Raw genomic sequence first — 238,085 nt, forward strand, 5'->3', positions numbered from 1 at the left:
TTATCCTCTTGTATTGCAATGCTGATGATAACTATTTCCAAAAGGACCCCATGAAAATAAATGTAGCTTGTTTATCACCATTGATTGCTAAGGATAAAAGGTTAGAGAGATTGTATACAAAACTTTGTCAACCACATAACCGAGTCTTAAGAAAGACAAACAGAATTAGATTGTATGCATGTTTATTTCTCTCTAAGTGGTAACATGTATGAATGGGAGTTCCAGTTAGAAACTGGGTTCAGAATGGAGTTAGGTGGGGGGAATTTATAGACAAGACTACAAAGTTGGGGGTGGGGGGGGTAGAGGGACCCAATTAGCTTTGGATATTCATAGTGCCTGACCTCACTATGACATACAGCTGTCTCAGAATGTCTGACACTTTCACATAATTCCATTAAGGGAGTGCCCCTTGACTCAGGATATGATGGCCAAGTCACAAGTCCATTGGGAAAGGAAGGGTGCTCCCTGATTCAGACGATCTATGTTTTATCAGCTTTATCTCAGTTCCATAAAGCATGAAAGTCTCTCCTCCTCTGCTGACTTGGAACATCTGTGCAAGTTTGAGGTTACTGACACAGTAGGGAATTTAGGATCATTCAAAGCATAAGGGATTGTGGTATATCAGTCCAGAAGGACTCGAATAATTTCCCCCAGTCAACCCTGGGTTTTGGCCTTCTTTGGGTGATAAAAGGCTTAGTCAATTCTTACAACTTTTATATTAGATGATTCAGCACAAAGAGGAGAATGGGTAAAGATCATGAGAAATATTGAAAAGTGGAAATCATGAAGGACTGAAAAAAATCAAAGACTTTTACCCTACAGAGAAGCTTCAGGTTTGGGGTATCTTATCATATACCTTCTTTGAAATCTCATATTCTTTATATTTTTGTTAATTTTATTTTTTTAGTAATTTGTCCTTCCATTTACACTGTAGTAGTCACTGTGTATAATTTTCTTGGTTTTGCTTACTTACAGGAACTTCTTATCAATGACGTCTTTGGAGTATGAGCTCAAAGGATATGGGCTTCTTAGTCACTTTGCATAATTCCAAACTGCTTCCCAAAATAGTTGTACAATTTTATAGCTCTAACAACAATATACAAGTCTAGCTATATTTCTACACTATTGATTATTACGATTTTTTTTGTCAAATTACAGAATAAATGAGAATGAGAATAAATTTCAGGGTTGTTTGGATTTTTCATTTCTGTTGTTAAGAATTTTAAGTATTTTTCATGTGTCTGTGAATACTTTGCCATTCTTTTGAGAACTTTTTGTTCATATCCTATAACCATTTATCTATTAGGGAATAATTATTAGTCTTGAATATTTATTAATTTTCATATATGTTGGAAATCAAACCCCTATTAGAAAAATTTGATACAATTTCCCTCCATTTGACTACTTCCCTTTTTATCCTAGATTCATTAATGTTGTCTGTGCAAAAGTGTTTTAGTTTCAAGCTCCCTACTCTTCTATAAACACAGCACTGTATTATGGTCCTTTAGTTACTTCAATCTTTTTCAAAGATGGCCCTATTTCCATTGACTTTCTTCCTCTCACTCCTAATCCCCTTTTAAAATTTGAGATTTGCCCTTCCTTTCCTCCCTGTCAACTAATCAAATTCTTTTGTTTTTAAGTTTTATTTTTTCTACACCATTCCCAAAACTGGTATACTCACTCTCTTTTTATCTGTCTTCTCTTTCTATTTACTTTAGACTCTCATTTTCTGATCCATGACCCCTAAAATCATCCAATCTCTCTATTTTCTCTTTATTCTTCAAGCAATCAAAGCTTTTAAGGTGTCTAAACTAGGCTCTCCCTTCTAGATACTGTCTGTATCAAGGCAGAGGCCTTGAAAGGCTTTTTTCCATTTTGGCTCATTTTCCAGGTCAAGGCCAATTATTGCAGGTATCAAAGAAGAAACTACCCATGGGAGGGTGCCTCTCCTGCCATGTCCCTGATCATGCAACTAACCATTCAGCTACACCCTCTTTTGTTGACCTTTTTTCTGCATTTGCCTGGAAATCTTCTCCCTGTGTCTATTGCCCTGCCCCCCCAGGTGCCAGTTGCCCCCAGTACCTCCCAGCACCAAATATCTGAGGCCTTTACTGATTATCTCTCTTCACTTATAGGAGTATTCATTAGAACTCCCTCCCACTTCCAAAACAAGGCCTCCTTTTTCCTCTTCCTCTTTTTAATCTTTTTCCTCCTCCTCATCACCTTCTCATCTATAGGAACTTCTCTTTCTGGGACCAGAGAGTTACCTTTCCCCTTGTTGCTAGCTTTTAATTTTATCCTGAAATATCACCCATTTTTTCCTATTCCTCTTCTCCCCCCCCCCCCCGCTACCTTTCATCACATAATATAGTCCAAAAAAAAGCATTCTCCTAAAGGTAGTGTTCCCAGGCTCTGTCCACAATACCTTGGTCTGCCAATTCATTGTTACTTGTACCAGATCTCTACCTTCCCCCCATCTCCTTGTAAACATTTAGACAGAAGTCTCTTACTGGTCTCTCTATTGTCTGGGGTTTTTTGGTTTTGTTTTGTTCTTTGCAAGGCAATGGAATTAAGTGACTTGCCCAGGTCACTTAAGTAACTATTAAGTGTCTGAGGTTGGATTTGAACTCAGGTCCTCCATGCCACCCAGGTGTCCCCAAGTTGGATGGTCTTTCTATTTGTGTTTCTGTTCTTGTTTGCTAAATTTATTCACTCTTTCTCCAATTCTGTTGTTTAGGGTATTTAAGAGGCAAATAATCTTTTCATTTATGGTTAAAATGTTTCAAACTCTTCTTTATTATTTAACATCCATCCTTTGTATTGTATGGTTAAGATCCAGATTTGCAGAATAAGTCATCTTGGGCTATATCCTGAGCTCCATTGCTCTTCAGTACACATTCCCTCTTACCTTTTTCTAGTGTATGAGAGTAGTCCTATGTTTTCTATTGTTTTTCTTTGTATTGGAAGGTCTTTCTCGTGATGTGTAACAGAACTGGATTCTGAATTGAATTGTTCAATTTAGCCACTATTTGTCTTGATGTTTGCTGCTTTGGGGTTTTTTCTGGAGGTCATGTATGAATTCTTTCAATGGAAATTTCATTTTCTAAATTTAGAAGTTCTGAGCATTTCTCTTCAATTATTTTCTTTATATAGTGGCCTACTTTGTTATTTATCCTACTGTGTTCTTCTGGGAGATCTGTGACCTTTATTTTAGGTTGTCTCTGCACATCCTGTCAGGGTTCAATATATTTTGCTTATGTAGTGAGCATATTTTCTTTTAATGATATTTTTTTTTGCTTCTCTTTTCTAGGTATCACTTTGTTTTTATGTATTTGCATTCTAATCTATTGTTCTGTTTTGTTTCTTTGCTAAGGTTTGCCAATGCAGATACAAATTTTTCTATTCTTTTATATGTAATTATTGCTTTGTAGAACATAAATTCTGCTCTTATAATTCTCATTTTTTTCCTAAACTTCAAGGATAGTATGTTAGAGTTCTCAAATTTCAAGGGTCTTCTGTTTCATCAAGTATTGAATCATTTTCCTTTATTTTGAAATATTTCTTCAGAGATATTTTAACTCATTTATTAGATCTACAGGACATATTTCCTTCTATTGTTACTGTTTTCTTGATGATTTATCTGTTTATATTCAAAGTCTTTATGGGTTTTTTTTTCCTTCCTGAAATCTTTGGTACTTTCAGTCTTTTTCTCCCTTTATTTTCCTTATTAATCACTTCCTAACTCTCTCCCTTCTGACTGTGGTTTCCTTGGTACTTCATCTCAGAGAATCTCAGCTTCCTCCCACTGGACAATTCATAGCATCAGTCTACCCCAACTGACTTTTGACTTGTTTTAGACCTGGCTCCACCTAAATGTAGTGCTGCTTCCCACTGGCTTGGTAAAATGCTACACAAGACCCCTGTCCTGACCTGGTGACCCATCCTATTCCTTTTGTTCTCAGTTTTCTGACCCAGTAGTTCAGAGTCTATTTTCCCCAGCACTAACTCTGGTACTTCTAACTTGCCCCCAACAGGATTTTATTCCTGATGGACAATGGCAAAGTTGGTTATGAAGGTCTGAGTAAACTTCCAGAGCCAAGAGCTTGGATCTCTGTAATACTAGAAAAAGGAAGGGGAAGATCAAGGCATAGAAGTCGATTTTGATGTAAGCCTGCATCATGAGCTTTAAATACTTTCTTTAAGAAAAGAATAGAGGGGGGCAGAGCCAAGATGGTGGCATGAAGGCAGCATTTCCTGGGAATTCCTTCCCACCAAAACTCCAAAAGATGTCGAATTATGACTCTATCCAACATTTAGAGGAGCAGAACCCACAGAAAGACTGAGTGATACATTTCCCAAGTCCAAGATAATTTAGAAGTTCTGCAGGAAAGGTGTGTCTCACCAGGACTGGGACTTGGAAAAAGCCCCAGTCACAGCATAGCTGGGAACAGCTTGAAGGGGAAGGAGAGAATTCTGATACACCAGAATGAGTGTGAAGTGAGGGAGCACCGGCCACAGAAGCAAGAATCAGGAGAAACCAGCCTGTACCTCCAGAACACAACCCACAGACGGTAAGAGGGTCAGGGGGAGGCTGCAAAAATTTCTCTGCTCTCCCTGGGGCAGGACTCTGCTGTTTGCCCACAATCAGATCCAGGTTACAATTTGGGCTTTCATACTTAGAGAGTGGAGCAGGGCTCCTCCTTACAACTCCAGGGCAGAGGGGGGTGCTATGGTCATCTACATATCAAAGCACAGGCAAGAGAGCATAAGACCTTGGAGGAATAAAGAGACCAGTGGGGCATCGCACCCAAAAAACTCTAAAGTCTTGAAAGTGCTGTAAATTAGTCTTGGGCTGAGGAAATGAGTAAACAACAGAAAAAGAAGAATCTGACCATAGAAAACTACTTTAGTCCCATGGAAGATCAAAACACATACTCAGATGATGACAAAATCAAAGCTTCCATATCCAAAACCTTCAAGAGAAATAGAAAATGTGCTCAAACTATGGATGAACTAAAAAAAGACTTTGAAGAGAAATTAAGGGAGGTGGAGGAAAAACTGGGAGGAGAAATGAGAGCAATGCAGAAAAATCATGAAAACCAAATCAACAGCTTGGTGAAAGAAATAAAAAAAAATACCGAGGAAAATAAAATGTTAAAAACCAGTTTAGGCCTAATGGGAAAAAGCAAAACAAAAGGCAAATAAGAAGAATGCCTTAAAAAGCAGAATTGGCCAGCTGGAAAAGGAAATAAAAAAGCTCTCTGAAGAAAATAACTCCTTCAAATGCAGAATGGAACTAAAGGAAGCTGATGACTTTGTAACAAATCAGGAAGAAATAAAACTCTTCCAAAAAAAGCCAAAAATTAGGAGAAAATGTGAAATATCTCTTTGGAAAACAAACAACCTTGAAAACAGATCCAGAAGAAATTATTTAAAAATTATTGGGCTCCCCGAAAGTCACAAACAGGAAAAGAGCCTAGACTTCATTTTTTTTTAATAATACAGGGGTGGCTAGGTGGTGCAGTGGATAAAGCACCGGTCCTGGAGTCAAGAGTACCTGGGTTCAAATCTGGTCTCAGACATATAATAATTACCTAACTGTGTGGCCTTGGGCAAGCCACTTAACCCCATTGCCTTGCAAAAACCTAAAAAAAAAAAGAATACAGCAAAATTGCCTTGAGATCCTAGAAGCAGAGGGTAAAATAGAAATTGAGGGAATTTATCGATCACCTCCTGAAAGAGATCCCAAAAGAAAAACTTCCAGGAATATTATAGCCAAATTCCAAAACTCCCAAAACAAAGAGAAAATTCTAAAAGCTGCCAGAAACAGGATCTGGCAGTATCTACATTACAGGATCATAGGGATTGGAATATAATATTCCAGAAGGCAAAAGATCTTGGTTTACAACTGAGAATCAACTAACCAGAAAAACTGAACATCCTCTTTCAAGGGAAAAGATGGACTTTCAATGAAACAGGGGACTTTCAGACTTTCCTTTTGAGACAACCAGAGATGAACAGAAAGTTTGACCTCCAAGTACAGGACTCTGGTGAACCATAGAGGGGGTGGACAAGAAGGACTAACTATGAGGAACTTAATGTTACTGAACTGTTTGTATTCCTGCATGGGAAGAAGAAGATATTGATAACTCATACGGACGTTCTCGTGTATAAAAGCTGTTAGAATGAGCATATATACACAGGGCACAGGAAGGAACAGAATATAATGGTATAATTCAGTAAAAAGATGGAGTCAGTGAGTGATAAAGGAAAGTACTAGGAGGAAGGGAAAGGAGATAAAGAAGAAGCTAAGAAATTTCACATAAGAGTCAAGAAAAAGCTTTAACAATGGAGTGGGGGGGAAGGCAAGGGGGAATGAGTGAGTCTTCATTCTCATCAGAAATGGTTCAGAGAGGAAATAACATACACACTTAATAGGGTATAGAAATCTATCTTACCCTAGAGAAAAATGAGAAGAAAGGGATGGGATAAGGAAAAAAGAGAGAGAAGATTGAGGGAGAGGGTACTTAAATACAACACACTTTTGGACAGGGACAGGATGAAATGAGGGAGAGAATAGAATAAATGAGAGTGGGGAGGAATAGAATGGAAAGAAATATAGCTAGTAATAGTAACTGTGGGAAAAATATTGAAGCAACTTCTCCAGTAGACTTATGATAAAGAAGGCAACTCACCTCAGAGACAGAGCCATTGAAATCTGAACACAGACAGGAGTAACTTTTTTTTCCCCTCTCTCTCTCACTATTCTTGAGGTTTCTCATCTTCTTGGAGGGGAGGAGGGTAGTTTATGCTTACTCTTATAACAAAATTATTGTAATAATATAAAATAAATCTAGATCTTTAAAAAAGAAAAGAATAAATAGGTATTAAACAAAATGAGCCCCAAATAACATCATAAAAAGAAAAATATATTTTCATTTTTAATAAACAGAAAATAAATTATTAATGTTGAGTCATTTTCAAATAATTGTCTGTGCACAACCCTACCACCAACTTATCAGAGATCAAAACTAGGAATGATCTTAAAAAAAGAAGAATGAGAACAGCAAATCATATAAGCAATTCCATGATGAACTAGTTAAATTGGTAATTGCTGATGACAGTGACTAATGGACAACAGAAATGATACTGGCAACCACTATAATAATTTTATTCAAAAGGTTAACTGATGTAAATCAATTGGTTTAATAAGAACAAAAATGCCTTAAAAGTGCCTAAGTCAGCAAACACTTGATTTACTTGCCAAGTAGAGAGAAATGGCAGCCAAAGGCAATCCTGACTTAGACCATAAACTCATTTATATTATAAAATTCCAGGAGGAAAGATGATGGATGATTATGAGAAGTATTGCCTCATAAAGCAGAAAAAAAGCAAAGAAGAGTAAAATTAGTTTGAAAATTTGGCAAGAGATTCAACTAAGCAAAGTCATCTGGAAGGCATCTAAAAATAAAGTTAAAGGAGAATAACAAATAGAAAGAAAAATTGGAAAATATCAAAGATTTTAAAGTAAGTTTTTAATTGATGTCATATTTCTTATGCCATCATATTATCCTCAGTATCCTCCCTCCCCCTCCCAGTTAACCAGTCCATAAACAAATAGGATTTTTAAGAGAAAAAAACATCAGCAATACTGATTGATACATTGAAAAAGGTCAAAAACATATGCATTGGGTTTCACCTGTAAACTTTACTAAGGGTTGGGTTAAGGGGTGTCTGTTAATATATCGCCTTTCTAGTTATGCTTGATATTTATAAGGTTACATTCACTTTTTTGGTGTGTTAATGTTTTTTTCCATTTACAATGGTGTAGTAGACATTGTGTATATGGTCATAGCTATGCTTACATCACTCTGTCTCAGTTCATGTAGATCTTTATATGTTTCTTTGTATTTATCACCAATATCATTTCTTACAGTACAGTAATATTCTATTACATTCATGTGCCATTCAGTTTGTTTATGTATTCCCCAATTAATAGGCATCTATTTTGTTTAAAATTCTTCACTATCACAAAAATTATTATAAATATATGGAATTTATGGGAATTTTGTTCTTATTGATAACTTCCTTGAGGTATAAACCTAGTAATGAAGTGTCTGGTTCAAAAGAATTTATTTGCATAATTTCAGCTTACTTTCCAAAAAGTTATAATATGCTTAGCTCTATCAATGACACCTTAGTGTTCCTATTATTCTACACCCTCCAACATAGACCATTGCCATTTTTGTCATCTCTGGCAATTTGAAGGGTGTGAAACCCCAGGATTGTTTCAGTTGGCATTTTTCTTATTACTAGTGATTTGAAATATTCTTTCATGTGGTTTTCAATACTTGGCAATTCTTCTGAGAACTATTTGCCCATACACTTTGAATAGTTAGCTATTGGAAAATGATTGTTACATATATACACATACATTATGTATATATTTGTATATTTTATAAAGTTGGAAACCAAGCCCTTTTCAGGAAAATCATCAAGGGGATTCTTATTCAGACACAGACTAATTTGGATAATTTTTTAGAGTAGTTTGAGATTTTGTGATTCTATGACTACCGCCTCTGTGTCCAGAATGGCATTATCTATAACCTCCTTCTATGCCTAGGGGAAGACCAAGACTTCACTGGAACTGAAATATCACATTATTTCCTGTAGGATAAAATTTGGTATGATATGTTCTAGACCCATATTCTAACACTGATTGCAATTACTTTTCAAGCTCCAGGTCCATTTGCATGTCCCATTAGGGGACCCTTTTCTTTTCATACAGACACTATTGAGGATCAGAGCTGTGGTATTCCTATACAATGTCTGTGAATGTTTTTTTTCCATTGTTTACCAAGTGCTAAATCACTCTGAGTGGGAGATCCCAGGAGCTGATGTGCACACAACCTCACCAACAAGATACATAGGCTGGGGACCCCAACCTCAGTAAGCCAGCATGATCCTCAATCCTCCTGGGCTCTCCAAATTAAGACTCAATTTGTAAGTAAATCCATCCCACCTGATTGCCACCTACAAATTACCAGATGTCTTCATCCAAGCATGCCTATGCCCTTTCAGTGGGTATCCACTCCCAAGAGTACTGACTCATGTTCACACCCTTGCTCCCTCACTCATGCCTCCACTCTGTATCATTTCCATCATTCTAACCACAAGGCTAACATTTACCTCAAGCTCTGTTTTCTTTGCATTCTGTATATCACTCTGGAGACACTGAAGGCTAATTTCCTATTGCCTTCTTCACAATGATTCCCAATGGTAAGAGACTGTCTTGACAATTTTTATAGCCAGAAGGGAAATTAACAATTCCCAATGTCGACAAATCCATATAACCTGCCTCAAATAGTTGTCTGATTTTCAAATTTAACACAATGAAAATTTGGCATTAAGTTGTGGAAGATAAAAGATGCAATGGCCAAGGAAATAGTTTTTGAGTTTCTGAATGTATCAATTTAGTAAGCAACACATGCCAGTTGGTCAACACATCAAGACTGGTCATGTTCCTCAGCTTTGATAATGGTCCCCAAATACAAGGGAAAACAGACTTTTATAAATTAAAAACAACTATCAAAAAAGACCAAGTAATTAAAAGAAAACAATTAAACAGAATACAAAATTAGGTAATCTAATTTCTTTCTTTTTTTTTTTTTTTAGGTTTTTGCAAGGCAAATGGGGTTAAGTGGCTTGCCCAAGGCCACACAGCTAGGTAATTATTAAGTGTCTGAGACTGGATTTGAACCCAGGTACTCCTGACTCCAAGGCCGGTGCTTTATCCACTACGCCACCTAGCCGCCCCCATCTAATTTCTAATTGTAGGAAAAATTAGGGATTTTCCAAGTTAGAAAGGGGCAAGTGAACTTATACAATTTCTTGAAGAAAAGAAGTGTCTCATTTTCCCCAAATATTTGTGAACCATCAAAGTAACATGGAGCAATAACTGACTGATGAGTACAGGGCCAGTTTTAAATAAGACATAGGGTTGCTTGCGATGTACAATTGTGGAAAAAACTCCTTACTTCACTCTTTAAAGCTGACCAGGTTTCTGGCCAGCATAACCTTAATTAATGGGTCTCTAGACAGCAGGTAGAGGTGATTCAGTTTCCCAATCCTTCAGGTTTAGGTTCAAACGATGAAACAAAGACCTCTCAAAATTCCCAGAATCGAATTAAGTTTTCTCACAAGACAGAAATTGGACTAGACCCATATCTGAATAGAAAAGGAACCGAACCAGATCCAGAATTAAGTCACAAGATGAAGTCAGCATAGTTTACATAATTCCCACTACCACTTGCTGCTTCAATTCCCTCAATTCCTACCAGATCCCATTCAAAGAAAGTGATGATGATGATGATGATGATGATGATGATGATTTTTGTCCTTTGTCCTCAAAGAAGAACATGACAAAAACATGCACATGAATTGGATTTGAGTGAGGGGTGTTGTGCTAAGTCATCAGTCTCATTTTCTCCTCCAGAGCCATCTGGGTCCAGTGGTCAGATAGGAATCAGAATGACTGGAGATGACCCTGAATTCGAGGCAATCAGGGTTAAGTGACTTGCTCAAAGTCACACAGCTAGTAAATATCAAGTGTCTGAGGCTGGATTTGAACTCAGGTCTTCTTGATTCCAGGACTGATGCTCTATCCACTGTACCATCTATATTACAAATACAGCCCCTCTCCCATGGACTATATGTTCCAGCCAAAATCAAATACTTCTGCCACCCAAAAATTCCTTGTACTTCCTAGTTTCTATGCTTTCGCTAAAATTAAGTCTTTTTGCCAGAGGTATTGTTGTGCCTGGAAATCACCCTCAATGTGATAGTCTAGGCTTTAATCACACATAAAGAATTCAGTTTAATATCTGTATATTGAAGAAATTAGCCAGGAGCTGCAGATTGATTATATAAGTAGTTTAATAATAAAAGTGAAATACTTACACCAGGACAGTCTAGGGCAGCTGCTAGACTGCAATCAAGAATTCCTGAAAAGACCACCCCCAAATTCCCTTAATATTTATAGAAGACAAAGAAAGGAAAATGGCAAAGTGTGTTCACCATTTAGTGCCAGTCTTGAGTTCCAGGCACCTTAGTGTCATATCAAGGTTGCTTTGAATAAAATCCTGTGTTTTTGGTTTGGGTTTTTTTGGGGGTTTTTTTTAGTTTTTGTAAGGTAATGGGGTTAAGTGACTTGCCCAGGGTCATATAGCTAGGTAATTATTAAGTGTCTAAGAACAGATTTGAACTCAAGTCTTCCTTACTCCAGGGCTGGTGTTCTATCCACTGTACCACCTAGCTGCCCCTAAAAATCCTGTGTTTACAAAATCTTGCACTGGTTAAATTCTAGTCAATATACTTGCTATTGGCTTATATTAGTCTTGATTTACATTATTCATTGAAAGAAATTAATTATGATGATGATGACTTTCACTGATAGAAACTTTTGCTGGAAACCCACATCATGAATTTTGCTGCTAGAGACTTTTGCTAGGAAACCTATATCATAACTCTCACTGCTTAAAGGGGTGCATACTATTATGACAAACCGGGCTTTCAATTAGCCAACCAGGACCCTGCAGATATTCTTTTCCACACCTTTTTAGTTTTTGAATTGCTTGAATTCCTATCTGTCCTTTAAAGTGCAATTCAAAATCACTTTTCTCAGGTTGGCCAATCAGTAAAGACTACCTCAGACATCATGTACCATTATTTTTCAGACATGTCCAACTCTTCATGACACCTTTTGGAATTTTCTTGGCAAAGATAGTGGAGTATCCTTGCTATTTCTTTCTCCAGATCATTTTACATATGAGGAAACTGAGGCAAACAGGTTAGGTGACTTGCCCAGGGTCACACTACTAGTATCTAAGACTAGATAGGAACTTAGGAAGATGAGACTTCCTGGCTCCAGACTGGTCTCTTATTCACTGTGCCAACTAGCTGCCCTTGCAAAACCACTGTTTTATACCTCTTTAATATACTATGCATGATATTTATTGGTTATTTGTTCTTATATTTCCTCCTCCTTCTAAACCATAAACTCTATGATGTTGTTTAACTTAAACTTTGCATCTTCCCCACCACACCATACAGTTCTGTGAGATAATATAATGTAATCTTATGGTCTTAACCATAAGTACATTGTTCTTTGTAGATTCCAGTCTAATGTTTCCAGGTAGGAGATGGTGAAAGGAGAGGAAAAGGAAGAAATAAGAGAGGCAGCAAGAAAGAGGGAATGAGAAAAGGAGGGAGAGATTAATTCAAATGTTTTAGTGTAATAGTTTGTAATATTTTTACCCTTTGAAAGCAAGTTGTATAAGTTTGGAGTTAATCAATAAGCATTCATTAAGTTTATTGGCAATCAAGATACAAAGACAAAAAGGAAGAAGTCCCTGTTCTCAAGGAACTTGCATTCTACTGGGCACAGGCAAGAAATGGAGAACAGTCACAGTTGAAAGAGACCAAGAAACACTTCCTATACAAGGTGGCACTTTGGTTGAGTTTTTTTTTACTTTAAAAAAATTATTTATTTTTCCAACTACAAAGATAATTTTCAATAATCATTTTCTGATAAGGTTTTGAGTTTTACATTCTTCTCCCTCTCTCCCTTCCCTCCCTCCTCCCCTCTGACAGCAATCTAATATAGAGTATGCATATTTCCATATTAATATTATTGTGAAAAAGGTAAAAATAAGAAAGAGAAAAACCATAAAACATGAAACAAATTTTAAAAAATTGAAAATAATAAATTTTGGTCTGCATTCAGACTTCATAGTTGCTTCTCTGGATGTGGATAGTATTTTCCATCACAAGTCCTTTAGAATTGTCTTTGATTAGTTTACTGCTGAGATAAGCGAGTCCATCATGGATAATCATCACACAATGTTGCTGTTAATCTGCACAATGTTCTTCTGGTTCTTTTTCCCTCACTAAGCATCAGTTCATGCAAATCTTTCCAGGTTTTCCTCCCCTCATGATTTCTTATAGAACAGTAGTATTCCATCACATTCACATGCCACAATTTGTTCAGTCATTCCTCAATTGATTAGCATCCCCTCAATTTCCAATTCTTTGCCATTATAAAAAGAGCTATAAATATTTTTGTACTTATGGGTTTTTTAATTCTTTCCTGTAATTTCTTTGGGATACAGACTTAGTAGTGGTATTACTGAATCAAAGGGTATGCACAGTTTTATTGTCCTTTGGTTATAGCTCAAATTGCTCTCCAGAATGGTTGGATAAGTTCACAACTCTACCAATACTGCATTAGTGTCCCAGTTTTCCCACATCCTCTTCAGCATTGATCATTTTCCTTTTTTGTCATATTGGCCAATCTGATAGGTATGAGGTGGTACCTCAAAGTTATTTTAATTTGCATTTCTCTAATAAGTAGTAATTTAGAGCATTTTTTCATAGGTAGCTTTAATTTCTTCACTTCAGAAATGCCTGTTTAAATACTTTGAACATTTATCAATTGGGGAATGTCTTGTATTCCTATAAATTTGACTTGGTTCTCTTTAAATTTTAGAAAAGAATCCTTTATCAGAAACACTAGTTGTAAAAATTATTTCCCAACTTACTGCATTCCTTTTAATCTTGGTTGCAGTAGTTTTATTTAGTTTTATTTGTACAAAAACATTTCAATTTAATATAATCAAAATTATCCATTTTTTGCAAATCAAAGCTTCTCTGAGGTACCACCTCATACCTCACAGACTGGCCAATATGACCAGAAAGGATAATGGTCATTGTTGAAAGGGTTGTGGGAAATCTGGGTCACTATTACACTGTGGGTGGAACTGTGAACTCATCCCACCTTTCTGGAGAGAAATTTGGAACTACGCCCAAAGGGGCAACAAAAATGAGTATACCTTTTGATCCAGCAATACCACTACTGGGTCTATACCCTGAAGAGATGATGAAAAAGGGTAAAAACATCACTTGTACAAAAATATTCATAGCAGCCCTATTTGTGGTGGCAAAGAATTGGAAATCAAGTAAATGTCCTTCAATTGGGGAATGGCTTAGCAAACTGTGGGGTATATGTATGTCATGGAACACTATTGCTCTATTAGAAACCAGGAGGGACGGGATTTCAGGGAAGCCTGGAGGGATTTGCATGAACTGATGCTGAGTGAGATGAGCAGAACCAGAAAAACACTGTACACCCTAACAGCAACATGGGAGTGATGTTCAACCTTGATGGACTTGCTCGTTCCATCAGTGCAACAGCCAGGAACAGTTTTGGGCTGTCTGTGATGGAGAATACAATCAGTATCCAGATAATGAGCGGAGTTTGAACAAATTTCAAGGACTATTCCCTTTAATTTAGGGGTTAATCAGATATCTTATTGTCTGATCTTGTTATCTCTTATACTTTTTGTTGCTTTCTTAAGGATGTGATTTCTCTCTCATCACACTCAGTTTGCATCAATGTACAACATGGAAACAAAACAAAGACTGACAGATTGCTTTCCAGGGCAGGGGGGAGGAAAGTAAGATTGGGAGAAAAATTGTAAAACTAAAACTCAAATAAAATCATTAAAAATAAAATTTTTTAATAAATGAAAAATAAATTATCCATTTTTGCATTTTATAATGTTCTCTATCTCTTCTTTGGTCATAAATTCCTTCCCTTTCCATAGATCTGATAAACAATTCCTTGTTCTATTAACTGTATCGCTTTGGAAGTCTCTTAAATGAAGTAGAAATTCAATGAGGCTGAGCTAAAGACAGAGTAAATTCCAGGTATAAGGTATGCTAGTGCAAAGTCTGGAATGCTATGTGGGAGGAACAACGAGGACAGTGTCAATACAATAATTACCATATTTTCCCACATTCTTCTCCCAGGTTCTTCTCAGCTCTTTTTTAAAAAAATATTCTCTTGAAAGAAGATCTTTATCAATATAACCAAGAGAGTAATAAGCACAATTACAGTCATATAAATAAAAATGACACTGAAAAACATCCAAGCTCTAATTATAATAGTCAAATTTGGCCCTAGGGAACAGAACTATGCAACAACTAAATAAATGTTGCACAGATATACTGAAAGACAAGGTTATTATATGAGTTTTATCTATCTAATCAGTCAATGACCAGTCATCAAAAAGCATTTTTTTAAGTGTCAGACATTATGCTACAAATTGGGGATGCAAAGAAAGGCAAAAAACAGTTCCAGCACTCAAGGAGTATGCATTCCTGTGAGAAAGACAATGCGTAACTAGCTAGACACAGAAAGATAAATCTATTCAAGGCAGGTGGATGCTACTGTGAAAGACAAAAACCATTAACTATGGTGGTGGGGAATGAATTGGGAAAGCCCTATAGATGCAGACTTAAGAAAGTTGGAGAAAATAAGAGGAGGTGAAGGAGCAATTTTGTTTGCTTTATGTGTAATAGTGATGGGGCAGCTAGGTTGTGCAGTGGATAGAGCACTAGCCCTGGAGTCTGAAGTACCTGAGTTCAAATAGGATCTCAGACACTTAATAATTACCTGAGTGGCCTTGGGCAAGACATTTAACCCCATTGCCCTGCAACAACTTAAAAACAAAAAAGTGTAATAGTGACTATGACCTAGTATAAGTATTTATATTTTCAAATCCAAAGAAATAATACTCACTGTTCTTCAGCATACAATTGGGTAATGTGCTTTGGTCTGTATTTTTCTAATTATCTAAAAATTACAATTCACTCCTCCTCCGAAGATTCTCTGCCGGCAATTTGGAGGGTATCTAGTCTCTCTCTACCATCCATCTCGCACTGATTGTGTTCCCTATCAGTTTTAAAGATCCCCTGCTTCCAAGTTCCGTTTGGTCATTTAATAGTTGAGCTTTTTTACCAAGAAATATTTATGTCAAAGTTACTACAAAAACAAATATACAAATACTATGCCAACACCTGGAGGGCATAATCAATTCTTGGAGAAAGGAGGATTATTAGTTTCTTTAGAAGTTATTAGCTTTCAGGGGCATGACCTATGACTAGGTCAACCTTCACCTAGCGCCAGAAAAAGGCAAACAAAACAAAACCAATCCCAAACTCATTTCTTAGAGCCATAGGGCCTAAAAGGGGGAGAAAGGAAGGTAGTCTTTCCTCTTACCCAGCTCAGTTCATAGTGTCCATACAATTGGAGAATAGGACCATTACTCTTTTGATTCTACCAGAAAAAGAGAAAGATTGTCCCAATATGGTAGTTTTAAAGACCCAGTCAGATCCAGCTATGCAGGCAATGGAAAGAAGCTGTTCCCACCCACATGAGAGGGAAATGAGGAATGTTTTTTCCCAGAAGTTCTTCCCAGAAGAAGGTTCCTATCTTCTCTCACATGTATGCCTCCAAATTAGGTCATCTAAACATAAACAAAGGAAAGCTCTGTTACATAAAGGAGAATTGTGGGAGGAGATGTAAAATACAATGTACGGGTTAATGACTGAAAAAAGTGTCAATAAAACTTTTGAAAACAGATTTTTGTATTTGCCATTTCTTTTGCTGCAAGCAGGGAAATTGAACTGATTTCAACCTCTAGTTAATGAACTAATTGATTTATAATTATGAGGTCAAATGCTAAGAAATCTAATTCTCTGTGACACCTTTTCCTTGAAATTATTTCCCCTGTCAACAAATACATACCAAGTTAATTAGAAAAATACATACCAAAGCACATTACCCAAGAGTATGCTGAAGAACAGTGAACATTATTTTTGGGGGTTGAAAATATAAGGTCTTAGAAATATATATAGGTCATAGAAAAATAAACTTTCAGGCTAAATTCTGAATTTCAGAGCATCCCAGAGTGGGAAAACCCTGTTACAGAAGTAACAAAATCCTAGATATACAAAGAAAAGTTATTTAAAAAAAAAACCAAACCCAACAGTCTCTAAGTTCAAGGAGTATACAGGGGTATCAGAGTCCATGGCCACAAGATACTGCAAAACTTCCAGTGCATCCCAAACCAGATTAAAATGTAACTGAGGAAATGTTTCACAGATAACTAAACATACAATACAACATAAATAATGCTAATTTGTGGTCTTCTAAATCAAATCCATTTCTATTTGTGTTTGATGCCATTGAATCCAACCTATCCCTAATCAAGAATCTACATCACAAATAAGTGACATTGGAATGTAAATTCCTTGACTGTTAAAGATTGTTTGTGGATTTTCTATCTCCTTTAGCACAATGTCTGGCTTGCAGTAAATACTTAATAAATTCTGATTGACTGATTGATTGATTGAACAAAACCCAATAATAAGAAAATTCGCAAGTTTCTGAGGCAATTTATTCTATTTTGAGTCAGCTCTTCTTTCTTTCAGTAGCAAGGCCTTTGGGGGGATTTGATTTCTTTTTGTATAGAATTTGGATTAGCTCAAAGGAAGATTAAATAGTGTGGTTAGAAAAGAAAATTATGAAGTTTATCGCTAAAAAAAAGTGCTCTTTTTAATTCTCTTCAACTTAGCTGGCAAAATACTGAGGAAAGTATAAAGTAAAAAAAAAAAAGTTAAATAACTTGCCCAAGAACATGCAGCTAGTAAATATCTGAGGCTGGATTTAAATTCAGATTTTTTCTGATTTGAGACCTAGTGCTCTATTTGCTGTATCATCTAGCTGCCTATGGATGCTAGAAGGGGAAGGAAGGCATGGACAAATAACTATGATAAAAGATAGAATGTGCTAGATTCAAGAGTGGGACCCATACAAAGTACTAAAGGAGAATTAGAGGAGATAAGAATCTCTATCTACTGTCAGGAACCAGAAAGACTAGATAGGATAGGTGGTACCCACAATGGACCTTGAAAGAAGGAAAGGATTAAAAAAGGTGGAAATCCCAAGCATTAAGAACAATGTGAAAAAGAAGAATGAATTTGGGGATTGTTTAGTCATCCAATTTGACTAAAACAGGATTAGTATTCATTGACTCTGTAAAGATAGTTTAGAAACAAATTCTGACACACCTTGAATGGCAGGATAGGGAATTTATACTTCTTTCAGTAGACAATAGGGAATCTCTGAAGGTTTTTAAGGACTTGATTGCAGAGATATTTAGCAAAAATAGTTCATGGATCAGAGATACAAAGAGACACTTCTCCGGAGTGGGTTAAAAAGGTAGAGATATTTATCAATTTTCTGCAGGAAAAGAAACTAATTGAAACAAATTGCCATTTAGACACATGTGGTGTGACCTAAGTAGTGTGTAAAGTAAAAGACCTTTGAAACCAAGAGAAAAAAAAAACCTTAACTGTGCTTATTTAGTTTTGTGATACAGGATCCTTTGACTGGAAATCTGCTTGTCTTATATAATTAAGTACAATCACTCTAATAAGGAGTTGGGTTTTCCCCTCTTAATGGTGGTTAAATAGCTAAAATTTACATAAACTGTTCTTTGGAGGAAGAACTCAGTTTTGACTTAGACAATTACTAGGGTGATGAGAAATAGTAGTTCCTCCTTCTGTTTATTTTATTAAGAACCTTTCTTTCCTTTTTCCTTCTTTGCACATGTCTACAAAGGAAGGCTAGACTCTAAATGACTTGTTGCATAGCACTAATAATGTATTCTGTGGATAGACAGAAACCTCCCCAGGCTAAACATTTCCTGCCTCTGTAGTCTACTCCTCCTATTTCCTGTTTGGTCGCTTTTTCTTTCCTGCATGGTCACTAGTAGTGTCAAGAACAACCTTGGGCTAGAACATGCTTTAAAGCTGTCAAACATTGACCCAGGATCTGTCATTTATTTCTGTGTCTCTAGGTGGTTTGTTCTGTGGTCTTGAGCTAGAGCACAGTACTTTTTACACAGGAAATAAAGAATAAAAGTCTAAAGACTTTGATAAGAGGGAAAGATAATTGTTCACTTGGAGGCAATAGATTCTTTTCAGGAGAGTTCATTTAGTAAGTAACCCTGCTCTGAAGTTCAGATCTGGAAGAGTTAAGTGACTTTCCACTGTGGCAGGTAGGATTGGGTCCATTGCTTAGATGAATAATATAGCCTACCACCATTATTCACAAATCATCAAATGCCTGACTTGGGTCCTTTACTTTCAGAAAGACTATAGACTTAAAAAATATTGAATGCCCTTTCAAACAGAAGCAAAGCATACAAATATCATTAGAACAGTGGTTCTTTCCCGCCATCCATAGATGCTCAAGGAGCCCATATATAGATTTTAGGGAGTTTGGGAACTTGGACTGGAAAAAAATTACATCCTCTACCATCTTACACCTATTAGATCAGCTAATATAACAAAAAAAGGAAAGTGACAAATATTGAAGAGATAAGGGAAAATTAAGACACCAATGCATTGTTGATGAAGTGATATAAAGTGAAATGAGCAAAACCTGGAAAACAATGTACAGAGTGTCAGCAACATTTAGTATGATCAACTAGGAATGACTCAGTTCTTCTCAGCACTGGTTCTTGTCCTTCGTCATCAAAGAAGACCAAAATGACATCACTCTGTTAGAGATGAGTTACAGGGTGTCTGACTGTGGCTGATCAAACTGATACAAGCTGGGAATACTCTATAGGTCAGGTACAAATAGTCCATGTGAAGACCTGGGGTGGGGATTCTAAACTTATGTATGTCACCTTTCCTTTGAGCTGCTTTCATTCTACCTTGTTCATAGAGCACAGCACCCGCCCTAATGAAAGCATGCCACACTGGGTGGTCCTGTGCCAGTGTCTTCCAAAGATCTTAAGGGGTCCCTGGTATTGCTTGTCCTTTGTGAATTCTCCACAAAATAGACATTTCGGCAATTGCATATTTGGCATTTGAATAACAAGACCAGTCCATTGTAGCTGTGCTCTCTTCAATAATATTTGAATGCTTTGTGTTTTAGCTCTGGAAAAGACCTCAATGTCTGGTATCTTTTCCTGCCAGCTGATCTTTAGAATTTTCCAAAGTCAAGTTGAATGGAAGTGATTCAGTCTCCTGGCATGGTGCTGGTAGATTGTCCGGATTTCACAGGTATATATAACAATGAGGTCAGCGCAATGGCTCTGTAGTCCCTCAGTGTGGTAATCTTCTCTCTGACATGTTCCTTCAGGCCTACTAAATACTGAGCTAGCTCTGGCAACTTCATTATCAATGTGTGCCTCTCTGGAAAGTACACTGCCAAGGTAAGTAAACTCATCCACAGTATTCAAAACAACATTTGCTGTAATTGATGGTTCCAAATATGGATATGTGGCGCTGGTTAATGGAGCATCTGTATTTACTTGGTGTTAATTGGTAGACCAAAATGAGCACAAGCAGCAGAGAATCAATCTGTACTTTGCAGCAAGCATCTCAACTTCAAAGGTTGCATTGAGTGCACAAACATCTGAAAACAGAAAACCATGCACCAATACTCCCTCCACTTTGGTCTTAGCTTGTAGCCTTTTCAAGTTGAAGAATTTATCTTCAGTGTGATAGCTGACCTTGATGTCATGTTCACTCTCAGTGAAAGTGTTTGATAAAATGATAACATAAAATGATGGTGAAATACAGAAGTTCCTAAATGGGAAATGAGATCTCCACAGGGTTTACCAGAAGAATAGTTCATTCATATCTAAGAAGGCAGCATTTAATTCCATTAAAGTACAAGTGAAGCTTAGAGAGATTCAGGATTCTTGACTCAAGAAGAAGCCAGATGAAATTCAGTTTTATGCAGATAGTAACAATCCAAAGTGTTTTTATGACACCCTGAAAGTTATTTATGGGCCAAAGACATGGTGTACTTCAACTATTCAATACTGATGGAGTCATATTGATTAGTGAAAGGGACAAGATCATAGAGAGATAGGTTGATTCTATTCTAGCTGAGATTTACAAGGTGAGGGGTCCATTGCTCATACAAAAAACTAACTGAAATTTTCCATGTTATAAGGCTCGAGGACATTATCCCCCAAGAATTCAAGATTGCTTCCATTGTCCATCTCTATAAAGGTAAAGGGAATATTGTCCCGTGACAATCACAGGGGTTTTTCTCTTTTAGTCATTGTTGGTAAGTTTCTTACCAGAGTCCCTCTCAATAAGCTGATCCTTCACCTGGAAGATGGTCATCTACCTGAGAGCCAGTGTGACTTCAGAAAAGGTTGAGGAACAGTTGATATGGTATTTGCTGCCCTACCAAACCAGGAAAAATACCAAGAGCAGAACAGAAGTCTGTATACAATGTTTGTAGATTGACCAAAGCTTTTTATACCATCAATTGGGAGAGCTCATATAAAGAAAAAATTTTATCTTCTCAGCAATGTAATATCCAAGATAAGTACAAAAGATTCAGGAAGGAAGTGCTATCCATATCCAAATCCTGATAAAGAATTGATGGACTCTGAATGCAGACTGAAGCATCCTTTTTTCCAACTATTGTATTGCTACTTATGACCTTTCCCCTCCTTTTTATCTGTTTCTTTGTCCACAGCTGAGACTAATAAGGAAATGTTTTTTACATGATAACACATGTATAACCCATATCAGAAGAGACTTGGGAGGGAGAAAAATTGGGAAAGATTTCCCCCTTGGTTTTTGCTAAACAATGGGGTTAAGTGACTTGTCCAAGATCATACAGCTAGATGATTATGAAGCATCTGAGGGTAAATTTGAACTCAGGTCCTCCTGACTCCAGGGCCGGTGCTCTATCTACTGCACTACCTAGCTGCCCCAGGAACTCAAAGTCTTGTAAAAAATGAATGCTAAAAATTTTCTTGATATGTGAGGGAAAAATAAAATATTATTATGAATAATTACATTCTTATTTTCACTAACCTCTAATTGAAATTTAGCATTTCCTTCAATCATTTAAAAAATTCTGAGAAAGGGTTCAGAAGCTTCACTAGACTGTTAAAGGGTTCCATAGTACCAAACAACAACAACCCCAAATCCAAAAGTTAGTAACTCCTAGGCTAGAAAATAATGACACAAGGGAGTTTTGACTTCATTATGTCCATTACTCTCTATCTAACTGGCAGTGAAGTATACTTAAGTATACTTTTCATATGATTAAATCATGATATTTAGCAAATATGCCTCTCTATGGATATATTTACCAAAAATGACTATCCAGTGAGGAGCTGAACCTTCGATTTTTGGGTCCCTTGAAGTGTCTGATGACAATAATATTAGTGTCTTTCTTGTCATCACTCAAAATGAGACAGCTCCAATCTTCTTATCCAGATCAGTAAAAGAAGATGGACTGGGTTTTAAATTAATCTCTCTTGGCAGACATTGTCATACTGACAATTTTCTTGTATTTCTTTTGCTAAGTGTATGATTTCACTGATACAGGGGACTTACAGTGAGTAAACTCCTTTAATCAGTACATTTGGCATATATGCTGCAATTTATAGCCCGAAAAAATCTTTTGGGCCACTTATGAGATTAAATGATTTGTCCATGGTCATTCAAGCACCTAATTGAAGCAGAGATTATCTCCTCCCTACCTAGAAATATCAAGAGTGTCCCTCTCAACTAGATTAAAATTTAATTAGGTAAATTTTAACAAAAATAAAAAAGATATAACATACAATATTGTTCTTCAGTAATTTTTTAATTGTATCCAACTCTTCGTGACCCCATTTGGAATTTTCTTGGTAAAGAAATTTTCTTGGTAAAGACACTTGCCAGTTCCTCCTTCAATTCACTTACAGATAAGGAAAATGAGGCCTATAGGTTTAAATGACTTGCCTAGGGTCATACATTTGGTGTCTGAGACCAGATTTAAACTCAGTAAAATGAATCTTTCTGACTCCAGGCTCAGAATTCTATCCACTGTGTCACCTATCCACTCCCCAACATATAATATAAACATGTTAATTTGTAGTTTTCTAAATCAATATGCACAGATTTGTATTTGAGTTTTAATTACTGTTTCTGTTATACCATCAATATTTGCAATAAATGCATTTGTTAATTTTTAAAATTTCAGTATATTTCTTTTCCCCTTTAAATAGAATGATTTTTTCTTTTTTTTTAATTTTAAGGAGAAAGTACCCTTTTTTAAAGGGTAATAATAGATATGGCTTTGTGTTTCCAGATAAATGTTTTATCAAGTAATAAACATGTATTAAGTACTTACTATGAGGCAGCTCATATCCAGCCCCAAATACTTTCTACTGAGCAAGTCATTTAACCCTAATTGCCTCAGTTTCCTCAATTTTAAAATGAACTGAAGAAGGAAATAGCAAACTATTGTCAGAAAAAAAATAAAAAGGGGATCATGAAGTATTGGACACAAGTGAAAATAACTGAACAATAGAAACAGCAAGAGTAAGCCTTGTGCTGAGTGCTTTTATAAAATGTATTCTTTATACATTTTACTCTTTATTTGTTTGTTTATGTACTTAATGAGTTCTGTTTGTTATTTATTTTAAATTTTTGATCCATTATTTAATGAGAAGATTAATAATTCTAGGGCTTTAAATTAAGGGCTTCCTGTCAAAATTCAACAAATAAATCAATTCCAAAGGAAGATAAATAAGAACAATGTTCATTTGGTATATTGGCATAGAGCAGAGAAATATATTCCTTATCTGGGCCTTTGGATTCTTCTGGAATCTTTGAAACTTCCCCTCTCTCTACAATTCATGTTTCTCTCCTTTCTTCTGACCTCCAACCTAACCTCTTCCAACTTCCTTCCTCCCTCATTTGCATAAGATGATGGACTCTACTTCATAGAGTAGACCAAGGCCCTGACATGAATTAGCTCAACACCTTCCCTACATTTCTAAATTCCAGTTATTAATTCCACTATCCATTCTATCCTCTTCTCTATGCACAGCAGAAGGTATTTCCCTACTCTTCAATAAGTCTAATCCATATTGCTCCCATTCCCCCCAACCCCCTTCAAGAATGAAGGAAAAACTATTATTATTATTATTATTATTATTATTATTATTATTATATAATTTTATAGATGAGTAAACTGAGGCAAACAGGATTAAGCGATTTGTCCAGATCACACACTTGATAAGTATCAAAGGTCAAATTCAAATTCATGTCTTTCTGAGTCTATGTCCAGCTCTCTATCCACTGATAGTTATGCTATCTAGCTGCCTATGCTAATATTACTACTATGCTTACCTTCCTATTTAACAAACAAATTCAAAAGAGCTGTTTAATATCAGAAGTGTATATTGAGAAGTATCTTGGCAAGGTGGAACAAGCTTGGACTTGGGAAACAAATGACCTCATTTTTAATCTGAGAACTTCTACTTAACTACCTGACCATTCTTTTCTGTCTCTTTTGTTAGCTACTCCTCCAGACCACTCCCTCTAATAATAGATATCTCAAAGGAATCGTTTTTCTTCTCCCATTATATTTCTTCACTTAGTGATCTCATCAGTTCCCATAGACTTAATTGCCATCTCTATGCTAATGATTCTCAAATCTGCCCCTATCTCTCTCCTAACCTGTGATCTTGCTTCAACTGCCTTTCAAAAATCTTGAACTGGATGTCCAGGGACATCTTAAATTCAAAATACCTAAAATAGAATTCATTATCTTTCACCCTAAACCTTCATACCCTATTACTATAGAGGGCAACACCATCCTTCCAGTCCTCAAGCTCACAACCTAGGTGTTATTTTGGATTCAAACTCCCATATCCAAGCCAAGACCAAGACCTATTAATTTCACCTTTCCAACATCTCTCAAATACACCCTCTTCTCTCCTCTGACACTGTACCTATCTAGTGCAGTTCTTCATCACCTTACACCTGTATGTTTGCAATGGCCTGTTGGTGGGTCTGCCTACCTTGTCTCTCCTCATTTCAATCTGCTTTCCATTGAACCACTAAGGTGCATTTTCTTTCTTGTTTTTTTTTAATTCATTTGTAATTTACTTTTTATGTCTAAGTCATGTATCCATTTAGAATTTAATTTGGTTTAAGGTATAAAACATTGACTATACCTAATTTGTATCATGTAGCTTCCAGTTTTTCTAGCAGTTTTCATTGAATAGTGAATCCTTACCCTTAATAGCTGGGGTCAGATCTGTTGTTACAATATCTATTTGCTTCTGTCTGCTATATATCTAATTTGTACATAACCACTAAACAATCTGTCTATTGTTTAACTAGTAACATAATTTTAATGGTTAGAGTTTTGTTTATAATTGGATATCTAGTACTTTTGAACCCCCTTTTTCTCACTTTTTTTCATTATTTCCTTTGAGATATTTGATTCTTTGTTCTTCAACATCAGGGGTTCTAAACATTTTTGTGTCATGGAATTTTTTTAACCTTCTAGTAAAACCTATGGGTCCCTTTTCAGAATATTTTAAAAAGCATAAAAAAATTTAAAAGCTAATTTTATTTATTTATTTCAGTGAATTTTTTCTTTCATTTTGGAGAAAGAAGCATCACATGCTTTATAAATGACAATTGACTAAACTACGAATTTTGAAATATGTTAATATAAAATTTTAATTAGTTTTTTTAACATTCTGAACTTATTTTACATGGAGTTATTTTTTTTTCCTGTTGAATTTTGTTGGTAACATTCAGAAATGCTAATAACTTGTATCCTGAAACTTTGATGAGGTTACTGTTTCAATTAATTTAGATGATTCACTAAGAATCTCTAAGCCCACTATTACATCAGCTATAAAAAGTCATAATTGTGTTTATTTGCCTAAGCTAATTCTCTCAAGTAATTTTTCCTATCTTGTTGCTATATAGAATTATATTGATTAGTAGTGTTGATAATGAACATCTTTGCTTTATACTTGCTCTTACTGGAAAGGACTCATTTATCTTTATTATGTACATAATACTAACTTTTTATTTAAATGGATACAATTGATCAAGAACAGTTCCATTTTGATCTATATCTTCTAGTGTTTTTAACAGCTGTGAGTACTGTGTCTGGTCAAAAGCTTTTTTTATATGCTTCTATTGATATGATTTTATTGTTCTTGTTATCAATATAATCTCTTATGATGACATCTTTCTTAATATTAAACTAACCCTTCATTTCTGAGAAAACTCCAAAATGCTCATAGTAGATATAATTTTTATGATTTGTTGCTATAGCCTTTTACTAATATTTTATTTAAATTTTTTACATCAATGCTTGCTAGAAATATTGATTTATAATAGGTGCTCTTAAACTTTGTGTCATAGATTCCTTTGTCAGTCTAGTGGAATCTATGTTCCTTGTAGAACAATATTTTTAAATATGTAAAACAAAATACACACGATTACAAGGGAGACCAATTATGATGAAATATAGTTATCAATATTTTTAAGAACAAGTTCATTGCTACATTTAACATAGTTTTATGTATAAAGAGCCTGTATTAGATTGCTTTCTGTCAGGGGAGGGGGTAGAAAAGGAAGGAAGAAGAAAAATGAAACACTCAAAACCTTGTTAAAAATGATTGGTAAAAACTACCATTGCAAGTTGTTAGAAAAATAAATAAATAAATATATTTTTTTAAAAAAAGAACATTGACTCCAAATTAGTAATTTCTGCTCAATCCTCACTCCCACCCCCCACTTTAAGAATTAAGAATATAATCATATTAAATAAAGACTTTGTTGAATCCTTTCTTTTCTTATCTTTTCAGACAGTATATGTAATTCTGAAATTAATTGCTCTTTGAATATTTGACAGAATTCACTTGTAAGTACATGTAGTATAGAGTATGGGGTCTCTCCCTCTCCCTAGGTCCTTTGTGAGTTCATTATGACTTGTTCAATTTTTCCCCCAAGACTGGCATACTTAAATTTTCTATCTCATATTATGTTTTTTTGTAAGCAAACAGGATAGTTTCTAATAATTTTCTTTATTTCTTCTTCATTTTTGCTCCTAATTTTATTAATATTTTTCTTGATTTTCAGAATTTTAAAACTGGTATTTATTTGGGGTGTATTGTTGCTTTTCTAGTTCTTTTGAAGGATAGCACATCAATTTTTAGATGACAATATCTGTATTACTAATTCTGAGATAAGCTGAAATAACATCTCAATTAGTCACTCATGGCTCCCTTGTTTGTGAACATTGGATTTTACTCATGTAGTCATAAAAACCAAATTGACAATGATGTCAAAACACTTTCACTTTTTTAAAGCTCAACTTGATCAGCATTATATAAGAAATACTTTGTTTTAGGTTTATATGATCTAATCAGGAAGATTAAAAAAGAAAACCTTAACTTGAAACTTTTATATTATATGAATGAGTTTTCACATACTAAGATTTCAATTTTTGTGTGTATGACTATGTTCACTCTTTTCATGTTTCAGTTCTGCCATTTTTACTCTCACAATTTCTTCCCTTTCCCCTTATATTTCACTCTAAAACTGAGTGTAAATGTGTGGGTGGGTGTGCATATGGGAATATGAGTGGAATGAGAAATTATTTGAGCATCTAGCTTCTGGTTTTTCTCCACATTTACCAACCTCATTTACTTTTGAGATTCTCACCCTCAAAAGACAGTGATTCACCTAAGAATCAGTGGCAATTCATTGAAATCTAAATCTATTTTTCTCTCCAGTATTCTTTATTGTACCATATATTTCTCACATCTTGCTTATTTTGAAACCTAGGCATTCTTTTTTTTCATTGCAATCTGGGAAGCTTCTGTTTTCTGAGTTTCTCTCTGACCTTCCTTTCTGCCCTAGGTACATCTCCATCTCTGTATGCCCCCCCCCTTCAGTAATCTGTCAGGAACATTACATGCTAGAAATGACTTACTTCCTAACTGTTGGAATAGTCTTACCTGTGACATCATAAGTGGAAAACCAATGAAACTTGCTTGAGCAAAATCCTGCTCCTCCTTTGACAACTCAAGTCTCTCTTCTACTTCCCAGAGCTACCATATTGATTTAAATTCTAATAGACATCTTTATGGAAAAAAAATAAAAAATAAAAATAAAAAAGCATAAAAAATAAATAAATTCTAATAGACTCTGGAGTTTCAACTACCAAACATAGGTTCTAGGTATACTTAGGTATCAAATCTAGATTTGGGGGTGGGGAAACTCTTAGAAGACCATCACAGATTCCTTCTTCCTGCCATCAATTGAAGACCACTGTTTTGACTGCCTCATTTCTGGACCACTGCAAAAACTTTTTAATTAATCTGCCTATTTTTACTTCATCCCTACTCTGCTGCCAAACTTAACTTTAGGTTTTATACTTTCATTATGTCATGACATTCACCATACATTTACAATAGCTCCTCACTGCTTAACAGTGTATGTCACTTATCTAGACCATACCTTATCTATTGGAGTTTATTTCCCAATGTTACTTAAGATGTTCCCTCAACTCTTTCTGGGCTTAATGATAATTCCAGTTTCCAGGAACTAAAATCTATGGGGAAGGGGCAGCCAGTGACAAGGACCTGAGTTGAAATCTGACCTCAGATACTTAATACTTATTTAGCTGTGTGACCTCGGGCAAGTCACCTAATCCCACTGTTTTGCCAAAAAAATCAATTCTATAGGGAAGTCAGATGAAAAAGAAAAATAAATTCTTAATAAATAAATGAAATTCTGCAGACAGAAAGAGAAACAATTTCAATAAAGAAGAAAAGAGGAAATAGCCTAAAGAGAATGATGTGGATGTTCAGAGAATTCAAAAACCAAAAGAGACTTTTAGAAGACACAAACAGAAAAGGGAAGCAAGACTGGAATAAATACCAGAGAATAAAAACCAAAGTCTGGTCTAATCTTGTAAGAATCCTGTCAGGAGAACTAAAGCTGGAGTTAGTTAAGCACCAAAAATGGGGCTTTATAGAAAACTATATTAGAGAGAAGAGCCCTCAAAGGAAGGCTAGAATCACTGTCCCCAAGCGTCAATAATGAGCTAATAATAGCATAAAGAAGTAGAACTATATAATCTATATTTTCTTTATTTTTTCTGCCATGGAGAATATGCTTTGGATTGGAAAAGAGAAAATATTAATGTGAAATTCAAATCCAAGATAAACAAGGAAAAACCAAGAGAGTACTTATTTGCCCTTGATAAGTTCAAGTCATCTGGACTATATGAACTATATCCTTAGTTGATGAATGAACTGATTGATATTATTGCTGAACTATCATTAGTAATTTTTTAATTAATTTTTATTAAAGATATTATTTGAGTTTTACAATTCCCCCCCCCATCTTACTTCCCCCCCACCCATGGAAAGCAATCTGTCAGTCTTTATTTTGTTTCCATGTTGTGCCTTGATCCAAACTGGGTGTGATGAGAGAGAAATCATATCCTTAGAGAAGAGACAAGAAGTCTAAGAGGTAACAAGATCAGACAATAAGATATCTGTTTTTTTCTAAATTAAAGGGAATAGTCCTTGAACTTTGTTCAAACTCCACAGCTCCTTATCTGGATACAGATGGCTATCATTAGTAATTTTTAAATGATCATAGAAATTCCCCAAAAATAAAATTATCTAGAATAAGAAGAAAAATGGTCAAATCAGGGGAAAGTCTGTATCAAATTTATGAGGGTTTGGTATTCAAGAATGCATAGATAACTAACAGAAATATATGACCAAAAGTCACACTCATTTTCCAAAATAAAAGGTCAAAAGATAGAAACAAACAATTCTCAAAAGAAAAAATGCAAACTATTAACAGCCTTATGAAAAAATTCCCTAGATCACTAATAAAAATGTAAATCAACAACAATGTAGGTTGTATATCCAGCAAATTGACAAAAATTACAAAAGATAGGAATAAAGTTAGAGAGTTTTAGAATGACAGACACAAATGAATTGTTAGTAGAGCTATGAAATGAAATCACTACTTTGAAGAGCAATTTGCAAATATTTAAATAGAGACTAAAATGTCATACCCTTGTAACCTGAGACTCTATTACTGGGCTTACACCACTAGAAAGTTCCCATTTACACAAAAATATTTATAATAGTACTTTTTGTGAAACCAAAGAATTGGAAACAAAGTAGATGCCCATCACTTGAGAAATAAATAAACAAATTGTGATACATGCATGTGAAGGAATATTACTGTGCTGTAAGAAATGACAAGAATGATGAAAACAGAGGAAAAACTTACATGAACTAATATAAAGTGAAGCAAGCAAAGATAAGAAAACAACATACACAATGAAAACAATGAAAATCAAAAAGAAAACCACAAAACAATAAAAAAATGTTGCAAATATAATGTGTGGTCTAAGGCAAAGACATCTTTCCCCAGCTCCTTTTTAGAGGTGTGAAATATCAAATCATATGTGTGGAATATCAAATATACTTCCAGATTTCTCTTTTTTTGTGCAAATTCATTGTCTTGATGATTTTTTCTTTTTCACTTTTTTCTTTTTCTCTTTAAAAAAACATTCTTTTTCATAGGGATGATTTTCTGGAACAGAGGAAAGACAGGAATATATTTATATATATGGAAATTTAGGTGAAAACAAAAGATACCAACAAAATTTTAATTAAAAAAAGATTGTGGCAAATGGAGTTGGCATTTAGGACTGAAGAATGTCAAATACTGTTCAGAATTTCAATGAAAAGGGAGTAGAAAATTCCAAAATTTGTTAATAAAGAATTGTAAGTGAATATTTAGAAAAGGGAATAATGATCACAAAAAAAGTCAACATAGCTTCTTCAAGAACTAGTCCTGTTATGCAAGCCTCATTTCCTCTTCTGGCAGAATTAATAAACTAGTAAATCAGGAGAATGCTGTGGATATAGGTAGTAAGCATGCATGAAAAACTATTTGAGCAATATTCTCCCATAATACCATTGGGTGAAAGCCAAAAGAATTTGGGTATTATCTATAATATCAAAAAAGGATGAGAAAATTCTGGTACATGCACATGATGAAAAAGAAGGGGCTAAGGGTGGCTAGGTGGCGTAGTGGATAAAGCACCGGCCCTGGAGTCAGGAGTACCTGGGTTCAAATCCGGTCTCAGACACTTAATAATTACCTAGCTGTGTGGCCTTGGGCAAGCCACTTAACCCCGTTTGCCTTGCAAAAAATCTAAAAAAAAAAAAAAAAAAAAAAAAGGGACCTTCCAGTGACAAAGTCATTAAGGGGAAGAAGATGGCAACAGGAAAGTCAAAGATTCCTAGGCCTATCCTGATTCTGCAAAAGCCAGGACAATCGTAGAACTGAAGAGCAGTGGTGGTGGTTAGATGGTAGGATCAAGGCAGTAAACACCAGATCAAGGAACAAATATATCTTCTTTTTTTTAATTGAATTTTATTAGCATCTTTTGTTTTTACATCACCTCTGTTCTTTTATTTTATTTTATTTATCCCCTGGTTACATGAAAAATCGAGTTTCAACATTCATTTTTAAACCTGAGTTCCAAATGTTCTCCCTTCCTCTCACCCCACTCCCCTTCATTGAGAAAGCAAATTATTTGACATAGATTAAAAATGTTAAAGCATGAAAAACATTACCATAATAGTCATGTTATAAAAGTAAACATATCCCTCTCCCCATGAAACCTTATGAAAAATAAAGTAAAAAAAAATATGCTTCAATCTGTATTCAGACACCATCAGTCCTGTCTTTGGGATAGATGGTATGGCTCACAGCACTGCTGAGAAAAGGCAATTCATTCACAACTGATCATCCTACAGCATTGCTGTTACTTTGTATATAGTACATTTCCCATTGCATCTGCTTATATAAGTTTTTTTACTGAGAGCATCCTATTCAACATTTCTCTTAATGGAGTAGCATTTCATTTTAATCACATACCACACTTTGTTCAGTCATGCCCCAACTGATGGATATATTCATCTCAATCTCCATCTTCCTGCCAGCAGAAAAGAGCTACTGTACATATCCTTATACATATATCTCCTTCCTGTTTTTCATTTCTTCTGGAATATAGACCTAGCAGTGGCATTTACTCTATAGAATTGATGAATCGTTTCACAACTCCTCCAACAATGCATTAATGTCTCATTTTCCCTACATTCCTTCCAACATGTGTCATTTTCTTTTTCTTTCCTATTAGCCAATCCAGTAGTACCTCTGAGGTAGAATCTCAGAATTGTTCCAACCTGCAATTTCTCCTAACAATAGTGTTAGGACATTTTTTAATGATTTAAATAGATAACATTGATAACCTCATCTGAAAAATGTTCATTTTTTTTTGTCATTTATCAATTGAGGAATGGCTCTTTTTTTTTATCAATCTGACTCAGTTTATGTTTGAGAAATGAGTTCTTTATCAGAGACATCAGTTTCAATATTTTTCCCCACAGTTTCTATTACTAATTGTATTTCTCTCCATCCTATTGCCCTACCCCACCCCTATTTATTCTATTCTGTCTCTCATTTCACCCTGTCACTCCTCAAAAGTGTTTTGCATCTGACTACCTTCTCCCACAATCTTCCCTCCCTTCTATCACCCACTCCCAGTCACCTTTCCTCCATCCCTTTTCTCTCCTACAAGGTAAGATAGATTTCTATACCCAATTGAGTGTACATGTTATTCCCTCTCTGAGACAATTTAAATGAGAGTAAAGCTCACTTTCTCCCCTTTACCTACACCTCTCTTCCCCTCCACTGCAAAAGTTTTATCTTGCCTTTTATGTGAAATAACTTACTCCATTCTACCTTAATCTTTCCCTTTCTCTTTCTCCCAGTACATCTTCTCTCATGCATTAACTTCATCTTTTTAATATATTATCCCTTCAAATTTAACTTCACCTGTGTCTTGTCTATATATACTCCTTCTAACTGCCCTAATAAATGACAAAGTTCATCTTCCCATGAAGGAATATAAGCAGTTCATCATTAGGTCCCTTATGTTTGCCTTTCCTGTTTACCTTTCTATAGTTCATTTGAGTCTTATATTTGAAGATCAGATTTTCTGTTTAGCACTTGTCATTTCATCAGGAAAATTTAAACGTCCCCTATTTTGCTAAATATCCATCTTTTTCCTCTGAAAGCGTATGTTCACTTTTGCTGGGTAGTTGATCCTTGGTTGTAATCCAAGCTCTTTTGCCTTCTGCCCTATGATCCCTTAATGCAGAAGCTATTAAATCTTGTGTTATCCTAACTGTGACTCCACAATATTTGAATTGTTTCTTTGATGATGCTTGTCCTTCATTCTCAAAGAAGATCATGACATCAGGGAGGTGATGTGATAACAAGCACATGAATTGGATTTGAATGAGGAGGGTGCTGTGCTAAGTCACAAACCCTACTTTCTCCTCTAGAGTCGCCTGGATCCAGTGAGCAGATATGAATCAGGACAACTGGAGAGGGTCCTGGATTCAAAGCAATCAGGGTTAAGTGACTATGTGTCTGAGGATGGATTTGAACTCCCATCCCCCTGATTCCAAGGCCATTGCTTTATCCATTGTGCCACCTAGCTGCTCCTTTTCTTTTCTTTTTTTTGCTTTTGCTTTTGTTTTTGTTTTTTTTGTTGTTGTTTTTTTTGTTTTTGCAAGGCAAATGGGGTTAAGTGGCTTGCCTAAGGCCACACAGCTATTATTAAGAGTCTGAGACTAGATTTGAATTCAGGTCCTCTTGAGTCCAGGCCAGTGCTCTATCGACTGTGCCACCTAGCCTCCCTTTAGCTGTCCCATTTCTTTATGGATGCTTGCAATATTTCCTCTTTGACTAGGGAGCTCTGAAATTTGGATATAATATTTTTATATTATTCCTGGCATTTTTCATTTGGGGATCTCTTTTTTTTTTTTTGCAAGGCAAATGGGGTTAAGTGGCTTGCCTAAGGCCACACAGCTAGGTAATTATTGTCTGAGATGGGATTTGAACCCAGGTGCTCCTGACTCCAGGGCCGGTGCTTTATCCACTACGCCACCTAGTCACCCCTGGGGATCTCTTTTAGGAGGTGATCAGTGGATTTTTTCAATATCTATTTTATCCTCTGCTTCTAGAATATCAGGGCAGTTTTCCTTGGTAATTTCTTGGAAAATGATGTCTAGGCTCTTTTTTTTTTTTGATCATGACTTTCAGGTAGCCAATGATTTTTAAATTATCTATCCTGTCTCTTTTCCAGGTCAGTTGTTTTTCCAATGAGATATTTTCTTCTAGTTTTTTATTCTTTCTTCTGTGAGCTTTTGTATCTCCTTTTTCATTTGGCAAATTCTGCTTTTTGAGGAATTCTTCTCCTCATTGACTTTTTGGGCCCCTTTTTTCCATTTGACCAAGTCTGGTTTTTAAGATGTTGCTTTTTTGTATCTCCTTCACTCTGCTTCAGTTTTCATGATTTTCCTGCATCACTTTCATTTTTCTTCCCAATTTGTCCCTCTACCTCTCTTACTTGATTTTCAAAATCTTTTTTGAACTCTTTCATGGTCTAAGACTAATTCATATTTTTCTTGGAGGTTTTAGATATAGAAACTTTGTCTTTGTTATCTTCTTCTGAGTGAGTATTTTGATCTTCTATATGACCATAGTAACTATCTATGGTTGGATTTTTCCCCCTTCTGTTGTCTGCTCATTTCCCCAGTCTATGAGTTGATTTTAGCTCTTTGTTAAGATGGGGCTCTGCTTCCAGGGTGGAGACAAACTGTCCCAAGCTTTTAAGAGGTTTTGCAGCTATTTTCAGAGATACTTCTAGGGACCTACAAGTTTTCAATTCTTTCAAGGCCTTATGAGAGGTTATGACTACTGTTCTTGCCCATGCTCTGATCTGTGGGTGACCACAAGCATTCCTTTCTTCCCTGGAACTGTGAGGAGAGCCCCTACTCCACTGGGGCAGTAAACTTTGTTGTGCTTCTGCTCCTCTTCCTGGAACTGGAGCCCCAGAATGCAACCTGGATCTGAGTATGGGCAAATCAACAGAGTCCTACCTCAGTGATGACAAAAAGACCCCTGTAATCTCCTTCTGACTTCTTTAATATCTGTGGACTAAGAACTCCAAAAGTAGCTACTACTGCTAATTCAATAGCTCCCAAAGCCTGCTCCTGGTCTACTGGGATCAGGTCTGCACTGCTAAGGTCTAGTGGACTGTGCTCCAATCTCACCCCAGGGTAGCAGAGTTTTCCTGCTGATCTAAGTTGTCCTTGGCAATCCCTGGACTGAGAGGTCTAGAAATGGACACCACTGCCACTGCCACTCCCATTGCCTTACAGTCTGTTCCTGGATGGCTGGAGTTGGTTCACTTTGGCATGGACCAGTTGTATTGCAGGTTCTCTTTTTTCAGGTTCAACAGACCCTTCCTGTCGATCTTCCAAGTTCTCTTGTACTGGAAAATTGTTTCATCAGTCTTTTTGTGGGTTCTATCACTCTAGAATTTGTTTAGAGTCATTATTTAAAGGTATTTGGAGTGGTTTGGGGGAATGCTGGGGCAAGTCTCTACCTTTACTCCACTATCTTGACTCCACCATACAAGCATATCTTCTAAGGAAGTAGTGAGCAGCCAGATGGTGCAGTGGATAGAGCACTGACCTCGGAGGCAAGACCAGAATTTGAATCTGACCTCAGACACTTGACTCTTACTAGCTGTGTGACCTTGGGCAAGTCACTTAACCTTGATTGCCTTGTATCCAAAGTCATCTCCATTCATTTTGATTCATATCTGACTACTGGACCCAGATGGCTCTGGAGGAGAAGGTGAGGCTGGTGACTTAGCACAGCATCTCCCTCATTCAAGACCATTTCAGGTGCTTGTAATGGCATCACCTCCCTGATATCATGGTCTTCTTCAAAAATGAAGGACAAAAAAACCAACCAAACAAAAAGAATTAGTGAGCAGCAAGAAACAGACTCAGCTATTCATCAGAGGTCTCAAACTAACTCATGATATAACAACATTGTTTCCTATCAGTGCTGTGAATCTGGGAAGCTATAACAATTCCTTAATAACTGGATACTTCTGTTCTTTGCATGTCCTCTAGTAAACCTGTTATGCTCTTTATTAACTTGCTGATGGCAGAGGAACTTAAAATCTCAAGTGAAAAACTAGAAACAAGCAAAATTTAACTTCCAAGAAACTGTTTTATTAGAAATCTTCATATTTGAAGTCAGTCTTTGTGACTCCATCAGTTATAGAGAGCTTACCTAGCTTTTAACAATGTATTTAGCAAAGCTTCTCATGCTATATTTATTACCAATATGGAGAGATTTTGATTAAATGACAGCACAGTTAAGTGGTGTGAAAAATGTTTGGATGGTTTGACCCAAAGAGTGGTTATTAATGGTTCAATGTTAAGCAAGGAGGTCCTTAGTGGAGTACAACTCTGTACTGTTTAACATTTTTATCAGTGACTTGCATTAAAGGTATAGAAGAGCTTCTTATCAAATTTTCAGATGGCACAGAGTTACAGAGATGGATAACATGTTAGATGATAGAATCAAATCAACTATGAGAGTTCTTATTTCACCTTTTTTAAGAATTAGAGACAATAAAAATTTAAGGAAGTTAAATTTAAATTTAATGATTATCTCATAATGTTCTTGAATTATTTCCATTTATTTAGAGTTGTAGTTTTGGGGGTCTTTTTTTTAATCCAGCTAATTATATTGTTCTTGATGATGTTGAGATGAATGGATGATGTTGAGAAATATGTTACTTTACCACATAAAAATTATTTATCTACAAGTTTATATACTTCATATGTGTAACAAACAGACTAACATAACAAAGCAGCTACTATATCAGGTTAAACCCACTGAGAGTGAGGGTAACAGATCATATCAATTCAGTTTCAAATTTGACCTTAATCAGAAATAGCATATTAAAGAATCATTGTGCTGTATCCACTGTCACTTGGAGAAGAGGTTTCACTTTTGTTATTTTTATTTTGAACGTTGCTTTCGTTGAAAAAAAAAGCAAAGGTAGTTCTGTAGAAGTTGCACTCAAACATATTGAATAATCATTACCATTGTTTTGTGCCCTCTCCCTCTAACAGGGTTTCAGTCCTTCTCATGGGGATGCATTAGTCACCACTCCACTGACAGCTTCTGACAAGCTTTACATGCCCTTAGACAACTCTCTAAGACTACAAGTTGCAGTTCTGCATTCATAGAAGGGATTTTCTTAAGGGTAGTTTCCGATACCAAAGAAATAAGAGATCTGGTCTCATTTTCTAAAATCTCATACTCTTTATGCATCTCCTGCCCTGAAAATAAAAGATTGTAATTTTCTTAAAGGCAGGGAATTAGTGTCTTTTGCAAGTATACATATAGATACAGCAACAAACCAGTGTTTTATATAAATATATATAAATTTATTTAAAATATAAGTGTGTATATATTTACATAACATTATATAGATATTAGACACTATCGAGATGTCATATACTATAGTATCTAATATCTAGATAGTGTCTAATATCTATATAGTGTTATATAAATATATCATGATAAATATTTAGTAAATAGTAAATTATTGTTGAATTATGTTGAATTATATATAGAGGAGAGAAAGGATGAAAAACTAGTTCTATACTTCTAGACTAGAGGAATGGATGTTAATTCTCTCTACTTTCTTTTCTATTAGTGTTAATCAAAGGCTTCTTATTAATTAACTTCTTCATACCAAAGTAGTATTTGTCTACTGGTTTTTTCCCAGGTATTAATAGATATATGGGGTTTATATGTGTAAATCAATCAATTATAACCATTAATTAAGTGCTCACTACATGCAGATTAGTACTGGGGCTACAAAGATTAAAAAAAGATATAATTCCCACTCTCAGGTTGCTTATATTCTCCTTGGGGAGATACACTCATGTATACACATTTATACATATGGATGTATACAAAGGAAATGAGTTATTCTATGAGGTGTTAGTAAGGGAGAAGAGTACATTTGAAGCACTGAAAAGGCCACTGCAAAGAGAAATAAGAAAAATGAGAGAGCTTTGGGTGAGGAACAGTTTGACTTTACCATAAAATATGAAAAGGGATGTAAGGTACAATAAGTCTGTCCAGACAGGTAAGGTCAAGCTATGAGGGCTTTTCAAGACAAACAGAGGAAGTTATATTTATCTTTTATCTTACAGCCAATAGAACACAATGAATTTATCATGTGGGGAAGTCACAGGGTCAGATCTGATATTTTCTTTTTTTTCAGATCTGATACTTTAAAAAAATAAATTTAGTGGTTGTATGGAGTATGCCTTGAATGGTCAAGAGAGTTGAGACAGGAAGGAAGCTATTGTAATATCCCAGGTCAGATTTAGGGAGGACCAGGATCTCTCTTTGAAAGTGATTTAAATGGTTTTCTCTCCAGTAATGTGGAAAGTACTTTCAGTGTGTATTGACCAGAATGCAGTCAACTTCCATAATGCTTTTTCCTCTCTCTCTCTACACTCTCTTTGTGATCTCATCAATTCTTATGCATTTAATTATGATCTTGATGTAAATGATTGCAGGATTTTATATCCACACTGTCTTTCTCTTGAGTTTGTATCACCAAGTACTCCCCCATCTGGTTGCCCCAGAGACTGAAAGGTCTGAAACAGAACTGAAAGATTATTTTTTTAATTGTGTAGATGGATATATAAGGGAAGGGATGGGTAAAAGAGAAGGAGAACAAGCAATTATTAGGCACTTAACAAGTGCCAGGCACTATGTTTAGCACTTTACAAATATTTCATTTCATCCTTACAACAACCTTGGGAAAACCTGATGTCATTATCTCCATTTTGAACTCAAGTCTTTTGGACATTAGACCCTATTGTGCCACTTAAAGATAACTTGAAGATTATTTATGAAGCTGTGAGAATTGAAACAATAGTGGTGTCCCTAAAAGAAATGAAAACCTTTACTTAGAAGGATGGGTTTGAGGAGAAAAATAATGAGTTCTGTTGTGAACATTTTAAATTGGAGGTGTCCAATTTTGGTGATCCAAACTGTAACTCAGGAAAGAAAATTGGTCTGGATATAGGGTTCTGCACCACTAAACCCACAGGAGTTGATAAGGTCATAAAGAGACTGTAAAGACAGATGAAAAGAGATACATTATGTAGGTTGACTGTGTTTCTGTTAATACTCATCTTAAGTTCTTTCTTCAGTACTGGAGAGATAGCTTTTCCAATCACTTTCAAAGAGTGAACCAGTATTTTAGGAAGTTTGTGAACTGCTTTTGATCAATTAGGAAATGACTTGCCAGAACTGAATTGTTCTCTTTGTGTGTATATGTTTCGTTCATGACCTTCTTAATTTACTGTGTTTGGTTAAAATGAGAGAAGTGAATTGCAGAAGTCTACCAAGCAATAATGAGTAATTACAAAAGCTACTTGGATTTTACCTCTAGACCATACCAAGCAAAACCAAATTTTAAAATGCTAAGATCTGCAGAAATTTAACAAAATAACCCCTTTTAATGGCCTATTACATTAGTAGAACCTGAAACATTTGATAGTGGAATTAGTTGTTACCAGTAGTAGATCCCAGGAATAGTCAGTCGTTCCTTTCATGGAAGAAAGTTAAGATAAGAATATTTTGCCCTTTTTTCTGAGGACTTTAAAGTAATTATGAGATTCATAAAGAGATGCAGAAAGGGGAGGGAGAGAGGGAGAGAGAGAGAGAGAGGAAAAAAAATTAAAGAGTTCTTCCTTTAGAATGTAAAGGCACACAGAATTCTAAGGAGCTGCCTCTAGGACTTTATTAAGAAATTTAAACTGAAGGAAATGTAGTAAACCCAAGAGTGCTGCCTAAGGATAATTTGGGGGAAGTACCAAAAGTTTAGGTCAAGAGTCTATAATCTAGTGTTTATGGACCATGGGCAGTTTTCAGGGAATCCATAAACTTGGTTAAATTTTTTTTTATTCATGATTATTTAAATATAGTTGGTTTCCTTTGTGCTCATATGTATTTTGCTTTATGAATTTAAAAACTTTTTCTGAGAAGTGGTGCATAAAACCTGCCAAAGGGATCAATGATACAAAAAAGTTTAAGAACTCTTGGTTCAAATAGTGACCAAAAAAACTCTTATTAAAGAGAAGTCGCTAATAACTTTTGGCTACTTACATTTGTTTAAGTCATATGCCTTCTTGTACTTAATTTACTATAAACTTAAAGAGTTTAATTTAATAAATATTTATACAACCGTTTAATAAACAATTTATTTTACTTTTAAAAAGCACAATGAAGAAAGGAAATCTTTGAGATTCAATCAACTATTTTTTCAGAAGAAAACTAATCATGGAACTTCCATTGTTATTGTTCAGTTATTTCAAGTGAGTCTGATTCTTTGTGATTCCACTGAGGTCTTCTTTACAAAGATGTTGGAGTGGGTTGCTATTTCCTTCTCCAACTCATTTTACAAATAAGGAAACTGAGGCAAACAGGGTTAAGTAATTTGCCCAGGGTCACACAACCAGTAAGTTTCTGAGTTCCAATTTGAATTTGGGACTTCCTGACTCCATGACCAGGGCCCTATCCACTGTACCATCTAGCTGCCCCGCAGCGCTGTTGTTCAGTCCTTGTAGTCATATCCAATTCTTTTTTTTTTTAAGATTTTAAAGCTTTTATTCAAAGAAAATCAGGGGAGAGCACGAACGCAGTCCCCCACTACCACAAATTATGCAGTAGAGTTTCCCAAATTTGGGGGAATCGCAGGGGGTCAGCCCATCCGTGCAATGGATAAGCTTTGCCCTGGGGAAATCACCTTCATGATGATGGAATCACCCCTGCCAGCTAAGTATAAAATCCAATTCTTTGTGACTCTACTTGGGGTTTGTTTCGGTAAAGTTATTGGAATATTTTTTTAATTCCTTCTCCAAAGGCAAAGAAGGTTAAGTGATTTGCCCAGGATCACACAGCTGGTGAGTATTTGAGGTCAGATTCGAAGTCATAAAGTTGAGTCTTTCAGATTCCAAGTTCAATAACTCTATCCTCTGCATCTCCTGGATGCCATCACGAAACTTATACTGCCCTAAACAGGCATTATTCTCTTCTTGGTAGATACCTTAAACAACATGTTAAAAACTGAACCTCTCATTTCAGTCCTGTTTACCAAATCTCTTTAAGCATATTCTGGTTGATCTTTGATTTTTGACGATATTACTATCTCCTTAATTTTGGAGTCATCTATTTCCTTTTCTTTATTTTCCACATCTAATTTATTCCAAATTGAATTCTATCCCTGCAGTACTTGTTAGATATGTCCTCTACTTTGAATTTCTACTCCTTATCATTTCTCATCTGATCTATAATAATCTCTTACCTAGTCTCTCTACTTCTAGCATCTTCCTATTCCAATTAATTCTTCACAGTTTTTCCCAAGAAATTTTCTTAAGGGGAATACTGTAATCAAATCACCCTTGTGTCTAAAAACATTTGGCATTTTCTATTACCTACTGAACATGACATATACTACTTTGTCTGTCATTTAAAGTCCTCCTTTTATTGGTTCCAACATATCTTTTTAGTTTGAATTCAGAACTCTTCATTCTATTCAAAATGAAATATTTACCATCTTTTGTACTGATCCCATTCCAGATAAACAGCTAATACATCAACTATTCCATATCCAGAAATAAATGATGAAAGCTCTCTGAAGGAAGAAAATAATTCTTATGATCAAGAAGCCATGTCTCCCTCCCCAGTTAAGAGGGAGATAATGTTTTGAAGCAACTGCTTTAAATCTGAGCCCACTTTTTGCCAGAGATTGAGACATATAAAGGGGAGTATGTGCTTCTGAACTTGGATTTTGTTGCTATATCTTATTATACCTTATCAGTAAATATCCTTTGTAAAAGTCAATTAATATTAGTCAATTGATACTGGAGAGATGTCAACCAAATTAAATAATGGGGGAAGCATTGGATGGGTGCTCATGAGTGATAGTATTAGTCATTTCTAACCCATCAAGGCTACTTCTATCATTTGCCAATGTGAATGAGGATTGGGAGATAGAGCCCATAACCTATTTGCTACATTTACATATATACATATATGCATACACATACATATATATGTATATATATATATATATATATATATATATTTTAGGGATCCATTCTTCCTATTTGAGTGACAGCTGGGAGACAGAGCTACAAATAATACATGCATACATGTACATATACATATATATTCTATATCTCTCATTTATAAACTCACTAGTCTATTTCCTTACCTAAATTTCATAGCCACCTCAATAATTTGATAACTATCCTTCTAGAATTTTTCATTCTTTTAACTTTTCACCATTGATTTCAAATAATTTGCTTCTGATCTTATTCCCAGGTTGCTAACAGTGAGTGCAGAAAGTCTAAAAAATAGAAATTATTTCATTTAGTATAAATGTATATTACATAACTTTAGGTGTTCACTGTTGTTTAACAATCCTTTTGCTTTTGCTGATTGTATATCTCAGTGCCAAAACTATTCTTCTAAGCCTTTCTATGTCTCCTCAAGCTCCTAATCCATGTTTTACTTTTTCATTTTTACAGCAAATGACCTCATCTCCTATGTTGCTACAAAGATCAAAGTTATCTACTTTGAGCTTTCTCGACTTCCTGTCTTAGCTTAGCTACCTTCAAAATTTCTCAGATTTTAAACCATTCTTTCCTTCATTACTCTTTTGAAAAAGAGGTTTTTCCTTGTCCTTGCTAAAACCAATCATCTCCACAAAAAACAAAATTTAAAAACTCTCCCCTTTTTAATCTTTCTAGTCCATAAATTAACAACATATAACAAATATTATGTGCTTTCTTTGGGGAAATAGCACTGTTTGGGATATTGGAGTAGTGACAAAGTTTAGATGAGACTCTATCCCCATCTTTAAAGGATGGGTAGGAATTCAACAGGTAAAGAGGAAGAAGCAGGGCATTTCAGGATTAGAATAGTGTGAATAAAGTCCAAGGTGTGGTAGGAGATAGACAGAAAATAGTTCAGTTTGCATAAAGCATAAACAAGAGTAATATTAATTCAATCTTGATTAGTGTAGGGTGAAATCAAACTGTGGAGGGATTTGCATGACAGGCATGCATTTCAGAAACAGTCGTCTGCATACATTTAAATCACCAGTTTGTTAGACCTAAGGTCAAAGTTGACATGAAACTAGAAGAAAAAATTAAAATTAGAAAAAAAATAAGACTTATAATGAAGGAAACCTGACTTATTTAAATAAATTTTTGGTGCTAATAGAATGGAAAACTGATAAAAGAATGGTTATTGACACAGACTATTAACCATATTCTAAAGAAGATTAAACCACTAGCAAGGAGACCAAAAGAGTCCACAAACCACCTCAATCAGTAAATACTTGATCTCATTGACAGACATGGCAGCAAAGGACAATAATAGTTTAGAATAGAAATTCATTTGAAAGATTTTAAGAAGATTGGTAGAAAATTAAGAGTAATGGGATCTCATAAATCAGCAAGAAGTCAGGTAGGCAAAAGCAAGTTTGCAGAAAGCTGGACAAGACCTAGCAAAATCTTCCCCAAGACATTTAAGGATTAAACTGGAAGGAGGATAACACAAATGAAAAATGGGAAAATTTCTGTATCAAGGGGAGTGAGTACCTTTATTCCATTATCCCTGAAATGCCAAACAAATAAGTAGAAATGGAATTAATGAAGAAGAGATGGTGAAAACAGTTGAATTTTATTAAATATATATACACAATTTACACACTATTTGAATCCTGAAATGTCCTTCTTCTTCTTCTTCTTCTTCTTCTTCTTTATCTTTTGAATTCCTACCCACCCTTTAAAACCCTACTCAGAAGTAACCTCAAAAGTATTAGAAAATACACTTATCATAATATTGTTGTATTTTACAATTATCTCTGAATCTGTCAGTCTTTTATAAGTTTATAAGTACTGTATAGGTGAGGATAAACTTTGTCACTACCTCAGTATTCAAAACTGCTTTTTTCCAAAGAGGAGTGATGATGAAGACAACACAATTTTGAGAGAAATAATAAGCAAATTTATTAAACCCTTCCTATGGGCCAGGTAAATTATAAATATCATCTCATTTTATCTTCATAGTCGGTGTTATTACCCCACTTTACAATTGAAGAAACTGAGGTAGACAGAGTTGAAGTGACTCAGCTAGTAAGTACCTGAATCTGAACTTGAACTCAAATCTACCTGATTCCAAGCCTAGCACCCTATCCACTGTGCCACCAAAGCTATTTAATATTAGGGATCTGTGGTCAAATTATATAAAAGAAGAGAGGATTTCAAAGGCTTGGAACAATCTTATCCTCTATTTTTAACAAGAAAAGGTGACCAAGTACATGTATATGTATATGTTTATGTTTATGTATATGTATATGTCTACTCAAGTCTGAAAAACTACTTATCTTCATTTGTCTATTTTTATTTATTTATTATTTTGGTAAATGGTATTTTATTTTTTCCAATTATATGTAAAGATAGTTTTCAACATTCTTTTTTTTGTGAGACAATCAGTGATTTTTCCAGAATCATACAGTTTAAACATTCATTTTTTTTATAAGATTTTTAAGTTTCAAAATTTTCTTCCTCCCTTCCTTCCATCCTCTAATCCCCATGATGGCAAGCAATCTGATATAGGTCATAAATGTGCAATCATGTAAATATACTTCCACGTTAGTCATGATGTGAAAGAAAAAAACTAAAGAAAAAGTCATAAAAAAAATCCCCCAAAGTGAAAATAGTATGCTTTGATCTGCATTCAGACTCCATTGTTCTTACTCTGGATATGAATAGCATTATATATCATGAGTCTTTTGGAATTGTCTTGGATCATTGTGTTGCTGAGAAGAATTAAGTTCATCATAATTGATCATTGCATAATGTTGCTGTGTGTACAATGTTCTTCTATTTCTGCTCAATTCATTGAGCATCAGCTCATATAGATCTTTGCAGGTTCTGAAAAACTTTTAATTCACATTACTTTGAAGGCAACCTTGATAAAGATATGAGAAGGGAAGAGTTAAACTTTCAAAAATGATTTGCTATACTAGAGACTATCTTTATAGTCATATAAACAGTGCATTCCAGATTCCATTGTGTTGATTGTTTATTGATATAAACAATTATTTGATTTCAGAGAGCAAATTCCACGTTAAAATCTCTCCTCCAATAAGGTGTCTTCCATGCAAAAATCATATAAAATTCCTTATAAAACATAACAGAAATAATTTAATTTGTCAATTTTATTCTTATTTATATCAAGCAAATAATGAAACAAAGAGACACATGATACTCAGAGGTATTTGCCAGTGTTGGTGATTGTTCATTGAGGAGTCCCAAAGAAAGAGTGATAACGTACACATGGTGAGGTCTTCTACTTTACTGATAACATTCTGCTGATTGCAATGATCCCAGAATGATGCAGAGCCCCTTGAATGAGAACAAAATCACTCTAAAGAACTTAGTTACCATTAGCATTTTTTATCATAGTACCATGTGTGTACATTAATTTATTGTGTGTATATTATTCACAATTAGATTTATTCACTATATATGATAAATGTGTGTATACAGCAATAGTGTAGCATATAGAATATAGTATATTTGGAATAGTGTATGTTGTTATTCAGTCATTTTCCAGTTGTATCCTTGTGACTTTGTGACTCCATTTGGAGTTTTCTTGGCAGCGATAGTGGAGTAGTTTGCCACTTCCTTCTCCATATCATTTTACAGATGAAGAAACTAAACTTTTATGTAATATTCTTCATATATTTTTATCTATTTTGGTAATTTATACTATTGTTGCATTTACATGTATCTAATTGTACATGGGAATGATACTTTTTCACTATGTACATATATGTATTTGTCTTCCTCTCCCAGACTGATTTTTGTTTGTTTGATTTTTGTTTTGAACAAAGAAAAGAGGTCATTCTTTGCTTCATTTCTTTCTTACCTACTGTTAATCACTGCTTGGGCATTGCCTCAGTAAAGACCTTAGTTTAAAAAAAGGCCATCTGGGACCATCTTCAGTCACCTGATCCATATCCAGTCATTGGATCCCAATAGCTTTGGATCCAGTAATTCTGCACAACCCTCCCTCCCTCACTTAAATTCAATCACCTGCATGTCATGGCATTATCTCCCTGATGTCATGGTTCTCTTCGAAGATGGAGAAACCACCACAACAACCATAATATATTATGTACTGAGTATAATAGATAACATAATATACATATATATATATATATATAGCATGTAGAGTATAATGTGTACTATATGTACTACAATTACAAAAACACACACAAAACATATGTGATATATGTTGAAAATGTATTACTCATGTAAAATTCTATGTATATATAAATATAACAATACTACACATTACTAAAATTATAAAGAACATTACATAAAAGCATATACTACAACATTTTTATGAGTGATAAAAAACACATTTCCATAACATTTTCAATTTTGGTAATGAATAGTATAAAATACAGATCAAAGTATAATTATTCATATCACATAACTGTAAGTAAAGAATTGCATTTGACATTATGGGTCTCTTCTGATTTACATGATGCATTACATATAAACACAAACCTTGACTTGTTAGTTCTGACACTTTTACCCTTAGTCTCTTTCTCTTTTAAATTTAATTTTATTATTTTTCCTAATGAATAATAACAAAGGGAAAAGAAAAAGAAAAATAATCTTAACAAATATACCTAATCAAACAACCAGTAAAATTTGGTCATTTCCAAAGCTAGATGTTTCATTCTGCATTGGTGTTTCTGTTTTCCTGCAGCTCCATCCAATACTTTTCATTCTCTTTTGTCATTGTTGCCAACATATTGGGCGTGAGGTGGAACTTCAGATTTGCTTTAATTTGCATTTTTCTAATTATTAGCAATTTGGAATCTTTTCTCATGTTGTTGACAGTTTGGATATCTTCCTTTGAACACTGAACATTCATAGTCTTTGACCATTTATCTCCTTGAAATTAGCTCTTATTCTTAAATTTTTTAATCAGTTCCTTATAAATTTGGGCATGAAATTATTTTCAGGCAATGGTGCTACATGTATTTTTCTCCAAGTACCTGTTTCCTGTTTAATTTAATAGCATTGACTTTATTTGTACAAAAACTTTAAAAATTATAATTAAAATTAGTCATCTTTTCTGTGATCCTTTCTTTCTTTATCAAAAGATCTCCAAGGTAATTTATTCTTTGCTCCTTAATTTGCTCACAATGTCACCTTCTATAACAAAATCACATACTCATTTCTAGTCTATTTTGGTTCCAGGTGTGATATGCTATAATTTATATCAAAATACTTTTTCATAAAATTTTGTAGAATAGCCTCAGTAACTGGGTTTGGGAATTTATTAAAAACTATATATTCCAATGTTCATTTGCTTCTGCATGTGGTGTATCTCATCTGGATCTTTGATCAATCTCTCTGCTTTGATGTTTACTGCTTTGTACTATAAATAAGTATGGGAGATAACCTTTTCCTCTTCCCTTTCCCTCCTTTCTGTCTTCTTTTCATATCTTCCTTGTAATGCTTGATCTTTTATTTCTCCAAATGAATTTGATTTTTAATTTTTATACCTCCATAAAATAATTCTTTGATTGCTATGACACTGAATAAATAAATTAATTTAGGTAGCATTGTTATTTGTTACATTGGCATAATGTAATTAATTATCCCCATGAAAAATTAATGTTTTTCCAGTTATTTAAATATGTATTTTTGTAAAGTGTTTTTATTTTGTATAGTTATAGGATATATCTTAGCAGATAGAGACCAAAATATTTTTTGCATTGTGCAATTTTGAAAGGAATTCCTCTATATATTTCTTCTTGTGGGGTTTTATTGGTTATTTACAAAAAAAGTTGATGATTCAGATTATTTTATATCCTGCAACTTTGCTGTTTATTAATGATTTCAATCAATATTTCAGTTGATTTTTTTTCTACTTTAAAAACCCATCATATTTTCTTTGACTATGCCTATTTCCTGTCTTTCTTTATTGTCTTAATACTATGGCTATTATTTCAAGAACTATGTTAAATAGTAGTGGTGATAATGGACATCTTTGCTAGACCTCTGATCTTATTGGAAAAGCCTCTAAAACTTTACTCCTTTACATATAATGTTTGCTTTTGAAATTACATAAACACTATTATATTAGGGGAAAGTTAGCATTCCTATACTAATGTTTTTAACAGAAAAAAAAGTTAGATTTTTTTTTCAAGGCAATGGGATTAAGTGACTTGTCCAAAGACACACAGCTAGGTAATTATTAAGTGTCTGAGGTCACATTTGAACTCTAGTCCTCCTGACTCCAAGGGCTGGTGCTCTATCCACTGTGCCACCTTGCTGCCCCTGCTTTTCTAATTCTAATTAATTTTCTAATTCTAAAAAACCTTTTCAGCAACTACTACTATAGTGATGTATTTTTAAAATTATTTATGGTATTACTTTGTTGTCTATTGTGTTTACAATCTTTCTAAAATTGAACCAACCCTGAATTCATTATATAGTGGTTATTGTGCATACTATTGTAGCTCATTTGCTAATATTTTATTTAAAATTTTTGCATCAATGTTCTTAGGGAATATTGAATTAAGTGCTTCTTCCTCTGCCATTTGTAGAAAAAGTTTGTGTAATATTGTGTAAACTCATCTGATCTTGAATTTTTTTTAAATTCATTTATAGGGGCGGCTAGGTGGTGTAGTGGATAAAGCACTGGCCTTGGAGTCAGGAGTACCTGGGTTCAAATCCCGTCTCAGGTTTGGCCTTGGGCAAGCCACTTAACCCCATTTGCCTTGCCAAAAACCTAAAAAAAAAAAAAAAAGAATTCATTTATAGCTTTCCAATTTCATTTTCTGATCTAAGGTTATTTAAATCATTTACTTTTTCTTTTGTTAATCTGGATATTTTACATTTTGCAAAGAATCATCATTTCCTCTAAGTAATCACTTTTGTTAGCATATAATTGGGAAAAACAGTTTCTGGTAATTTCCTTTATTTCCTCTTCAATTGCTGTGAATTAGTCTTTTCCATTTTTGATAGAAACAAGTTGGTTTTCCTCTCTTTATTAATCAAATTAGTTATTTATGCCTCTTATTAGGTTTTCTAAAACCAGTCCCATTCAATTCAATGGAAGTTTTTTTGCTTTCAATTTCATCAATCATTTCTTTGATTTTTAGAATTGTTACTTTGTAGTTTGAGGGCTTTTTGTTGATTGTTGTTTCAGTTTTAGTTTTTAAATTGTAAGCCCACTTCATTGATTTGCTTTTTCACCTTTGATGTTAAAAAAGGTATTTATGCATATAAAATTTTCCCTTAAGGATTGCTTTAGCTATAATTCAAGAATTTTGATTATCATTTTCTTTCATGAAGTTTACTACTTCAAGTTTGTTCTTTAATTCACTACCCTTTGAATTAAATTATCTAGTTTCCAACTGATTTTTACTTCTTTCTTCATAGACTCTCTATTAACTATTATTTTATTGCAATGTGATCAGTAAATGATGTGTTTAGTATTGCTACTTTTCTGATTTTTTTTTTAATTTGATGTCTTTATGCCCTAGGACAACAACTACCATTTCTGATTTTTGTAGAAGTTCTATTTAGGTCTTAACTCCTTTCCTATTTATCTTTTAGTTAACTTTATGGCTGAAAGGGGCACAATTAGGTTCCCCATTATTAAATTATTACTGTCTATTCCTCACTACAATTAACTTTTCCTTTAAATATTTGGTTATGATTTTCGGTGCATGTATTGATATTAATTATCAAGGGCATTTTTTAGCATAGTTTCCCCTGCTTTATCATGCTTGTATTTACTGTTGCCTTATCTGAAATCATGACTGCTACCCCAGCTTTTTTGAGTTTAGTTGAGGCATAATAGATTTTGCTTACAAAGCTGACCAGTTAGTATTGACATAGGCCAAGTCAACTTTCAGATGTAGGAGACAGGACTTGGCATAGCAGATTATCATTTTTATATAAACATTAAGATTTATGACTATTATTTGGAGACTGAGAAACTAATTTTTTTAATTAGAAATATAGATTAAGATTTAGACACATGATACAACAAATGCCAAAAGTTTCCTATTACCTGCAGTTGATAATTAGGTTAAAATTTGAAGTTTTGTGTTTAAAGCCCTTCATAATTTGACCCCTCCTTCTTTCCAATATTTTTATACCTTAGTCTCTTCCATGTACTCTACAATCTAGTAGCACTCTTCACCTTCTTGTTTTTTTTCATGTGAGACACATCATCTCCCAATTCTGTGCAAATTTGCGAGCTGTCTGCCATAACTAGAATTATCTTCCTTCTCATTTCTTCCTCTCATCCAATTTTCTTTTATGATTTTTTTAAAAATATGGTACCAAACTTTCTTCTTGGTCAGATGATTTTCAAATTGTATCTTCTTGATCTATTTCAGGTCAATTATCTTTATATATTTCTTAAATTTTTCTTCTTTTTTGAATCTTTTGATTTCATTTCTTTTAATTTTATTCTAATAAAATTTTAATGTTTCTTATCTCATTGATTCATTGTTTTCTGGTTGGCCCTTTCTAATTTGTATTACAGTGTTACCAAATTCAAATAAAAAGAGAACTGCTAAACCATACATAGGGATCTCTTCCACCTTCATGTGTTCTTAGAATATTAACATAATGTCCTATAATATTTTTATTTATTCTTAAAATATTTCTCAGTTGCATTTTAATTTGGCTGGAGCTACCAGATTTTGACACTTCTGTTTTACAGTATTAATTTCTTGTATAAGGTTTCCTACCATCTATTCTAAGATGTCAATTATCTTTGATATTTAAATGTTCCTTCCTAGATCTTCCATTTTGTATCTCATTTAATTTCTTCCAATTCCTCTTGTAGTCTTTATGGGCAGGATACTTTTTTCTCTGAGGATCTACTTGAACTTGTTTTAGGATTATTCTCTTTTTTGAAGTTTACTCCTTTGATGTCTTTCAGTCCAAAGTTCGTCTTCATTGAACAGGGCTCTCTGTACCCTTTTTAAGCTTTAGTAATTCAAAACTGGACTGACATTTCTGGGATGCTTTCGGGACTTAATCTGATATTTTTTTTTAGTATACTTATGCTACCAACCTTAGTATCTGACTTGGATCATATTGAGTTTCAGTGGTTCTTAGCTGCTGTTTCAACAAAGCTATTCCAGTTGTATCTAGTGAATCAATAAGATTACATTAGGATTTTTTGTGTAAAATAACTTATTTTTTCTTGAATTTAAATCCCCATTTTAAAACCTGTCACCGATTACTAAGTTTCTTTAATATTTTCTGAACAACAAAGTTCTTTCTTTTTCAAAACTTTATTACCTTGGTTCACACCTAGGAAATAAACTCAGACTTCCTATTAGAGATATTGTCTATTTCTTTTTTTTTAAGATTTTATTTGAGTTTTGAGTTTTACAATTTTTCTTCCAATCTTACTTCCCTCCCCCCACCCTACTCCCCATGAAAAGCAATCTGTCAGTCTTTATTTTGTTTCCATGTTGTACATTGATCCAAACTGAGTGTGATGAGAGAGAAACCGCATCCTTAAGGAAGAAACAAAAAGTATAAGAGATAAAAAGATCAGACAGATATTGTCTATTTCTTGACACTCACTCCAAGGGCATCAGCTTCCTCCAAACATTTTGCCACTTTATTAACTAACATATTTATGTTCAGGTAGTTCATAATAATAACAGAAAGTAATTTGGGGATTTTTTTCTGATGGTAAAAAAAGTTTTTTGCATCATCTTGTGGTGACTTAGATGAGGATAAGGTCATTTTTACTCTATTTAGGGTACAGGATGAACTCTATCCCTGACCTTACCACTATTGGACTTTTGAGAATTTAGCTTCTCATACACCAAAGCTGCATTTTTGTTTCCAGTGCCCACATCACTCCTGCAGTCATCCAAACCACAGTTACAATAACAGAACATCTGCTGTTTCTTAATTTGTACTAGATGGATGACAATCTTCCATCAAAGAATCTGGATTGGTCTCCTGATTACTGGTTCCAAAAAGTGTAATGGTCTGGTTCAAAACTGTCAGATTAGTGACCACAAGCCACATGTGGCCCACAACATTCCTGAGTGCAGCCAGATTAAAATGCAGTGGAGAAATATTTAATGAAATGAATAAAGATACAAAAATAGATAATATTGCATTTAAAAATCAAACCAATATGTGGTTTGAAGGGATCCATATGTATGAATTGGTGGCCCCCATTTCTACTTGAGTTTGACATCTCTAGTTTGACATCTGGTATTAGTTTAGTATTTATTTTATTCAAATTGAATAAATATTTCTCACAACTCATCAAAATTTGTTATCTTTTTTCCATCTATTTCAATTGCTTCTCAGATTTTACTGTTCTACTTACTAGCCTTAATTGAAGTTGACTATTTGAGTTACAAATTCAAAATATTTCTCTCCCTTTTGTTGAAAAGGATTAAATGTAATTGGTATATGCTCAGTGGGGTGTCCTACCAAACAGCATATTTCCTTCCTAATCTCTTTTTTTATTAAAGATTTTATTTATTTTGAGTTTTACAATTTTTCCCCTAATCTTACTTCCCTCCCCCCTCCCCCACCCCCACAGAAGGCAGTTTGTCAGTCTTTACATTGTTTCCATGGTAAACATTGATCCAAATTGAGTGTGATAAGAGAAAAATGATATCCTTAAGGAAGAAACATAAAGTATAAGAGATAGCAAGATCAGACAATAAGATATCAGGGGTTTTTTTCCCCCTAAATTTAAGGTAATAGTCCTTGGTTTTTGTTCAAACTCCACAGTTCTTTCTCTGGATACAGATGGTATTCTCCATTTCAGAGAGCCCAAAATTGTCCCTGATCGTTGCACTGATGGAATGAGCGATTCCATCAAGGTTGATCATCACTCCCATGTTGCTGTTTGGGTGTATAGTGTTTTTCTGGTTCCGCTCATCTCACTCAGTATCAGTTCATGCAAATCCCTCCAGGCTTCCCTGGATTCCCATCCCTCCTGGTTTCTAATAGAACAATAGTGTTCCATAAATATACTACAGTTTGCTAAGCCATTCCTCAATTGAAGGACATTTACTTGATTTCCAATTCCTTGACACCACAAACAGGGCTGCTATGAATATTTTTGTACAAGTGATGTTTTTACCCTTTTTCATCATCTCTTCAGGGTATAGACCGAGGAGTGGTATGCTGGATCAAAGGGTATGCACATTTTTTTTACAAATAAGGTTCTTTATACATTAATAAAATATTCTTGTTTAAGAGTAAACAAAATACCCCCTCCCCAAAAAAATATAGACTCACTTGAGTGATAAAGTAAAGGGGAGAGAAAAAATTAAAATTAAAAAATAATAGTAATAATTGTAGGTATGGCCAGGTGGCGCAATGGATGGAGCACCAGCCCTGAACCCAGGAGCACCTGAGCCCATATCTGGCCCCATACACCCCAAAATCACCCAGCCATGTGACATGCAAGCCACCCCTTCCTTCCTAATCTCTACAAACATTCATGTTTCAAAATTTCGTAATCTTTTCACAATTCTAACTGCTGTGTCTTTAAGACTTTCTGGCTGTCTACGTCTCCTCTTCAGATACTTGTTATTATTTTATTTGCTTGTTTTTACAATAGGGTCAGGTGACTTGCTCAGTCACACAGCTAGTGAGTATCGAGATTGAATTTGAACTCAGTTCCTCCTGACTCCAGGGCCAGTACTCTATCTACTGTGCCATCTAGCTGCCCTCTCTGCCATTATTTTAAGATTTCAGGTGTAGATTACTGTCCTTTATTAATCAAACTTTGCACAAGTTATTGCTTTTCAGTTGCATTGAACTCTTCGTGTTCCTATTTTTGGGCTTTCAGGGCAATGAAACTGGAGTGTTTTGCCATTCCCTTCTCCAGCTCATCTTAACAGATGAGGAATTGAGACAATCAGGGTTCAAAGATTTTCCCAGGGTCACACAGATAGAGTCTGAAACTAGATTTGAATTTTGAAAGAGGGATCTTCCTGACTCCAGGCCCAACTATCCACTGCACCTCCTTACTATCCCAAAATTTGCACAAGAGAAGAAGCTTAAATGCTATCAGAGTGATGTGGAGTCCCTCCACCCCCCAAGAGTAAAACAGTGATGTGAGAGTAAGGAAGAACCAAGGAATATCATGCATACCCTATTAAGGTCCACATAATGTCAAAAGATCCAGTAGAAGACTCTTTCCCTTCAGGTGGATCTCCTGAGGAAATTTTATGAGAAGACATAGGCATCTTACTAGATGATTATCCCTCTATTGATTATCTCCAGTTTATCCCCTGTGTATGCATGTGCAGATATATATATATATATATATATATATATATATATATATATATATACACATATATATATGTGCACATATATATATATATATATGACATAATTATTTCCACTTGCTTCCCTTATTAAATTGTGAGGTCCTTGAGAATGGGGACTGTTGGGGGGGGGGAATTGTCCATTTTTGTATCCCTGGGACTTAGTACAGGGTCTGACACATATTAGGTACCTAATAAATGTTTGTTGAATGATTGATACTGGATGAGAGGGAAAAGAGGAATTGGATATAGATTACTAGAAGTCATACTTACATTGATGAGATCACAGACTGAGGCAAGCCTCAATACATTCATCTGTAAAATGAAGGGGTGGGACTAGATGTTTTCTAAGGACCCTCTCTTCTCTAAAATGTTGTGTTTAAGAACATTAATTTGCTTCACTTCTTTGACTTGGCATCTTATACATTATTAGCAAATTTGAAGAATATCCAAACAACACCACTAGACTGTTCTATGCTTTTTAAGTGCCTGGTGTTTTAAGAGTCTTTTTTTCTAGAAACGTGGGAAAACAAAGGGATCTTAGCTTCCACATTCCTTGGATTCACAACGAATGTTATTTTCCATTTATTTGCTTTAGGCAACTGATGTGGGCACTTGTGAAGTCTATATAGAAACAGAGCGCATCCTGGAAACCCTGCGAAGCGCCAATATTCACGCAGACAGACCTGCCTGTGCAGAGGATGTGCAGATCAGCTGCTTTGCAAACGGTGCTTTCAGTGACGGGCTCCCCTCCATTGCCTGAGGGCCTCTGTCCATTCACTTGCACCGTCCGGAGCCAAATTCCCCCCTAGCCCGGGGTCTAGGGTCCCACCAACTGGGGCGCTCCGAGACCCGCAGACTTCTGCTCCGCCGGGCCCGGCGCCCAGACCCCCGCTTTCCGCAGGTCGCCCCCACCTGAGGCTCCCCGATGGGGTCTCTCGGAGGAGGAATCGCCGGACAAGCCGGTCCATGCGGTGTCCTGGTCCTGCACCAGCTCGGGGCGTCCGGGGCAGTGATGGCCGCGCTGTTCAGGGTCCTGGAATGATTAGAATCCGCGAAGCCCAAGTCTCCAGGAAGGACCGCGGCAGGGACTCGGGCAGCGGCTTCACGCAGGACAGCCTGAGAGATCCCCGAAAAGGGGAGGGTCCTCTCGTCATGATTATTGAGATTTGTCTCGGAGACAAGTTTGGGTCCTTCCTCTACCCCTGTCAGGCTAGGGACTAGAAAAACTAAATCATTTATTTCGTCTTTTATAGCTTTTGGACATCAATAATCATGGAGATTTCTTTACTCAAAGGCAAAAAAAGTTTTGTGCCTGCACTTGATCCCCATTCCATAAAAATAATGTACAAAGAGATAACGTTCCATAAGAAAGATTTACATGAATATATTTTTTTAAAGCCTTTTTTTTTTTTTTTGCTGGACGAATTAAGAAAGACTTCCTGGGAAAAAATGGTATTTGAACTGTTAGGAATTAAATAGAGCAAAGGGAAAGGACAGCTAGATGATACAAAGGACAGAGCTCCAGGTCTGGTAGCGGAATAAACTCTTCCTAAATTCAAATCTGGCCTCAGACACTTAGTAGCTGGGTGACTCGGTTTGCCTCATTTTCCCTCATCTGTAAAATGAACTGGAAAAGGAAATGGCAAACCACTCCAGTATCTTTGTCAAAAAAAAAAAAACACCTCAAATGGGGTCATGGAGAGTCAGACATGGTTGCAGAGGGAAAACTATTCCAGGAAGGGAGAATTTGACTTAGGCAAACATCATTCTGAGACAGGAAAGTTCTGGGTACATTCAGGGAATGGTGAATAGTGAGATTTAGTTGCAGTGCATTTTGTATGCCAGGCGAAAGATTTTGAGTTTTACTCTATAAGGTAATGGGGAGTGTGTGTGTGGGGGAGTTAAAAGGTTAACAGGATGTGTAGGATGAATTGAAGGGGAGAAAGGACTGAAGATTAGGTGAGCAGCTATTGCAAGAATCCTGGCCAGAAGAATTTGGGTCTCAACTAGAGTGTACAGAGGGGTTAGAGGAATAGGGAGTAAGAGACAGAGACACTGATGATAGGATGTGGGGGTAGAGGAAGAAACCAAAGATAAGTGAAAAGTTTCACTCATTGGTTCAATAGCTTTTATTTAGTACAATGCACTGTGTTAAGATCTAGAAGAAACATAAGAAGAAATGAAATATATCCCCCTTTTCAAGGGGCTTCCAGTTTGAGAGGGATACGATATACAGAAAGTTAAATTTAATACAAATTAGGCTATGGAAACTCCTAGATAGGGAATAATTGTGAATGCTGACTGCAGTTTATCAGAGACATTTCTGCTCTCTGGCCTAGACTACTTATTAATAGACTGGGCCTTTTGGGAAATAGCAATCCTAACCTAATTAAGCACAACGCAATTGCAAAGCCTTTCTCTATAGAGTGCCCTTACCCTATTCTAGGAAACCGAGAAACAACAGAAAATCTTATGTCTGGTTCCCTCACCCTCTGTCCAACTTGAGGACCTGAGTTTGAAGTCTGGGGTCTAGTTAGCCTTGCAAAAGACACAGGTTTGAATCATAGATCCAGAGCTGGAAGGGACCTCAGACTAGTCCAGTCCTTTTATTTTAGAGATAAGGATACTGAGGCTCAGCATGAGAACAGCAGCAGCATCTAAGATCTTGGATTCCAAAAAGCCCCTTGCTCTTTCTCCTGTACCAGATTGCCTCCCCCACCTACTAGTTGTGTAAGTGAGCAAAATGCAACCTTTCAATTCAGTTTCTTATCTCTGAAAATGAAGATATCAATTTGTAATATCTTCGTCTTATTGGGTAGATATAGATCTCAATGAGAAAATGTATGTAAATCGTTTTGCAAACCTTCAAGGCTGTGATCAGTGGTGATGATGATGATGATGTTGATGATAATGTACAAAACAGTAATTTCATTGGTGGAGGGAGTATCCATTGAGTAACTTTCTCTGCCAAAATAAACCAGGTCCCTGCAATTCAATAGTCCTAGAGAGTTGCTGAGGCACTAAGAGACTGAGTGCTTTGGCCAGGTATTATTATTATTATCTCCTCTAATGACAGACAATAAGCTAGGAATATAAAGGGCTATGAAATTAATTGAGGAGGACACATTTTCTATCTGGAGAAATCAGAGAAGGTTTTGAAATTGAGTAACTAAAAGGAAGGCACCACTAACAAAAAATAGGGGAAATCTGGAGGAGGAAATTTGGGAGGGGATGGGCGGGACAAGCTAAATTTTATTTTATTTATATTGAGCAAGTTAGAGTCACTGTGAAAATATTCAGGTGGAAATGTACCAGATAGCTGGAAATTCACTGAAGAACTACTCATCTCTGCCTCCTTATTTCCCTAGATTCCTTCACTTGCAGCTAAAATTCCAGCCTTGTGCAAGGAACTTTTCCTGATTCCCCTTAAATTCTAGAGCTTTTCTTCTGATTATCTCTAATTTATTATCTATCTATTTATATATGAAGATATACACCAGTAAATGAATGTATGTGTATACACAGTTATTTGCATGTCTTTGTCCCCATTAGACTGTGAGCTCCTTGAGAACTGGGATTGTTCTGTTTTTACCTTTTTTTTTTGTTATTCCTAGAAATACAACATGCTCTGATTCCATCCTTGTGCAAGGAACTCTTCCGGATTCCCCTTAATTCTAGAATCTTTCCTCCTTTGATTATCTCTAATTTACTATCTATCTATATAGGAAGATATAGCTATACACAGTAAATGAATGTATGTGTATACACAGTTATTTGCATGTCCTTGTCCCCATTAGACTGTGAGCTCCTTGAGAAGTGGGATTGTTGTTTTTACTTTTTTTTGGTATTCCTAGAAATACAACATGCTGTGATTCCATCCTTGTGCAAGGAACTCTTCCTGATTCCCCTTAATTCTAGAATCTTTCCTCCTTTGATTATCTCTAATTTGTTATCTATCTACATAGGAAGATATAGCTATACACAGTAAAGGAATGTATGTGTATATACAGGTATTTGCATGTCTTTGTCCCCATTAGACTGTGAGCTCCTTGAGAACTGGGATTGTTCTGTTTTTACCTTTTTTTGGTATTCCTAGAAATCCAACATGCTGTGATTCCATCCTTGTGCAAGGAACTCTTCCTGATTCCCCTTAATTCTAGAATCTTTCCTCCTTTGATTATCTCTAATTTGTTATCTATCTACATAGGAAGATATGGCTATACACAGTAAAGGAATGTATGTGTATATACAGGTATTTGCACGTCTTTGTCCCCATTAGACTGTGCGCTCCTTGAGAACTGGGATTGTTCTGTTTTTACTTTTTTTGGTATTCCTAGAAATACAACATGCTCTGTGATGCGGTAGGAGCTTAATTAATGCGTACTGCCTCGATGCTCCGTTATTGTGGTCCAGCGCTCATCCGCAGAGAAGCAACTGCCCGACGCCGGAGATGGTGAGACCCCAGCGGCAGAAGGGCGCGGAAAGGCGAGGGCTCTCCGGGCGGACGCCCGGCGCCGGACAAGCGCGGTGCCCGAGCCTCCCCCTCCCCTCCGCGGCTGCCCGGTGCACCGCTCCGCCGGCCCCGGGGTGTCACCCGCGGGCCGCGCCCGTCGGCCCGGAGCTCCTCCTGTTCCCAGCCGCTGCACACCTGGGAACCCGACGCGCGGCCCACGCGCGGCCCCGCTCGGAGAATGAACGTCGTGCAGAAGGCTCCGCTCCACGCGGCGTGTCACACACGGCGCGTGCAGCCGCACATGCCGTCCACGCGCGTCGCAGTGGGTGACCGGGCGGGTCACAGAGGACGCGTCCCTCCCACGGCTGCGGCGATGCCACGGATTAGGCAGCACTGGATGTCCTATTTCCGAGGGTGAACAGACATAAAGAAAGCAGGGTTCCGGGGAGCCCGCTCCCCGCCCCGGGGCCTGTGATTTGCATCTGCGAAAGAGGAGCCGGGGGAAGCCCCTTCCGAAAGCCCCGGGAGGCGCCGGGGTCCCGCGGAGCCGGCCCGAGGCGGCCCGGGCAGGGGCGGGGCGGGGCGGGGCCTGACGCCAGCCAGGGCGCGCCGGGGGCGGCGCGTGCGCGTCGGCCTCTTCCTGCGCGCCTCTCCCTCCGCCCCCTCCTGTTCTTAAAAAAAACAGCGCGGAAGCAGGGGGAGGGGGATTTCTGCGTCCGCCTCGGGCCGCCAGCGCGCTCCGGGCGCGTGGCCCCTCCCCCTCCCCTCAGCCCCGCCGGACACGCCCCCTCCGCAGAGGCGGCCAATCAGCCGCGGCGAAGGCGGCGGGGCGGGGCGCCGCACGCCCACCTCCGCCGCCTCGGAGCGCCCGGCGTGGGGCGGGCGCCTTGCGTCACACTCCGGGAAATCCCCCTCCCCGGCCGCGGCCACCCGGGCCTTCCCTGCGGGCGGGGGGGGGGGAGGAGAGGCCGACCTCTGACCCGACGCCGACGCGGGGGGCGGGCCCGGGGGCGGGGCCCCGCGGGAAGGGGGTCGGCGCGGCCGCCTCCCCGGCGGACTCGGCTGGCGGCGAGGCCCACGGAGGAGACGCGCTGCCCAGCCTTGCCCTGGTCGCCAGCGCTGCCAGGGAGCCCGGCGCGCGGAGCCAGCCCAGCCGAGCCATGGCGGCCGGTGAGTGGCCCCTCGGGCTCCCGGGGACGGGAAGGGGGGCGGGCGCCAAAGTTCGGAGCGGCGACCCCGGGGAGGCGGGAGCGGGGCAGCGGACAAGCCCGGCCGCGGGGAGCGGGTGCGCGCCCCGGGCACGCCGGCTCCCCGCCCCTGCCCCGCCGCGCGCGGCTCCCCGTCGGCCCGGGGGTGCCGGGCCTCGGGCGGGCGGGGACCCGGGGCCTGCGCGCGCCGCGCCGGAGCGGGCCGAGGACCAGCCCCCCGGGCGCGCCGTCCTGAGAGCCGCCGGAGGGCCGCTTCCCACGGCTGGCGGGAAAGGACCGTGGCCGCTCGCCCCGGCTGTAACGGGGTCTGCTGTTCAAAGAATGAGGAAAATGAGGATTTAGAACGTAAAAATCACCTGCCCCGGCAAGTGTTCGCTTTTTAAACTTTTTTTCCTAAACTGGAAAGTTCTGTTCAATTCGGATCAGTGGACAGCCTGGAAACAATGTCACGACTGACCTGTCGATCGCCTTCCTCGGGGCGTGGGGGGAAGCAACAATCGGGGCAGAAATGGTAAAACTCTAAACAAATAAAATCCTTAAACCAGAAAGTAATCATTTAGGGAGAAGAAGCCCTCCCCTCCCTTCGTCCCCTTGCGTGGGACCCTCAGTCAGGATCAAGTTTTGAGAGAATGTAGAAATTTTATACAGGATGGCCCGGATTGGATGAATTTCGGTGGCTTTAGTGCAGGGAACACCCACTCGTGTCGGCGACCGCTTGGAGATTAGTAAATGAGTCACAACTTTTTGTCTTGAACTTTTTTCTGTCTCGCTTTTCTGACTTCTTCCCCTTCAGTTCTCTCTCCATTTCCCTTGTTCTCCTAACTGGTTATTAACATTAAAACTGAAGTATTGAAACAATTGTTACTTTTCTTGAAGTAATTTTTATAGACCTTGATCTTAATTTTAAAAGTACTTGAGAGAAACATCTTATATTTCATCTTCTCTGACCTATCCTATTAAAAACAAACAAAAAAGTATACATCAAGGGCTTAAAACTCCATTAAAAATATAGGATTTTTTTTACTTATATGGTCTTTGATTCCCCCCCCCTTCAACCGGCTGTCAGTGACTCTCAATTGAAAAAGGTCTCCCACCCTTGTTTTAGAGTATAGAAGAGGAAGTAGAAAGTAGTAAAAAACTTTTTTTTTTCTTTTTAACAGAACAATGTCATTGCAACCATTGTAGGTTGAAAAGGAAGTAAGGTTGTTTCAAATGACATATGCTTTCGGCTGCGATTGCGGTTTTAGTGTGAGAATATGTATATATAGTAAAATATTTAAACTTTCCCTTTACCCACATCATCGACCTTAAAATGCCATATAATTAGGTTAATAATATTAAAACAAATTTAGATGACTAGCATGAAAAAAACCTTAACTTTTAGTTGTTAAATTTCTGATTAGCTAAAAAAAACCCCTGTGAGAATATTGAAGACAGATTTCACAAATAAAACAGGGCAGTGTGCTTTAACCAGCTTTTTCAGGAAGTGTGAATTTATCAACCATGACATATTTTTTCAAAGAGCAACACAAAATTAACTACATTTGTATGTATTTAAAACCCGAGATTTTTTTTTTTTGAAAATGATAGCAAAGTAGAACTCAGTGAATTTGGAGACCGATAACAGCATTCCTAACTGTAGAAAAAAAATTACTATAACAAAATACTGATTATGATAAGATGATTTAAGAGAATTCAAAGCTAAGGGTTGTTTTCTTTTTTCCCCAAGTGCTAATTTTGTGAATAATTAGAATTTTTCCAGAAGTATTTTAAAAATTAATTGAATGTACCCTAATATTTTAAAAACAAATGAGTCAACAAAGAATATATCTTTTTAAGTGAATTTATGATTTGATTTCTCTCCATGAAGTTTGTGGCCTTTTTATTGATAACAATTGTTGTTCAGTTTTTAAGAGTTACATTTGATTCTTTATGACTTCATTTTGAAATTTTCTTGGAAGTGGTCAGAGACGTTTGCCATTTCCTTCTCCAGCTCATTTAATAGAGAAGGAAACTGAGGCAAATAGGGTTAAGAGACTTGCCCAGGTTCATGCAGCTAGGACATATCTAGTGCCAGATTTGAACTCAGAAATTTGGGTCTTCCTGTCTTTAGGAGGAATGATCTATTCTTTGTGTCACCCAGATGTCCTCAGTGATACTAAGGTAACATTTTTTATAGCACTCCTCAGTCTTCCTTCCTACAGAATCAACAACACAGTAATTAGAGATTTCATTAAAGTAATTCTAGCAGGTTCTAGAGAAACCTAATTAAGGACATCCATCTGGTGAATATAGCCCCAGACTCTGACTAGTTGTATGACTCTGGGTAATTCACTATTTGCCTCAGTTTCCTCATCTATAAGATGAGCTGGAGAAGAAAATGGCAAATCACTCCAGTTTCTCTGCCAAGAAAAACCTCAGTGGAGTCATGAAGAACAGACAGAACTGAACAACAAATGTGCCAGGCACTATTTTAAGAGCTTTACAATTATCTCATTTGATCCTCACAATCATCTTGGAAGTTAGGTGCTATTACTGTTGGTGAAAGCTTTTGTACCTTTATTTGAACATTTGATTATCCAGGTGTCTTTGGTAAATTATAAGTTTGTTAACAGAAAGCTTTGCTTAATTGATTAGGGTTTATTATCATTTGTGGTTAGAGTCCATTAATATTGCCATAACAGAAAACCTTACAGTATATTTTAAAAGAGTAACAGTGTAGTACTCCTTTCTCAGATATTAATTCTTCTTCTCTTACTAACATTGGCATGGAAGCAAGGCTTTGTAGTTGTGTGTGTGTGTGTGTGTGTGTGTGTGTAGTTGAGTATATTAGCATAAATTTCATAGACCATAATTTGTAAATTTAAAAAGATTTGGGGGGGAATGTAGAAAAATTGATATAGTTAGCAAATTACTCTGAAATTCAGGTTTTTCCAAATGGTTAGGATTTCAAAACCCTTAGATTCTCTTAGTCTAGCTTAAATAAGGATTTTAAAGCTTCCTTTCAAATCTGTTGATATTAAGGTTAATTAGAATAGGAAGTATGAAGAAAAATGTTCCCAAACCTGTCTAAGGTATGTATTGTTGAGCAATCAGTGTTCCTGTTTATTTATGAACTTCATTGAAATACAAAGAAAGTATTTTTTGTTAACTAACATGTCTAATAGAAATTTGTCTCTTCTGTAATTTCATATTATTTCATTGTAGAGAACCAAAAAAAAGCATACTTGAAGTACTATTTTCTGATAATTGAATAATTTTTTCCCCCATCTAGCTAAGGAATCTTACTTTTCCTTTATTTACATTTTTTAATTTGGAATTCTGTCTTTTCACATTTTAATAGAAGATGTATGAGGAAATAATTTCTGTAAACTATACAGGCTCAAATTTAAAGAGCATCACTTTTTGTAGCTGAGATATGTGGAAAGTAGGTATCAGTCAGGTACAAAAATACTTTAGAGTTGATGACTCCTAGGAGAGTGATGAAAAATTAGATAAATTAATCATTTGAAAGGGACAAAGAAACCATATTGGGATCAGAAATAGATCACTATGGAAAATGGAAATTAAGAGGGGGGGAAGGGAATTAAAGTGATATAGGTTGAGGAGCATAGGTCCTTACAGACCTTTTTAGTGCAGCTCTCTCATTTTACATTTGAAGAAATGGAGGCCCAGAATGTTAAATGACTTATTCAGGGTCACATAACTAAAATAGGTGACAGAGCTAGGATTTGGATTGTCTCCAGATATTGGTGGCTCATGGGGAAAAGGAATAGCTTGGGGTGGGTACAAAGTAATAAAAAAATAACAATCCACAGTAATTTAGTCAAATTGGGTTATTTGCCATCCCTTCAACTTAATCCAGAAATTTTCCCTAACTCCCATGTATTCATTCATATTGTTTCCTATGCTTGGAATGCCTTCTCTGCTCATTTCTACTTATTGAAATCCTACCAGGTTCAATTTAAAAACCAACTTTTTCATAAATTTTTTTCAATCTTTCTCCTTTTTCCCTAATGTGATCTTTCTCTCTATTCTTCATTTGATCTCTTAGCACTTTGTAGTCTTTTGTTATATTCTAATTTGTCCACTTATCATATTCTAATTTGTTTTATTAAGGTTCTTAAGGTATTTTTAAATTTGTTTTTGTCCTTCAGTAGTTAGCACAATACTATGCTAAGTGCTTGATATTTATAGAAGAAACTGAGAGAGGAAGATAGTTTTAATGTCCAGAAGAGGCAAAGGTAACAGAAAACTGGTCTTTATGAATTAAACTGGTTCATAGCTCTTAGGAGAGATGGAATCTGCCCTTCCCCTTTTTCTAAATTTCATTGAGAAAGTAGGTGATATAAGCTCCATCTGTACATATGGGTCATAGGTATTTTCTTTTGCCTGCTCTCAGTCAAGTGTACTACATCCTTTAGATTTCTGCTTTACTACTTCCTCTCCTTTATATTCCAAAGTCTATAGGAAATTGAATCTTATCTCTCCCAAGTTGCTTCATCTTCTAAGAAAAAGTTTTTAATGTTAGTTACAGCTGGATTAGATTCCATTTTATTTACCCTGTCTGTGTAAGTATTTTCCTGAAATAATTTTTATTCTACCTTTTAAAAAAATTTAATGATCCTAGAATATCAATTCTCTATTATGCCAGTTGTAATTTACATTTTATATATAAAGGAAAATACTTTTTTATGTTAGAAAGTTCTCTCCTATAGCCCTAGTATAATGCTTCATTGGAGCATGAAGGTGACCTTGAATTCTTTTAGGCTGCTATACTAGCAGAGTGCAAAAATTCTGTGGGTTTATCCAAATTGTTAGAGTTTAGAGTTTGTGTGATGTATTATGAATTGACTCAACTCGGCTAAATTCAGTCCCATCATCACTAGATTGACTACTTGTTGACCATAGTAACCCATGGAATAGACAAAATTGCCTTCTTAAACACTTGAGTTTTGATGTAGGTTTTCTTTCACTTTTGAAGTATGGAAATGGGGCATAGTTTCAAGACTTTCTGCTAATATTAGTTTAACTATTAGCACTTTCATTCTGCTATTTCTGTCCAGTGATTAGCAAATTGACCAACTACTGGAGGAACTGATAAAAGGAAGTGTTCTAGGTAGATCCTTTATGGAGGATTTATGGTAAAGCATGAATAATAGTGGCACAAAATGAGAAGGCATGAGAAAAAGTGGTGAGCTGTTTTGATGGAGTTGATGGAGCAAATACCTACAGTGATGAAGTCACCTCTAGTTCTGAGTAAGATAAAGAAGCATTGGACTAGGAGTCAGAATATATGGGTTCTAGGAGAGCTCACTCCTAGTTAGGGGACCTTGACCAAATGAGAAGCTCAAGTTTCTGAGCCATAGTTTCCAAATCTTTAAACTGGAAGGAAGTAAAACCTGTCTTGTGAGATAACTTGCAGGATGAAGGAGATTTATGTGAGAGTGCTCAAAAAGCTGCCTTTTGGTTTTCAGTCCTAGCTAACTGGAAGGTGAGCCCTGGGGGTAGTATATATTGGTATAACTTACTCTAATGTTAATCATTTATTCAACAAACATTTAGCAAGCTTCTCTTATATACAGGGAGCTTTGGAAGGTTGTTGAGTTGCAGAGATAGGCATTCCAGTCTTCGAGGAGCTTATAGTCCTCAACTCAGAAGTAGTTAAGTATATAGTGCAAATGAGAATATGATATATTTGGGGGAGAGGTACAAAATGATAAGAGACTAGAGGAGGGGGGAAATCAGGGAGGGTTTCATGGAAAAGGTGGTATTTGAACCTGAGCATGAGGGATGGGTAGAAGATGGGTAGAGATGAATGAGAAGGGAATTCTAGACCCAGAATAGATAGCATGAACATAGGAAAGCCCAGGATTCATTTAGTAATTCAATTTTGCACTAAACAAGTTGTACAGTTTTGTTAGAGTATAAAGAAATAAGATTGCCCATACAAGTTTGGGTCCAATTAGTGGGGTCGTTTGGTATATAATAGGGAACTTTTTAAGGTGGCCAGATTAATGCATTAGGAAGACCAGTCTGGGAATAGTGTGGGACAGGTTGTGATGGGGTGGAGACTATTTAGATGATTTAAGTTGTTGTTGTTCCATGTATATCCAAATCTGTGTGACTCCATGGGCCAAATTGTCCCTGGGATTTTCTCGTGTGGTTTGCCATTTCCTTCTCTAGTGTATTAGGGCAAATAGACACAGCTATTAAATATTATGGCTAGATATGAACTTGGGTCTTCCTCAATCTCAGGAGTCTTCTATTGCAGGTGTGCTGTCCAATTAAGTTCAATATGAGGACCACAAATACTGCTGGGATAGAATCAATATAGTTAGTAATGACTGATTTGTGTATTGGATCATTAGAATTCTGGATAGAGGAATCAAAAGTGGCTTCAAAGTTGTGAATGTAGATTTTTGGGAAATTTTTTTTCATTAGTTTGGTAAACATGTTTCTTCTAGCTTAGGGTTTTTTGTATATAACTAAAAATCAATATAAACAAAATTAATATTTTTATTGTTCTTATGCTTTAGAGTTTATGAGGAATGCACTGCCTATGATATCTAATAATTATTTGCCTAAATACCTCCATAGCTAGTTTTCTTTTTGCATAATGTTTGCTGTAATTTAAGTGGCATTTTGTTCTTTTGGCATTTAATTCTTTTAGGAGAATACAATAGTAAAAAGTCTGCGTAGAACCATTATTAAAAGTGAACTAATCTTTTCCATGACCAGATATTTGACTTTTTTTTTCTTAAAGGAAAGGTTGGATTAGAATCCTTATGTTCCTTCCATGATTCTCTTGTAATATTCTTGGTTAAGTATTTCATTATTCCTGTCATTCCCTGGCTTATAGTAGGTATTCTTTTTCTCTGTTATGCAGAGAAATATTATAGCACCCTTCTTTCAAAGAAAAGTGCTTTGCAAACAAAAAGTATTTTTGGGAAAACAGCTGGTGCATATCTATTTTGTTTCCTAAAGTCAATGATTTATAAGTAGAAAATCAAAAAAAAAATTTATATAGAGAAATATACATATCTCTATAAAATGAACTAGAAATAAAGAAATCAGAACAAGAGTAGGATATGAAAATATGTGGATAGACAGTTTCTTATACAAAACATTGAATTTTCTTTTATCTAAGTGAAGGAAATCTTATTAATCGTAGGTTTAATTCCTCTAATGAGCTCCACAGACTCAGACCGTCAGCATTAGAGGAAGAATGATAACCTTTGAATGTTAGAGGTATGATCCTGGACACTATTTAATCCAACTTCCTCATTTTTATGGATGCAACTAAAGCACAGAAAAGTTCAAAATAAACCTGAAGTTTTAGCCCCTATTAACTGCTGCCTGGAACAGGCACCAAAAAATGTTCCCTCAAATCACTTCAGTAATTCATTATGGAAAAGAATAGAGAAATAATTAAGGCAAATTCAGTAGAGAGAAATGAACTAGCATGTCTTGAGAGGTATAGTCTCCATTTTGGAACTGATGCCATATTTCATGTGGTCCAATTTCTTGTTCCTTCCCACACAAGACTAGATGGGAAGGTGGCACTGAGATTTTTCTGCTATGCTGGGGGAATGTGGCCCTGCTTGTAGAGGAAGGGCAGGAGAGAGGCTCTTCTTCCTGTAAAGAAGAGCCAGAGGGGAAATCCCAAGAAGGGAGAGCTTGGGTGGGGCTGGCAAGGTAGGGATTTCTTTATGGGAACAAATACAAATTCAGTACTCTTAGCTGCCTAGAACCGAATTCCCCTTATCTCCTTCTACTTTGCTCAAGAGTCTTAAGTGCAAAATTTTGCTCTTCTCAAATTTGATACCCTCTAAATTCCCCACTCTGACATAGGCTGGCTATGTGACCACAGACAAGTGACACCTTTCAGTACCCCCAAGCAGTTCATCAAGGCAATAAGTTATAGAACAGTTACAGAGATGGAGTTTCCACACTAGGAGTTCCCTACAATGATGAAATCATAGATCCAATCTATCCCCCCCCCCCAAAAAAAAACCCACTTTCTTCTTTATTCATTGATAAAATCAATCAAATACATATGGTCAGACTAAAGGTCAAACAAGTCCTACCCATTACCTAAAGATGTCTGGGTGGAAAAGGCCTATCTAAAGATATGATTAAAAGTAAATGGTTAGGTTTCCTTATCATATGAATGAGTTTATCAGATTTTTCCTCATGAAAAGGTTTCATCATGTGAGAAAGGGAATTCAAAGAGAAGTTTAGGATTAGGCAAGAGGAGCCAGTATACAGACAAGACACACACACACACACACACACACACACACACACACACACACACACACAGTCTGAAGCTATTCAAATTCAGCACGTGGAAATACTAATTTAAATGTACTTGCTGAGATTAAATTTCATTGTGTTTCATTCTGGACTTTTTTTTTTTGCTTTCTTACCTGTGATTTCATCAGAGTAAAGAATTCTCAGTATGAAAACTCCTTCCTGCTGTAATACATTGTTATAAGAATTACCCGGGGACACTGCCAAGTGAATTGTTTTGTATTAAAGCCAAGACTGGACCTCTTGTCTTCTAGACTCCAGTCACTATCCCACATAACTTCTCTTCATAATGCTACCTTTTAAGAAATTATTTATTCTTGTACTCAAGGGGTACAGATAAATAATGATTTAACCTGTTGAAGCTCTTCACCCTCACTACAACTGCCAGTAAAGCCCAGGAAATCCTGACCCATAGTCAGTAAAATAAAATGCATGCAAATTTATGGAAATTCATAGTAGGTAGTTAATGTTCTGTTCTGTAATAGTCATTGTTTTAGCCACAAATTATGTTCATTTCTTATATAATAAAATTACAATACTACTGTGTATTTGTAAATTAAGTGCTACTTTTCTTTCTCCTAGGTATTAATAGTGTCATTTAGTATTTCTTTCATTGGTGCTTGCATTCTACCAGATGCCAAAGTTTTAAAAGAGAATATCAGGGCATCTAGGTGGTGCAATGAATAGAAAGAATAGCAACCCTTGAATCAGGCAGACCTAAGTTCAGATGCAGTCAGTTACTTACTGGGGAATGAGGAAGCCTTTCCTGATCCTTCTCTCCCTCTTTAGACTCCTTTTCGGTGCACATGTCTGACCTCCCAGTAGAATGTAAACTCTTTGAGGGAAGGGCTGCATAATAGGGTTATTATATATTTAGAACTGGAAGGGTCCTCACTTCCTCCTTCATTTTACGCTTGAGGAAACAGAAGCCCTGAAAGGCCCAAGTTTTTCCAGATAGTACATACAACTGGAATCAAACCCAGATCCTCAGACTTCTAATCCAGTACTCTTTTTATGATTCTGGAAATATTATACCTTGCATATAGTAAGTTTTAATATTTATTGAATTGAAATAGTTTAATTTTAGACTTCCATTGACTGAGGCAGGAGTGGAGGAATATATTTGGGGAGTTAAGGGGGAGAATTGAAAGTGGCCATCTACTTGTAAAGCAGAATCAGTATTCTTGATCAGTTTGGGGATGGGGTAAGAAACTATTTGATATAAAGAACAAAATTTTATATTATGGATTTTAGTGGTATTTAAGTTAAAATCACTACACACACACACACACAGACACACACACACACAGACACATTTTTTTCCTTCATTATAACAAGCAAAAAATTGATCCCCCCCCCCCATAAAGTCTTGCTAATTACTTAAAACTTTCAGAGGAATTTTAATGTTTAGGTCAAGCTTATCCATCCTTCATTTCTTTAGGAGAATTTGAAATGCTAGGAAAAACTTGGTATCATTTTTCTCTCTGTGTGTATATTAATTAGTTCACAACAATCGGTAATTCTAATTAAATAAAATATTTCCAATTGTCATTTCCTTGTTTTGGACTTGACACTAAAAATTCTCAGGCACTGCTGTCTTACCACTCCTGCAAGAATCTTAGGGTAACCCTTGGTGCTTATTTAGAAAACTCAGAAATAGTGATCTCATAGTTGATGCCAGCATGAAGTTTTGATATCTCTAGGGAAAAATCAATATTACCAACTAATTTTTTTTTAAAAATAACTCAGTTACCCTTTGTGTGAAAGCTTGATTTTATTTAAAATACTCCTTTTCTCACTCCTCCCCTCCCACCTCACAATCTTATTTGAATTTCAACTCTAGCTTATTTGTAAAGAAAACAAATATAAATTTCATTCTATTGAAAAATAAAGATTGTTTAAAATCTAATGTTATGGCTATCCTCATCTTGCCTGTTTTTTGTTTGTTTTAATTTTAGGTGGACATGAACCATATGTGGAAATAATTGAACAGCCCAGGCAAAGGGGTATGCGTTTTCGATATAAATGTGAAGGACGGTCAGCAGGGAGCATTCCAGGAGAACACAGTACAGATAATAACCGAACATACCCATCTATACAGGTAAAATACCACCATTTTTTTGTTCACGTAATTAGATGAGCTTCATACTATGGCAGCACAATTTTATAAGAGGTACATTTTCTGCATGGCCATCAATAATTTTTTTTGTAATTTTTTTAGATGCTATATATCTAAGATATCAGATATCTTTCTTTTTGGTGGGAGTTTGGTTTTTGATAATGTATACCTGGATGTTCAAGAATGTTTTCTTAAGGTTTCCTATTATATAGACTATGACTTGGTCTTTGGTACCTGAATGGTTTTATCAAAAATGTAATATGGTAAAGTAGTTCATACTAAAGCATTTGTGCCTCATGATACTTTTTGTAGAGAACGTAGAGAGAAGACATCTTCTTGCCACTTGGACTTAGAATTATTCTGCAGCTTAAAAAAATTATTGCATATTTCACTCAGGAATCTAAACTCAGAAGAAGGAGAGGAATAGCATCCTTTCATTTTTTTTTTTAATCATGCCCACAATCTGTCCTTGATCTTATGCCTTTACTTGCTGATTGGAAATATTATCACTTTGTATGTGTTCCATTTATTTCATACCAATACAGAACAGAAAAAGAATCAAATTCTTGATTTAAAATGATTTTTTGAATGTTAATTTTATACAGTAAAATCTTAATATAGGGAGAAGTGATGGGAGCCAGATCTGTGTTTTCATTGGTACAGAGAACATTTATATTGTTGTAATCATTGAGTAAATTCTGGTTATGTTTTTTTCCATAGCAAGTTTATATAAATCTTCTCATGATTTCCAAAATTCTTTGGCAGCATAAGCTTTTTGCAGTTGTGCTCACGAACCATAATTTATTTAACTGTTTCCCAGAAATTTTCCTTCTTTTCTCCTTTCCTCCACTGAAAAGAAAAACAAAAGTAAAGCACTTGTTACAAAGATCAGGCTAATAAAGTCAAGGCAAATAAATAAGTTACTTCATTCTCCATGTCTAATAATGTATGTCTTGTTAAATATTTTGAATCAGTCAACTCTTGTCAGGTGAGTAGTATTTTATTGCTCCTCTGGAATCATAGTTGGTCATTAAAGTGATCAGAGTTCTTAAATGTTTTGATGTTGTTTGTCTTATTATGTTATTGAATAAATTGTTCTGATTCTGCTAACTTCACTCTGTATATCATTAAAGTCTTCCCAGATTCTTGAAATCATTCCTTTTTAGCATTTCTTATGGCATAATAGAATTCTCTTATGTCTACTTTTCTTACTTAGTTTTAAAGAGATAAGTTGTTACTATAAAATGCCAAATGAAGTTGAGCAAATTTTAGAGATTTTTTTTTTTTGGCAAGTAGATTTAACCTTGTTATATAATCTTGCAGTTATGTAGTACCTTTTGTCTTGAAATCTAAAGATGTCTAATCACTTTTAATAATGAAATAACTTGTTATTTCTATTCTATTCTATTAAGGCTTATTATTTAGGATAAAAAAAAAAACTTGTTAAAGCCACAGAATTCAGGGTCTTCCAGTTTTAGGCAGGTATTTCCTTTTGAAAGTAATGTTAGAGTTTGTTTATCAGAATTTCTATAACTTAATACTTAAAAAAGGAAATGGTTAATAAAAGTTAAATACTTTTAAATATGAAATGTTCTTGAACTATTCTGATCTTCATGTCAGGATACTATGTTTTCCTGTTTTTCTTCATTTCTTAGTTTATTCCTTCAAAGATTCCTTTTATTCCTTAGCTAATATATTATAGGGATGTTCAAGAGATTTCTGATCTTTTTCTACTGTATCTTTGGCGAACTCTACTTTTCCTCTTTGGTTATCATTTATTCACTAATGATGTTCAGATTGACATTTTTAGCCCTAATATGTGGTTCTTTATTTAATCTCAAATTTCTCATCATCTCTTTGATGTCCTATTACCCCTATGTTTAAAAATAAGAGTCTTTTAACATAAACATCCAAGTTCTTATAACTTTTCAACTTCTTATTACCATCAGGAATGTTACTATTCCCCCCCCCCCCCCCCAATCCTTTAAGAGAACTCTTTCAAGGTAGCTAAGTGGTGAGGGCAGCTAAGTGGCACAGAAGATAGAACACTGGCCCTGGAGTCAGGAGGACCTGAGTTCAAATATGCCCTCAAACACTTAATAATTACCTAGCTGTGTGACCTTGGGCAAGTCACTTAAGCTCATGTCTTGCCAAAAAATACCCCAACAAACTAAAAAAGAGACATCTTTCATCCTTTGCTCTACGCTCTACACCTATATTCAGACTTTAAGACTTTATAATAGGACTTAGGAACATAAATAATTAGAACAACCTCTTTGCTAACTTTCTTCTGGTTCTACCTCCATTATCAAGTCCCTGCAATATTTTGTAATTGCCTTTCAAATTGAAGTTAAATTCAAAATTCCCCATTTTGTTACTGTCTGCCCTATACTTTGTTCTATCCTGGTTTGTATTCCTTGTTTCATCCATATATTCTGTTTGATCAGTGGTTCCCTAAGTATGGCCTTGGTTCTCTTGGGAGTCAAAGGGACTTCAGCTTTCTTTTTTTCAGGGTGGTGGGTGAATCAACAAGGTCAAAATGATTTTCATAATAAGATACTTTAATTTCTAATATAGCAAATATTGGTAGATATAAACAGTACAACAAATCTCTGGGAGTTCCTCAGTAATTTTTAAGAATGTAAAGGAGATCTGAGGTCAGAAAGTTTGAGAAGCTCTGCTCTAAAGAGCAATCATGTCTTCTGGTCTGGAAATCTTCCTTCCCTCCACCAAATTGTGCTTCACTTACTGAATCTCCATTTGTGTCATATTTTCTCTAAACAATTCTAGTAAAACTTACTGGATTTATCATCCTGGTAATTTCTTTAATAGTGATAATTTAGCACTCAATAAATGCAGACAATCATATTTTCCCAAACCAAGATGATGACTGATTAATTTCAGCTGTATTTAAATGGTGGCTTTTGAAGTGAAATTGATTGTAATATGATTTAAATATACAAGTTCAAGGAATTTTTTTGGTCATAGTAAATATATTATATTATAATCAATTTGCCTTCTTTTATATGTATGTTTAGGCAATGACAATTCTGTAATTTACATTTGAATTTCTCCTAATTTTATATAAGCATTGCTTTACTTATTTTTAAAAGTCAAGAAACTAAAATGCCATGGATTAGGTGACTTCACAGTTTGACATTAGAAACAAGAACTCAAGGCCAAGAAAAGTTTAATTTTTCCAGTCCGATACATTATAGAAATCTCTAACCAGTTCCATTCATGTAATGTTTGAAAGTGGTGCATTAAATAAAACCATTTGGGGAATGGGGGTCAGTAGTGAATAAATCAACTAATCATTAAGCTTGGTTTCATTTAACTTGAAATTTCTTTCCTTTTTTTCAGATAATGAATTGCTATGGAAAAGGAAAAGGAAAAGTAAGAATAACGCTTGTAACAAAGAATGAGCCATATAAACCACATCCTCATGATCTAGTTGGAAAAGACTGTAGAGATGGCTACTACGAAGCTGAGTTTGGTCAGGAACGCAGAGCTCTGATGTAAGTGACCATTATCTCCCTTGGGCAGGTGTTTCTGTCAAATACAATCTTCTGGAGTCTTCAGGAGCAAGGGGGGTGGTGGATAGAAAACATCCCCCCTTGTCCATCCATCACTTAGAGGACAATTATTCAGTTTGTCATATTAATCCTGTCATCTGGAAGATATCGTTTTCTATCCTACTCATTGTTTTATAACTACTTTTTCTTTCTGCAGTAGTGAATTAATTAATTAATCTGGGAGGGATGAAGTAAATATAGCAGTTGTGATTAATAGGAGCAGATGCCTTTTTTTTGGTGGTTGACACTATATATCAAATTTTTCATTGTTGAGATTTTGACCCACTGATCATGTTTGCCTTAATTAAAAATTAAATTAAAGCTATATAAGTTTTGAAAGAAATAGTTACAGGTCATTTCTTTCTATCATGATCTGTCAGTCACATATATGAATTCTAGTTTCAGTTTCTTTTAAATCAAAATTTTTGCCCACTTAAACAGCTGTTCTTGACAGGGTTAACACTATGCTTGAAACTTAAGTTAAGATCCTAAGTTTTCTAGTGAGATGAACTGCAAATAAATAATTTAATCTCGACTTGAAGTCTTTACAGTTCAGCATATGGCCTGCCACAGGATGAACACCATTGGCATAGGCTTTGTGCTAACGAGTAAATCACTTATTTTTAAATTTGTATAGAGAATTTCAGTTAGTGAGTTTACTAAAGCATGAAGTAATTTTGATATACATTAGTGAAAATACATTGAAATTATGAATTTTAAAAATATTAAACCAGTATTTGACTCTTGTAGTAAATATTCCACTGAATATCTTTTTCATGCTAACAGTTTATCTTTCCTTTCCCTTTAAAAAAAATTTTTTTTTTAGTTTTTTTGCAAGGCAATGGGGGTTAAGTGGCTTGCCCAAGGCCACACAGCTAGGTAATTATTAAGTGTCTGAGGCCGGATTTGAATTTAGGTATTCCTAACTCCAGGGCTGGTGCTCTATCCACTGTGCCACCTAGCCACACTCCCCCTTTTTTGAATATTTGATGTTAACTACTTTAAAAAATGATTGCTTTTCTTTTGTGAGTATGCTTTTTTCCCCTTATCGTATTCCTTTTTCCTTTTTCCCTTCTCCTTCATCTCCCTTAATCCTCTAATTTTTTCACCTTGATCCTTTAAAGGGTATTCCTTTCATTTTGTTAACCATATTTAATGTCTTATTTCATCTAATTTATAGATTTACCTTTGAAAATGAAGTTTTCATTGCTAGAAATCAGAAATCTAAAAACTAAACTATAATAGATAACTGGTAAAAGAGTAGTTTTTACTTTAGACATTTACAATATTAACTGATAGAAAATTTTCTTTCTAAATGACATTTAGTTAGTCTAGATATATTATTGAGTTTAATGACTTTTGGATTCTCTGTTTACATAATTATTAACAAAATAACCTATCAAAAGTTAAAGTCCATTCATGAGGGGTAGCTAGGGTGGGCACAGTAGATAGAGCACCAGCCCTGGAGTCAGGTGGACCTCAGTTCAAATGTGGCACCAGATACTTAATAATTACCTAGCAGTGTGACCTTGAGCAAGTCACTTAACTCCCTTGCCTTGCAAAAATTTAAAAAAAAATCCATTCATGATACATTTAGCCAAATACTCCTTTCTTAAGGTATAATACTTAAGTGGTTAAATATCTGGGATCTGTGCCTGGATTGGAACTATCATGTAAAAAGGTTCACTCTGACTAACACTGTTACAAATGATGAACCTAGCTAGTGTCTTTGGGGCCTTCAGCCTCTGTTATTTGCTCTTCCCTCTCCTCCATGTTTCTCTTTCTCCAGTCCTTAGCATCTTCATCTTCCTTTCTCCCTCAGTCTCCTTACCTCACCTTCCCCACTACCTGTTAAAACCTGTTCTTAGGAAAATATCTGAAATTTGTTCTCCCAAAGGCTTAATTACTTCAGTTATTTAAAGTGTTTGTAAGGGTAATCTGGGGGAAGTAGAGTGGAAGAATTTGCATATTCACTGGGATAAAAGTTTTCCAAGTAAGATAGAGTTGGTTTTCTTTTTCCCAAGCAAACTGATATTTTTTAAAGGATCAGTAAACTGGCTTGGTGTCTTTAAAACTGTATTTACCAATAAGCATTTATTCTTTATCCATGACTTTGCTTCTCTGACTATCAATATTTTTGATGTACACTTAAGACTATAATCAGGGGGCATCAGACTATTTTCAAGCGAACATATTAAAATTGACAATAGAAGTACAAAATAGCACTGTAGAATGAATTTACTAATTTGTCATTTTGGTTTTGGATACATATTAACAACATCAACTGTTTATCCATGTAAGGGATATAATGTATTTAGGCATCATTTCATTTCATATCCCATATTTCTTGGGTTAGGCTAAATTATGAATGGAAGAAGAGGTAAAGAGAATCTAGGACATGAGCAAACTCTTGTTTCCCTTAACATTTCTGTCTCCTGGATGTGTAGTATTTGTTTGGGAACATTGAGTGGATTGCTTTCTTTTTTCTATTCCTCAGATTAAAAAAAAAGTAAATGTATAATAGCAGTATAGTGCTTAGGAATTTCAATTGATTTTTTTTGACTATCAAAAAATTGTTATAATGTCAGCAATACTGGTGGTATACCTTTATCTTTTGAGGGGGAAAATGAGATCATTTTACTTTGGATAAACAAAATCTGAATGTAGATATACCTTACGGGATATTTGGAGAAATATTGTAGTCTAATGGAAAGAGCACTAGCATGAGTAGGGTTCGGATTCTGTGACTAACTGACTAACCAGATGAGTTAGAATGGTTTGGACTTAAAGTTCTAAGTCTCAATTTTTTCATCTCTGAAAGAGATGGTCAGACTAATATGTTCTAATTATGATGCTGCAATCATTACTGGCCAAAAATAATATGAAAACAGTGAAATCTAATTAAATAATATATTTAGAAATTATTTGATTTTGTTTTCAATGTTGATACTCAGTTGAAGAGCCTTTTCCTGAATAAAACTTATAAAGACAGCCTTAGAGTCACTGGATGAAGCTAGAAATACTATTGAGGAAGAGGTTATATGGTTTCAGTAATTTCAACTAAGTAGACTCTTTTAAGAAAATATAACTTCTTTAAAGAAAGAGAAAGGGAACTGCAAAGTAATTTCAGGTGCAGATTATGTAAAATAGTATATGTGAATTGGGTGTTTTCTGAGAGTATTTGGAAGAAAAAATTTGTAGGGCCTATAAGAAAAGCACACTATGAATTGCTAAGTAAAGTTTGAAGAACTGTCATATTATTATTATATAGAGCTTTGCTTCCTTGTTCATATCCACCGAACTTTAGTGATGTAATGGTTTTTCCATGTGGGACTATGTATGACTGCTGGTGGTGGTGGGGGAGTCCCCTGGCAATGATCTCTCCTAGTCACATGCAAATGAGTAGTGTTGATAACTATTCAGAACTTTTCCATAAATGTGACATTTTGAAATTTTGTAAATGTTTAATTTTTAAATATCAAAATCTCTTAATTTCCCATTGATTCTTCTGAGTGAATTATATTACTCTCATATCCATAATAAATAATGTTATAGTTGATAATGGAGCATTATGTACAACAGCGTTCCACTGCTCTCTAGGACCATTCTAGAGTGACATAATATCAACTATTCAAGCACCTATTAGTCACTTTTTGTGATTTTTAGTCTTCTGATCTTGGTGATTTCACTTTTTTTTTAAGGTTGGTTAATTTGACATGGACATACTATCAGAATGCAACTACAAATATCTTGTGTAAAATGTACATTGTGTTTTTCCTTTTAAAGTGGATTTTAGAAACTATTACTTTCCTTTCGCTTTCTGTCACTTTTAGATCACCATCTGTTATTATTAAAGTGACTAATTTTGTCAGTATTCAGTAGCTCTTAGGACCTTATTCTTGATTTTGTGACTGAGAAAAAAATCATTTACTTGATAGTTCTTTATTTTGCTCTGTTCTAGTTTTCAGAATTTGGGGATTCGATGTGTAAAGAAGAAAGAAGTTAAAGAAGCCATTATTTCACGAATTTCAGCAGAAATTAACCCTTTCAATGGTGAGTGTATTTTACAAGGTTAGGTGAGGACACAATTGGTCTGACTACCATTGTTTTGCAAAATTCTTTTCAGAAATATATGTTTTATAATTGTTGTGGTAAGATGAATCAAATTTATTATTCTACATTTTTCTCTTATCATTTTCCAAAGGTTAAAAGGAAAAAGTTTTAGAAATTGAGTATTGTAAGAGATAGAAACATACCTCTGTGTCTTTAAAAACCATAGTCTTAATGGAGAGACAAGATTAACATATGAAAAATGATATATCTTAATGATATATATATCTTAATCAGTAGTTAAATTGTGTATTATAGACCAGAAGTATTAAAGAATCCATAGAAGAGGAAGATTAGTGAGGTCTGGATTAATTGGTGAGGAGTTCCTTGTAGAGGTGAGATTTGAAGTGGCCAGTAAGCACTAGTTGGATTTGGATAGATAGCAGAGGATAGTATTTATATCTTCCAGACTAAGAGAAGACCATGAACAAAGCTCAGGCAGGAATGAACTCTTTGTTTTATAAGTGGCAGAACTATTCTTTTTTGGAGCGGAGAGTATATGTTGGGGAAGATTAGAAAATAAGGTTTGGGCAGGCAATGAGGGACCAGATCTTGAAAGTACAGAATGTGCTGCAGTAAAAAGTAAGAAAAGATGAAATGTTACCATGAAAATGACATAATAAAAGTGGTCTTTGGGCAAAAATCAGTCAGGGTGTAGTATACAGAATGACTGGAGTGAGATGCTGGAGGCAAGGGAGTCTTCTCAGAACCTTTTATTGAGTGATCTAGGAATTGGGGATCTGGGCAAGGGTTAGGGAAGCATAAAGCAGTCTCAGGCTTAGGCGGTGGGGACATCATTCACCAGATCCTGGGCCCTGGTTCTCTGCATTGTCTTCTGCCTTCCTCCTGTCCATCAGAGCCCCTCTAGTTCAGAAACTTAGACCCGATGTCGGCTCTGTTCAAATGATCTCTTGAAGAGTTTGTGTACTTTAGTCTCTCCTTCAAACTTCTCTACTTCTTGCTGCCTACTTATGCTTCAGTACTTTTATCATAATTCTTTTCTGCTCATGGTTTCCTACTGCTCTTAGAATAAAGTGTGATTATTTTTAGCTTGGCATTCAAGCAAGGCCCTGACTATTTTGCCTCCCCCCCCAGACCCCCCCCAAAACCTCTCCCCTTCTCTCACAGACACCATTTACTTCTCCCAAATATTTGCTTCTATGTTTTTTCTCCAGTTGTTTTTGTGCCTGGGACATTCTCTTTTTTTTCTTTTTTAGTTTTTGCAAAGCAGTGGACTTGCCCAAGGTCACACAGCTAGGTAATTATTAAGTGTCTGAGGCTGTATTTGAACTCAGGTCCTCCTGACTCCAGGGCCGGTCTGTACCACCTAGCTGCACCCTAGGACAATTCTCACTACTTATCAAAATCTCAATCAAGATCTGCCATGAAGCTTTCCTAGATTTAATTGGGATCTCTTTTTCCTCTGAATTCATTGATATACAATATACAGTTTATTTGCCAATTAATCACATGTAACTTTTCTTTTATTGTTGAATTTTAATGTTATTTAAATTTTCATGAATTTGCCTTATTTCATCTGAATTATAACTGATCTTAATTCTATTTATCCCTCATAATACTTAGCAGAGCTTTGTGCACATAATAGATAATAAATAAAATTTTTATTTGATTAATGGAGGAGAAAGCTACATTGGTGATGATTCTTATTTTGAATCTAGGTGCCTAGGGAAACTGCTGGTTAGAAAGGAAGGAATTGGAATGGGAAACTGGTTTTGGGGGAGAGAGGATGTTTTATTCTAGATATGAATCATAGCATTATAGAGCTGAGTTGAGCCTCAAAAATCAGTCATGTAGTCTCAGTGTTCTTATTTTACAGATAAGGAGACCAAGACCTAGAGAGGTTAACTGATTTGTTCAAAGTCACATTGAATTTAAGATGACAGAGATACAGGACTGAAATTGCAGTAAGAGGAAGAACTGTCCTCATGCATGTAGTATAGACATTGTACCATTTCCTTCTCCCTGAGATGTCAAACAATCCAGTATAGGTTATACGTGTGCAATTATGTCAAACATTTCCATATTAATCATTTTGTACAAGAAGACTTGAACCAAAAAAATGAAAGGAAGAAAAAAGAGAGAAAGAAGAAACAAATGCTTCAGTCTGTTTTCAGATAATATCAGTTCTTTCTCTGGCAGTAGATATCATGTTTCATCATGAATCCTTTGGAATGTCTCAGATCATTGTATTACTAAGAATAGCTAAGTTTATCATAGTTGTTCATCACTCAGTGTTGCTATTACTATGTACAATGCTCTCCCAGTTCTGCTCATTTTGTTTTACATTATGTAAGACCAGGTTTTTCTGAAATCATCCTTCTTTTCATTTCTTATAGAATAATAACATTTCATCACAATCATATATCACAGTTCATTAATCATTCCCACATACCCTTCAATATTTATTATTTTCCCTTTTTGTCATAATAGCCAATCTGATATGTGTGAGGTAGTACCTCAGAGTTGTTTTAGTATGCATTTCTCTAATGAATAGTGCAGATTTTATTCTTAGGACACTTTATTTCTGTAGCAGTTAGTAAGAAAAGAAAGGGACCTTCTGTTTCTATATTTTTAAATAAATAAATAGCCAAGTGACACAGTGGATAGAACTCTGATAGTACTAAAATTCATACATTTAAAAGCTGTGTGACCCTGGACAAGTCATTTAACCCTTTTTGTTTCAGTTTCCTCATCTGTAAAATGATCTGGAGAAGGAAATGGGAAACTACTCCAATATCTTTACCAGGAAAACCCCAGATGGGGTCACAGAGTTGGGCAAGACTGGATCAATTCAACAAATAGATAAACTTACTGGCAAAGTTATAAGTGACTGTAATGTTTTATAGTTTGGTCAAGGTAAATAGTATTCTGCAGATCCTTTTAAAAAATGTGCTCTATGTTTTGTATTATAGAGATAGAAAGTAATATAATACTAAAGATTGTCTTGTATGGTAATGATGTTTCATTATATTAACCAACCTACTGAGAGTCAAATCTTTTGGGCAAAACCCAGAACTAGATCTGTATACGGTTTTGACAGAAAAAGAAAACCAGGATCGTGTATTCTTGTATGAAGCATGACCAGTCCATATCTTATCCTTTCCTTGTTATAATCATTTTTGATTTGGAACTGGGTCCTGTTAATTGAAACCATGATAGCAACATAGTTTGGGGTTTCTTGTGAAGTATTTTATGATAGATATACTGGACAACTAAGGATTGCAAATGTGGTAGTTCAAAATTTTGAGATCTTTAAGCCCCTTTTTATTTTAATTAGAATCCACTGTCAATATAGTATAAGGAAAATGAACATACATAATAATACTTCTGTATTATTATTTAAAGTTGTTTCAATTTAGGTATAAAGTCAATTTTCAGTCAATATTTATAAAATATTCAATGATTGGATTCTATTTACTTTCCTAATACGACTGACTTTTTGTTAAGTTCTCAAAGGACATCTTGACACTGCAAATGGGAGAGGAATATAAAACATTTACTTAACCTGGTTTTTGACCCTGTGGTATTTGCATTTCTATCTTATGTTTTAGTTTTCTGTTTTCCATGTGTGTAGAGAATTTGTCATAAGGGTGTATAAGCTTTTATTTTATAATTTAATTTTTGAAGTAAATTGTGTCATCTTGGTATCTGACAAAGAGAAGAGTCTAGTGAGGCAAGTGATCTGTATTCCAGTTCCTAATCATCAGAGATTAGCACCTTTTACTTTATCAAATTAATCTATACAACAACAAACCAAAAAAGTAAAACTGTAAGGCTATTTTTGTATTAGTGGGCCAAATTATACATCCCTGCAGTAGTGGATTAGAGGACTAGAATGGCTTGGTAACATTGTATTGGGAAAAGAGAAAACAGAATGTTTACCATATGGTTGAAAATACAATATACTTTTAACATTTGTTTCTGTTAACCAGTAATTTTATTTTACATTTTTAAATTAAAGTCTTCCTTTGAATTCTTATGATATGGTGGTGATCCTGAGTTTATCCTATCCTACCTGGGATCTTGGCAGTGGATGATATACCTATCATCTAATTACATTTAGATCACCAAGTTAGGTTATTTTTTTTTAGCCATTAAGATTATCTTTCTACTAAAGCATAGAGGGGTTTGTGATTTTATCTGTTTTGTTGGAAATACCTAGACAAATTAAATCATAGATTTTTTTTAAGTACTGAAAAATTGAACCTAAAAACAGAATATCCTTGGTTTTGTTACTATTGAAATTTCCACAAATAGTGGGAAAATGCTGCTAACATTTATTAATTTCAATCAATTAAACCAGTTAAATCAACTTTAAATTTTATTTCAGGCTTTGGTCAAGTAAGTTAATATTTATTTTGTTTTAGCAGTTCATATAAAAATTCAGAACTTTAATTTTTAGGCAGTTTGGCACTGAAATTTCAGAAATTTCTACCCAAATTGACATAGATATCAATCCACAAGCTTTTATTAAATCACACCACTTCCTAGTCATCTCCTTCATCACCCTCATTTTCCTCTCACAGGAGCTTTGGACTCTGCTTCTAGATCCTTTCTCTTACTCCCCTTCCCATAGATGAATACTTACCTTATCTTGCCTCCAAATCACTTTGTGACAGTCTATATACATATACATATACATATACATATACATATACATACACATACACATACACATACACATACACATACACATACACATACACACATACACATATACATATATATACATATATATATATATATACATATATATATATATATACACACACACACACACATATATATATATATATATCATCCTTTGACTCTTGGACCATTATCTTCATCTTTCTCCCTTACTCAGCCCCTGGGTTTCTTCCCAATCTTCTTCCTTCTAATCCCTAAGGAGTTAGTGTCAGATACAGTCTTTTTTTTTTTTTTTTTGCAAGGCAGATGGGGTTGCCCAAGGCCACACAGCTAGGCAACAGATACAGTCTTTAAGAAGGAATTGAAATATAATTAAACTTTACTTTTTTTTTCCTTTCATAAAATGGCTTATCAACGTACAATGTACCCATTTTATGTCTTGTTTCACACTAATATTTAACATTCTTAGAATTTTAAAAAGTTTATATTCATGGAACTGGGAATATTTTAATTGGTTTTTAATTTACATTTTCAATTTCAAAAAGTCCGGCATGGTAATGTAAAAAGTTAATTTTTTTCCTTCCTATTATCTGTCACCATATGTGATTCATGCTTTTATGTAAGGTATTTCTATATTATTTGGGTCCTAAAGACATGTTTTAAACTTTTTAATTTAAAAAAGGAGAACATAAATGTTACATCAGATTCTGTTGATCAAGTATGAAGCAGAATTTAAAAATAGTTTAAGAGGAATTGGCTGGATGCACACTTCCTCTTTCATGATAGTTTATAGATTTCTATAATACGTTTATAAGGGCTGGTAACAAAATTGGTGAGAACTTGACACTAATCTACTTTCAGTATGGATTGTCTAAATGCTAACAAAAAAAGGGACATGATATTTGACTTGTGTGGCAACTGTTACTTTGAAGTCTCTCAAATTAATGCAGATTTGTTGAATAAAGACGGTGAAAGTTTTAAAAGGCTGGGAGTTATTAAAGAAGGCAAAACCACTCACTGACTCTGCCCTCTGTCTGCCTGAGGTTGGAGGTGGGCAGTGGTCAGTGCTATTACTAAGGAGGATGGTTCCAGGGAAGAGCTCAAATCTGGACCACTCCTGCTAGCTGTGAATCCTGTTAGGCTGACTGCCTTATAAAATGAAGGAGTTAGAATAAGAATAAGTATAGGCATTGACATTTATTTAACTCTTCCTTTGTGCCAGCACTGGACTAAGTGCTTTACAGTGAATATCTCATTTGATACTTACAACAATCCTGGGAGGTAGGGGTTATGATTATCCCCATTTTACAGATGAGGGAACTGAAGCAGGTAGCAGTTAAATGACTTACTTGTCCAGGATCACTCTAAGACGGGTCCTGACTCCAGGCCCTCTGACTGCAGGGACAGCCAGCCGAGGGCCCCGTCAGTTTTGAAATCCTGTGGCATTCCCAGCTTCGTTTCACATTTTCTTCTATGTGGTCCATTGGCACAATCAGACTGAACTCCTCATTGTTTCCCAAATTCAATAAGAAAGCTCTGACTTGCCAGGATTTGTGCCAGTTGTGGCCATGTGATGAATGAGTTCCCTGTTGCCTACTGGCACTGAGTCTTCTCTTCTTTGAAGTTTTCATTCCAGTGCTTCTTTCGGCAAAGCTTTCCCTCAGTGTTCTCAGTTCTTTTTCTTAGAACATTTTGTGGCATTTCTCTGTTGTCCCCATCAGTCTGTCTGAGCGCTTGTGTCCCAGCCCCAGTAGCTAGACAGTAAGTTTCTTGAGGACAAAGAGGCCTGTTTTTCATCTTTTGATTCCCAGGGTCTAACATTGTGCCTTGCTCATAATCAGTGCTTAAGAGCTGTTAGGGAAGGCTTCTTGCAGGGGCATCTTACCATGAGACTTTGTTTTACAAAGCCTTTTCACATAATCCTGGGAGACATTTTTACAGAGGAGGAAATTGAAAGTTCAGAGAAACTGTCTTTTTCAGGTGCGCACAGCAAGTAAGAGGGAGAGCTTAACCTCCATTATACCATTACCAAACTAGTTTTTAACCCTCTTTCTCATACTTTCATAAACTTAAGATTAACATGTTTCAACAAGCGTCATGCACACACACACCCTATATACATACAGAACAGAACATATGGGTGTATATATGAAGGTTTTTCATATTTTTATGTCTGTATACACATGGATATAAGATACACACACACACACATTCCTCTAGTCTAAACTTGTCTCCTGTAGGTTACATAACCTATTTGTTTTACTGTTTCTCCTTGGCAAGAGTTCTTTTCATCTTCTTTATGTTACCATAGTTTCATCCTCAGTTTTATTTTCAACATGTATTAAAGGTAGCACAAAACACTGGAAAAGGTGATTGAGTTTGGAATCAGAGGACCAGGTTGAAATCATAGCTTCAATACTTAATGACCGGGGCAGCTAGGTGGTGCAGTGCTTAGAGCACCGGCCTTGGAGTCAGGAGGACCTGAGTTCAAATCCGGCCTCAGACACTTAATAATTACCTAGCCATGTGGCCTTGGGCAAGCCACTTAACCCCATTGCGTTGCAAAAACTAAAAAAAAAAAAATACTTAATGACCAGCATGACCTTGCAAATCACCAAACCTTTTTTACACTTCTTTGTAAGACAAGGTTAGGAGCTAGTTGAGATACTTCTTTCCAGACCTAGACCAATTGAATCAAGTGAATTAAATGATTCATTCTTAGCTATTGGAGTTTTGTACTTAAGTTATAAAGACAGCTGACAGAAATATATAAGACTGAAAGCCTCCCCTCCATAGAGAAGTGAACAATGCCTATGAATAAAGTTCTCATTCCATCTGTCCCCTGAACCTGGAATGCTTTCCCTCCTCCACTCCAACTATTTCCTTTAAGTCTCATCTTCTAAGGGAAGCTTACCCCAAACATCTTCCCTCTATTAATTAACTCCTATTTTTCCTGTAGATAGCTTGAAATTTAAAAAAAAATTTATTTATTTAAGGCAGTGAGATGAATTGACTTGCCCAAGGTCACATGGCTAAGCCATTAAGTGTCTGAGGACGGATTTGAACTCAGGTCCTCCTGACTCCAGGGCCAGTATTCTATCCACTGCACCATTTAGCTGCCCCAGCTTAAAATATTTTTATATATTTGTTTGCATGTTTGGCACATAGTAGGCACTTAATAAATTCTATTGATTAATATTTTCACATTGTTGATATGTAAGTTAATAAAGTTTGGATGATTATTATTTATTTTGTGGAAATATTGAATATGCTTATATGATATCAAAAATTAAAAATTTATATTATGTTAAAATATATCATTATTTTGAATTATTTTGCACAAAAGAAAGGACCTTTATACACCAAAAATATTTATTGCAGCACTTTTTTGCAAACAAAATAAATGCCTATCAATTGATTGAGAGTTATTATCATGCTGGCAGAAGTTATATAGATGATGAATACAGAGCAGCATGGAAAGACATGAAGTGAAAAGGGGAAGTAAAAATAAGCAGGTCCAGGAAAACAATATACACTATGATAGCAATGACATAAATAGAAAGGACAATAACCACAAAACAATTGAAAATGAATGTTACGAAATTATAAAGAATAAACTTGGTCCCAGATAAGAGATATGGGAAGACCCCTTTCTCTACTTTCCTGCATTGGTTGCTTCTTTGCTAAGTTGGTGGTAGAATATTACATATGATGTCAGATTTTATTTTGATCGATTTCACTGGAATTTTACCCATCTTTTATATCTTTTTCTTTCTTTAAAAGTTTTTTTGACATATGTGATGGGATATCAAAGGAATTAGGACAGAAAAAGAATTGTAGGGGAAAACCAGAAGAAGTAATATCGATAAAAATTTACTAAAAATAGCTCATACTTGGAATTGTTGTAAAATACCCTTAATACATTGCATAAGCTAGATAACTTTTGCCTTCTTTTTCCAGAAATATAACCTTAAAGTCATATTCAGAAATTACTTGCCTTCTATGTTTATACTAAATTCTTTTCTGAAAGTATCAATCATTCAACTGTGTCACTTTTTGACGTAAGGCTGTCAAATACATTCATATTTGTAATAATTCTCATTCCTTTAAGTTCTTTTTTGTACATTATGGATTTATCATTATAATTGAAAGGAATGTCTTCAAGGCTGTAAACTGTAGCATAGATGCTGAATTGCACTGGAAGAGGAAGTTTCCCTATAGGGAATTTCCTAATTCTATGTAATCACAGGTCAGGTCCAAAAACAGAATTAAATGCCTACTGTGTATATCTAAGGCACTTTGGCTAGGCAGTCAGCTAATATGCATTTATTAGATATGTAATATGTGCCAAGTATTGGGAATACAAAGCCAGAAATGAAATGACTCCTGCAACACATATCCATATAAGTTATATACAAGTAATTTTGCATTATGAGAGCTAGAAAACAATGCATAAGATAATCCCATCCTTAGAGAGTATAATATTTTGTTGGTGAGATGATACTCATAATTGAGAATTAACAATAGAACAGTATATGATAATTGGTCCAGATAAAATTACAATAGAAATGCATAAGGAGAGAGAGAGAGAGAGAGAGAGAGAGAGAGAGAGAGAGAGAGAGAGAGGGAGCACACACTGGACTGGGGAGGGGTCAAGAATGGCTTACAAAGGAATAGGTCCTTTAAGCATGAATAATATTTGGAATGGTGGAGAGGTAGAAAAGTGAAGCCAACCAAAGGTATGAAATGCAATAATGTGTAAGATCTACTTAAGGGACCAAGAAGTTGGCTTGAATATAATGTTAATGACAGCCTACCTCTTGGCTCAATAAACCACACTGATTCCCTGTTTTCTCTAAGACAAGGATAAACTCCTCTTTGCCATCTAGCCCTTTCCTGTCTTTCCTACTCCCCTCTATGAACTCTACTTTTCAGCCATCCTGGCCTGTTTGCTGTTTTCCACATATGATGCTCCATCTCTGTCATTTGTTCCTTTGCATTGACTGCTTCCCTCTCTCCCCGTCCCCCCAAGCTTAGAATATATCCCCTTCTCACTTTTGTCTTCTTACATTTCTGCCTCCTTTAAGGCTCAGCTAAAAGATACCTATGGGAACCCTTTTCTGGCTCCTCAAATGTTGCTAGTACCTTCTTCTCTTTGGTTTACCTATCTGTGGTTTATATCTATTTATGAACATTTTTGTCTCTTCCATAGAATGTAAGCTCCTTGAAGTCAGGAAATGGTTCAAACAAATTGTATTGTTTTGGGTACACTGTCAATATACCAATGGTACAGGGCCTGACAAATAGTAAACTTCTAACAAATGCTTTTTGATTGATTAATATTGCAGAATAGTGAGCAACCAATTTAAAAAGGCAGCTTGGAAATCATTAATGTAAGGCTGTGGAAAGGAGTTTGATTATTATTATTATTATTATTATTATTATTACAAAGGCAAGGGGTAGCTATTAAAGATTTTGGAGCAGGGGAATGTGTTAAAAATGTTGAAGTGGTTCAAGTGTTAAAAGTTTTTTATTAAGCTTAGGATGCTAGACTATGATATTTGGGGGGGTGTATTTGTTGTCAAATTGATGTAGAAAAAAAGAAACTTTCACATTTTGATAGGAGCTTAGCAATGTGAAAAGGGCAGCAGAGCCAGAAAGTTATTATTAGTATGAAGAATTATGAAGTGCTAAGCTTTGTAGCATAATTGAGTCAGTCAGCCCATTCCCTTGGCTGTGGTGTCACTAGGTGGTAGATGGGCACTGTGGGAAGCTCACTAATTAGATGATGAGGCATTTAGTCCACTCTGGGGACAGTGTCAGGAGGGGAGATTGACTGGGGTGGTAGAGAAGGGCCCGCACCCTGGAAAGCTCACTGTTCCTTTGGTATCTGGCAAGATCAAGCTCTAGGGAGTGTTCAAACAGCAGAGCAGCAGAGCTCCATGAAGTGTTAAAGTGTTAAAGCTGTTGCCAATCACACTGATGAGTACCTCACAATTCAAAGATGAAAGGGTTAAGAGGAAAAACTGTACTGACAATGGAGAGACAGGTTAGGATATACTCGATTGTGGCATTCTGTCATTACTTACCTGACATTGTTGTTGTGTTGTGCTGCCAATGGGAGGAATCAAAACCATTTAAGGCCAAGAGACTCCTGCAGCAGCCAAACCATCTTCAATAGTCCTGTTCCTATTAATCAGGCCCTGGGATTGAATGATTCTGGTATAGGCAAGTGAGAAGGCTGCTTGGTACAGCATACCCCCACTGTAATAAACATAATGGTGCAGTTCATACCTCCTATCATTTGGTTGGTTGATGTGACCTTCTTCAATACTGAAGGACTAGTAGTAGTAGTAGTAGTAGTAGTAGTGGTGGTAGTAATTTTTTGTGAAGAAGAAAAACAACTCCTAATTTTTCTCACACTCTAATTAGGGTGATTAAGTAGCATTAAGCTACTTATAAAAGGGAAGAGAGGGGCAGCTAGGTAGCACAGAGCATTGGCCCTGGAGTCAGCAGTACTTGAGTTCAAATCCAGCCTCAGACACTTAATAATTACCTAGCTGTGTGGCCTTGCACAAGCCACTTAACCCCATTTGCCTTGCAAAAACCTTAAAAAAAAAAGGCAGAGAGAAGATTCTGACATCTTTATTCAGATTTTTAAGAATATTATAAGTCATTAAACTGTATGATTGATATTTCTTTAAATTTTGGGGAAGGATTCAACGTGTTTATAGTCTCATAAATTTAAATCTAATATACCATTATTTTGAGTTATTTTACATATATAAGTAAATTTTCACAGCTGTCTTATGTCAGGTGATCTTTATTGTTCAAAATCTTTAAAAAGATATTTGAAGTCATTTACATTTTCTATATATCATGATATTACAATATTGTTAAAAATTCTTGCCTACCATTATGTTGAGGGGGTGCAGAATGTACCTAACTGTGATGCAAATAATGATATTATTTTGACCTTTAGGTAGTAAGATGTGCTAATTCATGGTATAGCATGTTCAGGTTAGAACCTCTGTACTATGATGCAATTCTAAATCTGATGAAAATTTAGGGATGATATAAGAATAAGAAATATTATGTTGCTGTTATATAGGAATTTATACATGCTATTTTGCTGAATTTCATGGCTGTGAAAACCTTAATCAAAAAATAGTTATTTTAATCAGTTTTGCAGCATAAAAATTAGAAAATTTGTATTTTAGTGGTATGTGTAGGAATTTATATATACACATTTATGTGTGTGTATGCTTTCAATTTAAGTACTCTTCTGAACAATGAATGTAAGCAATATGAGAATTTATTTCTTTTGGGATTAAAAAATACTAAAGTCAGAATTTTGGTAATTTTTATGATGATAGGTATACCATAAGGTAAAAAGGGATTGGAAATACTTGAATGATGAATTCAAGTTGGGGCAGGAAAATGGTATATCAAAGGATTAAAAATGTGCCGTTCAACTTTTTTTTTAAATTAACATATTTGTCTAACCTCTTTTTGAGTTAGTTGTATGGTATTTCTTGTAAGATTTGAGTTTCTTTTAAATATAAATTAAATACATATTTTAGATTATTATCAATGTTTTTCTGTTTCTTCATATCCACAAAAATATTAGCATAAAACCTTTTGAATCTAGAAATTTCATGCCTGAATTTTTATTTATGCATAAAATTTCAAATAAAGATCTTAATGATTTTTCCTTATATATGTAAAATAGGTATGGCTTCTTTAAACACTTATATAAATTACCTCCCACTACTCACTGCTCTTAATTTCTATATGTTCTATGTAACCCCAGGCCAATCACTTGGTATTTTTTTTTTCTTGCCTCAGTCCCCTCAGTTGTTAGATGGGGCTATAATAGCCCCTGCCTCCCAGGGTTGTTGTGAGAATCAGATGAGATGTTATGCAGTGCCATGCACAAAGACAACACTCCATAGTTTTTATTCTCATTACAGCTAAGTTTCTTCTTAATTTTCTATGTTCAATATAATTGTCTATTCATAGGGTTATAGATTTAGAACTGGATAAGGATAGAGAATGATTGAAACCCCTTCCATTTGAAAGACTAGGAAGCTGAGCCACACCCCCAACCCTGCCCCTCCCCCCCGCTGGAACACAGTGGGTCAGAGACCAGATAGAAACCCCATCCTGGACTCCAGATTCATTCTAAGGTGCTGGGTTCCTTCTTGAGTTAGGCTATTTTTTTTTTTACTCCCATTACTAACACTTTCAACTGAATTCCTTTATCAAACATTTAAGGGGGGCTGGTCCCCTTTTCATTCTTGTGTGCTACAAATATCCCTTTGTTCAGCAGCATTTATATCACCAATGTCAGTTTTTTATCCCAAGAAGGGGAAGTTTCAGTTTCTGTTTTTCCACTTTTATAAAATGCCCAGTATAGTGCTTATGATGGAAAACTGTGGTGGTTATTATTATTATTGTTTGTCCTTCATGCTCAAAGAAGACCATGACATCAAGGAGGTGATGCCATGTGAATTGGATTTGAGTAAAAGTCACTAGCCTCACTTTCTCTTCCAGAGTCATCTGTGTCCAGTGGCCAGATATGAATCAGGATGACTGGAGATAGCCCTGGGTGTGAAGCAATCATGCCCAAGGTCTGACTGAGGTCAGATTTGAACCCAGGGCCTCCTGACTCCAGGACTGGTCCTCTCTATCCACTGCACCACCTAACTGCTCTATGATTGGAAATACTTGAATGATGAATTCAAGTTGGGGCAGGAAAATGGTGTATCAAAGGATTAAAAATGTGCCATTCACTTTTTTTTGAAAAAAAGTAATGTATTTGTCTAACCTTTTTCTGAGTTAGTTGTATGGAATTATGGGAGGAAAGAATTTGTACTTTTTAAAAATCTTCCTAATTATTTAAATCTCTTTAAAATGCTTTTATTATGTAGTTCCAGAGCAACAACTACTCAACATTGAAGACTGTGATCTCAATGTAGTTAGACTCTGTTTTCAAGTTTTCCTTCTTGATGAACATGGCAATTTGACTTCAGCTCTTCCTCCTGTTGTCTCCAACCCAATCTATGATAATCGTAAGTACTTATTTTCTCTCTTGTGTTTACACCTCAGCTTGTTTTCTTGAAGCTTAATCCTGCTTGGATGACTTCTACTTTATCTTGTTTCTAGAGGGCCATTTCCATGTTGTTTTCTCCCTTAGAGTGTAAGTGCATTGAGGTCATAGATTGTTGTTGCACTTTTGTTGGCCTAATGGTCAGCAAGGGGTCTGGCACCAGACTGGGCCAGATAAATGCTAGTTGACATTCATTGAATGAATGAAAATGCTCTTTTTAAGGCTTGCTAAGTGCTGAGGGTACAAGTTTATCTCTGATCTTGGAGGGGTCATATTAAAGTTAGGAAGAAGACCAGGGAGCAAGGTCTGAAGCGAAATGTTGGAGCCTCCCTGAAAGTGAGAGAGTGATCAGAAAGGACAGTAGGAAACCAGAGCAGAAATGTGGGAACTGAAAAGATTAAATAAGCTCAAGTATGAGGTAAGAGTATTTGCTTAGAGAAAGAGGCTGTGGGGACTTGAGGACAAGGCTTAGAATGAATACTATGGGAAATGGGACAGAAAGAGGTATATAAAAGGAAGGAGCAAGCACTTATGAAGGTCCTGTTACACACCAGGACTGTGCTTAGGTCTTTACAAGTATGACCTGCCTTGATCTTCATAACAATCTTGAGAAGGAGGAGGTATTGTTCTCTTTCCCATTTTACAGTTGAAGAAATTAAGGCAGAGGTTAAATGACTTTCCAGTGTCATACAGCTAGTAAGGGGGTCTTGGTCCAGATAGAGCTCAGGTCTTTCTGACTTCAGGTCTAGTGCTCAGTTCCTACACCCTCTAGCTGCCTCTGGTGTCTAAATCTCAATGGATTAGAAAGCAATCTAGAAAAGTTTGCTTTGTAGCAGTAAGCACATGTTTGAGGGTAGAGCACATACATTTGTGGTAGACTGAGCCAGCATAGCTTTGTGATTTCCTCCATTTGTGTTGGTGGATTGGGAGTAAGAACATAAGATCAGTTGTTGGGTGGTCCAGGATTGGAATAGGATAGCAACAGTGGAAGGACAAGGGGTGAAGGGATTCAAAAGTGAAGGATAGGGCCATATTAAAATGATTAGCTGCAGGGAGAAGCCTCTTCAGAAAGATTCTGTTAATGGCAGAATAGTCAATGAGAACGAGATGGGATCTAGAGATGAGAAGAGAGATGTAGAAGAAGTGAGAGGAAAGGAGATTATAATCAAAAAGAAAAACTTTAGGATATATAAACTTGGAGGTAGAATAGGTGAATTTATAAATGATGATATATTCCAAGTGATTACCACCTCTGTGAGTTTCTTAGGCTGATATCATGGGAGTTAAGGAGGTTAAAAAATTATTATTTTGAATGCTCAAGTCACTAGGGGGTGCTGATGGAGAAAATCACTGGGAAAGGTGGAAGAGTGACTTGGATATCAGTAGAAGTTTCATTCATTCTACAATACCTGAGTCTAGAAAGTATGCTAAGATTAGAGGATAAAAAGACAAAAATGTTCCCTCAAATCTTTTACATTCTTTGAAGGAGGGGAAAGACAACAGAGCATAGAAAAATTAAGGCAAAATATTTTCAAAGTGATGATGATGATGATGATGATGATGATGATGATGATGATGATGATGATGTTTGTCCTTCATTCTCGAAGACCATGACATCAGGGAGGTGATGCTATGATATGTGTGAATTGGATTTGAGTGAGGGAGTGCTGTGCTAAGTTACCAGCCTCTTTATTCCTCAGAGCCATCTGGGTCCAGTGATCAGATAGGAATCAGGGCTGGAGGTGACCCTGGATGCGAGGCAATCAGGGTTAAGTAACTTGCCCAAGGTCTCATAGTTAGTCAAGTGTCAAATGTCTGAGATGTGCTTTGAACTTGGGTCCTCCTGACTCCAGGACTGACTATCCATTCAAAGAAGAGACAGCACTTTCCAGAATGGATGGTACTGGCAATTGAGAGGATTGGATAAGTCTTCCTATAGGAGATGCCAAATAAGTAAGCAGTGTAGTCCTGGAATAGGGGAAGGGGAAGGTACCCTGTACTTATATAGGTGATGGTTTTAGGAATAGCAAGTGGGACATTTTGAATGTACTATAGAGGCATAAAAGAAGAGCAGTAAGGAGCAACATAGAAAGATAGTCTGTAGCCAGATTTTGAAAGACTTTAAAAAAACAAAAAGAAGTGTTTGTATTTTGATTTCATTAGATGAGATGAAAGTGCTTTGAAGGCAGAATCTATGTGATTATTGGTAAAAATGGATTAGGACTGAATATTATATATTGAGGACCTATTAGCACAATGAGAATGATAGAATGAGTACTTCATCTTTATCGTGACATGTTTAAGCTCTTTAGAGATGATTTGAGACAAATCTGGCCTACCATCCAGACTTTTCATCTGTCACTTTCTTGTGTCCATATGGTTTTGAAAGATCTCTTGCTCAAAGCTGTAGTCATTTTAAGTTTTTCCCTTAGATCTTCTCAAGACATTGAAAGGTAGATTTTTCTGTTATACCAAATTAAGTAAATATTATCGTTAAGTAATAAAAATATTTTATTTCAAGTCTTGCTTTTTAATATTTTTACATACTTATCACCTTGAAAAGAAGTTAATTGTTTTTGTATTGTTTTAATAAGTTTCTAATCGTATTGTGCTATATTAAACTTCAGTATCAAGGAATTTAAAAGCAGATCAGTGCATGATAAAAGTACATGATTCATTTATAGGTTTACTTTAGGTTTTTGTAAGGCAAACGGGGTTAAGTGGCTTGCCCAAGGCCACACAGCTAGGTAATTATTAAGTGTCTAAGATCAGATTTGAACCCAGGTACTCCTGACTCCAGGGCCGGTGCTTTATCCACTACGCCCCCTAGCCGCCCCATAGGTTTACTTTAAAGAAATAGAATTTGTGTAGCTAAATAGAATGAGAGATTTCCCACACTATCTTAGGATAATTTTATTGGATTAAAACTTGGTTTTAAGCACTGAATAAAAATAAGTAAAAATCCATTTTTAAATCTTTTATAATTTTTACTCTGGCATGTAATATAAGAAATTTAAAAAGTTTATGTGAACTTAACACATGAAAATATCTTATCTTTATTAAATATACATTTGAATTGATGTCATCACTTCCTAAGCAAGAGAAATATGTACGTATTGTGGGGGAAGTTCGGCTTTATTTTATCTTAGTCTGGGTTTTTATGTGGGTGACTTTGGGTATTTAGAGTCTTCCTCCATTACACTTCATCTATGACATAAATAAGTGTATTATCTGTCTTCAACCACAAGTTCACTTGTCTTACTGACTTTAAGTTTTAGTCAGCTAAAGTCATCCCTTTCATGCTTTTGAATCAAGTTATTCCCCAAAGGTAGACTAAACAGAGATCCCTTTGCAAAAGAAGCTATGTTTCAATAGGTTTTTTTTTCTTTTCAGTTGTAAATTATGTGATAAAACTATATTTGTTTCCTTTACAAAAACTCATTCCTGGTTCTCTTTAAATTTCCTTTAATTATTAGAATTTGAACTAAAGATTGTGGAAAGTAGAAAGTAATTTAATGGCAACGATAAGTTTTGTTTTTAAGAAATTTACATATTTTATTCCAAATACTATAAGAACTTATATACATTAATACAGGACTAAAAATGAACAATGAGTTATAATTTTGATATTGGTGATGAAATGGTATATCCAGTGACAGTCAACACACATTTTTAATTTAGCATGAAAAGAAAGGAATAAGAAACGAACTTTTGGTTACAGGAAAATGGGGTATTTATTACCTTCTGGGTATACCACTAATACACATGTGGGGTTTATATAGAACTTATTTGAAACAATAAAGGTTGAATTAAGTATCAAATGTTAGTAAGGAATGATTCCACAAAGAAGATCCTCCAGTAATATTCTACTTGGCATGAATTGCCAATTGCCAAGTATTTTATTAAAACCATCATTCTTGTGGGACAAGCATAGTACACAACAAATTAGAGAAATTTATGTTAGTATAGAATTTGCAAAATGGGATCATATTTTCTTTGACTTTCTAATTATTATTTACTTCTAAATATTTTGCTTTCCACTTTTTAAATTGATATAAATAGGTTTCAATGATAAGTTAATGACATCTGCAGTCATATGAATAAGTTTATATAAATTTTATAAAATGACATAAATAAGACTGTCTAAAAAGTTGAGTGGGTTTTACATAGCGCATAACATCATATTGAGTATTTTAATTAAGAGAATACTACTAGTCCTTAACTAATGTCCCATTCATTCCAAGCAGTTTTTGATTTAAAAAAATTTAATATAAAATACAAATTTTGGCAGTCACTTCATTGTGAAGAGATATATTTTCAATTTCCTTACATATGTCAAAAGTGAGATTTTGTTATTATACCTATGACATTTAAGTTTTGTATGAGTTTTAGGGACATATATAAGTTGAATATATATTTGTGATAGATGATTTTGATGTCTTTTAGAAAAACAAATTTCTGGTTCTGTCATTTCTGTTGATAAGCTGGAGATTGAATTTGTCTTGAAGAGAAAGTTCTAACTACTTTTAAAACAATTAAACCATGCATTGACTCTAAAATGAGGTTCATAATACTTATAACATTCGGTATTGTTTGAATAATATGAAATTTAGTGAAGTTTTAATACTGCTTTTCTTAAAATATTAATGAAAGATTTTAATATTTATTTTCTTCTGAGTTAAATGTGTGAAAAATATGTATGTTGAATTTTTTCTATAGATTACACTCTCTTTTAAACCAAAGTTTAAACTTTTATGTCAAACAAGTAAATAAGCACAGTGATAATTTTATATGCTAGAGTAGGTGGAGGATGTAATTTTGGAACTGATGACTCAACTCTTCCCAGAACATTCAGAAAAAAGCATATATCTCTTGAGTCATAAGAATTTGTGAAAGGAAGAATTAGTCCTTTTGTGGTCCACAAATAAAAAGTAAAAATTGTTAAGGAAAATATAAATTCTAACCAGAAATGTATCATCGTACAACTTCTGGTAGTTTTCTATCATATTGGAAATGCTTAAACATAGATCCGTGGAGGATTGTGTGACTGAAATGTTCTAAATTCAGAATAATTCATCCTCAGGTTAGCCATATAGTAAATTATTTAACTATCACAATTGTCAAAAACTCTCTGCCAAAGCAATGAAATGTAAGCATGATATTGTTTATTGATGGTAATTGGTTACTCCTTGCTAAGGGATATATAGAGTTGGCCATCTCTATGCCTAACATGACTAATAAGGGGGACTATCATTTTACTAGAATGAGTATCTGAAATATGATGAAGATTATCCAGTTTCACCAGTCTAACAATTGGTATTTACTTCCTCTGATAATTTAGGAACAAATATTACAACAGAAAAAAAACTTGAATGTATCTGTAATCAATTAATTATTTATTAAACATCTATGTGCTGAGCATAAAAGACTCAGAGATATGAATTGATGTTTTGTTATTCTTCTAGATGAGGAGTCACTTCAATTTAACAACTATTTAAGTTGTTAACTATTTAGAATACATAGATTAAAACAATACACCATCCTTGCCCTTAAGAAGCTTACACTCTGCTGAGGAAGGCAGAATACAAAATGTTCACATGTAAATATAATACAAAATAGTCATCTTCTGTGAGGGCAGAGTAGAAGACTATGAAAATCTAAAGGAGAAGATTTCAGTTGGAAAGGAGGGACAAATTAAACTTCACACAGTTGATAAACATCTAAACCGAGGCTTAAAGATCATTCTGAGAAGCTAAAAGGAGGAGGGGAATATTTTCATACATACCTACAGCTTGCATGAATACATAAAAGCCTTGAACAAATAGTTTCAAGCTATACAAATCTGTTACTAGAAATGGAAAAATTTGTGAGAAAAATTTATGTCATTGCTTTTAAAACCCAGGAAATTTATCTAAGGAACCCAGATTTATTGATTGATGGAAATTATGTATTAATTTGGTAAAATCTGAGCTATATCATTGCAAGTTGCAGGAATGTAGCTTCTACTAGATACCTAAAAAGGCACAACAATATATAACACAAATAGGCAATTATGAGGGCAGAGTCATAACTCTTTCCAGATGTGTCTAATCATTAAAATGTTTTTTTCCTTACATCAAGCCAAAATTTATAATTTTTTTACCCTTTTGTTCTAATTCTGCTCTCTGGAGACAAGAAGAACAATCTGATTCTTTTTGAACATGACAGCCCACCAAATGCTTGATAGTGATCATGCCCCCTCAAAAGCTTTCTCTTGTTTAAAGTTCCTTCAGATGATCCTTCCCATGTATGATCTTGGGGCCCTCCACTCCTTGCTGTTTTCTTCTGGTCTGTTTCTGGTATATTAATATTCTTCCTTAAATATGGTGCCCAGACTGAGGCTAATCCTAAACCTGTGACCTGATCAGGGACTGGCAGTGCCATGGTCACTGGGGTCGAGCCTAGGCACGTCAGCAAGCTTGGATTGAATAGGGAGGTATCATTTCAAGACACGTAAATAGACTCTATTGGTTTCTGGGCTAGCCAAATAGTTCCGTTACCCACCAATCCAGCCCACACCATCTCCATCATGCCTCTGAAATTAGTGGGAGAGACCTTGTCAAATGCCTTCCAGAAATCTTGGAACTATATCAACAGTATTTAAGAAAATTGGGTTTGCATTCTTCTTTGTACACTCCCTGGGGTGATTGTGGAAAAAAAAATGTGTTTTGCAAACCTCATTTGAAAAATAGAGTGGATGACAATACATACAGTTTTTATTTTTTTCATAAGGATAACTGTGATGTCATCCATGTAGGAAGCTCCTCAGGAAGAACTTCCTCTCTCTGTATTGATCTACACCTTCTCTAGTATATGAGGTCTATGAGCATTGCTGACATCATTCAGATTAAATGACCTTCTCAAAATCCCACAACTTGTATGTCACAGGAGGGATTAGAACCGTGTTTTTCCTGACTCCTAGACCAGCTTTCTTTCTACCACAGCACAGTTTATTGTCTACTTTGTACCATGTAATTAAATGTGGGCCTAGAAGTGAATAGGAAGTGAACATCAGGCTAGATTGAGTAGGGGAGCTGCTAACCACTAGAAATCCCCCTCCCCCTTTTTTAACATTAGTATTTTCCTGTTTGATTTTGTATGAATGCATAGAAAACCACAGTCTAAGAAAACTCTCAGATGACCTAAAGGGCAATGGAAAAAGACACATGGTGGGTGTAAATAGGATATATCATATCACTTACTTGTATTCAAGAAGGGATATGAAAAGTATCATCAAAGACATGTCCAGAAAAGGAGTATTGGTCATGTAACAAAAAGAAGTGATATTAGATGGACAGTTTGACCACTGTATTGTGGGTCCATTCATATTTTAAAAAACAACAGGAAAACCTCCTGAGCATTGGGAATTTTGGAAAGATGTGGATAGGACTCCCACCAGTTATAGATGGGCTGTGGTACCTCATACTGAAAACATGAATCCATTGCAATATCAAACTAAAAGGAGAAAATAATAAAAAGTGATGTTTATGGAGAATACTTCAGGCTCTTTAATTGGATAAAGGATATAGTTGATGTTTTCTGAACCTTTATTACAAAATGAACATAAAGATAAGACATGGGGGACTTCAGACTGAAAATTTACAGGAAAACCTCATACTGCAGCAAGATAGCCAGTGCATTATTAATTTGCCTTATTGACAATCTGATCAATGAGGAAGACTTTGTTAAAGTTGTAGATATGAAAAGATTTTGGAATAAAGTAACTGTTTTAGTAGGAAAAGCACTGGATTTAGGGTCAGGTCCTGAGTTAAATTATGACTTCTGCTTGCTGGGTATTATGTCCTCGGCCATTTAACCTTTTAGGGCCTCAATTTCCTTTATCTTGTAAAATGAGGGTTTGGCCCCAGTTGTCACTAGCACCCTTCTACCTCTTAATAGATGATCCTGTAGTCTTATCAACTAGGATTGGTAGATAGAAATCACAGGGCAGATTGCAACTCAGCAATAGGGAATAATAGCAAAAAATCAATTTAAAAATTAAATGGGATGCCTTATGAAATAGTGAGCATACTGAATCCTCATTCCCTTACTAAGTGTGTGATCCTGGGGCAAGTCATTTAACCCTGTTGTCCTCAGTTTCCTCATCTGTAAAATGAACTAGAGCTGGACATGGCAAATAGCAAGAGTGTCTCTGCCAAGAAAACCCAAAATGGGGTCATGGAAAGTCAGATACAGTTGAAATAACTGAACAACAGGAACCAGCTGGCTTATGTTTAAGCAAAGATGCTTCCAATTGAGGTGCTATTAGAGGGGATTCCTGCATTGAGTGAGATGTTGGACTACATTATTTCCAAGGTCCCTTTACAATTCATAAGATCCTTTGATTATCTAGCTGTTTAAGAATTAAAGCACATAATGTCAGGTTTATAAGGATTTGAAATACATATACATATATATATATATATATATACACACACACACATATATATATATGCACACACATACATGCATATATATATATATATATATATATATACATATATAATAAGTAATGACTCCTTAGTTTGCAACTTATTTTCCCTAAAAGGCGAGATTAGACAAGACTTAGGTATGAATCACTTTCTGATAGTTACTCTAGGTCCATGGGCAAGTCAACTTAATCTCTCTGAAACTACATTTTATCATTCATAAAATGAGCATAAAAATCACCTGAAGTGCCTAGATGATATAAATATTTTATAAAATCTTCAAGTGTTATAGAAATGTCTGTTATGAGAATTTTCTTTTTTGATAATTTGATTCAATTCATTAAACTTTTTTTTAAGCAACTCTTCTGTATCAGACACTATATACCAAGCTCTGGGAATACAAATAATAAAAAGAAGGCTAAACCCGCCCTGCCAGGAGGGAAGACAAAACTCAGAAGGAAGCTGAAAGGGCAGTGGGAGCCCCATGGCACCTGGGGCCAAGGGCATGATGTTTGTGTCAGAAATCAAAGAGAATCACTAATAGAAAATAGAGGGTTCTCTGGAAAGTCCTGAGTCCTAGATAAAAGCAGATTTTGGGAGGAGTTTATTGACCAGTCAGAGGGGAGAGGCAGCTGGGGAGCCAAGTCTGTTTGCCTCAGTTTCCTCTTCTATTGGATAATAACAGCACCCACCTCTCAGAGTTGTGCGGATGAGAAAGTAATTATAAAGCACTTGGCCCATCACCCAACAAGCAGGTGATATATAAATGTTATATATAAAATTTAGTAGGTGACAAATGTTGTTTTGATTATCATTACAGCTTTACTCTTAAGTAATTGAAGACATTGTTGAAATACCCATTCAGTTTTTTCTCCATGTATTTCTAGGAGCTCCTAATACCGCAGAATTAAGAATCTGTCGTGTAAACAAGAACTGTGGAAGTGTCCGAGGAGGTGATGAAATATTCCTCCTCTGTGACAAAGTTCAGAAAGGTGTGTCTCTTTGAATTCTTTCATTAAATTTATTTCATATAAATATACATATTTTACATTTTAATCTTCCTTTAAATATTTCCTTATATATCTAGATGATATAGAAGTTCGATTTGTGTTAAATGATTGGGAAGCTAAAGGTAGCTTTTCACAAGCAGATGTACATCGCCAAGTTGCCATTGTATTTAAAACGCCGCCATTTTACAAAGCCATAACAGAACCAGTAACAGTAAAAATGCAGCTCCGAAGACCTTCAGACCAGGAAGTTAGTGAATCCATGGACTTTCGATATCTGCCAGATGAAAAAGGTATCTCTTTACTACAAGGAAAGGTTATTCAAATAAAAGTTAGTTTTGTTTATGATTGTTCTTATTGATTCAAATGTGGGTTTCAGTTATGTATCCATAAATTTTTTTACTTTTGTTTTTGAACTCCCTATTATATTTTATTTGCCTTCCTTTGCAGATCAATATTCATTGCATAGCTGTGTGGCTGATAAATATTATAAATATTTCATTATAAATGCAACTGTACTTAGTTGCTGTGATGCATAATAAAAAACAAGAAATGGATCTTGCTCTCATTAGAGCTTCCTGGCTATGGTGGGAAGAGTAAACAGAGACATAAAGAAGGTAGAAAGAGTAGAGGAGAGGTTCAGAGTACTCCAGGACACTCAGGAAAGAAAGCGGTCTATTCCAGAGTGAGGAAGAGACCTTTTTGAAAGAAATGACATTTGACTTGGAAGTAAAACTCAGAGGGATGGTATTCTAGGGATAAGCATAGGGAGGTAGAAGCCCATGAACTGAGGCAGGGGGTAGGCAAAGTACAGGATAGGGTTAGGAAACAGGAAGGGGGACAAGATTCTAAAGTTTATTGATAATAATGACTGAGATTTATATAGTATTTTAAGATTTGCAGAGTACTTGCCATACATCATTTAGTTTCAAACCTAAAAAAAACATCTTGTGAGGTAAGCACTGCAGGTTCATATAATGATCTTCATTTACAGATGAGAGAATTGAGGCTCAAAAGAGTCAGAGGATCAAAGATTTAGTGTTTGAAGAAGCCTTAGAGACCATCACATCCAGCCCTCACCCCATCCTCACCTCCATTTTATAGTTGAGGAGTCTGAGGCTCCGGGACTTGTTGAAGGTCACAGAGATAATAAGAGGGACACAAGTCCTGTTCTACATTCCCCATAGTCTTTATAAGCTAAGGGTCTATGTCAGTCTGAATTCCCTGATGGCTTTGGAGGACTTCATTTTCCATGAAAACCATGAAATTAAAAGAGTTCCTCACTATATGAGATGTCTGGAGAGTTTGGTCTTTAGTTAAAAGTTTTTCTCCATTTATTACATGTAAAAGGCTTTTCTCCAGTATGAATTCTCTGATATCTACTAAGGTTTGTTCTTCAGATGCAGCCTTTCCCACATTAATTATATACGAAGGATTTCTATCTAGTATGAATTCTCCTTTACTTGTGCATTCTCCCACCTCTGGTATCTCAGATGCCATTCAACCTTCATTGTGAAGGGCTTTGCACTAGGCAGACAGACCATGGAGGAGGGGAAATTTGCACAGGGAGTAGAAATATGAGACAGGGAAGTGAATTAAGAGAATTAGTAGGAGTTAATAAAGTCCTAAAAAGGGTTTCACTGAAAATAATTTATGACTTTCATTTTTACTTAAGATGAAAATGTGAGAAGGTATATTTTTGTATTTCCTTTTTTTAACAAGTTGATTAGAAAGTTAAACTGCTGCTACTTTAAATATATATACATATATGTTTATATGAATTTATATACATGGATATACATTGTCTATATATCACATTTATGCATATTGTGTTTGGATGTAGAATCTTAAACTTTATTTTAAAAAACACTTTCATATACAAGGTGTTATTTTCTTAATGTAGTGGAAAGAACAATTGGTTTTGGGAGTAAGAAAACTTGAATTCAAATTCCAGCTTCACCACCTGTGCCCACTTTGGGCAAGTCCCTTCAACCCTATAGAGCTCATTTATAAAATGAGGTTGGACCACATGAGCCCTGAGGTCCCTTCTTGCTCTAAATATAGGACTCTTTGATCCTCCCACAACCCTGTGAGGCAGGTAGGATCACTGTAAATTCTGTTTTGTTTTTTTTTGAAATTAACATTCATCAAATCAGTAAGCAGTTATTTGCTGCCTATATATAGTGTTTTTTATGATTTTTTTTTGATCTTCACTAATTGAATAATGGACATTTAATGTTTCTTGATTAATTAAATGATTAATCCTAAGCTTTTTATTTCTTTTTATTGACCTTGATAAAGGAATTCTGATTAATTGTAAAGAAGAATAAACATTTTAAATACTTAATATCCTTTTTTTCTCTTTCACTCAAGTTTCTTTGGTTATATACATTTATGAATTAAATTACCATTAATAAAACTATCTAATTTTTACCCTTGCACTGATTAAATTATTATCTTTACAATTTTCTTTATAAAGATTATCTTAGCTAACCAGAGAAAAGCATTTACTACTTTCTGTGAAAAAAGAGCCTTATATTTTCCTTTAAGTTCAGTTCTCTAGTAAATAACCTCCCTTATGCCCAGTAATCATTTGAATTAAGATTATTTGGTAAGTAATTCATTAGCTTAATGCATAACAGTTTTTAAAAGCTGGAAATTATTTTGGGAAATAATTCATGCATCTTCTTATCAAGACTTACTCTAAACTCTTTTCAACCAGTAGGTTAAGATCAGATTGATAGAAACATCTATGCATGTATGAAAAAAAAACTTTTTGATGGCTCTATTGGGATTGAAATATCAACTTCTTGTTTGTAATTTTTACAACTAAAAATTTTAGAATGCTATATGTGAATTAAAATCTTTTTTCTCCATAAATTCTGCAGAAGAAATGAATACTTTTCACAATTAAGACATCTTGTATTGATGATGGTGATGTAATGAATCAGTCATTATTAAATCACTCATCTACAGTGACACATCCACTCTGCAGTAGACAGAGCGCTGGACCTAGAATCAGGAAGACCTGAATTCAAATCCAGCATCAGACACTTAACTAACTGAAAACCATTTCATTGTGTGCACCAGTTTCCTCAGCTGTAAATTGGGGAAAGTGACAGTGCTTGCCTCACAGGATTGTTGTGAAAATCAAATGAGATAGTTGACAAGTGCTTTTTACAGGGACTGGCATAGAGGAGGTGTTGTATATGTTTCTTCTCTCTTCCAATACTTCCTATATACATTTTTTAAAAAAAGGATAGAAGCATAATTTTGTGATTAATGTTTTGCCCTTCTTCCTACCTAACCAGATCCATATGGTAATAAATCAAAGAAACAAAAAACAACTCTCGATTTCCAGAAGCTGTTGCAAGGTTGTGGTAAGGATTTTTTACTTTTAAACATTTTACCAAATTTTCAGAATTAAAACAATAGATTTTTCTAATTTATTTTTAGTATTTTAAATCATCTTATTTTTAAATGTAAATTTCAAAATAATACTAAAGGAAATTTTTAAAATTATAGCTAATTTTCCAGAAAGATCAAGAGTTATGCCTCCCCGATTGACCGGAGAAGGGAGAAGCATCAAAAAAGGTATTTATTTCTGTAGTAGTTAATCTTTTTGACTTTTCCTCACAAATTTAAAACACATATGCCATAACATATTGAAATATATTGGTCTGTACAAAACAGTCTGATTATGTTCTTCATATTTCCATTACTTTAATTTTTTAGAGAATAAATTAAGTCTTATAATAAACATATAATTAACTGAAAAGTAGAAAAAAGATGTTCTGGTAATTGAATTTCTGTTTATCTAAAATTTAATCCTTTTTGTTTCAAGCCTTCTTGAAATTTTTCTAAAATGTATTGATTTACTTTCATATTTAATAAACATAATACTTTGAATATAATCTCTTTAGAGTTGAGCCTTGGAAGTGTCAGTATGAAAGTCACTATGGGAGTGACCTTGTATTTTCATAGACTATGCTAATGTGGTACAAGAGTTCCTGGGTCTTTATCAAGCTCTATTTATAGAGACTCTGTTGGACAAACAAGGTCTGGTTTACCTAAGTACAAAACATAGGTTGGCCTGAGAATAATGAATTTTTGGTCACAATAATTCAAAGACTGTATAAGTTATTGATAAAAATTGTAATCTGATTAAATGGTATTGAGTATCCACTCATGAAATCACATGATTGAGATCTTGAATATAAGCATGCAGGCATATCTTGCAGAGACATCCTCCTGACCAGATATCCTGGTTCAGTATTGTTCCAAAGGTTGTAGAGGACTAGGAAATTGGGTTGAATTTGTAGTGTGTTTTATTTTTCATACATATGTATTTTTAATAAATCCTGATATGAATGTGTTTTCCTTTCTTCTGAAAGTGTATAAAATAATAATTCATATTTATACTGAACTTTGAGATTTGTAAAACACTCTAACTCTGATAATATATGTATATATTTATTAAATATTATTTCCATAGTAGAAGAAGCAGATTTTGAGAGCTTAAGTAAATATGAAGAAGAATTTAAATCTAGGCTTCTCAATTCCAAATGTCACGCTTCATCTGCTTTCTGATAATTGCCTCTTGTTAAAACATTTCTAGCTATTTGGATTCTAATTAATAGTGGTTCCACTCTGATATTTATATGAAATAAAAATTTTTTCTCATAGGGACTCTAAGAATTGGATTTTCATAATGTCCTAAATGAGATTACTTTGATATTTAGTATAAATCATTTGTTTAAATTCAATGTAAAGTGGTATTTATTCAAAAATTAATTAAATAGTTTTATCTCAAGTGATTTTGGTTATTCTGTATTCAAGTTCATCAATGTATGTGAATTACATTATTCAAATAATATAATGTTGCAACTCATCTATAATTGAATGTTAAGATGTTTCAAAATATTTTTAGTTTTCAATACTTTTTTTCATAAAATTACTTTTAAAAATAAAAACCTTTTTTTTTTAATTTGCATCTCTTACAGAAATGCCACGAAGTTCTGGAACTCTGCATCAAGTCCCACCTTACTTTCCAAGTTCACATCCAACTTCCATTTTCCATTCTTCTCCAAGCTGGCCTTCAATGACAACAATCAACCCAAATGGTTTTCCAACAGGGACACTTCCTTCTGGACCACAAAATAGTAGCCGGTCATATCTGGAAATGGCAAATGTTCCCAGTAGTCTAGATACTTCTGATCCTTGTCTTTTTAATAACGGGACAAATGGAATTGGAGCTCAGTCCCTGACCCAGGCTGATGTTTTTGGGGTTAATACCAACATGTTGCACAACCGTCCTATGAATATTACAACACCCAGCAGTGAGAGCATGATGGAGACTGATACACATCTTTTGAGCACGACCCTGGAAAGCTCTTCATATCATTCAGTGCTGAACAGAGACTACAGGAGGTCCCTCCATCCGACGACGCAGGCAGCTTCCAGCACCAGTTCTGTTTTTGTTTCACAGTCGGATGTGTTAGATTTCAGTTGTCTACAGAACAGTACTGTAAGTGAACCAACATCATCAGGCAATCCTAATTCAAATAACCCAAGTTTTCTGCCTAACAATCAGTATTATGTTAACGATAATATGCAAAGTGAAGATCATTTTAATTCTTTTGAAGTCAATTTAGACTTGTTTAATACAGAACTTGCCTAGTTTTATCCTTTGAATATATTTACAGTAATTTTAAGATTCTGTTTTGAATCTTAAGACACTTCATTTTATACTCATGTACTGGAACCTTGCTATAAGTCTATTAGAATGTAAATTTGGTTTCTTTTGTGGATCTTCTCCAGGGGTGATTGCAGTGGAAATGCCTAAAGTATTCCTTACAACAAAGTTTCACTTCTGGCATTGGTTTTACTGAAGGAACTGCTTGAAAGGGGTATTTATATCAAAGTTCTAGTACATGAACAAATAAACTTTTTTGCTCCAAAATGTTCTTTAAGACATTTTACTCTAATGACTTTATTACATACCTGTTTTTAATGAATTGACTCAAATTTGCTTTCAAGCAAATTTTACATAGATACTGTAATGACCATGTCATTGAAAAAACAAAAGATTTTCAGCATTATTATTATAGGCAGCAGGTGACCCCTAAGGGGTTTCCTGTGGCTGTTTGGTATAATGTATAGATTTCCTAGTTGTTAATAAAACCTGGTTCTAAAAGAAAAACAGAACTGAGACCACCTGGAGGAGGCAGCAAGTTCCCAAGAAATAGTCCTTGGCTCATGGCCAGCTCTTCATCGAATAAAACAATTTCTTTGGAAGTGTTGAGTGTCTTTTTAATGTCTCTACACTTTCATAGAGGAGAGGCATTTCTCCAGAACTGCTTTCACCTCTGGGAATGATTTAGAGACCCTCCCTATCACCTTATTTTCTCCCAATCTTTTTTCTTCCCATTTTTTCATTTGATTAATGAAATTATTTCATTTCACCAAAAGTGAGTCTTTTAAATCAGGTAAAATTGACACTGTCTAACCAGAGGAATGTAAGCTCCTTGAGTGCAGGAATGTTTTTGGTTTTGTATCCCAGAATTTAGCAGTGTCTAGAGAATAATAATAGGTACTTATTAAATACTTACCAAACCAAAATGAACTTTACCATAGAATGAGACTCCAGCTTTGGTTTTGTTTTTGTAATATGGAAGGTTTTGCTACTGTAATTTGGTAGGTGCTTTCTGTATTTGAAATATCAATGAGATCAGTGATAGGTAGCAATAAACCATGGAATTGCACAGTATCAAATTTTAAGTTTTCACTTTTTTGGAAACTTCACAGGCTGGCATTTTAGTTGATAGAGGAGAGAAATACATCTGAAATAGTATAATTGCTAATAAAAACCACTTAAAGGTAGCTAATGTGAAAGACCAAATCACATGAATGTATATTTAAAATAGATTTTGTAGCATTGGCTAGAATATTTGCAGTTCTTTTTCTAAAATGACAATGAGTATCATATTTCCATTATTTTAATTAAACTATTTGTACAGTTCCCAGAAATTTTTTTAGCATGTAGTCTCAATGATTCATTTTATATGTATATATTCATAGATTTGTGTGTGTGTATATGTGTGTGAATAGTGCAATAGATAGTCCAAAATGGTTATCATAATTATTTTTGCAAGATTTGATTTCTTAACAGTTTAAGAAATGCTGGCATATGGAACAAAATATAAGCTCAACCAGTAAAGTATTTATTGAGCTGTCTTGTCCTATTTTTTCCTTCTGATAGTTCTAAACTAGAATATTCTTGAATTGGAACATGTGGTTCAATTAGAGCTCACATAATCTAGATAGGAAAAGTTTATGGATCAAGCACCAGCTTCTTCTCTCTGGACTCAAGGCCACATCTCCCAAGACAGTAAAGTTCAATTGTCCATTAATAAATCCCAGACCAGTTATCCTTTGAGTTTCTTCTCTTAGAAAAGTTGTCTTAGCTCGATTGTCAACTAACCTAAATTTATGTAAGACTTCCTTGAATGTGATGCTCAAAAGGCAAGGGGAAGGTAGAACTATTGGCTCACTCTTTACTGTATCTGTAGTGGTTGTGGCTCAGTATAGGTTTTCAATTGTTCTCCATATCTGAGAGCAATTTGTACTCCAATACCATCTCTTGTCCCCCATGAAGGATTCATCTTCACCTTCCAGGATTTGCCAATCTCTCTAAAATGCTTCCATTTATTCAGGTTCTCCAGTGTCCACAACCAAGGTCAGAGGAAGAGCTGGGTTGCTCAGACTGCAGGACACCTATTCTTTCCCTAGTCTTCAGTTCTCATGACCCCTGTCCCAGTCCCACATTGCCCCTAAGTAGATTATTATTCCAGTTCTACCTTTCAGCATCCTTAGGCTTCTCTTATGAACTTATTTGGGCTCAAGAAGGGAATGCAATTCCATATACCTAAAAAGGGGTACAATCCCACTAATGGGATAATATTGTTCAAAAATATTTTCTCAAACGAGTCTATTCATTCCTTTATGTAATTTGGAAATTTATCTTAACAGTGTTAAGTGCCTCGTCATTGAAACCTAATTGCCTGGTATTTTATTTATACATGCTTATATATGGACATGTTGTTTCACGATGAGAATGTAAGCTCCTGGAGGGCATGGATTGATTCTTTGTATCTGCAGTACCTAGCAGAGCGCTTGATAGGCTATAAATTTTAAAATAATTTTAAGTACTAGTTTTAATGTTAAATGAACATAGTTAAACCTGTCCCTTGCCCAGAAAATAAAACTTGAAATCTTAATCAACTTTTTTTTCTGTTCTTAGATTTACGAAATAAAGAACGAAAATAAGACAAACTAAAAGTAACATTAAGGGATATTTGTTAAAAAAGTTTAAAAAAAAAAATCCCAGAACTGGCAAATAATTAGCCCAGTAGTCTACCGAAATTTTCATCAATGACTATGAAAATTAAAATGAAAGCTATTATATATCAGTAATCAAAGAAAAACCAAATTGTCTAGTTAATTTTTTATGGAAGTATTGCTATTTCTAGTTTTTTTTTTTTTTTTTTTGCAAGGCAAGGGGTTAAATGGCTTGCCCAAGGCCACACAGCTAGGTAATTATTAAGAGTCTGAGACCGGATTTGAACTCAGGCACTCCTGACTCCAGGGCCGGTGCTCTATCCACTGCACCACCTAGCTGCCCCTATTTCTATTTTTTACAAAGGTTTCAAACAGCTGCATTGAAATGCTTTTCTAGTCAAAACCTCAGATAAGCAGAAAATTAACCAGGCTCCTCTAATCCTTAAGCACAGTTACTCATGACTTTATATTACAGACTTTTTAAAAGTAATTATCACACTTCAAGTACAACTGAATGTACTGGTAACTTTTATTTCAGCCAGTAAAACACTGTAACTTTCCAGTGTTATTCTAAATTCATATATTCTCTCACTTTTCCTCTTATTTGGTCTGTTAATTTGTTGTTTCTGCTTTTTATTTTTTTTAACTTTGCATCATTTTATAAAGATCTCTCAAGGTTTTTTTACATTCCTCATATTCATTGGTCTCACTTGTGTTATAAACCTTCATTATATTAATGTACAATTTATTAAACTATTCTATGATAGTATGTCTAGATTTCCAATTTTTATAATTAAAAATGTTCCTATGAAAATCTATGAACACATCTCTAAAAAAACAAAATAAAAACAATTTCCAAAGTATAGCTTTAACAATGTAATCAAATCAAAGGACATGACTAATTTTCTAACTTTTATTGCAGTTCCAAGTTGTTATCTGAAAGAATTAGACTGGTTTGAAATTGCACCTAAAAGTTTGTCTCTCTACAAACCTACCATTGTTTTTTGGTTGGGTTTTTTTTCCCCACCAATTTAATATTAGGTGGCAGCTCAAAGTTGTTTAAATTTGTATCCATTACTGGTGAGGTTGAGCCTTTCTTAAGTGAGAATTATCACTATTTTTTTTTCCTCCAGGAGTTAATTTGTCGATTCTTTTTGGCTTTTTGTCAGGTGATGTTGTTGTGATCTGCTCAAGGTCACACGGCTAGGTAATTATTAAGTGTCTGAGATTGGATTTGAACTCAGGTCCTCCTGACTCTGGGGCTGATGCTCTATCCATTGCATCACCTAGCTGCTCCTAATTTGTCAATTAAAGTTTTTGTTGTACATTTAATATAATAATAAAGCATCTTTTTTTAAAAAAAAAAGCCCTAATTTTTCAATAGGAAAAATCAATCTCCCCAGATTAAAAAAAAATTTTTATAAAGTTTTCTTGTAGTCAATCATGCAAATTACTTGACTTGCACTTATTGCTGTTATTAGGTAGCAAGTTCAGCTTGTCCAATGTATGGCACACAAGTTCTCAATGAAGATAAAACTAATTCATTATAAATTTAGTCCATCTAATCCCAAGATTTTAGTGGGTTCAGAGCTGGCTTAATAAATGACTTGCTAGTGGCCACAGTCAAGTTTTGGTTTTTATAATAAGAGGCAAACAAACTGGAATTCTGTATATGAAATCATTATATTATTGTAACCTTTAGAAATTTTATCTTCCCTTCTCTGAACAGATCACTACCATTCACTTCAAAACAAATCCCATTGAACAGCATCTCTTTACTTAATTCTTATCTTTTGTATTTCTATTAACATACATATTCTTTGTGCAAATCCTCAGAACATAGACTTGATCATGTCTTTAAATGCATTCCCCACAGAACCTACCATGGCTTCTTGCACATTACAGGTGCTTAGTAAATAAAGACTTGCTGATTAACTTTTTTTATTAATATTTCTTCCAATTATATAATAGTAGTTTCTACCTATCATTTTTGTAATGTTTTGAATTTTACAATTTTACACCTACCCTTCCTTCCCCTCCCTACATCCCCCCACACAAGAAAGTCTGATAATCTTTACATTATTCCCATGATATACATTGATAAAAATTGAATATGTTGAAAAATCATATCCTTGAGGAGAAAATAAAATATTAGAGACAGCAAAATTACTTAGTACTAAGATACTTTTTTAAAAAATTGAAGATAATAGACTTTGGTCTGTTTAAACTCCACAGTTCTTTCTCTGGATACAGATGGTATTCTCTGCTGCAGGTGCTCTAAACTTGTTCCTGCTTATTGCACGAATGAGCAAGCCCATTAAGGTTGATCATCACCCCCATGTTGCTGTTAAGGTGTACAGTGTTTTGCTGGTTCTGCTCATCTCACTCAGCATCAGTTCATGAAAATCTTTTCATGCTTCTCCGAATTCCCATCCCTCCTGGTTTCTAATAGAACGGTAGTGTTCCATGACATACATATACCACAGTTTGCTAAGCCATTCCCCAATTGAAGGACATTTACCTGATTTCCAGTTCTTTGCCACCACAAACAGGGCTGCTATGAATATTTTTGTACAAGTGATGGTTTTACCCTTTTTCTCAATCTCTTCAGGGTATAGATCCAGTATTGGTATTGCTGGATCAAAGGGTATGCACATTTTTATTGCCCTTTGGTCAAAATTCCAGATTGCTCTCCAGAAAGGTTGGATGCTTATTAACTGTTAATGGAGAAAAATATGGACTTAAAGACTTGATATTAGATTTGATTTTTCAGCATTATTCACTTAAGTGAACTTTACTGATATTGGTCTATGGTTCATACTTTTGTTGAAATCATAATTAAACTTGAAAATAATTCTAAGCCTCTTGTCTTAATTGGTCTCCCAAGAAAAGTTCAGGTGTTGCAGGGTACTCTCATGACAAAAGAAACAAATTACTAAATTTCTAAATATTCTCTTCAAATCTGCTTTTATGGGAAAAAAATTGAAGTAAATTTCATACTCTTGTTCCTCATCTTGCTTATGAGATAAACCTGGAAAAACTTACTTAACAGTATTGGCAAAAATGTGCTATTTTATTTTTTTTTAAGTTTTTTGCAAGGCCAAATGGGGTTAAGTGGCTTGCCCAAGGCCACACAGCTAGGTAAATTAAGTGTCTGAGACCAGATTTGAACCCAAGTACTCCTTTGACTCCAAGGCTGGTGCTTTATCCACTACGCCACCTAGCCGTCCCGATTTTATTCTTTACTCCAATTTTAGGTAATTAAAAATATTCGAGGTCCCTTTTGTTTAGGTATCACCTTTTTTTCCATTTCTGGAGTCCCATACTGATGTATAACCATTTCGTAAACTTTTTTAATGCAAGAATTGAAAATTCTATCAAGTTTTCTTTAGAAAATGAACATTCAATAATCAGGTTTCTTTTTTTAATATCAAAAGTCCTTTTCTAATTTTTCCTTTTCAGGCTTGATGGTTATAGAAATTTTATGAGTGATAGGGTGAATTTTTAAATTTGTTATATTCAGCTAAAGCAAAAGTCTTAAATTAAGTGGCCTCTCACTTTCTAAAGGAAACATGAACTTAATTTTTAGTATCTATGAAACATGTTTTGTTGCAGAGATGGGAAAAAGTGACTAATTCAGCTCCGTAAAAGTCACATGTGTTCTAAAATAAACTTCAATAGTTGAATCAGGACAAAGGAAATTACAAAAATGGAAAATGCCCTTAAAAGTGAAATTTGAAGGTAAGATCTGCTCACCATGAAATCTTGTCAACATTTTTCTTTCTCCCATTCTTGAACATTAAACATTCTAAGCAGATGGCTAGTCAACAATGAAGACCCTAATAGAGAAACCATTTACTCTCAATGACCCGTTACTTTTCTTTCATAAAGTAAAAGCCTCTTTAAAACTGACAAAATTTCCTCATCATGGCTTACTTAACATGTTATCAATTATATATTTTATTAAGCATGTTAATTTAAATTCTTAGTTCCATAAACAAAGTGAAGAGGTTACTCCTATCAGCAACTGCTTTGACAGTTTTTGAAGAGTTGCCCTGGTCATGTTTGAATTCTCACTGGGATATCCTCTTCATAATATGAGGTGAGAGCTCAAGGGCTCTTTCTGGCCTCCAGGTCTTCCTGAAGCCCTTCGCCAGGATCTCCTCTTGATGTGGACCCACTTACCCAGGCTCACATTGCAGCATTTGCTGCTCTAATTCTGTTCACTCCTGAGCTGTGAATCCTTTGGCTTCTAAGTATTTTTATCCCCCAGAAAATACTGGTGACTCAGATCAGTGTCAATCAGAAATCTCATGTTTGCCAAAGCTTATGTCATTAGAGCTCTCCAAATATTTTTTGTTTCTCTAAGGGAATCCCCCTAGTAACTCCTAGACTTTTACCCAAGATTACTAGGGGACAGAAATAGCCGAAATCTGGAGCTTTTGACTGAGGCTGGATTTTTCTAAGACTTCAGGCCTCTCTCTCTCTCTGCTTGTGACTACAACCCCCCCCCCTTCTCCTTCCTTTCCCATTCTGTTTCAGTTCTTCCTAAGAAATAGGGGGAATGTATCCCATACGTACAGCAGGCTAAATGTTACAGTATACTATTCTGACCCACTCTCTAACCTACTTATCAGCCGAGTTCAGTAGTCATGTCAATTATTTTCCACAAGTTATTTTGAGAAACTTTTTTATTAAATCAAAGATTTTTTCAAAGAATAAAAATCCATTTTCTCTTCCCACTTCCCTCTCTGGGAAAAAACAAACCAAAACCCCCAAAGAAACAAAGTAAGGATAAGATACATTCTTACACTGGCAGCATCCAAACCCAAGCCATGGTCTGCCCTGGCACTCATCGCTTCTTGGACCAGATGGGGCAGCAACTTCTGCCCAGTAGCCCCATCACCCTGTGTTGGCCTTGTGAAGATAAAAGTTGGCAAGGAAGGATGCCAATAAAATTCACCAGGAAAACAGGATTTTTGTGTCAAGTTTTCCTAGGAAACAGTGCCACAGGAAGGTCTCATAACCTCAACAGGGTCCAACTACCTTATTTGACCTCTGAGGGTGGGTTTTATTAAGTTTTCAGATGAGGAAGGGGAGGGCTCCCAAGCTGACTGGGCCGTTCTTGGCCTTGGATCCTCTCTACCACATCCCAGCCATTGTATAGCCTCTACAAGTCTCAGGATGTGTTTTCTTTCTTGCTAACTCCAACAGAGTTCCTGGCTTTATATGGGAGGGCAAGGGGGGGCATCTTCCATCTCCAGAGGCATCCTGCTCTACCTTCGGATGGCTTTAATTCTTAGGACTAGATTTTTGCTTATTTTTTAATATATCAAACTTAAATTTTCAATTTCCATGCATTTTTCCAACTCTTGGGAGTTTAAATTCAAATCTTTCCTGATTCTAAATTCAGTACTTGTCCCAGTATACTACCCCACTTAATACAAGAGAATAGGGCAAATTCACCAAATCTGAGGAAGGAGGAAAGAGGCAGAAGAAGTATTTGTCCAAGGAGGGGACACAGCCATCATCATTTATCAACAAGTTCATTGAGGGGACAAGGAACAAGTGAACTACTAGGCCAACATAAGTTTCTTCTTAAGTGAGTTCCCTGCCAGCAGATACCAATGTCCAAACTGATGTTTCCCTCTCCAAGCATATGGACAATACTATATTATGAAGAAAAGGCAAATAGGGAAACTATACAATGGCTTTTTTACATTATTTCTTTTGAGGTTCCTGACTTTTGATGCCTTCATTTATTTTATAATGCTACAGCTCAACAATGAGCAATGAATATTCCTCCAATTACTTATCTTCCTTTACATAAGGAGCATTTTTAATTCTATTTGTCTTATTGATGTATTAATATGCTGATTCCCAAGGCATCTCAATGGGTTTTATTTTCTCCAAGATGGAACATATACACAAATATGTGTTCATGTTCATATATATATATATACACACACATATCTCCATACATATACATGCATATATATTATTCACAAAGATAAACCTAAATGCTGATGATCTGCTAAAACTATTTAGTTTCTTGGCTTATATTTACCTTTTTTCCTCGTCTGACTGTAATTCTTAGCATTTCTAGAATTATTTCAACTGATATCTATTAATAAAAAGCATTTATTAAGCCCTGAAATCTGGTGTCAAGCTCTAAGAGACACAGATTCCAAAGAGCTTGCATCTTTGAGATATATCATAAAAAGTAAAGGGTTGGGGGGGGAGCATTAGGGGATCAGGAAAGATTTCTTATAAAATTTATTTTGAAGGAAAAATAGCGATTCTAAGGGATAAGAGGTTTCTAAGCAAATAGGTCAGTTCAGCCAGACCAAAGAGCAGAGAAGGGGGGGGGGGGGTAATGTATAACAAAGCTGAAATCAAAGAAATAACCAATTAAAGAGTTTGTATTTTATTCTGAAGGAAATAGGGAACCATTGAAAGTTGTGGAGCAGAGCACTGAAAGGCAAAAATGTACTTTAGGAATATCACTTCATCAGAAAGATCACACAGATAGGAAGCATCAGAAACAATATTCAAACCCAGGGATCTCCTGACTCCTCAGTCATTCCACTATGCCTCCTTGCTTTTTCTGTCTTTGGACAATTTGGGGGTTGAGTTCCTGTTCAGTTCTGGTGCTACAGTAGTAACAACTTCTACTGTGTTGCTTTGTCTGCTAATTCAATATTACTGGAAAGTCTGCATTCCTGATTTGAGAACCTGGAATAAGTAGGAAGACAGGGTACAGTAGTTTGTCTGAAAAGAAGTTTGGGGTTTTAGTGGACTACAAGCTCAATATGAGTCAACAGTGTGATACCCAGGTCTGAGAATAAAAGCACCTACTTTGTAGGGTTATTGTAGGGATCAAATAAGATACTGCAGATGGCAGTGCTTAAATAACAAAAATGATCTTATATTCATATACATCTCTTAACTTTTCAAACAATTCCTAGAAATCCAGGATTTCCTCAATTTTTTTGATTTAAAAGATACCTTGAAAGTCCACTGTACATACTGAATACATATGTATCATTACTCTTGAGACTTTGTTTTTCTTCCACAGGAAAAATAAGAGCAATGTCAGGTTAAAATGTGCGCCAAACAGCATATATTCAAATGAACAAAGGATTCTAAAAATTCAATTAGTGAGATTAGTTTTCTCTGAGGTTTTCATAACATTTTACATGTGTTATCTCATTTGACCCTCACAACAACCCTGAATGATAGATCCTATTATTATTCCTATTTGGAGAGTTTAGGAACTTGCTTAGGTTCTACTATTATGTGTCTGAAGCTGCATTTGAACTCAGACCTTCCTGACTTCATGTCCAACACTCAGTCCGCTATATCACTTCCCTCCCTCTCATAATGTTTCATAAGCCTATGTATTCAGAACACAAAAGGAATGTGGTATAGCTCATTCATTTCCAGGACAAATGAATAGTGAATCTGTTAAATGACACACATGTATCTTGTAGTCGAAAGACTTCTCAAAATGAAATAAGTGGAGAAAAAGCATTATTGGTTACTTTTACAGACTGAGTAAAAAGAAAAGCCACAATAAATTATCCTCAGACCACCCAATATCTAAAAAAATACAGGTAAGATGAATAAATGATAATGATTAGAAAAGTATTTAGATCAATGTGATCCAAGTAAGTCTCTAAGACACTTTAAGAAGGAAAAAAGGCATCATCTTGCAGTGTATACTGTAAGTATGTACTAAGAGACATCTTCTGCGGGATAATTGCAAAGCTTTTCTTCAGATTCCCATCTTCAAAGTTAATCATCCAGAACAGGTGGCCAGTCAACATCGACAGACTGGTGAGGGAAGAAACTAATATCATTAAAACTGAACATTACTATTTTATTTAGCATTCATTAACAATAACATAATCCTGCAAGGGGGAAATCTCATTTGAAACAAAAAAAAAAAGAACTGGTAAAGGCCACAATTTTACATGACAACTCAGGACTCTGAGCTAAATTCAATTAGACCAAGCAACAAAAACAGTTTCCTTACTAATTGTGCCACTATAAAGAGATGAGAACTTTAAGTTGGAAGATTAAAAAATACCACATTCAGAAATTAAATTTTAGAAATAATGAGCTTAGTTTACCTCATCTATTGGTTGATTTCTTTAAAAATACTTGAGAGTTCTTTTTTATCCAAAAGTTGATCTTTTAGTACTGTCTGTTTCAAATGTTTGAAAGCATCAGGCTATTATATCTACGTTTTTGGGAATTTGTACAAGTGGATTATTTAAATATTCTGAGTTCCTTAGTGTATCACTAAAGCTGCAAATTACTGAGTTTTTAAAAAACTGATAAGGCAAACTGCAGCTGCCCTTGAAGAACTGAATTTCTGACATTGTAAAAGATACTCTGACAAGGGAATAGTGGTTTGGGGTCCTGACTGAATCAGCATTTTAAAAATATCAGCTTTGACGATTTTAACAGTTCTGTCCTGAAAAGGGCACATATGCCAAAAGTGCTCAACTTTTCTTACTAGAAATAAAAAACTAGTAATACAGAATTCAAAGGTATATTAAATCACTCTTTACACTTAACTTGAAAATTTAGTTTCAAAATGAAGTCAACACATCTTTCAGACCTTAAGGCAGTTTAGTAAAAAGATACTAAAAATTTAGGTCTGTGAAAATATTTTTCTGTCTGCCACTCTTCCTAGGGGTTAGCTTTCATCTATTAGTGGCCCCTCTTTCTCCTTTTTAGTGAACCCATTACATTTCATCACTTCTCATTTCTCTTAAAAAAAAGATAGCATATACCCCCCCACACACACAACACTCCATTCCTATCCTGAGGTTCCCCCTGAAACTTAATTATTTAAAAATAAAATGAATTTGAAGTTTTTTTCAATGCATTTAAAGGCCTGACTGGCAAAAGTTTTTACAGCTTTCACAGTTGTTTGAAGAATTTAGGTCAGAAAACATCGTTTTCTGTACAGAGAAGTAATACAGCTTGCCCATGGATAAGATCAATGAGATGGAATCCACACTTTGCAGACACTTCTGATGTCAGCAGCAGCACTGCCCAGGGTCTTTTAAAAGATCAAATGTACAAGATGCCACAATAACCAGTCTCAGCACTATATAATTGCAAAGCATTTCTCCCCTTATTTTTCTCATAAATAGAATGTTGCTAAAAGTCAGAATTCTGTTTTCACCATCTCAACTCTGCTCCACTTCAATTCTATATCCCTGAATATAAAAGCCAGAGAAGCACTAAATGCATTTTTACAAAATTTAAGCCCTTTGGTCTTTGAGCAAATTCACTTTTTTTATTTTTTCCATTTTAGTTTCCCTGTCTGGCTTCAAGCTGGGATCTAGTATGTCTGGGAAAGAATATTTAAATAGGAATGAGTATATTTTTATTTTGCCAAAATTCAGCAAACAATTCATTCCTGACATACTATTCTAGGTGTAGAATTTTTTTTAACTGTTTATAAGATAGTCTGAATATTGTATGAATCAATGTGATTTTTTTTCAATTCTTTTAAAGTCCCAGGCTTAATGTTAAAAGGTCCCACATAAGGAAAGATATTGTTGGCTAATTTCAGCATATGATGCATGATAAGCAATTTACCTCTACATCCAGTTCCAGAATATCAACTGTCCCATTCATCAGAGAACCAATATTTGGTTTGGTTCTCCCAAAGTCTCCATGAACAAATTCTTTAATATAGCTGAGTTTTATTTAAGAAAAAATGAATATGGTCAAGTGATACAATCTGTTTGCTGAGACTCAACAGGTGAAAAGGAAATAATAAACACAAAAGCAGAAATACTATAAAAGAAAATCAGTTTCTGAGCTAAGTCACCTGATGCATATCTTACAAAATAAGCTACAGAAAACAAGACCAAGACAGATGTTAAAGGTGTTTCTTGTCAACTAAATCAAATTCATTTCATGCGAAGTTTAATCACACATCAGAACACAGGTATGATTTTTTTTCTTAATACATACTTTCATAATTAAAAAATCAATCTAACCATATTTTTTGACCCTAAAGCATCAACAATGAGAACTGGCCAATCTCTTTCAGGTAGTAGATACTGACAGTGAGCTTCATAGAGCCTATAAAGGTTCTGACAGAAACTTTTCTTATGAAATGGAATGAGTAGGCCAAGTCCCTACAGATTTACATTTAAATAATAGAAATAGGGAAGGGAGAGGATAGGAGATAACAATTAAAAATTAATGAAAACAGTTAAAACAGCTAAAACTTTTTTAGCCCTCTATTACTGCATGCATCAGGACCACATAATCTGAGCTAGACAGGATTTCAGTGTTCTTCTAATAAAAACTTTGCCAGAAGAAAAAAATTCTATAACTCCCTAATAAAGGGTCATCAGGCTTATAAATGAAAGCCTCCTCCAAGGTAGCACATTTCCACTTCTGTTGACCTCTTGGTTGTAAAAAGGGTTTTCTTATAAAAAGGTCTCTCATCTATGGGGCAGCTAGATGGCACAGGAGATAGAGTACCAGTCCTAGAGTCAGGGGGACCTGAGTTCAAATCCTCAGACACTTAATGATTACCTAGCTGTGTGACCTTGGGCAAGGCACTAAACGCCATAGCCTTGCAAAAAAAAAAAATCATCAAAAAAAGCTTGTATCTATCCCACTGTGGCTTCTACCCGTTGTTTCCAATTGTGATCTCTGGATTGAATCTCTCTTTCCTAACACAATTTGTCAAATACCAATCTACTATGCCCACTTCCCCAAGATTAGTCTTCTTTGGGCTAAACATTCCAAATTCTTTCAACTGATCCTCTTTAATAAATGGTTCCCTGTCCTCTTGCCCTTCTACCATCCTCCTGACCCTCCTTCGGTAATGTTCTTGTCAATCATTTGAAACTGAATACAAGGGGCGGCTAGGTGGCATAGTGGATAAAAGCACCGGCCTTGGAGTCAGGAGTACCTGGGTTCAAATCCGGTCTCAGACACTTAATAATTACCTAGCTGTGTGGCCTTGGGCAAGCCACTTAACCCCATTTGCCTTGCAAAAACCTAAAAAAAAATAAAATAAACTGAATACAACTGTACAGATGGAACCTGGTAGACAAGACCCTGTCCAGAAATTACATTAATTTTTTTCATTGCATATCCTATTCGTAATTTATACTGGGGTTTTTTTTGGGGGGGGGTTAGGTTTTTGCAAGGCAAATGGGGTTAAGTGGCTTGCCCAAGGCCACACAGCTAGGTAGTTAAGTGTCTGAGGCCAAATTTGAACCCAAGTACTCCTGACTCCAAGGCCAGTGTTTTATCCACTATGCCACCTAGCCGCCCCTATACTGAGTTTTTAATACAACAAACCATCAGGGCTTTTCCCATGGTCTCTGTCTAGAGCCATCTCTTCCCAAATGGTCAGCTCAGTTGCTGAACCCAGGGAAGCACTTTACATTCATCTCTACTCAGTATCATCTTAGTAGTTTTGCTCTAACCTGCTGAGATAGTTTTGGATCCCAATTTTATAATTCAAAGAGTTACCTCTCCCTCAAGTCAATTCATCAAGCATTAGGTACCAGTTATTGTGCTACATGTTGAGGCTAAGGGAAAGCAAACACCTGGTCCTAGCTCTCTGGGATGAAAGAGGGCAGGGAGACATCTAGCAGATTGAGCCTTTAGCTGAGACTTGAATGAAGCCATGGAAGTGGGAGGAGAGCGGAATAAGTATTTACAGAAGTATGGATCAGCCAGGGGAAAAGGACAGAGTTGGGAGATACTACAATGGAGGGGATGGATGGGAGGCAAACACCCACCACATCAATTCTTTGGTAGGCTACCTTCTCTAGCCTTCATTTCTCATCTAGTCCATAAGGATACTGTGAAGGGTGTGGTACAAAAGTGTGAATAGCTCCTGATGAATCCAAACTGGCTCACAGTTTAATTCTATGATTTTTCATCAGCTTTCCTATATGCTCACAAAATACTTTACCCCCCAAAATGTTTACTAGAAATTGAACTTTTATGTAAAATTTTATGTCCCCAGATGTGATCAAGTTGTAGTTTTTCTGAAGAAAACGATTTCTATTTTTTTCCAGACCATTGCTTTTCCCTTTTCTTCATAATATATTTGAGAAGTGTTTTGACTAGACAGTATTTTTATTCTCCCCAATTCCATTATTTACTTTCTATTCATTCATTCATTGATTCATTCATTCATGTATTTATTGAGAGACAGTTAGGGTTAAGTGACTTGCCCAGGATCACTTAGTAACTGTCTAAGGCTTAATTTGAACTTTGGTCTCCTTGATTCCAAGAACTGGCACTCTATCTGTGCTACCCAGCTGTCCCTTTTTCCCCTCCATTTTTTTAGGACTTCTTCTCCTGTTGGAAAACATGGAGAGGCAAGGTCCACAGAATGGTACAATAGGTTCAGGTGAAACTTTGGTAAAGAAAGAATTGAAATGCGGCGGCTAGGTGCCAAAGTGGATAAAGCACCAGCCCTGAAGTCAGGAGTACCTGGGTTCAAATCTGGTCTCAGACACTTAATAATTACCTAGCTGTGTGGCCTTGGGCAAGCCACTTAACCCCATCTGCCTGGCAAAAACCTAAAATAAATAAACAAATAAATAAGTAAATGAGAATTGAAATTCTAATTCATACTTGTGGCAAAGCTGCAGTACTGTGTTAGAAAAATCGTCATCATTTTCCATCCTTTTCCTTCATCAATTAATTTACTTTGATATTTAGAATAATCTTTATATGGCAAAGTAGAAAAACTTCAACTATGAAACTATTAGAGCTTATAACTCATAGAATGTTCAAGCTAGAAGGGATTTTAGAAATATTCCAATCCAAAGGGCCTGGGAATGTAAACATAAAAGAAAACAACTAGATCATGAAACCAGAAAATTCTTTAACACATTCCAAACAGAGAAGGTCCTAGTGGTAGGATCCCAGATAATATATATAAAAGATAAACCAACTACACAGAAACCTGACCCTAGGGAATGAAGGCCAAGATTCGGGGCAGAGAATAAAAGTTTGAGGAATATTTCTATGAGAATAGAAATTCAGAATCAACCCCATTTTCAAAATATCATAAAGCATCAATTTTATATTAAGAAGCTTCAGTACTTTGTCCACAAAAAGTCTATAATACCTTTGAACCCAAATCTATAAAAAGGGACCTCTTGAATCCATGTTTAAAGTAAAGAATAATGAAGCCCTAATTAAAAACCTAATATAAAACCAGTATATTCTTTTCACACATAAAATATTTTAGAAATTTCTATGATAATTAGATTATATCATAAAAGGCTATCAGTTTTAGTTTTGAATCTCTTATCTTGTTTAATTACTAATATAATGTACTTGTATTTCCACTATAAGAAATGATGTATAGATTAAAGAATTGATGCTGTCAAGGAACTTTATAAGGTCACATACAAAAAAATTACAGGTCCCTTTGTCTTCCCAACATCAATTGCTAAACACAAGGAAAAACGTACTAATTTACAGTAGTATTACTCATTTTGGAGAAGTTTAAAAATGCTCAAAGAACTAAGTAGGAAAATGAATTTGTGATTTTTGGTAGAAAAGGTTTTCTGCAACTTAATAAAAGGCTCAAACAACAAGCATTTATTGCTTGATTACTACTGGAGTACATAGCTAGTTGTTTTAGCAACAAGAAATAAATGTAACTTTGCGAAGAGGAGGACTCGCAACTTTGGTTAAAAATGGTAACGTGATCATTTGCTGGGAGGCTAGGGTCGATGAGGAGGGGAAAATGTAATTTTTTAACATAATTATTGCCATAACACTTGCCATCTCAAGTATTTTTGTCAGTATAGTGCTACTTATACTACTGTTTTTTTGGTTAAAACATCTGGTATGTTGAAAGCGAAAGGATACGTTCCTGCCTGAGTCTTCAAATGGAGACGAAAATGATGCTCATCTATATAGTGTGTTTCCATGGTGTGAATGATACGCACTCTAATGGCTAAAGGTCTTCGATGAAGAACACGAAGTGGTGTTTTCTGGTTGATCTGTAAGTCCTGAAGAAATAAAGAATGATACAATTATATTGAGGTCCCTCACATTAAGGCAGGGTGTAAGGCAAGTATTTGACCAGAATGACAGATGAGAAAACAGATGACAGATTAAATGGTTTGTTCCTTATCTTACAACTTCTACGTGTCTAAGGTCTGCTTTGAACCAGTGTCTTCTAAGCGCTATATTATATTCTCCCCCAGACAACCCCAATGAACAGTCTGAATCTTTCCCTCTTTTGTCCTGCCTTAACTTTTCTCTATATCCTGACTCTACAACAAGTGTGGGTTAGGGGGTAGCCAGATGGGTTAAATTACTCCAGGGAGAGCTATCAGTGAAGCACAGTTCATCTTTTTCTAAACCAAACTATGATTTCAATGCTGATTCAGCAATTCCTCTGTAACATAGGTACTGAGCAGTTAGGTAACTAGTCCATGATTATTTTGCCAGTCTGAATTAGAGGCAGGACTTCATAGGTTCTTCCTGCCTCCAAGGCCACACACTTTATCCACAATGCTAAGTTGCCTTTTTCCACTGAAATTACCCGTCCTAAATTCCATACCCTTAAAGCCCTTAAACCTTTTTAAAGTGTCAATTATCTGATGAATGCCACAAGACCTTCTCATCCCATTTAAAGGATTTATTTTAAAATCTATTTAGTATTTTATTTTCAAGTTGCATGTAAAACAATTTTTATTATTCGTTTTTAAAACTTTTGAGATCCAAATTTTCTCCTTCCTCCATCCTGACCTCCTCATTGAGAAGTTGCGCAATTTGATACAAGTTATATATGGATAGTCAAATAAAACATTTCCGTAACAGTCCTGCTGTAAAAGAAAACACAAATTAAAAAATAAAACCACAAGAAAAATAAAAAAAAATTTAAAAATGTGTCAATCTGTATCTAGATATCATTGATTCTTTGGGGATACATAGCATTTTTCATCATAAGTCTTTCAGAGTTGTCTAGGATTATTGTATTACTGAGAAAAACTATGCCATTCCGAGCTGGTCATCCTACAATATTGTTGTTACTTTGTAGACGCTATATTATACTTCCCATCAGCTCATGTAAGTCTTTCCAGGTTTTTCAGAGAGTATTCTATCATTATTTCCTACAGCAGAATAGTATTCTATCTCAATCACATGACAATTTATTGAGCCATTTCTCAAATAATGGGTATTCCCTCAATTTCCAACTCTGTGCCACTAGAAAAAAGCTGCCTTAAATATATTATTTTTTGTACATAAAAGTCCTTTTTCCTTTCTGTTTTTAATCTTTTTGGGGACAGAGACCTAGTAGTGCCATTGCTGCTAGCTAGTTTTGCCCTGCTCACTGGTCTGCTTTTTATTTGTGTTTTAAGTGACTTTGGAGGGAGTGAAGGTGGGGTGGGGTGGGGTGTCGGGCAGAGAGGGAATCAGATGCTCCCAGAAAACCTTTAGAGAAGGGTGAATGGAGTACCTGGGAGATGAAAGTGCATATGATGGGGAAAGGGTAGAGAGCACTGGTGAGGGTTGTAGACCCTAGACATTGACCAGTGGAACCTGAGGATTAAGAAAAAAAAGATAAAACTCCTCAGAAACATGGGGAAAGTGAAGAGGAGAGAAGAAAACTAGTAAAGCTCTAAAGAGACATGTAAACAAGTGTTAGTATATAGGGTCTGAGACACTAAGGGTAAAGCCATCAGAGAGGGACTAGTGAAAAAGGAATCTGGAGCCCCTAGGGCTAACTGATTCTATCCCCACTTCTGTATTCTCCTGGAGAAGCTCTTTTTCTTCTCTGGACCCCATCCCATTCTCCTCATTGTTCCCTTTTTAAAAGGGCATGCTGGCCTGACAACATCTCCAGGTGAAGTTCCTTGCCCCAAGCTGAACTTGTATTCCTACTATAAAGTGCCAAATGACTCCCCGCATCCAGACCTCTTCACAAGCACGATGGTACTGGGCCTTGTCAGGCAGTTGAATGGGGCTTCTGCTTCCTGCAGCTGATTTCCAGTGACCTCTATCCTGCTCTGGGGCTGGGAGTGAGGATCTAACCAGGTGATCTTGGCCGGGTGCCAAAGGCTCAACTGCCTACAACTCTTTTTGTACCAAACTTCTCTACAGAACGGTTGAATCAGTTCACAGCTTCCTGTGGCTCTAAACAAATTCCTCAAATCTTTGACTTAACCATTTTGGAAATGAAAAAATGCTAACTTATGGAAAATATAATAATAAAAACCTTACAATTCAGAATTTGCAATAATTTAATAGAGTTAAGTTGGCTTACACTTCTCTATGAAGGGACCTTTTTTTTTTTTTTTTTTTTTTTTTTTTTTAGGTTTTTGCAAGGCAAATGTGGTTAAGTGGCTTGCTAGGTAATTATTAAGTGCCTGAGGTCAGATTTGAACTCAGGTACTCCTGACTCCAGGGCCAGTGCTCTATCCACTGTACTACCTAGCCGCCCCAAGAGAAGATTTTATTAAGGAAATCAGCAATGTAACAGATTTTGATACAGAACTTTTCCCTACTATAGCTATCAGTAGATACTGACTTCTTGTTAAAAGAAGAGGACTGGGGGCAGGTAGAGCAGTGGTTCTGGAGTCAAAAGGACCTCAGTTCAAATTTGGCCTCAGACACTTAATAATTGCCTGTGTGGCCCTGGGCAAGTCACTTAACCCCAATGCCTTGCAAAAACTAAAAAAAATTTTAAAAAAAACCCGAGGACCACTGGGTGGTGGAGCACAATGACCAAGAGAAGTCAGAAATCACATTAATCAAATCTTTAAAAGGATTCTGGAGTGACAGAACCCACAAAAGAACAGAGTAGAGCATTGTCCAGCTTAAGATATCTGGGGAAGACTTCGGAAAAGGTCTGTCTCACTAGGGTGGAGGGGGAGCATGGCCCAGTACAGCAGAGATCAGCGTCAGAAGGATTTGGAGGAGGCTAGCAAGAAACTCTCAGCCAGAGCACAGATCTGTGGCTGAGGCCCTGACTCAGCAGGTCAGCCCCAGCCCAGTGGACAAGCTGCTAGTATTCCCAACAGAAGGTCTGAAAACAAGGCCTCTCCAACAACATAAGACAGCTTGGGAACAAACAGTATCTCTGTGGCCTAGGAGCAGAGCTCAAAATTAACAGAAACATCAGAGAAAAGCTGGGACTATAGAAAGTTATTAATGAAACAAGAAAGAGCACAGTACCATCTCAGAAGAGGATGGCAGAAAAAGTACCACATGTGAAGCTTCAGAGGGAAATACAAATTGGACTCTAGTTTCAAAGAGATTTTAAAAATCAAGTAGAAAAATTGGGAAAAGAAATGCAAGAGAAATTTAACATCTTGTAAAAAGAAGCATAAAAATTGACATATGAGCAAGTGGACAAAATAAACAGTTCTTTTAAAAAACAGAATTGGGCAAATGGAAAAAACAAACACCTACCAAAATACAGGCAGGCAAGTGGAAATTAATGTCTCTATGAGACATCAAGAATCTAGTAAAGTAAAATAAAAGTAAATAAAAAAATAAAAAAGTCAAATAAGTCAAGTCAAATAAAAGAAAATGCAAAGTACCTCAACAGAAAAACAACTGATATGGAAATTAGATCTAGGAGAGATAATTTAAGAATTATTAAACTATTTGAAAACTATGCTTAATACTTGACACTTGTAGCATCATTCAGAAGTTATATTCTTCAAGAAAAACCCTCAAAGTTAAGAGGAGGTATTAAATTTTTATGTAATGAAACAATGCCATCAGCATTTGTCATAGACCCTGACAATGTTTCCAGGGGAATGGAGTATTTGGGCATAAGTCATGAAATAAATCCACCACAGGTGTCCTTTAGGACCTCCTGCACGTGTGTGTGTGTGTGTGTGTGTGTGTGTGTGTGTGTGTGTGTGTGTGAATATATATATGTGGAGAAAATAGTTCAGAAAAGCTACTTTTTCCTATTCCATTCATATTTTCAATTGCATGTGCCTGTGGGTGGCAATAGGGTGTTAGAGGCAGGGGAGGCCTCAGAGGCTTGAGAGAAAAGAGAAACTGAGGTGGTGAATGACTTGAACCTCAAAGAATACCACATATAGGAAATGAAAGACATAGTAATTTCTGCTATTCCTTCCCTTTCATCTTCTATAGCCATATTTCCCAAACTTTTTCAGTACATGACATACCTATGAACCTACCAAAACATATCTAGACAGACCAGTAAGTATTATATAGGACCTGGCTACATCAACATTAAGGGATTGAAGGACCTGGAACAAGATATTCCAAATCCACTATGCAGCAAAGCTGAGCCTTCTCTTCCAGGGGAAAAGATGAACATTTAATGAAATGGGAGACTTCCAACATTTTCTGATGAAAAGACCACAGCTAAATTACCTGAATAGATGCTGAAAAAGTTTGACAAAATACAGCACCCAGTCCTATTAAAAATCCTAAAGAGCACAGGAAAAAATGGAATGTTCCTTAAATCAATAAGCAGCATCTACCTAAAACCATCAAAAGTATTATATGTAATGGGGATAAACTAGGAGCATTTTCAGTAAGATCTAAAGTGAAACAAAAATGCCCATTATCACCACTACAATTTAATATAGTATTAGAAACGTTAGCTTTTCTTTCAAGAAATCATCAAGGAAAACTGCCCTGATAAACCAGAAGGTTCTGTTCTAGTCAATGAAAGAATTCACCATCTACTACCCCCAAAAGGAATACCAAAATGAAAAGACCTAGGAATATTGGAGACAAACGCCACAATTATCAAGTCAAGGAGAAAATACTACAGCCAGCAAGAAAGAAAAGATTCAAATACCAAGGACACACAGTCAGGATTATGCAGGACTTGGCAGCATCAACATTAAAGGATCAGAACTGGAATATGATATTTTGGAGGACAAAAGAGAATGGATTACAACCAAGAATCAATTATCCAGCAAAACTGCATATTCTTCCAGGGTAAAAGTTGGATATTTAATGAAATAGATGACTTTCAAATTTTCCTTATGAAAAGACCAGAAAATGTGATCTTCAAACATGTGAATCATGACATACATAAGAAGGTAAACAAAAGAAAAGAAAAAGAATGTTATTCAATAAAATTAAACTGCTTATATCCCTATATGGGAGGATGAAACTTATAAGTCTTGAGAACTGTATCATTATTAGAGGGAATATACTTAGAAGGTATGGGCATTACTTGATTTTGATTGGATGATTTAAAAAATTGAGACATTTTAATATAAGGGATAATACTGGGAAGGAGGAGGCAGTATGGGTTAAATCACATGAAGAAGCACAAAAGAACCATTACAAAATAAGGGAAGGGGTGAGAATTGCTTGAATCTTACTTGATCAGATTTGGTTCAAAGAAGGAATAACATATTCTCAGCTGAGTTTAAAAATTTATATTACCCTTGAAGGAATTAGGAGGGAGGGGGTGGGGAGGAAGGAAGGAGGGAGGGATTGATAGGATAGAAGAGTGGGTAAAAGCAGAAAGGGAAAGAGGAAAGAAAGAGGAAGAGGGGACTGAAAGAAAAGAGGATGAAAGGAGAAAGAAAAGTACAAATGGAGGAAACAGGACAGAGGGTAATACAAAGTTAATCATAACTGTGAATGTGAATGGAATGAACTCTCCCATAAAATGAAAGTGGATAGCACAGTGGATTAAAAACCAGAATTCTACAATATGTTGTTTACAATTAACACAAATGAAGGAAGCAGAAAGATACAGAGTTAAAGGTAAAAGGCTGAAACAGAATCTATTATGCTTCAGTTGAAGTAAAAAACCAGGGGTTAGGTAGCAATTCTTAACTCAGACAAAACATTAACAAGAATAAGGAAAGAAAAGATATCTTCCTAAAGGGTACCATAGACAATGAGGTAATTTCAATACTAAATAAATATGCACCAAGTGATATAGCATCCAAATTCTTTCAGGGAAAGCTAAATGAGTTACAAGAAACAGAAAGCAAAACTTGACTGGTGGGGGACCCTCAACCTCTCTTTTGCAGAATTATAGATAAATTCAACCACAAAGTAAACAAGAAAGAAGTTAAGGTGGTGAATAGAATTTTAGAAAACTTAGATATGTATGATAGACCTCTGGAGAAAACTGAACGGGGATAGAAAGGAATATACTTTCTTCTCTGCAGTACATGGCACCTACCCGAAAACTGATCATGTATTAGGGCATAAAAACCTGACAATCAAATGAAGAAAATCAGAAATAATAAATGTATCCATTTCAGATCACAATGCAATAAAAATCATGTATAATAAGGATCATGTAAAGACAGAAACTAAATAATTAATTTTAAAAAAATGAGTGGATCAAAAAACCAAGTCAGTGACAATAATGAAACAACACACCAAAACTTGTGGAATACAGGCAAAGCAATTATTAGGGGAAATTTTATATCTCTAAATACAAGAATAAAATAGAAAAAAAATCAATGAATTGGACACAACTAAAAAAGTCAGAAAAAGAACTAATTAAAAATCTCCAATTACATACAAAAAAAGAAATTCTGAAAATCAATGGAGATTAATATAATTTAAAGTAAGTTACTGAAATAATAAATAAAATGAGTTAGTTTTACGAAAAATTCAATAAAACAGATAAATCTTTGGTTGATTAAAAAAATTACTATTATCAAAAATGAAAATAATTCACCGTCAATGAGGAGGATATAAGAGTAATAATTCAGACCTCTTTTGCCCAAATGTATTCCAATAAATATGACTAAGTGAAATGGATGAATATTTACAAAAATATAAGCTACATAAATTAACAGGAAAAAAATTGAACAAGCCATCAATCAACTCCCTAAGCAAAAATCTCCAGGGCCAAAGGGATTTCCAAGTGAATTCTACCAAACATTAAAATAACAATTCCAACCTAATAATAAACTATTTGAAAAAATAGAAGTTCTGCCAAATTCCTTTTATGACACCAATATGGAGTAAAACTTACTACATTAAGAGGTACAAAAGATCTACTGTAATAGAGGGGTAGAAGGGAGAAGGCTGAGAACTACCTGAATCTTCCTCTCATCAGACTTGGCTTAAAGTTAACTTACACACACACACACTCAGTTAAAAAATTTATCTTACCTTTAAAGTGTTAAAAGGGGGAAGGGGGGAACAGGGAGGGGGAGAAAAAGGGGAATTTACAGAAGCAAGGGAATGAAGAAGGGGAAAAGGGAAAGAAAGGGGAGGAGAGCAAACACACTGAAGGTGGTGGCATTCAGAAATAAAACAGGAATATGGATAAGGGGGAAAAATACAAACAGAGGAAAGATAGCATGGAGGGCAATAAAGAGTTAGTAATTATAACTTTGAATGTGAATGGGATGAAGTCTCCCTTAAAATTTAAGCTAATAGCAGACTGGATTAAAAACCAGAATCCTGCTATATGTGGCTTACAAGAAACTCATTTGAGGGGCGGCTAGGTAGCGCAGTGGATAGAGCACCGGTCCTGGAGTCAGGAGTACCTGGGTTCAAATCTGACCTCAGACACTTAATAATTACCTAGCCGTGTGGTCTTGGGCAAGCCACTTAACCCCATTTGCCTTGCAAAAACATTAAAAAAAAAAAACACCTCATTTGAAGCAAAGAGATACATATAGAGTAAAGGTAAAAGTTTGGAGCAAAATATATTTTGCTTCAGCTGAAGTGAAAAAAATCAGGGGTAGCAATCCTTATCTCAGACAAAGCAGCTGTTAAGAGTAGATAGTATTAAAAGAGATAAGAAAGGAAATTAGATCATCCTAAAAGGTACCATAAACAATAAAGTAATTTCAATACTAAATATGTATGTACCCAATGGTATAGCATCCAAATTCTTAGAGAAGTGGAAAAAGCTACAGGAAGACATAGACTGCAAAGCTCTACTAATGGGAGACCTCAACCTCCCACTCTCAGATTTAGATAAATCTAATAAAATAAACAAGAAGGAAGTTAAGGAGGTAAACAGATTGTTAGAAAACCTAGATAAGTTACACCTATGGAGGAAATTGAATGGGGATAGAAAGGAACATAACTTTTTCTCTGAACTTATATAAAAACTGACCATGTACTAGGGCATAAAAACCTAATGATCAATTGCAGAAAGGCAGAAATAGTGAATACACACTTTTACAGATCATAATGCAATAAAAATCATATGCAATACTGGACCAGGAAGAAAAAGACCCAGAACTAATTGGAAACTAAATAACCTCATTTTAAAGAATGAGTGGATCAAGCAACAAATTATAGAAAGAATTAATAATTTCATCCTAGATAATGACAATAATGAAACAACATGCCAAAACCTGTGGGGATACACTCAAGGCAGCTTTCAGGGGATACATTATATCTTTAAATGCTTACATGAATAAATTAGAGAAAGAAGAAATCAATGAAGTAAATATGCAACTAAAAAAATTCAAGAAAGAACAAATCAAAATCCCCAATTAAGTATCAAATTAGAAATTCTAAAAATTAAAGGAAAAATTAATAAAATTGAAAGTAAGAAAAGTATTGAACTAATAAATCCAAATTGCTAGTATCATAAATGAAAAAAAGGTGAACTCATCATCAATGAGGAGGAAATTACAGTAATAATTTGGAATTATTTTGCCCAACTCTATGCCAATAAATTTGACAATCTAAGTGAAATGGACAAATATTTACAAAAATATAGGTAGCCCAGGTTAAACGGAGAGGAAATTAAAAACCTAAATAACCCTATCTCAGAAAAAGTAATTCAACAAGTCATTATTGAACTCCCTAAAAAAAAAATCTCCAGGGCCAGATGGATTCAAAAGTGAATTCTATAAACATTTAAGGAACAATTGGTTCCAATTCTATATGAACACTTTGGAAAAATAGGTAAATAAGGAACTCTGCCTAACCCTATAACACCAATATGGGGCTGATATCTAAACCAGGAAGAGTTAAAACAGAGAAAGAAAATTATAGATCTATCTCCCTGATGAATATAGATGCAAAAATCTTAAATAAAGTCTTAGCAAAACGATTACAAGTTCTCATTAGGATAATACATCATGATCAAGTAGAATTTATCCTAGGAATGCAGGGTTGATGCAGTATTAGGAAAACTGTTAATACAATTAATTATAGCAATAAAAAAACCTATCAGAAATCATATGATTACATCAATAGATGCTGAAAAAAGCTTTTGACAAAATATAGTACCCATTCCTACTAAAAACACAAGAGAGTGTAGGAATAAATTGATTGTTCCTTAGAATAATAAGCAGTATCTATATGAAACCATCAACAAGCACAATATGCAATGGGGTTAGGCTAGAGGCATTCCCAATAAGATCAGGGGTGAAACAAGGATGCCCATTATCACCATTACTATTCAATACTGTAATAGAAATGTTAGCTTCAGCAATAAGAGAAGAAAAAGAAATTGAAGGAATTAGAATTGGGAAGGAAGAGGCAAAACTCACTCTTTGCAAATGATATGATGGTATACCAAGAGAATCCTCAAAAAATCAACTACTAGAAGTAATTAGCAACTTCAGCAAAGTTGCAGGATATAAAATAAACCCTCAAAAATCCTCAACATTTCTATATGACTAGCAAGATACAGCAGAAAGAGCTAGAAGAGAAATCGCATTCAAAGTAACCTCAGACAATATAAAATACCTGGGAGTCTACCTGCCAAGGCAGACTCAGAAACTTTTTGAAAACAATTACAAAACACTTCTCACACAAATAAAATCAGATTTAAATAACAGGGCAAACATCTACTGTTCATGGATAGGTCGAGCTAATATAAGTGACAATTCTACCAAAACTAAACTACTTGTTTAGTACCCTACCAATAAAAATTACCAAAAATTACTTGAATGAATTAGAAAAAGTTATAAGGAAATTTATGTGCAGAAATAAAGTCTAGAATTTCCAGGGATTCAATGAAAAAAAGTGCAAAAGAAGGTAACTTAGCCTTACCAGATCTAAAATTATATTATAAAGCATCAGCCATCAAAACTGTCTGTATTGGCTAAGAAATAGAGTGGTTGATCAGAGGAATAGACTAAATGCGATAGCAGGAAGCGATTATAGTCATCTGCTGTTTGATAAACCCAAAGAGTCCAGCTATTGGGATAAAAACTGCCTCTTCAATAAAATCTGTTGGGAAAATTGGAAGCTAGTACGGAAGAAATTTAGATTAGACCAACACCTCACACCCTATACCAAAATAAGATCTAAATGGATACAGGATTTAGACATAAAAAAACAATATTATAAGCAAACTAGAAGATCAAGGAGTAGTTAGTTTACCTGTCAGATTTATGGAAAGGGAAGCAGTTTATGACCAAAGAACAGATGGAAAGCATCATTCAAAACAAACTAGATAATTTTGATTACATTAAATTAAAAAGCTTTTGCACAGACAAAACCCCTGGAACCAAGATCAAAAGAAATGCAGTAAATTAGGAAACAATTTTTACAAGTAGTATTTCTGACAAAAGACTCATTTCTAAAATATACAGAGAACTGAGTCAAATTTTCAAAAACCAAGCCATTCCCCAGGTGGCAAATGGTCAAAGGATATGCAACAGCAATTTATAGCTGAGGAAATCAAAGCAATTCAGTCATATGAAAAATTGCACTAAATCATTACTTATTAGAGAAATGCAAAAAGCATCTCTGAGGTACCACCTCAAACCTCTCACAGGCTGGCCAATATGACCAGAAAGGACAATGATCAATATTGGAAGGGATGTAGGAAATATGGAACATTAATGCATTGTTGGTAGAGCTGTGAACTCATTTAACCTTCCTCAAGAGCATACCCTTTGATCCAGCAATACCACTACTGGATGTATATTCTGAAGAGATTATGAGAAAGGGTAAAAACATCACTTGTACAAAAATATTTAAAGCAGTCCTGTTTGTGGTGGCAAAATAATTGGTAATTAAGTGAATGTCCTTGTTCATTCCATCAGTGCAACAATCAGGTACAATTTTGGTCTATCTGTGATGGAGAATACCATCTATATCCAGAGAAATAATTGTGGAGTTTGAACAAAGACAAAAGACTATTACCTTCCATTTAGGGAAAAAAAAATACAGTTATATTATTATGCAATTTTGCTATCTCTTTATAATTTATTTTTCTTCCTTAAGGATATGATTTCTCTCTCATCATAATTCAACTTAGATCAATGTATACCATAGAAACAATGTAGAGGCTAACAGACTGCCCGCCTTCTGTGTGTGTGTGTGGGGGGGGAGTACTTATATTATACTCCTTTTTAAAAAAAATTCTGAGTTTTCACTAATTTTGACAAGTCTTTTGCCCCTCAGTTTAAATTGCTGAGGTTTTTCTACATTTCTTAAATTATCAAGAAATGAAGGATACTGCTGACACTGAGAAGTTATATCTTTAAAATAGAACTCAAACAGAATCAGAAAAAGAAATTCATAATAGCCTTAAAATATCTGAAGTTTCTTGTTGATACAACTCCTTCTGTAAATAGAATTACAAGTTCAGGAAGTGCCTAAGGTCATACTCTGAAAAGAACTCAATTCTCCTCAGTTGTCTGTAAGGTGCTCCGTTCTGCTTCGGAAGCTAAGGCCGTGTTGAGGTGACTCCACTTCAGCTGGCAGCTAGCATCACTACAAACAACTCTCCTCCATCCCCCGAAATGGCCACTCAGAGCTTGCCTGCATCTACACCGCCCTCATCCTTCACAATGATGAATTTACGGTCATGGAAGATAAAATTAACGCCCCCATTAAAGCAGCAGGTGCGAATGTTGAACCATTCTGGCCTGGATTATTTGCAAAGGCTCTGTCCAATGTCAGTACTGGAAGTCTCATGTGCAATGTAGGAGTTGGTGGACCTGCCCCAGCAGCTGGAGGTACTGCTGCTGCTAGTGCAAGAGAAGAAGAAAGAGGAAGCAAAAAAAAAGAAGAATCCGAGGAGTCCGATGATGACACGGGTTTTGGTCTGTTTGACTAAATATTTTTTCTAACATGAAATAAAGGGCTTAAAGATTCAACTTAAAAAAAAAAAAAAAAGAACTCAATCAAGATCTGGCCAGTGGCAAAGAAGAAATAGTTCCAGCATGACCACACTTGAAGGAAGCCAGCTGCTTCAGAAGGATTAGTCAATTCTGAGGCATTTTAGGATAGATCTCATTGAAGACTACCATTAAAAAAAAATAATGAATACGCTCAAATGGCTATTAGATTACCCAGAAGTGTGGCATTAGTCAATCAATAGCAATTATTACATGCCTGGGTAGGTGGTTTTAGGGCTACAAAGATGAAAAGGAAACACTCTTGGCCCCCTAAAACATCTCCTGATACATACTATCAGGAGAGATGTGTACACACTTATATAAACACATGCATAAATGATCATTTTTGGAGAGATATGCTAACAGAAGGGATCAGGAATGAATTCATATAAGAAGTAGCACAAGTTGAATTTCGAAGGAAATAAGGGGAACAGTAGGGGCAAGGAGAAAAACAAGGAATGTTGTATGTGGGGAAGAACAAGAACAATTTGCCTAGATTTCACAATGTTGTGATGGGGAAGACTATATACAACTGGAACAGTAAATTGGGGCTAGGTGATTAACAAGTTTAAATACCAAAAAATTTATATTTTACTTTAGAGACAATAGGGAGCCATTGGAGTTTATACTTTCCTAAAATTGCTGTTTTAGGAAAATCCCATCAGCAATTATGCTGAGAATGATCTGTAGTGGGGAGATACTTGAAGCAGGGAGACCAATCAGAATGTTATTGAAAGAGCCCAAACATCAGCTAATTGTGGAACTGAACCACAGGAGTAGTAGTGTGAATAGAGAAAAGGGGACAGATGTAAGAGATGCAAGAAATGTTTAATATGGAGGCAGACATAGCAAAATATGACAACTGACTGGAAAAGTGAGGGTGGAATAAAGGATGACACCAAGTTTTGAACCCAGATGATAGGAAGAATGGTGGTTGAGTGGTTGCTGAGCAGAAGGACAAGTTCAGTTTTGGATACAAGTTTAAAATGGTATACCCAGGCTGAAATATCAAATAGGCAGATGATCATTAGAGATTGGAGATCTGGAGAAAGATGAGGGTTTAAAGATATAAAGACTTAAGAGTCAATGCCACAGAGATAAGTCTGAAATCAAGTGTCTGAGGTCAAATTTGAACTCAGGTCCTCCTGATTTCAGGGCTAGTGCTCTATCCACCTTGACATCTACTTGCCCCTGGATAGGTGTTTTTTGAAAAAGTCAGTGTCCTTAAAAGTGCTGTTCTTTCCTTACTTCCCTGTGATTTGCAACATTTCTGGAATTTTGCAGACACTTCTGACACTGTTCCAAACACCTACTCTTACTATATCACTGTAACAACCCATGATATTTCTACCGTCTCTACACTGTTTTCCCTTAGTAAACTAAAGGGAATGATTATTAGGGTTTTTTTTGGTATACTGAGGTCAGATCTGAACTTATCTAAAAGAGTCATCCTGACTCCAGGTCCAGTACCTATACTAGCTGCCCATAATAATTGAGTAGCAGAGAAAAAAATATGAATCCAGGTTCTGATTCCAAATCTAGTGTTCTTTCTACAACATATTTTCTTTGCACTTATCACATTCTTATTTGCCTCATATTTAATACCTTATTAGAAAGCTCTTTTAAGACAGGGAACAATATTATTTTTTTTAATCTTCATGTCTACCACAAATCAGAGTTTTACAAATACCTTTAAGTGGGGCCAGCTAGATGGTATAGTGGATAGAGCACCGGCCCTGGAGTCAGGAGGATCTGAGTTCAAATCCAGTTTCAGAAACATAATAATTGCCTAGCTGTGTGACCTTAAGCAAGTCATTTAACCCCATTGTCTTAAATAAAAAACAAAAACAAATAGCTTTAAACTTAAAAAGAAGGGAATTTATTTTGCTAGCGCTACTAACTTTTCATCCCTTCTCCTTATAAAATCTTGTCTCAGTTTTCTCAGGAAGAATATTCAAAGAAAATCAAAAAGAGAAAAATTTATTTTGCAAAAATACCTTCAAGGAATAACTTCATTTCTAAGTACTCTGATCAAGTTTGCAGAGGCTATGGGGCACTGAACATGGCAATCCACAATGAGGGAGGAAAACTATACTTCAAATGGTAGTACTGCCAGGGAATACTATTTTACTAATCAAATGGGGGGGGGGGGGGAGAAGAGGGATGGAAATTCCAAATAACTATGGCAATTATAACTATACAGATTGTCTAAAGTCCTTGCCACAAACTTCCCTGACAGTTTGACCAACTGACAGAAATTTAGAATTTCTCTAGTCTCCTACCTTGAAAGCATGTCCATTTTTATTGAAACCAGGCAAGAACTCAGAGAAAGCAACAAACAGAAGACAGCAGACTCTTGTGAATCACAAAATAAGGGATAAAAATCAGAATAAACTACCTTTAAATTATCCAGAAATTCAATGTCTTTCTTCTGTATTGCTTTATCTGTCCAAACTAAGGCATTATAAGTCTTAGTCTTTTCTTCTTCACCTTCCTTCATATGTCCTATTGCTTCTCTAAACAAGATCAACAAAAACATTATTACCAAACATATAAAGGGTACAATGCAATCCAGTACAAAGTATTTTTTCTAAAAAGCCTTGATCCCTTACCTGGTAACAAGTTGCAAGTCTCGCACTTGGATTTTGTCTGAGGAGATGTTGATTTTCTGAACAAGGGAAATAGAAAATAATTAGTGAGCATTCCACCAGAGAAGTACAGAGGCACAACTAGTTCCATGTCATTGGTGCCTTTACCTGCTGAAGTTCTTTCATGTCTTGTGATGTAAATTGGATTCTATGAGGATTCAGCAGTTCAATTGCAAAGGGCCTTCCTGACAGCAGAGAAACAAACATGTTGTTGGAGTTAACATGTGGATTAAGGCAAGAGGTCTGGGAGTTTCAAAAAAGCAGGCCAAGCTCTAGAGGCCTGAAAGGTAGAGACAGAACCAGGATTAGAGGAAGCAAAAAATGTGTGAAAAGAATGGAAAGGGCTTGTCTGATGCCAAAATTCATAGATTAGTAATAAGTAAATAGGATTCCCAACTTGCTCCAAGGTTTCTCTGAATAAGCTTGTGATAATTACACGTTAAAATAAGAAAATAGTTAACTATCCTAGTTTTTTGCCACAAGCAGCAAGGTCCAGGTAACAATGTTTTTCAAATCTATTCCTCATCAAAGAAACATCTTTTGAAAATTTTTATTTTGGAAAATATTCCATCTTTGGTGAAATGCTTGCTAAATGGAACAAAAGCAATAACATATTGATAGGAGCTATGCCAAATTCTCTAATGCCCCTATGAAATGGGTAAGTGATAAAGATTTACTTAATAGGGCTTAAGAATTTTACGAAGTCAAGTTAAAAGGCTGTTAATTAAAATTTATCTGAAATGCTAAAGCTGAGATAATTAAGAAGTTTTAGTTCAGGGGCAGTGTTAAGTTTAAATAACTATTTCAATTCTATGTGTCAAAGAAGGTTAATAGCTTTGAAGATGGGCTGAATGAGTTGATAATATTCTATTCTTACCATTTCCTAATGTTCTCACATCTACATCTTCTCTTCCAGATGATGAAAAATTAAAACCTTTTGAAAGGAGAGGAAGAAAAAATTAGGGATTTCTGACCTTTAAGGCTCATTTCCAACCTTAAAATAATAATAATGATTAAATTATATATTGCTTAAAGGTTTGCAAAGACACTTTATATAAATATTATTTCAATTGTATAGAAAGGAAATTTCTTTCTTTTTTAAAATTTAATTTATTTTGAATTTTACAATTTTTCCCCAATCTCCCTTCCCTCCCCCAACCCCCCAGAGAAGGCAGTCTGTTAGTCTTTATATTGGGATATTTCTTTCTGACAGAAGTACATTGGACATGTTTTCTCTCTCTGATTTTAGTTTAGCTGAAAAGGAAGTTTATCATTTTGCCTATTTAACTTGAAAATTAGAAAAATATAACAATTATTGGCAATAGTGAATAAAAAAAAAAGTCAGAAAACAGTCTAAGAGTTTAAACTCAGATTCATCTTAAAGATGGTAACTCTGCCTCTGCAATGATTAAGACTTCTGGGGCAGAGCCAAGATGGCGGCATGAATTTAGCATGCTCCCAGAACTTTTCCATATACAACTTAAATGAAACCTGTACATAGACATTAAAACTACCCACCAAAAAAAAAAAAAAAGAGCAAAAATAAGTTCTCAACTCTGGATATCATGGAGGATCTTCAGTGAAAGTCTATCTCGTTGGAGGGAAGGGGAGGGCTGAGAGGGAGGGGAAAAGGGGAAACAGATCTCAGCTAGGTGGGAGACGGAGAAGACCAGTGGGAGGCTTCTAGCTATAGCAGAGCCCAGATCCCAGCTAGCAGGGAAGGTTCCAACCCCATGTAAAGCCTAAGCTCTTGGAACACTGTGGCAAGAGACAGGACTGGATAGGGAATAAATCAGTGCATAGGCAACACCTTGGATAAAGGACTATACTCACTTTACCCCAGAAGCAGGGCTCAACTTTCAGAGTTGCTAAGTTATTACTATTCAGAGATGATAAAATACTGTCTCAGAAGAAGAAAGCAGTCACCTACATGTGAAATCTGAAAGAAGTTTATGAGTTGAACTCAAAGCCAAAATCCCATGGAAAAGATTAAAAAAGATTTTAAAAACCAAAGAAGAGAGGAAGAAAAATGGAAGAAATGAAAGCCATGCAAGAGAATTACAAAAAAATGACCAAAGAAATCAACTTTTTTTTGAAAGATTATATATATTTTGAGTTTTACAATTTTCCCCCTATTCTTGCTTCCCTCCCCCAACCCCCCCCCCCCACACACACAGAAGGCAGTCTGTTAGTCTTTACATTGTTTCCAGGGTATACATTGATCTCAGTTGAATGTGATGAGAGAGAAATCATTATCCCTAAGGGAAAAAAAGTATAACAGATAGCAAGATTACATAATAAGATAATGGTTTTTTTTCCCTAAATTGAAGGTAATAGTCTTTGGTCTTTGTTCAAACTCGACAATTATTTCTCTGAATATAGATGATATTCTCCATCACAGATAACCCAAAATTGTACCTGTTGCACTGAAGGGATGAGCAAGTCCATCAAAGTTGATCATTACCCCCATGTTGCTGTTAGGGTGTAGAATGTTTTTCTGGTTCTGCTCATTTTGCTCAGCATCAGTTCAGCAAATCCCTCCAGGCTTCCCTGAATTCCCATCCCTCCTGGTTTCTAATAGAACAATAGTGTTCCATGACATACATATACCACAGTTTGCTAAGTCATTCCCCAATTGAAGGACATTCACTTAATTTCCATTTCTTTGCCACAACAGGGCTGCTATAAATATTTTTGTACAAGTGATGTTTTTATCCTTTTTCCATAATCTCTTCAAGGTATAAACCCAGTAGTGGTATTTTGGGGTCAAAGGGTATGCACATTTTTGTTGCCCTTTGGGCATAATTCCAAATTGCTATCCAGAAAGGTTGGATGAGTTCAGTTCCACCAACAATGTATTAGTGTCCCAGATTTCCTGCATCCCTTCCAACAATGATCATTGTCCTTTCTGGTCATATTGGTCTGTCTAAGAGGTATGAGGTGGTATCTCAGAGATGCTTTAATTTGCATTTCTCTAATAAGTAATGATTTGGAGCAATTTTTCATATGATGATGGATTCCTTTGATTTCCTCAGCTGTAAATTGCCTTTGCATATCCTTTGACCATTTGTCAATCAACTGGGAATGACATTTTTTTAAAAGTTGACTCAATTTTCAGTATATTTTAGAAATGAGTCCTTTGTCAGAAATACTAGTTGCAAAAAATGTTTCCCAATTTTCTTTTGATCTTGGTTACTACAGTGGTTTTGTCTGTAAAAAAGCTTTTTTAATTTAATGTAATCAAAATTATCTAGTTTGTTTTGAATGATGCTCTCCATCTGTTCCTTGGTCATAAACTGCTTCCCTTTCCATAAATCTGACAGGTAAACTAACTACTCCTTGATCTTCTAGTTTGCTTATAATATTGTTTTTTTATTTCTAAATCCTGTATTCATTTGGATCTTATCTTGGTACAGGGTGTGAGGTGTTGGTCTAATCTAAGTTTCTTCCATACTAACTTCCAATTTTCCCAACAGTTTTTATCAAAGAGAGTTTTTATCCCAATAGCTGGACATTTTGGGTTAATTAAACAACAGATGACTATAATCATTTCCTGCTACTGCATCTAGTCTATTCCTCTGATCCATCACTCTATTTCTTAGCCGATACCAGACAGTTTTGATGACTGAGAAATCAACTCTTTTAAAAGTAAAAATAACTCATCAAAAAAATAAAACCGACCAACTGGAAACAGAATACATCTCATCGAAAAGCAAAAATGACCAACTGAAAAGAGAATAAACTCATCAAAAAATAAAATCAACTAGAAAAGGAAATATAAAAAAACACTAAAAATTATAATTGGACAAATAAAAACTAATGACTCTCTGAGACATCAAGATTACATCACACAAAATCAAAAGGCAAAAAATGTTTTAGAAAATGGAAAGTACCCTTTAGAAAAACAAACTGGAAAACAGAGCTAGGAAAGACTGTTTATTAATTATTGGTCAATCAAATGCCTAGAAAAAATCCTTCAGGAAATTATCATGGAAAACTTTCCGAATTTTCTAGATCAAGAGGACACAACTCAGAAAACTTCTAGAAATATATCCCAGAATAAAAACTCCAAGGATTAACATGGTCAATTCCAAAATTCTCAACCAAAGGAGAAAATATTGCAAGCAATCAAAAAGGAACAATTTAAATAAAAAAGGAAACACGATCAAAATTACTAGGACATATCAGCCTCAAATTAAAGGATCAGAGGACCTGGAATATGATATTTTGAAGGGCAAAGTGATCTTGGATTACAACTAAGATATGTAAAATTCAGCACACTCAGACAGAGGAAAATATGGAACTTTCAATGAAATTGAGGTCTGATAATGAAATAGGTCTGATAAAAAGCCCAGAACTGACAGAAAATTCCATCCTCAAAAAACTCAAGGGAGGCATAAAGAGGTAAATGGAAAGGGGGGAAAAACACTAGTCAAGAACATTAAATTGTATATATCCCTATAAGGGAAGATAATTCTTGTAACTCGAGAATTATATTTCTCTTAGGATAGTGAAAGGGTTGAAGACAGTTGAAGGGATTATGCTTAGAGGATATGAGTATAAATGAGACATGAAGAGATGTTGAGTGGGAAGAGTAGTACTTAGAGGCCTTATACATAATTAAATCATGAAATGACTTTACTTTATTAGATACTTTTGTTAAGATGATTATAGTACAATAAGGACTTAGATCGGTTGGACCTAAATAGAGTAGGAAGTGATCTTGCCTTAATCCATAATTTAGTTAACAAGAGTTATAGCACTATGCTTGGCATGCAGAAGGGACAGAGGTAGAGAGTATACTTCATACTTTGCTAGGGGAAGGTTGTAGGGCTATGGTTGGAGTACTATAGGGACAAAGGGAGACAAGGTACTTAGAGAGAGAGATTGGACATGAAAAGATCATGAAGCAATTTTGCTTTGTTTGATGCTTTGGCTACATTAGGAGGGAATGTGCTTGGGGATGGGGTGGGGAAGGTATAAACAATTCAGTAAATGACTTGACTTTGCATGATTCTTGGGCTCATGAGGATTGTTTGTTCATGGACAGCACTTGAAAACAGTAATTTGATGTGATTTATGATTCTGAGAAGTATATTTCTAAAGAGACAGAAGAGGGGAGGGTATTTAATGACCAAGAGGCAATGCTGTTTACAATCAACCAAGCAATTAATGAATCAAATTTCTGAAACTTTATCAGGACAGATAAAATGAATATATTTTAGCAATGGGTTGTAGGTACAAGACAGTTAAAAAAATAAAGACATAAAAAAAGGACTATTTTAGGAGAAGGCTAAGCATTAGTAGACAAATAATACCAAGTAAAGAGGCACAAAGACCTATTATAATACAGGGAAAGAAGGAAGGGTGAAACACTAAGTAGATTCTATTCCCAATAGTTTTGGCCCAGAGAGGGAATACCATACATTCCCAATTGGTTTAAAAATCTATCCTACCTTACAAAGAAAGTAGGAAATGAAAGGGGAAGAAGGGACTGATAAAAGGGAAGGTGAAGGTTAAAGTTGAAGGTTGAGTTAAAATTTAAAAGAAAAAAAGGGAAAGGGAGCAAAATATTGATGAGGAAGAATAAGAAGAAAGGAAAATATTTAAACAGAGAAAGACAGCATGGAGGGAAATATAGAATTAGAAAGCTTAATTTTAAATGTGAATGGGAAGAAGCCTCCTATAAAACAGGAGCAGACAACAAAATGGATTAGAATATGCTGAGACAGAATATAATGACAATGTTGTTTACAAGAAACATTTAAAGCAGAGAAATACATACAGGGTAAAAGTAAAAGACTGGAACAAAAATTGTGCTTTAGTGAAAAGTAAAAAAAAAAAACCAATGCTAGCAATCCTGATCTAAGATAATGCAAAAGCAAAGCTGGATTCACTAAAAGGGATAAGAAGGAAACTACATCTTCTTAAGAGGTACTATGAGCAATGAAGTTATATCATTATAAAACACAATGCACCAAGAGGTATATCATCCAAATTCTTAGAGAAGCTGAAGAAATTACAAGGAGACATAGACAACAAAGCTATAATAGCAAGGGACCTCAACCTCCCTCTCTCAGAATTTAGATAAATCTAACCACTAAAGAATAAGAAGGAAGTTAAGATGATGAATAAAATCTTAGATAAGATAGATCTCTGGAGAAAACTGAAGAGGGATAGAAAAGAATAAATTACCCTTTTTTTTTCCTGCAGTAAAAGGCATCTATACCAAAACTGACAATGTACTAAGGCATAAAAACTTTACAATCAAATGCAGAAAAGCAGAAATAAGTGCATGCTTTTCATATCATGATGCAACAAAAATTACATAATATAGGGTCCTGGAAAGCTAAACTAAAAATTAATTGGAAACTAAATAATCTAATTTGGGTAGGTCAAACAAAAAAAAAATCATAGAAATAATCAACCATTTCATCCAACAAAATGACAACAATGAGACATCATATCAAAATAGGATGCAGCCAAAGTAGTTTTTAAGTTGTTTTTTTTTTTTAGGTTTTTGCAAGGCAAATGGGTTAAGTGGCTTGCCCAAGGCCACATAGCTAGGTCATTATTAAGTGGCTGAGGCCACATTTGAACTCAGGTACACCTGACTCCAGGGCCGGTGCTCTATCCACTGCGCCACCTAGCTGCCCCCAAAGTAGTTTTTAAGGGAAATTTTATCTCTAAATGCTTATGTGAATACAACAGAGAAAGGGGAAATCAATTAATTGGGCCTACAACTAAAAAAATTTTTTTTAAAAAAAAGCAAATTTAAGCTCCCTAATTAAGTAACAAATTAAGTAATAAATCAAAGGAGATTAATAAAATCGAAAGCAAGAAAACCATTGATCTAGTAAATAAAACTAAGAGTTGGTTTTATGGAAAAAAGAAATAAAATAGATAAACCTTTGATTAATTTGATTTAAAAAAGGAAGGAACATCAAATTACCAGTATCAAAAATAAAAGAATGAATTCATTACCACTGAGGAAGAAATTAAAGAGATAATGTAGAGCTATTTTGTCCAACAGTAAGCCAACAAATTTGACAACCTGGGTGAAATGGACGAATGTTTACAAAAAATATAAAATAACCAGATTAGTAGAAAAGGAAAAAAATACTTAAAATAACCATTTCAGAAAAAGAAACTGAAGAAACCATCAATAAACTCTCTAAGAAACAGTATCTAGAAACAGATGGATTTACAAAAATGAATTCTACCAAACATTTAAGAAACAATTAATTCCAATTCTACATAAACTATTTTTTTTTAGGTTTTTTGCAAGGCAAACGGTGTTAAGTGGTTTGTCCAAGGCCACACAGCTAGGTAATTATTAAGTGTCTGAGACCAGATTTGAATCCAGGTACTCCTGACTCCAAGACACTACGCCACCTAGCCGCCCCTACATAAACTATTTTTAAAAACAGGAGCAGTTCTACCAACTTCCTTTTAGGAAACCAATATAGTGCTGATACCTAAACCAGTAAGAACTAAAACAGAAAATTATCAACCAATCTTCCTAATGAACATTGAGGCAAAAAATCTTAAATAAAATTTTAGCAAAGAGATTACAGCAATATTAGTAAAACAATACACCATTATCACGGAGGATTTGTACCAGGGTAGGCAGGGATGGTTTAATATTAGGAAAATACTCAACATAATTGAACATATCAATAACAAAACCAACAGAAATCATATGATTATCTCAATAGATGCTGAAAAAGACTTTGACAAAATACATCATTATTAAAAAATAAGATATAGAAATAAATGGAGTTTTCCTAAAAATAATAAGCAGTATCTCTTTAAAATCAACAAACATAGGTAATGAGGATAAACTAGGACTATGAAGAGAATAATGATGAAAATTATCACCATTACTATTCACAGAGTATTAGAAATGTTTAGCTTTCGCAATAAGAGAAGAAAAACAAATTGAAAAAATTAGAATTGTCAAAAGAAAGCAAAATTTTCACTCTTTACAGATGATATAATGGTATACTTAGAAAACCTTAGAAAATCAACTAAAAAACTACTTGAAGCAATTAACAACTGTAGCAAAGTGGCAAGATATAAAATAAACCCACATAAATCATCAGCATTTTTATATATGAACAACAAAGACAACAACAAAAACTAGAAAGAGAAATTTCATTTAAAGCAATTGCAGACAATATAAAATACTTGGGAATCTACCTTTCAAGATAAACCCAGAAACTATATGAACACAATCACAAAATACTTTTCACACAAATAAAGTCAGATCTAAACAACTGGAAAAAAAACTGGTTGGGCCGAGCTAATATTATAAAATATTATAAAAATGACGACTCTACCCAAGTTAAATTACTTATTCAGTGCCATGCCAATCAATCTACCAAATAACTATTTCACAGAGCTGGGGGGAAAATAGCAACAAAATTCATCTGGAGCCACAAAAGGTCAAGAATATCAAGAGAATTGATGAAAAAAATGCAAAGGAATGTGGCCTAGCTATACCAGATCTAAAACTACACTATAAAGTGGCAGTCATCAAAACTGCCTGATACTGGTTAAGAAATAGAATAATGGACTGGTGAATTAGAATAGTTAAAAAAGATTCAGCAGAAATAACTATGGCAATCTACTGTTTCACAAATCCAAAGGCATTTACTCTCAACATTTGAAAAAAACTGCTGGGAAAACTTGAAAATAGTACAGCAAAAACTAGGCATAGATTTACATCTCACATCACATATCAAAAAAAAAAGGTGAAAATTGGTACACCATTTAGACATAAAAGGTCATACCATAGACTAATTAACAGATCATGAAATAGTCCTTCTGTCAGAGCTACAGAAAGGAGAGAAATTTATAACCAAACAAAAACTACAGTACAATATTGGCAAAATGGATGACTTTGACTATATTAAATTTAAAAGTTTTTGCCCTACTAAAACCAATGCAGGAAAGATTAGATGGAAAACAGAAAGCTTTGAAACAATTTTCATAGCTAGGGGTTCTAATAAAGGTCTCATTTCTAAATTATATAGAGAATTGTATCAAATTTATAAGGATAGAATTCATTCCCAATTGAAAAATGATCAAAGGATATTAACAGATAGTTTTGAAATGAAGAAATTAAAGCTATGTGTGTAGGTGTATGTATATATCTCTCTCTCTATATATATATAATCATATGAAAAAATGCTCCAAATCATTATTAAAGAAATACAAATGAACACAACTATGAAATACTACCTCACATCTATCACACTGGTTAAGATGACAAAAAGGGAAAATGTTGGAGAAATTATGGGAAGTGTGGGACATTAATGCATTGTTGGTGTTGTGAACTAATCCAAACATTCTAGAGAGCAATATATATATATATATTGTTGTTTGTCCTTCATTCTCAAAAAAGATCCATGAAACACCTGAATTGAATTTGAGTGAGGGAGTGCTATGCTAAGTCATTAGCCCCACTTTCTTCTCCAGGGCTGTGTGGGTGTAATGGCCATATATGAATCAGAATGACTAGAGATGGCCCTGGATTCAAGGTAATCAGGGTTAAGGTCACACTGCTAGTAAGTGTCAAGTGTCTGATGCCAGATTCAACTCAGTCCGTCTTGACTCTAAGGCCAATGCTCTATCCACTGTACTACCTAGCTGCCCAAGAGCAATAAAACTGATCATACCCTTGAACCAGCAAGATCAATACTAGGTCTACATCCAAAAGAAATCATAAAAAATAGGAAAAGTCCCACATGTTCCAAAATATTCAAATCAGTTTTTTTTTTGTAGTGGCAAAGAATTAGAAATTGAGGGGATGCCTATCAATTGGGGAATAGTAGAACAAGTTATGGTATATGAATGTTATGGAGTACTATTGTTCCATGAGAAACAATGATTGGTCAGACTCCAGAGAAGCATGGAATAAGTTACAATAACTGATGTGGAACGAAGGGAGCAGAATCAAGAAAACATCGTACACATTAACAACAACATTCTGAGTTGACTCCTCTCAGCAGTTCAGAGCAGTTGGGAGACTTGTAATAGACAATGTCATCCACATCAAGAGGAAAAAACAACAACTCCCAGAAAGAATAGATACCATGTTCTCGTTTTTAGAAACTTGTCTCATGTTTTTCCTTCCTATTCCATGGTTTTCTTTCTTTTCCTTTAATCCTAATTTCTCATTCACAAAATGACTAATATGTATATAATATTCATGTACAATTTTTATCAGACTGTTCACCACTGAGGGGTGGGAAGTGGAAGGAAGGGTGGTAGAATAATGTGTAACTTATAAAAATGCAAGTGGATGAATACTGAAAAATTTTCAGAATATGTAATTAGAAAAATAAAATATCAATCACAAAAAAGGAGTCAATGATTCCACTTTTACCATGAGTATTTACACCTCAGAAATCACCGAATTCTTCAAATTAGAAAAAAAAAGAAAGATATTTTGCTTTTCAATATGGTTCTTGGGGACTTTAACATTTAAGCTCAAATCAGAGAAAGAAAAAAAACTGTCCCTATATCTTACTATTTGGGGAGCTAGTAACTAAGCAATGCTTAATGAAGAAGGGAAGCAAGTAGATCAGATGGGGTTTATGGATGTATAATCAGTCATAAAACAATTCACTCATATTCATTAAACCCAGAATACTCCTTAAGATGTTCACACAAAGCAGTCTGGATAAAGTGTCAGGCTTGCCTCAGTTTCCTCAACTCAAAGATGGTAATATTGAGTGTACCTCTCTGGCAGTATTGTTCTGAGGATAAAATGAGATCTTTGTACAATATTCAGCATAGTGCCTGGCACATAGTAGATACTATTTTAAATCTCAATTTCCTTCCTGTGTTTAGTACAGCATAAAATCAAATATAAACTAAAGGTTCAAGTGTATTACCTATTTTTATTTTTTTAGGCTTTGGGAATGAAAATTATACTTTAAGAGAAATGACAAGAAGGTTTCAAAGGCAATTCACATGGCTTATTAAAATTCAATTTGTCAAAGAAAAAGTCCACCAAAAATATCGAACATTTAACTTGGAAAAAACCGTAAAGAGAAAACGTAAAGCTACTTAAAAGGCACCAACAATTCTAGAGGCAAAAAGAAATTTCTTTATCACCCCAATATTCATATGTTTCCAGATTCTTCCTATAGAGAGGAAGGGAAGGTTGAAAGAAATCGTCTTCTCTAAAGCTTTATTTGCATGTGTTTATAAATTTACAAAAAAGTTTTTTTGGTTGAGTGAACAGGTCATCATAAAGGGTTCAAAGCTACAAGCTATAAGGAAGCAGATGCCATGGTCACCAAGTTCATTTGTCTGGGGATTGATTCCCAGTGTGTCAGACTCTGGACAAGTCACCTCACCTGGTAGGACACAAAGCAGTGACTCCGAGAGGGCAAGAGGAACAGGAAGAGCACACCAGACCTGGGAGAGGCAGTGGCGAGTCTGTGAGTGAAAGCAAGGAGGCCTGGTGGGCTGCACTGTCCATGTGTGGAAAAGCCCAAAAAAGAAGAACAGATTCAGAGCACACAGAGCTTTGAATGACAAATAATTAGGTAATCAACATGTGTCTGTTAATGAGCTATGGCTCAGGAATAGTACCAGCTGAAGGAGAGCAATATCCTCAAAATCCCCAGAGAGCATCCACAAAGTTTCTGCCAACTCTGGCAATCCTCTTCAGTGAGGTGACCAAGCTGCTAAAGGATGAGGGTTAGTGAGAGGGGAGGAGGTATGGATGGTTCTTTCTAGAGGGTCAGCCTTGACAAGAATGGCTATCTCATGGACTGAGAGAGTGACAAGGGAGAAGAGAGCAGGCCATGATGTCAAGGTCTTTCGAGATAAAGGGAAGGGGGGAAAGAGAGCTCCTGGCAAGTGCAATCTATATCTTCATTAAAACTAGTACTGTCTCTGAAGTACCACCTCACACCTCTCAGACTGGCCAATATGACCAGAAAGGATAATGATCAATGTTGGAAGGGATGTGGGAAATCTGGGACACTGAAACATTGTTGGTGGAGCTGTGAACTCATCCAACCTTTCTGGAGAACAATTTGGAATTACGCCCCAAAGGGCAACAAAAATGTGCATACCCTTTGATCCAGCAATACCACTACTGGGTCTTATACCCTGAAGAGATGATGAAAAAGGGTAAAAACATCACTTGTACAAAAATATTCATAGCAGCTCTGTTTGTGGTGGCAAAGAATTGGAAATTATGTGAATGTCATTCAACTGGGGAATGACTTAGCAAATTGTGGCATACATATGTCGTGGAATACTACTGTTCTATTACAAACCAGGAGGGATGGGAAATTCAGGGAAGCCTGGAAGGATTTGCATGAACTGATGCTGAGCAAGATGAGCACAACCAGAAGAACACTGTACACCCTAACAGCAACATGAGAGTGATGATAAATCTTTTTTTTGACTAATTATTACTCCCCCTTTTTAAAAGATTTTATTTATTTTGAGTTTTACAATTTTTCCCCTAATCTTATATCCCTCCTTCCACCACCACCCCCCCCCCCCGAGAAGGCAATTTGTCAGTCTTTACATTGTTTTCATAGTATATACTGATCCAAATTGAGTGTGATGAGAGAGAAATCATATCCTTAAGGAAGAAAAATAAAGTATAAGAGATAGCAAGATCAAACAATAAGATATCAGGTTTTTTTTCTAAATTAAAAGTAATAGTCCTTGGTCTTTGTTCAAACTCCACAGTTCTTTCTCTGGGGCTCTCTGTGATAGAGAATAGCATCTGTATCCAAAGAAAGAATGTGGAGTTTGAAAAAAAAAAAAAAAAAACAAAGACTGTTATCTTCAATTTAGGAGAAAAAAACCATTATCTTATTATGTAATTTTGCTATCTTTTATACTTTATTTTTCTTCCTTAAGGATATGATTTCCCTCTCATCATGTTCAACTTAGATCACTGTATACCATGGAAACAATATAAAGACTATCAGACTGCCTTCTGTGGGGGATGAGGAGAGGGAAGCAAGATTAGGGGAAAAATTGTAAAACTCAGAATAAAATCTTTCTAAAAAAAACACTAGTGCTGACAGGGAGGGTAAATATGGGAGGCCTGAGGAGGAGAGGTATGAATGAATAGTATTTGAGAAAAGAGAGAAAATCAGGTAAAGAAGAGAGCATTGCTACTGGGAGAGTCCAGATGAATTTGTTTAACATACACAGTGCTGAGTTAGCACCATTATGTGACTGTCCCTAGAACAAGTCAACAACAGCAAGGAGGAAGATTCCAGTGATAGGGTTCGGCAATAGGACAAGGGGATAAGGAATCCAAGGGCACAGGATGGTGTAGAGCTAAGCTAGTAAATTATGTTTTGATATGGAAGAGAAAAAAGAGGCTGGAGCAGAGGAAATGACCTGAGAATGCCAACAGGATGGAGGGGGTTAGAGGTAATAATGGAAAGGAAGACTAAGTTAAAGATGAGGCAAAAGGAGAGATGGAATGTTAGGAGGCAATGGTAAGGCAAAAAAATATCAATTTTTTTTAAATTTATTTAAGACAATTGCCCAAGGCCACACAGCTAGGTAATTATTAAGCGTCTGAGGTCGCATTTGAACTCAGGTCCTTCTGACTTCAGGGTCAGTGCTCTATCCACTCTACCACTTAGCTTCCCCAGAATTTCAGTTTTTTATTAAGAAAGTAAAATACCTGTGAGAAAGGGTAAGATACAGGAAATGATCATCTCTATGTGTGGCTGAGGTGGTAGGAAGAAATAGGTCTTAGGATTTATTAAGACTGAGGAATTGGGAGCTTCAGTAGTTTGAGGGAGCATCCTGCTGAAGTCATCTATAATAAGGATAGGAATTGTAGAGGAAAAGAAGCTGGTAAGCCAGGTTTGCTGAACTTCAAGATTTTTTTTTTTAGGTTTTTTGCAAGGCAAATGGGGTTGAGTGGCTTGCCCAAGGCCACACAGCTAGGTAATTATTAAGTGTCTGAGACCGAATTTGAAGCCAGGTACTCCTGACTCCAAGGCTGGCCGCCCCTGAACTTCTTTAAAAAGGGGAGAAAGAATGACAAGGGGAGGGGAGTAGGAGAGGTGATTCAATAGTCACTATGATTTCAACAGATTGAGGATACTGCATGATAGTATATCAGGGGGAGCCAGGAGCAGTCTACCTCTTCTAGGCCCCATGTATTATAGATAATCAGTGAAGGGAAAGATGTACATGGTAGAGATAATGGCAAGGATTAGGTGTCACAGGTGAAAGTAAGAAAAGCTGACAGTAGGAATGACAGAGAAAGTAATTCAGAAGGAAAGGAAGTTGGTTCATTGGGGAACAAGAATTCCAGAAGGCTGAGGGAAAGAAGTTACAGAGAGATTGAGGGCTGAGGAGGATGGCAGGCATAGGCAGAATTAGACTTTGCTTCTGGCTTCTCTTTTTATCACTAGTACCTAAGCACATGAGGTGGTGGACTAGGTGGCTACTGATCCAATAACACTGGGCTAAGGAGAGATATGGAAGAGCATGCTAGCCATGGGGGTGGCAGTGGGTGGCACAGTGAGGCTCCAGCATGAGGGCACATTCTGGATGGGGGAGGAATTTGGTAGGGGCTCGGGACTTGGAGGCCACATAAAGAATAGACTGGGAGTAGGGAGAGACAGGAGAAGAGGAGAGAAGATGAGAAAGATGTGGTGGAGAAAGGCCCAGATGATGAAGGAGCAGGGAGAGTGAAGAGTCAAGCACGACAAAAAGGTTGTGAACCTGAAGAAGAACTAAAGTATGATTAATTCCATGACCAGACTTGTAAAACTTAAGAAGGAGAAGAGAAGCAGATTTTTTGGGGAAAGAAAACAAGTTCCTTTTTGTATAGGTTAACTTTAAGATAACTCTGAGATTTCTAGTTTGAAACATCTCATAGGTAGAAGTGATGTGGAAATGGAATCCAGAAAGATTAGTTTTTGAGGTATAGAATTGGGAGACAATCACTTATAAATTATAACTGAATCTATGGGAGCTGATTAAGTTATCCAGTGAAAGTATAGATAGAAAAGAGGTAAGTTCAGGATGGAGTCTGTGACAGGACTCAGTCAGTGAGGGTGGCATGAGGAGGGTGTGTAGCAGAGGTCAGAGAGATAAGAGAACCAAGAGAGTGTCATAAAGAACTAGAGAGGAAAAAGTATCCAGAAAGAAAGGCATTCAATAGTATTGAATGCAGAGAGGCCAACAAATATGAAAAGTGAGAAAAGACCAACAGATTTGTCAATTAAAAGATCACTGGGAAAAGAGGGGATTCCTAATCAAAACAGATGCTTAGACAGGAGGTGGGCCTCCCATTCCCACATACTACTTCGGCAAAAAACTGAAATACCACAGATTGAAACAACTGTGAGCAACGGTAGAAAATGAGCAAGGAATTTAAATAACAACTCCAGTTGACATCTTTCACTCCAGAACTGCATAAAAACCAGCCAGAAGCTCTGGGACAACAAGAGAGAGGGGGGAGGGAGGCACCTGCCAGCAAAACCAACACCAGTGCAGGGAATTATATGAAACTTTTAATTAAGATGACCAGACACAGGGTAGAATGACAAATGACCCACAAGGTTTTGTGTCTTTAAGATGACCAGACACAGGGTAGAATGACAAATGACCCACAAGGTTTTGTGTCTGGAGACAGCTAAAGTTCAGAGTTCCTTCTAAAAATCCCAAGAAAGAACCAAAAGCCCTGGGAGGACAGAGATGCTGGAAGCCCTAGCAATTAGAAGTTGAAAGCTATTACTAGATGAGGCTAGGAGACCCTAAGACAAAGGACTCTAAGGTCCCTAAAGCCCCTTTTCTCAGATACCAGAGAGGATCTGGAATATCCAATAATCCAAATCTTCAAGATTCAAAGGGACCATACCCTAGGAGTTAGTGGTCAGTAAAGGAACCCAGATGATCCACACATTGCTTCTCTAAAAATTAAAACATCAGATGGTGAGATGGAATTTCCTTCCATATCATTCCCCTTCCATATCCATTTTTTTCTTATCCAATACTTATTAATATGCAGTATTTGACATTTTGACTTTTTGATCTAATAACAGTTCTAATTAGAGTAAAAAAAAAGTAAATCTGATAGGATCTGTTCTTCTAAGACACTGTAATTACAGATTGTTAACCTCTTCCTTTTCATTCCAGAAATCTATAAAGCATGGGGGAATTTTCTATGTTTAGAGTTAGAGCTTTGCCAGTTATTATATCTGAACCAGCTCTATAAGAAGCATTTGTACTGAAGTACAGTCCTATAGTCCTTCTATAGGTCATTTTAAAAATGAAACAAAATATTGCTTCAAATTAGAAATGGGGGCTAATTTTAACTCCTTCCATATTGAAGACAAAGAAGAGAGTGCTCAAAGTCAAGACTTATTGAATTCACTTAAAAGATTATAATTTTTCCAAATTCCCACAAGACAGCTTGTGTCCATAATTAGATGAGATGCCCAGATCCCGAAGGTCAGTATCCAATACATGGATCATAGAATCAAAGTATTCATCTACTGGAAGGAACTTCGGATAAATAAACTGAGGTTCAGAGGGGCTAAGAAACCTATTAAGACTTGAAACCACGTCCTAAGTCTACAAAAGTAGTATCACTCATAATTTTAATTTATGTAAATGCAGTTCAGATTAGGAAAATTAGAATACTCACCCTCAGCTTTGAATACTGTCAATAGCTGATTGGAAATCAATTCTTCCACTGAGGATTCCAGTTTTCTTTCTCCATCAATTATCCAGGGAGTTTGTGGTAAATTTCTGGAGTATTTATTATATCTTCCTATCAAACAAAAACAAGTTGAATTTTTTTTTTTTAGGTTTTTGCAAGGCAAATGGGGTTGAGTGGCTTGCCCAAGGCCACACAGCTAGGTAATTATTAAGTGTCTGAGGCCAGATTTGAACTCAGGTCCTCCTGATTCCAGGGCCGGTGCTCTATCCACTGCGCTACCTACCCACCCTAAGTTGAATTTTTTATAAAAATAATGGAATGACTACAAAATTTATATTTATTAGGCACCTACTATGTTTTAGTAGTTTTAAAGAAGATTCAAAGACAATTTTTTGGGGGGGAGGAACCATAATCTATTGCCTTGGTCTAAGTTCTCTACAATACAACCAACCTAAAACTAGGTGATGCTGTTGGTAGAGTGCTGGCCTGGAGTCAGGAAGACTCCCTTTCCCGAGTTCATATATGGCCTCAGACACTTTCCATCAGTATAACCCCTGGATAACCAGTATTTTTGCCAAGAAAAGTCTAAATGGGGTCCCAGAGAATCAAACACAACTGAACAATGACTCTACAAAAACATTAAGTAGTCTTCCTAAAGAAGAGGACTCATCACAATTTTCTTGGGTTCAAAAGCTCTTTAAATAGCTCACCCAAGATCCAGAGTCCAAGGTAACCACACAGGGAGAAATAGGGAGATTTCCAAAGAAGTTTCATTTCTTTAGTCTCATTGCTCCAATTATACTAAAGCTGCTTGAGGGTAAGATACTGTTTGTCAAAGCCTCACAGCACAATGTCTTGTCTGAACTATAAATCTCTGCTGCATGGATGGAATGAGGGACAACTTAACAACCTCCAGTCCATAAAAGCAATCACCTGCCCTATGCCTTGATCAGTACCATCATCAGTACATGGCAAGATGGCAATACAGAAATTCCTAATAAAGAATGTAGGAATTTTTGGTTGGTCTTAATTTAAAAAACAAAAGCAAATAGCATACCTAGATGAGTAAGCAAAAAGAGAAGGATCAAATTATCACTTCAAAACTAGGTTTAAAGTAGGGAATATTTCCATCCTAAGACCTGTTATCAGATGAAAGCAATTTTCTTGACCAAAAAGGACAAAAAAGCCTAATGAGATTTTTTTTTGGTGATAACATTTTTTATTCTCCTGGACTTTAGGGTATAATCAATGTACCAGAAAATATATCTGAATAAAGTTGAATCTACTTGCCATTCTAGATTTAACAAAATATGAGAAAAACGTCTTTCACTTCTAACTCTCTCCTGCATTTTTTCTCCTGTGTGGTTTTTCATTGTTTGTATGAAGTGTCCAATGTTAGACTTTCAATTGGTCACTACTCTAGTGCAATTTTTATGCTTCATGTCACTTAAGAAAATTAACCAAAATTACTTTGTTTGAAAAGAGTACAGAATATAAGTTTATCTTTTAAAAGTTCAATTATACTATCACTTCTAATTCTCATTAAAAATGACTTAAAAAGCTATTCAGAATCTGGACTCAAGAAGCAATTCTATTTTCTGGAAATGACAGAAACTTAATGTAAATATATTTTATAGCAAATATTCACCAGCTACAAAGACTGCACCATGAGCACATTCAATTTCAACAGCAGAGCAAAATGCCTTTGGTGAATTTGGAGGACAAGGAAACTTCCTGAAAAATAAAGAACAAAAGAAAAAACTGACTTGACGACTAATTTAAGAAAAGTCGGCTCAATTATACAATCAAGATCAATCAGAACACAGTCTACGTCAGATATGTTTTGAAGTTGCATGAACATCATGTGGGGGCCAAGGAGACTAGGTCTATAAAGATAGAACTCCTTTTCACTTAGTGGAGCTCAAAGTAAAGTTGCAGAGACTCTCAAGATCATTTTACCTGCTCTGTGAGCTGAGCAAAGACCCTGCTTTACCTAACTCTTGAACTAATGTTTAAATCAGAGAATATTTTGATTGGAAAGGAAATGAGGCAAGAGTTTTCTGCCTCTAGTTTCTTCCTTTCCTCCTCTCCTTAGTCTCAGAGATCCAAGAATTAGACCTAGTGATGCAAATAATTCAATTTCCATAGAAAGTAGAAGAGGACTGCTCTTTCCTTTTCCCTCTCTTTAGCCTCAGAAACCTGATTTAAAACACTAGTTAACAGTATGAAGTAGCTGGAAGAGATCCATATTCAACCTTTCCACCTTCCATTCTAAGATATACATTTAAAAGAAAAACCATCACTATAATTAGATCTTATCTTTAGAGATGTTGATTATAAAAATGCTAGCATGCTTTGCTCACAGTAGGTGCTGTATAAATCCTCATTCCTTCCTCCTTCCCTTACCCCACAGAGCTTCATATTTTGAATATCAGCAAAGAGTTCCCAGGTAGTTTTCCCAAGTTGATTAAATCAAAAAATATTTAGGTTCTGGGAAACTATAGCTTATATGGATGAAGTATCATCATGTTTTAAAAATGGAATAGAAATATTAATTTAGAAGAAACTTCCCTAGACTTTTAAATATAAGCAGTATTGGAAAAATCTTTACTTTTGTTTGCAGTCTCATTAAAAATAACATCTTTTCTGGAAAGATCACTTTATTTTAACAGAAAATTCATGAAATACCATGTATTTTAAATTAGTAAAAATACTTTAAGACTTTTATTGAACCATATTTAGCAATTAAGGAAGATCATGTGACTCCTACTGGGGGTTTTTTCCCTACTAAAGAGCTGGACAATTGTGATGTCAAGAAAGAAAAAAAAAAAGCAAGTTAGGAGACCTGGGATTCTGATAATACAGACTTAAAATTGGGAGGAGATGGGTTTCAAGTCCCAGAAACTTAGTTTTATGACTCTGGTAAAGTCACTTAACCTGAGTCTCATTTTCCTTATTAATAAAAAAAAAAAAAAAAAGGTAGTTGGACTACATGGCTTCTAAGGAATCTATCTAACATTCTGATGCTATAACCCAGTTTTTGATTGCATCAGATCAGAAAAATCTGAGTTCAAATGCTACCTCAAGATACTTACTAGCTGGGTGACCTGGACTTCTAGCTCTAAGCCTTTGACCTTATTGCCCTGGCTCTGTCACAAACTAGCTGTATTTACCTTGGGAAAGTAACTTCATTTTCTCTTTTGGAAAATGGAAAGGTTGGACCAAATGACCTCTCCAGCTCTAATAGACTATGTTTCCTCTAGGATATTATACTTAAACATACTTGCGGAAATCATCTTCTTTGATTTTGTCCAAAGCTTTCCCAACTGCCATTCTAGTGAATACAGACTACAAGGGAAAATGAAGATTCTGATTACTGAGAAATGAAAACAGAGGCAAAATAAAGACCAGAGAAATTATGTAAATTTGTACTACATAAGAGATGAATATCTAAAAATTTTAACAAATTTATGAATATTAAAGTATACAAACAATGCATCTCTAAACTTCTACCTCCTCAAATAAATGGAATACCTTTTTCCTTAAGTGAAAAAGTTATAAACCTTAAATTAAGAATTTGATGAGGTACCCATAACTTGGGTTTTTCCCTAGCCTGACATATGTGGTGAGTTGATTTCTTGGTACAGTTCTCCTTTACCAGGGTGAATATATTACAGGTAGACTACAATAGTATAAATCCATCACCATCTTTAAGGAACAAGCAAGTAAGTCACAGACAAACTGAGCAAATAACAGAAATTCAATTGTATTGAACAAAATAATAGCTGTAATAAATGTTGCCTGTTCTCTTCTAAATGCCTTTTGATTTTATATCACATTCAATTTTCCTCTCTTACTCTTCTAATAATAGACCAATGAAATGTAAATAAAGAAAACAGTTGAACAAAACCTCTGACTTGGTCTGAGGGCATGTGCAATAATAGCCTTGCATTCTTTCATATACCTTCTCTGGGATGGATCTTGGTCATTATAATTATAGAGCATTCAATTTCATTTTATTATTCTTTTACATTAAGTTGTTGTAATCAGTGTGTATAATTATACTATTCATGTTGTCTGGTCACATTTCTCTAAATTCCTGTTTCATATACTGCAATAGAACTCCATTGCATTCATTTACCACTATTTAGCCAAGACTACATTGTTTCTAATTCTTTTGTTACCAGAAAAAAACAGCAGCTGAGAATTGTTGATCTATTTTTTATCTCAATGAGCTTATATGATTAATCAGGTAATTTTTTGGTCTAAATGTATAAATCTTTGTTACTTTGTATAATTCCAATAGCTTTTCAGGAGGGCTAGACTAATTTCAGTTGCAACAAGAGTTTATTGGTGAGCCTGTTTTCCCATGGCCCCTCTAACATTGACTATTTCTCTTTCATCATTTTTGCCAAATTTTCTGACTGAGGTGAATCTCAGAGTTGATTTGCATTTGTCTATAATTAGTTTGTGACCTTTACTTTAAAGATTGTTTTTTGTTTTTTTCTTCGTTATGTTATCCATTCAATTGGAATTTATTGCATTTTATAGTGTAAGCTGTAAGTCAAAATCTATGATTTTTTTTTTCTTGCTTAACTGTTTTTGGTTTTCCTAATAGTTTGCAAACAGGGAGTTTATACTCTCTGGGAAGGGAATAGGCATTTATTAGGGGATTACTATGAGCCAGGCACTTTTACAAATATTATCTCATTTGATCTTTCAAGTTACTGGATACTGGTTTAGTTTCATGGTTTTGTGCCCATCTAGTCTATTCCAACGATCTATTATTCTAATTCTTTAAGCAGTCCCAAACTATTATGAGTAAAATTGGAGGTATAGAAATGCTAGTCTGAAATTTTTCATTCTTCACAATCTGGGGGGCTGACTTCAGAGTTTCCTTCTAGTTCTAACTATGAATCCTATGATCCTTAAATTAAATTATATGGTATCATTTTAATTATATTTGTGTTAATAAGTTTCTGACATTCATTATTTCTTTAATGAACATTTTATAATTGTATTTTTTGTGTCTTAGAAGACTTCCAAGTATAAAATAGGCATTTCATAGTTTTTTAATGTGATTTCTCTTTTTGTATATTTTTTCTGACTTCTGATCTTACTATTTAAAATGCTAAATAGTCTGTGGATTTATTTTTTATACTGTTATCTTAATGAAGTTATTACAATTATTTTGCTGAGTCTTATGTTAAATAGTTTGTAGATTTATTTTGTAAATTATATAAATTATAAATCTTTAGGAAAAAAAAAAAATGTTGAACTCAGATACTCCTCACTCCAAGGTCGGCCCCCTATAGAATGCCTTAATACTTTATCTTTATATTTACTGGGAAAGCTTTTAGTTCCTCCATTGTAGATAATGCAAGCTTTTGCTTTGAGAAAAAACTTGTAGAAAAATTGTCCTGCCTGCTCCATGATTTTTAGAACTGTTAGCATGTGCTTGTTAAATTTTATCAAATGTTTTTTGATAAAAATTATATAAGTTTTGGTTTTGTTTTTAATATTAAGAAAAAATAAATACAGTTCATGGTGAAACATTCCTGTACCTCTAATTTGGATATAGTTAATATAACCAAGAGAACTAGGAGGATTCAGGATCTGAATCCTCAGACAGTTAGTTACTAGTGACCTTTATCAAGCAATACTGTTCTGCCTCAGTTTCCTAATCTGAAAAATAGGAGGAAAGAGAGCATGGTATTCATGATGTTTAAGGTCCCTCAGTTTTGTTGTTTCTTTTAAGTTTTTTGCAATGGCTTGCCCAAGGCCACACAGCTAGGTAATTATTAAGTGTCTGAGGCTGGATTTGAACTCAGGTACTCCTGACTCCAGGGCTGGTGCTCTATCCACTGTGCCACCTAGCTGACCCAAAGGTCCCTCAGTTTTGAACCTATGATTTTATGAATAATTTCTTGGATATATTAGTGTGGTCATTTTGTTATATTTTACTTGAAATCTTTGCATCAAAACTCAGAGATATCAGTCTAGTTTCCCTATGCTTTATCTCTGGTTTAAGTATCAGGACTAAACTTCTAGGAGTTTGGTAGAGTACTTTCTTAATTATCAAAAATAATTTTATAGAGCATAGTTATTAATAGTTCTTTAAATATTTAAGTTTTCACTAGTAATCTATAAATCATTTTTTTCTTTAGTAGCTGGTTCAAGACTTAATCATCTTCTGAAATTAGATTTGAGATCTCTATTTCATATTCTGTTAACCTAAGTAGTTTGTATTTTTTGGGGTGATCCATCACTTAATTTAAAATCTTCAGTTTTGATAGCACATATCTGTTAATTCCTCTAAAGTCTCTATTAGTTGTGAATTTACCTTTTTCATTTTGGTAATTTGTTTTCCTCTTGATAGTATTTTTATTTTTTTATACCTTTTGTATTGTTCTTTGAATTTTACAACTTTTCCCCAAAACTTGTTTCCCTACCCCCTCCCCCCCACAGAGGGCAGTCTGATAGTCTTAACATTGTTTCAATGTTATATATCAAAACTGAATGTGTTGAGAGAGAGAAATCATATCCTTAAGGAAAAAATAAAACATAAGAGATAGCAAAATTAAATAAGATAACCTTTTTGTTTAAATTAAAGGTCTTTTCCAAAGACTATTGCCTTTAATAAAAAAAAAAGTTGTCTTATGTAATTTTGTTATATCTTATACATGTTTTTTTCCTTAAGGATACGATTTCTCTCTTATCACATTCAACTTAGATCAATGCATACTATGGGAATGACATAGGACTAACAAATTGCCTTCTGTGGGGGCTGGGGGAGGGAAGCAAGATTGGGGGGAAAATTATAAAACAAAATAAACAAAACCTAAAATTAAAAAAATAATAAATTAAAGGTCTTTGGTCTTTATTTAAACTCCACAATTCTTTCTTTGGATACAGATGTATTCTCCATTTGATAGTATTTTTAGCATTTTTCTTTAAAAAATTTACTTAAATCTTTTGTTTTTATATTCTTTAAAATAAAGGAGAAAAAGGGAGAAAACAGTTCAGCAAAACTAAACAACATTATCAAAACAAACAAAAATCTGACATTATATGTGGTATTCCATACATATAACTCCTGACTTCTGGAAAAAATCAGGGTCAAGTATCTTCTCATCTCCTCTTTGGAGTCAACATAATTATGCTATCTTGCAGTATTCCATTTCATTTGTTTTCTTCTTTCAATTTATACTGCTGCAATCACTGAATATATTGTTTTTCTTGTTCTGCCTACTTCATTCTGTCAGTTTCCTGTAAGTTCTTATGCTTCTCTATATCCATCAGATATTGTTCCTTAAAGTGCAGTCATTAAAGCAGTGTTTAAATAAAAACTTGTTGAAATCCTACATTCACAATTTTGTTAGTTGTTGATATTTCAGATGATCTATTTGTCTTATCACGAAAATTCTGCTAAGTACCTAGGATGCAAATTTGTTGTTCATTCCTACAGTAAATTTCAACTCTTCATGAACTCCATGGGCCATAGCTCAGATTCATTGTTTCTATGACATGATACATCTCATCCTCTGCTGTCTCCTCCTTTTGCCTTCAATCTTTCCCAGCATGAGTCTTGTCTTCTAATTATGTGGCCAAAATTTCAGCTGCAGTATTTTCTTCCAAAGAGTCTGTCCAAATGACTCTTAAACATCTTGTTCAGCCTATCTTCCAAGTGTTGATTCTGAAATGTTCAGCTTTATAGTCCAACTCTCAAAATGTCCTGGCACAAGGAAAAATCAAAGTTTTCATGATATGGACCTTTGTCCGCAAGGTGATGTCTCTGCTTTTTATATGCCATCTAGAATTGCCATAGCTTTCCTTCCAAGGAGCAGCTGTCTTTTAATTTAATGGCTGCAATTACTGTCTGCTGTGAAATTTGAGCTGGCTTTCATTTCTTCTCCTATTTACCAGTGAGTGAAAGGCCCAGCTGCCACAACCTTAGCTTTTTTTTTTATTTTTTTCTTAATGATCAGCTTCAAGCTAGTTTTTCAGCAAACATAGCCCTCAAGGAACTTATATTCTGATTGGGAAGATAATAAATAAAAGGAGATTGGGGAAGGCATGGCTAGAGATGCTCCTAAAAGTTCAGAAGTCAAGCAATATAAGGCCTTCACATGCTAGGGTATCACACCTAGCATGGTATCATGGGGTAGAATCCCACATCCAGGGAGGGAGGAGTCAAGATGTTGGTCCTATGCAGACACCAAGGCTATTATTATTTTTGACTATAATGATTTCTTCTCTAATTTATCCAAGTATTTTTCTTTTAGTTCTTCTATTTATCCTCTTATTTCTTTTTTATTCTTCTGAATTTCTTTACTTAGACTTTTTAAAACTGAATACTAGTTCATTAATCCTCTTTTTTCTACTTTGTTAATGAATATTTTCAGGAAAAATAATTTTTTTCCTTGAAAAAAACATTTCATTTTGGGGGGGGGGGGGTTGCAAGGCAATGGGGTTAAGTGGCTTGCACAAGGCCACACAGCTAGATAATTATTAAGTGTCTGAGGTCGTATTTGAACTCAGGTCCTTCTGACTCCAGGGCAGGTGCTCTATCCACCACACCACCTAGCCACTTCATTTCACATTTTAGTAGATGAAAATAAAATAACCTAACTAGTGACTATACTCCAATTGATAAATCTCTCCAAACTTCCTTCTCATCCTGTAGTCACTGGATTTAGATGAAAAGTCTTTTTAGCTGGTTAGAACATTGCAGGCAAAACCTTTAAGAACCCAGGGTCACTGTCCTGTCCCATGAGAGAGCAGAGGAAGCTTCAGTCCAAGCCAAATAACTGTTCTGGGTTGGCTATTATTTTTTTTTTGGAAATGCACTTAAATTACTTGATAAAGTATTTCTATGTCAAAGCAAATTACAAAAACACAAAATAGCAGCTATAATTATATATAATATTACATTTAATAGATTCATTGTTCTTTAAATTATAAAATAAACATTTGATAAATTTATAATCTAATCATGTTTCCCCCTTACATTCTATAAGCTTCAATATTTTAAGTTATAAAATATACAGTTGGTCTTGATTAGGGATTAAGATACTACTTAGCTCTAAATCTATAATCTTAAAACTAGATTATTCTTAAATTAAAAGTTCAAACAGTGTTGGACTCATAATAAAACAACAAAGAGAACTTGGAAGTAATTGATAATGGATTTCAGTAATTTATGTAAAAAATGTCTGAGTTGTCATAAAACTATAAGTTACTGATACATATAAAGTTGATATAAATGTTTCACTGTAGTTAAGTTCATGTGAATTGACTTTACTTACACATTAAGATAATAAAAACTACTAATATGAGTCTATACAAACTTTTTTTTTTCCCCCAAGAGAAGTCATAATGAAATTCTATGAAGTTAGGATTTCCCCTAGGTGAAATAACCTAATTTTGAATTTGAAAAAAAAAAAATGATCAACTCTGGAAAGTGGACATTATACAAGACTTTGAAATGTGGCTGATTCACTGATTCAGGATATTCCTAGATGATGAAACCTTTGGATTAGAATAAAATTTTATTTCCAAAGTAATATTATTATTATTATAAAATAATAAGTTTTATTAAAGTTATGAAACTAATTTTAACATTAGGTAACAACTCTGAAAGGATCATCAACATAAGGATGTTTATACTCAACAACTTTCTATTTTGAGGCAAAGGTTAAAAAATGAGAAATAGAAATAAATATATTTCAAAATTTTATTTACACTCTAAGAAAGTCCTACTTTTATGACTTAGAGTAGAATAAAGGCGATGCAGGGCTTTCCTAGGACATGCAAGTTCTATTATTTCCTAACAAGTTAGAAAGGCTTTGAGTATAGTAACAGGAATATGTCAATGGATAAGCCTAGTTAAGTTTGTACAAACTAATATCTTCAAAGGCTGGTCATCAGTTGTTTTATTGGGGCGGGGGGCATGGGCATTTTTTTAAAAGACCATGTTCTAGGGCAATGGTGTAAAACTTTCTTTGTCTTTGTTCTTTATTTTTCTTCTTCTTCTTGTGGGTGCCCAGTCCAAAGGCCTAGAAAGATTTCTTTGGAATTAAAGGCCCCAAATCACTCTGGCTCTCCTTGATTGGTCCAACAATGGGTCTCAGACTAAGCCCATTTAGCAAGAGTTTGTGCCCTGATTGGTTCAGAATGAATTCAAAGAGCAAGTGTTTCTGCTCTGGTCAAAAACCCTGAGAGTCTTCCTCTCCCAGACTGATCCCTTTTTTTCTGGACTATGCAAAAGAACTCCTTGCTTCTATTCTTTCTTAGAAGTCTTAATCACTGAGATACCCTGAGAGTGTTATGCTCTCAACAATTTTTTTCCCCTTTCTACTTCTATTTTGGAAGAGGTCATTCTTGGCTTCTTAGTCTCATCTCTCTCTTTCCTAACCTTAATGAATGAATGGGCATTGCCTCAAACAGTGACGTGAGAAAGATCTAGTTTTAAAAAGCCAAAGTTTCCCACAGCATCCATGGCCATCTTCAGTCCTCCTGATCCATAGCTGGCCACTTGACCCAGATGGATCAGGAGAAGAAAGTGAGGGGATTTAGCACAGCATCCCCTCACTCCAATCCAATTCACTTGCATGTCATGGCATCACCTTCCAACGAAGGACAAACAACAACAAACTCAAATATAAAAAAGAATATGAGGCACATATTGACGTTGCAAATCACTTATTAACATTATCTTTTCTTGTATTTATATTTATTTTGTAAAATATTTCATTCACAATTATATTTTAACGTGGTTCAAGTTCCACTCTGGAGTGAGGGCATAGAGTCATTTGGGCCTCAGTTTTCAGTTATGTTTTGTATCAGGAAAGGAGATACCAAAAGGAGAGATACTGCATATTCTCCAAACACTAGAGTCTCACACACACACACTTGTCTCACGTGAATATGATGCAAGTGTTGTTATTCCCATTTGAAAGATGTGGAAACTCAGTCTGAGGAAGCTTAATTTGCTCAGGGTAAAGCAGAGACTCAAACCTGAGCTTACAGCAGTGAAACCCTGAGATCAGATATTTACAAATGATATGCAAGATAATGAGAGATGCCAGCTTAACCAGGGTTAAGTCCCTTTAACTCCCTGACTTTCACTTTGTCATCTCTAACAGAAGGATAATATCTGAAGAACTCTGCTTCAAAGGCTATTTTGAGATCCAGAGGAGATAATTAATACAAATTGCTTTGCAACCTTTAAAATATAATATAGTCTATATTATTAGTGAATCTTCAGCTCAAAATAATTCAAACAAAAATAAGGAAAAATTTCTACCTGTTTATTTTTGGCTGGCTTGAAACAGTCTGGGCATGAAGTGCTCCTAAAATAAAATAAAATAAATTTCAAGCATTATTGATTATACTTCTAGATAATAAAAATAAGTACATTTTATATAATTTGGCTTAAGGAGAGTAGGAGGAAACAAATACTGGAATGACAGAGATAACAGAAGAGCACTGTACTAGCAGTTAAGAGTGCTTTTATTATCCCTGTTTTAGAGATGAGGAAACTGAGGCTGAGATTGGTGAAGTGATTGGCCCAGAGCCATAGTAGCATATACCTGTGCAGGATGTGAATTCATATATTCTTGCCTCTCAGTAGAACATTCTTTTTATCCTATCACCTAACTACAAAAGTTCCAGAGTGAAACTTGAACCCTAGCAGTTAGACAATCTGGGTTCCAGTCCTGATTTTCTCACCACAAGTGAGGATAAAATTTGTTCCTTGCCTAGCTAGGTGGAAAAGTAGCTCTTCAGTTGGCCCTGGAGTCAGGAAGCAACAGAGAGTTACTAGCTGGGTGACCCTGGGCAGAATAAGCTTCTTGGCTTTGATTTCCTTATCTGCAAAATGGAGATCATAAAACCACCTATCTTCCAAGCCTAAAGTGTTTTATAAATGCTAGTTGTTACTATTAATATCACTTCACTGGGGTATTATGAAGTTCAAATAAAATTTGGAATGAGAAAGCACTTTGAAAATGATGCAGTGTTACATAAATATAAACATCCTACTCTATTTTTCTGCTTTCTTGAGTGGTTTTTTTTTTTGGGGGGGGGGGTCTTCAAGGTTAAAGAATTTTTTTTCACTATTAATTTAAACAAAAATATTTTCAAGGAAAAAAAAATTTAGTACCAAAAGAGGCCTTAAAACAAAAGAGCTGGGCAATGTGTTGCTGTGAGTGGTGTACTGGAATCAGGAAAGCCTGCACTATTTAATACTCACTTGGGTTTTTATTCTATGGTGGCCATGAAGATATCGTTTGATCTCCCTGAGTCTCAGGTTTGTTTATCTCTAAAATAGGAAAAACTTTAGTTCCTACCAGAATTAAAAAATGATGTTTGTAGAGCACTTTTTAATGAAATAAAAGCTAAGACTTAAAAAAATGATATTCAACTCTCAGTGTCTAATTGAGCTCTTAATTGTAGCAATTCCTTCACTAGAACAAGCTGGAGTCGTAATTTACAGCTAAGGAGGAATATCTGGTTCAACATTATTTCTAATCAAATATATCAAAAATATATTCAAAGATTATTCCTTAATTCTTTTTTTCTACCACCAAATCATATCACTCCCTAAAAAGCATAGATCTGATCATGTTACTGCTTACCCCTAAGTGAATAAACACCAATGGTTCCCTCTCTCTTCCAGGATCAAGCATAAATTTCTGTTTGGTAATAAAAGTCCTTCAGCCAGGTTCGCTCTTCTGCCAACACCTTCTCAGTTTCATATACCTCAATCCCCTTCCAATTCCAATACCAACCTGATCTATATATTGCCATCGGACCCAGATGACTCGAGTAGAGAGTGAGGTTGGTGACTTCGCTTAGCCCTACCTCACTTAAATTCCTTGCAAGTCATGACATTATCTCCCTGATGTCAGGGTTCTATTGGAGAATGATGGACAAACAACAATATATAAGACCTTAATCCCTCCCAAATGCTCTGTGACCCAATGACACTGTCCCCAGCTGTTCTTCAGATAATACACTCCATTTTCTAACTCAAAGCATTTTCACTGTTACCCATTCCTGACATTCTCTGCCTCCTCATCTCCTCCTTCCATAAGAGAATAAACTCCTTGAGAGCAGGTACTGCCTTTTGCCTTTCTTTATATCCCCAGTGAATTATAACACCTGGTAAATGCCTAATAAATATTTGTTGGCTGATTATGTAGCTAGTCATTGGATAGAGTGCTGGGCCTGAAGTAGGAACACCTGAGTTCAAATCTGGCTTTAGAGATAAACAATTCGTGTGACCCTGCACAAGTCACTTCACCTGATTGCTTCAGTTTTCTCATCTGTAAAATGAGTTGGAAAAGGAAATAGCCAACCACTCCACAATCTCTGTCAGGAAAACCTTAAATGGGGTCATGAAGAGAAGGAGAGAAGGGAAAACAACTAGAAAACAAAAAAACTGACAGTTTCTTCAAGTCTATGCTAAAAGCCCTCCTTCTACAAAAAATCTTTCCCAATCTCTTTTAATACAAGTGTCTTCCCTTTGTTGATCATTTCCAATTTATCCTGTACATGTCTTGTTTGCACACAGTTGTTTGTCGCCTGTTCCTTGAAAACAGGGTTTTCTTTTGGTCTTCTTTTTAGCCTCAGCACTTAGTACAGGGTCTGGCAATTCAATGCATGTATTGGGCCCAGAGAAATAGTACTGGACTAGAAATGACTTCTAATAAAGTCCTTTATCCCTTATGAATTTCAGACTTACTATTCTGGAAAATGAAGGTGGTAAGAACCTTTTTAAGCAAACGACATAAGAAAATCGTTTAGCTTGAAAGGTCCTTTGTAAACATTGGGTAAGACCATATAACTTTAAACTTTAAAAGGACCTTAGAAGTTATATTTTATAAAAATAATACCCACACTCAGGGTAGGTGACTAAAAATATCTTCTAAGAAGATCAGCTATGATTATTATCTATGAAATTAATATGTACACTGATTTAATGCTTGAGTAAAATTAAAGAACTGCAGGTAAAAGAAACAAACCATTAAATTGATCTTCACAAACACTAAAGAACATGAACATTGTTATACAATTATAAAGATTACTATCATGTTTACAGAGCAACTTACAGGAAGTGGCAATCCTCATCTGTTTCAGGGTGAGCAAAGATCACACTTACTTCAAACAAGCTCTAAATCATAAAAATAGTTTTGAAATTAGCAAAGGGAAACTAACATCTTACAACTTGTGAATGAAAATATAAATTAAACTCTCAAAGACTTGTTCACAAAAAAAGCAAAAAAGAAAACTGGAAATGCTACAGCAATCTCAGAGGCCAGACACCACTTAAAAAAAAAAATCTTGCTAAAACTTACAGAGACCAATGTGTTCTAAAAAAATTAAAAACCAGGGTTTGCATTATACAATTATCATTGTGTTTTAAATTGTACATACATGAGATATATGTGAAAATGGGATAGGAATTTAGGAGAATGATACAATAAAAATAAGTTTAGAAGTTTGTGTCTTTCAAACTTAAAAATTATAAATATCTGATACTATGCTTTCAACTAGTACCCAATTCTATTAGGGGGAGAGAGTAAGAGTGTGACAGAGCATTCCACCTTTTTTTTTAAAAGGAAGCTAGGGCCTGGAATTCAGAAGACAGAAATCATGTCTGGATTCAGACTACATTAGCTAGCTATGTAACCCTTGCAAGTGTTTTAACCTCAAGGGTTGCTTTGAGAATCAAATAATATATTTGTAAGCACTCAGCACAGTGCCTGGCCCAGTTGATGTCACATAAATGCTATCATCATCATTACTTTATTTAATCATTTCAGATGAAAATGAGGTTGAAGCATGGATTCATCCTACACTCTTCTATGTTTCCATCAATATCTATTTTTGTGTCAATTGAGATAACTTCTCCTAAACTTCTTTCCCTCCCTTCTCCCAATGGATTCTTCCTCCCCACTCTTTCTATTCTTCAGCTAAGATCCATCAAGACATTAACAAAACCATTCCCAGGCCTAGTCTACACATTCCTTCTTTGACTTCTAATAAAGAAAAATCAAATGGGATATATATATCCTCTCCCCCTATTAGAACGTAAGCAATTAATCTACATTTGGTTCTTTATCATTGTTCATTCATGTTTACATTTTATGTTTTTCTTAACTTCAACTAGTAAACTGCACTTCAATCCAATGCCATTTTTTTAAGATCAGTAAGTTTTTTTTATTTCATTAAATATCCATTTCCACCCTCTGTAGTATTATACTCAGTTTTTCCTAAGTTATCCTTAACAAAAGTCCATATCCTTTATCTTCTGGAAAACTGCATTTTAAAGTCCTCAACTCCTTTACAGTCATAGCTGTTAAATTATATATGATCCTGACTATGGCTCCTCAGTATCTGAAGTCTTGTAGACTTTCCTTTGATTGGAAACTCTGAAGATTGGTTAATATGTCCTGGGAGTTTTAATTTGGTGTTTTATTTAAGGAGATGACTAATGGATTCTTCCTATTTCTACTTTGCCCCTCTAGTTAGAAGACAGCTGGATATTTTTATATATTTTTTGAAAAAATGATGTCCAAGCACTTTCTTTTTTCATGAGTTTCAAGTAATCCAATGATTCTTAAATTCTCTCTCCTTGATCAGAATTCCAGATTAGTTGTTTCTCCTTATGAAATATTTCAATTTTCTTCTACTTTTTTCTAGCCTTTTGACTTTGTTTCAGTATTTCTTGTTGTCTCATGACATCACTGACTTCTATTTCATCCTAGCATGGGAATTTGTTGATTGGATAAAGTTCTTCTATCACTTGGACTAAGTTGTTTAATTCACTTTCCAATTCTTTCTTACATAACTAATTTCTTTTCCAATGTCTTCTTCAAGTCCTTCCATTTCATTTATGAAAATACTTTAAACTCTTGCTTCAACTTTTTCAGAAATTCTAACTGATTTGTGCTCAAATGATTTTTATGAGACACTGCTTACTAAAGTAGGCTGGTGACCTGCAAGTTTTCAGTATTCCCACAGTGGAATAATCCAGGGAAAAGTCTGATCGGTGCCCCTCTGATATGAACTCTGCCACTTCCTGACATGGTTTTGGGTATGAATAACAATAAAATGATGTTAGATTAAGCCTCCATCAGCTAAGTAGTTCTGTAGATTTGGTGATAGAACTGTTAGCTCTTCTTTGGCCTGAGATATGCACTGAAATAATTTTGGGGGGTCTGGATCTGATATTAACCATTTGAAGATACTCAAAATATGGAATTCCTTCATTTTCTGCAGACTGACCGCTCATCTGTATCTGAAGAAGTTGTATGATTTGAGTAATCTGTGTTAAAGAGAAAATCAGAACTCAGGACTCTGACTACAAGGCCAACTTTCCATCCATTATGCTACATTGCTACTTTCATAGTGGAGTACTAGTTTCCAGTCAGAGTTTCAGTCCTAGTGCCAATGTTTATTGGATGGGTAACTGTAGGAAAATCTAGGTGCTTCAGTGCCCTCAGGTTTAAAATTGTTGCAACACTTGTACTACCTCACTGATAGGATTAGGAAAATACTTTCTAAAACAACTATATAAACATGAACTGTCATCATCTTATTACATTTCTTCATTTATACTACAAATTAATCTTTAGTCACAATGTGGTATAACTGCATAATTTTGCCCTATAGTTCTACTCTGATATCTCAGTCTGAGAAGGGGTATTAGATTATAATAAATCTTCTTTTTGTTTCTAATCTTTGAACAGTGACAAGTATACTGTCTATAGAGAATTATTCAATCAATAGGCTTTTATTAAATAGGTAGCTAGCTACTGAGTCCTAATTGTTCAAACTAGTAAAATGTGAAAGAAAAATGATACACACACACACACACAAAATGACTTTTTTGTCTTCTATTAACATTCTCCCTGTTATTAATACACTAGGCTCTCAAAATTAAATATGCCATATTTAAAGTCAAATAGTTAAAAGAATAATCCTGACCAAATGTGTTACTGAGTTGGTTCTAAATTCTTTTTTTTAGTTTAGTTTTTTTTTTTTTGCAAGGCAATGGGATTAAGTGGCTTGCCCAAGGCCACACAGCTAGGTAATTATTAAGTGTCTGAGGCCGGATTTGAACTCAGGTACTCCTGACTCCAGGGTCGGTGCTCTATCCACTGCACCACCTAGCTGCCCCGGTTCTAAATTCTGAAAGCGTAAAGGCACTGAACCTCGGGGGGAAAAAGAAATCAAAAACTGCTGAGTTTAGATAAGCACTTGGAGATACTATAAGAGAGTACTTGTGTTAGGAAGTATGAATACTGAACCTAAAAGTTCAGAAAGTTTTAATAGTAAGAGTAATGGATCAAAATTCACTTCTGAAAGGGCACTATTTCTAGGCTGTACTAACAAGTGAGAAAAATCAAAAAGTTTCTCACCTGCTTTTTGTTGCAGTAGAGAGATTAAGATCTCCTTACACTCCTGCCTTATTATCTATAATATTTATTATTAGTGTAAGCTTCTTTGTTCTAAAATCAAAGTTCTTAAACTGAGATTGTCTATGAATTTAACATTTAAAAATATTCTTAATAACTATATTTTAATAAAACTGATTTCTTTTGTAATAGTATGTATTTTGAAACACTATTCTGAGAAGAACTCCATAGGCTTCTACCAGACTCTCAAAGGGTCCAGGTCACAAAAAACATGAGAAAGAGATATAAATATTAGCTCTATTAAAAAAGTTCGTTTCAAAATTATTTACTATAGGATTATACAATTACATATAATTTTACAAACCAAATAATAAAAATTTGATGAAAAAAAGGCAAACCTAAACAGTTTTTTCCAACATTGACTGCATAAGGCATCTCAATGGTACAATGAGTAGAGCACAGAAACTGAAGTTGAGAAGGAGAAGGCAGAAGCATAGAACTGCTGTTAGTGCCAGACATGTAGCCTTGTTTGCTAGATTATAGATTAAGGAAAAAAAAGAGTAGGCTAAAGCAGGATATAAGAGGTGGATGATAGCAGCTATCAATTCCCATGAAGGTGGAATCTTGGTAATCTTATTTTCCTGGGAGATTGGAAGGGAAGGGGGTAGAAAACGTCAGGAGAACTCTGCACTAGATATCTGACACAGTGAAAAGTTCAGTTCCAAAACTAAAGAGGATTAGGCCTAGTCCATGCAGAGAGCTAGCACAGATTTTTGTGGAGCTCCTGGGCAGCATTTCTGCAGCTCTATTATCCAAGGGTGATGTCCAGAGGACATTATGTACATCAGTAGCAGCAGCAAACACCAAAAAGGGGATATGGAGTCTTCCTCTTAGCTCAGTTATCCAAGAGGTAGAAAGAAGAAGAAAAGATCTCAAGACTACCTGGTCACCTATAGTTTCATACTCTGTGGGGTAGTCAGAGAGAGGGCCTTTCTTCCCCTATACACACTTCCCTCCAGATTCACATATAATTCTTGGCTGGATATCAGGAATCCCAGAGGAACAACAGAGTGCCTGCCCTTCGAGCCACCTAAGGGACAAGGACACCACAGCAACACTTTACTAAAAGATGGGTTACAGTTGCCAACAGGTTAGCTCAGGCTCAGAGAGAGAGAGAGAGTCCATATTTCTGTTTTTGAACCTCAGCTATCACAATTCCATGGGCAATCCAACTCTCAGGAATCAGAATTAGGATTGCTAAAATGAGGAAGGGACTCTTGGAGTTAGTTCTAGCTGAGATTCTGGTGCCTCTTCTTCTACATACACAATATACTTGGCCCAAACAAGGTAGATCAGTAAGCAACTGTAACTGTAATCAGTAAGCAAGGGTAATTAAGCAGAGTTTTATCAGAGAGGGCTCTATGTCCAAGTCATAAGGCAGGGATGGCTGAGAAACACATACCTTACACTGCCACTGTATCTAGGCAGTGATCTGAACCAAACACAGCATTAAAAAGCCTTCCCTCACCACTTGGGCTAGGATGCCAGTGACAATGAAGGCTATGACTTCCCACATAGGCAGGGTAAAGGAACTAGGGTTCCTATGCACCCCTGCATTGAAAGCCTCATGTCCAAGATCTGGAGGCCAGCAGAAGCCACAGATGGAGGCTTACTAAAGACCTGCCTTGGAAAGGAAAGAGAGCAGCAGGGCTAGAGTACCTAATATAGATTCAAAGGAGACAGAGTGAAGCATCACATAGTCCAATACTTTCATTTTATGGATGAGGAAAACAAAAAGGAGAAGAGGCTTGACCAAGGTCACACATACTAATCACAAATAGAACCGTAATTCAAGTCTTGCTTCTATACTTGCTGTTCTGTCTACCATAATCAACGTTCTCTCTAAATTACTATATTTTCTTCTTCTGCCTTGGGTGCAACAAGAAACATTCTAAAGTATTCTATTAAGAACAAGTTCATAGAATCGCATGAAAAATGAGTGGATGAGCAACCAGTAATGTGATAAACATCTCTGATGAAAATGGGTTAGACGCAACATTTTAAAATTAGAAAAGTTTTATGTTTATTCAAAGGATTGTTTAGAGAAGAGTATTTTGAGAGGATATCATCAATGTTATAAGAAAATAAGACTTACAAAACATGTGAAAGAAGTGAATACTCTTATTACTTAAGTAGTTAATACCTTTCCATCAACAGGAACACCCAGCTCCTCTGAGAACAAAGGATGAGTAATCCATTTGTAGGCTTCTTTAAGTTGAACAATATCATCTCTTCCCAGTGACAGGCCCTGTTTCCTGAACATTTAAAAAAAAAAAAAGAGAGAGAGAGAGATTTAGCATAGTGAGTTCTACCAAGGACCAGACCGAACTACAAAAGAAAAAGTTATTAAATGGTTATAGACTATGTAAAATATTTTCATTAGTAAACTAATTTTTCCTGAATTAGAATTAGTATGTCTGCTTATGACCAGGTAGATTCTAATGTTTACAGAATAGGAAGTTCTGTAAAAGTTCATATTGTAGAGACATGAAATAAGTTCATTACAATATCCCAATTCTGATGCCTCATCACAATAGGTCCTAACAAGCTAGAAAAATTTTGAATATGGACTAGGATGGACTGTGTATCTGTTGTATAAGAACCAGTAAAGCAAAATTTGGAGAGGCTCAGAAGCAGGCTGATAAAAAAAAACTCAAAAGTTCATCTACTGGATTATAGAGGGAGGTACTACACATGTTGGGAAAAAACAGCATATCCTTAAAGAAATCTTAATATAATGTTGACTAGTAAATCAGTGTGGGATTAGATTAAAAACTGAATAAACACTCCATGGGTTCTGGAAATCCACAATACATACAATAAGGTTCTAACTATGCAATAGTCATTCAGAAAATATCTATTAACATCTATTATGGGCAACTAGGTGGCACAGTGGATAGAGCACTGGCCCTGGAGTCTGGAAGACCTGAGTTCAAATCCAACCTCAGACACTTAATAATTACTTAGCTGTGTGACCTTGGGCAAGTCATTTAACCCTTGCCAAAAAAGAGTATCTATTGTGAGCAGAACACTATGTTAAGTGTAAAACTTTTAAATAAGACATGGTTCCTACTGCAAGGAGCTTATAAAAGTGATATTTAACAGTACATGATAATTACACTAGAATCAGAAAATGTTGTGTAAAGCACAGGAAAGAAGGCCTTTGTTAGAGATAAAAAAGAACATCAGAGAAGATTTCATCAAGAAGTCGTGTAAAAAGGTAGGACAAAATTGTGCAAGTGAAGGATAAGAGAAAGGACATTTCAGGCGCAGAGAATAGCATGAACAAAGAGGAAGTCAGATGTCATCTGGTGGGAAGATCAGTGTGTCTTGGTTACATTGTAGGATGCATGGTGGAAAATACTAGGAGGCTGAAAGGTGGCATGGAAACAAATTGCAGATATCCCTGAATTCTAATCAAAGGATTAGCAATAAAGAGGCAATTAAGGAAGCTGAGAATTTTTTATTTTAAAGAAAGATTTTATTTATTTTGAGTTTTACAATTTTCCCCCTATTCTTGTTTCCTTCGCATTCTGTTAGTCTTTACATTGTTTCCATGGTATATGTTGATCTCAGTTGAATGTGATGAGAAAGAAATCATATCCTTAAGAAAGAAAAATAAAGTATAAGAGATAGCAAAATTACATAATAAGATAACAGGAGATGAGAATTTTTAAGGAGTATGACTCAATCAGATCTATGCATATGGAAGATTATTCCAGAAACTAGGTAGGATGAAGGATGAATCTTATGGGAGATGTTAGGAAGATATAACAATAGCTGAAGCAGTAGCAATTAAGGCATTAGTAGAGTAGTAAAGGTAGAAAGAGAAGAAAAAGGTTGTATAATTGATAAATGAAGAACTGACAGAATTTGCTGATGAGATAGAAAGGATAGGAGGAAGGAATAAAGAGCTAAAGGAAATCCTAAAGCTTCATTTGCAGGAAACTGATTGGTTGTCACACAGATAGAAATGGTGAGTATTTGGACATAATGAGTCTGTGGTACTTATATTATTTGATATATTAAGCTAAAATGCCCTGTAGGCAGATGAAGCTATTCAGAAGACTGTTAAGGGCTAAAGATAAAAATCTGGTTAGGTTTATACAGTTAAAGACATGGAAATAAATGAGATTTCCAGGGAAAGAATGTAGAAATAAGATAGAAATGAGGAGAGATTCCTAAAATCTCTGGTTTCCTTCAAAATTAGTTCAGATATCATCTTCTAAATGAGTGTTGTCAATCTCAAATAGAAAGGGACCCTGCTAGCTGCCTACTGACTTAGTAAATCACAAATTAACTTTATCTATGTTATAATGTATTCAATTTATGTTGGCAAACATTTCTCAATTACATTTTAATCTGAATAGGGACATGACTTTGACACAATGTAGGAGATGTCTACACAAAGCTGTCAGACCAGAAAGCAGTGAAGGAAATGGGTATAGTGACAGGTACAAGAAGAATCAGGAAAGGACAGTATTTCTTCAGTCAAAAGGAAACAGTGTCAAATCAGAGGAGGTGGTCAGTCAACAATTTTTAAATCTCCAGTCAATAAACAGTTTTTAAGGAATGGGGCATACAAAAAAGTGAAATGTTCCTTGCTCTCAAGAAACCTATATCTGAATAGGGGAGGAAAATGTGTATATATAAATAAGTACAGAATAATTATAAAATCAATTCAAGGTAATTCTGGGAAGGAAAAGCACAGCAGCTTTGAAAAATTGGGAAAAGCTTCATGTAGAACAATGTCAAATTCATGAACGTACCTAGATTAAAAAGTAATTGGTGAAAGTTAATCAAAATAAATAAAAGCACAATACAACATGGAGAACGTTAATTTGTGGTTTTCTAAGTTGATATGCCCAGCAAAGCTGGATCATAGAGTATGCAGAAGCACGTAAAGTGAATCAATAACAATAATAAAATACCAAAAATGCTAATAAAACATTTAATAGCATTTATGATATCCAGGCACTGTGGTAAGTCCTTTACAATTATTTGATTTGATCCTCACAACAGCCTGAGAAGTTGGGCTATTATCCCATTTTATGGATGAGGAAACTGAGGAAAACAGAGGTAAATGACTTTCCCAGGGTCATACAGCTCAGGTATTTCTGACTCCAGATCATTCTCTTCACTGCAGCACCAGCTGCTTATCTGTAAAGGAAAACTTTAAACAATATCCTGTGCTTCTAAGTTATAGAGAGGTGATTGGGAACCACTAGAGTATAAAATGCAGAAGACCTGAGGCAGAGAAACAAAAACATCCTCCAGGCAAAAAAAGGTGATGTAAGCTTGAAAGAAGGGAGCAGCTGTGTGAGCAGAGAGAAAAGAGGCTTGCCAAGGCTAGAAATGACAAGGTTTGGCAACTGCTGATGTTTTGGGCCGAAAGAAAAGGGTGAAGGATCACACCAGGCTGATGAACCTTGGCAGTATAAATGAGTGAATAAGGAGGCACTTCCTATGCAGAACCCGCCCTGCTCTTGAGGAGATCCCAGTCTAACAAAGGAGACAAGAGTTTCAGCTACGAGTCAAACAGAATGCTACCATGGTTCTTAGGATGCTGTGGCAAAGAAAAGGGTAATAATGCAAATTCCTGACTGGTTTTTAATGATAATAAGGTTTTTGGTTTTGCTTTTTAATTTTGAGTCATTTGACAGTGCCAAGGACTTGGCAGCATGTATAGAAATATAATGGCCAGATTTGTTTTCCATTGGGGTTTGCCTTTTGTGCTAATGGCTGCAGAGGCAGGAGTAGAAGCAGAACTGGTAGTCAGAGGGGGTGGGGGGGCACGGCCATTCCCAGGACTCTTGGATCTACCTGCCCATTGGTAGAAATACACCAATGATTGATATTCTAATGACATGGATTTTAGGATCCTTTTCTTTCTTCCTTTTTAAAAAATTCAGTGTTTTTAGTTCTAAATTCTCTACCTTTCAATTCCTTATCCACTGAAAGCACAAAAATAAAAACAAAAAATCTATTACAAATATGTATAATCAAACAAAACAAATTCCAGCACTATCCATGTCCAAAGAGTATCACCATTAAAGCACAGGAAAAATATAAAAGTGCAAAGGGGAACAAATATAAGGGTGTCACTCCATTGTGAAATTTACTACATACATCTTTAAAATTTAACTGTACATAGCTCACAATTCATTTTGATTAGGGACTATTTGGTTTTGGGTTTTTTTTATTTATATCCCTAGTACTTAGCATGGGAGCTTACACATACTGAATAAAAACTTGGTGATTGATTTAATTTTTTCTGATTCTTGTATATACTTCAAAATATTTGGTTTTGTTGATAATTAAAATCATGAAATGTGAGAGGTTAGTTGTTCTATCAGGATTCTAGAGATGATGGTTAAGAGGACTACAGATGAGATATGACACAAAGTGGGATCATGTCTCCTTTAACCAGAGAAAAAGATGAAAACAGTGAAGTTCAGCAGAGCAGCCTCAAGAGCAGACAGGGTTTTAGAGAAGTGAGAAGTTGTATCAATGTGTGTGACATGTGGGAAAATAAAAAAGAGGTGTAGAACAATTACTGTCAACAAAGGCAGAAGACAACAACCACTGAGCAGTCCAAAGAATTGACTTGAGCTGATAGAATATAAATGTATAGCAGGTGAAATAAATTCAACTTCTTGATTTTCTACAAGGGAAAACAAAGCAGACTATCTAGGGAAGCTACCTAGGGATGATGAATCACCAGGTGGGACTAATATAGTAGAGTAACTATCAGAATGATGCAGGACATGAGAAGCAGCCAACCAGGGGTCATGAACAGAACTGGTGTGGGAGCAAAAGAGACAAATGAGGGGACCAGAGATCACAAAGGAGGAATGAGAGGAACAGATGAAAGGAGAAGCCAGTATGGTTGGATGACAAGAAATGGTAAAATATAGGGTGTAATCATGACAACATTCAGTCAAAATGGGATGCAGGAGTTGGAATCAAGGAATTTTTCAGTCATAGGGTTATCCATATGAATATTCAAGTGTCTAAGGATGATGACAGAGCACAGGAAAGAAGGGTGAATCAGGCTGAGAATACTAGAAGAAAGGTGTATTGGAGACTGGTAGAGGAAAGCAAGAGAAATGGGGAGAGGAGTAAACAAATGGCATAGACTTCAAAAGAAGAAGCAATTGTGAAATGGTGGTAAAGGATCAAAAAGTGTCAGGAAAGGAACAAAGGTATAACCTAGTCACTCAATGATTCTGAGTCAAAAAAGTAGGAGCAGAATGAATGTTCAATGGATACAGTTGCAAGCAAGCAATTAATAACCATTTATTTAGAGCTATCTATCAATATGATTTCTCTCTCATCACATTCAACTTAGAGCAATGTATCCCATGGAAACAATGTAAAGACTAACAGACTGCTTTCTGTGGGGGGGTGGGAAGCAAAATTAGGGGGGAAATTGTAAAACTTAAAACAAAAAAAAAATCTTTCTAAAAAAAAACAAAAAAGAGTTACCTAACCCCCCCCCCCCCAAAGTTACCTTACTGCCAATCACTGTATATAAAGTGGCTGGGGTACAAGGACAAAAATCAATCACTGCCTTCAAGGAGCTTATATACTATCAAGAGAAGCGAGAGGTATATGCTTATCCACATAAAGTTAAGTACAAACACAATCTAATTTCAGGTCTTAGAGTTGGCAACACTTGAAGAGGAATTTTGGAGGAAGCAGATGAATCTATGAGGAAGTCTATACAAAGAAATAAAGAAGGGCCAGCTAAGTGGTGCAGTGGATAGAGCATCGGCCCTAGAGTCAGGAGGACCTGGGTTCAGATCCAGCCTCAGATGCTTAACAATTGCCTAGGCTGTATGACCTTGGGCAAGTCACTTAAGCCCATTGCCTTAAATTTAAAAAAATTTAAAAATAAAAAGAAATAAAGAATCCTATAGGAAGAATATTAAAATATTTTGGTTAGACCACAGAGTGCATGAAGGAGTGATATGTAAAAAGCCTGGAAAGGTTTGCAGTTTGCAGTTTGCAAAGGGTTTTAAAGAGCAAACAAAAAAAGTTTGTATTTGATTCGAAACCACTGTAGCTTACTGAACAGGGGAGAGGGATGGTTGGACCTGTGCTTTAGGAAATTTACTTTTCCAAAAGTAAATTTCTCTAATAGAACCTTTTGTTTTACAACATCTTAAAAATATGTAGGAGCTAGCTCATGTCCATTATTTCTCTTATGTATTATACTTTTGCCCACAAATTTGAATCTTTGGAGCCTGAGGCATTTCAAGATTTGCAAGATAGCATCTCTATGAGCAGAACCAGAAAAACACTGTACACCCTAACAGCAACATAGGAGTGATGTTCAACCTCGAAGGACTTGCTCATTCCATCAGTACAACAATCAGGAACAATTTTGGGCTGTCTGCAAAGGAGAGTGCCATCTGTATCCAGATAAGGAGCTGTGGAGTTTGAACAAAGTGCAAGGACTATTCCCTTTAATTTAGGAAAAAACAGATATGTTATTGTCTGATCTTGTTACCTGTTAGACTTCCCTTCTTTAAGGATATGATTTCTCTCTCATCACACCCAATTTGGATCAAGGTACAACATGGAAACAAAGTAAAGACTGACAGAGTGCTTTCGGGGGGGCGGGGGAAGCAAGATTGGGGGGAAAATTGTAAAACTCAAACAACATCTTTAATAAAAATAAATTTTTAAAAAAAGATAGCATCTCTAGAAGAATGGAATTTTTTAAATGAGAGAGCACACATGTGCACACTTCACCACTAAGTAGTTTCTCAAATGAAAATGAGCCTGTTCCCTTCTGTCCTTTTATTTCTGGATAAATTATTCTTGTGCTGAATATATTAATGTACTAACCAAGTAGAATGAACAACTAAGTGAATTTCTTTGTTTAAGCAAAGTCCAATTGAAATTGTGATTCTCTGTTAAGGTCCTGCTGGGGCAAATAAGACTCAGATGATGTTTGTCCTTCATTCTTGAAAAAGACCATGGTGATGCCATGACAAGCACATGAATTGTATTTGAGTGAGGGAGTGTCATGTTAAGTCACCAACCTCACTTTCTACTCCAGAACCATTGGGACCCAATGACCAGATAAAATAAGACTCAAACATTAATGGGTTTCCTGCAATGAAATACATGACTACTCAGAGGAGATTGGTTTAACAATCCAGTATGAAACATAAAATAAAAAAAAAAACCTACTTCATTCCTATTTCTGGAAATAATCACTATAAGAATATGATTGATAATTTTATTTTTCACACCTTGATGTTCCTTTGAGAAGAATGTTAATAAATAGGAAGTATATGGATTAACTTATATATGTCAGGTATGTTCTGAAGACTAGGAGAAAAGGTGAAATATGGAACATAAGTTTAAATGGTTTATTTTCTAGATTACTCTAAAGTATGAAACAAGAAGTAATACTTTAAAATGATTAAGAAGTTATTCAATGCTATCCACATCCAGAGGAAGAAAAACCAAAACAAAATACTCCTAAAACCCTTTTAAAAGTTCTCTTATGTTTTTCTTTCCTAGTTTATGGTTTTCATTCTTTTCCCTTAGTCCTAATTCCTAAAACAGAAAATGACTAATCTGTAAACACAAATATATAGGTTCCACCAGATTGTGGTAAAGGGAGGGTGGAAAGAAATATGTAACTTATAAATATGCATGTACATGTGGATGAATGTTCCAAAGTTTTCAAAACATATAACTGGAAAAATAATATATCAAATGGGAAAAATTCTTTTTAAAAAGTACAAATAAGAAAGAAGTTATTCATTACAGTTTCGAAAGAACATGGTTATATAACAAAATCTCTAATATTTCAAATAATTCTAAAGAGTATCAATTCTTTTTTTTTTTGGTTTTATGAGGTGACTTGTCCAATGTCACACAGCAAGAAAGTATCAAGTGTCTGAGATGGGATTTGAACTCAGATCCTCCTGACTCTAGGACCAGAAATCTATCCACTACACCACAAGTCTCAATTCTTTATGAACTGGTTATGGTTACTGCAGGTATTTCTTTCCCTCCACATCAAGAAGCCACAGAAAAAGGTTGAGGAATTTCTGATGTATTTTCCTTTGCTAAAAAATAAATCCTTAATAAAAATTCCAGATTTATATACTTTTAAAAATTGAATCTCAATTACTCTAAAGCGATTTATTTTAACATGTAACAAAGCAGAAATATGCATAACCTAGCTCTAAAATCCTCTGATTAAGACAAATTCAATCCCCTAAAAATCTATGATTCTCTAAAATACTGCTTATAATAATTTCAATTATATCATTTGTGGGATTAAATGCAACACAAACATTTCCCAAACTGGAAAAATCTGGTCTAAAAATTTCAATTCAATTTATTTAATTTAAATTTCTGAATTAATGGTAGTGCCTCCAGATCCCTTGGCACGAAAATCTGACACTGGAGAAGAACTTTGACATTCTGAATCAATCTACTTTAATTAGTTTCTTTTCTTAGGAGAACTGAAATCTTTTACTTCTACATTTATTTTAAACTCTGAAGGAGAACAACAACCAAAATCAACATAGGGCAAATGCAAATTCAGAAACAGTTTAAAAATGGAATGTAAGCCCCTTGAGGGAAAAGTCTATTTTTTTTGTTTGTCTTTGCACCCTCAGAACTGAGCACAGTGCCTTTGCAGAAATTATATACTTAATGCTTTTAAATAAAATTTATAACCTGAACAGTTAAACAACATTCTCAAAATTTAAATAAGGATTAGGTTGTGGACTTATCCGTGAACCATTAGTACTAATATTCGACATAATAACCTAAAGTCTTTGACAAAAGAATGTATTCTTTTCCAGATGAAGATATAAGGGGGAAAAGAGTAATTTCCCAAAAATAACAAAAATTAAATTGTATAATAGAACACATTTCATGTAGGAGTTCTAAGTTCTTATTAATGCAACTAACTATGTAGATATTTAATAAAATTTAAATAAAAAAAGAATTTGTCTCCTGGATTCTCAGGTAATTAACAGACATCTGTCTTAGATATAATAATACATTTAAATGATATGCAATAAAAATTAACAAAACTATCTGTAATAAGTTTTTATTAATAATTCAAATGAAAACCTGAATAAAACATATTATTTTAAAAATGCATTACCTTAATACAGTACTTAGGATTTGGAATCAGAACACTAAGAAAATAAAACCATTAGAAAAGCACAGACTACAAAATTTATTCATCATTATCATAAATACCATGGAAAAGATCCTGAACCCTCTTTTTATCTTTACCTTTAAAATGACCAAAAGAAAAACTCTTCTTATTTTGCTTTTAAAAGTAATTGTATGATTAATCAACAAATTATTTTATGACAATGCTTACTGATTACTAACCAAAACTCTAGCAGTTATTCTAAATCCACTTTCAAAAATCTTGTTAGAATTCATATAATAGAATTAAGATTTTTCTAATTTCTAGAATATTCACAAATGAACTATGAACTTTCCTAAATGATGAAAACAAATTTCTCTTGTTGAAACAGCTCATCAAACTATATTATGTAATGTGGTTGCCATGAACTTTGCTAGCAAATCTTTTAACATTCATACTTAAGCTGCAAAGATTTAATGAGTTATCAGTATGAATTAGTAGTCTTCTGTTATGCAAAGGAACTGATTAGAGATAGATAACATAATGAACCTAAATAATCATAAGCTTTTCTTTGCATTCAATTGCTCTCATAGCTAGTGATTCAACCCTACAGAAGAGAAACTTAGTAAAAGTACTTATAAAAAACAACAGAGAGTTTGTATTTAAAAGCTTGTAAAAAATCCCTACTCAAATTACTCACCCCATTTCCTGTTTTACCAGCAACCATGCAGCATGCTGTAGGCAGTTTAGTCACACCCAGAAAAAAAAAAAAGAAAAAGGGGGAAAAAATGTTTAGTGAAATTAAGTTTCAACATCATCACTGAATAATACCAAACTATTTTGCTAATAAAACTCCTCTTTTTAGAAAAGTTAGTATTTAAAAATTTAGCAGTGACCTCACTCTCAGTAAATACTAGAAAGCCATTCAAACATCACTTGACTTGCAGTAAGCCTGGAATTAAACAGAGGGTATCCCCTCCTCTCCCACAGATTTCCAACTAATACTGCATGAGAATCAATGAAATCACATATCTTAATGTATTTCCAAATTTACAAGAGTAGTCTTAAACTAAGGCTGACTTAAAGACACAAGTAAATACCTATTCTCCTTTCCCACAAAGCAGCATTTGTGAATTCAATTTTTTAAAAGTTAAGTTTTTTAAAAAATATTTTAAAAAATAATCTTATCCAGTTCAGTGAAACATCTATCTTTAACTTCACACTAATTGTGATATGTGTATACATTTCCTATATATGCAGACATATAAGCTTCATCACCAGACTTAACACTAGACTAGCAAGCAAGTAATGAATTTTTTGGCCACAAGAATTCCTAAAGACCTAGAAGAGAGCACTGTTACAATATATGACTACACATACGTATGTATGTAAAATGAAACATACAGGTAAAATATTTACCTCATATACATAACAGTTACAGATGCAAGTCAATGGTCAAATACTGAACAGTCTTATCCATTCTCTATTTCATTTGTTTCTTACTAAAGATAGATCACTTAAATTTATAACCAATGTAAATGTTTTATATTGTAAATATATTTATATAAATATATTTTATATGCTTTTTATTATCTGAGTCACAACAATAAGAGGTAGGTATGTAAGGTATTACAGCCATGTAATGGAAGATGGGAAATTTATTTTGGCCTATATATCTGATGGATGAATGGATAAATTGAAATTGATTTCTAAATTCTCTCATCATGTCATCTATTCCAGGGGAAGTCCAAATTAAAGTGTGTCTGTGACCCAGAGAGAATGTGAAATGGTCCATGGGAGTAGAAAACAAACCAACTGGAAGAAAGGCTACACCCCAGTCTTGATGAGATTACTAATCTTATGAGTGTGATAGAGAATGCCCAATTCTAAACTATTCCACTATTGATACAAGTTTCCAATCTATCTCCTGATCAGACATCTCCTTCTCAATATGGTTAATAAAAACCGTAACATCTGTGCTGGCAGTAGCAGGCACCCCTTGGCTGGCTCTGTGCTTCAAGGAGCAAGAATTTTGGCTACTTGGTTTCACTAGCAATGGGAAGGAAGGAGTATTACAGAATAAAGAGGCATGGACGAGTGTGAACTGCATCTTTGGAAATAACCTCTAAATCAATGAGATTAGGGATGCATTTCAATATTTGAGAAATTTACCAGCTTGATTTCTATAAATTTACAGCAATTCATTAATTCCTGAAACAAGTCACAGGAAGAAAGATTTTATATATATATATATATTGGAGAAAAAAATGTGTGACTTGGAGACTACCAATGTTGGTTGAGTAAGAAGAGGCAGTATAGTGCAACCCTTTCCCACAAGTACTCCAAAAAAAAAGACTTAGGAATATTAGTGGAGGGTCAGCTAAAACAAAGGAGAAACCACAACAGGCTATTTTTCCAGACCAAATCAACACAAGGAGACAGCCAGCAGCCTCTGGGCACTGCAGAGGGAGTCCAGTCAAGAAATCCACATCAAACACTCTAGTAGGGCTGCACTTGTGGCTGTATATCAAAATATAACAACTACATAAGGCAGCTAGCTGCTGCTGTGTTGCTTTAACACAGGACCAAGGCTAGAGACACAACACAGATGGGACTGGGGCCTCCTACAATGTACCAAGGCAAGGAAGATACTCAGAAAAGAAAGTACAGCTCTTTCACCCTGACCTTAGAGCAGGATCTTAGTTCACAGAGCAGGGATGAGGCAGGCAAGTATAACAAGGCCAAGGAGCACAACCCAGAGGCAATCCTGGATATCTCTAGCTACAAAATGGCAGAGAGTTACAAGGAGATGACAAGGTTAGGACCAGCAGCTGCTTGTGGAGCTCCAAGCACAATCAAGTAGGCCACTGGTTGCCCAAACCCAAACCAGAATCAATAAGGCTTAGAACAGGAGCAGTCAATCATGCTCTCGAATGGATTTACAAAGGTGTTAAAAGTTTATAGTGACTCAGTCCCTAAAGCAACCATAGCATTGCAATTACAGATCAGCCTCAAACCCAGCCATAACATTTTCTTCAGAAATGGACAGTCTGTCACAAAAGACACCAATGATAAGAACCATTATGAAGCCAGGATATCTAAGACAAAAACTCAGAAGAATAAACCTAGACATCTACAAGCAAAACCTCAAACACAAATAGTTTGCTTATAAAGCAAACTGGAAGAAATAAAGAGTAAAATGTTATTTATTATAAAGGAAATGAGAGGAAAAAAACTGGAGGATAAAGGAGAATTCTTGAGAAAATACTTAGAAGGAAAATTTTAAACCTACCATTACCTGTAAATGTTTAACATTCATGATCCAAATGCTCTGAAATTCCTCTCACTAAACCTCTTTCATGTCTCAGGACGTTTTCTAACTAGAACCTTTGCCCTCATTAAAGTTTCCTATCACTCTCCAGTTTCCTATTCCATCACCTCTACCTTATCTTCACTTCTCTCCCTTAGAAATCTTGACCCCAAAGCCAGTGGGGTCAATTTAGCAGTATCATCTATCTTTAAATTCTTTGTCTCCAGTATTATTGCCATTAATTCTTTTTCAAACCCTAACTTCTATAATATTTTCTTCTCTCTTATTGACATTTTGATGGACATAATCATATTATTGTGCTGACAGTGTCCAACTTGGATATAAATTGATGGTATCTATTCTCAATGAAGCTTTTATTACTACATCATAATCCTTTGACTCCTAACTGATGCTCTAAATCAAATAGAATTCATCAATACAGAATGATACAGCCCTCTAAATTTTATTGCATTTTTATTTATTTTGTTAAACATTGTTGTATTACATTTTAATCTGGTTCAGACCACATGAAACCATTTGACACCTCTGCTCTCCATTCCCAGAGCAGCTGTTCTAAATCTTCTTTTTCCTAGCTTCTCTGTGACTCTCCCCAGTAGAGAATCTCACTTTAAACTCTATTGACAAAGCAAAAGTCATTCACCATGAGCTCCCCCTCCTAATTCTATACCTCAAATCTCCTCAATATCATACCTATCGTTTTCTCTTCCATTTTGGAAAATGGAAACAACATTCTTGTTCTGGGTTCTTGAATAAATTTTTTCTCATCACCTCTGAGAACTAATCACTTCACTCAAGTGATCTAAAGGAATGGGTAGCAGAAGTTGAAGGAAGGTTTTTTTTTCAGATATGAGGCAATATGAGTATAGGCCTGTCTCTGATCTTCAATTTGTCTTTTTACCCACTTTCCTTCTACTACAAACAAATCCAGATTCCTCCCATCCTAAAAAAACAAACAAACAAAAAAAAAAAACAAACTTTATTCCAACAAGAAAACAATCTTGATTCAGATGGACTTAGAGGTGAATTTTAGTGAGTATTTAAAGAGTAATTCATAACTATAACAAATTGGTCTCCAAGTTAAGAGAAATCATTCTACCAAACTTCTTTTATGAAATAGTCTTTTGCATACCTAATAAAGAGATATGAGAGATAAAGCAGAGAGGATATCATTAACCTCTAACTGTTATGAATATCAATTCCATTTTGCAGAAAGTCTCCCAAAATTATTCACTATGATCAATTTGGACTAAAAACTAGAAAGACAAGGACAAATTAAAAACACAACAGAATTAATCAAATAAAAAAACCCAAATACCCAAAGCCATGATTATATTTATAGTTGCAAAAAAAACTCTGCCAAAATGCAAAACTCATTTACACTAAAAATAGGCATAGAAGAGTCTTTAAAATTTTTAAAATTTAATATTTAATTATGTGATAACTAAGAATGATGAGAATCATAATTATGCTATTGATAAATAATAATTATAAATTTTAAAATATGGAAGAAAACTATATACTTAAATTCAAAAGTTAGCATTATCTGCAATAGATAAATATACTAGAAGCTTTCCCAATAATAGAGGAGTAAAGCAACAACAATAAGACAAGATAAAAATAATTAAAGGCATAAATACAAGCAAACAGGAAACAAAACACTTTCTATTTGTTGATGACATGCTGACTTCATGAAAAGTGCTAGGAATTCAGCAAAAAAATGAGATTATTAATTACTTGTATAATACTTATACTAGCACTAGTAAAAATACATAAAAATAAAAAATTTTTGCACAGCACTAACAAGATCCAAAAGAAAATAATAGAAAGGTAAAACCCTTTGAAAGTAACTATGAAATACATAAACATTGGAAAACCTATATGGCACAATGGAGAGAATATTTGATGTCAGGAAGACTCATCTTCCTGAGTTCAAATCTGGCCTCAGACACCTACTAACTGTGAGACACTAAACAAGTCACTTAACCTGTCTACCTCAGTTTCTTCATTTGTAAATGAACTGGAGAAACAAAAGACAAACTACTCCAATATTTTTGTCAAGAAAACTCATGGGATCACAAATAGTTGAACACAACTGAACAACAAGAAGTATAAAAGCTGGACTCAGTCAATTAAAATACATTTAAGACATATGAACACAAAAACAAAACATCCTTTAAAGAAATCAAAAAAAGGAAAATGGCTGAGGAAGATGATAGACTTTTCTGAACAGAATCTCCAATTACAATGCAAACATTTTTGTATGATTCTAACAGACAGGGGGAATTTTCCCACAGCAAAATATTGATTAGAATATTGTAATAGAAGTCCAATTTTTAAAAACATTATCTCCATCAGCAGTGGAATAAATAGAAAGAAAGCAGGAACAAACAAAATTTAACATTAAGAGCTTAGTACCTTCTGGAAAAATCAACCAGGGTATGAAGACACTTAAGATGCTTCTTTTCCCTGTAGAGTGGTGGTTTCAGAAAAATATGGCAAGACCTATGTGAACTGATGCAAAATGTAGTGAGAAGAACCAAGAGATCATTGTGCACAGTAACAACAATGTTATGATCAAGATCAATTATGAAAAACATGACCACTCTGATCAATACGATGATCTAAAACAATTCCAAAGAACTCAAGATAGACAAAAATGCTATTCGTCTCTAGAGAGAGAACTGATGAACTCTTAATGCAAACTGCCTCTTAAAAAAATTTAGCTAATATAGAAGTATATTTTGTATGATTTTATATCGATGACTGATATGTTGCTTGCCATCTCAGTGGGTGTGGGAAGATATGACAAGAAAGTAGAGAATTTGAAACTCAATTTAAAAAGAAAAGAATGCCCAAAATAAATAAATAAGTTTTAAAATATTTGAAGAAATGTTATGGAATGACAGTTAAAAGCAAGTCATCAGACAATATAACCTTGGTAGATGCAAACAAATGAAATGAACATCACAACAATAAGAATGACTGTATTATCTAAAAAAATAACAATCTATACCAATTTAACCCACCAAGGGATTATTTAATAAAGGCTAGAAAAATAATTTTTAAAAATTTCATTTAGAGGAACAAAAGATCTGTAAATGAAATAACGAAAAGGTGATCTAAAAACTGATGATATTAATCAAAAACATTTCAAAAGCTTTGAACAAAAAAAAAATCAACATTTAAAACAAACAAAAACCATATTATATTTTTTCTTAGGTTCTGTTTTCTTTTGCAAGGCAAAGGGGGTTAAGTGGCTTGCCCAAGGCCACACAGCTAGGTAATTATTCAGTGTCTGAGACCGGATTTGAACCCAGGTACTCCTGACTCCAGGGCCGGTGCTCTATCCACTGGGCCACCTAGCCAGTCCTAGAACTATATTGATAGAAACAGAGAAGCCTTTGACAAATTATAAAACTTACTAAAAAAATCCTACAAAATATGAATGAATGAAAAGCATTTATTAAGCATTTACACTCTGCTAAGAACTAGGAACACAAATAGCAAAGTGAGACAATTCTTGCTCTCAAAAAAGCTTAGATATTAGTAGTAGTTAGATATCTAAGACAGGAGTTTACCAATAGTAGTTAAATACCTAGGAGAGTAGACTCAAGCTTAGAAGATCTGAGTTCAAATTTTAGTTGTGACTTGCTAATTATCTGAACCTGAGGAAGTTGTTAAAAAAAACTTAAAAAGGGGCAGCTAGGTGGCCCAGTGGATAGAGCACCGGCCCTGGAGTCAGGAGTACCTGGGTTCAAATCCGGTCTCAGACACTGAATAATTACCTAGCTGTGTGGCCTTGGGCAAGCTACTTTAACCCCATTTGCCTTGCAAAAACCTAAAACAACAAAAAAAAAAAAAAACAAAAAAAATAAAAAAAAAACAAACTTAAAAACTCATCTCAGTTTTTTTCATTTGTAAACTGGAGATGATAATAATAGCACCTTTCTCAAGAGGTTGTTGTGAGGCTCAATTGAGAAAAAGCGATTAAGTTTTTCATTTCCTTTTACTGACTTTTATTCTGCCATTCCTCCAAGAATATTTTGGCTAATTGAGTCTGTTTTCTGTTAATACTAAACTCACTCAGTTAAAACCTGACTCATGGAAAGGATAATATTAAGGGAATTTGTTTGACATTTCTCAGTTAAGAAGCCAAAAGGGAATTTTGAGCTTCCAAGGGTGACTTAATGATTTAGTATTTGTGAAGGGATTCTACTGCCTCCTATTCTGGAGTAATCTTTGAGGCATGAAAATCTTTCAACCAGCCCATTATGAACCCCCTAAATGTAGTTCAACCTGCAATCTGACCTAGTTTATCTATTGCCTGATTTAACTAGGTTTGTTTCATTAGAGGATATAGAAGATTATGATTCTATTTAAATCTCTTCAACTTTTTCTGAGAGGATGTTCTGTATTTCAAAAATTATTTCTCTGACTCTGATATAATTTTAATGTATAAAGTCTCCTGAAATTTCTAATCTTTAATCAAGGTTATTTTCTACTTCCTGACTCTGTGCTTCAACTTGATGAAACCCAGATTGTTAACCTCTATAGTATTGTTGTAGGTTATTAGGGCCCGAAGTTTTTAGGATAAAGCAAACTAATGGCAATAAATCTTTCTTTATTTCTTTAGTGTCACATTTTATAAAAAGTGTGTGTGTGTGTATGTAATCTCTTAGGATATAAAGGAGTTTTTTAAAATAGCTTATTAAAAAAATAGCAGTTTGCATGTCTCCCCCCATTACACTGGAAACTTCTTGAGGGCTACCTTTTCATTGTATCCCCAGCACTTAAGTGTTTTTAAAAAAATGTATATAGCCTAACTTTACTCAATTCTTCCCATCCCTTGAAATTACCACTAAATTTTTATAGCCAAAGTCCTAGGCAAAACTCTATACATTTACTGCTTCAGTTCCTCACTTCTCACTCTTTTAAAAAAAATTCAATTTTCTTTTATTTTTAGATCTACATTCTGTCCCTCCCATCTTCCCTTTTTCTGAATTTGGAGGGGTGAGGGTGGGGAGGGGGGGAATACAATGAGAAAGAAAAATAAAAACCCATTATAAATATATATATTCCCACATTGTTGGCCATGGTTTTTAAAAAAAAAAAATGTCTCTGGGGTAATGGATAGATTACCGGCCCTCAAGTCAGGAGAACCTGAGTTCAAATCTGTTCTCTGACAATTATTAATTGCCTAGCTGTGTGACCTTTGGCATGTCACTTAATCCCAATGCCTTAAAAAAATAAAAATTTTTTTAAATTCTCAATCTGTATTCAGCACATTATCTCTACATCTGGAGATATGTTTCATCATAAGACTTCTGGAATTGTGGTTGTGGTTGATGAGAGCTAAGTCTTTCAAAGTTGTTTCTATTATTGTTGAAATTATTTAAATTATAATTGATTCTACTCATTTCACTCTTCATCAACTCATATAAATCTTTACAGGTTTCTCTGAAACCATCCCCTTCAGTATTTCTTTTTTTAAAATTAGCATTTATTTATTTGGGGCAATGGGGTTAAGTGGCTTGCCCAAGGTCACAAAGGTAATTATTAAGTATCTGAGGTAGGATTTGAACTCAGGTCCTCCTGTCTCCAGGGCCACTGTCCTATCTACTGTGCCACCCAGCTGCTCCCTGCCTCATTATTTCTTTTTTTCTTTTTTTAATTTTTTTTAAGGTTTTGCAAGGCAAATGGAATTAAGTGGCTTGCCCAAGGCCACACAGCTAGGTAATTATTAAGTGTCTGAGGCCAGATTTGAACTCAGGTACTCCTGACTCCAGGGCCGGTGCTCTATCCACTGTGCCACCTAGCCACCCCAACCCCTTCATTATATCTTACAATAAACTTGCACCACATTTACTTACTGTAAAATGCTTAACCATTCCCCTATTTACGGGCTCCTAACTCAGTTTCCAATTCTTTGCCAACTCAAAAATATTTTTTGCTATAAATATTTTATTGCATATTTCAGGTTTTTTCCTCTATCTTCAATGTCTTTGAATATGAATATAGCAGTAATATCACTGGGTCAAAAGGATATTTTAAGTTTTATAGCTTTTGGGGCATAGTGTCAAGCTGTTTTCCACAATGGCTGGACCAGTTCACAGTTCTACCAACACTGCATTAATGTACCTGTTTTTCCCATAGCCCTTCCAGCATTTGTTATTATCCCTTGATGTTATCTTTACCAATCGGAAATGGGTGAGGGTGGGATTTGAGGGGGGGGTTTAGGGTTGCTTTAATTTGCAGTATGACTAATGATAATTTGAATTTCTTCCTCTTAAAACTCTCCCACTCACTTCTAAACACCTTTCAATTTGGCTTCTAATTTCATCACTATACAGAAAAAGGAAGGTATCCACTATGTGTGGAGTGGTGCCTGTGTGGCCAACCAACACGATAATATAGAAAAAAACTCTTACACAGATTGCTAATATCGGCATGGTTTGAGGAAACATCCAACCTGATAAAACCAAAGATCCTTTTAAATATGGAGGTACTTTAATGAACTACATTAAGGAATGTAATTGCTCCCAAAAGAATCATAGAATTTCAGAACTGAAAGGGCCATCAACCAAATCTAATCAAAATTCAGAAAACAAAATTAGATTTAATATTATTCATTTATCAACAACCATTTTTGGAACATCAGAGGAGCTGTCATTTACTTGTTAAGGTTATTTCACTTAATCCCAAATGATATATAGTAGAAAGATCATTAGATTTAGAAGAAAACATTTTATACCTATCAATCAATCAACTGATCAACAAGTACTTATCGATGTATAAGATACTGGAGATGCAAAATTAAAAATGAAACTACTTATCCTAGGGGAACTTACATCCTGTCAAAAGGATGACATGTATGAATACATGCACAAAAATATTTTTTGGAGGGAGGAAAGGACAATAGGAGCTGAGAGGAACAGGAAAGTTCATGTAGAAGAGGTTCCTCGTTGTTGTTCCCGACCCCATTTGGGATATTCTTAGCAGAGATACTAGAATGGTTTTTCATTTCCTTTTCTAGTTCATTTTTTTGGGGGGTGGGGAAACTGAAGCAAAGAGCAATAAATGATCTCTCAGGACCACACAGTTAAGTAAGTGTCTGAGGTCAGAATTGAACTCAGGAAGATGAGTCTTTCAGATATGGTGCTCTATCTACTGCAATGGCCTGATTTTGAAATATTTATTTTTGTATACTATTCAATTCCTTAGAATTCAGCATCCAATTCCATCAATTTATTGAAACTTATCTTTCCAAAGTCACCAAAAACTCATTAACTGTCAAACCAATGATCTTTTCTTAGTCCTTGTAGTACTTTAGTACAATTAACAATTTCTTCCTTATTGATATTCTCTCCTCCCTGACATTTAACCTCTCACCTACATTTCCAGTCTGTTTTAATATCACTCCCATTCTGACAAAATCTTCATTCCTGTCAAGTGGTCTACTAGCCATGGGTCCCCACACAATATATTCCATCCCTATTTTCCATATCTTTGCAGAAGAGGGCCCCTCAAGTATGAAATCTACCTTTGCCTTCCAGAAGCCTTCAAAACATTCCTTCAAAACAAAGGTCATATACTACTCATTTTCTTCAGACATACATGTTCTTCCTCTCCAGAAATTACTTTATATATATGTCATTTTCCCCTCCATAAAATATAACCTCCACAAAGACAGAGACTATTTCATTTTTGTCTTTCTATCCCCTAGTGCTTTGTATATGAATTGCAATTAATAAATGCTCACTGAATTCAAGTGCTCTGCTACCTGTCAAGTCTCTGTCTCTGGTCTCCCTTGTTCATTTTCCACCTTTCAACCAGGCATACCTGTACTCCAAGATTTTTTTCTCAACAAACTCCTCTTCTTTCTCTATAATGACTCCCTTGCAAATTTCAACTGATGCATGGCTTCAATTATTATCTCAAATCCCAAGTCTAAATATCTAATCACACAACTAGAACTTTCTGTTAAATAGATCCATCTCATACCCAATGAGTTAATGAGAATTCATTGTCTCCCCTACCTCAAACTTAACACACTTCTCAAATAAATCACTTCTGTTGAAAGTATTCCTGTCCTTCTATACCATCAGGCACAAAAAATTTGGACTGTTCCTTTTCCCTCATCTCATCTCCCACAGCTAATTAATTACTAAATTCTTTGGATCCTAATATCTTAGACTTTTATCTTTTTTTTTTTTTTTAGTTTTTAGTTTTTGCAAGGCAATGGGGTTAAGTGGCTTGCCAAAGACCACACAGCTAGGTATTATTAAGTGTCTGAGGCCAGATTTGAACTTAGTTTCTCCTGACAGTGCTCTATCCACTGTACCACCTAGCCACCCCTATCTTAGACTTTTAATCTGTTTTTCTCTCTATTTTCCTCTACAATGCCATCGTCAGGACCAGGCACCTTTTGCCCGGACTGGCTTTCCTGTTTCCAGTCTAGTCTTTCTCCAATTCATCTTTCCCCTAGTTACAAAATTAATCTTAGTTATGAAGAGATTGATCATTTCATGCACCTGCCCATTAAAAATTTTCAGTGCCTCCCTTCTGCCTATACTAAATAAAATATAAAATCTTTTAAGCTTGCCATGTAAAGCCCTTCACAATCTGGCTCCAACACATTGCCCAGTATTATTTCATAAATTTGTGCATGCTCACATATCACACATGACTGTCACTGACTCAACTTCCTTACATTCATTCAGGTAATCACCCATGCTTAAAAGACACCCCTTCTCTGCACCCAGCTTAAAGGTCATCGTTTCTAGGAGAATCTACCCCTTTCCCAAATGAAAGTAATTTATACACATTCAAATATTCATACATTAGTGTGACAAAAAAAAAGGTATGCTAAAATGAACTACCATTTGAGTCACTTAAATTACAATTACTTTCTTAGAAAAGACACTGCTCCCTTTTTCCTCTTGGACCCTTATGCAGGTCAGTCTTCAGTCAGGGTATTCACATTACCAACTGAAGAGCAGAAACATGAGAAGGTAATGGGACCCTAATTCACAAGTCTGAAAGGACTTCTGGAATCCAAACATCTCATTCTGCAGATGAGGAAATACTTTCAAAAAGGAGGGAGACACAAGTAGAAGGTCAAGACTTTCAATGGTACTTGCCCCCTTTACAGTATTACCATTGTGATACTGTATTTTTAAAGGCAGATGATAGAAGGGGCTCTCTCTCTGCTGATTCCTTTCCATTTGTATTCCTCCCCTCCTCATACACAAGCTTTTCAGGTTAAGTTTGAGCACAGACACAGGAAGTCTAAGAATCAAGGGAATTCATTGATTAGTAGCCCAAGAATATGGTCAAGACAGGCCCAAACCTCAGTCTCTTGACTGTACAAAGAACAGGGCCAATCAACCCCAGTCTCCTCTATTGTCACCTAAGAAGATGTAGGAGACAGCAGAGGAAGAGAAGTTACAGACCTCAGAGCCTGTTTCATCTTACCCTAATATTTTCCCACTAACTACAAATACACCATGATGTAATAAATAAAAAATATATCATGTTTGACTGATAGTTTGATAAAAGTGCCAGAACTTTCATATGTGAGGAAAATCTCAGGCAAAATTCTAATGAATGGCAGTGACAAAATATTCATAGCTAAATTTTACAGATATTGGTATAAAATCAGGAGATATTAGCAGACAATGACTTCTAATTATATCATAATAAAAACATTAAACTTTAATAAAATTCTGAATTTAAAAATAATTTTTTATACTGCCTTTCCTGTTACTTTATAGAATTCCTTGATGTTCATGGAACTTTTTTTAAGGGTAACCAGCAATTTGGAAAGCCTTCTAGTAATAAAGAACACAAACTATAAGGTAAATACATTTTGTCCATATTCTGTTTATTTTACCCTATATTAAAAAATAAAAAATATGCTTTAAATGAGTTAATAAAATGTAAGACTGGTATCTTTATGAATTTAATAGTGAAAATTCTGCTTTGTATTATATATTATTGTATTATAAAAAGACTATTTAAAATGCTAAACATTAAAAGACAAATACACAAATTAGCACTTTAAGAAACATAGAAATATCAATGTACTCTAATGATAGATTACTATTTTAAATTTGATCTTACCTAGAGAAATGATTCTTGTAAAGCAGTGACTTCATATATGAAAAATATAAACTACATACAATAAACTGAAAAATGACACATGCAAAGGACACATGTGCATGTTAAATATTATGAAACTTCTGCCTAATTCATTATGCTGCTTATATAGTAAATATAATTAAATGTACTTCATATTGTGCATATAATTCATGTGAATCATATTCACATTTTTATTTACAAATAAATCAATTATAAATGCCCTATGTTTAAATTTTCAATATGCTTCTGTTATTTTATACATAAAATAATAAATAATAAATGGCATCAAAAGTGACTTGGAAAACAGGTCAAGAAAAAATAATTTAAGAATCACTGAACTCCCCTAAAATTATGATTTAAAAAAAATCTTAAAAATGTTATTTCAAGAATCACATATGAAAACTGCCTATCTTCATTACAGTATTTCTTCCTTGTGCTTCAAGAACCCAATTTCATGAACAGAAATAAGATATTTCCTTTGAAGTCAGTTCCTGTCTTATTCTGCTTATCCAGGCACCTACTCCAGCACTTCAAAAGCCTCTGTGTTGTGTTTACAATCAGAGAAAAGTGGAAAGAAAAAATAATTTAAGAATCACTGGAAGGAGCAGCTAGATGGCGCAGTGGATAGAGCAACAGCCCTGGAGTCAGTAGTACCGGAGTTCAAATACGGCCTCAGACACTTAATAATTACCTAGCTGTGTGACCTTGGGCAAGCCACTTAACTCCATTTGCCTTGCAAAAAAAAAAAACCCTTAAAAAAAAATCACTGGAGTCCCCCAAAATTATAACTAAGACATTTAAAAATTATTTTCTTTTTTAAAAAGTTAAAACTATGCTTCATTAATATTCTTTCATAATTGCAAATTCTCTAATTTTAAATTACACAGGTCAATTAAGTAAATTTTTATAAATATAAAAAATCTGCTATCTTTTATCTTCTGTAATCCTCTGTATTTGAGTTTGCACTGCTTCATTCATACAAAAGTGATATCTATTAAAGGTAATATTTGAAACCAGTAAGGGAAATCACAAATAAAATGGGTAGACCTTTTTAAAAAATATTTTCAAGAATTACAAAATTAAGGTGGTCGAAAATATTTTTCTCATAGAATTTGGCAAATCTGTTGGTACAGAGAACAGTTGACCATCCTTCAAGGAAAGAGCTGTAACAGGGCAACTAGGTGGTTCAGTGGATAGAGTACCAGCCCTGGAGTCAGAAGTACTGGAGTTCAAATCTGGCCTCAGACACTTAATAATTACCTAGCTGTGTGGCCTTGGGCAAGCCACTTAACCCCATTGCCTTGCAACCCCCCCCCCAAAAAAAGTTAAGAGCTGTAAGAAAAGAGATTATCCAGTAAGAGTAAGAAGAAATACTAGTTGGTAACTCCCTGTTAAAGAAGGGGTGCTGAGGAAGCTTTCTGATGAACTGCTATCAGAGAGAAGTCAGCTATCTCCTTGGGAAATGCAGCCAACATGTCAGAAAACCTCCCAAACATGATAATAATTATCTACTTTTGGGGAGTCACATGGTACAAATGACATGAGAGAAGGAAACTAGAAAGCCTTGCAAAAGAATATTGGTCTTGGGCAAGAAACTAAAAACCTTAGAGATGTTTTCCACTACTGCTATCAATGGAAAAACAAAGACCTACTGAAGGGAAATCTAAATTTGGGAGTTAACAGGTGATTAAGAAAATGGTGATGAAGAACAGGATTTTTATTTCTAGGACTATAGCTTAGAATATAAAAATTAAAGGATCCCAGGTAGGAAGGGATATACTCCTAACAAGGAGTAGTAAGACTATATTTGACCTGGGTTACGTAAAATTAATAAAACTGAAAAATGAAGTAAGATCAAGCTTCTTGAGTGCAGCGGCTGTTTTTCCTTTTTTTATCTTCATATCTTCAACTAACAGTTTTTTATTCTTTTTATTATTTATTTTTCTTATTTATTAATATGACTAATAAGTTTTTTGAATTGAAAAGAAAAATCAGGGGAAAAAATTACCAAACTGATTCAGCAAACTAGATATCATACAGAGTAGCTATAAAGAATTGGTCAGAAATTCATAGAAACAAAATCCTAGAAAGAGGTAATTAATAAGTCCTTTGGTCTGAAATGTAAATACATAAAAACAAGGTTTGGGTAATATATAAGGTAAACCATACATGTCATTCCCCAAGGACATGACCCAGACAGTTTTCAAATGAAGAAATTAAAGTTATATATAATCATATGAAAAAATGTTCCAAATCATTACTGATTAGAAAAACGCAAACTAAAATAACTATGAGGCACTGCCTCATACCCATCAGAATGTCCAAAATTGGGGGCGGCTAGGTGGCACAGTTGATAAAGTACCAGCCCTGGAGTCAGGAATACCTGGGTTCAAATCTGGTCTCAGATACTTAATAATTACCTAGCTGTGTGGCCTAGGGCAAACCACTTAACCCCATTGCCTTGCAAAAACCTTTAAAAAAAAAAAAAAGAATGTCTAAAATGACAGAAAGAAAAAATGATCAATGTTGGAGAGCTTATGAGAAGACTGGGACATTACCACACTGCTGGTGGAGTTCTGAACTGATCCAGTCATTCTGGAAAGCAATATGGAACTATGGCCAAAGAGAATCAAAACTCATAATATACTAGGTCCATATCCAAAAAAAAAAATCATAAAAAAATAAGAAAAGTCCCAAACTGCATACCCTTTGATCCAACAATATTACTACAAGTTCTATGGCCCAAAGATAGCCAAAAAAAGAAAAAAAAAAGAAAGAACCTATATGCATAAAAATAGATCAGATCTTTTCAAGATGGCAAAGAATTAGAAAATGAGGGGTTGTCCGTCAACTAGAATGTGATAGAATCACAAATGTTGATAACTTTCTCTGTTAATAATCTTCTTTTTTCTTGTTTCTAATTGAAAACATTTGGAGCTACTATTTTTGCCTGAAAGGGGATTTGTGCTTGCTGAAAGAAAAATGTAAAGGTGACACAGATATAGAAGTTTTTATCTTCACCTCTTTTCCTTGAGCCTTTTTCTCCTAACTGCATTCCTGGAGCTGCTAAACTAGAGTTGCCTAAGGATATTCAAGAACTGTATCTATCTGTGCAACATCTTTTTGCCCAAGTGTCACTACCTAGGTTTAGCAATCCTTTTGCCTGCATTTTGAAAAAATCTGCTGAGGCTAACATGTGAACCTCTTTTTGGCTTGTTTTCAATTTCCATACAACTCTGTAACTACTATAAAAGGTTGCTACCTCATCTGGTACGTTCTTTCTTTTTTTTTTTTCAACAAAACCTTTTGGGGACAGTTGAGTGATACAGTGGATAGAGCATCACCCTGGAATCAGGAGTACATGAGTTCAAATCCGGCTGTGTGGCCTTGGGCAAACCACTTAACCCCATTGCCTTGCAAAAAAACTAAAAAAAAAAAACCCAATAAAACATTTTGGTTTATTTATTTTATATTATTACAATAATCTGATTATGAGAGTAAACATAAACTCCACTCCCCTCCCAGAAGATGGAAACCTCAATAATAGAGACAGGAAAAAAATGTTCTTCAGTCTATGTTCAGATTTCAATGTCTCCGACTCTGTGGTGAGTTGCCCCCTTTATCATAAGTCCACCAAAGAAGTTCCCCACAGTTGTTATCACTAACTCTATTTCCCTCCACTCTATTCCTTACCACTCTCATTTATTCCATCTCTCTCTCCTTTCTTCCTGTCCCTGTTCAGAAGTATGTTGTATCTGAGCACCCACCTTCCAAGATCTTCCCTCTCTTCTATCACCTACTCCCCCCTTCCCTCCCCTCATTCCCCCTTATCCCATCCCTTTCATTTTTCTCTAGGGTAAGATAGATTTCCTCACCCTATTAAATGTGTATGTTATTTCATCTCTGAGCCATTTCTGATGAGAATGAAGGCTCATTCATTCCCCCTCCCCTTTCCCCATTCCACTCCATTGAAAAAACTTTTTCTTGACTCTTATGTAAAATATATTAACCCCTTCTTTCTCTCCTTTCTCTTCCTGTCAGTATTTTATCACCCATTGACTCCATCTTTTTACTATTATTATACCATTGTATTCAGCTCCTTCCTGTGCCTTGTCTATATGTGCTCCTTCTAACAGCTCTTATAAATGAGAAAGTACATGTGAGTTATCAATATCTTCTTCCCATGAAGGAATACAAACAGTTCAACATCATTAAATTGCTCATAGTTAGTCCTTCCTGTCCGCCCCTCTCTATGGTTCACCTGAATCCTGATCAAACTTTCTGTTCAGCTCTGGTAGTTTCAATAGCAAAGTCTGAAAGTCCCATTTCATTGAAAGTCCATCTTTTCCCCTGAAAGAGGATGTTGCTGGGTAGTTGATTCTCAGTTATAAAACAAGGGTCTTTTGCCTTCTGGAATAGCATATTCCAGGTCCCAGAAGCCCTTAATGTAGATGCAGCCAGATCCCATGTATGTAATCCTGACTAGAGAACTTGGGAATTTTGGATTGTGGCTATAAAATTCCATTAAGTTTTTTGGGGGGGATCTCTTTCAGGAGGGGATCAGTGACTTCCCTCAATTTCTATCTTACCCTCCGCTGCTAGGATCTCAGGGCAATTCTGCTGTATTATTTCTTGAAAAAGCAAAGTCTAGGCTCTTTTCCTGGTCAAGTAACCTAATAATTTTTAAATTATCTCTCCTGAATTTGTTTTCGAGATTGGTTATTTTTACAGTGAGATATTTCACATTTTTTCTAAATTGGGGGGTTTTTTGGAATTGGTTTTCATGATTTATTTGCATCACTCTCATTTCTACTCCCATTTCTACTTCCTCTACCTCCCTTAATTGCTTTTAAAAGTCTTTTTTGAGCTTATCCATAGCCTGAGCCCATTTTCTATTTCGCTTGGAGGTTTTGGATACAGAAGCTTTGATTTTGTCATCTTCTGAATCTTCCAGGGGAAGCCTGATTCTTCTTTTCCTTTTGTTTGCTCATTTCCTCAGTCTATGCATAATTTACTGTACTTCCAAGGCTTTGGGGGGAAGGAGTTGGGGACAACCTACAGGGACCTTAATTCCTTCAAGGTCTTATGAGAGGCTCTGACTGTTCTCTTGGCCTATGCTTTGGTATGTGGATGACCACAGGCTCTCCCCTCTGCCCTGGAGCTGTTAGTAGAGTCCCTGCTCAGCTATGGTGTCATTGTGGAGGCCCAAACTGCAACCTGGATCTGAGTCCTGCCCCAGGGAGAGCAGAGAAACCTCTGCAGCCTCCCCTGACCTCCTTATCATCTGTAGGCTGTGCTCTGGAGATGCAGGCTGGCTTCCCTGATTCCTGCTGTAAGTTCTCACTGCAGGGCTGCTCTGAGACCAGCGTTCCCTCTTGTGTGGCAGAGTTCTCTCACCACCCCTTCGAGTTGTTCCTGGTGATCCCTGGGCCAGGAGGTCTGGAAACTGCCCTCTCTCTGCCATGGACCCAGGCGCCCTGCCCAGCTGTGCTACACTGTGGCTGCAGCTGTGCTGCGGCTTTTTCCAACCCCTGGCCCCAGTGCAACAGTCCTTTCCTAAGGAACTTCTAAGTGGTCTTGGATTGGGAAATTGTATCCCTCAGTCTTTCTGTATGTTCTGTCCCTCTAAATTTTGGCTAGCAATAATTTGACAGCTTTTGGAGTTTAGGGGGGAACAAGTTACTGGGAATTCCTGCCTTCATGCCACCATCTTGGCTCTGTCCCTGGTTCCTTCTTTGAAAGAAGATTTTATACTATTCTAGTCTACTTTCCCACTCCACTGACAGTACTTGGTTTAATTTATTTCCTTCTATATTATTTTCTTTTTTAAAAATTTTGTTTATAATTTTAATATTTTTATATTGAGCTATTATAATAAGTGAAGGGGATGATGACAAATCTAGGAAGACTTGTATGAAAGGATACAAAGTGAGCAGAAACAGAACAATTTATACAATAATAACAATATTGTAAAGATAAACAACTTTACGAGACATGGGAACTCTGATAAATATATTCAACAATAATTCCAAAGTACTTATAATGAAACACTTCTAAATATAGAACTGCTAGAGTTGCTCAGTGTGCAGACAAGCATATTTTCCTTTTTGTTTGGACATCGCTAATCTGGACATTTGTTTAACTATACATTTTTGTAATGGATCTTATCTTTCTTGCCTTTTCAGTGAATTGGGGAGTGGAAGATGGGAAGAAAAGAATTTGAATTGAAAATAAAATTAAATTTAAAAATAAAAAGAATTCATTGATTGGCTCCTGAACAAAGTCACAAAAGGAAAAATTCCAGGAGTGCATTACCTTGATCCTTCAAGATAAATTTAGGTCTTCTTGATATTTAGTACTTACTATGTACAACAAGGATACCAAAAGGAAAATTAAATACAATCCCTTTTCTTTTGTTTAGGTTTTTGCAAGGCAATGGGGTTAAGGGACGTGTCCAAAGTCATACAGCTAGGTAATTATTAAGTGTCTGAGGCTGGATTTGAATTCAGGTCCTGTCTCCAGGGGTGGTACTCTATTCACTGTGCCACCTAGCTGCCCTACAATCCCTTTTCTCAAGGAGCTCCTATCCCAAAGATAATACATATGGGAAGGTTTTAGCTTCAAAAGAGATGGAAAAGTAGCAGGGTCCAGCATAGCAGATGCTAATACATTTTCTTTAACGTCATTTCTATTGCTAAAATTTTATCAGTTTCTGATGTGGAATAATTTAATAGTGCCAACAATTATGGAGGCAAGAACTTTCTTGTATGAGTCTTAAGTAGCTGGAGTTGTTATATCTGCAGGAACAGCTATCAGGTTGTATCTCTATATGGACTACTTCCTAGGATGATAGTTGAGTTCCCAGGGCTGAAAGCACTGATATTTCCAAGGTGCTTGGATTGTCCCCATGATTTTCTCCTTCAACAATTGGGGGGGGGGGGGGGCACTGGGAGCAGATTATAGTCATTTGTTAAGTTTTGTCATTCCCAAGGCTCTTGAGTTCAGGGTAATGGACAATGTCCAACAAGGTCTGAAGGAAAGTGATGGAAGTTTGACTTACCTGTCTATGGCTGTCCTTCAAGAGTGCCTTACTAATTCAGAATTATTTTCAGGAAACTGAAAAACTCTTTTGCTAAGATAGTGGGTAGAGTAATAGGCCTAGAATCAAGAAAACCTGAATTCAAATACAGTTTCAAATATTTACTTGTCATATAACCTCTGTATGCTGAGGTTCTTCATCTCTAAAATGAGTTTTTATGATGACAAAATAATATTTGCAAAGTGCTTAGTAAATTGCCTAGCTCACAGATGCTATATCTGTTGTTGCTGTTATTATACTGACCCAAAGCTTCCTATAACAGCACAGATCCATCTTTCTGATATGAACATTTTACCAGTACTACTCTATGGCAGTGAAACATGGAACCATACCATCTCTAAAGAAATCAAGATGAACATCATTGAGGGAAAATGAGAAAATGCAAGTGGCAGATATGAATAGACTGTGTAGTCTATTAACCAACTACAGCTCCAAAGATCAGAAACTTGCCACATTCTGATAAGAGAAGAAGGTCTATAGCATGGGGAGTGCGACACCTGCAAAGAACAGCTGAGACATGATGGAGAAAGGTACACTGGAAAGATGAGTTATGATCATTTGGAGGGAAATTCTAAATCTCTAAGATCAAAGATCTCACAATAATGACAGGCTTGAGAAGGTAGAGAAACCAACAAAGGTAAATGCTATTCTGATCTGATTCTCACTAACAAAAGATACTGGTGACCAGTACAGAAAGGACAGGAATCTCTGGAGAATTTCATCATTTTATCTCATAATTTACAATGAAGAGAAAAACCTGGCATGTTTCCCATGCACCCTAGACTTGAAGAACAGACTTCAAAAGATTTGGAGAAAAATTAAGTAGGATCCCAGGGACTAGAGTTCTATAGGGAAATCTATATAGAAAAGACAGGAAGCTTTCAAAAATGAAACTGTGAAGATACAAAGATAAACAATGCTGATGAAGAAAAGAAGGAGGAATAAGTCTAAAAAAAGTAGAAACAGAAGTTATCAACCAATTGTAACAAATATGCTCAAAAGATAGAACAAGGGTAGAGCATGCAAACTGAAAACAAATGGCCCAGTCCTTTAATAATATGAGGAATGATAAAGCACAGAATGAGATAAGGTTGCTAAGGACACAAAAAGAGGGTTTTGGTTTTTTTTTTTTAGCTAAAATGGTTACAAACAGAGAAGGATCAAGAATGGGGCAGTACTGTTGCTCAGAGGAGATGGCACAATGATAAAAGAGAAGGTAAAACTGCTTGACTCTCATCTTCAGTTTATTTGTGAAGAAAAATTACATTTGGTTTGAAAAAGTCAGAACCAAAAATAGCTAATAGGGAACTGATTTTCACAATTAGGGGACAATAAGAAAGTACCTGGCTTCCTTTGGTAAGTTGAAGTCACCAGGCTCTGGAAAATTACAACATCATCTTGAGTACTTAAAGAACTCCCAGATGTAACACTTGAGTCACTATGAGTTGTCTTTGCAAAATCTTAAGACTCCTGAGATTAGCAAATCTCTTGAGCTTTGGAATTCTAAGTTGCAAGGAGCTATGCTAAATAGGTATCCACACAAAGTCTGGCACCAATATGGTTTACCCTGGGGAGTAAGGGGTCACCAAGCTGCCTAAAGACCAGAGATCTGGTCCAAGTTAGAAATGGAACATGTCAAAGCTCCAATAATGAACAGAACTGATTTCAGCATCTGTATGAAGACCTTGTAATTTTGGATTGGACAAAATTGAAAGTAAAGGGCGGCTAGGTGGCATAGTGGATAAAGCACTGGCCTTGGAGTCAGGAGTACCTGGGTTCAAATCTGATCTCAGACACTTAAAAATTACCTAGCTGTGTGGCCTTGGGCAAGCCACTTAACTCCATTTGCCTTGCAAAAACCTAAAAAAAAAAAAAAAAAAAAATTCGAAGTAAAGAAAAAAAGATTCTAGAGAATGTAAGAAGTACTGAAAAGAACAAAAACTGTCCCAATTTTTAATCAAGGGAAGAAAATAGAATCTACAAACTATAATTAAGTGAGCTTTTCCTGTCAAAATGCCAAAATATACAGTGAGATGTTTATTGACTCATTAGTTAACATCTATAAATGGAAGCAGTCATCATAAAAAGTCAGCATTGCTTCGCAGCAAGAAAAGGTGATGACAGTCTAACTTTATGTCATTTTTTGACAGAATTCCTAGACTAGTAAAACATGAGACTGCTACAGAAAAAGTATCAGGAAGCTACCACCCCCAAGTTTGGAGCACCCATGATGAAATATGACCAAAGCAGCCATCATGTCCCCAAAGCCAGAGCTCCTCCTCCAGGAGCAATGATGGCCTGCATCCTGGGGGGGAGGGGTTATTGGCAAAAAAAAAAAGTATCAGGAGACTTGAATAAAAGTATTATTATGGAAAAAAAACAGAGATATGGACTAGAGAATAACAGAATTAAGTAGATTTTATAATTGGTAAATGGTTAGACCCAAAGCAGTCCCCAAGGGTTATTTGGACACAACATTCTAGCATGCCAGGAATCCTATGCTATTTATTTAATATTTTTATCAAAGACTTGGAGAAAAAAAACACATGGCATGCTTAGCACATTTGGAAATGATAAAAAAACAAGGGATATATGATATACTAGAAGAGGAATTTTAAATTTTTTTGTGTGCAAAAGTGTTTGTACTGCTTGATGTCTGAGGTCCCTTTAAGTTCCAAATATGAACCTTTGATCCTAAATCAATAGAAAGCCTGAATGAAAACAAATTTCTGCTTATTCCTTACTCAGAGTGGTTTCATCTGTTCCTGCACTTCGGAAACATGGAAAAGGACCTCTCTCATCCAAAATGACAGAACAAGATTGCCCTCTACTGACCAAAAATGGTAAGGAACAGAAAGAAATTAGTAGAATTCAAAGTGAAATTCATTTTTAAAAGGACCTGTCAATGTACTACTATACTAGGAGAGCATTATCAACCATCACAAAAATCTAGGCTCAGAAAACAATTTTGATTTGATACCACAGTATGGGAGAAAATTGAAGAAACAAGACAAAAACATGATGAAATGTTTCCTAAAAATTATTTCACCTTAGATTACAAATTTTAAAAAATCTATCATATTTTTGTCACATATTCAAATTTTAAAGGTTTTCTGAAGTCAGTAACATGAAAGGGCCAAAAGAAGTTTATCACAATGGTTTTTAAAGGTTTTCTGTTTTCCAGACAAAGCCACTGTAACCAAGATCAAAAGAAATGTAGCAAATTGGGAAACAATTTTTACAACTAGTATTTCTGACAAAGGATTCATTTCTAAAAGTCAAATTTTCAAAAAACAAGCCATTCCCCAATTGACAAATAGTCAAAGGATAAGCAAAGGCAATTTACAGATGAGGAAATCAAAGCAATCCATCGTCATATGAAAAATTGCTCTAAATCATTACTTATTAGAGAAATGCAAATTAAAGCATCTCTGAGATACCACCTCACATCTCTCAGACTGGCCAATATCACCAGAAAGGACAAAGATCAATGTTGGAAGGGATGCAGGAAATCTGGGACACTCATACATTGTTGGTGGAGCTGTGAACTCATCCAACCTTTCTGGAGAGCAATTTGGAATTATGCCCAAGGGCAACAAAAATGTGCATACCCTTTGATTCAGCAATACCACTACTGGATCTATACACTGAAAAGATGATGAAAAAGGGTAAAAATATCACTAGTACAAAAATATTCATAGCTGCCCTGTTTGTGGTGGCAAAGAATTGGAAATCAAGTAAATGTCCTTCAATTGGGGAATGGCTTAGCAAACTGTGGTATATGTATGTATGTCATGGAATACTACTGTTCTATTAGAAACCAGGAAGTATGGGAATTCAGGGAAGCCTGGAAGGATTTGCATGAATTGATGCTGAGTGAGATGAGCAGAACCAGAAAAACACTGTACACCCTAAAAGCAACATGGGGGTGATGATCAACCTTGATGGACTTGCTCATCCCTTCAGTGCAACAATTAGGTACAAGTTTGGGCTATCTGGGATGGAGAATACCATCTATATTCAGAGAAATAATTGTGGAGTTTGAACAAACAACAAAGACTATTACCTTCAATTTAGGGGGAAAAAAAACATTATCTTATTATTTAATCTTGCTATCTCTTATACTTTATTTTTTCCCTTAAGGATAATGATTTCTCTCTCATCACATTCAACTTAGATCATTGTATACCATGGAAACAATGTAAAGACTAACAGACTGCCTTCTGTGGGGGGTGGGGAAAGGGAAGCAAGATTAGGGGAAAAATTGTAAAACTCAAAATAAATAAATAAAATCTTTCTAAAAAAAAAAGTTCTCTATTTTCAAAGTTGTATTTTACTTTATTTGTCCTGCAATTTCACTAATCAAGTCTTCCCGATTCTGCGCTCAATTATCTATCTAATATTAATATACCCTGCTGCCTTCTCTTTCAATGATTTTTAAAAAGGAAATCAAAACACAATCTTACTTATACTTTAGAAAATATGCAATTTCATTAGTGTAGCTCTTAGAACCACTGATATATGAAAACCCTTCCATGTATTATTGTCTCCATGAAGTGAAGTGGTGTGGTCCCAAAAAAATAACATCTAAAGAAATAAGACAACTTGATCCATAAAACAAGGAAACTGAAGGATCCCAAACTTTCCAGGACTTGCACTCTGATCCAGGCCATGATCTAAGTATTGAAATATCATTTAAAAAGAAAAAAAAATCCAACAATATGTTTAAAATGTCATGAATAAAACTTTATACCAAAACTCATAAAGCTCTGCTTAGAAATGAAATGTTAAATAACTTCTGAAAGTTTCACCAATATATCTTTATAATCACAAGCTTATTTTCTTTTAAAATCCTGACTTTTACAGCAATGTAACACTTTTGACCCAACTTGTTAGTTAACTACCCTGAATCAATCTCCACTAACTAAAGCTCCAACTAAACAAGAGTGAAGTAACAGGATTTCACTCTCAGGTATTTGTTTAAATAGATCTATATTAAAGAGATTATCTAAATGGGAGAGAAGTTGTGTTTAAGATCCTTGCCAAAACAACAGAAAACAAAGCAGCTGAGCTGTATAAAAGGGCTTTCTATGTCAGGGCTTGCCTGAAATTCACAGAAAAGAGTGTCATGTCTGTGAATGAATCATCCTTATGATTTCTTAGTATGTTGAGTGATCACAGGATTAAGATGAAGTTTTTTTAAAAAATTCTAATTTACCCCCCCCCAAAAAAAACCTCTAAGTCCATTAAATATGTATAGTGAAACAAAAGAAATTCCTACATTAGTTAAGAAGGAATCCACTGGCTCTCTATCTAGAGGCAGAATAACATATTCATGAGTCCTTTGTAGTTGTGGATGGTTCCTCAGTCTTTCAAAGTTGATTATCAATACAATATCACTATGGTATATAATTTACTTTCAAACTTTATTTTTCCCACATAATTATACCACTTAAGAAAAGTGATGGGTTAAAAAACAATTTAAAAAACCCCAAACTCAAGAGTACCAGGAAAAGAATAAAGCACTTAATTGATATGTTAAATTATGGAGATATTTTAAACTCTAACCATGGGAATATCTTCTGGCTAAACAAAAGGGAGGTAACAGTCATAAAGTAGAGAGAATTTAGGCATAATAATCAAATCCTTTAAAAAATAATCAGTATCAACCAATCATTATCTCTACGTGGCAGGAGATAAAAGAACAATAAAGAGAACAATCTTTAGTAGAAAGGATCTTACATTCTAAAGAATTCAAATCTTTGTCTATATAGCTTAAATATATCTTGTGAACAAATACAGCTAAGTATACTTTATGCTGGGAGTGAGCTGTAAATTGAAAGAAGAGAAGGAGAGATGAGGAGGAAGTAAACTCTAAAAATGTGGAATGGTCAGGTGTGAGGTAAGACTTTCAGATTCCAGGAACTGAAGAATGGAATGCAGAATGTGGAAGGGAAAGAAAAGTCCAATGATGTTGAAAAGGTTGTAGAGGGTTCCAAAATCTAGACTGAGTAGTTTGTTTTTTTATCCCAGATGCAATAATGCCACTGGGAATTTTCTTGTATTTAGGGAAAATTATGCAATGAATAGTGGGATGTAGTGAAGCAAGTAGAGACTTGAGACAGGGAGACCAAATAGGAGACTTACAATTTATAGTCAAGAGGTGATGAGGATCTGAACTAAGGTGGTGCCCATGCAAGTGGTGAGGAGTTGAATTCAAGAGAAGTTGTGAAGACAGAAATGACAAAAATTTCTGTGGAGGAGTTTGAGGAACTGAGGATGTCGTTAAGGTTAGGGATCTGTGACTCTGGAAGAGACTCTGTAGAGTCTCTTCCAGAAAGCTGTGGGAGAGATTAAGAGAATTAAGTTCAGCATTAGACATTGTTAGATTCAGAAATCAGGAAAATCTGAGTTCAAATGTTACCTCAGACACTTCCTAACTGCCTGACTAATCAAATCACTTAACAATTCTAATTCTCCGTTTCCTCATCTAAAAAACAGGGAAAATAATACAATCTACTGCCCAGGTCCACTGTGAGGATAAAATGAGATAATATTTAAGAAACTCCTAGAAAATCTTGAAGCCTTAGATAAATGTTCACTATGAAAATTTACAGTTTAGGAGGAGTGACTGGACCTGGGATGTGTTTATGCATGTGTTTTAAAGAGATGGGTAGTTGGAGAGAAAAGGAGGAAGGGGAAGGGGGCAGCCCGTGCACGCGTGCGCACACACACACACACGTGTATATATGTATATACACATACATAAAAACATAAAAAATAATATACATATGACTCATCTACAAAGAGTTGATAGCTAAATCTACCCAAGCTGATGAGGTTACCAAAAACCTAGAGGAAGACCCACAATTAGGAATCATGATATTGATGATGAGCCAGCAAGAGACTGAGAAGGAATGATCAAGTTGGAAAAAGAACTAAGAGACTAGCATCACTTCTCAGAGAGAGAACAACTTGAACAAGAGGGTATACAACATACAAAATGAAGCAGAGGCAGGAAAAGACCATCAGATCTGACAACTAAGAGATCAATGGTAACTTTGGAGAGAGCAGTTTCTATTGAGTAATGAAGCAGGGGAGAGATGTGGAAGAAAATGTGATCAGCTTTTTCAAATTGTGTAGTTGAGAAAAATAGAGAATGAAAGCTGGGGGGAATGAGAGGGTCAAAGTAATGAAGAATTTGCCAAGGAAATGGGAGACTCGGGAATGTTTAAATGAGCAGAGAAGGAATCAGTAGATAGAGAGTAGTTACAGATTAGAAAAATGGAAAAGATGACTGAGAATACAATCTGCTGGAGATGACAGAGCAAGGCTCAAAGGCACACAGAAAGGAGAAGTGCCACCTCTTGTTCAAAGACTAGGAAAAAGGGGCGGCTAGGTGGCACAGAGCACCAGCCCTGGAATCAGGAGTACCTGAGTTCAAGTCTGGCCTCAGACACTTAATAATTGCCTAGCTGTGTGGCCTTGGGCAAGCCACTTAACCCCATTGCCTACTGGAAAAAAAAAATAAAACAAAATAAAGACTAGGAAAAAGGGCGGGGGGGAATAGGAAACTATATAAAGGTTTTGAAGAGAATGGGAAAAGAGTTATCTATTATCTTTAAACATTTTACAGTGTCTTATGACCAGTGAGCATTCAATAAACAGTAAGTGGTGATTCTGTTAAGTGATGAAAGAGATGCTTATGTAAACTACTGAAATATACATATATATATGTGTATGTATATATATATATATATATATACATATATATATATATATATATATATATATGTATATAAATGCCTTTTAAAGGCAGAATTTACCTGATAGAATACTGGAGTTTCAGAAGATTTGTTTTGCATTCCTGAATAGGTCACTCACAACCTGTAAATGTGAGCAAGTCACTTAGCTTTTTTGTGTCTATGTTTTTAAATTTGCTTAATGGAATTCTAATGGTGATCTTGAAATACACTAGAATTATGATCACTGACTAGTAAAGACTTACAAAAATGTTTCAAGATGTCACTACTATAACAATTTTCTTTCCATCCTCTTTATCAGTGAAAACCTTAATTAAAAGCTTTCAACTTTATTCACATTTCTTGTGGAGGAATCACAGAGTCACTGACTCTGAAATGGAAACTTAGAGGCCATTTAGTTCAAACTATAGCTAAGGGGAAAAAATCTTGTCTTAAAGCTCTCTTTGGAGAAAACCATTACTTTCTGAGGGACACCATTCTTACATTTTAGTTTCTTCCTATTTTCAGCTTAAAATTTTCCCTTTGCAGCTCCCACCTATTGTTCTGATTTCTACCTTTTGGAGCCAAGGAAAAAATATTCCAAAATCCCTTTTCCACAATTCAGTCTTTCAAATTTCAAAAACTAATATGTGTGTCCTCCCTGAGTCTTCTCTTCAGCAGGATGAACATTCCCCATTTCTTCAAAAGATGTTTACATGACATGAACTCAATGGCATTCTCTATTCTGGCTTTTGCACCTCTGGGAATTTTTTAGTGTATCAATGTCATTCCTTAACAGTGGTGCCCAGAACTGAACATAATACCCCAGATGTGATCAGACTAAGGCTAAAATAGTCTCCTAAACTCCTGAGATATATGCTTCTTTTTTTTTTAACAGCTTACTTTATCGGGGTAGTTTCATTTATTAGTTCAATGGCTTTCTTACTATCCATTTTTTTATTTTAATAGTATTTTATTTATTCCGAGTACAAGAAGAGTTTTCAACATTCATTTTTTTGACATTTTCTCCCTCCTCTATACTTCCCTTATTGCAGCTCAAAATCACATTGCACAAAAGAAAATATTTGCCAGAAATAGAACTGAAGCTGAACCCCCAAAATGAAAAGACAAAAACACCATAGAAAGTAAAGCTTCATGAAATAACAGTGGGAAGCTGCAATACTTACTGATCCCACTCAACTCTCACCATATGCTAAGTACAAACAGCATAACTAACAGTTCTAGCTATGAGAGGTTCCCATCTTATCTCTCCATGACATCTGGGATTAAATATGAATGAAGTCTCCCCATACACATACTGCATATCTTCCACAAGACCCAGCCATATAAAGAAAAAGGAAAAGCAACTTGGTGGGGTGATGATAGTAGCCCATCAGAAGGGAATCAATAGGATCATCTATGTCTGAAGGAGAGAAGACAAGAAATCCAGCTAGGGTCAGTCCTCTCCCACTGAGGTTACTATGGACAAGGTACCAATGGGGGTTTCCATGCCACTCAACTAAGAAGTCTAAGGATTCCATACCTCTGGGGTCTGTGAAAAGGAAAGAGACAGGAAAAACAAAAAGTGAGTTAGGAGAAAGGAGAAAAACTACTGGGCAATTCTTGTAACCTTCTCCTGCCTGATCCACTACTACCCCTTGTTCACTGTCTCAATAGTGAACTTTGCCTCACACTTAATTTAAAATGTTGAGGGCATTATATCTATGCTCCTACTCTCCTCAATCCCGCATCTCAAGTCTCCTCAACTGAATCCACCCCCCCTTCTTTTTTTATTTCATTCTTTGTAAAAGAGGAGGTTCTTCTCTATGCCAAAGCAGATTCTCTATTCATGCTCTCGATCATTTTTTCTCATATACACCAGATCTTGTCCCTTGAATTATATACCCTTTTCACAATGATTTTCAGTGTCTCTTTCCACTGGTTCTTTCTTGCCATCCCATGAACCTGCCCAGAATTTTCCCTATCCTTAAAAAAATTTTGGTCAGACTTTTGTTTATCTATATCTATCCTCTGTTTCAGACAAAATTACTAAAAAAAAAAAAAAAAAGACATCAGCCCTTACTGCCTTCACACTTCCTCACTCCTTGTAATTTAAGTTTTTTACAACCCAACAACTGTAAATGAGGACTTTCTTAAGTCCTGATCCTTTAGCTTTTAACATAACTGACCATTTCCTCCTTTTTAAATACTCTCTCCTCCTCAAATTTTTAAGTTAACTATTTTTAACTATTATTTAACTATTTTCTCCTGGTTCTTTTCTTACCTGTTGAACCATTCCCTCTCAGTCTTGTTTTCTGGCTCATTATCAATGCTCAATGAGCATATCTAGGAAGACCTTCCAACCTGTAGTCTAGACTTTAACTCCTTGTCGAGCTCTGAGTCTACCTCTTCATCACCTCCATCTGGATATACCATAGCCAAAAACTAAACACACTACCTTTTTCCATAAACTCCCCCCTCTTCCGAACTTCCTTGTTTCTTCCTAGGATACCTTGTTTCTTTCAGGTTCAGTCATCTAGACTCAAAACCTTGAAGACACCCACAACATTTCCCTTACATCCAATCAGCTGCCAAGATTTGTGGATTCTATTGCCTTAATGTCTTTTCCATGTTCTCTTCTCTCCACTCAGATTTGCAGATATAATTGTAATACCCTGCTAATATGTGTCCTCACTCTGATTTTCTTCTCTTTTTTTTAACCAAATTAACCAGAGGTTTATCAATTTTATTTTTTTCATAAAACCAACTCTTGGTTTTATTTATCAGTTCAATAGTTTCCTTGCTTTCAATTTTATTAATTTCTCCTTTAATTTTTAGAATTTCTAATTTGGGATTTAAGTGGGGGTTTTTAATTTGCTCTTTCTCTAATTTTTTTTAGTTGCACACTTAGTTTATTGATTTCCTCTTTCTCTAATTTATTCATGCAAGCATTTAAAGATATAATATATCACCTGACAGCTGCCTTGGCTGTGTCCCATAAGTTTTGGTATGTTGTTTCATTATTGTCATTATCTACGATGAAATAATTAATTCTTTCTATAATTTGTTGTCTGATCCACTCATTCTTTAAAATTAGTTTTCAGTTAGTTTTGGGTCTATATCTCCCTGGCCCAATAGTGCATGTGATTTTATTGCACTATGATCTGAGAAAGATGTATTCACTATCTCTCCCTTTCTGCAATTGATCATCGGGTTTTTATGCCCTAGTACATGGTCAATTTTTGTATAAGTGCCATGTACTGCAGAAAAAAGAAGTATATTCCATCATGTCTAGGTTTTCTAACAATCTATTTACCTCCTTAACTTCCTTCTTGTTTATTTTATGGTTAGATTTATCTAAATCTCAGAGAGGGAAGTTGATGTCTCCCACCAGTAGAGTTTTGCTGTCTTTGTCTTCCTGTAACTCCTTCAACTTCTCCTCTAAGAATTTGGATGCTATGCCATTTGGTGCATACATATTTAGAATTAAGATTCCTTTACTATCTATGGTACCTTTTAGGAGAATATAGTTTCCTTCCTTATCTCTTTTAATATCTATTTCTGCTGGTGCTTTGTCTGAGATAAGGATTGTTACCCCTGCCTCACTTTCATTTTCTAAGCAGTATATAGTGGATCGGTCCATGGACCTGGAGTCAGGAAGATGTGAGTTCAATGTGAGTTCAAATTTGACCTCAGAAATGTAACTAGCTATGTGACCCTGGACATGTCACTTAATCTCAGGCTATCTTCCATTTCCTCAACAATAAGAGATTTAACTTACATTCTCATGTAGATAAAATGAGATATTTATAAATCATTTTGAAAACCTTGAAACAATCCATCTCCATAAGTCCCAAACAATTTATCTCCATATAGGTCCCAAACAGAAATCCCTAAAGCAGAGATCTAATAAACTACAAACACCTCTGTTTAGTACTGAAAGTTTGTCACCATAGAGCTACAACCTATCTTTCAAGATTGATTTTGGATATTGCCCCCTTGTGTACTTTACATTCTAGTCAAATTGGCTTACTTGATAATAATCCCTGTAAAGAACAATTCATCTCCTCTCTCCACACCACTCACTGCACAGTCCAGTCTTCATGCCTAGAATACTTTCCTTACTCCTCATCTCGTCCTCTAGGTTTTGGTTCCTTTAAGGCCCAGGCTCAAATTTCATTTTCTTCCCAAGGCTGTTCTTGATCCCTTCTCAACTGCTGAACCTCTCCTCCCTCTGCCCCATCTTTACAACAGTTTTTTGTATTCACTTTTATATAGTCTGCATTCAATCTTTTGCATATATGCTGTTTCATGTCAACAGATGGTATATCCTCCTTAAGGAAAGGGAATAATTTGCTTCTGCCTTTGTCTCCCCAACTCCTAAGGCAGTGCCTGGAATTTTTAAACCAAAGTTGTGATTTTGCTGGTCCAGAGGAACCTCAGTTAAGAAATAACCTGTTAGAGGTCTAAAAAACAGCACTCTTGGGCACTGAGTAGACACATGATTCCTGCAGGGTGGGTCACACAGTGTGTGTCAAAGTCAGGGCTAGACTTTCTAGGGAGAATGTAAAGCCACTAAGCTACACTACTTCTCAGTCCTACTAAGACTTAAACAACTTCAGAGCATCTACAAAGTCACAGAGAAATCTTAAACTGCACTGATCAAAGGACTATCCTGACAGAAGACGATCACTGATCACTAAAGCATTGAAGCATTTAAAATTAATATTATTTTTCTTCTATTATAAATGGAGGAGGATGAAATATCTAAATTCACTGAAAACTCCAGACAGGTTCTTTCCTCTCTACTGCAGTAAGAACAAAAAATTTCAATGTTGCTTTTCCCAAACAGGAGAGATAAATTTTGCCTTTCAGAAAGGGTCCTTCTTCCCAGAGCCACTATGAATTCTCTGATATTTTCCACAAAGGGCTACTACTTACTATACTCAAAAAGGGGAGCAGCTCCTGAAAAAAAAAGTTAACTCATTCATTTATCTAGGTATCCATTTATCACCAAGATGTTTCTTTTAATATTTAGAAATATACACAAAATTGGAAATAAAAAACATGGTTATCTCATTTCACTTTGTCATATTTTAAGTACTTGTTAATGTAAATTATGGTGAAAATGTTCATACCTCTCTTACAGACAATTGTGGCGGGAAAGACACTGAAAATACCAAATTGGTGAACTCATATCCAGCAGACTCAACCTTCTGACACACCTGAGAAATAATTACACTTATATAAATCAATGGGAACTGTTCAAAATTTCATTCTTTTAAAAAGCCTGAAATTTTGGTCAACTTGTTGACATTAAAATATCCCAGAATTTTAGTTAAACAAATATACTTCCAAATTCTGTAATCTACACTAGCAAAAGACACTGGACTGAGAATCATAAAAACTGGCTTTTAGTCCAAAACTATCATTCAACTGCCTGTGACTTTTTATTTTTCTCTGGAATTTTTCACTTATAAAATGCAATAAAATGCAAGCCTTAAGGCTTATAGTCTGCTACAAGTCTCTCCTCACTACAGCCCATCCTCTTCTCAGCCTTTATCTTCTGTAATAAGGACAAGTCTGATTACATCACCTCCCTTCCCCCCAATAAACTACAGTGAAAGTACTTCAAACCCTGCCTTAGGCCATATCTTTCTAGTTTTCTTATGCCATACAATTCTACCAGATATTCTGGGATACAGTGATGGATATTGGTTACCTTGCTGCATCTTGAACAAGACACTCCATCTCCCAACAATGTTAGAAGCATGTAGAAGACTGACCATCGATAAGGAATTCCTTATCTACTTGAATTCTATCTTGGAACTCCTTAATCATAGTCTAGAACAGCTTTGGTATCCTGTTGATGCCTAGTTTGACAATTAATAACCAGAAGATTGTCAAATAAGGTTATCTCTGTTATCAGAGTCTTGTACCATGAAGATCATTTCATGTCTTAAGTCAAGGAAAACCTCTATCAAACTGAACATGTAAGAGGAACTTGTTTACCTTTTTAATAAACGTCTTCTCACAGAATTCCTGCAGAATTCCCAAGCATATGTTGCATGCATTTAGATATGGCTTCTCAAGTAACATGTTTTCATCTTTCAAAATAGCAGGCATTTCCCCACCATTTTGACTCCCATCATCAATTTGAGACTTGCCATCCTGCAATCGAATCTTCTTGAGGGGTGGCTCGGTGGCTTCCAAAGTTAAATCATCATCTTCAGTTTTCAGGAAATTTTCTAGGTCCCTAAGCAAGTCCTAAAGAAAGATAACAGAATAGGTTTGGGCTTTTTTTTGGTAATGCCTTTTAAGGCATCTAAGTACCACATATTAAAACATCAGTGAAAAATATTAACTACAGCATCTTTAGATTTTTTTTCCCCATCATTTTTGATACAATTCTCATCTTCCTATAACTTAATAAAAAATTGCCAATTATACTATTTACGTTCTATAACATAAAGAGAAGGATTTTAAAGGTAAATGTTAATTCTGGAATATAGCTTTTAAGAGTTAGAGATCCTATGTTCAAATTCTTTCTCTAATACTTGTGACCTTGGGAAAATCATGATGATAATAATATTTTAATATACTCTGCTCCTCATTTTCCTTCTCTATAAAATGTGGGGGGGTTATTTAAATGACCTGTAAGGTCCCTTCTAGTCTGAGATTTATGTTCCTATGATAAGTAAATCAATGATTATAATTCCTGTTAATTGTCCTACTATGAAAAATAATCTATTTGGTCAGTAATTACAAAATTAAATATGTGAAAATTGTGGTTAAATTATTCCCCTTGCCAGGAAATATATATGATATCCTACTATGCAGAATAAAATATCATAAACTCAAATTTTATTTATGTAGACAGTATTTGAATTCATCACAAGGAAGGGCTCCATCTGAAGTGGGGGGGAGGGCTTAATAAACCAAAAAATAAACAAAACATAATTTTAAGGATTTATACTGAACAATGAATTTTCACTTTACTTTGAAAAGTATCTAATCTATTCACTTATAAATAATGCTAGTGATCATAAAGGAAGACAAAGACTCCTAAACTTGATTCAGTGATATGGTAATGTCAAGGTATTTATAATCATTCATCAAAATAGAAACTCCTAAGGCAATATTTTATTATCCTAAATTAAATTAAGTATAATACAATAAACATTTATTAAACATCCATTAGGTGCCTGACATTGGATTAAGCACTAGGAATACAAACATGAAAAAGAAGACAGAACCTGCTTTCAAGGAGTTCTGAATCTAAAGGGAGAAGACAATACACAAAAGGAAGTTGAATCCTAATACACCAAAGGAGATGGCGATTCGTCTATACCATTCCAACTTCAGTAACTGTGTCCATGTCCTCACATAAGTTTATCACAGGGAGTACATTCAATTTTCTACAAGCCCTCCTCCCGTTCTCTTAAAAATCGCAAAGATGCAACTGGAGAACAGGAGCTACCTGTCAGTTATCACCTGCTTTTGCCATGTGACCAATTCATCTTTTTACAATCATACAGTCCTATTATGACATCCTTCATACCGATTCTCCTTGACAATTTGTCTGTAACATGTTACAGAAAGCTCACACCAATATATGCTTCTCTGTTGTACCTGGGTGAGCCTCAACTTCACTTGGAGTCTATAATTTTCTATGACTCATAACGAGATACCACCACCAGAAGAAAACTGTTATTAAAAATACAGACCTTTATTTTAGGAAAAAGTTTAGTCATTAAAAGAAATGCGCCAACATATAAAAACATCCTGTCTATCAGCAGGTCAACACAGGATAATTGGTTCTTTAGTCTAATTTTCAAAGTAAATTATCTACTAAGTAAATTGTCTTATAACAGCAAAATTACTTATCCATAAGATATCAAAATATAAAAGCATATTTATAATGGGAGAGATAGCATGTCACAGGACATAGGTAACTGGTCTGGGAATCCAGAGAACTAATTTGACATTCTGTCACTGACACATCCTCTGCAGAGTAACCCTGGGCATGTCATTTGATATCTCAGGGTTCTGGGCAATTCGCTAAGCAGTTAAAGTGCTAGCTTGAATTAAAAGAGGCAATTTCCTCCCCTTCTCTCTATCAATGAAATTAAAGGGAAGGACACTGAATAGCACAGGACCATTAGTAGTAGCAAAAGTGTTGAAATAGTTCAAATGTGGCCTCAGACACTTATTAATTACCTAGCTGTGTGGCCTTGGGCAAGTCACTTAACCCCATTACCTTGCAAAAACTAAAAAAAAAATTGTCTTTAGGGGTAGCTAGGTGGCGTAGTGGATAAAGCACGGGCCTTGGGAGTCAGGAGTACTTGGGTTCAAATCCAGTCTCAGACACTTAATAATTACCTAGCTGTGTGTCCTTGGGCAAGCCACTTAACCCCATTTGCCTTGCAAAAAAAAAAAAAAAACTAAAAAAAAATCAGGAAGGCATGAGTTTCTTAGATATTAGCTATGTGACATTAAACAATTCACTTAACCTTTTTCTGTGTTTCAGATTTTTTTCATCTGAAATGGGGATAATAACTGCCCTTCCTTTGTAGGATTATTTTGAGGATCAAATGAGTTAACAGTAAAGTATATTCCATATCTTAAAAGTGCTGCAGAAGAAAAAAAAATGTTAATAAGATGTCTTTTACAGATGCTTTTGAATGATTTCTGAAGAATGGCTATCCCAAAACAAATGCACCTCAGGATTATTCTTAGCACTTTTTATTTTATGAGAATATGTTCTTCCCACCTTCAGGAACCTTTTTGTGTGCATTTTGTTAATGTAGAAATCTAACAGTTACTAAAGGATTAAGTAAAAACATAAAGTCAGACATACAGATATGTATATACAAAGACTATTTTTAAATTTAAAAAATATGAAAAGACCTTGTATGGAAGTTTGTAAGGAGCATGAAAATCCACACAACAGAATCTGAAGATACATCGTGGACAAGTGCCAGTACCAAACAGTAACCGGGCAATAGACTTGTCTTTTCCAGCCAATGGGAACATACTGAGTAAACCTAATTTTAAAAATAAACAAAAAAAGCATAAGGATAATAAACAATTTCATTTTCACCAGAATGTTACCAGAAACACTTTTAACCACTTGTATTTACATAATGCTTAAAAACTTTGCAAGTATTTTAAGCGTACTTCCCTCCCCAATTACCTTATTATAAATAAAAAGTAGAAATGATATAAATAGTAAATATTATAGAAATAATATCCCTAGTAGAAATAGTATTTAACAGATGGAAAAGCTGAAGCTCTGAGAGATTAAAAGATATTGATTCTACAGCCAATCATGTATTTGAATACATAGTAAGTAAATGGAGATTTAAACCCAGTTCTTTTAATTCCAAAACCAACAAACTTTCTAATTAGCCATGTTACTTTCCTGTTTTTCCTATAACATTCTTCCCTCCTTTAATTATTAAGCATTAAATAATTTGAGGTAAAATACCCTTAATGTTTCTCACATCAGTATCTTCATTCAGATTGTTCCCAAGGACTGGAAAGTCTTCTCCAATTGCCCTTGTTCATTACCACTTGCTGACTTCACCCTATCCTTTTAAAGCTCATAATATGACTATATTTGCTTAAAGGCAGGTTCTGTAACACAAATTTATCCCTCAGTCTTCTAATTGCCTTAAGTAGCAGTACCCCTCACTTCTCTGATGCTCTCCCTGGGCTCTTTTCCTAAGGATTAGTTTATCCATCATAGTCACACCTACAACAGGACAAATTCCAAGCCCCTCTTAGCATCCTACCCTCACCCTATCTCTATCATGTTCCACTGCAGATCTGTCCACTCCTTTGTCTGGTAACTTCCGGAATTTCCTTTTATTTTAGATCATTTCTTTCAAGCTCCCTTCCATCTCTGGCATTCACTGAGAACTGGCTCACCCTAGACAATAACATACTTTTTTGCCATCCACTACAGTATTATTCTAGATCTTACTTCCTACTACATACAGTTCTTATTTTAAGTGGACTGACTTTGTAAAGTGATTTTTTACAAATTGTAAATTTACTCACTGAAATGGGACCCATGTGAGGCTGGGGAACAAAGTTGGAAGAAGAATAGGAAGATTACTCAGGGGCTGGGCCAGACTGGCTTCAAATGGAGAGGGCAGCCATGTGTGGATCTGACACTGACACAGGAGAGGACAAGAACTTAGGGGGAACAGTATTCCACATGTACTGGGATAGGACTTGGTGAAGAAAATAGGTAAAGGTTTCTCCTCTCTCCAGAAATTTAAAGCCAAGAAAGAACTCATCTGAAGACAGAAGTCTCTGGGAGATCCTTCTGCTTTCACTTGGAGAGTGTTTTTGTTTGTTTTGTAAGGATTATTTTTTTTTTTTTAGATTAGAGAGGATAAGAGTGGGAAACACCAAGAAGAGGGGCTGGAGCTGGGAAGAGAGAACATTATACTGTACAGCAAAGTTAACACAGGTGGTTTTTTTTAAGAATGCAGATTTCTTTCAGAATTCTTTATGTAAAAGTTGAATTTTTTAATGGTAAATTTATATAAAGCAAGAATTGTTTATACTGTTATTTTAACAGATACTTATAATCTTATTATACAAACTAAGGGGTGAGGGCACATAGGGAACCAGAACAAGAAACAATTTCAATGTGTTTTGTTTTATGGATTAAAAAGAAATGTACTGTATCATTGACATGGATTGGTCTTGTCAGGACCAATAGTATGTTAACTTCCCTGCCTCAAATCTCTCCCAATCTGATCCAATCAACCAATTAAGCACGTAATAAATGTTTACAATGAGACAAGAATTGTAGATACCAAAAATAAATTAAAAAACAGCCTCTTTCAAGAATCTTGAGACAAACCATACATTTGAATCCAAACATAAAAAATAAATACAGATACATGTTAGGTAACTCTAGAGCGAATAGCCCAGCAGTGGGGGGGGGGGGGGGATAGGTAATGAGGGGAGGGGAACAAGAAAGGTTTTCCTAAAAGTCAAGGTTCTTGAGCTTGAGTCTTTTAAGTCAAGAGATTCTTCGAGTTGGAGGTTAAAAGAGAGAATAAACACTCAGGCCTAGAGAGAGGCGAGTACAAAAGCACATGTGAGGCTACTACAGGGTGCGTGGTGGGGAATGATGCAGTTCTTTACCTTGGCAAGGTTGGTTCTCAGTTGACATTCTGTTTTCTTATTAAAATTTTTTCCAACTTGATTAAAAAAAAAACGGCTAGAGCATGTGTGATGCTGCCGTATTCTAGTCTCAGAGAACCAAGCGTGGCCTCCATTGCCAAGGTTCAGGCAGAAAACTTTAGTCCTTGATCCCTCGATCTAGCTAAGCAAGTGGCTCCCCAGCAACTCTACAGATTAGTTTCATGGCTAACAAAAAAGGGCGCAGATCTGACTCCGAAATCCGGTCGGGGATCAGTCTGCTGAACCGAATACTTGGAGACACTGGGGCCCGTCACCATTTCTGTCTTTTCCTTTAAAAAATAATAGTCCTTATTAATATTATTTTTAATTTTAATTTTTTCCTCTTTCCTTTATTGCTCATGAAGGTCTATATTTTTTGTGGGGGAAGAGCTATTATGTTTACTCTTAAACAAGAGTATTTTAGTAATGTATAAAAAACAACATTTGTACAAAAATAAAATACACTTCGAGTCCCTTTCCTTGCTGCTGCTCTTCCTTGGGGATAAGGCTAGGAGGGGCACTTTGAAGCCAGCAAAGTTGTGGAAGTTGTGGCTGCACGTGGGGCTGCCTTCCTCCTCCGGGGGCTTCGGCTGGGCCGCCCCCACCCCGCGCAGGGGGAGGGGCGTGGGCTCCGGGGCGCGCCCCTTGCGTATTATAGCAAAATTAACCAGTTTAAAAGAAAGGAGTGCGTGGGGGGGGCAGGAGGGGAAGAGAAGGTGAAAAAGGCCCGTGAGATGCGGGGGACAATCGCTACCTGCAGCGCCGCCCCCGTCGGCCGCGCCCTCGCTCCGCCGCTCCGGTGGCCCCGGCCCGTGTCCCTCCGCGGGCAGCTGCAGCCGGATTAACCCCTTCGGGCCTTCCAGGGAGGGGGCGAGCCGGGAGCACGCGCAGTGCGGCGCTGACGAAAGGCGCTCCGCCGCGGCGAGGCTCCGCCCAGGAACGAGGCCACCTCGGCCCGCCCCGCCCCGCCCCGCCCCCCCCCGGCGCACCGAGGCCAGTCTCGGGGGTCGTAGCCCAGCGCAGCGCGGCCGCTTCCGGCGGCGCCGGTCCCGGGCACTTCCGGCGGCTGCGCCGCCTCCCGGGGCTCCCCGCCCCCACGGCCGTCCGCAGCCGCGGCGATAAGCCCCGCCCCCGGGCCGGGCTGCGCGTCCCTGCGCGGCGCCGCCCCGGAAAGCCGAGCCCTCGGCCCGGGGGCGGGGTGGATGGCTCGTCGCTCTCCTCGTCGGGCCTGCGGGCGCGGGACGCCGCGGTGACCCGGCCGGCCCGCCCGAGCGGAGCGGAGCGGAGCGGAGCCGCAGGACATGGCGTCTCAGCCGCCGCCGCCGCCGAAGCCCTGGGAGGCCCGGAGGATCCCGGGGGCCGGCACAGGCCCGGGGCCCGGCCCCTCCTTCCAGTAAGCGCCGAGGCCCGGGGCTCGCCCTGCGGGGGGGGAGGGGCGGCCGTTGGGAGCCCCGAGCGGGCCCCTCCCCCACCCCTCCGCGCCGCGGCCTGGCGCTCCCGGAAGCGCCCCGGGCCCGCGCGGGGGGAGCGAAGAGAAGCCCCGGGCGGGCGGCGGGGGCCGGGGAGCGCGAGGGGGCCGGGGGCGGGCGCGGAGCCCCGAGCCCGGCCGCGGCGGCCGGCTGAGAAGCGAAGACGTGCAAAAGAGCGCCCGGAGCGCTTTAGGGGGGCGGGGGGCCGGGGGCGCCTCACCCGAGCGCGCCCTGGTTCTGCCCTCGTCCTGCCAAATTCGGGGACTGCTGGGGCGGGATGTGGAAGAGGCATTTCCACACATTCTCTGCCGGCGCCCCCCTTGCTTCCTGAAGGCTATTCTCGATGTTCGGGGCTCAGGCAGACACAAAATAGAGCTGCGATTTGGGATGGTTAGGATAAAGGAGATTGACATATTTTGGTTAATGATAGTAGGTAGGATGTAAGTAGGAAATATTTAGTTTTATCATGCATAGGACTTCACAGTACTTGTTTCTAGTTATAGAAGGCACATCTGAGTTGAGCATGTTTTCAGCGTGTTGGTTTGTAGGTTTTCAGTTCAGTGCCTACAGTTTTGTTACTTTGTAGATTGTTTTGTGGGAGCACTTTGTCCTGCAGTTCTGAAACTAAATAAAAGGGACTTTCAGGGACTGGAGGAGGAGTGGAAGAATTGAGGTCAGATAGACTTTATCCTTTCACTTACTCTTTCATCTTTTTTTTTTCTGCCTAACATAGAATCTATACATAATCATGAAATAAACTGTTTCAGTGAATAAATTTATCTCATTTGATTTTTCCAAGCTTCCTAAACATGCAACCCAATAATTTACAGTAACTCTTGTCGCAAAACTACCTATCTTTGGTGGGGAGGGTCTCCTGGAAGTCTAACAGGCACATAACATAACAATTCAGAGAGGATGAAGGTATGGAGAAGGCACCTACACAATTTGAAATAGTTTATTAAAAGTACAGTAATTAATTATGTGGTCCTTATATGTGTCTCAACTAAAGTACATATTATTAACAATGAATAATTACTGAATTGAATTTAAGTACCTAAGTGATTATCTCTCTGTAATATGAATATGAATCCTGAATCTCTGAAATTTTCTTTGTTTAGATCTGCTGATTTGGGTCCTACTTTACTGACGAGACCTGGGCAACCAACTCTCACAAGAGTGCCCCCACCGATCCTTCCGAGACCCTCACAGCAGTCAGGAAATAGCACTCTGAACACTTTCAGACCTGCTTATACTTCCTTTTCTTCTGGTTATGGAGCATATGGAAATTCCTTTTATGGAAGCTACAATCCTTACAATTATGGATATGGCGGCTTAGGGTATAATCGGTTCCGTATGGATGACCTTCCTCCCAGCAGATTTGTCCAACAAGCTGAAGAAAGCAGCAGAGGTGCATTTCAGTCCATTGAAAGTATTGTGCATGCATTTGCTTCTGTCAGTATGATGATGGATGCTACCTTTTCAGCTGTCTATAACAGTTTTAGAGCTGTCTTGGATGTAGCCAATCATTTTTCCCGATTGAAAATACATTTCACAAAAGTGTTTTCGGCCTTTGCATTAGTTAGGACTATACGGTATCTCTACAGACGGTTACAGCAGATGATGGGTTTAAGAAGAGGCTCTGAGAATGAAGATTTATGGGCAGAAAGTGAAGGTACTGTGGCTTGTCTTGGCCCAGAAGACAGAGCAGCTAACTCAGCAAAATCTTGGCCAATATTCTTGTTCTTTGCTGTTATCCTTGGGGGTCCTTACCTCATCTGGAAACTGCTATCCACCCACAGTGAGAAAGTAACAGGTAAGGACAATTTGTAAGATTATAAATAATCGTTTCTTTTATAAAGGAACAACATAAATAGCCCTGGACCCTGGTACTTCCTCATCTTACCTTCAGAAATCTGGTTCGTTTTTCTGGGACTAGCTCAAACATTACTTCCTCTACACATAACATAAATAACCCTGATTACCTTGCATCCAAGGCCATCTCCAGTCTTCTAGATTTGTATCTGGGGCCATTAGATCCAGATGCTCTGGAAAAGAAAGTGACTTAGCACAGCCCCCCCCCCCCCCCCACTCAAATCCAATACATGTGCTTGTCATGGCATCATCTTCCTGATATCGTGATCTTCGAGGATGAAGGCCAAACGATAACATTATAATATAGTCACTTCAAGTTTTTAAAGAATGGGGCATCTCATCAGATTGTAGAAATTTTTTTAAATCTTTTCCATTGCTCTATATATAAATTTCGAGTAAAGGCTATTTTGACTGGAAATAGAATAATGAACAAAATCCAGACTTGTTAATTTAGCCACTGATTAAAAGTAAATAATACAAACCTACATTATACAAGGACACTTTGCTTGATGATATCCACAGTTTAAAAAAACAAATAACACAATCCTTGCCTCTCAACTGCCATATAATTTAATGATTGAGATGAGAAGTCTGCACAAGGCAGCACACTATAAGGCAGAATATGATGACTTGCCATATGTGTAGTGAAGGTAATGTTTGAGCTAGGTTCTGAAGGTAAGATGAGGAAGTACCAGGATCCAGGTCTACTTTTGGTCTCAAAAACTATAATTTGAAGAAAAGTTATCAGTCTGTGTATGTAAAAGGAATTGCCTTACCCCAGGACTCCCTACATCACATTAAAACAGTCAACCACATAAAATGTTTCAAATGTTAGTTTGCACACAAAACATGAGTGGTGTATTTAGGGAAATGATGGCAATGAAGCTGAATTGGGACTTGATTGTAAAGGGATTTAAATTCTTGCCAATATATTAACATGCTTTAAGGTTTACAAAATACTTCTCAATGATCTTCACAATATTCCTGAAAAGTAATTACTACAGATGCTGTGTTTATTTAGATAAGCCAAATGATTTCTGAGTAACAAGTCACTTTTCCATGGGCACAAAAACTTGGGTCCTTGTCCTCTAGTCCACTTAAATGCACCACACTTTCTCCTCAAGCTAAGGATTTTATATTCCACATACAATGGGAAGTCACTGAAGATTTTTGAACACAAGCATATAATATAAACTGTGGTTTAGGTAAACTAATCTGGCAAGAGTGAACTATATGAATTGTGGGATAAAGAGTAGAGGAGTACCAGTTAGAAGATTAGTACAAGAGTCCAGGTCAAAGGTATTAATCCAGTGTGATCCAATGGAATAGAAAGGAGGGTCTGATAGAAGAGATATTTCATAATGCTTTGTAGCACATAGTCCACGATTTAGTAGTTGAATCACAACAGTGAGAATCAGTAGGTTTTACTGACTTATTTAGATGAGTGGGATGAGGAAGAGGAAAAAAGTAAAAACTTCTAAGTTTTTAAGGTCCAGTACTGAAATAATGGTGGCATTTTTAGAAGTAGAAAAGACTGGAGGAACTAAGTTGAGGAGGGAGGTGGGTAATAGCTCTGGTTGTAGGATTCAGTTTGAAGTCCTGAGATATGCATTAAGCAGAAATGTGAGACCAGGGTTGAACATGTCAGTTTTGGGGTCATTTACTTAAGGTTCATAGTTCAGTCTCGGGGGGTGAATAAACTTGCTAAGGGAGAAGAGCAAGGAGAATGATATATTTGTAGGAAAAGGAAGGAGCCTGAAGAAAAATTGAAGATGTACATGTCAAAGGGTTTGGGATAGATTGGATCAGAACTACTTATTAGTAAAAGGGTTAAGAAATTATTTCTTTTGAAGATTGAAAGGGAGATGGGTAGAAAGACATGGGTAAAGAGAAGGAAAATTTGAGAGTTTACTTTATTTGGTCTCAATTTTCAGTGAACCCAGGAGTCACAGTAATACGTCAAAAACTAGGGGAACCTAGGTGGCCCAGTGGATAGGAGTCAGGAGTACCTGGGTTCAAATCCGGTCTCCTACACTTAATAATTTCCTAGCTGTGTGGCTTTGGGCAAGCCACTTAAACCCATTTGCTTTGCAAAAACCTAAAAAAAAAAAATGTCAAAAACTAAAAAGGTGAATGAGTGGGAAGAGTTTGAAGAAGACTCAGAGGAATTCAATTTTAATGGTGCAGAATACATTTTTCTGGTTTTCCTAGAGAATAAGATAACGTTTTAAAGCTGCATCTAGTGGAACGTGTGATTTTTCCTGCTATGTTTTATTATTCATTAACAATCTAATTTATGATTTATAATATAGCTACCACCAGTTGGGCAAGTGGCGAGGATGACCATGTTGTAGCTAGAGCAGAATATGATTTTGCTGCTGTTTCTGAAGAAGAAATTTCTTTCCGGGCTGGTGATTTGCTAAACTTGGCACCCAAAGGTAAAATACATCAATATTTCAAGTGGTATTTTTGTCTGAAATTTTTTTGTTTGTGAACAAAGTACTCATAATTGCACTGAGACTTGAGGACACCATGCTAAGCATGCGTTAATTATAGTCGTTTCTCATATATAATTTAAAGTCTCAAAGCCTTCAGGAGAGAAATTCAACATCAGATTTTTGTCCAATCATAATAGCAAAAAAAAAAAGAAAACATTTTGCGTTTAAAATGTGCTGCTTTAACTCAACACAAATAAAATCTTTCTTAAAAACAAATAAATAGTGTGCTACTTTTAGAAGAACTCAAATTATGTGAATTCCGAACTGGAAATAGACCACCCCTTTGTAATGCTTGTATAATCAAATAAATTACCAGGATTTATCTGCTTTTATCCAAGTCTCTGTTCTGGGAATGTAGGATTGCTACCACTCCTCTCAGTTAAATTTATATGAAAAATTTGTGTGCTAATAATAATAATAACCAAGAGCAATGTCTAATTTCAGCAAGTCATTTACTCATATTTTGAATATATTCTTTGAAACCAATTTCCTGTGACTTAACAAACTAATTAGAATTTGTATGCTGAACTTTTTTTATTGCTGTTTTAAATATTTCTGAAAAATTTATTTTCATCCTTATTCTGCTCGGAACAAAGGATTTTTTTGTGAAGACACAATTTGGATAGCAATATTGAAATCATAATTTTTGTAATTATTTAAAAATATATCTGTAGTTTTCTTAATGAAAATACTGGTCCTTTAATGGTTTTAACTAATTTTTACCTTAACTTACCTGTGAAATACATTGATTTTTTTTTTACAACAGTTAGGTGGTACAGTGGATAGAGATAAAATCTGGGCCCAAATATTAACTATGCAACCTTGGGCAAGTCACTTAACCTTGTTCATCTCAGTGTCCTCTTCTGTAAAATGAGGATAAAGAAATGACAAACCACTCCATTATCTTTGCCAAGAAAACCTCAAATGGAGTCATGAAGAGTCAGACATGCCTGAACAATAGCAACAAACACATTGACTTGTTGAGTGAATGATTGAGAAATTTAAACTAGTTAAACTGCTAAGGACTTGCTAAATCTTGAAGCCAGTCCTTCAAGGCACATGCCTTTAGTTGGAGATATCACATGATGTTTTTGATTGATTTGCTTGTGTATGTTATTAGATTATGTAGTCATTTTCTCCCAGTGAAATACATAGTAAAACAACTGCTTTAGAATTTATCTATTGAGCTCTTCATGAAAATAGATCCTATATAAATACAGTGATTTTTAAAAATTATTTAATATTGCTACCACCTACATGAAATGAAGTAAGACATGTTAAAGGTAAGGCAGTATTAACATATACAAACTAAATAAATGACAGAACAAAACAGCAGTGGAGAAATGTCTCTGACTTGGATCTGACCCACTTAGAGGACCTGCCCTAGAATGGTCCCTACAACTGAGCAGTCATAAAAACTCTTCTTTGCCCCTTTTTTCCCCCGCCCTTCTTTACTTCACTGGCATTTCCTGACTGTCACTTTATACCTGCAATGGTCTAGAATGAGGCTTGAAGTGGCATGAGAGAAGGAGATCTCCTTTCCAACCTTTCCCTTTACTGCTGCCTCTTTCCTTCCTAAGCTCATATCCTCTAGAGAAAAACCCAGGTGATTCAGAGTCTTGTCCTCCCGCTAAAGTAAATGAATGCTAATAAAATACTTAGTCCCAAGTTCACCATTCATTCTCTTTCCTCTTAGAAAATGACACCTCTTTCAACATCAGTGGGCTTTTGTCTAGGGAGAGTTGGAAGTAGGAAGTAGACAGTGTTGAAGGGAAAAGTCATTGCAAGACAGTTTTTTTCTCTTTGTTTTGCTGTCACTTGGGCTCTGAATATTGAAATTAGAGTTAAACTAAAATCACTCAGATCATCTAGTCTGAGGCATCCCCCCTCCCTGCCAGGGCTGAGCCTGAAATTAGAAAAATCTGAGGTCAAATCAGATGCTCGCTGTGTGGCTCTGGGCAAGTCACTTTAACTGTTTGCCATAACAGCAATGAAGAAGAACACCTAACTCCATATATGTAAAGTGCCTAGCACCTTGCCTAGCACACTTAACAACTGATTTTTCCCTTTCCCCTTCTGTAGTCCAATTTATTTTACAGTGAAGAAACTGAGGCCCCAAGAGACTAGGTGATATTTCTAAAGTTGGAACCCAGGTCTCTTGCCTTACAGGTGCAACCTTTTCTGCTTGACCAGAAGGAGAACTGGCAATCCAACAGTATGGAAAAGACCAAAATTCTAAGTAGCCTCAAATTCTCTAAAAACCTAGTTAATATTATAAAGTAATGTGTTGATAGGCCACGATAGTCCCTGATGATCTCTATATCATAACACAATATTGATGAAGATAATCTATTTTGAATGAAAGTATGGATTGGGCAAGAAAGGATTGATTCTGCCCTTTATATAGGCTAGCTGCCTTACTATGACAGGTGAGTCAGTTGACCTTTCTCTTTTCCCAGGCAGCATTCTTAAGTAAAGTTACAGAGGCAGTGACTGCTTTGGTGGATTGAGTTTCCAAACCAGAAATTCCCTAATTCATTTAGTGACAAATCTTGGACCCTTCCTTCAAAAATTGAATGAAATTATCTGGAATCACCTAAGAAAAGTCAAGTGTTATATTCCACACTATTTAAGAATGTAAAGAAGGACATGATACATTTTAGAAACATTTCTATCGAAAATGGTTTGAAAGATTTTTGTTTTTAGTGAGGTAGGCTAGATAAATAAATATATTACTGTATATGCTTAAGTTAGTCCTTTAAACACTGTTAACTTAAAAAGTAGATAGTATGTAAAAGTTAATTTTTTCTTTATGACACCAGGTATGAATATCACATTTTTTATTTTATTTTTCAACATCAATAGGCAGATAGAGCACTAAGATCAGGAAGACCTGAATACAAATTTGAACATAACTACTTGAGTGACCCTGGGGAAGTCACAATCTCTATTTGTCTTTGTTTCCTCACCTGGAAAATGGAAATAATAATAGGATTGATTTTACAAGGTTGTTGTGAGGATCGACAAAATAATACACAGGAGCTGGCATGTAGCAGATACATAATAAATACTTATTCCTTTCACCTTTCCTGTTGAGGACACTCCCTCAATTGATAAACAGTTCCTCTGGTCTTTATATAGCAGTGACTTTAATATTTTAGTTTGATTCTTCTATCAAGGAAAAAAGATGTATCATAGCTCTTCTGGGCCGCATCACCCAACAATAACTTGTCAAGGCCACACATAGAATTTAATATTTATTTCTGACTACACTGTAACCCATATTCCAATTTAGTATGATAATAAAATACATATTTAATATAATGCATATGAATGGGCTTAAAATGCCACCTGAAAGCTGAGGTTTGGATACACCTGACTAAATACTTAAATGTGTTGAAGAACATTTTAGACTTTAAATCTGTTTCCAGGGAATGGTTCACTTAAGTTTTCTCCTTTGTTCCCTTGGAATAAATCTTTCCAGAATATCTTTTAACTCCTGTGATGATCTATATCTGTTACATTAGTGAAAAATAACTGAAGATATAGCAATTGTCTTAACATACTATATATAACTAGGTATACTAATGTTAGAGCTTTAAAAATACAAAAAAAAACTTTCAAAAATGAATATTTAAAAACTTTCTTTTGTAAATTTGCCCATTAGGGATTTAGCCCAATATTCATCCTTTGAAAATCTCAGAGCAATATTTTAAAACTTGTTTCCTCATATCATAGATGAGATGGAATGATTTTTTTTTAATAGCTTACCAAAAAGAACAAAGGGAAATTAAGCCATTTAAACTTAATGTATTATTTTCCAAGCTCTGTTTTAGTAAATACATATTCTTTTTTATCACTAACAAGAAAGTGAAAGAATTGAAAAGAAATTTAGTAATCTTTACCTTTGGTTTTGTGAGTTTAAAATGTGAAAAGGTTTTAAGCATTCCAGTAGATATTATTTTTGTATGTTTTAGAGAAATTTCTGGACAGGCTTTTTTTGGATTGTAATTGAAATATTTTATGCAAATAAAAGATGAGATTAAGAATACTTTTAAAAATTTGAATTTTACCTAATATTTTAAGTTTGTTTTATATTTTACTTTCTGTGTTTTAATATCTATTCTGTCATGATAAAAGTATTTTAGAATTTTTTATAATTTTATAATTACAAAACTTTTTTTTCCTTCCATCAGAGCAACAGCCCAAAGTTCGTGGCTGGCTTCTCGCTAGCCTTGATGGTCAGACAACAGGACTTGTGCCAGCTAATTACGTCAAAATTCTTGGTAGAAGAAGAGGTAGGAAAACAGTGGAATTGAGTAAGATTACCGAGCAGCAACGAGCTTTTACCAACTCGGCCCTAATTAGTGGAACCACTGCATCTGACACTTTGGAGGAGCAGGAAGCTGCCTTTGAATCTGTTTTTGTTGAAAATAATAAGGTTCCAGTTACATCCGAATCCACTGGCAAAAGTGGAGATAAACAAGAGCTTTGATACCCTTCGTGTTTACTTAAAATTGTACTGTTTTCAAAACTACATTTTTGATATTTCTTTAAAAGAAATAGCCCACAATGTAATGCAAACATTTGTTTTGGCTACAATAAGTGTTTTTGCTGCTAGAAAATATTTAAGTTGTACTTTAGTAAGCTAGTTCAGAACATGACCTGGTTACATTCTACAAGTTATTGGAGTAGAAAGTTTTCTTGGTCCTGGATTAAGACTGCCAATTTCTCATCAAATGCCCCATTGTATTGAGTTGTTTTGATGAGCTGTAGATTGTATTGTTTATTGGAATGTAGAACTCTTAACTTTTTAAGACTTGGAACCAGACTGTCTGAAAGTCCTCAGAAAATAGGAGACAATATATAAAAAGATGAGAACCAGACCCCCCCCCCCCCCCAAAAAAAAAAGATTTATTGATATTTTTTTAAGGACCTTAACTACCCAAAGTGGTTTAAGGGCAGGTTAGCCAGAGATGTATCCTTTAAGTAAGAACTTAGGAACATTAAGAATTGCATTATTTGCTTTTGATTATTTTTTCAGAACTTTACATTTATAGTTTTTTAAATATCTTGAAAAGTTCACTAGAAACATTGTGAATGAAACTACTTCCTAGAATGATTTAAAGACTACAGCACCAAAATGTTCCCTATGATATTTCAATTTTTTTAAATTTGGATTCTATAATGCCTATTTCTTGGTGCTTAAGAATCTAAAACTTTTGAGCTCTTAAAAATATGACCACTTTTTTGAAAAGAGAAAGAAATATTTTTCCCCAAAAAACCTGAACATATATGCACTTTGAGATTGAGTAAAATGATTTATGCGGTTCTAGCAGTGATGTTTAACTTCTTCATTAAAACCCTGTTTATATCCTAGTATGATTCCTTTTTAAAATTTTATATGAGATAATCTTGCAAAGCTATTAGAAATGTTACAGGTTGTTTCCTTTAGATTTAGTATTTACAGGTAAGAAAGCAGAGCAGATCACAAAATACTATGCTGCCATTCAGTTAAGTAACTTAATTGATTTGAGTTCTTTGTTTAAATAATGATTTCAAATGCAATGGAATTTCAGGGTTCCTAAATATCTTCTAGCAAAATCTGAAGATTGTTCTAAACCATGATCATATTTGACTTTTTAACACTAAACTCAAAATAGCAAAAGAACTTTAAGATGATGTCTAAAACAGGATTATTTGACTAAAATTATGAATTAGTATGCTTTTACATTTCTTCTCTTGAACTTTATGTTCACTAAATGAGTAATTTTAGAACAGACTCTACAACATGAGTAGCCAAAATGAAAAGTAATTTACTAAAGGACATCTCTGAAAATTGTTTTAAAAATAGACATCATTTAAATTAGTACTCCTACCTGAAGAGGAAAATGGAACATCTTAGAATTTAAAATTGTGTGAGATAAATGGGTGGAGAGAAAATAAACCTCCTAAATATGTTACTTAGAGATTCAGCCAAGATATATAAACAAGTCTTTAAATATTATTTATCATTATTGGCTTTTTCAGATTTTCATGGTTCATTCTTAGATATAATTGCTGAGATCCAGTTCATGGAAATTCTAAATCTCATACCAAAATTCTTTCTAAAGCAGATTAGTTGTTTAATTTGATGTTAGGACAGCCACATTGAATGGGAATACAATGGAAGTAAAAAACCCTGAAACTTGGTGTTGACCTCATTAAATTTGAAGTATTTAGATCATAGGCTAGGGATTGTAGCTATTAAGAATAGAAAAAGAATAACAGAGCACAAGTTATAAAGTAGATAAATATAACTTCATCTTTCATTGAGGTAGTTCTTATGTCCTTGATGTTTTTAGAATAGTAGGTTGCTATGTAAATATCTGACTGGTGACTATATGTATGTTTGGGAATTTCTATTTTACTGGAAAACCAGGAAGGGGATTAAAAATTTTGAATAAGCAAAGAAAGTCTTCAAACATTCTGTTATCATGATCTTTACAATATAATTTTTCAGGTAGGGCTAAATTTATTCACTGTTCAGGTCCTCAGTTTTTTGCTTTAGCAATTATTTAATTAAGGAGTAGCTATTTTAATGAAACTATTAACCAAAACATTTTCAAGTTAAATACTGTGATCCTTACATTATCAGTAAGCAGACATTTAGCATTCTCAGTTTTTCTGATTGTATTCTTTGACCTATTGACTTAAAACAAAGGAAGGATATTGTAGTTTGTTAGTCATTTAATGTTTCAGTCTATCACTGTGTCATAACTATACAAAATTATACTTTGTCTTGTGTTTTCCTAATGAAAAAAAGAGAAAATACAGTTAAACATATTTTATTTTTTAAATGATTGTGAAATCACATGTACTGTATAAATAAAAATAAATTAAATTTCACTGATATTTTCTGCAGATTGACCTTATATTCTATTTTTCAACTCAGAAGCTAATATGAGGAATTTGGGGAGGTTTTTTTTTTAGTTAATTTTTTCATGTCATGAATATCAGTATTTCTAACCCATTCACATGTTCCATTTCTGGATTTAAACAACTCCAAATAAAAATAATTTTATGTTATTATAAAAGTTAAACTTACATGTTGTACGACTGGTATAAACAGGCTAGGCCCCTAAATCAGAAGACCTGGACCTAGTGCCATAACTAATTCATATATTCTTAGACAAGTTACTTAATCATTTGTTTCAGTTGCAAAAAAAGGGAGAAACACAGGTTTTTGTGAAGATTAAATGAGAATTTGTGTTTATGACACAATTGTTGGATTAGAGATACAGCCATGATATTGGCAGCAGGAAGCATATTTATTAGAATATGATGTAATTATTTGTCCAGGAGAATGGGAAGAGGGTAGGGGAGTCTTATTTTAAATTTCTCATAAAGGTACCTGTAGAGTAGAGGTTCTTAACCTGGGGTCCAAGAACCTCACTGTGGTCAGAGGGTCCATTAACTAGGGAGGAGGAGTTCTTTTTATTCTCCCTAATATCTAACTGAAATTTAGCTTTTCCTTTCATTTTGTATGGAGGCGATAAACATTTTTAGAAGGGTTCTAAAGATTACCAGACTGCCATAGCAATCCACGACACAAGAAATTTAGTTATTTGTAATAGACATATTGATATGTATATAGAATGCTTTTTTTATCATCAGAAATTTGTTTCATCAACTATACATTTATACATAGCATTTGTATAATTATAATTCTGCACAAAATAAAACAAAAGATATTGCCAAATGGTAGAATAATTCATTTCTTAGGAAAAATATGGTGGGATTTTTTTATGACCATCCAGAAATGAGAAATTAAATTTAGCTTTTCTTTATTCCCAAAAAAAAGGTCTCGTGTTGATTTATCTACAACAGAAGGGTGAATTGATTCATTTTTTCAGATGGTTAAATCATGGAATGTTTCAAATTTTTGAATATTCCCAAGTCATTAATTTTAAATTATATAAAGTCTTTTTTTAACCTCACTAGAAAGGTTTTCAGTTACTTTTTTAATTTTTTAAATTTTATTCAGTTATGGTTGAATAAGTTAAGATCTATTTTTGTAAAATGAGTAAATTTGAATGTTTAATGGCATTCATTTAGAATGAATGAGCAAGTTGCATTATGGTCACATTTTTTCTTAGGAAATGCATTTTTAACGGGAATTTTATAAGTACTGTACCTGTTCTTTAATTTTACTTGGCATGAAAAGATTGTTAAGTATGAAAAGAAATGTAAAATTTCTAGAATTTTGGAAGCCATGAATTTTCTTTGGGAGTGAAGATTGAAGGAGATACAGGACAAGAAAAGAACTCAAAATTTGAAGGGAAAAATTGGAATATATGCAATACTTAATTTGTTAGGAACATAGAAATCTATTGTAAATAACCCAGCTAGTTCAGAAAGTTACCATATTTTGAGAGATAATTGTTTTTTTCCCTTTAATTTTGAGATCCTTCATTGCTTTTACATACAAATTAGTTTGAATTTGAAATTCTTGGACTAGGACATCAATAAGCTACATAATTGAAAAATTAACTGCTTCTTTAGAAGTAAATCTTGATTTTTTTTTCCTCTCTCAAGCAATGTAATCTATGTACCATCTTGTTATGACACTCTTGTGTCTCAATATCCAACATAAATTGACCCTGAATTCTTCAGTTCAAGCTCTTCGATTTATTCAGATTACTTCTTTGTTTCTGTAAGTGACCCTGGACTAAAAATATGAAGAAGAGATTTTTGCCATTCATAATTTCTTTGTGTTGCCACAATCTTTGCATAAGCCAAATTGGCCATGTAATTTGATTTAAAAAAAAATATAAAACTCAATCATCTCTCCTTATATCTGATTTGTAGTTTAGTCCCCATTTTAATAATTAGTAAATGGCTACCTCTAGTCTTACTGATAGTTGCCAAGAATGCCATTTTTCCATTAGAGATTATAAAAGGGAACATGTTGCAATCATTGTCTTTTTTGCAGTGTTTCCCTTGATACAGCAAGGAAAATGATACATAACAAAAAAACAGCACATGGTCTTCATTGTGACTCCTGATGTTAATTCTAAATGTGATAGCTGTACATTGTTAAATTTGATAACTTACTGTCACAAATACTGGGAGAGTATGTTTTATTTACCTAGGCAAACTTAAGTGTTGGCTTCTC

General features: G+C 35.5%; 3 protein-coding genes and 1 non-coding gene across 7 annotated transcripts; 2 read left to right on the forward strand and 2 right to left on the reverse strand.

Moving 5' to 3' along the window:
• Nucleotides 1-40,400: 40,400 nt before the first annotated feature.
• LOC141510557 (U1 spliceosomal RNA) lies at nucleotides 40,401-40,562 on the reverse strand. Its single transcript, XR_012475024.1, has one exon. It is a non-coding gene; the product is annotated as a U1 spliceosomal RNA (small nuclear RNA).
• Nucleotides 40,563-59,659: 19,097 nt separating this feature from the next.
• Nucleotides 59,660-115,780, forward strand: REL (REL proto-oncogene, NF-kB subunit). Its single transcript, XM_074206741.1, has 10 exons — nucleotides 59,660-59,801; nucleotides 70,114-70,256; nucleotides 73,638-73,792; nucleotides 77,811-77,902; nucleotides 91,543-91,683; nucleotides 101,077-101,181; nucleotides 101,277-101,489; nucleotides 104,508-104,576; nucleotides 104,722-104,790; nucleotides 106,200-115,780. Exons 1-10 carry the CDS (start codon nucleotides 59,792-59,794, stop codon nucleotides 106,874-106,876), a joined length of 1,674 nt encoding a protein of 557 aa, XP_074062842.1. The 5' UTR covers nucleotides 59,660-59,791; the 3' UTR covers nucleotides 106,877-115,780.
• Nucleotides 115,781-116,099: 319 nt separating this feature from the next.
• On the reverse strand, nucleotides 116,100-224,033 carry PUS10 (pseudouridine synthase 10). 4 transcript variants are annotated; one of them, XM_074206771.1, is made up of 18 exons: nucleotides 223,844-224,033; nucleotides 220,792-220,928; nucleotides 217,894-218,148; nucleotides 217,020-217,106; nucleotides 184,270-184,304; nucleotides 174,570-174,681; nucleotides 169,055-169,116; nucleotides 166,246-166,291; nucleotides 158,221-158,285; nucleotides 156,586-156,671; nucleotides 154,923-155,048; nucleotides 139,128-139,184; nucleotides 138,359-138,435; nucleotides 138,215-138,270; nucleotides 138,001-138,118; nucleotides 123,433-123,575; nucleotides 119,158-119,257; nucleotides 116,100-117,372 (listed from the first exon to the last, which is right to left on the reverse strand). In XM_074206771.1, the coding sequence occupies exons 2-18, from the start codon at nucleotides 220,915-220,917 to the stop codon at nucleotides 117,334-117,336; spliced, it is 1,590 nt and encodes a 529-aa protein (XP_074062872.1). In that variant the 5' UTR covers nucleotides 220,918-220,928; nucleotides 223,844-224,033; the 3' UTR covers nucleotides 116,100-117,333. The 4 variants fall into 4 exon arrangements, with proteins under 4 accessions (XP_074062872.1, XP_074062848.1, XP_074062857.1 ...); XM_074206747.1 differs by lacking the exon at nucleotides 223,844-224,033 and adding an exon at nucleotides 223,051-223,611; XM_074206756.1 differs by lacking the exons at nucleotides 217,020-217,106; nucleotides 223,844-224,033 and adding an exon at nucleotides 223,051-223,618.
• Nucleotides 224,034-224,301: 268 nt separating this feature from the next.
• Nucleotides 224,302-235,820, forward strand: PEX13 (peroxisomal biogenesis factor 13). The gene is made up of 4 exons (XM_074206784.1): nucleotides 224,302-224,482; nucleotides 225,677-226,371; nucleotides 228,743-228,868; nucleotides 233,125-235,820. The coding sequence occupies exons 1-4, from the start codon at nucleotides 224,391-224,393 to the stop codon at nucleotides 233,421-233,423; spliced, it is 1,212 nt and encodes a 403-aa protein (XP_074062885.1). The 5' UTR covers nucleotides 224,302-224,390; the 3' UTR covers nucleotides 233,424-235,820.
• The last annotated feature ends 2,265 nt before the right edge of the window (nucleotides 235,821-238,085 follow it).

Source organism: Macrotis lagotis, chromosome 1 (assembly GCF_037893015.1).
Source record: "Macrotis lagotis isolate mMagLag1 chromosome 1, bilby.v1.9.chrom.fasta, whole genome shotgun sequence".
NCBI lineage: Eukaryota > Metazoa > Chordata > Mammalia > Peramelemorphia > Peramelidae > Macrotis > Macrotis lagotis.

Bases quoted from the DNA above. Each gene is read 5' to 3' on its own strand.
- REL (XM_074206741.1), top strand. The intron at 73,793-77,810 runs GTAAGTGACCAT...GCTCTGTTCTAG, and splicing joins CAGGAACGCAGAGCTCTGAT to TTTTCAGAATTTGGGGATTC. The intron at 101,182-101,276 runs GTGTGTCTCTTT...TTATATATCTAG, and splicing joins CTGTGACAAAGTTCAGAAAG to ATGATATAGAAGTTCGATTT.
- PUS10 (XM_074206747.1), bottom strand. From the start codon at position 223,078: ATGTCAACTGAGAACCAACCTTGCCAAG. The intron at 156,672-158,220 runs GTATGTTTAAGT...TTTATTTTTCAG, and splicing joins AAAGAAGATGATTTCCGCAA to GAAGTTTCCTTGTCCTCCAA. The intron at 117,373-119,157 runs GTAAATTGCTTA...TTCCCTCACCAG, and splicing joins TTCTGGAACTGGATGTAGAG to TCTGTCGATGTTGACTGGCC.
- PEX13 (XM_074206784.1), top strand. From the start codon at position 224,391: ATGGCGTCTCAGCCGCCGCCGCCGCCGAAGCCCTGGGAGGCCCGGAGG. The intron at 226,372-228,742 runs GTAAGGACAATT...TTTATAATATAG, and splicing joins CCACAGTGAGAAAGTAACAG to CTACCACCAGTTGGGCAAGT. The intron at 228,869-233,124 runs GTAAAATACATC...TCCTTCCATCAG, and splicing joins GCTAAACTTGGCACCCAAAG to AGCAACAGCCCAAAGTTCGT.